Source organism: Pogona vitticeps, chromosome 6, assembly GCF_051106095.1.
Source record: "Pogona vitticeps strain Pit_001003342236 chromosome 6, PviZW2.1, whole genome shotgun sequence".
NCBI lineage: Eukaryota > Metazoa > Chordata > Lepidosauria > Squamata > Agamidae > Pogona > Pogona vitticeps.
Genome location: NC_135788.1, coordinates 74,944,921 through 75,174,872, shown reverse-complemented (window position 1 = coordinate 75,174,872; position 229,952 = coordinate 74,944,921). Strand labels below are relative to the sequence as shown.

General features: G+C 40.7%; 1 protein-coding gene and 1 long non-coding RNA gene across 15 annotated transcripts in view; both read left to right on the top strand.

Annotated features, from left to right (window-relative positions):
• Positions 1–19,281: 19,281 nt before the first annotated feature.
• COBL (cordon-bleu WH2 repeat protein) lies at positions 19,282–206,929 on the top strand. Of its 14 annotated transcripts, none has more exons than XM_078377592.1 (16): positions 19,325–19,378; positions 60,327–60,533; positions 64,114–64,324; positions 67,608–67,836; positions 72,912–72,956; positions 88,251–88,342; positions 105,015–105,104; positions 117,921–118,115; positions 150,416–150,536; positions 153,411–153,581; positions 175,682–175,988; positions 193,572–193,678; positions 196,435–198,440; positions 199,113–199,232; positions 201,286–201,549; positions 205,510–206,929. In XM_078377592.1, the coding sequence occupies exons 2-16, from the start codon at positions 60,334–60,336 to the stop codon at positions 205,525–205,527; spliced, it is 4,176 nt and encodes a 1,391-aa protein (XP_078233718.1). In that variant the 5' UTR covers positions 19,325–19,378; positions 60,327–60,333; the 3' UTR covers positions 205,528–206,929. The 14 variants fall into 14 exon arrangements, with proteins under 14 accessions (XP_078233721.1, XP_078233718.1, XP_020661867.3 ...); XM_020806208.3 differs by lacking the exon at positions 19,325–19,378 and adding an exon at positions 20,797–20,994; XM_020806212.3 differs by lacking the exon at positions 19,325–19,378 and adding an exon at positions 21,790–21,917.
• Positions 206,930–228,942: 22,013 nt separating this feature from the next.
• Positions 228,943–229,952, top strand: part of LOC144583571 (uncharacterized) — a 2,882-nt gene continuing 1,872 nt past the window's right edge. The window contains exon 1 of the long non-coding RNA XR_013537429.1: positions 228,943–229,952. This exon is cut by the window's right edge and continues 940 nt beyond it. This is a non-coding gene — a long non-coding RNA (uncharacterized LOC144583571).

The following is a 229,952-nucleotide window of genomic DNA, read 5'->3' as shown; positions in this document are numbered from 1 at the left end:
TAGTTGATGTTTAAGGAGCTCTGTCACATCTTTGTGAAAAAAGATACTTCAGATTTTGGTTTTTAATGTATGTTGCCTCTTCTGTCCCCATTATCTTTACTTTCTCCTAGATATATATATATTTCTAATCAAATAACTGTTCTTCTGCCTCAGGTCAGCCTTATCATGTCTTGCACCTTCACATTCCACCCTCCTCAGACACTCCAGTGTTGACCTTCTTGTTTCCTCTTCCTAAAGTTACCTAGTTGCTGTTCCACTGTGCTGCTTTCAATAGTAATAAAATACCTGCTTAAATTAGTAACTGCTGTGTTAATTGCATTATATGTGTCTGTCCCAGGCAGGCTTAGGAAAGATCTGTTCTACAGATGCATTGGAACCAGGTGCAGGTATGGGGGATTTGTTCTACTGAGGTGCCTATTTGTGTTTTCTTTGCTTGTAAGTGGTGATAGGCCAGAAAGAAAGAAAAAGAAAAAAAGAGAGAGGAAAAAAGAGAAGGAAAGAAAAGAGAGGCAAAAGAACAATCTATGTCAACATGGCAGTGACTGGGTAGAAGTATTTTCTTTAGTCATGGCTTTGTACAGTGGAAAGTCAGAATGGATAGGTTTGTTCTCTTTGCAGTCCAGGGGATTCTCAAGAGTCTCCTCCAGCATCACAATTCAAAAGCATCAATTCTTCAGCAGTCAGCCTTCTTTATGGTCCAGCTCTCACTTCCATACATTGCTACTGGAAAAACCATAGCTTTGACTATGCAGACCTTTGTCGGGAAGGTGATTCCTCTGCTTCTTAAGATGCTGTTGAGGTTTGTCATCGCTTTCCTCCCAAGAAGCAGGCGTCTTTTAATTTCGGAGCTGCTGTCACCATCTGCAGTGATCATGGAGCCCAAGAAAGTAAAATCTGTCACTGCCTCCATATCTTCCCCTTCTATTTGCCATGAGGTGATGGGACCAGTGGCCATGGTCTTAAGTTTTTTTTGATGTTGAGCTTCAGCCCATTTTCTGCGCTCTCGTCTTTCACCCTCATTAAGAGGTTCTTTAATTCCTCCTCACTTTCTGCCATCAGAGTGGCATCATCTGCATATCTGAGGTTGTTGATATTTCTTCCAGCAATCTTAATTCCAGTTTGGGATTCCTCCAGTCCGGCATTTCGCATGATGTATTTTGCATATAAGTTAAATAAGCAGTATAAGTTAAATAAATTAAATAAGCCATGGTGGCTGTTTTAAAATGCAACTACTGTGCAGGACTATATCTATGTATAGTCATGGGAAATGACCCTTGTTTAGCAGTTCTCAACACTTTATGACTTTGCGGTTAATGATAGCTGCAATCTGGATTATTGCCCCTGACTCTCACATTTTGCAAAAGTATAACAAGTTACAAGTTTTAGAAGAACGAACTTTGTCAGTTCATTTTTAGCCTAAAAAAGAGAGAAAGGACATACTAGGCACCAATATATTGTACATTAGCAGTATTCAACAGTTGGAACATAGTTTTCCAGTTTGCATTTGACGGAGCGGGCATGGCAATATTAGCTTCAACGAGAGGTTAAAACATGCCTATCTTTTTCCATTGTATGAGTTGTATCTACTCACATCCTTGCTTCACCATTTCGTTTAATCCAAAACAGCTCTTCAAATAATTTTGGCACACAGGGACTAGAGGCACATCCAAGCAGTTCTCACTTCTGTCTTCTCCAAGAATCATAGTACAGAACATATGCTCATCTTTTGGAATCCTCTACCACTGGGTAATTCTATATGAGGGCAATTTCTGTTGGGATATTTTGTAGTGTATGTGTATTGAAACCCCCGTTTTAAAAAGCCAGGAAATTCAGTTCTTCCCAAAAAAAACACTTCCAGTTTATGAATGTGGGATATTGTGCTTCTGTACCCACAATTCAAAAAGCCAGGAAATGGTCCAGTATTGCTGTACAGTATTGTGCCCGTGTTGTCAGCAGGAAAAAGGATGCCAAGCTTTACTATGAGTAGATTCAGCCTGTGTGGCTTTGGGAAACCTGCATACTCCCAGGATGCCCCCAGAAGAAGGAAATGGTAAACCACTTCTAAATATTTTCTATCTAAAAAAACCCTAAAAAGAGTTGCCGTTAAGTCAGAATTGAATTGACTGCACATGGTTATTATTAATAATAATGGTATCACCTCTCCTTAACTTTTATTGTGTAATGGATCCATGGCACTCTCTCTCTCTCTCTATTTGATGGATTGATTGATATCTGAAGGGCTCCAAAAGTTTGCCCACCTCATCATAAAGTATCTATAGTTTTACTTTCTCTGTGTTTGTTTATTATGTGTCATAAATTCATTTCCAACTAATGGCAGCCGTTGCCAGGTTGTCCTAGTGGTAGTCAGGAGTAGTTTACCAGTCCATTCTTCTGGTGGTGCTTTGGGATTGTGCAGCTTGCCAAACCTGCACAGGCTCGCTTTTCCCCCTTGGGGGGGCACAGTAGGGATATAGATGCTTGGGCCACCTCAACCTGAAGCTAGTCCTCATTCTGTCTCTCAGCTGTTGGACATTTATGAGTGGTAGTAGCTGGTATACATAGACTCTGTAAAAGTAAAACATTTGTTACAATCTGAGCTTGAAAATAATCATCACATTTTCTTCACTGCAACTGTATATTTTGTCTTTAACTATGATAAACTGGTGTATCAGGTTTTGTGTATTTATTTATTTTTTAGGTTTCACATTTTATCAGCAAACTCCAGTTATTTCACTTTTGTGACAGGCAAGCATCTTTTATAGCAGGAGCTTGTAACATATCCTGTAAACACACTCGTATCTCATTCATATTTCCTTTGCATGATGTGGCAGCTTCTTCCACTACTGCATGCCGTCTTTGAATGATGGGTAGGGAGGCAGAGGGCCTTGCTTTGGTGGGGTATGCAGCTAGGCGTCTACCCAAAAGAGGGTTTGTCTTTTTACTTGTTTATTAATGTCAAAAAATGGGTGTGTGAGTATTTACGACTAGGCCAGCTCAGGTCATTGACCTTCAAAAGAACTAAAGGCAGAAAAAGCAGAAAGGAAGAAGGTCTATAGAAGGTGGAGTACACACTGTTGTACTAGGAAGTTAAATGCCTCACAGTTTTTGTCTGACAAGCACTTACATGATTGAGTGCCGCAACAGGCAAGACTAATGGGAAAATCCATTATAGGTGTTGCCTGTGAAGTTGTGACATCACTGATAACTTTCCAGTAACTCTCTGTGATACATGCATATTTGCATTCCATACAGAATATGGGTAAATTAGCACTCAGAATTATCATATTTTGTTACTGATAGCATTTCTAGCTGCCATGGAAAATAATTTATGCAGTCTCAACAGTGCAGACATAATCCAGGGCTACACCCTGTAGGACTACAGATCACATAAGGTCTTGCCAGCATGGCCAGTAGTTGTGAATAATGCATTTACAATCCAAAATACCAAATGGTGCCTCCTTGTGTATTGCAGTACTGTATTTATTAGACACATTAAGTACTGAAATGTGGGGCCCTGCTCACATGAAAGCAGATTTTCAGTGATGCTCATAATGTGGGAGTACATCAAGCAAGCCAAGAACTTTTTGTGAACCAGCTGTTCAAGAACTGGATCTGTTGTGTTCATGTGGGGCATAGGACTTTTCTTAGCCAAATGTCCTTGCTTCTAAAGGTACACTTCCAATTGCTTATACTATCTACAGATCTACCTATGTCCAACTATTTATATATTGTCTGTGCCACAGCCCAGTCCATTATTCCCATCCCTCTGTCTCCATGACCAAATGTCCTGAAACAAGGTGTGCCCTGCTGAAGAAAGCTGTTACTCTGCATTCCTTCCGTATATGAGGCATGATTGAAACTCCAGCTTAGCAATAACTGCATTTCTCATGACCCTCCACTATAGCAACAGCAGAACAAAATCACTTCAGAGACTATCAACTGCACAGTGATAAAAGCAACATACTGTACTATGAACTGCCTTGGTAATCAGGACAGGGTGTACCTATTCTGTTTCCAAAAGTACCTAGGCAACTGCATGGTTCCAGATACTCAAAATCAGGATGTGAAGGTGATGCTCTTGATTTGTTGACTGGGGCTGGTCTGGTACCCAGACAACTGCCTCTGTGCAATATTGCTATTTTTCATAATTAAGCAACTGTAGAAGTATCTGAAAAACAAGTCCCTGCTTACAGTATACCAAGGAAAAGAGATAAAAGAAGACTGTTGAAGGGTGTTAGAGTAGGATAATGAACTTCACTTGAGTGTAAGCACGATTTTAAAATAATTATGAACCAGGCAAACAATAAAATATAGGTTTTAATAATATCTTAAAGTGAGATAGAGTAGATGAAATGAATATTCAGGCAAAAAGAAGTCAATACACTTTTAATCACATGTTAAATTGTAAACACTTCACCCACAATGTTCCACCATTTCCAGCTCACTGTTCCATAAGTGCAGAGATTGTCCCCATAATTTCCAAAGAGGCTTAACACTCAAGCAACAGGGTACTAGAGTGAAGAAAGTTTAATTAAAAATACTGTTTTGCTAACTAGGAAGCTCAAAGGGGATAAAAGCGAAAAAAAAAGCAGCACAGACAGAAAACAGTTAAGAGCATGGAGAGATGCAAAGGTGAAACATAGTTCTCCAGCTGTTGAGTCAAGACAAGAATTTGGCTGACTACTAAGTAAGTGTGCACAGAAGCGCTCTGTAGAAGTTGTAGTTTCAATTATGGTAGAAAACTTGATATTATTCAAAGAGGAACAATATAATGAAGTTAGAAAGTGAAAGAAGAAGCAGAAAAATTGAAAACGGACAAGAGAAAACAGACTGAAACTGAGAAATGTGTTCAGCTTCAATCTTATACATAATGAACATATTAACATATAAGAGGCACTGAGTATCAGAATCAGAGTTTTAGTACAGTTAGTAAATAACAAAGGATCCCTTTATTTTACAAAATTATAAAAATGTTTGCATTTTAATACAAAATATATTTATGATTGATCTAGCACAGGGGTCTCAAACATGTGGCCCGCCGGATGATAGTTTGCAGCCTCCACCTTGCCTGCCCCCCCGAAGTGCCCACGCATCCTCTGCTGCTGTCAAGAGTAAAAAAAAAAAAGCCTCGCCTCGCTAGCCGGCTCTCTCCCAAGACAGCCTGTCTGCTGGCTGGCAGGCTGCAGTTCCAGATGGAGGGTGCAAGAGGTGCTGTCTTGGGGGAGAGCCGGCGAGCGAGGCGCACTACCAGCCCTTTCCCCCGAGTGCCCAAGCAGCCGTAGCATGATGCCTGAGAGCAGAGCTCGCTCCCGGCCCGTCCTCTAAGAGTGCCTCCAAACTGCCAACAGCAGCTGCCACCGCCTCTTTCAGGGAAGCAGTTTTCTGGCTCTCTTTCTCTCTCGGCACCCCCAGCAGCAGGCCGGCCAGCAGTTGCCTCAGTGCCTGGCGGTGCTTCCTTCTCCTCCTCTTCCTCCTGCTTCAGCCACCTTGGCTCTGGAGGCTGCCTGGGCTCGCCTCGTAGTTTGCTCCTCTGTTGTGGTGTGGGTAGCTGCTGCTGCTGAGTGTGCCTTTTTTGAGGGGGGCCCTCAGAGGAAGGTTGCTGGACCTCTGTGTGTGTGTGTTTGTGTACACGCACACACCTGTGGGCCCCCCCGTCCCGTTCTGTTTAATTTCGCAGGTACTGGTGGGGGCTTTTCTCCTTCAGCAAGGCGAATTCTGTGAGGGTTTTTTTTTTTTTACTTTTATGTCATGCCCTCCTCCTCCCCGGCTAGGTGGTCGCTAGTGCTCCCTCCCTTCTCTGCTTCTTCATCCTGCTGCTGCTGCTGGTGGTGGTAGTGAAGAAGGAGCCGGAGGGGGTCATGGCCGGCGACGAGGGCTCACGCACCTCTCCTCCTCCTTGGAGCCCCAGCCGGGCTAAGGAAACACCTGGGCGGCTTCCTTGGGCTTTTGCTCCGCTTGGCGGAAAATCTGATGCGGTCCAGCGTCACCCAGACTCTGCCTCCAGCAGCCCCCAGGTAAATTAAGTTTGAGACCCCTGATCTAGCATGATCGCTGCCTGATTTGACAGTAAACAGGCTCCCAACTTGATTTTTAAGACAAAAGGAAACAAAAACTTACAGGAGGAAACTTTCAATTTGTCTTTTTTAAAAGTGATGTTGCAGATATTTGCTGCCCTAATACTGTACTCAGTTCAAAAAAATTTCCCAGATTCTTGGCTCCTCTACAGAGCTGGGGAAGTGATTATCTTCATTATTGTGAAGAAACTGTAAGCAAGGATCACGCCAAATGGCATACCACAGCTCCTAGCTACCCTATTTAGCCCGTTCCAGCCCACTCCTTTTCCACCATGTAGATAAGCTCTTTAAATTCCTACTGCCATTTACTTGTTACAGATTGTACAATTCCTATCCTGTGTTCTGGCCACAAGACTTTCTTTTAACAGCATTCTTCATTATACAGTGGTGCCTCGCAAGATGAGCGCTCTGTTTTACGACGAAATCGCATAACGACCAAGTTTTTGCGATCACAAAAGGATGTTTCCTATGGGGGAATTTTGCTTTGCGATGATCGGTTCCCTGCTTCAGGAACCGATTCTCGCAGAACGACAGTTTTCCTACAGCTGATCGGCTGTTTCAAAATGGCCGCCGGGTTAAAAAAATGGCCGCCCGCTGTTTTCTGGGACGGATTCCTCACTGCACGGGCAGCGAAAATGGCCGCGCTATGGAGGATCTTCGCTGGACTGTGAGTTTCAAGCCCATAGGAATGCATTAATCGGGTTTTAATGCGTTTCTATGGGCTTTTAAATTTCACTTTACGATGTTTTCGTTCTACAGCGATTTCGCTGGAATGAATTAACATCACAACGTGAGGCACCACTGTATATCAGTATTTATCCTTTGTGCAGTTGGCTATTTTGGTAGATAGCCTGAATTGTTAGCTGTGATACATGGGCACAGAGAGTGGACTAGCATAAATGCCAGATGAATCCCCTACCCATGGGCCAATTGTGGCCCATCAGATGATAGTTTGTGGCCCTCGCCAAGCCAAATTCAAATCACTTTCACACCGAGAGCCAAAGATCAGTTTTCCAAAAAAAGGGGGGGAGAAAGAAAAAAAGCTCTGTGTGTGTGTGTGTGTGTGTGTGTGTGTGTGTGTGTGTGTGTGTGTGTGTGTGTGTGTGTGTGTGTGTGTGTGTGAGAGAGAGAGAGAGAGAGAGAGAGAGAGAGAGAGAGAGAGAGAGAGAGAGAGAGAGAGAGCGTGCCCATGTCAGGTTACAGTGCCGGGGCTGCCGCTGGCGAGGAAAGAGCCGAGCCCTGCCCGGAGGTGGCTGGGAAGTCATGGCATAGCGGCCAAGAGGCCTGACCTCCCCTTCGCGTGCAACAGGAGGGAAAGGGGTAACTTGGGGAGTTGGTGGGAGCCCCACACACAGAGACGCCGATGCCGCCACTGCCCCCTGGCAACGAGACTTGGCCAGGCACTGGCCGCTGCCCCGCCAACAGCCAAGCGCCATAGCCCGAGCCCCAGTCCCCGCTCTTCCTTCCTGTCCTCCTCCTCCTCCTCCCCCCTCACCGCCACAACACACGTGGCGGTGAGAAGCTCCAGCTTCCCCTCCCTGTCTTGCAAGAAGCCACAGCATCAGCTGGCGGTGGCACCTCTCGGTCCCTCCATCATTGTCCCTCTCCTTGGCTCTCGCTGTCAGCCACTCGCTCCACATCGCCCTCACCGCTGATCAACTTCATTCACTTCGGTGCATCCTCAGCTTGGAAATGCCGGGGCAAGTAAGGAGTTACTGTTCCAATTTAGCCTGGATACAGAAATAAAAGCAAAAAAAGTGTGCTGCTTATATTCCACCCCATAGTGCATCAAGCACTCTCTGGGCGGTTTACAAGTTAATTTTGCAGGCTACACATTGCCCCCCCCCCAGCAAGGTGGGTACTCATTTTACTGACCTTGGAAGGATAGAAGGCTGAGTCAACCTTGAGCCAGCTACCTGGGATTGAACCCCAGGTCATGAGCACAGTTTTGGCTGCAGTACAGCGGTTTGACCACAAACACATTTTCTGAGGTAAATGTTTTAATGTAATTACAGTATAAGAAAATGGGAATACATTCCTCCCCAAAAGACAAAAAAAGTCAGAAATGGAAACCCAGATTTTTGAAACAGACCAAGCTGGTTTGGAGAGATTTAAGGAAGTGATGCCGACAAAGCCTGTTGTTGGAAATATGGAAAATAAAAAGAGAGATAAGATTAAGATAATTAGAACAGGAGAAAAAATGGAAAAGGAACAGATAAAATTAAGGAAATTGGAATTAGAAAAAGAATGAGAAAAGGAAAAGCTAGAAACTGAAAAGGAAAAAACATAAAGGTAAGAGAAAAACTGATTTTCAATTAAGAATGAAGGAACTAGAATTGGCAGCAATGTCGTCAAGAAATGAAAATGGAACTCATATATCTCTTCAAATAGATATGAAAAGCTTTCCCAGGGGATAATATTGACACTTTTATCACTAATTTTGAAAGAACTTGTGCAGAGTTAGGAGTCAGGGCTAAGGAAAGAATGGGATATCTTAGATCTCAGGTATGTGGAGGTTTAGCAGAAATTTATGGGAAAAATGAGATTTGAGGAAGACCAGGATTATAAATTATAAAAGCACAGAGTAAAGCAGAGATTTGGAGTAATGGCTGAACATCATAGAAGGGAACTGAGAAGTTTTTTAAAAAAAATAATGAAACTTATATTCAGTTAGCCTGCAGATTGGATCATTTACTGACTAGCTGGATTGAAGGGTCAGGGGTTAAAACCAAGAAAGATATAATAAATTTAATACGATTAGAACAATTTACAGTACTGTATCCCAGGAATATAGATGGTATGTGCAGGAGAAGCAGCCAATACTAGTGGCTGAGGCATCTGAATAAACTAATATATTAGCAACATTAAGAGAGATAATAAAACCACAGTATGGTGAAAAGATGATTAATAAAAAGTGGCCAAGTAGAAGAAACAAAGTACAGTATATGAAAGCTGGCAAGGAAAAACAAAAAGGAGGGGGAAAATCTCCTGAGCAGATTGAAGGTATGGCCAGGGGAAAACAGTTTATTAAGGGAAAAATAGAAAATAAAATATGTTTCCAATGTGACAAAGAAGGATATTTAACAATACAGAAAAGGTGTTAGGGAAAAAGTGTACCTTAAGAAGACAGTATACGATGTTTCAAAACTTGGGAATCTAGGATTAAACCACTCACTAAATGGAGAAACTAACAGGCAGGTTGCTATGGAGACAGGACTGTCAGAAGTGAGACCAGACCAAGTCACAAAGTAAAACATTGTTTATTTGTTAGAATAAATACAGAGTTGTTGAAGAATATGGAGAGAGGATTCAAATACAGTGGTACCTCGACTTACGAACGTGATCCGTATTGGAACAGCGTTCATACGTCGAAAAGTTTGTAAATCGAGGCAAACTTTCCATAGGAATGCATTGAAAACCATTTAATCCGTACCTGCTGTCTTTCGTTTTTAAATCGAGGTGCCGTTCTTAAGTCGCCCCGAGTAGACCTGGTCTAGAGGGGCCGGGTATAAATCTAAGTAAAGTAAAGTAAAGTAAAGTAAGTTGAAGCATTAGTTCCCATAGGAATTAATGCAAAGCCGATTAATCTGTATCTACCACTAGGGGGTATTTTTAAATTTTTCTTCTTCTTTTGACCTAAGGTGAACTTAGGTCAAAAAAAAAAGGCAGGGAAGTTTTTTCTTTTTCTTTTTTGTTCGTAAGTTTTGTTCATGAGGCTCCGTTCACAAGTCGAAACAACTTTTTGTGAACGGAGCCGTTCGTAACTCAAATAGTTCGCAACTAGGGAATAGTTCGCAACTAAGTCGAGGTACCACTGTACAGGACAAAGTTGTGTGACATGTGAGAAATTCATGCTCATAATTGTGTGTGTGCCACCCTGATGTAGTACTCAAGGAAAATATGTTACCTCATGAAAGTGTCCTAATGAAAGGATTAGGAGCATCATCATTTCCTATACCTCTGGCTAAACTACATACATTAGATATTCAGTATAAGAATTGGGAAGGGGAATGGAAGGTAGCTGTGTCTGATGATATCCCAGCCCCATGTTTTATAGGGAGTGATTTGGTGAAACATATAGAAAAAGTTTATTTAACTACCCGATCTCAGGGCCAAATCCAATCCATGGTGCAATCTGAGAAAGGAATTGAGGGGGAACATTCTGATGAAAATGCTCCTCTTTCAAATAATCATCGTAAACATTATGGGGCACCTAAGCATAAAGACAGTGAAAGTAATATGTATGCTTTTAAAGAACAAACTGCCTCAGAACTGGTCACAGGAAATAAGTGAGAGTTTACAACCTGTATTGGACTTGAAGTCAGAGGGAAATGAAACGACTTGACTTATACATAACAGTTATAAGAAAGGCAGAAAACAAAGTTAAGAGGAAGTTTTACTATGGTAAAAGTACCCATATTTTGAAAGGCTGCTATGTTCACAACTATAAATTATATAAAATAAACATTTTAAATCTGGACAAGCAAGGAAAAGGCGAAATATAAACCAAAAGTCAGATTTATGGGATGTGTAAAGAGTATGTGGCAATGGTCAGTAATAGATCTGAGAGAGAATAAAAGACAACAGTGGTGAATATAATTCACAGAAAATGAAATAATGTTTTAGAGAGCAAGGAGTGTTACATACGAAAATAGTTGCTTATACTCATGAGCAAAATAAAATGGTAGAGAGAAAAATAAGATAAACTGTAGTTTAGAAATGACAAGGTGTATGTTTGCCGATGGTGAATTACCAAATAAATTTTGGGGTGAAGCTGTGATGACAACTAATTATATTCAAAATGAAATACCAACTGATAGCCAAACAGCTTATGAAATCTGGCATGATGAAATTTTGTTACTAAGTCGTTTAAGAGATCGTGGAAATCATGCTTACACTTACATACCAAAACAGAAAAGGCAGAAGTTAGTTCCCACAGCTGAACAAACTAGATTAATCTATTATAAGCAAAATAGTAAAGGCTACAGAGGGAGGAATTTGAAAACTGGAGAAAACAGTATTAAAAGTGTAGAGGAACTATACTGAAGAATGCTGAGGGAAAAGACCAATACAACACATCACTCATAGTGTGGCATCAGTGTGGTCAAAGTCTGATTCAGACAGAAGTGTAAATAGTAATGAAATGCGGAATACAGTGCTAATGCCTTGGTGGCCATATTGTATGGACTGGGAGTTCCAAGAGATTGTTTCAGGTTTAGGTAAGGACTTTACATCAAGATTATTGCAAAACACAGGCAGTACTGTGAGAGGAGGGGAAACAGATGGAGATGTCAGCGATGTTAATATTCTGGAAAGGCCCCTTGAGCTACAAGAGTTTCCAGAATCACCCATCAGACATTCATCTCGGTATAGCACTGTACTGGCAAAGCTCCACTTGGGAGGAAATTGCTTTGCATTACAAAACCCGCAGCTGTTGAAAAGCAAGAGAGAAAGCCTCAGAAAGAACAAGTGCCACTTGCTGTTGTCAAAATGACAGCAATTCCAGTAGCTGCAAATCCTGAAACTATGATTTGGGGGACTTCGGGGCGGGTATTTTACGGCTGCTCTGTTTAAATTCTTTTCTATTTTTTATGCTTTGTGGGTTGCACATTGTAATTGTTCAGACAGGGGTTTTGCCCTCATTTTTATATTATCTTTAATATTTTTATATGCTAGGGACCATTTTCAACTCTTGGTACAATCTGGTAGTGGTTTCGCTTATATTTATTTTTTTTCCTGCCCCATTTTTGTTTTCCTCCTTGTGGGTGTGTTTGGGTGGGTGTAGGTGGGGAGTGTTGCCTCAATGGACAACTGTGCCATCCCAATGGTGTTGGGCCTGGTTAAGTATGCTGTTGGCGGGGTGGCCTGCCATTACAGGAGATGTGTCAGGCAATTGGAGCCTGTTATGCATTTTGACCTTCCCACCCCTTGTCAAGAAGGTGGGTACCAGTTCCCTCCCATCTGACCATCCTGCTGATTAACTCCAAGTCTGTTAATAATAAGTGCCATCTGATTTATAACCTCATTGAGGAAAAGAAAGCTGATCTTGCTCCCAGATGCCCCCCCCCCGGTTACACCATTCAGCATCAGAGCAAATTGGAGGGTTGAGGTGGATTTGCAATAGTTTACAGGGATTCCACACATATCAGTATGATTGCCTTGCTCTCAAGCCCAGGCCTGGAATGTGTGCACCTGAAAGTGGGGCTTAGGGATAGATTTGGGATAGTGCTGGTGTACTTCTGTCTCCGCAACCCAGCATTCTCCCTGCCAGAGCTGGCCGAGTTCATTTCAACTGCAGTGTTGAAGTTGTCCCAACTATTGATAATTGAGGACAACAACATTCATACTGAATTGGAACTGTCTGGTCCAGCCCTAGAGTTCATGGATTCCATGACAGCCGTAAAACTATCCCAACATGTCACTTGTCCCACACATTAAGCTGGCCATACTCTGGGCTTGGTGTTCTCAACTGCAGAGGCAGAAAGTGATCAGAGGGTGTGGAACATGAGCTCCTGTCCACTGTCATGGACCATCTCTCTCTGTCTGCTTGGATCAGTTTAACTCTGTATTAGTGGAAGCCTCCAGAGTGCTTGTGAGCTGCAAGCCTACCACCTCCTTGCTTGACCCTTGCCCAGTGTGGCTGATAAAAGCTGCTAAGAGGGCCATGATTGATTGGGTTGTGAATATGTCACCAAGGGAGAGAATTAACGTATTAAAGAAACCATAATCCAACCTACATATTAAGTGCCTCTAGTTGGTGACACAATTTGAACAACAAGTGTGAATACTAATAAGCAGAAGAGAGTATCCTGAAGATCATCTTGACTGCTGCTTTTGGTGTTGTCAACATTCAGGCTTCCCTTTGCTATATAAAACTTGGCCTTTTTCCACCTGGCAACATGGTTGCTTAAGTCTCAACTTTGATTACCAAGAATAAAAGCAACCATGCAAAATTTGGTAAAAGCTTCAGCCTTCCACTCACTCATACACAGCTACTGTAGGCAAAATAATGAGTTAGAAGCACAAACATATTTCAAGATCAAGTACAGTGGTGCCTCGCAAGACAAATGCTTAGCAGGACAAAAACCTCACAAGACAAATGGTTTTGGCAATGGGGTTGATGACTCACAAAATAGATGTTCCTATGGTCGTGCTTCGCAAGACGAATGTTTTCCGTTTTTTATTCCTGCCTGTTTGCTTATTTTTAAATGTTTTTTTATGATGTTTAAAAAGTTAAAAAAATTTTTTATTGAATTTTTAAAAATCATCTGCACAATATGTATGGCTTTAAGGAGCACTTAAAAAACCCTTTGTAAACCAGATATGACTTTGTTCTGACTTTTTTTGCCCATAGGAATGCATTAATTAGATTTCAATGCATTCCTATGGGAAATTGCATTTCACAAGATGAATTTTTCACTAGACAACATTAACTGTGGAACAAATTAAATTTGTCTTGCGAGACACCACTGTTTGAGTTACTTCATTTTAAAGGTAGCTCATTGGGCAGAGAATGGAGAGTGAAAGAGGAGAGGAGAAATATCTTTGCCAGGTATGTGTATTCAGTCAAACTGCAAGACAAAGAAATGTCACTGCAATGGTTGTACACTGACAGAAGAGCAGGGCATTCAACTTCTAAAGATGGGAGGTTGAGTAAAAGAGTAGCAGTTGGGAAGAGGTAGCCAGAGATGGCAGCGGCAGGCACCATTTGCTAGCAAATGCATGCATCCCATGTCATGGATCACTGGGTTCAAAGAGGCATTCTCTTATCATTCAGCCACACTACCATGGTTGTCCTGGTGTGGGTGAAACCAGTAGGACCAAATGTGCTGATGACTGGGAGAATCTACCTGCCCAGCATCCTCACAACACCTTGTCTGATCCAACTAAGCAGTGCTTCCAGGGAATTTCAAAAAATCTACAAGTACTGTGACTCTGATGCCAACTCAAAATAGAAATGCCAGCACACCTACAAAACATACAGGCTCCTGATAGTCGAGACAAGGCCTGGTTTTAAGTCCAGCAAATCTTCTTAATCAAAAAAGCCAAACGATTGTATGAAGGAATTATATATATATTTTTAAAAGATCAAAATATGGTGAAAGAGTCAAAAAGCAGAAACTGTTCAAAAACACTATCAACAGTTGCTTGGACAATAAAAAAGTTTTGAAGTAAATAATTAAAAGCTTGAGGCATGAGCAGTATAGACAATAAAACAATAAAATAAGAGAGTGAGCTAAACTAAACCAGGACTTACTGTCTAGCAGAGTTTCTTTCTACTCGGGTATAATCTAAACCAAATCCCTTATGAATACACAGTGGAAGTAAAGAACAGATTTAAGGAACTAGATTTGGTGGACAGAGTGCCTGAAGAACTTTGGATAGAGGCTCGTAACATTCTACAGGAGGCAGCAACAAAAACTATCCCAAAGAAAAGGAAATGCAAGAAAGCAAAGTGGCTGTCCAATGAGGCCTTAGAAATAGCAGAGAAGAGAAGGGAAACAAAATGCAAGGGAGATAGGGAAAGTTACAGAAAACTGAATGCAGACTTCCAAAGAATAGGAGAGACAAGAGGGCCTTCTTAAATGAACAATGCAAAGAAATAGAGGAAAATAACAGAAAATGAAAAACCAGAGATCTGTTCAGGAAAACTGGAGATATTAGAGGAACATTTTGTGCAAATATGGACATGATAAAGGACAAAAATGGGAGGGACCTAACAGAAGCAAAAGACACCAAGAAGAGGTGGCAAGAATACACAGAGGAATTATATCAGAAAGATTTGGATATCCCGGACAACCCAGACAATGTAGTTGCTGACCTTGAGCCAGACATCCTGGAGAGTGAAGTCAAGTGGGCCTTAGAAAGCCTGGCTAACAAGGCCAGTGGAGGTGATGACATTCCAGTTGAACTATTTAAAATCTTAAAAGATGATGCTGTTAAGGTGCTACATTCAATATGCCAACAAGTTTGGAAAACTCAACAGTAGCCAGAGGATTGGAAATGATCAGTCTACATCCCAATCCCAAAGAAAGGCAGTGCCAAAGAATGCTCCAACTACCGTACAATTGCACTCATTTCACATGCTAGCAAGGTTATGCTCATAATCCTCCAAGGTCTAGCAGTATGTGGACCAAGAACTCCCAGAAGTACAAGAGGAAGAGGAAGAGGAACTAGAGACCAAATTGCTAACATGTGCTGGATTATGGAGAAAACCAGAGAGTTCCAGAAAAATATCTACTTCTGCTTCATTGACTATGCAAAAGCCTTTGACTGTGTGGACCACAGCAAACTATGGCAAGTCCTTAAAGAAATGGGAGTGCCTCACCACCTTGTCTGTCTCCTGAGAAACCTATATGTCAGACAGGAAGCAATAGTTAGAACTGGATATGGAACAACTGATTGGTTCAAAATTGGGAAACGAGTATGACAAGGCTGTATATTGTCCCCCAGCTTATTTAACTTATATGCAGAATACATCATGCGGAAGGCTGGACTGGAGGAATCCCAAACCGGAATTAAGATTGCTGGAAGAAATATCAACAACCTCCGATATGCAGATGATACCACTCTGATGGCAGAAAGTGAGGAGGAATTAAGGAACCTTGTAATGAGGGTGAGAAAGGATAGTGCAAAAAATGGCCTGAAACTCAACATCAAAAAAACTAAGATCATGGCCACTGGTCCCATCACCTCCTGGGAAATCGAAGGGGAAGATATGGAGGCAGTGACAGATTTTACTTTTTTGGGCTCCATAATCACTGCAGATGGAGAAAGCAGCCCCAAAATTAAAAGAAGCCTGCTTCTTGGGAGGAAAGCAATGACAAACCTTCACAGCATCTTAAAAAGCAGAGACATCACCTTGCCAACAAAAGTCCGAATAGTCAAAGCTACGGTTTTTCCTGTCGTGATGTATGGAAGTGAGAGCTGGACCATGAAGAAAGCTGACCGCCGAAGAATTGATGCTTTTGAATTGTGGTGCTGGAGGAGACTCTTGAGAGTCCCCTGGACTGCAAGGAGAACAAACCTATCAATTCTAAAGGAAATCAACCCTGAGTGTTCACTGGAAGGACAGATCCTGAAGCTGAGGCTCCAGTACTTTGGCCATCTCATGAGAAGAGAAGACTCCTTGGAAAAGACCTTGATGCTAGGAAAGTGTGACGGCAAGAGGAGAAGGGGACGACAGAGGATGAGATGGCTGGACAGTGTCTGCGAAGCAACCAACATGAATCTGACCCAACTCCGGGAGGCAGTGGAAGATAGGAGGGCCTGGCGTGCTCTGGTCCATGAGGTCACAAAGAGTCGGACACGACTAAACGACGATGATATTTTCTTTCACACAGTGTCAAAGCATACAGAAAGTGCCATGACAGCAAATGTACATAACATCTCTTCTGAGAGATAACTAAAGTAACTTCTGTCCCCACTTTTATACCTGAGAGCTTCTTGACTTTTCCAGAGGATCTTCCAAACAGGCATCAAGTTCTTTCAACCATTATTGAAGATGAAAAACAATTTCTTCCCTCTCCTCTCACTCAGCTGAAATCATTTTCCTAATTAGCTCATTGCCAGGGAATAAGTCAGCTTGGCTTTGAAGATAGTTCCGACACCAATAAGCTACAGGTATTTCTTCCTAATTACTGGTGGGCATTATCTCCCCCCCCCCCATTGCTCAGCCAGCTGGTTCCAGGCATAGACTACAAAGCCTAAATTTTTCAAAAGAGCACCATGATCTCTCCATTTCCCACTCTCTTGACATCCCATACAGACCTGTGTGCTCTTGTATCCTGGGGTTCACTCAGTGATTTTTTCCCCGTTCCCTTCATCCTGGCACCAGGCGGGTAAGCAGAACAGTAAGCTGGTGGTTGCTGCTACCCCCTTTAGAAAAAGTTTTTTTTTTTCAGAGTGAGAGTGGATTGCCCTGCTTCAGCTGCCTTCACAGGACTAGATTGGTTGAAACTAGAATAAGAAACAGAAGCCATAAATAGTTATCTCATGGACTGCAGAAAATATTCCTGCTTACATGAAACAGAAATTTAAAAAGCATAGAACTTTTATGTAAGAGTCAGTGTCTCTTCCCCAAATGTCTTTGATTGTGGAGGCCGAGCTGAACTCTTTCCTTTCATTAGAGGAAATGGGAGGAAACCTTTTCTCGGTTTCCCCTCTTCATGATATTCATGCCATTGCCTCTTCTTCTTTCTTCTCACCTCTATTTTGGTTTTTTGTTGTTGTTGTTGTTTTGCCTGCCAAACTCACCTCAAGTCAATGTATTCGCGAAGGCTTTCACAGCCAGGATCTAATGGTGGTTGTGAGTTTTCTGGGCTCTTTGGCCATGTTTTGAAGGTTGTTCTTCCTAACGTTTCACCAGTCTCTGTGGCCGGCATCTTCAGAGGACACAGAGGAGTGCTGTCCTCTGAAGATGCCGGCCACAGAGACTGGCAAAACGTTAGGAAGAACAACCTTCAGAATACGGCCAAAGAGCCAGAAAAACCCACAACAATCACTTCAAGTCCTTCATTTCCCTAGCCTCCTGGTTTTCTCTCCTATTTGTTTAGGTTCCTCTGTTTAGTGTCTGAATTTCTTCCTCCATTCTATAGGTCTTCTTCAAAAGCCTACCTATGGGGCAGGTCCCTCCCTAGCAATCTGTTCAAATGAGATGCATGCCTCCACCTTCACCCACCAATTACCTCTGGTTCCCACAAATGTCTCAGGACCCTTTGGAGCCCCTGAGGCATCTCAAAGTATTAAAATGGTGGGAGGGAGAAAACCAGCATTTTGACCACATCAATTTAAGATGTCTTTATTTTTAAATACAGTTTGAGGGCTCTGAGTGGTGGTGGCAGCGGCTGTAGCTATCATATTGCTGAGTGGGGTTAATAAACTGATTAGGAAGGCAGATGTGTTGTAAAAATTAGCTATCTTGATAAATCTGGCCTCTAATGCTACCATGATTATTCCTACCACTACACTAGAGGGCAGGGAAAAGGGATTGCTCTGGCCTTTAGGAACTGCTTTTGAAATCTGGTGTGTGCAGATTGGTGTGACAAAAATATGAGACTGTGAAAGCTGCTAGACCAGTGGTAAATTACCCCAAATGGGGTAAAATTGAAAATCCTGGGGGTAATGAGGACGCAACCCTAACCCCCTTCCCTCCTCCTCCTCTTCTGCCCGGAGGGGTCTCCGGTTGCCCAATTGCCCCCTTCCCACCCCCTTCTCCGGCCTGGCTGCAACCGAGCCACCTGCTGCTCTTCAACAGCCTCCCAGAAGCCACCTGCTGGCAGAGAAAGGGAGCCGCCCCCCCCCCCCCACAGGGCCAAGAACTGAGCGCGGCCCCGCCAGGTGGTGGCAGAGGAGGAGGAGGCAGCCTGGGTGTGGGCAGCCCCGGCGCAGTAGGCAGCTTTCAACTGACCACGTGTGACCGAGATCCTTCCTTTCAAATCAAGGGGGTAATGTCGGCGTATATACATTTTTTAGGGGGTAAAAGGTAAAAAAGTTCCCTGATCCCTGTGCTAGACTGATGTCACTTGCCAGGTGCACCCCAATTAATTTTCCTCCTCCTTCTAGGTCCTTATCCCTTGTGGGTTTTGCCCTGCCTCCTCTTGCATGGTTATAAGAATTATAAGAATTAATCATCTATATGGTGTATAGAAGCAGCAGATACAGGTATAGGTATAATGTGCTAGGTCAACAAGTAGGGAAGGGGAAGGAAACACTGGAGATTAATAAGTAGGCAAGGGTGGAAGACCAACAGCTTGTGTGTGTCTTTAAAAATATATATTTTAAATAAATAAAAAGAGTTGTTATGTGGGAACTTACAATATTGTATCTATAGTATGGCAAAAGGCAAACCCAAGACCCCTGGCCTAATTTAATTTTACAATCACCTATAGCAAGAGGCAGCGGATGCCAGGCCAACATGCAGGGAGGGTGATCACAGTCCAGAACTCTCCTGTTTATACTTCGGGCAGTGACGTCTCCCTTGATTTATGTAAGTAAAGAGTTTCTTCTCGATGCAGGTTGTTTGGCCTCCTTTTGCTGGTGGGCGCGATCCAGGGGCGGGCGGGCGGCCGGGGGGGGGGCGGCCTCCGTCTGTGCGTGTCATGTGTTGCTCTTGTTCCGGCGAGATTCTTGCGGTGCGGTGGGTGTGTTTGTCCCGGGCAGTCACATGGAAACGCCGCGCTCGCGGCCACAGCGACCTCCTCCCCTCCCCAAACTTTGGCTCTTAACCAGCAAGGCTTGCGTGAAGGCGATCTAGCCTGTGTGTTGGGTTTGGGATAGAGCGAGCCCGCCTGCACAGCGACAAGGTAATTGGATCGGCGGCTTTTGGCTTATCGGGACCTATTGTACTACTGTACTCCCGGAGCTTAGTTTCTGAGACAGGTGCTGCGGCTCAACCATTCCTCTGAAATCCAGTGTAATGGAGGCTGGAAGTTGTACTTACTTGACAGCCTGAATTTATGCACGCTCCCTCCAGTCGAAGCAGGGTCAACTCACTGTATCAGGCAACAATAAAGAAGACAAAAACTTGGTGGCACCATAAAGACTAACTGCTATATTTTAATGTGAGCTTTCGTGGACAAGACCACTTTTTCAGACTGTCCACGATTTCTTCACGAAGGTCACATTAAAATATAGCAGTTGGTCTTTAAGGTGCTACAACGTTTCTGTCTTCATTTTTCTTTTGTTTTTTTTGCGGGATATTCCCAAGGCTATTTTTTCACTTACTCTATAGTGCTGCAGTCAGAATCAAAAGGCACTTATTTATTTAAAACATTTCCACCCCGCCTTTCTCCTTCAAAAGGACCCAAAACGGCTCACCTTATTCAATGACAATGTTTAAAGCAACAGCCAATATGTTTGCAAACGCTAAAAAGGATCAAACAAAATACCATAGTAAAAGATAAAGGCAAAGAGAAGCAACAGAAGAACACATTGAACGCCCTAAGGCACAAAGAACCCCGTTTAAGAACCCCACTCAGGCAGCCAGTAATTAAGGGAAAGCTGTACTTTGGAGAGAAAGATCTTCGCCTTTTTGCGGGAGGATCCGCCTGTGCGCAGGTGTTCATGTATCCCCACATTGTGGTTGCCTTTGAAGCCGGATTCCGGGGTACTCCTAGCTCGAATTTAAGCTCTGTTCTCTCAGTGTTGTTGTACCGTCTTGTATTTTCTGACCAACTGCCTGGTGCTGTGCCTGTGAGGAAATTGCCGTCTGTGTGTGGTGACTCACCTGCCCATCGGGGCAGCTGCCGCTGGGCCTTTCGCCTTGTGTTAGACCCCCCCCGCCCCCCACCATCTCGGTTGGCCTCGGAAAGAAAATACCTGCTGCGAGCATAAATATTGCATGGTTCCCCTCGTGCCCACCCTTCCTCCGTCTGGGGAAACCAAGCCGAGGCTCGCTCAGTGTCAAAGATATCCCCGCGGGTATTGCGGCCCTGAAGCTGGGAGGCGAGCGGGAGAGGCTGCCCCTGCCTGTGCCTCCCTCTCCGGCGGGCGGCGACGGCAGGGGGCTGCCTTCCCATTTGCTCGCTGGGTGCCAGGCAGCGGCCAGCAAAGTAGCGCTCCCGACTTGGTGCTGCGTCTCCCTTCAGCTTCCGCTCGGATCCGGGAGGGTGCGATGGCTCGGCCAGAGGGACCCCTCGGCTGCTGCGAGTGAAGTGTGACAGAAGGAGAGAGAGAGAGAGAGAGAGAGACAGAGAGAAGAATCGCCTCAGCCGCCACAGCAACCGCGTTTGGGTTTAGTCTTTGGCGCCTCGTTTCTTCCCCGCTCCTTTGGGCGCCTTTCCGGGCCACTGGCAGCGGGAGTTCGAGCGAACTGCGGCTTCACGGAGCAGGCAGAGAAAGCGCCGCCGCCGCCACCTGCCTCCGCGCCATCCATGGAGACCGCCGCGCTTCAGGCGGCCGATTGCAATCCCCCCGGCGGGTAAGAAAGGACGGCGGGGCGGGACGGGGGGGGGAAGAGACGCCTAGGAGGGGGCTTTTAATCTGGGGTGCTTTGGCGGTTGTCATGGAGGAGAAGAGAAGGAAGAGGTGAGGTGGTGCGGAGGTTCGTGCTGCTTTTGCTAATCTCCTTCCCGACTTGCTCTGAGGGGACGGCAACGCCTCCTTGCCGCCCTTTCTGCCGGCCGCGGCGTCTCAGGCAGTCAGAGCGCGCCTTGTTGTTTTGCGCTTTCTAAGCGTCCCGGGCAACTTTCCCGCTTTAACAAGCTCAGCCTCGGCTTTCGAAAACCCGCCGCGCCTCTCAAAAGGACCGGGCGGGCAAAGAAAGTCGCGGTTGGTTCGCTTTGGGCGACCGCCAGGAAAGCGCGGGCCTTGCGTCCCTTTCGGAGCGGCCACCGCCGTTAATGGTCCCTTCACAGACCAAAACACAAAAACCCCACGGAGGGTGTGTGTGTGTGTGTGTGTCACCTTCTGTAGTGGCGGGAGCGCCTCTGGGCGCGCTTCAACCCGAGGGCTCGGAGGAGCAGTCCCGGGGCTTTCGCCCTCCTCCTCCTCCCCGCGTTTTCAGCTGTCGCCGGGGCAGGGGCGGGTGCTGGAACCCGGCAAGCAGCTGAAAGGGAGAGGGCGGAGGTGGAAGGCGAGCCGGGGGTGACTGGTGGCAGGCAGCGAAAGGGCAGCCTCGGCTACGCGGTTGCCAAGAGAAGGCTCCGGCAGCAGGCGGGGCCTCGGGTGACAGGTGGAGGCGGCGGCGGCAAAGGCGAGGCAGCTGTGCCTGGGCTGGAAGCAGCCGCCGCCGCCGCCGCCGCCGCCTTTCGGGCCTCTCTTAAAAGGGGGCGACGACAGTGGGATGCTGCCCTGGGATGGAGATGAGGAAGTAAAGCGGCCGAGCGTTTGAGAAAGCGAGAGGTGAGGAGGCACTTCGGGCTGCGCCTACTTAAGTTCCCCCCCTTTTTTTCTTTTTGGTGGAATCGGCGGCGCTTTTAACAGCTGCGCGGCAGGTGAAAATGGGGCAGGTGAAGTGTTCCCTGGCCTGCCGGAGGGGCAAAGTGGGGGTGGAGGGGCGGGCAGGCCCGAGGAGTGGGGGGGGGGGCTTCCTGCTGTCTGCGCTGCTGTTCAAGATGGAGCCTCTACTGCTCAACATTCCCAACATTAGGGGCTCGGAGTCATTAACTTTTTAGTAATAGTGGAGGATAGCTGTACTCCTCTCAGACTGTCCACGATTTCTTCACGAAGGTGGAAATATCGGGCAAATTCATTGGTCCAATGAATTTGCTCTTTGATCGTAATTGAACTGTAGTTTTTCAAAGAACCAGTGAGGCAATGTCATAATTGGTATTTAACAAATAATGTACAGAGCAAACAAACACTTAGTGATTAGGACAATACTTTAAGTTAGTTTATCCCTTGTATTAGTAATTAGCAGGTGCAAACCGGTTGCAGAAAACGGATATTTGATTGTCTTCATTTTAAATCGGGGAAGGGGAGGCTGGATAGTATGGGGAAAATTCACAATCTCTTCGTCTGTGCCTCTGTAGGCTTTAAAGATTCAACCCCAGTTTCAAGGTTTCCCCGTGGAGAAGTTCATCACATTTAACCAGATGTGGTTACATACATATGGGTCCACAAAAGTTTACCCTTTAAGGTCTGTGTTCTGTGAAGGATACACAGAAAAAACTATGAGTTCAGAAAAGGGACATGATTTCAGGAAATCAGAATATTAATCAAATAAGTGGTCCTTGTTTAGACCGGTAAAGTCTATAGTTTTTGTCTTTATTTACTTTTCAGAAGACATGATTTGGAAGTTGCAAGTGTTATGATACTCTTTTTCTAAGAAAGGATCTTCTATTTATAATAAACAGTATGAGTGAGAAAGATAATTATTTTTGGTGAAACATGCCAGTGTTGAGCCCTTGAGATTTCACATTGTAACTGAATTCTAAAATTGTAAAGTGTGAAAATGAAGGAAGTATTGGAGTTTTCAAATCTCCATTGAAGAGTGCAAAGAAAATAATGAAATTTCCATACCTCCAAGGATCATCATAATCAAATGCCATCAAATCAGTTCTGACTTATGGCAGTCCTTTTCAGAGTTTTCCAGGTAGAGAATACTCAGAAGTGGTTTACTGTTCCCTTCTTCTGGGGGTGCCTTGGGATGGTGTAATTCCCAACCTGCAACCAGATACCTAAACCACTGGGCTCACAGGGAAAAGAAACAAATGAAGTTTCAGATTCTGAAATAGAACAGAATATATTGAGGCTGTATTTTAAGTACTTTCATATGGGAGCCTCATATGAGAACCACTACTGTATTAAACACACTGATTCAATAGGTCTCTTAAATGTGTCACAATGCCATTTTTGTTACAATCACAATTGTCTGTTAGTCTACCACAGACATCTCTCTCTCAAAATTCAGTTGAACATAGTAATTTACTTCTGACACAGGATAGCTCTGCAGATTAAACTGCTGAGAATCCATTACTTGTAGAATAGCTAGTTAGTATTATGCAACTTCTAATTTCTTTGCTTGCACTGGACATTCACTATACTATTTTTTGATACAGGGACGATTTCTGTCCTAACCCTCTGACTTTGTTTTTGATTTTGTTGTTTTAAAAACTGTTCTTTTGTTACGGAGTTGAGTTTGATGCAGAATTCTGAGTTATAAGTTACATTTATTATTGGGTGAATATTTTAGGAAGCTAAGTAACTTCAATAAATAGTGTGGGTTATAGGTAATAATTACTTTGTTTTATTCTTTAAAGTTAATTATTTTCAAAATAGCTTTGATTTATGTAACAAATAATGAATAAAAACAAATATGTTTCGTAATCCAGAGATTAAACTGTTTATCTTGGTTCAAACTTTTTCCATACATAGTTTTAATTTAGGATTAATATTAAAGTGCAATACTTTTCTTCCAAAATGGTTATTTGGCAAGTGTGGATGGTGTTACAGAAAATATATTCTGAATATGTTTTATATGCATTGTCTCTGACACATTTTTGGTATCACCTGGCAGGACAAAATTCCAAATAGAGTAGTCCTAGAACAAGCTAGAATTTTTAGCATGTATACATTACTGAAACAGCGTCTCCTATTTTGAAGAGACACTTGTTCAGTAGGCTGAGGCAAAGAGGCAGTCCCAAAACCAGCAAAATCAGGGAGCTGGGCAGGGGACAGATTGTATTTGCCTTCAGTGTGGAAGGGATTGTCACTCTCGAATTGGCCTTCTCAGCCACACTAGACACTGTTCCATGTCCTCTATTCAGAGCATGTTACCATAATCTCTCAAGACTGAAGGATGTCTACTACTGTTCTGAATACTGTACATTTGTGGCGTTTATCCCGTGGCCCCTGCTTGTTTCACCAAACACAGAGGTCATGAAGGTATCTCGACACGCCCTCTGCCACACTGCCACCAGTTGATCTCTTTATCAACTTATTTCTTATGAAAGACTAAGGTCAATCCAGTACTGACTTTTAACAGGAACAGGTTTATTGACTACACGTGGTTTCAGGAATAAATCTTAAGCACATACTTAAAGTTCCACACAGCTTCATCATTTTACTTTAATCTCTTCTATATTAATTAACACTGGGCACGCTCTGACTAATCACTGCCTAATCACTCCTTAAACACTCTCTGCCTCCAAACCCTAAACTGTCCTCCTCTCTCTGGCTCTCTGACTGAACTCTCCCAGGCCCTGCCTCTTCAGCAGCTTCTTTGGCTGCGCCTCACAACCCTATTACCATACAACTTATGAATAATGCATAACTTCTGATGTGTAACTTAGGGTGGATGCCACAACATTATTTAATATTTAAAATGAAGCTGAACATTGGTACAGTATTTACCTATATTTTGAATTATAGTCATAGAAGTAGATTTACTACTGTCAGTTATTAATTTTCTTTGCAACAGTAACTTACTGAAAAGCTTGGTACAATGGGTGAGGTCAGATAGGCATTTAACACGCTTTTTGGTCTGCTTCAAGAATGGGTTGGTTTGATCTTTTTTTCAGCAATCACATAATGTAATCACAGGAAGGAACCAAATTATTCCTGGAGTGTTCCTACTGAACTTTACTGGCCCCTGTTAAAAAGGTAAAGGTTCCCCTTGACATTTTTAGTCCAGTCATGTCCGACTCTAGGGGGCAGTGCTCATCCCATTTTCAAGCCATAGAGCCAGCGCTTGTCCGAAGACAGTTTCCATTGCCACGTGGCCCACGTGACTAGGGAATGCTGTTCTACCTTCCCACCGAGGTGGTCCCTATTTACCTACTCGCATTTGCATGCTTTTGAACTGCTAGATTGGTGAGGAGCGATGGGAGCTCACTCCATCATGTGGATTCGATCTTACCACTGCTGGTCTTCTGACCCTGCAGCACAGGCTTCTGCAATTTAGCCCACAGTGCACTATGTTCTTGTTAGGAGTTTCTTATACTGTATTTTGATACAGGTAGGATCACTCTGTTTTGTTTCCCGTGTGTGTGTGTGTGTGTGTGAGATCACTGGAAAAACAAAATCGAAAAATCACTTTGAATTTAAGAGCCACTTCAGGATACTGGCAAATTAAATACTTCCTTGACTCTGGGAAGGGCTGAGAAAGTGGAAAAAAGAAGAAGAAGAAGTGTATTAGGGCAGCATGTAAGTGCTTGCATCACTTTTTTTAAAAAGACATATCGAAAACGTTCTCCCAGAAGCAGGAAGAGACCGGTCAGAGCAATGAGGGTTTTTTGTTTGTTTGCTCTTTTCCTAAAAGTCTGGTGGAGAATCTGTCTGCAGCTGAATCAGGCAGGCTCTCAACTGGACCTTTTCTTCTCTTTTTTTAAAAAATCACTTGCTTGGATCCTCCACAGGGTCAAGGAAGTATTTATTTTTTTAAAATCCTGAAGTGGCTCTTAAGCCACTTCACAATAGTGGCAAATTGAGAGCAGGTGGCTCCAGAACAAGTCGGGCCCCTTGAGGTCTGTATGCCCTTTGCATGTGAGGATTGAACCAAATGGCCTACAGGACCTCCTAATTAACCCTGTTTAGCTCAATTTAGCCTGCTTCTTTGAGACCATATAACTAGTCCTATGTTTTTAAAATGGTATAAGAGAATGTCTAACTGATGTGCTTCTTATTTATGAAAGAATAAATCCCAAATAACTGCCTGGAACTTACTTCTGAATATATATGTTTAGAACTGCACTGTAAGATATTAAGGAAATAAAAAGAACCTAATGTAAGCAAAAAAAATTATAGTGAACTTAGTAGCAAGGATTATCAGAGTTGTATCTTGAATTAGTTCTTACTGGGGTGCTGGTACCATTTCCAAATGCATACTGGAGTAGGTGAAACTGATGTGATGAGAATTTATATACAGTATTTAATGTCCCAGACTTTGGGGACTACGGACAGATGTTTTGTGTATTAACATCTAATTGTAACACTAATGGAGGCTGCAGGATTGCATTCTAACTTTATGCAGCCTTTAAATGTTTTATTTCTATACTGCTTTTCTTGCAACATGGAGAACTTGCTATGAAAACAAACAAAGGTTATAAAAGTACATACTACTTATGGGATTTGCCATCTTTTTGGAAGATGTGATACAAACTCCTTAGCCTCATCTCGTTTTCTTTGTCCTTCCTCAAAGAAAGTAGGGTCTTTAATATTCTCTAATAAGGTGGATGGGAATTTTCTAATATTTCTGTCAATTTCTTCAGGAGCTTTTTCATATCAGCTGTGATGGGCTGCCGCAGGAGTGTTAGAACTCCTGAGGGGCAGGGACTGGATATTCCCTTGGCCCTAAAAGGATGGAAATTACAGAGAAATACCAGTTCCATTTCTGCTGTTTAAAGCTGGGACCCCATTCTGCAAAGGACTACAGAGACACTGTGTTTTCCTTTGTGTGCTAAGTCAAATAAAGTTAAGTAATGTTGTAAGCCGCCTAGAGTGGTCGAAATGACTAGATAGGAGGGGTATAAATACAATAAATAATAATAATAATAATCACCAGAACTTGCTGCCTTATTATGGGTGCAGCAGCCGGGGCCACTCACAAAGCTGCAAACTAAAGGGGTACTCTTTCCACATCATCATCTATATCATTTACAAAGATATTGAATAATGTCCAATTTAGGATAGAACCCTGTACCACTCCACTTCTCACTCTCTTCCAGGATTATGATGAATCATTGGTCAACACTCTTTGGGTGGACTGTCAACCAGTTACAAATCCACCTAACATCACTTAGCCCACACATTCTCAGCTTGGCCACAAGGATATCATGAGGGACCTTGCCAAAAGCGTTGAGAGCAAGTTGTACTATATTCACAGTATTGCTCTTATCTACCAGTCTTGTGACTCTATAAAATAAAAGATTAGTCTGGCATGCCTTCTTTTTCAGAAATCTATGCTGAGTTTCCCAAATTGTAGCATCCTTTACTAAATACCTGCAGATTGACTTTTTAATTATCTGTTCTAGAACTTCTTCTTCTTCTTCTTTTTTTTTTTTTGATATTGAGGACTGGTTGGTAGTTGTCTGGATCAACAATTGCTTGTCTCTAGTCTTCAAGGGCCTCATCTGTTCTCAAAGAATTTTGAAAGATTATAGAGAGAGACCTGAGATTATATATGCAAGCTCCTTTCGTACCTTTAGATGGAGTTCATCTAGCCATGGAAACTTAAATTCATCTCTTTCTCTGTCTTGAGCAGCAGCCTCCTTATTTCCTCCTTTATTTTGCTTTTTCCAGGTTGAGTATGGTTAATTTTAAATTTTAAATTTTCTGATAAACCTAAAGCAAAGTAGGAGTTCTAAAGTTTTGCCATCTCTCTCTCTTGTCCTTAGCAGTCTCTATCCTCTCCATCAAGTGAACCATTTCCTTGTTCTTTCTTTTGCTTTTAACATAGCTGAAAAACCCTTATTATTTTTTTATCTCTCTTGCAAGTTCATTTTAAGCTTAGGTTTCCTAACTTTCTCTCTACAAATAATGAATACCTTTTTGTATCCATCCACCCTGGTTTCTTTAGATGTCTCCCATATTTCATACTCATTATAATTGATTGTGGTTGTACTTTCAGCATCTCACTCTTTAAAAATTCACATCTATCATGGACTCCTTTTCTCTGAGTATTTTTGATCATAGCCGGGTAGGTGGGGCTATTCAGCCTTGGAAGGCAGCCCATCTAGGAGAAGGAAAACTCCGATTTCAAACCTCCACTGCCTTGTGGCTATATCCACTGATGGAAAAGGCTTCAGGAGTTAACCTTGAGGCAAAATCCAGAGCCAGAGTCACAGAAGCAGTTTGTGTCGTTCTGGCAACTCTTGCGACATGGTTGGAACCAGTTGTATTGGCTCTTGTCTTTTCATTGGACTATTTCAGCAATGTGGAGAAGGGGGATTTGCTGCTTGGGTAACAGCCTATCCTCCATATTATTTTACCCAGGCTTCATGCTCTGGAGAGGACATTCCAGCTTCGCATACAGCGTCGAAGCAAAATAAAGGAGCTGGACAGGGGACAGATTGTATTTGTCTTCAGTGTGGAAGGGATTGTCACTCTTGAATTGGCCTTCTCAGCCATACTAGATGCTTTTCCATGTCCTCCATACAAGACACGTTACCATAGTATCTCAAGACTGAAGGATGCCTGCACTCTGATCATAAAACCTCATCCAGTAGTTCTTTGAGCTTAATGAATCAGCTTAACTAATGTCTAGAGTGTGTGTTATACTATTCTCAGCTTTCCCTTTCTCAGTATAACTCTTAAGAGAGCATGGTCAATTCCACCCAAAGTTACCTCTGTTTCCACCTCATTGACCAATTTCTCTCTGTTATCTAGAGTGGCTGATCCCTTTGTTGCTTCCTATACCTTCTAGAAGATGACATCAGCAAAGGAAATGAAGAATTGGTTGGGCTTTGCATTCTTGGTGGAGCTGGCTTGCCTTTTCCTTGGGGTAGCTGAGATGTCTCATTACTTCCATGTCCTCTTTGAATGTTTGGCAATTTGATCTAGGAGGACATCATCCAAATCTTCAGGCTAACCAAGAGATCTGTAGCAGACCCTCACTATGACATCAGTATTATTTCTCTCTCCTTTGATTGTTCTCCAAAATCCTCCCCACCAGTCTATGTTCCAACTCACGTATCACCTCACAGCTGTGCACACCTTTACATACTGTGTTACTCCTCTATGCATCTCACTTAGATTGTTCCTTTTGATTGTTTTTTCAGTCACTACATTCTGGTTAAAAGTCGCATCCCACCAGGATTCAGTAATGCCTGTTAAGATGTAGAACAAACTTCCAAAGTGTATAGTTACTTACTATGTTTGATTTTTCAAATACTTTCCATTGATGCCAGATCAGATGAACCACACAGTGAGTGAAAGTGTAATTATTGATGACAGCAAAGATGACTGAGTTCAAGGTGAAGACTTTGAACTAAAATAGATGTAACCTCAGAGAATCACATTGTTTCTACTACATACTTGTCTTTGCCACCCAAATTTCCATTAGGGGAAAATTTCATGGATGTGTATTAACTTCCTTTTTCCATTCTGACAACATATATATTTTGGTTCTTATTTTAGGCGGTGTCTTTCCCAAACTTTTTAAGATACTATCACATGACTGCTAAATTAACCGGAGTGTTGGCAATGAATTCTACAATATACTTAGTTTTCAATTTACTTTTTAAAAAGCAAAAATTAAGAGATAACAACTTTCTGTATTTTTAACTGTAGAAAGTGGATGAGGCCACGCTCTCCCATGCCTTTTATATTGGAACACTGAGTATTACTTAAGGCTAGATCTAAACAGCCCCTTGCCATAGACAAAGGATGAGCATGTGCCCTCCGGACCATCAAATCTGCAGCTGAGTCTGGACTGTCAGTTGCATTTTATTTTATCATGGATGGTGGGGCAATGTCTTCCATTGTACCCAAGGGTAGTAGATTAAATTGAGGTATACAATGCAGGTGCATTGCATATACTGTTCTGTCTTACAACAAAGTGGAATGGCTGTCCCCATGCCTCTGTCATCTGTCATCTCAGGCAGTCTATGCTTAATAAGTAGGTCCAGCCCTGGTGCTACCTGTTTTCTCCATGGACATGTGGCTTGTGGCATTGCCTGTAATCTTCCCCCTGCCTTCATAGACCTCATAGAGCTGATACTGAATTTCTAATCTTGACTATCTGACTTTAGTGGGGATTTGCTTCTTTTTACGGCTTAATTCAGAAAGTAGTAGCATGGAGATGTTATTTGCATTTCTTTCATTGGTTTATGTGAAATATTTTATAAATGTCTGTGTTGATAATTACATAAATTAGTATTGACTTGAAAATTCTGATTTTTCTCAATTGAATGGAGAGATTACAATGAATGACGCACATGTTGAAAATGAATACTGTAGATTTTTTTACTCCATATTTCTGTTAGCAAGTTCACCATTCCAAAGGCTAGTCTACACTTTTCAGATTCATAAACTAAAGACTGTAAACTAAATAATAATGGCAGAAACAATGGAATTTCCATTTATTGAATTCTTTCTGTTGTTGTGTGTTGTCATTTATAAAATTAATGCTGTGCTTGTTCTATTGAACAAGCTTAACTGAATGGTGTAGTGTAGAAAAGTGATGCTATAAGATGTTGCATGGCATTGTTCTTTTGAAAGAGAATGCCAGTCAGTTTCAAACAAATCACAGGCACAGACAGCTGAAATATCACATTTTATTTTAGTTTGTGTCACTTTTGTCAAAATTTAGACCATGTAGCTTTTTACTCTTTAAGTGTCCACTGGACCTTTTTTTAACTTTTGGACCCTTAATTAACCATTGTTAATTGATATGTACAAATTTGTGCAGCCTAAGGATGCAGTTATGATCCACGGAGAGCCAAAAGCCATCAATGTGTGCTGAATCCTTGTGCTTCTTGGCTCATAAAAGCACCTGTGGCATCAGTGGGGGACTGAGTGAATGATAAGGGAGGTGGAGGGCATCTCTGTGCAATAAGGAAGCATTCCAGCCTGTATAGAAGAGATTCTGGTAAGATTGTGATTTTAATAAAGGAAATCTTCCTTGAACCCCACAAGTTACCTGGAGAACAGAAACTTCATGTTACAACAGTTTCACTGGCTACTATATGGCCTGGATCCAAACTATCTGAATGACTCTCTTTTCTGGATCTTGAGATATGAGCCAGGTCAGCTTTCTTTTGGTCCTTCCACTCTTATAGTCACATTTGGTGATGGCATAAGAGAGGGCCTTCTCAGTGGCTACTTCCAGACTGGAATTCTGTCCCATGGGAGGCTCAACAGGATCCTCTCTGATCTCCTTCCGCCAGCAAGCAAAGACATTTTTATTAAGTCAGGCCTTTGGTTACTAGCTACCTATGGTGGAGGAATCATTTAAAGCAGAGGTTATTAACCTTGGGTAACCAAGGTGTTCTTGGACTGCAATTCCCAGAAGCCTTCACCACTACTTATGCTGGTTGGGGCTTCTGGGATTTGCAGTCCAAGAACACCTGGGTTACCCAAGGTTAAGAACCTCTGCTTTAAATGATTCCTCCACCATAGCTAGCTAGTAACCAAAGGCCTGATTTAAAGGATGAGTTTTGCATCTTCTCTTTTTCTCTCACTGTCCTTTTAAATGGTTTTAATTCAATGTTTTTTTTAAAATAACTTGCGTAACTGTTTGAAATTGCTTTTAAAAATACTGTAATAGACCACTTCTTAACTCTGTTTTAATTAATGCTGTAAGCTGCATTAGGTCTTGCGTTGAGAAAAAGGAAAGATATAAATATGTAAGTTAAGTTGTGGGAGGGAGGCTGTTTCCTCCCGAACAACCTGATACTGTATATAGTTGCAGAGACTTCTAAAGTCAACTTTTTTTACTTGTTTTCTTTTAACACTATGAATTTGCTGTTGAGGTCCAGCAGATGACTTTAAAGAGATATAATTAGTTTCAAAATGACTCCAATTTGAAATGAAACATTGTTTTGATGTTGCATTAAAAACATTATTGGTATATATTGTTGCTGAATCTATGTGAAGTTTGTGGGGCTTTAAGCTTTAATCTGTAAACCGCCCATAGTAGTGCTTGTGCTAAAGGGGTGGTATATAATGCAAACAAGCAAATAAATAAATACTAAGTTAATTTTATTAAACAGTAATACCATTTGGTTCATCATGGCATGGACCTGGGGAAAAAGACAGCACCCGCTGAATAGGTATTTCTCATTGTGTTTTTTAGAAGCCTTTCAGGAGAAAACAGAAATAAAAGCAAACTCTGTCTTAAAATATATGTAATATACTGTATTAGGCTATTTAGGGAATAATGGATCTAATTTACTGCATTAGCCTTAAAGGATTAGACAGGAGCAACTCTGAAAAATTCACCTTTCTGTAGTGCCGTTAATGTACAGTACTTTTCTTTTGTTGCTTAGAGAGTTATTTGCTTTTTCCCCTTTCTCCCAAATCTGTAAGTTCTAGCACCAGAACAGAAACTTTTTCAGTTTGAGGGCCAGATTCATTATCAGAGGAGTTCTCATTTCACTGATCTGCAAAGTCAAAAGCAACAGTCACCCTGCCAAAATAGTTTTACCTTTTTTTTAGCCAGAATAGCATAGGAAAATACATACAAAAGTTAAGGTAACTACAGAACAATGATATCATGGGAAGTAGTCCGTGACCCACTCAAGTCAAGGAGAATCTCATTCTGCCTCAGCTGAGCTTTTCTCCCTTGTTCTAACTCTTTAGTACTTTCCAAAGTTGTATTCAGTGGCCTACTGGTTAAGTGCTACATAACACAGATGGAAAGGATCTAAACATTCTAAAGTCAATTGGCAAAAATGCAGACAAAAATCAGTCACTTATAAAATTAAAATTTCTATCAAAGGGCTATTTCTTGTTCCCTTTGTCTCAAAGAGCAATGGACCATCCGCAAACCTATCTCATGTACTCTGCCAATTTTCAAACAACTTCATGAAGTCATTTTCTAAATATACACCCGTCAACACCTATGTACGTTTCATTGATTCTCAGGATCTACTCTGGTTTTGACTTATTATTGTATTTCAACCTTTGTCTCTTTCCAATTTCTCGTTATACTGGTGGAATGCACTTTGTTCCCCATGCCCTTCACATAAGAATGCAGCTGTGACCTGTTAAATAATGTGTTTATAAAATCTATTCTATATAAATTAGATACAGATGTTTATTTATGTAGTATTTATGATGTCACATATTGGAAACTTCTAAAAAATAGCTTTTGGATATTTGGGTAGAAAGTACTAATCTTTTTACTACCAAAGGGTAGCGTTAGTATTTTTGCCTCCTGAAACACAGAAGTAAACCCCACCCAGTTTTGTCTCCTTAATAAAGTGTTCTTAAGTTAGCTGTAGTGATTTTGAAAAGCAGTGTCATTCCTTGCCCTCCAGTGGCTGAGAGCAACGTTTTTAGCAGCAGAAAGTATGTGAGCCATGCCTACTAGGAGACCAGTTTAAAAGGTGCCGTATGTGCAGAACCTATTTAAACATCGTCCTTGTGGAAGGAAAAAATAGCAGATTTGTTTGTTCTGATTGCCATAAAAAGTTGTTCACTATGAAATCATTGCTTTATTTCCATTCAGTATAGGAAACTGTATGTGGGAAGCAGGGAGAGAAAATACGACAAGCAATATTCACCTCAACAACTGTGATACAGAGAGTTCTCATGTATGTAGGTTAGAGATGGGCATGAACTACTGGTTTGGTGTGGTTTGTTTCCCAGGTCCCACCATATGTTAGCTTAAATTTATATTAGAGATGGGCACAAACCACTGGTTCAGTGTTGCGGTGTGCTGTTTCCTGTCTGAACATCTGATCTGCAGTTCGGCGCCCCCCCTCTGGCAGGTGTCCCTCAGCAGCAGTGCCCTGCCCCACCTGCTATGGGTACCCTGGAAGGGCCAGGGTGCTGAACCCCAGGTCAGCTGTTTGTTTATTTGTTTATTTGTTTATTTGTTTATTTGTTTGTTTATTTATTTATTTATTTATTTATTTATTTATTTATTTATTTATTGGATTTCTATCCCGCCCATTTAGACCAAAGGTCTACTGTTCGGATGGGGAACAGTGCACCGCATCATTGAACCAGCGTTTTGTGCCCATCTCTAATATAAATTTAAGCTAACATATGGTGGGACCTGGATCTGGGTCTCACCTCTGCATTGTGTATACAGTTTGAAGAGGCTTGCACATATATATATAGCTCATCTTCTTAGCCTTGTTCTGTATGATTGGTACTTCCCAGTTCTTTTTTGAGAGGTAGTGTTTTATGTGGACTGTGTCTACATTATTGGAGGCTTTCTTTCCATTGTGTACTTAATATATATATATATATATATATATTTAATTAAAAAAATAAGTAACGAAACAACTTATACTACAATGCCAGACCCAGTCAGGTAATAACAAGATTAAGCAAAATCTTAATCTGACTGATGTCCAATGGTCTTAAGTACTTAAAATGTGTACTTCCAAAGATGAAGTTAGTTAATTGTGGGACTGGACTATGTCTTGTCTGTACTCATGTATCGAATCCATGGGTTTGTCAAAAAGAATTTGTCGTTTTAATTTGTGTGTCTTAATATTTTTAATTTATTTATTAGCTTATCCATGCAGGTTAGCTGACGGATTCTTCAAACCAAAAAGTAGTTTTGGTAATACTTAAAAACTTATATTTATGAGTGATTTTTAAAATGGCCATTGTGAAAACTGTCAGTTCTTTTTGTACTGGTCCCTTTGTTTTCAATGAATAACAGATAGCAGTGCCAAAGCCTCACATTTCCATACATCTTGATGTGTCATGTTCAATTCAATATTTTTTACTTCTCCCTAAAACTTTCTGTTTTGGGACATTATATGTGTGTGTTTAATATTGTTTATTCCTCCCCATAGACTCTACAGCACTTCAGTAAAAGTCTATAAACAAACTTGGATAACTTTACATTTGTGCATTGCCTTTAGGGATACCAAGCTGGTTCCAAAAGTTAGGGAGGACCAAATTTGGTTTCTGTTTGCAGTTGAAAGCAACATTTGCAAGTTGATTCTGCAGGATAGTCTGAAATTAGTGAAGTTGTACGTTGTTTTGGCCAACTGCATAATTACAGTGATGTGGCAGTTCTGGAATTTTCCCCAAGCCGCCTCCTTCCATATGAGCCTACCCAGCAGTTAAGGTCCAGCCAGGGGGCCCTTTTGAAAGAGCCGTCCCTCAAGGAGGTAAGAGGGACGGCTTGTAGACAAAGGGCCTTTTCGGCAGCTGCCCCCAGACTATAGAATGCTCTCCCGACTGAGAGTCGTCCGGCACCGACGCTGATGACATTTTGGTGCCACGTCAAAACCTTCCTGTTCCAGAAGGCTTTTAATTGAAATAACATCAACTGTGGATCCTGATGGCAATTTTTAGAGTATCTATTTTAATTGTATTTTAATCGTTTTATCTTTTATTGTATTTTAATTGTATTTTAATTGTTGTAAGCTGCCCAGAGACCTTTGGGTAGAGTGGGCAGCATATAAGTTAAATAAATAATAAATAAATATTAGTTAGGCATCCTTCAGTCTCGAAAGACTATGGTAACGTGCTCTGTATGGAGGACTTGGAACAGTGTCTAGTGTGGCTGAGGAGGCCAATTCGAGAATGCCAATCTCTTCCACACTGAAGACAAATACAATCTGTCCCCTGTCCAGCTCCCTGGTTTTGCTGCTTTTGTGACTTCCGCTTTGCTTCAGCCTGCTGGGCAAAGGTCTCTTCAAATTGGGAGAGGCCGTGATGCAACGCCTGCCTCCAGGCTGAATGCTCAGATGTCAGGGTTTCCCATCTGTTGAGGTCTATTCCTAAGGCCTTCAGATCTCGCTTGCAGATATCCTTGTATCGCAGCCGTGGTCTCCCTCTGGGGCGATTTCCCTGCACTAATTCTCCATACAGGAGATCCTTTGGAATCCGTCCATCAGCCATTCTCACGACGTGCCCAAGCCAACGTAGACGTCGCTATTTCAGTAATGCGTTCATGCTGAAAATTCCAGCTCATTCTAGGACTACTCTGTTTGGAACTTTGTCCTGCCAGGTGATACCAAAAATCCATCGGAGGCAATGCATATGGAAGGTGTTCAGCTTCCTCTCCTGCCGTGCACAAAGGGTCCAGGACTCACTGCAGTACAGGAGTGTGCTTAGGACACAGGCTCTATGGACCTGGATCTTCGTATGTGTCATCAGCTTCTTACTGAGCCATACTCTCTTTGTGAGTCTAGAGAACATAGTAGCTGCTTTGCCAATGCTTTTATCCAGCTCGACATCCAGAGAGAGGGTGTCAGAGATGGTTGAGCCAAGGTACACAAAGTCATGACCAACCTCCAATTCTTGTGTGGAGATGGTAATAGAAGGAGGTGAGTCCATGCCCTGGCCCATGACTTGTGTTTTCTTCAGGCTGATTGTTAGTCCAAAGTCTTGGCAGGCCTTGCTGAAACGATTCATGAGTTGTTGGAGGTCTTCAGCAGAGTGGGCAACAATAGCTGCATCATCTGCGAAGAGGAAGTCCCGCATGCATTTCAGTTGGACTTTGGTCTTCGCTCTCAATCTAGAGAGATTAAAGTATATATATAAATAAAGGACATTTTCCGGGGGGGGGCACTTTGTGGATATCCAAAACCCAAACTTCACCAAACTTGCAGGGCTTGTAGAGGAGAGTCAGAGGAAGTTTCTGTATGATTCTGGTGTCTCTAGGTGCCTGGGGGGGGGATTTTGTAGCCCAATCTTAAAAATCACTAAAAATTCATTGATCCATATTTGTCACAGGACATCAGTTCTGACAATGCTAATAAAAAATTAGCAATTTTAAAATTAATTTTGCAATTTGTTTTTTAAATTTGTGTCCATCTCTAAAAGCAACCAGTAACAGAACAATAAATTACAGTACAGTGTTCTAAAGCTTCATTTAAAAAACATTTAACTACTTTCACATGCCTCTTCACATTAAATACTTTGCTAGAAAAATACTACAGGATAAGATACAAAATGTAATTTCTTTGTTTTATAGGGGACCTGATTTGAGGCTAGTGAGCTGGGTGTCTAAAACATCATTGTAATTGTTTATTATTGTAATTCTTCATTTTTTAACCAGATACTTCTTCAGCTGCAATTATATGCATTATGTTATCTTGAGCTATTAGTAAATGAGTCAAAATTTCTCTAGTGAGTTGCTTTGTATTGTAATACAAGAATTGTTTTGTTGTTGTGACAGTAGTTAATCTTATAATTGACATGATATTTTAATCACAGTACTGGTTTGCATGCATTTCACACAAGGGTTTAAACAGGTCGTCTTCTTGAACAGATGCTTGCTGCTGTCAGTTTTGACAATGATGGGGAAACCTCAGTTCATTTCCACACCTTAGTGTGGATGATTGATATACATGAAACTGATCTCTGTCTAATGGATATATGTATTGATCTCTTCTGACATGGATCATATGAATGTCTGAATTTGGGTGCTTGTCTCTAACTTAAATAACAGCCTTTTACATACAGACCTGATTTTGCAAATCATTATAGAAGCTTGCATAAATTATCTCATTTACACATTGGATAAATTTAAAAAAACCTTCCCCAAATGTATTGATGCATGTAATAAAATAATTATTATACATATGTCCTTTAAAAATACATGGTTCTTATTACATTTCAATATTACAGAAAATATATCTGAAACTCTTGACTGCTACTAGGTTTTGCATATTGAATTGAATTTACTTTATTGTCATTGTACTTCCATACAATGAAATTAAATGCCATCTCCAGTATACATGATAATACATACAAAAATATAGCATCCATAACATGGGGACATGTATAAATATGATTGTCATATAGTTTTGCTCTTGATCCATGAAAATTCACATTTAAAAATAGCAATTAGTCTTTAAGCTGCCACAACATTTTTTGTCTCTCTTTTTTCATTTTTAGTTTATTTTTTGTTGTCTGATAATGAGAGATGAGCATGAGTATTACTTTAAAATTTGTAATTATCAGCAATCACTTGACAAACAATTATGTTCTTACAGAAATGTCTTGTGGCTCATTTATAGTCCTTAATTAGAAGTGGGTATTCTTCCTTCATTTGTGGGATACATGAATGCCACCAAACAGTAAAACTCAATCTCTATCAGGCTGTTCAAATGTCTTCCTGCTACTCTAGGAAATGTAAAATAACAACAGAAATATTAATTGACTATTGTTTGAGATCACTACTTCAAGAGTGTGTTGCAAGTGTTAGAAATCTGTAAAGGGACCTTGCCTATTCAGGAAAGGCATCTTAGTGTCTAGTTTCAGAAATTGTTCCATTTTTATGCTTTATCAAGAGCAGAGTGGTATGCCCCCTGATTACAGGCTGTGGGTATTTGATGAAAGAAATAATCAATGACAGGGCTGCAAAACAATTCTGGCATTGACCCTGCCCCAGAAACCTATGCAATCTCAACAGTTTGATACACACGTTTAGGAGCAACTGTTGAGTTGTTCTAAATACTAGGAGATTGTAATTGTGCTGCTAATTAACTTGAGAAGACTTACAGCTATATTGTAGAATAAGATAAAGTATCCGAAGGGAAAACTCTATACTTTAAGAAAAGCCATCTTAAGGAAAACAACAGAGCCTTTGAACATCAGTGTCCAATTTTCTCCCCTCTCTAGTATAGCACATTGTGGCATCCACTTTAGTTTCAACTCTGATGTTTTTGCTTGATGCTGTGCTTTCTACTTTTTTTTAATCAGTGCATTCTGGCTCAAATACTAGTGCTCTGCATACACTACTGAACCAATGTGATAATATCTAAAAGCAGGAAGTTTGATACGACTTTTTGCAGTAAATTAGGTGTTCCACTTTAAGCCAGTTCTTTGCTTCCCATCTTCCTTCCCATTAGAAGTCCTCTTAAATAGCTTTCTCTTGTCTTGCAAATAAAATTCCTGTGCTAAGAATTCGGCTTCAAGCAGAGACGCTGCTGTAGAGTAGCCAGTGATTCATTCATATCTGTGATTAGCTGCGTATACACAGCCCAGATTTAAAAATAAATAAATAAACCAGGGCTAAAGTTTGTTAATACTGATTTTTTCTTGTTGACTGCTTCAAAATAATAATAATTTATTTATTTATTTATTTTATTTATATCCCGCCTATCTAGTCACTTAAGACCACTCTAGGCGGCTTACAACAAGCGTGATAAAATTTATAATTGAGATATAATTTATCTCAGTAGGACCAATGATAAGATGCTGCCCTCATATGTTGACTTAATCATAGATTGTTTGGAACAACACATATTTTGAGTATGAGAGGGACATGGTCATGAAAGAGCTCCACTTAAAAGAAGGTATCAGATATAATATTTCTATGGAATAGAAGTATGCTGGTGGTGATGGTGAAGAGGCAATGGTGATGATAAAGGTGATAATACAGCTTGAGCTCTAAAGTAAAGAAAGAAGCAAAAATGACTAAGAATCTTGATAATTTAACTTCATGGCCACTGTTGCATTCAGCCTCTAAAAAAGTAAAAAGCTAACAAACATTTGCTAATTTATTGAGTGGGGGAATTATGTTACCAGGATATCACAGAGTAAACCCAGTAGATAAGCATATTACAGTGGTGCCCCGCATAGCGAGGTTAATCCGTTCCGGATTAACCTTCATTATGTGAAATCTTCGCTAAGCGGGAAGTAAAAAGCCATTGGAATGCATTAAACTTCATTTAATGCGTTCCAAATCGGCCCTAAACTTCCCACTTAGAGAAGTTTCCTGGCCCCGGGCAGCCATTTTCGCGCCCTCGGCAAGCGAGGGGAGGGCGCGAAAACGCCGTGCGGGGCCATTTCAGGTCATCCGCGGCTGTTTTGAAGCCGCAAAACAGCTGTTTTGCGGCTTCAAAACGGACCCGAAATGGCCCTGCGCGGTGTTTTCGCGCCCTCGGCAAGCGAGGGGAGGGCGCGAAAACGCAGTGTGGGGCCATTTCGGGTCATCCGCAGCCATTTTGAAGCCGCAAAACAGCTGTTTTGCGGCTTCAAAACGGACCCGAAATGGCCCGCGCCGCGTTTTCGCGCCCTCCCCTCGCTTGCCGAGGGCGTGAAAACACCGCATGGGGCCATTTTGGGTCATCCGGCGCCCATTTTGGAGCCGCCGAACGCGGCTCCAAAATGGCCGCCGGACTCCCCAATCGTCGCAATGCGAGTGCGCCGATTGGGTGCTCTGTATAGCGATCCCGAAAAAAGGGATCGCTATACGGATTCGTCATTATACGGTGCGCTCGCTAAGCGAGGCACCACTGTACTTAAATCATTGCACGTAATTACAGCTTCAAAAACCTGGTAACAAAGACTTTGGTAATAAAGCAAAGTGTGCTGCTTATATACCACCCCATAGCGCTTCAAGCACTCGCTGGGCGGTTTACAAGTTAATTATGCAGGCTACACATTGCCCCCCCCCAGCGGGCTGGGTACTCATTTTACCCACCTTGGAAGGATAGAAGGCTGAGTCAACCTTGAGCTGGCTACCAGGGATTGAACCCCAGGTCGTGAGCATAGTTTTTGGCTGCAGTACAGCAGTTTAACCACTGCGCCATGAGGCACAAATAAGTTTTTGGTAAAGCTGGGATGTGTGTCTGTTAACACCTTTTGTATTTACCTGTATACATTCTTACATTGTATAAAACAACACTATGCTAACATGTTTGGCATATAACGCACATGGTGAATATTTGGTATAGTTTTAAAAATAATGTTGAACCTTTTCTTATGCGTAACTTTAGAAGAGATAGTTGGGTTAGTCTCTGCAAGCATGTCAGGCAAAATTCAAAGAAAAAAACAAAACAAGACAAAAACATATGGCAACTTAAAGACTATTATATTTTAATGTGATATTTCTGCTGTTATCTACTACCACTGTTATTTTCTTCACAACTACCAAGCTCTCATCTCTTATCACAAGGCTCAAAGGTAAAAACTGTCAATATTCCCTGCATTAACACATGTGATTCCTCTGTCATCTTCTTTTATTTACTTTTATATATTCTCCCCATTCCTTGAGACTTTTACTGAATCCCCAGTTTTCATCCCCCTCCTCCCTCCCACCTTGCTTAGGCCTGGTATCTGTTTTCTGATTCTTTGAGGAATGTTTACAACAGAACCCTAATCCAAACACACGCCATAAATTACTGTATGATGTACCCCACACCAAATACTCCTATAGGCAATGAATATTTAGAATGTTCTTGTGAAACTGATACTTCTTCCATTATTACATTCTGTTTCCATATGTCTGACTAAGTGGATGTGTCCAGAAAAGCTCACATTAAAATATAATAGTCTTTAAAGTGCTACATGTTTTTTCTTGTTTTGTTTCTTTGGATTTTGCCTGATTTTCTTATACTGTAAGATAGTAAGTTGTTTCTCAATTAGATCTGCTTCAGCATTCATTAAAAATGCAAATTAACATCATGATAGACATTAAAATGAGAAGCATTTTTTAATCAACTGACATTTCATAAAATGTTAAGATCTGCTACTACAACATGTAATTCTGTTCCTTTGAAGTAAGTTAACATTTCTGTTTCTTTTTCACTCCAAAATTGGATACTATGGAAGGGTATTATATTAGCACTTGTAATGGAGACAGTGGCCTTTTCTTGCACACAATGCTTTACTTGTGAGTATAAACTTTAGACTCCAAAGACTAGATTCTGACTATAAGAAAACAGATTTGGTGGGTCTCTTGCAGTTGGCAATTTCACTTCTTTTTTTTTCTTGGCTTGACAGCATACCCTTTAAAAAAAAAATAGATATTTGATTTTAAAGCTTTTACTTTCCCCATTTGTAATACAATAAAGAATCCACATTGAAAAGGGATTACTGTGCTCCATACTTCAAAATGTGTTACTTTGAACCACCAATGATAGTTGGCAACATGCTACATAAAACAGCAGGATTCGTTTTATGAATTATTTGGCATTACCATCTGGATTTCTTTACATCAGTTTCAGTGTAACAATTTCATATACACCTTTCAGTATCTTTTTTTCTTTTTTCTGTATTCTTTCCATTTTGAACAGTTACACACTGTAATAAACTGTTTTGCATTTCTTAGCTTCATGTAATATCTAAAGTAGTTAGTTAATGAAACCATTCAACTCTAAATAAACTTTATTCACAAGAAGCAAAGCAAAGCAAAGCAAAACAAAACAGGATTGAGTTTATTAAATTAATTATACATAACTCTTTAGATTTAGTTCTATGAATAATTTCCACGAAAAGGAAAAATGGTATCTCCTAATTTCAGGTCCTAATAACTGGACCAAAACACCTGTTTGCGTGAGATTTGTGTGACATACACTCTTGCCATAAGTGAGACTGTCTCTCAAAGAAGCATTTAAGTGTATTTTGGTTTAGATTTAGAGTAGGGAGCACTGACCTTGAAACAGAATGGGTTTCATTCTCTCACGATACCACCTCTGTATCAAACCAATATAACAATCTGCAGAAACGTTTGCTCTCCTAACTCATCACCTTGCAGTAATCTCAGAGTTACTATTAGCTAATATTTCAGATACATAAACTGACATGCAGAAATGGACTGGATCAGCATAACAGCTCTCACAACAGCTCTAATGTCACTTTAAAACGTACTAAACTATTGTTGTGATTGCTTTTTAGTGCCACAGCTCTCCACATAAGGAAAAAAAAAAGCCTCAAATGCAAGGATTCTAAAAGCCAATATAGCCCCCTCAACTGAGATGCAATGCAGCTTAAAAACAGATTAAACATTTCCCAAGAGGGCACCGACACCAACTCAAACACCATATGACCATCACTTGATTTCTAAATCAGTTATATTTGGAACAGAGCTTATTGTGAGGCAAATGTAAATGTCAACAAGCATTTAGTGTCAAACTGCCCCTTTCCTGCCTCTTGGGCTGTCCCTGCCTTTGCTGTCAACAGCGGCCATGTGTGGCTTTGACCTTGGTTCCAGCACCTTGCTAGGAGGCTGAGCAGAAGGATGGCAAAGAGGGACCTGCCTCAGAGCTGTCCACCTCTGCCAATGAGGGGGCTTGTCTTCCAGCACCTCCTGGTGCTTGACAGTGCCCCACTTGCCAACCCCTTGCCATTGTCAACTGTGGGGAAGGGCAGGGCAGGGTCCCCAAATCTTGTAGTTCCCCTTGGAGCAAGAAGCCTCTGTAGGTGCCTCCACTGTCTAATGGACTTGTGGAAGTGGGTGTGGTGCTGATGGGACTACCAAGCCCCTTCCCTCCAACATGCTTTTGCCCACCTTTGATACAAAAACCACCCTAATGCAGCAAAGGCAATTCTCCAGCCTCTTAGGCAGAAGTTCTTCCCTCTACCATTCCCACAAAAACTCCTACCAAGTCACCCCACAACGCCTTGGGCTCACTGTTTTCCTTCACAAGAGTTCCCTCCAGTACCCTCTAGAAGTGAACTATGTTCCTGAGGACAAGTTCCCCCTCCCCCTCTCAGCTTGGGGAGGCATCCTGCTGCCTTCTCCCTCAAAGCCCCTACCTAGGATTCCCTGTTGCCATCCTTACACACACACACACACAAAGAGAGAGAGAGAGAGAGAGAGAGAGAGCTGGTGGGTGGTGGAAACACTAACAGTGATTTATAATCATGTGACAGTCACATGATTATAAATCACATTAAAAAACTGACTGCAGTTCTTATTGTCAGTGGAACCGAGCTCTGTGTCTGTCATATAGTCTTTTCCAAACTTTTCGTTCAAACTCTGCTTTCTCTAAGGAATCCTGGGTTTTCTAGTAATATGGCCAAAGAAAACTGCTGGATGTATTCTAGTTGTTTCATGGCTCACACAGAAGAACCATCATGGGGGCACAGTCCTTGCCAGGGCCTCAGAGGAGTCTAATGTGATGTGTAACATTCCTAAATCTTTTGGACGGAACATTTCCATTAACCAAACAAAAAGGGCCTTCATTGTTTAGAAAGTATCCAGGCTGTTGATTTAACAATGAGGTACTAAACTATTAAGCGTCCAAGTATTGCAGGGGTTTTTGTTTTGTTTTGTGCAGCTACCCTTCTAGACCTGCTGCCTGTGCTAATCCTACAGCACCCTTGGTCTGCTCTTTTTTAGAGCAGCAAGGATCATTGTAGCTGCAGTTTGAGCTATGAGTGTCATATAGTGTACATAAACATGCTGACACCCTTCCTTTCTTAATCTCCCCCTTTCTGTCTAGAACAAGAGTCAGGGAACTTTTTTACCTTTTACCCCCCAAAAAATTTATATAAGCTGACATTACCCCCTTGATTTTTCTCCATATATTTAAACAAGCTTGATGAAGCCACCCTTTTCCCCACCTTAATTCAAGCCTTGCCTGTTCCTTTTTTCAAAGTTTTGAGTCTCTCTCTTTCGCTCTCACTCTCACTCTCTCTCTCTCACACACACACATCCACCCTCCCTCCCTCCATCCATCCATTTTCTCCATACATTTTCTACATAGATTTAAATAAGCTTGATGAAGCCCTCGGTCTTTAGCACCTTCCTTCCCTTCCTTCCCTTGTTAACTGGATCCTTTCCCTCCTCCTGCTTGCTTGCAGTCATCTCCGGTGGAAGCAGTCATTCACAAGCCCCGGATTGGTTGACTGCCCGGGGCTATTCCACAGCTGTAACCAATGAAGCAGGCTTATCTCCAATCTATGAAAGAACGGATTTACAAGTGCCCTACTGCAACCAAGGAAGTAACAGGGAGAGGTGGCTTACGATTTGAGGTTTGGCTGCAGGGGGCGGGGGTGGGAGGGAGGGGGTAACGCTCTGCTCATTACCCCCAGGATTTTCACTTTTACCCCATTTGGGGTAATTTACCCCTGTTCCCAGACCACTGGTCTAGAAGCATCCATGAATAGCTTCCGAGCCTTAACGATAACTTGTCCTAATATACAAGATGAATAAGCAGTTATTTATAGCTAGATATAGATATAAATGCCAAATATATATTTAATCTTCTATGTCACATGGAATTAGGAGAAATTCATCTATTTATTACTTATTTATTTTTGTAGTAAGCTTTATTTTAACCTGTATAGACAGTACATGTAAAGAATGTGCGGAATCTAAGTTCTGCTTTCATACTTGTGTAACTTTATTCCAAGCTTAAAAATAAAAATAGTAGATTGCCCATAGAGTAGTACTACAGTTACATTGCTGACACATTTTACAGATAGCAAATTCTGTTTTGGTTGCTACATGGAAAGAGTATTGTGTATTTTTGGCTGGGAGGAGTAGTGAATGCATGACAAAATTATCAGTTGCCTCACCTTTAGAAATTAGTTTGATCAGCTGATGTTAGATTTCATGTTTTGCTCTATCTTGTGACACTTTTAGTTGCCTATTGAGACTTGCTGGTAGGAATTGACTAATTCAATTACTGAATTAGAACCTACGTGTTCAAAGTGAAGGGTATGTGTCACTGTATCATCCCCCCTTCCCTTGTGCAAACCAAGATTGGACTGACTGGCAAATGCAAGAGACACCAAACTCTGACAGTGAGTCCCACTGAGATGTGTGACAAACTTACGAATTTCTGTAAAATTCTCTTTTTGCTACACAGTTGAAGTACAGAGATCCACAGAGGAGAATAGCTTCAAGTTCCCCAGAGTCCATCCTTTCAGATTAACTGGTATTTAAAGTCTCAGTAACTCACTTTGAGACATTTGTACAAGAAAGAATAATAAACATTTCTTTACTTACAGTTGCTTGAAATTACATGCTTGTGTATACTGACGTTTTATACTGCACACATAGAGTACTAGCAACCAGTTGAACAGATAAACAACAGCAAACAGCTGTCACCAACTGACAAAAGAGAGAGGTAGAACACTGAGCAGAAAGGTTGGGTTCTCATTGAATTTCAAAACCTGGAACTAACAATTGGTTATTACTGGATAGATAATCATCCCGCCAAAAAAAGTCTCTCCCAGTCACTCAAACTACAGACAGCAGGTGACATTATATATAAAATTCCAACAGCAACAAAGATTTCAAATTCCCTACTCTGGATAAGCCTTAAAGTTACAAGAAGCATGTATCTGAAGTTCAATTCCTCACTGTGCTTCCTATGGACTTAATGATTCATAGGTTCTCTTCCAGCTCTGTAGTTTTAAGAGTTCTTCTTCTTCTTCTTCTTCTTCTTCTTCTTCTTCTTCTTCTTCTTCTTCTTCTTCTTCTTCTTCTTCTTCTTCTTCTTCTTCTTCTTCTTCTTCTTCAAGAACTTCAGGCACAGTCAAAATTATAAAAACATTGACTGGTATATAACAGATACAAGTATCTGTTAAATGGTTGTTGTAGGTTTTTCAGGCTGTTTGGCCATGTTCTGAAGGTTGTTCTTCCTAATGTTTCTCCACTCTCTGTGTCCAGCATCTTCAGAGGACAGGTGTCAGAACTCTGTGCTCTGGTGCAGTTTTGTGGGATAGTTGAGCATTTATAGCTGTGAGATCAGCTTTTGTCCTTTTCAGGAGACTGGGTGATTATGGTGATCAATGTGGATTTTTGTTGTGGGTGTATTGTTGTGATAAGGGGGAGAGATGATCTGTCACTGTGACTGAAGGCATGTCGTTAGCTGGTCTTCTGTGTGCAGTGATCACCAGTCCTTGTGGCTGGGTAGAGTTTGTTGACCTTTTTCAGTGCTGGGAGCCAGGCTTTGTTGAGTTTTAGACTTTAATCTTTTTTTGTTGAAGCTCTGCTGGTGTTTGTGGATTTCAATGGCCACAACTGCAAGGTATATATTGGAACCACAAAACGCAGCATCCACACCAGAATCAAAAAACATGAGAGACACAGCAGACTAAAACAACCAGAAAAATTGGCAGTAGCTGAACATGCCCTGAAACAAGCTGGACATGAAATTCTATTTCAAAACACAGAAGTACTGGAAAACGCCAACAATCATTATGTTAGACTGCCCAGGGAAGCCATTGAAATCCAGTATGGAGTATGGAGTGCAGTGTCTTTTTGCATTCTTTAGTATCCCCCCACCCCATAAGCAGTTGATCATTTGTGCCTCTTGACCTTTTAAAGTTCTCTTTCTGTTTACTTTAGTATAGGTAGTTTTCAATTAAGTAATTGTATATTGATCTTACAAGTACTCCTGCGAGGAGCTTGAATATTGTTGGAAGGCATGTAATTGGCCAATAATTACTGAGTTCATTGCTATTTTGATTATCTTTTATTATTAGAAATGTGCGGCCTGATGTCATTCAATCTTCAGTTGTAGAATTTTGTAGTAAGTGATTAAATTGCACTGTTATACATTGATGGAGACTTGTTATATGCTTTAACCAAAATCCACGCAACTCATTTGGACAAGGTGCGCTCCAATTTTTCACAGTCTTTACTTGCCTCTTAATCATTTCAGTTGTTATTACAATATGATCCATATATTTTCCTTGAGTTTCTTTACAAATGTCTTTAATCCATGACGTATTATGTTTGTTCGGTCAAGCTTTCCCAAATTTCTTTCCAAACATTTAGAGCATCATCTTTAATGGGTCTAATTTCTTTTGCTCTGCATTTTCTCCTAGTGACAGGTAGAATAATCATTGGTTATTTTGAAATTGTGTGTTTTCTCTATATTGTTTCAAGCGTCCATCATATCTTTCAGTTTTCTTTGCGTTAGCTGTTACCCGATGTTTTAATTCTTCCATAGTTTCAACATTCGTTTTCCCTTCTAGGTCATATATTTTGCATAGTTGGCTTTTAATTTTTCATTCTTAAATTTTCAATCTTTCAAGTGTTTTAAGTTGCTAATGTTTGCACATAATTTGTTTGTTTTTGTTTCCAGCTGAATTTTCCATTTTGGAGTGCCAGGAGTTTTCTGGGGTTTTTGCAGTTTGTAACCAAGTTCCATGGTTATTATGGTAACTTAGTTACAAACCTGTTTATTTCCTTTAGCATGCTGGTCAGGATTGTTCTGATTACTACATTTGCACAATTCAGTAGATCTTTTACTGGTTTCCTTTGTAATTGGTGCAAAATGGGGACCCTTTGTCTTTCTGTGTTTTGGCTAATGTGAGGTTACTATTTTCCCCTCAGTAATGTTTGCCGTTCTGTCAACTCGTAATTTCTGGGTTATTACAGAAGTTGTTCCTATATTGATACCTGTTTTTCCACTATTGCGTCTTCCTCTACCCTCTATTTGTCTTCCATACTATGGTCATTGTTCTGTGTTGATTTTTCTTTTGCCACCTTTTCTAGTTCTTGCAATTTCAGTAGTGAAAACACTTTACTCCAAATGATAAACCTTCTCTGGTCCATTAATCATTGCTCAGTTATGTCACCATTTGAGTGTTTACTTTTCTAAATTTCCATCTTTTTTTTTTTTTTTGAAAGGCAGGGGCTGTTGGGTTTGCAACAAATGATCTGGTATGGATTTCTGTTTATTACCTTTTACCATAATTGATGGTCCATGGACACAGCTGGTCTGGCTTCTCACCTGAGATCTCTCTGGCTTGGGAGACCCTTCAGGTAGCAACACTACCAGCAGCATAGCTCTCAACCTCACAGAGGCATGAAAGCTACTCTGCCTCAACAAAGCCTGTGCCCATGTAGGGAATGATGATGATTTCAAAGGAAAAGAAGCCAATTTAGTGAGAAGCAGCAATTACACATTTTCTCAGAATAAAGTTCCATGTACTATTATCAGACATTTAGATGCATTTTTATAGCCAGAATGTTGTTACAAAATCTTCTTTCTGTTTCACAGGGGTTTGCATGCTACTCTTAAGGGCACATCCAGATGAGGGAAGCTGGAGTGGTCTGGTTCATGTTTAAAAAGTTCTCACCTTTAGTGTGATATATTTTATCTCTCACTTAAGTGATTCATTCTTACAGATCCATGCTTTTTTCCATAGGAAGAGTCCAGACATGTTTTTGGAGTGTCCCAATTTGTCCCCCTTTCAATTAATGGCATTCCCCTCTCACAGTCTTGCCTGCCTTTCCCACAGCTGTCGTTCAACAATTTTTTTTTTGTTAAATAAAGTAAATGACATAGTGAAACTTCTATGCATCTTCCTAGCTTGGTATACATAATGCCGGGAATGTATCTCATTTATCTAGAATAGTGCTGCATCGATAGGAACACACACATATTTTTTAATCTATATGAAATGGTAGAGTAGATGAAAATAGAGGAGGGGAGTTCTGCATCATCCTTTCCAATTCCACAACACACCAAATCTGTCACAGGGTTGTCACTTCAGGGAACACCACACACAGCTCTGTTTTGGTGCAGAGTAGCCATCCACACCTGTTATTAAATAGACTGTTAGAAGTGCTCCAAATTGCAGCCAAACAGATATAGCCCTACTGCTGTGCCAGAAGGAGTGGGACAGCTCTAAAAAGGGGGTGGGGTGGATTGCTCTAAGCCAGTGGTTTCCAGCTTCAGGTAACCCAAGTGTTTTTCATTTGTAACTTCCGGAAACTTTGGCCAGCATAGCTGGTGGTGAAGGCTTCTGGGAATTTCAGTCCAAGAACACCTGAGTTGCTCAAGGTTGGGAGCCACTGCTCTAAGCCAAAAGATGTGTGGACACCCTTAACTAAACAGCATCAAAAGTGATCCAAATAGTGAGCTTTTCTGCCAGTGTAGATATGCCTTTAGGTAGTTTTTAAACAGGCTGTTTACATACTGTAGTTTCCTTTGTGATTTAATCCCACTGGTTTTTGCTGCCATTTGAACTCTGGGAGACTGCTTTTTTCTTGAATCAGCACTTTTCTCCCACCCATCCCCCAAAGTGTTTACAATGTAATGGCAGCCAATGTTTGATTTTCATCTGGCTTTCTTTGGCAGTGCAAAAATGCAGTCCATCTACTGTATAGTTTTAATTCTCCCCTAACTTCTCTCTCTCTCTCTCTCTCTCTCTCTCTCTCTCTCTGTATACATCTGTTTTCCATGCAAGTTTTCCCAAACAAGTTTGCATACACGTAGAAAAATAAAAACATAAAACACCCAAAAAGAAAGGAGCAATGAATAATGTAGGATACAAAGAATATAATATTTAGGATATTTGAGGGCGATGATGTAATAAAGTACAGGAACAATAAGAAAAAGAAAACACCAATGACTGCATTGGCTTCCTGAAAGGAGTTAAAAAAGAAGCTATACTGATATTTGTTTGCCTCACCTCTGCTCTATCCATCTGGCCTGATGAGAGAACTGTGCCTGTATGTTTGCATCTGGATACTTGCCAATAGGATATACAAATACTGAAGCAACAGACATCATAGAAACCTTCATTAACAAGGAACTATTTGTCTCCTCTCCACAGCAGGAAATATTAGTCTTCTTAGCTGTCAGATTATTCCAGAGTCGATTGATTGCTTTTAAATTGAACTATTTCATAGATAAACATCAAAAATTGTAGGGTGCATAACTATTGCATTTTCCTAGATATAGCTGTCACATTTGCTTGTCATAAAAGTGTGCTGTTTATATACATACCATAGTGCTTGCTGCACTGTCTGTGCAGTTTACAATATAATTATGCAGGCTACACAGTGCCCTCCATCCCCAGCAAGCTTGGGTATTCATAAGTTGTCATATGTTGCTTATTTGATTTTTTTGGATCTGAACTATGCCTCAAGGCAATTCAAATGTAGCTGCAAAAACCTGGACTAAATTCAAGTCACTACTTTCCATAAAACCTAATGAAAGGAATGTAGTTAGACACCACATGTAAAGCAGTATTTGTTTCCTTTTTGTGATGTTCTGAAGCTTGAATTGGCTCGGCTGGTATAAGAAAGCCTACAGATGGTGATGGAGGGAACCACTTTGGTTCAGAACCTAATATCTCTTAATTGTTTTTCATAATTTCTATGCCATAGTGTGGCCAGATCAACAGCATCCTATTTCCCAAGGTCTCAAAACAGAAACCCGAGGCCATGGATTGGTCCTTAAAATGTCATGTGGCAGGCCCTCATGATGCCACAGAGGCACAGCCGATGAAGGCTGGAAGGGGATCTAGGCAGAGGTTGGAACAGCTTCTGGGCTAGCTGATTGTAGAAATGAGCATGGGAAGACCCACATAAATGGGACCACATGGCCCCAAAACCCCAAGGGACTGTGCCTACCAGCTCTCTCTGCAATCTGCTCAGTATGCTCCTAGCCTTTTTGGAGTCTGATATTATACACATGGCCAAACGCATATGCAGATAACATCACACTGTGCAGTGAACTCTGTTGCCAGTACCATCTCCCCACCGCAAATCTCTTCTTCCAGTCCCATTTGCCTATATTTGTCTTTCTGCCTGAAGCCCAAGGAAACATAGCACAGAAATTAGGCAACCTTCCTGTGCAGACACCCCCTCCCCCATGCAAAGCGGCATTCAGAACTTGAAAGAATAGACAAAAGAGTGTGAATGTGAAATGTCCTGTAGTCCTGAATGGGCTGATAGGAGCATGGCTGGCAAAATAAGTTGGGTGTTGAAGACAACACTGCAGAAGGTGCTGGCTGGACTATTCAACAACAAAGAGAAGTATTGTTTCAACAGAGTGCAGGCATTTTCTGAGGCTTTAAGTACACTGGCCACTCTAATTTTCTGTTAGTCCTCCTCTTTCTTAGGAATTGTTTATCACCCTAAAGAGCCATTGCCTTATGTTGCAGTTTTTGGCATAGTGGTGTTGGGGGAGGAACCAGCAGTAAAATTCCTCTGTATAAGGCATACGGCAGGACAATTATTTGTAGCTTGGGGGTCTTTGTGCAAGATCATTTATTGGGTGGTAGCTTCCCCGATCTATCTTTTCCCACAGTACGAGGAGAGGTTGAAGCTGGTGAATATGTTATCCACACATCCCAATTAACATGGCTACGATCACCTGTCAGCCATCTTCACTAGGGTCCCAGAACTTATTCCTAGCTACAAAATTCTGGTCAACCAGTGTTTGCAAAGCAGCAGAACTTGTTCAGGAGTTGTATCCACAAGTGTTTGCAATAAGATTTCGGTACTCCAGTGCAATGTAGAAGGCTATCACTGTGGACTATTAGATGCTCAGTGTCATTCACATGGGTTATGTAATTTACATTTTGCTCTGTGAAAGCTGGGCCTATGATCCAGTGGAGCACCTCATGCTCAGCTGGCTCCTGTTTGCCTCCTTATTTATAACCAGTCTATCAGCCACATACTTACCGTATTTTTCGCACCATAAGACACACTTTTTCCCCACAAAACAGGGGGGTGGAAAGTCTTATGGAGTGAAGAAAACAGATTATATTTTCCTGTTTTCTTCTCCTAAAAAATTGGTGCGTCTTATGGAAAGGTGCGTCTTATGGAGCGAAAAATACGGTACTTAGTCTTGTGTTGCAGAACTCAGCTGGAAGGTCTGATCTCTCCTTCCCCACATAAATGTGGCATTTTTTTTTCTTTCTGAAAGGTCAAGGAGGATCTTCATGGGCAGAGATCATTTGCTCCAAACGCATATACACATTCACAAAACCATTTCCACCAAAGTACAAACAAGCTCTGATCATTTCTGGATTCACTGGTGTGTGTGTACTTCTGTGGTCTGCCGCTGGTTTGAGGAGCTGGAATTTGGGCCATAGACCTCAAGATGTTGCCCACCCCAGTGTAATACTTCTTTCTTTCTTTAAATAAATAAATGTAAGTATTTTGTACATGGGAATACCTTATATTAGTGCAAGAAAAATCATGTGGTGATTGTATATGTTTAGAATTTTTTTAAATCTTTATTTGTCTTACCAAAGATACTTTTCCTCCTGCAAATACATTTTGCAGAAATATTTTTCTTCTTACACATATCTTTCAACAGTTTCAGAAGGACATCATTTAAAATTAAAGCTGGCATAACTCAGCCTTTTAAATGCAAAATTTCCCAGTTGCATTAACATTCAAATTGTCTTGTGGAATTCCCTAATAATAGCAGCATCTAATCAGTATGATGTTTCAGCAACAACACTGTTATTGTCCTAAAGCTGGACACTTCGTTACCTCACTGGTAATGCATGCTTGGTTCATTAGCAGTTTGGAAAGTGCTGAGAAGCTGAATATTTATCTCTGGTTGAAATGGTGAACCATTAATTAATTTAGTTTAAATGTTTACAGTGATCTTATATCACTAACTGAAATGCTGAAATGGCAGGTATGCAGTATCTTGCTATGCTATAAGAATGGTGTCCTGGAAATCTGAAAAGACTGGTTAAAGATGGAATGAGAACATGTTGCTGGGAGATGGTGGGAGGCACGAACATGTATTATTGCATCATTAATCTGGCTCAGAGTAGATCACTGGGACAAGCAGTGAAAGTAAGAGACAGGATTGAGCTTGTCTGGGTCAGCACAATGTACTCTACAGTTCACTGTTGCGTAATTCTGCTCCACCCCCCGTTGATTCCCCAGGAGAGTAGAACATTGCAGGACAAGACTAAGACATGTTAGCAAAATATATTTGGCAACTCTTTATATAAGAATTCTTCTTAATACTTTGCAACCCCTGTATGTTGTTGTTTAGTCGTTAAGTCGTGTCCGACTCTTCATGACCCCATGGACCAGAGCACGCCAGGCCCTCGTGTCCTCCACTGCCTCATGGAGTTGGGTCAAATTCATGTTGGTAGCTTCGATGACACTGTCCAACCATCTCGTCCTCTGTCGTCCCCTTCTTCTCTTGCCTTCACACTTTCCCAACATCAGGGTCTTTTCCAGGGAGTCTTCTCTTCTCATGAGATGGCCAAAGTATTGGCACCTCAGCTTCAGCATCTGTCCTTCCAGTGATCAACCCCTGTATACTGTCTCCTAATTATTGAATCTGGAGAGTAATCAGAGGCCATGTGTGTAGATTAATAAACTTCTTTACTGTATCACTGGAAATTGTATCTGGCATTCTTTTTAGAGAATGGGTCAATGGTTAAATGTTTTGATAAAAGTCATAGGTGATGCTGCATTCCTGTTTAATCTCTGTATATTTGTATTCCAATCCTTTCCACTCAGTCTTGGGTCTGTAGGTATAAAATATTAGTCTCTATTATTATTAATTCCTTTTATTTCCAGCTTATCTTGTTAATGATTAATCTGTCTATTTACATACACAGCTTTGGAAATTCCCCCACAGTTTATCTGAAATTCTTATAACAAAGAATGAATTAACTGTGGATCTGTGTTTCTGTAGTAACGTGATAGGAATTCATACAGTGACATGTTAAGATTCAGCGTACACATATATTTATTGTACTTATTGAAGAACTGAAACCAACTTCCTAGAACTCAGATGGAAAACAGGCCACAGCTTTATAAAAGATAACAAAAAAGTATGTCAAACAGAAAGCTGCAATCCAGTCATAGTAGTATATACCATCTATCTGGCAAGCAGCACATTAGGGAAGACTGGTAAACTGTGAAGCTGCCACAGTCTTTCACATTTTTCTGTTTTAGGATTAGACCTGAGAGCAGTGATTAGAACTAAGGTCTTTCATATCCCCTTTGTCTGGACAGTAACTAACAGGATTTTGGCCAATACATCGAAGATAAACCCATCAAATGGGAGTTCCTCATGTGATGAATGTGTCATTGTCATGGCATAAATTTGTCTCGCTGTCCTTAATTTGAAAACTAACTTTTGTTTGTTTGTTTGTTTTTGGTGATTTGTCTTCAAGCCATAAGCAAACTCTCCCTTTGCAAGGGTGTGGCAGGACATGGAAGCTGTCCCAGACTGACTGTCCCAGTCAGTTCAAAGTTTCCTATGATACTCAAATCACTCCTTCACACAGAATGTTAAATTATCCCAGGCAATTTTTGGTTCACGAATCCACACCACATCTCAAATAGCTAAGATTTTTTTAAAACCATTAACCACAGGTTGCCCACCTCCTTTGTCATTAACACTGTCCTTTTCCCAGCCTCTTTTTAATTTTTTTGGCAAATGACATTGTGCTGGATTACTGTAACAACTTGTGAAACTGCAATGGTTATTTAACATAGTGCTATACTAGAAAAGCATAATAAAAAACATTCAGAGGAGAGACATGAGGCAATCACTTGAGGGGGATGTTCCCAATATAGTGGCATATCATTCAGCATGATGCAGTATGCCATTACAGCAGGAACATTCCCCTCAAGTGAGTGCTTCTTGTTTCTCCCTTGAACGATTTTTTTAAATTATGGTTTTCCAGTTTAGTGCTATGTCAGATAAATACTGCAGTTTCATAGGTTGTTATATCAGTTCAGCACTATGCCATTTGCCAATGTTTTTGTTTTAAAAAAGACAGCCTACTGCCAATACCATCCTAGGACACATCTACTAATGCCCCTTTGGAATGATGTTGATGATTATACATGTCAGAAACAAAACAAAGAAACAAAAAGCAAAAGGTGATGCCAGTGGAATCACTGCCAATCCTCCGTCCCCGCCCCTGCCCCGGGCTTTTTAACAAAAATCAATTAATATTGCTGAAAAAAGACCAGGCTAGCTCACAATTAGTTGTACGGTATCTAGTGATTGGGAAATATGTCAAATTTAACTGTGCCAATTCTATCACAAACTGCGGGATAAATTGCAGTGTAGTTGAAGCTCAGCTCTGATTTCTCAGACAAAAAAGAGGCTTTAGTCACGTCTCTTGAACATTAGTGTGATTTTTATTCCCCTGATTTTTATTCTGTAATGCATTGGTTGGGCTTGACCATGACTAGTGTGATGTCATCTATCAGCATAGGTTTGTGAGGTCTCTATATCAGCTCATTTGCCTTATTACATCATTTTTCTTCTACTTCCACACAGATAAATTAAAGTTCCTACATAAGATGAAAAGGACATAAATAAATATATCATGTCTCATTCATCTTTTTGGGGGACTGAAATATCTGTGCTTCCCAGTTTTCACTGGCAATTCTTTCTCAGTGACATTCAAATGGAGTTTGGTCATATAATTATTTTTCTTTTTAGAGAATACTTTATCGTGAATGGCTACATTATCTATCATGTCAGGTAAAATGGAGGAAACAATAACCAAAATAGAAAAGGAAACCCAAGAGTCAAAAACTCTACCCATCAATCATCTTATTTATCCACAGAAACATAGTAAAAGAGGAACTTCCTCCTTCTTTACCCTATGATAGGGCCTGATCACACCAGCCAAATGTTATATCCCAGTTAAATCATTTCATAAATTTCCAGTCACATGATGCACAACCATGATCAAATAAGTTCCCCGGCCAGTGCTGTAACTGTGGTTTATTTCCCTGTCGCCCAGAGGGCTGTTTTATTTTGTACTGATGACATCTTGATTCATTCTGTACTAGTCTTGAATGTGTGCATGCTCCTATCAATTTATTTCCTTTGCAAAGGGCTCAGGTTTCTGGACCCTATGAGGAGGGGGAACCAGATTAGGTGCTGTTCCACCTCTTACTGATTGCCCCTCCTTGCCTGTTTTCCAGGTGGGATGGGGTGGATGAAGTATGGAGATCATCAGTTGGGGAAGGGGGCATCTCATCCATGTCCTTTCAGAGGGTGCAAGCCAGAGAGGAAAAAGTCACAGTCTGAAGCTTTTCCTGCCTCCCCATCTGCCCTCTCCTTAGATCTCTCGTCACAACCTCCAGTCTCTTGTCTGCAATCTGTTCCTAACAGGCTTATGCAGGGTGTGCGGGGGAATTTGCTTCCAAATGTTATGCCATTTGACTATCTATGCAAGTGGATTATGGTTGTAATGTCCGTTTCAAAGAACAAATTCAACATGTATTTGTCATAGTAGAAATTTTTGAAGGCTAGACAGTTTGCTGTTAAGGTTCAATTAAAAAAAATTATAGTAGTATAATAGTTTATAGTTCTAAATACAGTATTCCTAGCATCAACTAGCAGTATGGGAGACTGTATGAATGCTGAGGGGGCGTCTTGATATTTTTAGCCTGAGACCTATCCCACCTAAACTATGTTCCTGAGGGAAGATTGGGAGGGGTGGAATGCTGCTTGGCTGTGTGCTGATTATAGCTGTGCACAAATGCCCTTTCGAAAATAATCCACTTTATTTGTGGGAGGAGAAAATGGAGGTGGGGGGGGGGGAAGAGAAGAAATGCTGCAGGAGTTTTTCAGAGATGGGGCTTATTAGCAGAAATTCCCTCACAGTTTGGTTCCTTTCTTTCCGAAGGTTTTTTTTTTTTAAAGTTTTTGGTATGTCACTGCAAACGGTAACAGCAGCTATTGTATTGGCAGCTTTGCTTTTGCTAATGTGAGGATGGTAGGGCATGGAGAGTAACCAGCCGTAGGAACAAGGTAGAACTAGTGCTATACCATAATTTGTTCTCCAATTTTCCCATGCTTTATTTTCTCTATTTCTTCTTCACTTCAATGGCTTTCAGATAAATGAGGCTGTGTGAAGCTGTATTTTGCCTGTTCATTTGTTAATGGACTAAAGCTTTCTCAAGCCTTTCCCTGTCACAACTTTGTCCCTAAATCTAGTTACAGTTCTTGAGTTCTTTAAGCTAAAACAGGAAATCTTAGGCTTGCTGCAGTTTCATCATCATGTTCGCATAGTTGCAGTGACAACGGTGCTTTACAGCATAGACTTGAGAAAAAGAATGTTGTGTGCTATTTGTAAAGTATTGTACAGGATTTCATTTATGTATTCTTTAATCAGGTTTGGTCTGGTAGGGTTACATATTAATAAATAACTAAGGTCCAAAGGACATTGACTTGTTCTTGCTGCATTCCAGAGTTGAAGTATCCTGGGAATTGTTTTCATGCGGCTTTTGGTTTTGGTATACCATTCTTGATTTGCCTTTTTTGTTTTCCTGAAGCACCTATGCTGATAAGAACAGGTAATATAAACAGGTAACTTCTTTTTATCAATCACTGAGTTATCCTGCTACGGTATCAATATTGCTTAGTTGACAATACAATGGTGTGAGTCCTTTAAAGCCTCCATGAACAATTGCTGCTGCACAGACAAGGAATGCCTTTTGCACATTATAAGAACAATATACCTTAACTGACCATTGAAGCTTGAATTTTTTTAAATTTCTATAAAATGCACAGTTCTGCGACTGTGTGTGTTGTGTATGAATGTGTCCTCTTTACTAATAGTCTGATGCAGATTATTTCCCAGGAAATACCACACTCAGAATAGAAAAGTTTCTGCAGCATTAAGGTTCTGAACTTGGAAGAACACATATGTGTGACTGCACAAAGAATGCTCCAAGCTTTGCAGTCATATGTAAGCAAACTACATTTTAGAAATGAAGATATATTTATTATTATAATTATTTAAAGTATATTATTAAGAAATGGGGTTCAGCAACAGCATTTAAAATGGTTCTTTTTAGGTTTCCTGCCACTCTATTAATCTCTCCAACTCAGTTTTACCTCCCCTCAACATTCAATTGAAAATCTATGTGAACTTAATGTGTTCAGCGCTGGCCTTTGCCCCCATTTCTGTTGTCCCTTCTGTTTTGAAGAGGTATAAACGCTTGTATTCAATGCTAGCTACACTGAATTTGTTAATCTCTCCACTGAGTTATATTGATTGCTTTCTTACATCCTTGGATATGTTTTTAATATAACTCTGAGGTTTTACTTATATTAAGGATACATGATGTTATTAACTGGAAAGAATAGATTGTTTTATTATGTTTTAATGGAATTTTATTACCCTGTCTGACTTTACCAAACTATAACTATATGTATCTATTTTATATTGATTTCTCAACATCAAAAAAACTAAGATCATGGCCACTGGTCCCATCACCTCCTGGGAAATAGAAGGGGAAGATATGGAGGCAGTGTCAAATTTTATCTTCCTGGGCTCCATGATCACTGGAGATGGAGACAGCAGCTCTGAAATTAAACGACGCCTTCTTCTTGGGAGGAAAGCGATGACAAATCTTGACAGCATATTGAAAAACAGAGACATCACCTTGCCAACAAAAGTCCGAATAGTCAAAGCTATGGTTTTTCCTGTCGTGATGTATGGAAGTGAGAGCTGGACCATAAAGAAAGCAGACCGCCGAAGAATTGATGCCTTTGAATTGTGGTGCTGGAGGAGGCTCTTGAGAATCCCCTGGACTGCAAGGAGAACAAACCTATCAGTTCTAAAGGAAATCAACCCTGAGTGCTCACTGGAAGGACAGATCCTGAAGCTGAGGCTCCAGTACTTTGGCCATCTCATGAGAAGAAAAGAGTCCTTGGAAAAAACCCTGATGTTAGGAAGGTGTGACGGCAAGAGGAGAAGGGGACGACCGAGGATGAGATGGCTGGACAGTGTCTGCGAAGCAACCAACATGAACTTGACACAACTCCGGGAGGCAGTAGAAGACAGGAGGGCCTGGCGTGCTCTGGTCCATGGGGTCACGAAGAGTCGGACACGACTAAACGACTAAACACACACACAAACACGACCGTAATAAAGTATTCATTCATTCATTTCTTACATCCTTGGAGACATCTAAAAATAGTTTCTCCATGTGAACCAAAGCTGACCTATACAGACAATGGTTCTTTCTGTCATATACTGTATATTCTGTTCTGACCGTTCATTCTACTTCCTCTTCCTATTGTAGGTTTCTTCATTCACTTGGCTTTCTCTGCTGTATACGATTCTATTGTTAGGGTTATTGGGGGATTTTCCCTTGACTTTTACTGTAATTTTTTTCCATAGAAATTCTTGAGATGTCTGTAAATTTCTTATATTGAATTTGGTGAAAACTACCTTGTAAGTAATGAGGTTTTGGCTAAATAGGTATGAGAGCATAGGAATAGTTTAAACAGTACCGGTAATATATGCTTCTTTTAAAGAAAAATGTTCTCAATACAGAATATTATCAAACATGGAACCTGTTTTATCAATGATTAGAAGTGATGTATAGATTAAGAGCTTAATATGTATTGTAGTTGTATTAGCAAACGATTATAAACTGAACCCAGGTGACATCATGTTAAATAAGCATGGATGGATTTCATAAAAAAAAGAAAAAAAAAGAAAAATGTTCTCAAAATGGCTTATAGGGTGGAATTCAATAAAATTTTATCATAGTTTCTGTGTTTTTGTTTTGAAAACTAGAATATCATGTACCGGTATATTCTTTTCTGCACATGTCACAGTAAAAATAATATCAACAGCTCCTCACTCTTGGAAATTGTGATTGTCTTCTCTTTAGAGAAATATCATTTCTGTCTTTGAAAAATATTGTCAAGTACTGACCCACACAATGAAAAATGGCAGTGCCAAAAGAGAATGGGTCTTTCTTTCAGTTGGGCTGATGGACCAGTCTTATAGCAAACTGTTCTTCGCTTTCTTTTCTTTCAGGCGAAGGATGAAAGCTCGTGCCCCTCCTCCACCAAACCATCCTCCCAATACGTGTAAAGTTAATAATGAACACAAATTAACGACAGACATGGGGATGCTGGCTGATCAAGGTGTGATAAATATGAGGGAAAATCTGATTAACAGGACAGTGGAATTCACCGTGGTTTTTCCCAATGGAGAAGAACAGAAAGATACTGTGCATGGGAGGTAGGATTTTCAACGAATTGTTGTTTTATTCCTCTGACTGTCTATAAATATCACAATGGACAACATGGAAACATTTGAAAAGCTGTCATGTGGTGAGAGTGGAATGAGCTTATTTTCTGTAGCTCCAGAGGGCAGGACCAAAAGTAGGGATTTAAAGGAGATTTGAATCCAGTTTGAAGAAGAACTTCCTTACAGTGGCAACTGATTGAAAATAGAATAGACTGCCTTATGCTCCAACATGAGGTGTTCAAACAGAGGTTAACTGGATGACTGTCTGCCAGGGATTTTTGGGGCAATGTTTTATACTATTCTGTGTACAGTTCGACTTACGAACGTCCTGACTTACGATCATTTTGAGTTACGACCAGCTCCACCTGCAAAATTTTGCTTCGACTTGCGGCTGGAGCTTCCACTTATGAACACAAAAAGGCAGGGGAAAAAGGTGGGAAATACAAATTGCTAACTGTTGGTGGTGAAGAGGCTGCTTCTTTGTAGCTCTATTGCCCCAACAGTTAGAGAGTGTGAGATTGGAGGACACTTGGGACTGCCTGGCTTCTGCTTCTGAGTGAGAGTGTGTTTGTTGGCAGGGAGGCTTGGGACTGCCTGGTAAGGTAAGGTGCTGCTTTCTGTTTTTTAGAAACTGCATATTCTGGTTGGATTTTGCAGGGTGGGTTTGGGCTGGTGTGTCTGTGTTATGTTTCTGTGCTGTGTTGTTGTTTTGTTTTTTGGTGGTTATTTTTTTTTTGCAGCCCCAACGCCTTCCGCTGGGGCTTGCTCCATAGTTTATTTTTGGTTTTCTTTTTTTAAGCCCCAGGGACTTTGGGGCTTGCTGTGTGATTTATTTTTTTAAAGCCCTAATGCCTTCCGATGGGGCTTGCTCCGTGGTTTGTTTTTATTTTTAAAGCCCCAGCGCCTTCAGGGATTGCTCCCTGGTTTATTTTTGGGTTGTTGGTTTTTTGCAGCCCCTGGGGCTTGCAGTGTTTTTTTTTTTAAATTTTTATTTTTTGGGGGTATTTTTTCGCCTTCTGGGATGGATTAATCACGTTCCACTGCACTTCAATGGGAAATGGTGCTTCGACTTACAACCATTTCAAGTTACGTCCATCTTCTGGAATGGATTGTGGTCGTAAGTTGAGGCACCACTGTAATACAAACTTTTCTACACTGTGACTCTTTAACCCTGCTGAGATACCACTATTTCATTCCCAGTTATAAGCAAAACATTCAAAATGGATGTTATATTAATTCTGTATTAACATCCTTCCGTGCCCAGAATTCTTCCCCACCAGGGCCAATTGACAAACAGAACACAGCAGAGGCCATTTTCCAGTTCTTTGTTTTCTTTTGGATGTACTTCCTTGAGGTACCTTAGTTTCCGAACCAAAGGTATAGGTAGAGTGTATGGCTTGAGCTCAACAGCTTCATAACATTCCCTGACAGTTGGAGGAAGGAAAACCTATGGCCAGTAAGCCAGTTATTTGAACTGAGAAAGCAATATGGAGCTTATATTGTCTGTTTTGGAGCCACATCTGAAATCTTTATTTATTTATTTATTTATTTATTTATTTATTTATTTATTTATTTATTTATTTATTTATTTATTTATTTAGTTAGTTAGTTAGTTAGTTAGTTAGTTAGTTAGTTAGTTAGTTAGTTAGTTAGTTAGTTAGTTTAATTTTTAAGGCCACCTTTCTCCCTATGAGGGGACTCAAGATAGCTCGTAGTGTTAAAAAAAAAAAACAATTAATTATATATTTTGAAAAAGCATCATCCAGGGACTCAGTTATGGTTATTAGAAGTCTGCTTGAAGATGTGGGTCTTCAACTGTCAGTGGACAGATAAAAGGGAGGGTGCCAACTTATCCTCTTAAGGGAGTATCCCACAACCTGGGAGCAGCCACAGAGAAGGCCCTTTCTTGTGCCCCCATCAAATATGCTTGTGATGGCAGTGACACTAAGAGGAAGGCATCCTCTGATGATCTCAAGGACTGAGAAGGTTCAGATGGGGAGATATGGTCCTTCAGATAGCATGGGCCAAAATGTATAGGGCTTTATTTGTAATAACCAGTACTTTGAATTGGGCCCAGAAACAGTTGCTAGCCAGTACAGTTGTTTGGCAAATTCATCTGGCTCAAAGTATAGCTACTGAGTTGTTACGTCATAGCATACTACTCTGACATTTTTCCATATGCGTACCATCTTTGCTGATTGCGGATTTATTTCTGGATATAATTTAAAATACTGGTTCTTGAATGGCTTAAAATCAGGATGCCTTTAGTTGGATTTCCCAGCATGCACTTACCCACCAGCACACCTCAGAGCCTCTTCTTGATGTCTCGCCACACCTTGTTTACTGGGTAGGATAAGTAAATAAGGTGTGTGTATTTTAATTGAAAAATTTCTCACAGAAGGAGGAGGGGACAAGGAAGGGGTTAATAATAATAATAATAATAATAATAATAATAATAATAATAATAATAATAATAATAATAATAATAATAATAATAATAATAATAATAATAATAATAATAATAATAATAATAATAATAATAATAATTTTTAAAAAATGGACGTGGGCTGCATAGGGTCTCTTGAAGTGCACATGCCATTTGGATACAATGATTACGCCAAGTGGCATAATGAGCTGTAATCAACCTTAAGCACTCCTCTTATTATCCTGTTCTGGCCCACTCCAATTGAGTTCTGTAGACAAGTCCTCAGTTAAGTCCAGCTTGCAATTAACAAATGAATATCCTCATATGATAATGAAGCAGTTACAGATATAGTTAAAATAAAGAAGCTGGAGTGGGCATGCCATTCCCATCATATGATGTCATGCCCAGCTCCTGACATGCCCATTATGAGAGTGTCTATAAGAGATAAAACAAAGAAAAGAGTACAGCAATTTAGATGTATGTTACTAATGGGGTCACTCTTGCTTACAACTGATAATAAGAACTCTGTGCTGTCAAGTCTTACTTATGGCAACTCTTTCCAGGGATTTCTAGGTAAAGAATACACAGTAATGGTTTACCATTCCTTTCTTCTGGAGATGCCCTGTGACTGTTCAGCTTGCCCATGACTACATAGGCTGGCTCTTCTCTCTGGAGGCACAGTGGGGAATCGAACTCCCAACCATTGACGCCACAGCAAGATACTTAACCACTGAGCTATCCAGCCAGTTGTTAGCAAATATGCTCTCTCTGGTCAAAGCAAACATTTAGTTCTAGCTAGACTCGATAACCTCTCCTCTTTCATTGTGGCTAATATAAAAATATATATTAAAAAATTAAAAAGCACAGAGAAAATATAGCATCCCATGAAATCATGGAGCCCAAGAGGTAAAATGATTGTCTACAGAATCAACTGCTAGGATGTGTCCTCCAGGAACAAGTAGAATCACATTTAGTGACTCCCAGTTCCTAAAAGGCAACTCCAAAGGATACTGTGACTGGCTGTCCTGAATACTTTTGATAGGTCTAAGACAATTCCAGGATGTCATAATTCTTCTTGTTGTTGGGCAGTTTTAACTAAAACGTGTTCTAATTAAACTGTTTTTGAATTCCTTTTTTTCCTTACAGTAAAGCTGTGATGGACTTGTTAGTTGACCTCTGCAGCCGTCATCACTTAAATCCAGCCCACCACACACTTGACCTGCTGTCCTGGGAGACCCAACAGCCTTTGAGTTATAAGCCAAATACTTTGATAGGGGTACTGGATGTACAAAAGATACATCTGAAGGAGAAGGTTCCTGAAGGAAAAACCAAGCGCCCACCACCAAAGATTCCAGAGGTCAGAATATTCTGTCATGCTGTTTCTTAAGAGTCACTGGTGGCGATAGTCCTTTTCTATGGTTAAAATCATGTTGTGCAACTTTATAGCATGCAATGAGGACAATGCTGTCATTTTGGGAAAGTAAAAAGCTTCCTAGAGGACACTTTACCCCAGGTTTCAGGGATTTCTAGGGATCCTCTTATTTTATTTTATTTTATTGGATTTCTACCCCGCCCATCTAGATCAAAGGTCTACTCTGGGTGACATTACAAATTTAAAAACAAGTTAAACCAGTAAACATGCACTATAAACCCAAGATGGTAAAATGTGAATTTAAGATACAGCAGGCGGGAAAGCCTGCCCAAATAGCCAGGTCTTGACTTTGCTTCTGAAGATACCAAGAGAGGGAGCCAGGCGGATCTCCATGAGCAAGTTGTTCCAGAGACGAAGGGCCACTGCCGAGAAGGCCTGGTTCCTCATTCTTTCCCTCTGGATCGTTCTCGGCATTAGGCCCCACAGCTACCTGACCTGGCTAGAATGAGTGACTCTGGCAGAACTGGGTGGGAGGAGGTGCTCTGCCAGATATCAAGGTCCTAAACCGTTTAGGGCTTTGTATGTCAACGTTGTACAGTATATTGTTCCCTGGCTTATTTAACTTATATGCAGAATACATCATGTGAAAGGCTGGAATGGAGGAATCCCAAACTGGAATTAAGATTGCCGGAAGAAATATCAACAACCTCCGATATGCAGATGATACCATTCTAATGGCAGAAAGTGAGGAGGAATTAAAGAATCTTGTAACGAGGGTGAAGGAGGAGAATTCAAAAAATCGTCTGAAGCTCAACGTCAAAAAACCTAAGCTCATGGCCACTGGTCCCATCATCTCCTTGCAAATAGAAGGGGCAGATATGGAGGCAGTGACAGATTTTACTTTCTTGGGCTCCATGATCACTGCAGATGGTGACAGCAGCCATCTGCTTCTTAGGAGGAAAGCGATGACAAACCTTGACAGCATCTTTAAAAGCAGAGACATCACCTTGCCAACAAAAGTACGCATAGTCAAAGCTATGGTTTTTCCTGTAGTGATGTATGGAAGTGAGAGCTGAACCATAAAGAAAGCTGAATGCCGAAGAATTGATGCTTTTGAATTGTGGTGCTGGAGGAGGCTTTTGAGAGTCCCCTGGAGTGCAAGGAGAACAAACCTATCCATTCTAAAGGAAATCAACCCTGAGTGCTCACTGGAAGGACAGATCCTGAAGCTGAGGCTCCCATACTTTGGCCATGCTGGGAAAGTGTAACAGCAAGAGGAGAAGGGGACGACAGAGGATGAGATGGTTGGACAGTGTCACCGAAGCTACCAACATGAATTGACCCAAGTCCGTGAGGCAGTGAAAGACAGGAGGGCCTGGCGTGCTGTGGTCCATGGGGTCACAAAGAATTGGACTCGACTAAATGACTAAACAACAAAACAACATGTCGTCATTAGTACTTTGAAATCAACCCAGAAATGAATGGGCAGCCAATGCAAGGCGGCCAGTGTGGGGAAAATATGTTGGTACATATTTCCCCCCCTATAAGAAGTCTGGCTGCTGTATTTGGCACCATCTGGAGGTTCCGTGTCAGTCTCAAAGGCAGCCCTACATAGAGCGCATTACAGTACAGTCAACGCTCGACGTACGAACATCCCTACATACGAACTTTTCGATTTACGAATGGCTCCATTCGCAAAAATTACCTTCAACATGTGAATGGAGCCTCGACCTACAGATGAGGTCGAAGCTCTGTTCGCAAGTCAATACCATTTTTTGCGAACGGAGCCTTTTGTCGCCTTCGGAGGTCTCAAAGGGCTTTCCCCCGACATCGGAGGAAGTCCTTTGAGAGCTCAGAAGGCAAAAAGGCAGGGAGAAAGGGCTGGAAATTCCTATTTCCCGCCCTTTCTCCCTGCCTTTTTGCCTTCAGAGCTCTCAAAGGGCTTCCTCCGATGTCAGGGGGAAAACCCTTTGAGACCTCTGAAGATAATTTTTTGAAATACTGGAATGAATTAATTCTGTTCTCATGTATTTCAATGGAAAATGGTACTTTGACTTACGAACGTTTCAATGTACGAATGCCATTCCAAAATGGATTAAGTTCGTAAGTCGAGGTACCACTGTAGTCTAATCTTGAGACTACGGGTACATGGACCCAAGTGGTGAGCATCCCCACATCAATATAGGGATCCAGCTGGGCAATTCAGCGGAGATGGAAGTGTGCGGAACGGACTACTGATGCCACCTGGGTTTCCATGGTGAGCACCGGGTCCAGATGTACACCCAAACCGCAAACTTCACTCTTGGTGGTAAGAGTTACCTCCCCAAAAGAGAGGGAGTTTCCCAAACCACTGATGTCTGGGGCACCCACCCCTTCATCCGAGGGCAGCTTTCAGGAACCTTAGAATGGGAAAATTGCCACCACTGGTGTCAGCATTGGGACCGTGATCAAGAGCAGCAGTTTTCTACTTTAAATCATTTCCCTTCTCATTCCACAGATCCAGAAGGCTGCCCCAGGAAGAAGGCATTCCTAAGGATCCCCAAAGCTTGGTGGAGCCTCTAGGAGTCATTTTATTGCCCTGAAATGGCCACAGCTGACGCCATCGTTTTTTCATGGCACAGTTTTGCCAACAGGATTTCAGCCTATATGTATTGTCTTGAATTATTATGACATCAGAAGTGTTTGGCTCAATGTCTTCCATTTTAGTGTTACCATTAGTGCTTAACAAACAGGCTAGTATGGTCTTGTGGAGGTGATCAGTGTGTGCAATTTAATATGAACCTGCATAGCATGCAATCTGGCTGTTTGTTTCAATGCTTGACATCAATGTTTGCTTCTTGGTTCATGATTATGTTATAATACATTGTTTTTAGAGCTGACAGTTTTTCAGTATTATGTGTGTGTGTGTGTTCATGTACGTGTGTGTGTGGTAAATCACAACTAGAATTAGGCCCATTGAATCAGTGGGTTTTCAGTGAGGCAACTTCAGTGGACCTCTTTTAATTGTAACTTACTACTGGATTTTAGCCATTACATAAGTGAACTAGATGATATTTCTAAAAAGAACTGTAGTACTGTAATAAGTCCTGCTCCTTCACTGTAGCACTGTTTAGCATATACTTTTGGCTCAGTGGATGAGACATTTCTTGATATTTCTTTAAACCAGTTGTCCAGGATGTATAAGCTGTTTTAACTTTATGGTTTTAAGTCTTCTTATATGGTACTACAGCTCACAGAGGCTTTCTTAAATTTCATTTTGCTTTCCCAGAAAACTGTGAGGCTGGTCGTAAATTACTTAAAGACACAAAAGACAGTGGTTCGAGTGAGTCCTGAGGTGCCCCTCCAAAGTATAATTCCAGCCATTTGTGAAAAATGTGAGGTCAATCAGGAATATCTTGTCCTCTTGAGAGATACATTTACTGGGGAGGAGCTGGAACTTACGAAGTCATTGAATGAACTGGGGATAAAGGAGCTCTACGCATGGGACAGGAAAAGAGGTAGGTCAAGACATATGCAAACATAGCATGAGGCAACTGTATATTTGTACGTTGGTGAGAGATGTACATAGTCATGGGGAAGGGCATTTTAAAAAAAGAAGTGCACTTTTAAGGGCATGGATTGTATAGGCTGCTTTTTCTCCAAAGTGCTGGTTTGCAGTGCACAAAAACTAGCCATTGCTAGCTTAGGACTGCCAGTAACTCCAAGGTTTGAGAGCATTGAACAAAATATTTGTCCACTGGCAGTTTCATTTACTGGTGTCTCCTAATTCAATGGATGCTACTTTGTGTTGTGCTGCACAGTACATAGAGGAGACATGAAGAATCTCTGACTGTTCTGTATTGCTTTTTGCATTCATGCAGATGACAATAATACATTTGAAATTATCTTGACTGAAAATTATAGGAACTGTGTTGTGAGATGATTGGGAAATGAAACATTTGTTCAGAGAAAGTTCATTTCCCTTTAAATCCCACAAGCAGTGAACGGTAAGATTGCTACCAGAAGTGGGAGGGGGCAGTGAGGGGGGATTTCTTTGCTTTTTGTCTTAAAGAACTGATTGATAAAAGCAAGCAAAAATTCCCCTCTTGCCGCCCTTGCTGCTCCACTTGTACCACACAGGCTCACATGCAGGCACACACACAGAGGCACCCATGTGTACAGGAGGACTAGGCTTCCCAAAGACAACCTCTCTGCACTGGCTTTGGAAATTAAACACTTTCATAGAACCAAGGAGTTGTTTAATTTGCTAGCTGTTTTCTTATTAAGCCATTTCACATAATTGGTGAGTTCGAACCCAAAAGCTTCATTTGGATCCCTTCCAGCAATCACACATGCTGGAACCGAGCCAAACCAAAGTGATCCTATCCATATATATAAAAAAAGTAGAAGCCCCTGACAGGGGCACAGAAAGCTATTGATAGGACTTCTCTGGAGTGGGCTAAAAAGGGAAAGGTTCCCCTTAACATTGTTAGTCCAGTCGTGTCCGATTCTAAGGGGTGGTGCTCATCCCGTTTTCAAGCTGCAGAGCCAGCGCTTGTCCGAAGACAGTTTCCGTTGTCATGTGGCCAGCGTGACTAGGGAACAACGTTTTACCTTCCCACCGAGGTGGTATCTTTTATCTACTCGCATTTGCATGCTTTCGAACTGCTAGGTTGGCGAGGAGCTGGGACAAAGCAACGGGAGCTCACTCCGTCAGGTGGATTTGATCTTACGACTGCTTGGTCTTCTGACCCTGCAGCACACAGGCTTCTGCGGTTTAGCCCGCAGCACCACCATGTCCCACTCTGGGGTGGGTTAGTTCACTCTAAAAAAAGTACATTAGCTGAAAGCTATTTTAAGAGAGAACCAGCCCATTCTTGCAGCAGACCAAACAGTGGGCTAAACACCTGTGTAGTCAGCCTCTCAGTCTGCTAAGGAGCTGCTTATCTGCCTTTGAGGTGAGAATATTGGAAGTGCTGAAGGCATCACAAATTAATGCCCATCTAGGAGAAGGAAAACTCTGATTTCAAACCTCCGCTGCCTTGTGGCTATATCCACTGATGGAAAAGGCTTCAGAAGTTAACCTTGAGGCAAAATCTGGAGCCGGAGTCCTGGAGGCATTTCATGTTGTTCTGTCAATTCCTGCGACATTGCTGGAACCAGTTGTATTGGCTCTTGCCTTTCCATTGGACTATTTCAGCAATGTGGAGAGGGGGGATTTGCTGCTTGGGTAACAGACTAACCTCCATATTATTTTACCCAGGCTTAATGCTCTGGAGAGGACACTTTAGCTTCGCATACAGTGTTGAAGCAAAACCAGGGAGCTGGACAGGGGACAGATTGTATTTGTCTTCAGTGTGGAAGGGATTGTCACTCTCGAATTGGCCTTCTCATTCACACTAGATGCTGTTCCACGTCCTCCATACAAAGCATGTTACCATAGTCTCTCGAGACTGAAAGATGCCTACACAAAGGCGCCACAGTAATGGCAAATCTTAGAATTTGAAAGAGCAACCACAGATAAACATCTTTGCTTCTGAGGAACAACTCACATGCTATTCTGCCTCTTTGAAACAAAAAGTAGGATAAACTTGTTTACTCTTTCTGCAGAGAAGAATCTTTATTCTTGAAACTACCTATTTCCTTTATTTTACTGTCATGGATGCAGCCTTTTCTTCAGAATCTGAAGATAACAGCTAATGAAGTGGACTTGTCCACAAAAGCTCAAATAAAAATATATAGCAATCTCTAAGATGCTACCACATTATAGTTCCCTTTAGACTTATTCTTTACTGTACTTTTATTTTGCTTTTTCCTATAAAGCTGATTTTAGGTTGCATGTATAAATTCATTCAAGGCCTCTTCCAGATAAAAGCTCTCCACTTTTTTGTAGTCAGTCCTAACTGTGTAAGCAGAAAGTGGTGCTTATATACCGCCCCATAGCTCAGGTTGTGGGCAGAATCTTGGCACTGGCTTTGGAAGTTTAACCACTGGCCCACAAGGCAGTGTGGTGTTGGATTCATAATCATATTGCACTTTAAAAAAGTAACTTCTCTGGGGAAAAAAAGCCTTGTAATATTTTCAAAACCCTTCAACAATAATTTAAAAAAACCTAACTCCCCTCCCATTAGGTTGAAACCTGATTAAAAGCTTCTGACCAGGAACTCTGACAAAGCAGAGTCCACGTCCGATATAGTGGTTGTTCTCCAAAGAGCACCTTGAATTTTCGTTTTAAATGTGGGGGGAAACATTTTCCTACTGTAGCTTCTGCTCAGAAATTTGTTTGCACTCTGAGAAATGTAATTAAAACTTCCAAATGGGAAATTGCCATAGTGCTAAACTCTGTGCTGTAAGAAACTGGAGACAGAAAAGAAGAGGCAAAAAAGCTTGGAAAGTTTTTTTGTTTTGTTTTGTTATTCCTTGTCATTATTTATATCAAGACAAGTCTTGAATTATCTGTATGTAAAAAAACCTCTGATCTCATCAGTATGAATCAGTTCTCCAGCTGGAATACAACTGAATTAATATACAAAAGGATTTTCTGACTTTTTTTCATTTGTCAGAGTTAATAAAAATTATGTTTTTCTTTGTAGATTTCCTAGTAAAATTTAATATATTGCATCACTTCAATGTTGAACAACTAGGCAGATGTATATTTTACTTATATTGCATTTTGCTTTTGTTTTGCTTCTTCCTTCAACCCCCTCTGCCAAAGATCTTTTTTAACTAAAAGAATCTTTCTGGAATTTTAAAAATCCAGGGAAATCCAGTTTCTTAAGGTTGTAATCTTTTCATACTTCCATGTGAATACGCTCTGTTGTCCTCTGAAGATGCCGGCCACAGAGACTGGCGAAATGTTAGGAAGAACAACCTTCAGAACACGGCCAAAGAGCCTGAAAAAACCCACAACAACCATTTTCTTTCTTTCTTTCTTTCTTTCTTTCTTTCTTTCTTTCTTTCTTTCTTTCTTTCTTTCTTTCTTTCTTTCTTTCTTTCTTTCTTTCTTTCTTTCTTTCTTTCTTTCTTTCTTTCTTTCTTTCTTCATAGCAAAGCATTTTGTACATTAAAATTATGGATGCATATTAAATATAGGTAAAAATTTAAAAAGAATATTAAGGTAGACTATTTTTGACCAGAAGCAGGTGACTTCAATAGTGTTACCTCAGCCATTTTCTAGTTCTAATTCTGTGGTGGGGCATAAATTGCATTTACAGAAGTGCTGCATTGACTGAATTTCTCAATGGTCACAGAAAATTTGTCCTTTATCCAAGTAACCCCACTTTCCTTGATTACTATTTGATCTTCGTACTTCACTTCGAAGTTGATTTAGTGACTTCCAGATGGTCCAGCTAAAGTTTGTCCTGATGGGAGATGCTCTTCAGCATTCATCCATTCGGCTGGGTGTGTTGTTTTCGATCTCCATAGAATTATTCTAGCCTCTTGTTCAATATTTAGAGCTTGAACTATGTGGAAAAAAGTCACTTCCTCAATTTTAGCTGCCATTTAGGGGGTGGGTGTTCATAAAGTGGATGGGTTTGGTAATATACTACCTTATTTCATTCATTATTTGCTTGTATCTAACAATGTATGTCTGGCAGGGCAATGTCAGCCAAATAATGGACTTTTTCAATTGGGTGTAGGTTTCAGGCAAACATTAATTATCCTGCATGATTCATTAAGAGTTACATCCATTGTATGACTTGTGCTAATTTAAGTCTGGATAATTGTGCAAAGAGTTGCATTGAAAGTAAGACAGAGTTGTGTGATTTCTTTTCCTTTGGGAATCTAGTGAATTTTATTTTTTCACAAATCAACCATGAAAAACATTTCACAGTTATCCAGTTCATAAGTGCGATTTTTTTCATGTAATACTATAGTGAACAGATTTTCTTGAATGAGCCTGTACAATATATATATTTATATGTATCCATATTGTGAAAAATATCTTGATAAGATGTTTATATATATATTTACACGCTTTACTACAATATTAAATTTAACCTCTTGTTCACTTAAAGTGAACAAGTTCCAAGAATTATCAGCACACACACATATATAAATGAAGCAGACTACAGCAATTTGACAAGAAAAATGGAAGTGCTGATAATTCTTGGAACTCTAACCTTTATGACCAGGCTACATACATATTGAGTTGTTGTGATTCTATTTTAACTTTCAAAAGTTTTGCCAGGATCAGTGTTTTCTTTTCTAAAGATGACACTGGCAAAAATCACACTGTATTAAATTTAAAAGATTCCTGCTGGCCTTTGGGAACAACATATAGTTTCAGATCCAGGTTTACTTGTTAAAGTATACAGTACTCAATTTGAAAAATACAATCCTCTTTGCCACTGATATTGTATTAAAAACACATAAAAGGTCTTATACTTATTTGCATAAGCACCCCTTTCTTCAAAATTCCTTTCAGACTTGAGCAGTGAAGTATACTCAGCTTTGCTGGGTTAACATTCTGAAAATGGTAGCTGTGGCTCTGAGCACATTGATATATTAATGATAGCAAATATTCAGGGGTAATGTGTTACATCTTTTAATATTATTCCTTTTCTGTCCTTTTCATTTCCTGACTTTACAGTTCTTCCATCAAAAGCTCAGTCTGAACCTTCTCTGAACTACAGAGGTACTGTCAAATAAAATTTGGAAAGAGGAATTCTCTCTCTCTCTCGCTCTTTTGTTCTGCATGGCTTTGATTACTAACACATTTAACATGTAGGCTTTTACTGGCATTATAGTATATTACTGCAAATAACACAAAACCAATTATTCTAGTTGCACTCATTTTTAGCAACCATGAATGGCAAGTATTTAATATTTGTAATCTGAAACATGTATAGCATCTAACATGTTTACAAACTCACATGCTGCCTGGAGAAAGTGTGCCTGGAAGGGATCTTTCTGGGATGGGTGACTATCAATCTACCCTGCAGTAACCAATCATTCCTTCCCTTCCCCTGAATGCAAAGAGACTCCCACCTCTCTGCTCTGCTCTTTTTCCCCCTCTCTTTTGTCTGTTGGAGTGAGTCAATCTGTTGAAATCTGTTGCTGAATGCAGTTGTGTTTATCAGCTTGCTGATCTATTCAGTTGAAAATAATGAAACCTTTTATTGTTTTTACAAATGTCTCTGAGTGAGTTATTAAGACTATGACTGTGAGTTAATGAGGAAAGGGTAGACAAATCTGGGGAACTTGAAGCTATTCTGCTCTGTGAATCCCTGTACTTCTGCTGTACAGCTAGAGAAATTTAACCAAAATTCAAAACTTGGCAACAGGTTATAATAATAATAATAATAATAAATGTTTATTGCGGTCATTGACCAGCAAAAGTAAGATACATAAGAACATAAGAACAATATAAAAGCATTAAAAACACTAAAAACACCAAAGCACTAAAAGCATCTATATACATATATACATCTTACTAGATATCTCTTACCTCCCTATCATAGGCCTTATCTATGGGCTATTACAGCTTGCATAGAATGCCAAATTTGTTATTTTAAAGCTCATATAGCCCGTGTGATCATTAATTGGTGTACACCAATTTACAGATTCTATAACTGCGCTTTAGGTGGAACCTTTCCTTCACGGATTTTTATTGCAGCAGCACAGAACTTAGCAACTTTTGTCAGCATATCTGAATTAAGCCCAATATATCTGCCAGGGCATCGCCCTGTCAGCAAAAGCTGTGTGTAGTGTGCCTCTGATCGTCCAGGAAATGCCCTTATGTAAGGCTCAACATGGACTTCTCGAATGTTAGAGTAAAAAGCACAGTGAAGTAACACATGGGAGATAGATTCAATCTCACCAGAGTTACAGGGGCATAGACGCTGAGTGTAAGGGGTGTTGTTATACTTCCCATCCTGAACTGCTGACGGAAGTGCATTGAAGCGGGCCAAAGTAAGAGCTTTGCGTTGTTTAGGTGTTAAGGGTAAGTAGAGATATTTTGCCGGTTTCAGTGGGAGCAATGCATTGTCAACTGTAAACCTATTTCTAATAATACCAAGATCCTGCTGCCTTTCTGTCTCAATAATACGCTGCCTAAGATTACTCTTGGCCTTATCGTATCCCATTTGTTGGATACTTTCTACTGAATAGCCGTATCTGTTGATTTTATGGTATATTGCTCTCTTCCAAGGGGACTGATGGTTATCCTGTAATACCAGTGAAGTCAGTCCAATTGGTTGAAAGGTTAGTTTTAGCCAAAAGTTAAAAATAGCCAGCCAAGCTCTGGCTTCAACCTTCAGGTAGCCCACTTCAAACCTGAGGGCTGCATTGGATACCCCTCTTGGAACTTGTAATATAGCCCTCACAAATTTGGACTGAACTACTTCTAACTGGATAAATGAAGAAGAAGAATAGGGGCCCAATTGTGCCCCATACAAGAGCTGACTAAGGGATTTGGCCTGAAACAATCTTAGTGCAGCTGGAATGTACTGGCCTCCCTTAGAATAGAAGAATTTTAGTATAGTAAGGCTAGATTTTTGTGCTGCTTGTACCACATTGTTAACATGGGCCTTGTGGTTTCCTTTATACTGGAAAACAACGCCCAAATATTTATAGGCCTTGATTTGTTCAATCTCATGCTCATCTATTAACCACTTATAGATCCTGGGCCTCTGAGCAAACACTAAAACTTTGGTCTTTGAGTAATTTATCTGGAGCATTTCTTCTTTACAGTATTGTGCGAGAGCGTATAAAGCTCTCTTAAGTCCTATTGGTGTCTGTGAAATTAGGACTGCATCATCTGCGTATAACAGAAGTGATATATGTCTATTGGCTAGTTTGGGGGGATGAAACTCTGGATGGCTGAGTGCTGTTACCATTGAGTTGATATAAAAATTAAATAACAGCGGAGCTAATATACACCCTTGCTTCACACCATTATAGGTTGGAACTTTATCAGACAATTGTCCTTCCTTGTTACATCTAATTCTGAGCGTTGTATTTTCATGCAGCTTATACATAAGCAGCAGAAGGCGTCGATCTATTGAGGAAGATTCTAACTTACTCCAGAGCCTATCTCGTGAAATTAGATCAAAAGCCGATCTAAGATCAATAAAAGCGGCAAATAGGGACCCTCGGGGTTTCTTGGTGTACTTATCTACTAGGTGCCTTAGAATAAGGGCATGGTCCTGTGTAGATCTACCAGATCTAAATCCAGCTTGTTCATCTGCCAAAACACTCTCAGAGTCCATCCAATCTATCAATTTCCATGATAAGTGTCTGGCATAAAGCTTACTAATTATGGATTGTAGACTGATTGGCCTATAATTAGCTGGATTGTCTTTTTTACCTTTTTTATAAATGGGGATAATAATGGCTGTACTCCATTCCGATGGCATGTGAGCATTTTGGTCTATATAGGTGAAAAGGTTTGCCAGAATTGGAGCCCACCATTCACAGTTGTTCTTAATGAGTTCAGGAGGAATACCATCGCATCCTGGGGCCTTACCAATTTTCAGTTGGTTTACAAGGTCTTTTATTTCAGAGACTGATACAGGGTGCCATTCTGGTAGATTCATATAAAGACGACTCACATGAAATGAGGAATTGTCTCTTTTGGCATAAAGCTCGTGGAAGTGGGCTTCCCACACGCGAGCATTAATATAGGAGTTCATCCTAACTGAAAGATTGTTGGTAGTAAGTGTTATGGATTCCCAAAATGATTTCATATCTTTCCCCCTGACTGCTTTGATAAGTTTTTCCCATTCTATCTGTTGAGCTCTCCTTTTTTTCTCTTTAATTAATTTCTTATAGTCTTTCTTAAGTTGCAGCAGTTCCTCCACTTCCATTGATGATGGGTTTTTGTTTTTATTCTGTTTAAATTTTGAAATTACCAGGTTATAGGCCTGGAAACCAATGTCTAAAGAGACAAACAGATAGCCAACAGGTATGTTTTTGGGCGTTGTTGTTTTTCAAAGTGCTTGTGATTCTTCACTCCACCCCAGTTTTAACCAAAAACACCTCATATGTTATGAGAAAGAGGGATTGTTTCTTTCCTGAGATTGCTAACCACAGTTGCTCAGGAAAAGAAAAAAATGGTTTTCCCCTCCAGATATTCCATAGTTAAAATCTCTGAATTTCTATTAGTGGAAATAGAGGCTGCAGTTAAACCTCAGAGCTTTGAAGGTGCTGTTGGTGTGGGTCCAATTCCAAAGGCTTGATATGGTGTTTGCCTCTCCAAAAACTTGGGCTCAGATTTGGATAATGAAGCTTCCAAGAGCACTCTGTTAGGGAAAAACAAACCTTGGAGCCCAAGATAAAAAGTTAGAGTCTCTTGTCTGGTAGCTTCAAATCCTCCCCTTAATAAGCAGAGTAAAGACGCGGACGTATGAGAAAATGCACGGAGAGAGTTCTAATAATACTTATAGCATAATATATTAGATTTGGTCAGACATATATGCATGGCAATATATACGTTGGCATAGATATCTCAGAGCAACATAACATTCACATCCAAGTAAAGTAATGACCACCAGACTCACAACTGAGTGGTGAAGTGCTGTTTTCACTCACTTGCTTAAATAGTGAGAGCAACCTATCACTGCAGACATCACAGCTGAACATGTTTAATAAGCATTACCTAAGTTTGTCCCATCTGTATGCTATCAGTCATCCACTGACTTGACATTACAGGAATTATTTTTCATGCTTTACTACAATATTAAATTTAACCTCTTGTTCACTTAAAGGAACAAATCCTGACAGGTGCATGATTATTTAGAAAGACAAAACCCAAAAGCAGCACAGGCCAGGACTGAATGGGAAGATGAGGATTCCATAGGAAAAGCAATAATTTCACAAATCCTCTCAGATAACATATGATTTATATTAAAGACTGTGAAACTACCAAAGAGATGCTAGAAGCACTTGAGATATCTTGTGTTTTTTCCAGCTCTAAATCAGGAGCAGTTTTTATCAGGGAATTTGTACAACAACAAATTGTGAAAACACATTTCTGCTCTATTAACAGTGTTTGACAATTTCAGCTTAACTGGCTTTGAATTGAGTGACAGACAGAAAATGGGATTTTTCACAGCATTGCTTGATGAATGTTGTGATCCTTTCGTTTCCATGTTGTGTGGCAAACAGCTAAGTTTCCAAGAGTGTTTGCATTATCTGAGAGAAGACTGCATAGATCAAAAAAGCTTCTATGAGACCTCAACTAAAAGTGGCTCAGATTTCATGCTGAATGGGAAAGGCAATTGAAGAGTCCATTCACAGCCAACCACGCAGCTGCTGGAGCTGGAGGATGACAGGTCACATGGCAAAGGGTTGCGCATCCCCAACAGATTCTTCAGCTAATAGAAGCTGAACTAATTTTAAATCAAAAGAACAAAGAGATTGCAGAAAATATATAGAGCCTGACTCTAATAGAGAGACAAAAAGAAAGGTTGGAAAGGAATTCAGACAGAAGGCATGCATGACCCATAATTGTGAACAGAAATCAAATTACTGGATCATTGACTCAGGGTGCACCAATTGTTGCACAAATAATGGAGAAACATAGAATAATTGAGTTGGAAGGGGCCTGTAAAGTCATCGAGTCCAACTCCCTGCTCAATCCAGGAATCTAACTCAAAGGAGATCTGACAGATGGTTGTCCAATTATCTCTTGAATGCCTCAAGCCCTGAAGAGCTCATCGCTTCCTGAGGTAACACGGGTCTACCATCAAAATGCTTCTGAAATAAATGTAGTCAAACTACTAATTCTGGGTAACTGAGAATGAAAATGATGCTTAAAATTGTTGATTGGCTCTAGTTTTCAAGATATGCTATTGAGTCAAGTATATATGACCCATGACTTTGAAATGAATTGTAATAAGTTATAAAGGGAAGGGATCTCAATTTAAATGAATAATGACTAAAATACATCTTTGACTAGATCTATGAATAAACCTTTGACTGAGTTTGGGCAGTACTTGCTTTCCAGGCAAAACAATGCATGATGCAATTCGAAACTGGTATTGTGTCATACGTGATATAAATTGCACCATGTTATTCCTAGAAGTCATGGATGATGCAGGCATAACAAAGTTTACATAATTCTGCTGAACAAATTGCCCTAGAAATCACATTGTGTTATGCGCTCTTATTTGTTAGTGTTTGATTTTGCAAAGGGACACATTTCTGTTTAGCCAAATTGAGCAGAGATGCCTCATACTTGGGTGAACAGTGCAGATAACTTCTTCTGTGTTTGTGATGCAAAAGTGCAGTATAACCATTATGGTTAAGAAAGCCTATCACCTTTATTTGGCTGCAAAAGTGGAGATCAGGACAAGATGCGGGCCCCACATATATGCTGTCACACTTGAGCAACAACGTATTGAACAAGAAAAAGAAAACTACGTCTTTTGCAGTGCCAATAACTTGGAGAGGGTCAACAGATCATTCGAGTGATTGTTACTTCTGGTTGGTGCCTCCAGTTGGGAAAGGTGTGTCAGAAGAAAAAGTAGACTGTGCATTATCCAAACATCCCTTCAGCTATACACCTAGTACCCCCTGGAGAAGGACTGCCAGTCTTGATGCCCCAGAATCATTCTCACCTGAGTCAGATGAGAAAGAGGAAGAAGATGAAACTTCTGGTTCTGAACCATTGATGTCATAGGACCCACATTTTCTCCCATCCTCCTCCTCTTAACCATACCTCATAACACAAGGTAAACTGAATGACCTCTCAGGGATTTGCAACTTCTCAAAAGTAAGATAGAGCTGTTGGGCTCCAAACTGCAGCAGGTGATGTCATACATATGAAGGAAATGTATGACAACACGAAACAACTTTTGAGGTGCATAAGCTACTGTAGGACCCACATCAATGGCAGCTTTGTGGCAATTTGAAGGTTGTTGTTCTCTTGCTTTTGGTCTGCAGACTGGATACACAAGGTATTGCTATTTTCTCTGTGAATGGGATAGTTGTGCAACAGATTCCCATTACATCAAGATAGGCTTGCCACTCTGACAGTCTTTGGAACCTGGGATTAAAAGTATTGAGCATCCACCGCTTGTTGAATTTGTTACCACTCTTATACATCAAGCTGGGTCTGATGAAGAGCTTTGTCACAGTCATGGACAAAACACAAGCAGCTTTCAAGTACCTCCAGGGAAAATTTCCAAGGTTAAATGAAGCTAAGATGAATGAAGATGTCTTTGTCCTCAGATTCGTGAACTTATTCAAGAGGATGCATTTGACCCTTTACTGATTTTTAAAGTGTTACATAAACAGGAAAGGTGAAATATTATGTAAAGCAACCATAAACATATGAAAAGACTTAGGTTTACAATTTATGATTAAAATTCTATTATCTACACAGTATACATAAACATAAAGTTAAATATGTTGAAAATAAAAAATAGTAGCCCACCAGTTGTTTTAGTTGTCCTGTTTGAATTCAACACATCTAAATGCATAATAAACAGCATATTTTATCTCTGAAACAGATGACTTAAAAAAAATTGTAGACCAGTGTAATTGGTTTCATTGTTATACTGCTCTAATAGTTAAGGGGTTTCTCCTGATATTCAGCCTAAATCTGTCTTCTTGCATTTTGAGCCCATTATTATGTGTCTTGCACTCTGGAATATTTGAGAACAGATCCTGCTCTGTATGACTATCAAGAATTTGAAAAGTTCTATCCTATCTCCCCTCAGTCTTCTTTTCTCAGTTCTTTCAGTCTTTCCTTTAAAAAGATTTCTTTATAAATCTATATGAAAGATTGAGTGGAAATAGTCAGGTTACTAATGGTGATTACATGAAAATTGAAGGGAAAGGGATTGGCATTTTACAATGTGAACTGTCTGATGAAATAAGTGAGACCATTGTAAGTGATGTATTGTTTGCTCCTGAACTCCAGTGCAAGATATTAAGTGCATCGGCTTTGGATGAGAAAGGCTTTTCTATACATTTTGAAAATGGAAAGTGTACAGTAATGAAAGATTGTGGAATATATTTTCAAGAAGTTAGATCTAATGGTTTGTATAAATTGAGTCTTCTAGATCAGTGGTCCCCAACCGTTTTGACACCAGGAACCGGCTTAGTTGAAAACCATTCTCCCAAGGACCGGGGAGGGGGGAGCTTGTTATGCAATAGGGTGTTGGAGGATAGCTTTGAATCGAGCTCATTGCATGTATTGTGCTGGGACAGATGAGCTGCGAGCAGGAGCAGGAGGTGAGCTACAATTGAAGCTCTGCCTCCTGTCAGATGAGCAGCGGCATTAGAACCTAATAGGAGCGCACTTACAGGAGGCAGAGCTTCGCTCACCGCTCACCTCCTGCTCACTGCTCATCTGTCCTGGCGGCTTAGTACTTCCAAGGCCATGGACCGACACCGGTCCGTGGACCAGGGGTTGAGGACCCCTGTTTTAGATGAACAGCAATGAATCAACACAGTGCAAGCTCAGAGAGAATATGGCAACACCTTGGAGCTGTGGCATCATCATTTCACACACGGAGTTCCAAAAGCAATTCTGGAGCTGCAGAACCAAAAGCTTGCTGCAAGCATCAAGATAAATCCACATGATGCACCCAACACAACCAGATGTATAAGCTGCAGCACAGAAAAGAATGTTTGACCCTCATTCCTCCCAAGGACTAAGCGAAAAAGCACCAGGATGCTGGATACACAGTGACTTGTATGGCACTCAGTATGCCACCACTGGGACATAATAGATATATTCTAATATCTATTGATGATTTCTTTAGGTATTGTGGCACCTACCTGCTGAAGGAAAAGAGTGAGACACATGATATACTGAAGAACTGCATGGCCATGGCAAGCAACATATTTTAAAGAAAACTCAAGAAACTTCAGACCAATAACAGTGGTGATTACGTTTTGCACCACACATATGTTTTCCTAGAAGTTCAAGCCTATTGCAAGAACTGCTTCACATACCCCTGAGCAGAAAGGAATAGTTGAAAGAACACTGAGATCTCTTTTGGAGATGACAAGATGCATGCTTGAGGATGCAAAGTTGCCCAACAAATTTTGGAGTGATGCAATCCTGAGACCAACATATCTCCGGAACAGATTGCCAACTAAAGGGACCATGAAAACACCATATGAGTTATGGAATAACAAAGTACCAAGCGTAGAACATATCAGATTTTTTTTTGAAACATGGCATATGTTATATAGCAAAACAGAAAAGGCAAAAACTGCACTCTAGAACTGAAGAGACCATTTTGCTTGGTTATACTCCTGGTAGCAAAGGATATAAAGTGAGGAACTAAAAACAGGTGAAGTCAGTGTAAGACATATGGTTCGTTTTGATAAACAAAAGGAAGCCCACAAAAGAGGAACTGAAGATCTGCACTCAGAAACAGACAAACCCAAAAGCTGGACAAAGGATTGAGGGTGAGTGAAAATCCCACTTCTGCAGTCCTTCTCCACCTATTGTCATGGGTTGTTAACAGTACTTAACAGTGGTATTTCTGGTGTGTGGTCCTGATCTTCCTGGGGACAGATGAAAGGGCAGCATGATAAATAAGAGACAGATTGTGTCTAAGGCCTCTTCCCCTGTTGAGTGGGGGATTACCTATATGCACATGTATGGCCTCCCTGACCCCTCTCTCAAACCACCTATCTTCTCGGTCCAAAATGAGTATATCTTGGTCATCAAATGAGTGTCCTTTGTCCTTCAAATGAAGGAACATGGCTGATTGTCATCCTGAGCCATTGCCCCTTCTGTGCTGGGCCATTCTCTTGTTTAGTGGCTGTTTGGTTTCTCCAATGTAGAGCTCTGAACACTCCTTTTTGCACTGGACATTTACTGTTAATGGACCCATGACAAGGGTTGGAGAATGACTGCAGAACTGGATTTTCACTCACCCCCACTCGTCCTTTATCCATCTAACAAGCCTATTCAGACCAGGGGGAAGTGAAACCAATGTGGAGGCTATATGAGGGGTCTACCAACTCTCCTCAGACTGAAGAAGCTACTTGGATGTGTAGCGAAACATTTCAACCTAGCAAGAAAGAAATCCAGTTGCCATGACCCAACTTCCAGATAACCACACCTGGATGACTGAGAATCTTCACAGATACAACATTTTATTTGTGCATTAAAGTTGATAGGTAGCAGATGGGTCATACATGCTAAATCAGAAACAAAAGATAGTTGAGCTTTTGGGAACATTAGGCCTCCAAGATGCCTGTAGTGTAGTAACACCTATTGAAACAGATTTCCTGAGAAAAAAGGAGGCAAATGAACCTTTGCCATATAACAGTAAATACAGAACAGCTGTAGGTAAGTTGTACCTCACAACCACTACCAGGCCAGATATTGTTATTGCTGTAGGAATACTAAGCAGAAAAATTAGTTCACCAACACAGAATGAATGAATAGCTGTAAATAAGGTAGCTAGATATTTGAAGGGGATAATGGATTTTAAGTTAAGATTGCCAGCTATTAAAAACCCAATACTTGTAGGATACAGTTATGCAGATTGAGCAGAGGATAGTACAGATTAAGTCCACTAGTAATTTCCTGTTCATGCATAGTGGTGATCCTATTCCATGGGCTAGTCAAAATCAAGATGCCGTAGCTTTGTCTTCCACAGAGTCTGAACTTATTAGTGCAGTGGAAGAATGCAGAGAAATGCTGTGGCTTTGAAATAAAGAACGAGAGGCCAGTCTAGATGATGGAAGACAACCAGAGCTGCATCAGGCTGTCACAAAATGATGAGTGAACACACCAAACACATAAATGTGAGATACCACAGTACGAGACCTGACTGAGAAAAATGTCATTGAGATGGTCTACTGTCCCACCACAAAAATGGTAGCAGACATCCTGACCAAACCTCTTTCAAGAGATGGATCTGAGAAATTGTGTCGCAAGATGGATCTTCAAGAGGGCAGCTGCATGCAAGTTTGAGAAATGTTGATGCTTTTACAACTTCACATTTTTTCTGCAGAAGATGTGGCTGGAAGGGACCTAGCTTGGCTGAGGTGGCTGTCAATCTATCCTACACTAACTAGTTGTTCCCTGCCTCTGAATTCAAAGAGAGCCCCACCTCTCTGTTCTAGGGTCCTTTTCTCTCTCTTGTTGATTGGAGTCAGGCAGTCTGTTACTGGAAGCAGTTATGTTTATCACTTTGCTGTTTCATCTATTCAACTGTAAGTAATTAAACCACTTATTCTTTCTGTTAATGTCTCAGAGTGAGTTATTGAGATTGCGAGTGCCAGTTAATGAGAAAAGGGTGGACAAATCTGTGTAACTTGAAGCTATTCTGCTCTGTGAATCCATGCACTTTACTGCACAGCTAAATGAATTTAATAAAAACTCAGAACTCTGCAACACTAACCACATATTTCTGAGCATTCATACTGTTGTAGCAAAAAAGGAATACTGATAGTGCTTGGGTGTGTTTGTCTTCAGACTGGTTTTGTCAGCAAAACCCAGCATCTTGTTATTTCTTGTTATGACTTAAATAATACTCCACAGGAACCTTCCTGTTGTCTTAGTTTTATTTCATAGTCATTAATTATGAATTTTAATACAGCATTGTAGCACTGTCATTAGCAGAGCACATCTCAGTAAATATTTGGGAAAACTGTCAAATATTTTGTGCTGCATTTTTCAGTTGAAAGAGGGCATCTGTGTGCAGAAGGAAGATTTTGTTCATTTGTGCATATAATTTTTAGTGTTGCCTTTGTGTCTATTTAATAGAATCTACTAACTTGTAATGAACGCAACAAGAGAGGTGACATGATATAGAGTAATAGGGAATGCTTCAGAACAGAGAGTCTTCAATACTCCTGTGTGACATGTCATTCATGCATTGTACTGTCCAGAAACCATAATACATAGTAATTTTGGTGTCAGTAACAATCCCTCCTCCAAAACCCTAGCATGTACCAGATTTAGAGGGCATGGTCATGGTGATTGCCCTGTCCTCTGCTGATCCTTGGAAGTGATGAGCTGTAGACAGGTAGCTCTGCCTCCCAAGCTTCCCCATATGAGGCAGGAAATAAAGATCCATGTGACACGCGCCTCATCCTACCCCATTGCAATCGCCTCTAGATGCTGGAAAAAGAAATAGAAAGGAAGAACAAAAAAACATTCAGCGGCCCATGCCACCAGAGAAAGAAGCAGTAGCAGCCGCTTGGTTACCTGAGCATTTTGTTCTTTGATTGCTGGGTTAAAGGAGAGGTCCTGAGATGCAAGGTATTAATTGTAGCTTTTGGGTTTGTCTGTTTCTGAGTGCAGATGACCTCAGAAGTGACCCTTCCATAACACGGACAAACCCAAAAGCTACACCTTGTGTCTTAGGAGCTCCCCTTGAAACCAGCAATTGAAGGAGAGTGAGGCTCTCAAGGAGCCAAGTGGCTCCCTTTCTTTCTCTGGCGGCTTGTGCTGCGGAATGGCTGCTGTTTCTTTCTTTTCCTTTTCCCAGTATCCAGGCGGATTGCAGTGGGGTTGGATGACATTTATTGGAACTTTTCTATTTCATTATTAGGATTTCTATGCTTGCTCCATACATATTTTAAAGAGAAAAAAGCATTTAGGCAACATTCAGGATGTAGCACTTTGTAAACCACTAGGTTTTGTGCAGGGGGAAAGGGTAGTAGAGAACAGGAAGAGAAGGAAGAGAAGGGGAACTGAAACTTCCTTTAAAACAAAGTAGTTATGTTGATTCTGACTTATGGCAACCCTTCCCAGGAGTTTTTAGGTATAAAATGCTCAGAGTTGGTTTGTCTTTCCCTTCTTCTGGTGGCACTCTAGGACAGTGCAGCTTGCCCCTGACTACCCAGATGGGTCTTCTTCCAGGAGAAAATTAGGGAATTGAAATCTTGAGCAGATGCTCTAACTCTCTGAGCAAACTAGCCAGCTAGCTTAAACTTTACCGCTTTCAAAATTGCCTACAAATGGTTTTTCCTCTATGGAATTAAACATCTCTTTTGCATGTTGCCTTTTTGTTCCCCATTGCCCCTTTCCCAAAGCAGATTTTCAAGCTGCGAAAAATAAGTTTGGGGAAAACAGTACAATTTTATGTTACCTGCATAATTTAGCCCACAGGATATGTTCTTATACATCCACCACTTTGTTCTTCTTCTGCTGCTGCTTTGCAAGAAATATAGCAAAAAGGAAAGGACTTAGGAAGTGGGTAAGACAGCCATGAAAGGGCTGCACGATCACAGCCTTTTGATCCTGAAGCAGCCATGAAAGGGCTTCAGGATCAAAGGGCTGCGATCATGCAGCCTTTACCTGAAGGGAGCCTTCCCTTCCTTTTTGCTAAGCCCTGTAGCTTTGCAAAAGGCAAGGAAAAGTGGCTATCAAAGGGAGCCCTTTGATCCCTGCTTTTCCCTTCCTTTTGCTAAGCTCCATGGCTTAACAAAATGAAAGGAAAAGCAGGGATGAAAATTTCTAATTTGGGGTTAGAAAAGGGGGGTTGTCTTATCAACGAAAAAATACAGTAAATATGGGAAATGAGAGGATGATGATTATGACGACGACAACGATGACGATGACGATGATGATGATGATGATGATGATGATGATTAATTCATCCAAAGTGATGTGGACAGATTATATTTACCACGAATAATTAGAGACCCTTGATTACTGCAAATACAGCAGGTGGTACAGGAGGAAAAAAGAAGCCTAAATGATTATATCAGTAGAAGCAGAGAAAAAATACTTAAGGTATTGAAAATGGAGCACATTTTTAATACAAGAGAAACAAAGGCTTAATATAAGAAACAACAATTTGAAAATAAATTAAACAGTTGGAAAAATAAACCACTACATGGACAACACCTGAAAAATATTGATGGAAATCATGATCATAATTCAATATGGGACTGGCTAAAACTGGGGGCCCTTAAAAAAGAAACCGAAGGTTTGATTTCTGCTGTACAACAAACACTCCGAACCAACATGATGGAAAGCTAAGATTGAAGGAATTAGTGCTAACAGCAAATGTTGACTCTGCCAAGAAAAGATGAAACTGTGTCACATCTCATCTAGATTGTATAAACAGATTACAAAGTTAGACATGATAGAGTGGCAAAATTACTGCAATGGTCATTATGCAAAAAATATAACTTGCCAGCCTCCAAAAACCTGTGGGAACATCAGGTAGAGAAGGTGTCAGAAAATGAGGAAGTCAAGATTTTGTGGGATTTCCAGATCCAAACTGATAGACACCCTAAACACAGCAGACATACATGGTAGTAACAGAATGAAGAAATGTCTGGATCATTGACATTGCAATTCCAGGGGATGCCAGAGTTGAAAATAAAGAATTGGAAAAACTAACAAAGTACAGAGACCTGGCAATCGAAACATCTTGCCTCTGGATGAAACACACCGCAGTGGTCCCTGTAGTCATTGGGAACAATATCAAGAAACTTCACACAGTATTATAAGCAGTAGAGATCTTAGAAATCACATAATAAGAGCTGCAAAAAAATGGCAATATTAGGAACAGCATACATACTATACATACTAAACTGATATTTAACAGATACTTAGGTTTTTGGTGCCTGGTGTTTCTTAATAATAATAATAATAATAATAATAATAATAATAATAATAATAATAATAATAATAATAATAATAATAATAATAATAATAATAATAATAATAATAATAACAACAACAACAATACAGTGGTGCCTCGCTAGACAGTTACCCCGCATGACAGTTTTTTCGCTAGACATTGACTTTTTGCGATCGCTATAGCAATTTGCAAAACAGTGATTCCTATGGAGGAATTTCGCTGGACAATGCTTGGTCCCTGCTTCGCAAACTGATTTTCACTAGACAATGACGATTCTTCCCCATTGGAACGCATTAAACAGGTTTCAATGCATTCCAATAGGGGAATGCTTTTTGCTAGACAATTATTTTGCTAAACAGCGATTTCAGTGGAATGGATTATCATCGTCTAGCGAGGCACCACTGTAGTAGTAGTAGTAGTAGTAGCAGCAGCAGCAGCAGCAGCAGCAGCAGCAGCAATAATAATAATAATAATAATAATAATAATAATAATAATAATAATAATAATAATAATAATAATAATAATAATAATAATAATAATAATAATAATAATAATGTACGCTTTTACATTGAAGCTGGGTCCAAATCAGTAACTTGGAAAAATGTTTTATGTTATTTCTCTCTTGAGAGTACATATTGGTCCAGGTAAGTAATTTTAGATCCTCAGCTTATTAGACTTAACCAAAACACTTTTAGATGGCTATGTATATTATCTCAATTCTGAAGCACACAACCAATACTCCTCTCACACCCAGCTATTTCATCCTTTTTAATCGCCTCTACATTCTTGATACAATCGTGCAGAGAAACAAAAAACCTGTCTCCTAACCCTGATAAGAAAGATTTTTAAGCATAATGCTTGGCATTTAAATCATAGAAGCCTCATGAATGTAAAAATAAAACAGTTTGTTTCAGCTGCCCTATTGCTGAGCTAATTTACTTTTGAATCAGCACTGTTTTTATATGAAAAAAAAATACATTTTAGAGGGAAAAATAAACTGCTATTGCTATGTAGATACGTAATAAAGTAAATTCTTTTTGCTTTGAATGTACTAGGCCAGCAACCTGCTGCCTATGAAATATTTTCAAAGAAAAATATGTTACAAGATGCAATGTCAGCCTTGGAATGCACCAGCCAGCCCAGGTGCTGACACTGGACTTTCGGCCATGGTCTGCTGTTGTCTTGGTAGGCAGCTGGAGGCCCTGGACTGCGAGTGCCCCTGACTGTGGCCCAAAAGCTCATTTCTAGTTGCACCACTTTAATTTATTCATGCTACCATAACAGAGATAAGGTTAGTATGTCCAAGCAGATAATGACTTCAGATAGTTAATAGGTCGAATTCTTTGTTCTTTAATTGATTCTTTGTGTTTGATTGGAAGAGTTACAATGAATCATGTGTTTTACAGAAACAAGAAATTCTTCAACTATCCACGACACAACAGAAAAAGAAAAAAAACGATTTCTGGGATTTTTCAAGACTAGTAAACGAAACAGTAGGGTAAATATTATGCTTCCTGTATTAAATTAACTATTCCCATTTTGAGCTTGGAATGATTTCTTTTCAAAGCAAGCAATGACTAAATAATTATTAGCTAATTCTAACAGATAGTTCTGGCGGGTAGCTTATTACAAATGAGTAATGTAGCACATTATTAATGTCTCCTTGACAATTGGTTACCCTTTAAAAAATTGTTAAAAATAATTGACCCTCTTGTAACAAGTTAACATTGTTGGTGATTTTGCTTCTCTTTTAAGTATCGTGATGACATGGGCTCTTGTTACTTGAACAGGGTAGTAAGAACACTAATTTACTTCCAAGCTCTGTTGCCTTTAAGTTTATGTCTATATTTTCTCCCCTGGCTTGTACTTGTTATTTGTTAAGTGCATGATCTTAATCACACTTCTTCATTATGGTCTCTGTACATCATACATACAGCTTTTATACCTGCACAGGACTACCTTGTCTCAGCTTTATGAAGCATACTTGTTGTAGAAAGGCTGACGGATTTAAGCCCATTCTGGGGAGTGGAGGGACCCCTCAGTCAAACAGTTATCTAGATGTCTCCTCAGCTATCCATCCCCTTCATCTGGAGAAGCTGATATGTGGTCTAAGTACTTTAGCCCACATAGCAGTCAGATGAAGTATCACTATGAATGTTGAGGTGTCATGAAAAGCAAGTAATCTCAGCTGAATCTGTAGCACTTATTACCTAAGGGAAAGAGGTGTCCCAAAGCTAAGACAAGCACATTCCTCTGAAATCAGGAAAGCAAAGAAGAAATGAAAATACAAGAAGAGTTTGTCTGTACATGTGCCATTGGAACCGCATTTATCCTTGTCCTTCATGCATCAGCCTCCAGGATCCAGAGACTTCACCATTTTCATTTTTGAAGCACATGGCTTTCCAAGATGTTTAGGTGATGTAGTTGACCTCTGAAAGGGAGAGGAAGAAGGGTGCAGTACTGAGAGAAGATATTTGGACCACTGCTAGAACCTTTAGGCTTAGACTTCCTGTCCTGGAAATTCCAAGTTTCCTGACATTGGCTACCTCTCATACCAACTCTTCAGAAAACAGAGGAAACTCTTTAAAAATCATAACCTCTGCTTTTTGTTTTGCTTAAGTTTACTCTTTAGTAGATTAGAACTAACACTGAAAGGTTTCAGTCTGAACTATTTTTGTTGGAGCTTTATTCCACTCCTAATCTTTGTTAGAAATCAGCTTTCTTTCAGACTAGAACTTTGGAAAAATTGAAAAAACCTTGAGACCTTTTAGGAAATAATATTTTATGCTAGAGTTTCATTTTTTGGTCATAAATGGATTAGGTAAAGGTAAAGGTTGCCCTTAACATTTATTCCAGTCATGTCCAACTCTAGGGCACGGTGCTGATCTCTGTTTCCAAGCCATAGAGTGAGCGTTTTTGTCTGAAGACAGTTTCCATGGTCACGTGGACTAGACATGGAACACCGTTACCTTCCCACCGTGGTGGTATCTATTTATCTACCCGCATTTACATGCTTTCGAACTGCTAGGTTGGCAGGAGCTGGGACAAGCGACGGGAGCTCACTCCGTGGCTTGGATTCAATCTTACGACTGCTTGGTCTTCTTGATGTTGCAGCACAGAGGCTTCTGTGGTTTAACCCGCAGCACCACCACGTCCCTCTACCATAAATGGATTAGCATTGACCAAAGAAACCCTTCATGCTTGAACTCCACCTCGGTATGAAACAAAATGAACAGTCAGCTCCTGGAGCTGGTTTTTTTTAAAATGGAAATTTTTGTCACTGTTTGACACTGTTAGTATCAACTTGAAGCTTGCCTTGTCTCAACAGCAGGAAAAATGCAAATGTCATTAGACAGAATTGGGTACATACAAGGAACAACTACTATTTCTGGCCAAGAAGGTTTGAATACTCTTGTTCATTATCCTATTGTTGGAATTACAGATGGGCATTAATTTAAAAAATGGGATTTTGTTGCAATTCATGATTCATCAAGGTTTACAATTCATGAATTGTGAATTTATGATTTCCCCCAACAAACTGATGAGTTGCTTTGTTGAATTGTCTTTAAAACACTATAAAACAGCTCCCCAGGCACCTAGAGACACCAAAATCACACAGAAGCTTTCCCTGACTCGCCTATACAGGCCCTTCATATTTGGTGAAATCTTGATTTCAGGTGTATGAGTTATACACCCATGAATTGGGTTTCCCTAGGAAAGTGACAGGAAACTAGCATAGTCTGCCGCCAGGCAGAGAGGCAGATGGCATTGGCATACTTCAGTATGCCACCAGGCACACAGACAGACGGTATTGAGGTAGTATGTTTTGCCACCAGGCACAGAAATGGATGGCATTGAGGTAGTTTGGTTTGCCAACAGGCACAGAGGTGGATGGAATTGGGGAAGTTTGCCACCAGGCATGGAGGCGTTTGGAATAGATGTACTTTTGTTTGCCACCAGGATCAGAGGTGGATGACACTGAGATAGGGATGGCAACTGAGGTGCTTTAGTTTGCTTCCAGGCACAGAGGTGTTTGGAACAGATATGGGCTTGGGGATGTTTGGGGGTTGGTGACTGGCTGGTGGGCAGGTTTCTTCTTCTTCCCCCTGAATTAGTGGGGTGGGACAGGTTTATTTCTTTCCCTGGTGGCACAGAGGCAGAAATGAGCCACATGGAACTAGGATGTGGGAGAGAGTGGGAATCAGGCAACCAAAGTACTGGTGTGATTCTGCTGGATTGGCGGGGTGGGACATTGAGGCAGACAGGCTTCTTTCTTCCATTGGTGGCATTGAGTTCAGTTTCTGCTCTGAGTGGGACAGAAAGAGGCAGGCAGATGATGTGGTGGACCTGGGGGACTCCAGCGGGCAGACAGACAGGCAGTGGTGTGGAGGCAGAGCTACTGTCATTGAAACCCTACCTTTTTGTGTTTAATAAGGGGAAATTCAACAAGGGAAGGTTCACCTTGATGAAGGACAGTTTCTCCACAATTACAGGATCCAAATGGGAGTGGTGGGATTAGAGCACTTCTCTGAGATGGGAGAAGACATGATCTCTCCGGACACTTGTGAGGGGAATGGAAAGGAGGTTCATGACCACCATGGACAGCTCTGGCCTTATGACTACTGTATTTTCCAAGTCCAAAATTGGACAGGATCTGATCAGGGGGGCTGGGAAGGGGGGTTCTGCCAGGTACTCCAGCACCATGGACCCTGCTTGGGTCCTCATCCTCCATTTGTCTGCCCCCTGTGACAACCACCTCGCTCACCACTGAACTTCAATAATGGGGGCTAGGGCCCTTGCCAGCAGAGGTCATTGCTTGTGGCTCCTGCGAACCATCTTTCCCCTCGTCTGACTTGTGCCTTGGCATCCCCACCTCCCCATGCACATGTCAGGTTACCAGTACCCTTCAGACCTCAGTGGAAAGCTCCATTCTCCGCTCCTCGAACTCTGCAGTGCATGCTGCCCTTGATGGGAGGATCACACAGGCAGGCCATGTGACAAGCTCTGTCCCTGCAGACAGGATGGAGTCACTTTCACACGCCTGCCTGCAATCTCTTCACCAAGGTCCTGGTCCATGGAAGGAGGGAAGGTTTTGCACCATACCAAACTCCAGGGACCAGTCAATGGCATGATTCAGGGGATGACCTGCCCCAGACTGGCTGTATGACCACACAGGACATCAGTGGTCTCTTCGAAGGGCTTGAGCACCTCCACCAACTGGGAGACTGCCAACCAGTCTGTGGCACTGATGCCCACCTCTCTTTCCTCAGGCAGAATGGCTGTGGAGGGCATAATATCCTCCAAAACAGTCTTCTGCACAACCAGGTGGGACACCATGGTGTTGGTGGATTTCCACCTGGTTGGCAGGTCCATCTGGAGAACATGTGTTTCCTGCCCCAACTCCTCCTGCTTCTCATTCAGCTGGCAGGCAGCTTTCAGGCTGTGTGAGAAATGGCCCACAAGTTGGCATAATTGCTCCAGGAGTTTCTGCATCTCTCAGGTGCCTGCATCTCACTTGAGCTTGATGTGGCTCCCCAGGCCAATGGCATCATGCACAAGGTGTAACTTATACACCATGCACACTGTGCCCTCGAAGCCCACCACATTCAGTGTCACCAACATGTTGTGCCAAGCATCCATGGATGACCTCACCCTCAAGTGGCCACTGCTGCAGTGCTGCCAGGAACTCATTGGCGATGTTCCTCCCTGTTGCCTAAGCCTCCATGTGCCACCCCTGCAGCAGAACGGACCTGTAGCCTGGTGGCGGGACAAGGGTCTCCCCCTGCAGCCCTGTTGCCAATGCCTTGCCGGTCCTCCGGCTGCCACCAGTGGGCTGTGAGTGAGAGGTACTCCACAGGTCAAACAAGAAGTGCAGCTTCTGCTCCTGTGCCCATTAAAACTGGTTATGGGCCACCTCCTGCCCAGAGTCATAGAGTAAGAGCAGGACTCTAGATGGTTTTCCATGAGGGGGGGGGTGTACCATGTGGTGAAAAAATGCAGCAACCAAAAGAAGGTCGGGGACAGTGGAAGCCCAAGCAGGGCAATCATCTCAGCGACAAGACGAGTGGCCACCTCCTCTGTTTCCACGCCCGCCTGCAAAGCCTGTGGAGGAGGAATGGTGCCTTTTCCTCCTTAGATCCAACTGCCCTTCATATCTACCTGCTCAATATGTATCTTGCTGCCTCCTAAACCACACTTCAAATAAAGGGGAGGAAAGGAAAAAGTAAATGGTATAATATAGGAGAGGGTATCATAATAAATTTTAGTTCTTTAAAAAGAGAAACAGGATGGTGGGTGTGGGTTGAAGGTGTTGTTGTTCTTGCTGTTAATATTGAAGAGTAATGGGAGGAAGGAGCATGAAAACTAATACCTCTAAATAACTAAATAGACAACCAGTTCCCACCACACACAAACACCTTTGAAATGGGTGTGTGTGTAAAATACATACACCCACCTACACCCATCCACCCCAAAAGATCACTCACTCTCTGCACGAACACACACCTAAAAAATAACTAATTCTTCAACTAAAATGCACCAGTTTTTTTTAAAAAAAGCCCTCCTCAGTGGCTCACTAATGAAAATAATAAAGAAATAAAGTATTTAAAATTAAATATGTGCTTTTTGAGCACACAGTAGTACTAACTGGAGCACACAGGCACCAGCAAACAAACAACCAGCTAGTAACCGCCACCACACAGAGAGACAAACGCCTCTGGAATTTAAGGGGGAGGGGAGGGCAAAATATAGACACACACATACACCCAAGAGATCACCCATCCTAACCTTCACCCTAAACCTCAAAAAATAACTAGCTTCTGAAATAAAATGTACCACAGCCAGCCCTACTTCCCAGCTAAAGAAAGCTCTCCCCAAATTTCCTCTATTTCAAATAATGAATGAAATAATGATGAAAATAAGTTTAAATGTAATTTAAATGCTTTGATGCCACTCTGAAAAACTGCTGGCTGCCTAAAGCACACAGATAGCACTGTAGCTCAGCTACCCAGAGCAGAACTCAGAGCAGAAGTGGGAAATGGCTGCAGGGAAAATGCTTATGAAGCCTCTGGAAAAAGAGTTCCCTCACAGCCTTTTCTGTAGTGCATTTGGCTGCCAACCCTGCCAATCCAGGACTCTCTAGGTCCCTCCCAGGGTTGCCTAGAGCTTCTGATTGGCAGCAGCAGGCTGCAAATGGCACAGGAGGCCCAAAAAGGGATAGACAAATCAAAAATTGGTCAAAATCTGTCACTTAGTATTTGTCAGGCTCCCCTTATTGAATACAAAGTGATGAATCAGAGATTTTCAACAAATATCACAATTCGGTTTTTTTATTCATTCCCATCTCTTGTTGGAAGATATATGAACAACTTTATACTTATTTATTTAGCCCATTGTCTTTGGTTTTCACTGGAGATCTTTCACAAACTTCTTGTTTCCTGCATCAGGTCCACTTACAATACTATCTTCATGCCTGGTCCTTGCCCCAAACCACAGTTATTGTACTTTGTTTCACTCCAAAATTATTTTGGTGGTTTCACTATGTTCATGTCTTAACCGCATGACATAATACCTTACAGAGAAACTGCATCTATTGACAAGTTCTACACTTTTGTGATCATAGTCCATCTATTCCAGATTATACATACTATGTTTATGGTGCCTTCAATTCTGTTTCCACCTGTAATTCCTTTACTAAAACTAATCCAGCTTTGCTACTGACATTTCTTTGTACAGTAGTGCCTCGCTTAACGAGCTCACCATTTAACGACGAATCCACATAGTGATCTATTTTTTTAGATTGCTAATGCGATCGCATTGCGATGTTCTGAATAGGCAAAACATCACATTGTGATGATCAGTAAGCGTTTCGCTTACCGATCTCCGCATTGCAATGTTTTTTTAAACAGCTGATTGGCGGTTCCAAAATGGTCGCCGGGTGCCCAAAATGGCCACTGCAAGTGTTTTCGCGCCCTGCCCTCGCTTGCCAAGGGTGCAAAAATGGAGGCGCTATGGAGGAACTTCGCTGACCTGTGAGTTTGGGAGCCATAGGAATGCATTAAACAAAGTTTAATGTGTTCGTATGGCTTTTTCCGTTCCGTTTAGCGATGTTTCTGCATAGCAACAATTAATCCAGAACGGATTAATGTCGCTATGGGGGGCACCACTGTATCAGTATCAAAAACATACAATCCCTCACTCACTTTCTCAGTAGCCCCCCCAATTACTTTGGTGCAACAATCACACTGTTATAACCAGTGCTTCAAGCCCTAATGCCGGCATCTGCAGTAATATTATCATCTGCTCTTCTTCCATCTTTGTGTTTCTCAGCATCTGTCTGGTTTCCTGTCATATCCATTTCTCATATTCCAGCAGGCTTACCACTGGTTTATCCTACTGTGATCTAACCATGTCAGTTCCATTCTGTTTTCACACATCATCTTCATTCAAGACCTACTGGGATCTGCCACACGTTAACTAAGCTGCCACCAACCATTCCCTATAAGAAGTCACACAGACCAGGGATGGATTTTCAACAAATAAAAGAATAAGGTTTATTTAAAACAACACACAGGGAAAATAAAACGATCAGGTGAATAAGATAAAGTAACGTGGCTTATTCTCATTCATACATGCATACAGTTTGGTTCACACAGAACCCTTAACTTGAAGCACAGACCCTGAACCTATCAGTTCTGGCTAACCAACAGACACCTGAACCTATCAGGTTGGTACTCTGACACACAGTAGTACCCTGTCTGACACACAGACTCCCACACCAGCTTCTTCTTCCCAGCTGCTGCTTCTTCACATCCCAGCGTCTGAACTTCTCCACACACGCTCCACATATATATACAGTACAGCCCCTCCTCCTGATGTCCCGCCTTCCACTCCCCATAGGATGGAACTTTCCCTCCAAACCCATGACAGACAGGTAACATCAGTGCTGTATGTAACACCTCCCCTCTTTATAAGTTGTTTTGTAGGGGGAAAGCTAAGGTGCTTTTTCCCAAAAAAACAACCTGGATAAAACACACAACAACAGTTATACATACCATATCATACTTACTTATACTTACATTCTAAGTTAACCATAGCAATTAGGCATTTAAACATTTACCATATACATTACATCAATTTACCTTTATTCATACAAACCAAATTCAAAAAACAGGTACATTTAACTTTTTGTCATCAATATATATACATAGTCCATGTTTCTTTCGCTGTCTTCATTCTTCAGGTCTTCTTGACAAGGCGTCAGCAACACAGTTCACTGACCCTCTGACCACCTTCACTTCAAAGTCATAGTCCTGTAGGTTTAAAGCCCACCTCATAAGTTTGCTATTGTGGGTTTTCATTGTCTTTAACCATTGCAGTGGTGAATGGTCAGTGCACAGAACAAAATGTCTTCCCCAGATGTAAGGCTTGGCCTTCTGGATCGGGTAGACTATGGCCAAACACACCTTCTCCACGGTTGCCAAATGTCTCTCACCTTTTTGAAGTTTCCTACTCAGGTAGGACACTGGATGCTGGTCACCATTCTCATCCTCCTGGCACAGAACTGCTCCTACCCCGCTGTTAGACGCATCGGTGTAGATGATGAACTCCCGGTCGAAGTCTGGAGCACGCAGCACTGGATACTGGACGAGCGCCTCCTTCAACCTCTGGAACGCCGCCTCACAGTCGCTGGTCCACGGGATGCGGTCATCAGCCTTCTTCCTCGTCAGATCGGTCAGCGGAGCCGCAATCTCGCTAAACCTCGGGATGAACTTTCTGTAGTAGCCCACCAACCCAAGAAATGATTTGACTTTTTTCTTGGTGTTGGGTCTGGGCCAATCACGAACAGCTTCTATTTTGGCCTCCAGGGGTTTTATCACTCCTCCCCCTACCATGTGACCCAAGTATTTTATTTCTGGGCTACCCAGCTGACACTTGCTGGCCTTTACTGTTAGCCCTGCTGCACTTAACCTCTGCAGCACTAACTCCAGGTGTTTCAGGTGATCTTCCCAGGTATTACTGAAGATCCCTATGTCATCAATGTAGGCCACTGTAAAGTCACTGAGCCCTGCCAAGGTCTGGTCCATCAGCCTTTGGAATGTGGCTGGTGCATTTCTGAGACCAAAGCTCAGGACTCGAAACTCATAGAGACCAAAAGGGCTGCAAAAGGCAGTCTTTTCTTGATCCCTGGGATCAATTCTTAATTGCCAATATCCCTTTACCAGGTCCAATGATGAGATGAACCGACAACCCCCTATGGTTTCAATCAGGTTGTCTAGCCTGGGCATTGGGTAGGCATCAGGAGTGGTTACACGGTTTAATTTCCTGTAATCGACACAAAACCTAATGCTCCCATCAGGCTTGTCCACAAGGACTATCGGAGAGGACCAAGGACTAGAAGAGGGGACGATTATGTTCTCCCTAAGCATCTCGTCCAGCTCCTTCCGCACCTTGTCCCTATAGGGTCCCGTTACTCGGTATGGGGATACTGCCTGCGGGGGTGCATCCCCTGTGTGGATCCGATGCATCACTCCCTTCACTATCCCCGGCTTGTTGGAAAACACCTGTTGATATTTACTAAGCAGCATTTTTAGTTCTTGCTGCTGGTCTTGGGTGAGTGCAGGACTGATCTTTACCTCCTCTGGGTTGTATTTTACTTCCCCTCTACCCTCCCAGAAGGGTAATTCAGCTTCCTCACTCTCAGCTGCTTTTATCGCAAATAAAACCCTCTGTTCCCCTCTGTAGTAGGGTTTTAGGGCATTCACATGAACCACCCTCCTTGCTTGGTTCTCCTCCTGCTCTATAAGGTAGTTCAGGTCTGATATCTTGGAAATGACCCTATATGGTCCTGCCCATTTGAGCTGCAGTTTATTCTCTCTGCAGGGCCTAAGCCAAAGCACTTCCTCCCCTGGGTCAAAGTGCCTCTCTCTAGCTTTGTGGTCATACCATGTTTTCTGTCTGACCTTCTGAGCTTGCAGGTTTTCTGCTGCCAGCTCCAGATTTCTCTTTAGGTCATTCATCAAGGTGTCTATGTATGTCACAACGTCTTGTGGGTCATCCTGGGTGATCTGCTCCCAATTTTGTTTGATCAAATCAAGGGGCCCTTTCACCCTTCTCCCAAATAAAAGTTCAAATGGACTGAACCCGGTACTGGCTTGTGGCACTGATCGATAAGCAAACAAAAGGGATTGCAGCTTCTGGTCCCAATTGTTTGGATTCTCTGCCAAGTAAGCCCTAATCATGCGCATTAGAGTCCCATTGAACTTCTCAGTTAACCCATTACTTTCAGGATGATAGGCAGTGGTTTCCTTGTGCTTAATTCCACAGATTTGCCATAAGCGTTTCATGAGCTTTGATGTGAACGATGCGCCCAAATCTGTGATTATTTCTGAGGCAAATCCCATCCTGGACATATACCCCACCAAGGCATCTGCCACTGTGTTAGTTTCAATGTTAGTCAAGGGTATGGCTTCAGGGTACCTCGTGGCATGGTCCACAATGGTGAGAATGAACCTGTTCCCCCTCTTTGTGGCCTTGGGCAAAGGTCCCACAATATCCACCCCTATGCATTTGAACGGAGTGTCAATCACAGGCAAAGGGCACAACTTTGCTTTGGTCCTGTCGCGGCTATTCCCCTGCCTTTGACACACATCACATTGTTTACAGAACTCCCTGATCTGCTTCCCTATGTCAGGCCAGTAAAAATTCTGTGTGATTCTCTGCTGTGTTTTGTTCACCCCTAAGTGTGCAGCAAACATGTCAGAGTGCCCCCTTTGTAAGATCATGGGGCGATACTTTTCAGGTACCACTAGCTGACTCCTGATCCCATCTCCCCCTTTTGAGATATTCCTCAGGGTCTCTCTATACAAAATCCCCTTTTTCTCCAGAAATCTCACTGGGGTTTCAGGTGTTAGCTGGGCGTCAGTCACCTGTTCAAAACACTTCTGGAGAGTGGCGTCTGCCTTTTGCTCTTGTCCAAATCTGCTGTCTGTGGTTAAGGTTTCCACCACAGCTTCTGAACTCCCCCCACCTGCTTCCGTCTCTGGCTCATCATTACCCCCCTGAACTGTCCCCGTGGTGGCTTGTGAGCGTGTAATCACTAGCACCCGTTTCACATGTTCAGCCAGGTCATTTCCCACGAGCACGGCTGCTGGCAGAGTCGATGAAATCGCTAGCCGCCAAACTCCCCTCCAGCCTTGAAAGTTCACAGGTACCTCCGCGACTGGCAGTGAGATTACCTGCCCCTCAATCCCTGCCACCTTCATGCTCTCATTTGGGATTACATACTCCCTAGGAATAATATCTGGATGGCACAGGGTCACCTGGGAACAAGTGTCCCGCAGCCCCCGATACTGATGGTCAAGTATTTCTACGTCCACCCCTGCTGTCTCAAACAACTGAGAATCTGTTCTCACCAACAGGCAGCGCCTGACCTCTACAAGAGGACCATTTTCCTCAGCCTGATCAGCAGATGTAGCTGTTCCAGATTGAGTAGCCATGGCAACAGGCTCCCTCAGTGACAATGAGCCTTGCTCTTTCTGGACACAGAACACAGCTTTTGGCTTGGTTCCACTCGAATCCTGAGGCACCATTCCTTTTAGCTGCTTTAATTTCTCACACTCTGAGATTAGATGGCCCTTTCCCTGACAGAAATAACATTTTCTGGTGTATTTTGAGTCTTTCTCATCTTGTTTTGGTTTTCCCTCCAAAATCTGAGGTCTTGGTTTCATGTCTGAGGGCTTCCCTTCACCATGGGCCCCTCCCCCTTGCTGGCTTTTCCCTGGTCCCTGAGAGTACTTGCTGTAGGTTTCTTTAGGTTTCCCCATCGCTTTCCCCTCACCCAAGGGCTTTCTTATTTGGGAAATAAAATCTGCAATCTCGGCGGCTTCTGCCACAGATTTTGGTTTCCTTTCCCTCACCTGGAATTTCAGTTCCCCATGCAGGACTGAATAGAACTGTTCCAGCGCTATCAAATCTTTAAGTTGCTGAAAGGTCTCTGTCCCCTCCTGAGATAGCCATTTCTCAAGCAGCCTCACCAATTGAGCCCCCACTTGGGTAAAAGTCTGCTCTGGTTTCTTTGTGAGGGACCTGAATCTTTGCCTCAGCTGTTCTGCATTTATCCCATGTCTTGCAAACACCAGTTTTTTAAACTCTGCAAAATCTTTCATCAGTTCCTCAGGCATCTCGGCATAGACCTCAGCCAGGCTACCACTGATTAAAGATCGCATGATGGTCATCTTCTCAGTTTCCCTCACTGAGAAGTCCACAAACGCTCTTTCCACTAGGGAAAAGAACACCTCAGGACAATCTCCCTTGTGGTACACAGGGAATTTCTTCAGGTCAGCTTTAGACAATTGGCCTCCCTCAGAATCCCTATTGTTATTATTGTTCTGATTCATCAGTTCCAATTTTCTCAACTCAAACGCCATTTTCTCTCTCTCCAATCTTTCTTCTCTTTCCATTCTCTCTCTCTCTAATCTTTCTTCTTTTTCCAATTGCCTTTGTTTCTCTTCCCTTTCTATTTCCCTCATCCTCAGTTCATGCTGTTGGGCTAGGAGCAATTTTCTGAGTTCTGGGTTCTGCTCTCCTGTGCTGTCACCCTGCACTGAGCCAAATTCATCCTCAGAACCTTGGTCTACCTGGGGGTCTTTCACTTCACCCATTTCTGCCATCTGGCTTCGAGTCAAGGGCATAATCCCCCCTCAGAACAGGCTGCTTTAAAAGTCAAGCCTCAAAATAAAACGACCACTTTTTTTTTCTTTTGCCTCAGAACCAGCTTTCCCTATAGATTGCTGCTGTCCTTCAGCACTACTTGCAACTGTAGCGAGTTAGAGTCTACCCCCCCTCTGCTGGGCCTCTCAGCAGGCAGGCTAAATCACTTCTACTTTACAGTTTTGCCTCAGCTTTTTTCCCGCCAAAACCAGGCTGCCTCAGAGCACCCTAATCTAGTCTCCCCAGTTGGCACGTTCTTCCACTAGCGCACCTCCCCCTGAGGTACACCTAGAAGATTACCTACGCGCCTCAGATTGTCCCTGACTAGACCCCCCTTGCTCTGGGCACACGTGCCAAGGCTTTGCTGGACCACTGGCCAACTGGACCAGTCGTATCCCACACGCTGGACACCAATCAATGTGACAAACCCAGACCTACTGGGATCTGCCACACGTTAACTAAGCTGCCACCAACCATTCCCTATAAGAAGTCACACAGACCAGGGATGGATTTTCAACAAATAAAAGAATAAGGTTTATTTAAAACAACACACAGGGAAAATAAAACGATCAGGTGAATAAGATAAAGTAACGTGGCTTATTCTCATTCATACATGCATACAGTTTGGTTCACACAGAACCCTTAACTTGAAGCACAGACCCTGAACCTATCAGTTCTGGCTAACCAACAGACACCTGAACCTATCAGGTTGGTACTCTGACACACAGTAGTACCCTGTCTGACACACAGACTCCCACACCAGCTTCTTCTTCCCAGCTGCTGCTTCTTCACATCCCAGCGTCTGAACTTCTCCACACACGCTCCACATATATATACAGTACAGCCCCTCCTCCTGATGTCCCGCCTTCCACTCCCCATAGGATGGAACTTTCCCTCCAAACCCATGACAGACAGGTAACATCAGTGCTGTATGTAACAATTATCATCTGCTCTTCTTCCATCTTTGTGTTTCTCAGCATCTGTCTGGTTTCCTGTCATATCCATTTCTCATATTCCAGCAGGCTTACCACTGGTTTATCCTACTGTGATCTAACCATGTCAGTTCCATTCTGTTTTCACACATCATCTTCATTCAGACCATAAATCTGATTATTCTAACTAGTTCTCCTGATTGGCAGACCTGGTGTCATCCTCATTTTGAACTGCTGATTATGACAGCTAAATATCTTCCATTCCAAGATAAACTTACCACCCCACCTGCAGATGATCCCATATGTTCTGCAGTCTGTTGAAGCGGTGGTCCCCAACCTTGGGCCTCCAGATGTTCTTGGACTACAACTCCCAGAAGCTTTCACCACCACCTCTGCTGGCCAGGATTTCTGGGAGTTGGAAGTCCAAGAACATCTGGAGGCCAAAGGTTGGGGAACCACTGTGTTAAAGCACCCAACATATAGGTTTTTACTTTATTACCATCTTTGCTTACAGCAGTTGAAACACCATAAACCATTATCTCATGAATTTCTTGCTCTCTAGAGTACTGACCTATAGTTCCTGAGGACAGCTGCGATTTTTGTTCAAGCATCCAGGTGCAGATGTGGTATTAATAGCTTCTTAAATGTTTATGTCTGATTGTATGACTGCTTCCATGCCAGCTGATAGATAGAGCTGATGTCTCAATGCAGTCGGTTGGAAAACCTATGTACTTCTAGCATTGTCTTTCAATATCGCTAGCTGTCAAGTATGTCTAAATTGTTATGATGTCTTCCAAAGGAAAAGATCTTGTGTTTTGTGATAATTTTTGGAGGACAAAAGAGGGTATCACCAATTTTGCGTTTGTATTCTATTTTGTATTGACCACATGGGAACCCTTCATTTCATTGGAATTACGAGGATATCTACACACACACACACACACACACACACACACACACACACACACACACACACACACACACACACACACACACACACACACACACACACACACAGAGAGACACAAATACCAACAAGTATACACATGGAATCTCAACATCTGCAGAGCAGGACTGCAACCACTATGTAATAATATTATTTTGACTTTCATCTGACCCCTATTTACTCAATTAACATTCCAATTCCCAGATGGAGGGGTGAGGTTTTCTGTGTTACAACACCCCTCCCTGGCCAAGGAGAAACTTGTCCATTTCAAAGAAAGGCCAAAAGTGGAGGGATGCGTGTGCACATAGCCTGTGCCTCTTTGTTTGAAGAACTGAGGTTTTGCTCAAACCACAGCTGACTCAGCTGTAACCATAAAACAGAAACTGTACTGTTTCTTGACTTACATCTAAGAGAGATGTACCTGGCAAACTCCACATTGCCAAGAACTTTTGGACTTTACGTCTAAGAGTAGCTTTCCTGGCAAAATTCATCTTGCTATGAGCTTTTGGACAAAGTTCTGACAGTGTTACAAACGTGATAAAGTGGGTTTTTTTTTTAAATTAATCCACAAAAGTGTGTGTACTGTACAATTTTTTTAGTGATCTACAATGGGATTGTCTATTTTTGCATTTGTATTTTATGTTGTATTGACCACAGGACTGCCCTGTATTTCACTGAATGTAGCAAGCTTTGCAATACAACATATTCTTTTCATGAAACAATAAAAGCTTTTAAAAAAGGTTTACAAGATAAAATGCTATGATAGGGAATAGAGCCCAGCACAAATGCTGCTCCTCCCTGAAGCCAGAACCCCAGTATTTTAGTCACTGATGTTTCTTTATGCAGAAATGCTTTCTGTCCTATCTGCCCAGAGATAGACTTGCTGTTCACATATCCCATATCTATGATGCACAGAGATCATAATGAAGGAGGACAGCTTGCTAACTTGCCTTTTCAAGTAGTAATTTGCAAGTTTGTGCAATTCATGCTCCCTGCAATTTAGAGCACATCTGTGTCATATTTCTATGGTCACTGTGGATGTAAAAGTGTAAAATACTGCCAATAGCACACTGCTTTTATTAAAAATTTAATGTGCTACACTAGTTAATGCTGTTCTGACTGCATCTGAAATAAGCATATTGTGTGGCTGGAAAAGGGCAACCAAAACATTCTAGTGCTAGAACAGCTCACTTATGAGAAAAGGCAGGATTGTTTAGCTTAGAAAAAAATGAGTAGAGGCCATGTGCTAGACATATATGAAATTATGGTCTTGAGAAGTTGAGAGGGTGAAGCATTTCTCCCTCATAATAAGAGAACCTGGGGTTATCCACCGAAGGGAAAGGGTGGGATAGTTTAGATAAGTGAAAAAGACCTTGCTCTTCATACTATATATTGTTAAACTGTGGAATTCACTACTACGGGATGTTGTAATGGCTCTCATTGTGGGCAGCTGTAGAAAAGAATAGACAAATTCATGCATTATAAGGCTATCAAGGAGTGTGAGTAGAAGGGTGCAGTTGTGTTCATGTTCTTCTGAAGGCTCCTCACAGGCACACTGGTTGACCACTGTGTGAACAGAATGCTGGACTAGCTAGCTATGCATTTTGCTAGATCGAGCATGACATTTCTTAAAATGCAACCCAAAAATTTAAGAAAAGCCAGAGAAAATAGATAAGTAAGTAGAACTCTTCTGGCAAAGAAAATCTCAAAGCTTTTGTTTCCACACAGGTAGCTGTTTCAGTCTGTAGTCTATTGCAGCAAAAACAACAGAGAGCTTTGTGACACCTTAAAGCAAGTTCCATCTGGTATAGGTTTTTGAGAACTGCAACCATTTCTTTTGATGCATGGTGGAGAGTCTAAAGGCTAATGGAGGTGCACTGAAATCCATGAAGCTCATGCCACATCAAACATGTAAAACTTTTTAAAGTGCTACAAGACTCTTTGTTGTTGCTGCTGTCCTTTTTTATAATTATTTTTAATGTTTTTTTTTCCTGTTATGACAGAAGCATGTGAGAGATGAAAAAGTAGGCATTGGATCTTTTTCATATTAGAGAGAAGAATGCCTGTCCAGTTAAGCACAGCCGACTGCTTTAGGCAACAAACGCATGGATGACATCTAACTTTTCCAGGAGATGTCACATTATGTTATGTTGTGCTAGCGCACAGGAGCAGCTGATGTATTATATACCTTATATACCTTGATACACATGTTCATCATAGGTACACCAGTCACTTCTCCCCATGAAATCTACAAGTCTGAACAACCTAGTATGTATAGCCTAGTGTACAGATTTCCCAGTGTCAAATACACTCATCCTTTGACTAGCCTATGTAAAAATCTTGTTACATTTCTTTTTCTACGTTGTGCACATGATAGATTTCTCCGTCTTTCTTAGGTTAACTTGAGTAACAATAATATTGGGGTAACTTTCCAGATTACAAAACAAATGGTCATTGTATGTCTGGTTGATAGTCTTCCAAGCACACAGTGTTTCAGTGAACTGGCCTGTCACATTGTTCATAGCTGGCAAGGGAGCAGTTTCTTTGGAGAAGGTTGTATAAGATGCTTTTATATCTTCCAGACAGAAGAGAACTTGACAACAAGGATGGATGGGGATTGTGGCAGTGAAGGGCATTCAAAAGCTGCATCAGCAAGTGAACAGAGTCTTGAAGTAAGTAATTTTCAGAGTAGTAGCCATGTTAATCTGTGCAAGTATATCAACAAGAAACAAAACAAAACAACACCTTAAAAATTAACTGCTATATTTTAATGTGAATTTTTGTGGAACAAGTCTCACTCTTAGGTTTGAGGAAATGGACTTGCTCCACGAAAGCTCACATTAAAATATAGCAGTTTGTCTTTAAGGTGTCACAATGTTTTTCTCCTCTTCCACCTCCTCTTTTGCTTGTTTTGTTTTTTTGTTGAAGTACTAACCTGACCTCTAGGTGGTGCTGCAGTACAAAAGAATTCTTGTTTTCTTGTAATTTACGGGATCATTCCTTGAAGTGGAAAAATACCTTAATCTTCTAGTTGTGGAACTGCCTTCTACAATATATCTGATATGAAAGAAATTAAAACAAAGCAATCCACAGGACAGAAAAAGAAAAAAAGTTGTATTCCGTTCTAGTAACTTAAAAGAAGAATGCACTCAGACACCTAAGGTAGTGAGTTAATTTTGTACTATAAAGATATATGAAATCATGCAAGGTACATTCAGTAAAATAAATCACACCAATTCCCAAAGTTTAAAAAATACATGAAAAATTTACTTTAAAAAAAGAAGGAACTATTTTTTAAACATTGTTTTTATTAATTTTCATAGGGAGAGGGATTATGGTACAAACAGGGGGACCAGGTAAGGTGGGGGGAAGAAGGAGCCATATTAATTTGTCTCAGCGTTTTATCAAAATAAAAGGGGGAAAAGAAAAAAAGAGCAAAGTGGTCCTTAGAAAACTAACAGATTTTTTCAGTATGAACTTCTGTAGATCAAAGCCCACTTCTTCCCTTTAATGTTACCAACTGTTCAGTTTAACTTTTGTTTTAGGAGCTTTCCATGTTGACTCAAGCTCAAACATATCAAGAAATTGCAGCTGTTAACGACCACATTCTTAACAGGCACATTACATGCATGTATATGCTGACATTAGCATCATTTTGGTGCTCAATCAACACATACATACATATTAGAGTCTTTGAGGGCTGAGTATTGTGGCCTGCACAGGTTTTAGTGCTGTGGTTCTAATATTTCAGCATTTTAATTTTTTGTTGTTTGGTTTTAAATTGTTTTATACAGTTTTGTAACTCACCCTGAGATCCTGTGATATAGAACTGGCTATAAGTGGTCAAATGAATGAATGCTGACTCATCAAATCCCCATTCATTCAATGGGACTAGTTGTGGATTACCTAGCTGTGAATAGATTTTAGTCAAGGCATAGAATCTACTTCCAGTGTTCAATCCACTTCATTTTTTAATATAATGATGGAATGTGCTTCACCTAATTTAGGGCTGTCTAACATGAAAATATGTGACTGTATATAAGATTAATGGGAGATTTCAGTCCAGGAAGACAGTATGGCACCAACTTTCATTTGACTGATTAAAATTCAAAATCACTTGGATTTCAAGATATATTGTAGTAATTTAGCCATGTTAGTTTGGCTGAGCATGTTGGCTAATGCAGTAGAGAGAAGGAGAAAAAAAATATCCAAAATCATACTAGAATTAAAAAGATAAACAATTTTGACTAGGACAGGTAGATGCTGGAGACCAACAACATGAAGGGCCACAACTAGAATTTAAAAGATAAACAATTTTGACTAGGACAGGTAGGTGCTGGAGACCAACAACATGGAGGGCCACAACTTACCTACTTCTGTTTTGGAGCCTGCCCATATATGAAGAAATCAGAATATTCCAGCATTTGAAAAGGAGATCCCCTCAGGTATGCAGATTTTGTCTGTACTGTGGGCCCCCCCTCTCTGTGGAATCACTATCCACAGATACACTTATCTACTGGCTGAAAATACTAAATAAAAAAACCCAGAAATACCTATTTATATGTATTTCCAGGGTGTATTTACCAGAACTAGTCATTAGAGGAAGCCAGAGACTATGCAATGTATAGCATTTGATACTTCTGTGTTTTGCTGCATCTGCAGAGGGGCTCCAAACCGATCTCCTGCGGATACTGCACTTGGTCTAAAGCAGGGGTCTCAAACATGCGGCCCGGGGGCCATTTGCGGCCTGCTGGATAATAATTTGAGGCCCCTTCCTTGCCTGCCCCCCCAAAGCACCCACACATCCTCTGCTGTCAAAGAGTAAAAAAAAAGCCTCACTCGACGGCTCTCTCCCAAGACGACGCCTCTTGAACCCTGAGCATTCTGCCGGCTGGCAGGCTGCAGTTCTGGATGGAGGGTGCAAGAGGCACTGTCTTGGGGGAGAGCCAGTGAGTGAGGCGCACTGCTAGCCCTTTTCCCCGAGCGCCTGAGGCACCGCCGAGCGATGCCTGAGAGCGGAGCTTGCTCCCAGCCTGTCCTCAAAGAGCGCCTCCAACAGCGCCACCAACAGCAGCTGCCGCCAACACCTCTTCCAGGAAAGTGGCTCTCTGGATCTCTTTCTCGGCACCCCCAGCACCAGCTCGACCAGTGGCCGCTTCAGCACCCAGCGGTGCTTCCTCCTCCTCCTCGGAGCTGCAGCTGGGCTAAGGAAACTCCTGGGTGGCTTCTCTGGGCTCTTGCTCCATCTGATGCGGAAAATCTGATGCAGCCCAGCCTCACCCAGACTCTGCCTCCAGCGGCCCCCAGATAAATAGAGTTTGAGACCCCTGGTCTAAAGCAAGCCAGAATAAAACACAAAAGCTTCCACTTGATGCCTCTTTCTTCAGATAAGTTAACATGCTTTACTGAAATCAGTAGAACAAATTAATGATCATGACTAATTTATGTCCGATGGATTTCAGTGAGACTGAAGCATGACTACTCCAGTTGGCACCTACAGTAAATCAGTTTGGCCTGAAGATATAACCACCAGGTCAATCTCTAAATGTTCTTTTGCTTATGGAGCATGGCACGTAAGGGGCAACTTGTGGTATTCAGGAGTACTGTAAATTCAGTCTTCTGAGTATACTCCCAACCTGGGCCTCCAGATGTTCTTGGACTTCAACTCCCAGAAATCATGGCCAGCAGAGGTGGTGGTGAAGGCTTCTGGAAGTTGTAGTCCAAGAACATCTGGAGGCCCAAGGTTGGGGACCACTGTTGGAGACTACAGGAAAAAAATTGTACAAATATGTTTGAAGTTCACAATTAGGAAACATGTTGATTCTGTGCCTGTTACCCATGCCTGTAATATTGATTTCACTGAAGAAGAATTTTAATTTCTCTAGACCCTGTGGAATATATGTGTGTGTGTGTGTGTTTGTGTGTGCGCGCGCAAACATGCAGGTCACCTTGATAAACAGCAGTGACCATTGTTATTCTTCTTACTTAATTTCTCAGTAGCTTTTGATTCCATTTACCATCCCTTCCATCTGAAAGATTGCGCTGTACTTTACTGGTTGCACTCCAGCCTACTGGGCTGGTTCCATAGATATATATTAGGAGACTTTCTTGCCACTGAGCATAGTTACATTATTGAAATTAATCAGGTGAGGGATCGGGGGTTTGAATTGAGTTTAAAGTTATGGTTGTTGAGTCAGCATGTGCATCCTCTTGGGAAAACTTTTAATCCATTTTAAAACTGTGTTGCATAACAATTGAGGGCGCCTCCGTGGGTCAGGAGTCACTCCACTGTTTGTGGGACACATTGGTCAGCTGTTTGGTAGAGCAGTTTACATAAACAGAAGCATTCACAGATGCCAAAATGATTGAAAATAAATTGATCTGATATCCAAGTTAAAATAAATGACCCTCTGGCAGAAGAGTATTTTATGTTGCTTCTAATCAAAGTAACATGATTCCCTTTCTAAACAATCTGCACTTCCATGTGTGTCATCTAGTCACCTTTTAAAAATTGATTTAAAAAATACTAAATCTGATTCAAACATGGTTTATTTCCTAATGTAACGATACTCATCTTACTATCTTATCCTCATGGCTGTTTAATATTTGTGTGAAGCAGTTGTAAGTAATCACCAAAAGGTTTACAGCAAAATGTCAGCATGTTAATGACACCCAGCTTCATTTCTCTGTCACATTTCAGTTGGGTTTAGCCATGTTTAGCCTTAAGGAAAATATGTTTTTCTACAGATCCAGGTTTCAGGCATGAGTAGTATGAACTGACAATGTCCCTTTCCATAAAGAACACTCTCATACTAGTTAGAGGGCAAGACAGCAGTCCTATTGGCCAGACCTCTCCAGACATACACTTTCTGGGCCCAGTAAGACAAGAGATCAGTTTCTTTTGTTTTGCAGGGCTCCTGCCTCTGCCATGTCCTTTCTCTGCAGTGGTGTCTCTTGAGGATACGTCACTGCCATGCTTGTCAAGACAGTGTCCCAGAAAGCTTGTCTTGTTGTTGCAGGACTTGGGCTGTAGCATATGGCTGGTAGTACTTCTTGTTGGATTGCTATAAATATTTCTAGTTTCTTCCTGCTCTGTGTAACTCCTCAGTGCTAGCTGGAGCTCCATCACTATCTGCTCTGCATATGATGGAAAGTTGGCTGGCATTGCCTCCCCTGCTGCTTATTATGCATTGCTCACTGTTTAATTTGGGGCCCAGGAGGTCTGCAAGAGTGTAGTCATCCTTCTTTCATGAGGCAAACCTGTAGTGAAGCATATCCTGCTGGCCAGGGCTACCACTTCAAGCTGGAAAAAATGTTATCCTTATATGGAATCTCCTCATCCACCTACACTGTCCCCTCATTATGCCTGCCATCATACCAACCAAACCCTGGAACATTTGGCTCACCTGATTAAGGATTAATGTTTCCCCACTAACGATCTGTGTTGCACTCTCAAAGCTTTAGAAGACAGATACCACTTGTAACGTCCCACTCTCTTCTGCCTAGAGGAGCAGACACACCAAGGGAGGTCTCCAGTGCCAAATTGTGGCATGCCCTTTGCTGTTCTGGCATGCTTTCAAGCACATAGAAAGTGGGGTTGTGTTGAATTGCCACATCCTGGATCAGGTAGTGCAGTGGCAATACCATTCCACCCCTTCTTTTGCTGCAACAGCTCATTGCTTTGGACGCTATAGCTCATTGCTTTGGAAACTATAGTGAAAATGCTCTGCCATCTTTCTGCTGCACTTAGCTGTATTAGGTATGCATGCGTCTTCTATACCCTGAGAAGCACCCTGAAGAACTAGGTTGAGAGTATTGGCCATACACCGCATCCCTTTCACCTTTCATGCTTTTCTGCATGGGAGAGATTTGCTGGGAATGGGGGTGGAAATAGACCTTCCTTGAATTTGATGGAGTTGCATGGGATGGATATTGAAGGCAATGTCTGGTGAAATCTCTTTTGCAAACAGAAAAGCTGTAGCACTGCTGGTGCCCAAGCTGACAGCATCAGTTTGATTGCCAATGTCATCTTTACCCTTCTCTACATTGGCTCTTTGGGAGAAAAGTGCCTTCTTTACCATCTTTTTTCGCCCCTTGCCCTGGCTAGATTGCACAAAGACCTCAATGCAACATGCCTGAGATTCACTCGTATCTGTCCCATCTTGAACCAGAAATGTCTGTGCCACCTCCTTGGCAGAGACACACATATCATGTACAGCTGCCTGCTGCTGTTTTGTAGGGTCAGTGCTGCGCAAGACAGCTGAGTAACAGATTTTGTTTGTGGGGCTCATAATAGGAATTGTAGGCTTTTTCCTCTGCTCCTCCTCCCATTCCTCTCAGTAGAAGCTGCTGCAATAACTACTTATTCTACCACACCCATGTTTCATACTGCGTGCAGATTCTACCGAACGAAAACAGTATCTGATTCTGCTACAGTGGAACATAAAACCCTATATTAACTTAATGTATCTGTTAATTTATAACCCCTGCCTGAAATACCCCAAAGAAGCCTAAAACTAATATTTATGTGTTGATATATAATGTATTAATCTATGAATCTATTAATTCTAAATCTTGTAAGTAAACAACACAGAGAAAACTACTGTAATGCAGGCTTGCACCACAGCATATTCTAGCAGCAAATTTCAGAGGATTTATGAACACCTATACCCACCTATCAAATGGAAAGAACCAATGTGAAAAAAATACCTCCTGGTGTCCATGCATGTTTCTAGATTTCATTTGTGTAGACAAACATCATTTATTGGTTTTGGTTTCAGCCCAGCCACCCTCTATTGGGAAACTCGCCACAATCCCAATCAGGAGACACTGAGTTCTCTGCCCCTGCTACTCTTGGTGCCAGATTGACTTTAAGTTTCATTTCTCAAGAAATCACTTACCTGAGAAATAGGTTTCACTTTCACTTCTTCCCCTAGCAAGCAGATACTTAACCTTTTGTTTTCTAACCTATAAAAGTAAATGACTCCAAATATTATGAATTATTATTACAGATATTTGGAACTATGAAATTTGGATTCAGATATATTTGGACCTATCTGAATATGGAATTATTTGGTGAATTCCAAATCTGAATACTCATCCTGCAATTTAGACCATTGCACTTCCACATGCTTATATAATCAGTAGCATTGGGTATTAAAAAAAAATCTGATATGAATTTTAAAAACTTGTTTATTTGAACAAAAATCCATTTTATCCATCCTAGCCATGCAGATTCTAGGCCAGTTCATGATTGTCTAAATGAGAGTTATTAAAATGAGGAGGAATCCTGCTAAGACAGAGGTTTTGTGTGTGAAGCAAAGCCTTATGAGTTTCAAGAAATGTCCCAACTTCAAACAGTATTAGTTGGGGTCACATTCATGTGAAGGATCAATTGTACAGCCTATGATTCTTCAAGGGACGTGGTGGCACTGCGGGCTAAACCGCAGAAGCCTTTGTGTGCTGCAGGGTCAGAAGACCAGCAGTTGTAAGATCGAATCCACGCGACGGAGTGAGCTCCCGTTGCTTTGTCCCAGCTCCTCACCAACCTAGCAGTTCAAAAGCATGCAAATGCGAGTAGATAAATAGGGACCACCTCGGTGGGAAGGTAAACAACGTTCCGGTCTAAGTCACGCTGGCCATGTGACAACGGAAACTGTCTACGGACAAACGCTGGCTCTGCGGCTTGGAAATGGGGATGAGCACCGCCCCCTAGAGTCGGACACAACTGACTAAATGTCAAGGGGAACCTTTACCTTTACCTATGATGGTACTGGATCAATCTTTGTCACTAGAGGCATACTTGCCTTTATTCTTTCCATCTGGTCATATACACTTACAAAGCAAAAGCAAATATACACTGGATGTTACTCTGTCCTCTACTTTTTATTTATTTCCACCATCACAACCAAGTTTTTCTGGAAGTATGATTTGGACCAGTGTGAGTTCTCGCCTCTGCTTTTGCCACTAACGTTGTTGAAATCTCTGGCTCTGTTATGCAATATTCAGAATCATCCAAACGTTCTGAAAGGGATATTGTTTGGTGATATTTTTATATGCTTTGTATTCTATTCTTTGTTTAGGGACATTTCTAAAAATGGGAAAGGATGGGTTTGCAATCACCCAACACCTAAAATTCTGTTTGGAATTCAAAGAACCATGTAATTCATTGATGAGAAACTTAGTGCAGTTGCATAGGATAAACTGAAAATTGTATCTAGTCGTATCCACAGTTTTTCCAATTGTATGCCGTGCACTATGTTTATACCCCCGCATGTGTGATAGATCCTGGCTACTTGCATGATTGCTGTGCAGTTTTTCACTATAAGATTTTAACCACCGACTAAATATACTTTCTGCTGAATGGTTCTTTTAAGTAAATGCCACTGTTCTTTTGTTACATCTTTTCCTCCACAATACATCATTTTGTGGAATTAAAAAGAAAGATGGGTGAAAGAAGCACAAGAAAAACATTAGGGGCAATACAAGTAGGAAACAATATTTGAATCCTTTGTAAAACTCCATGAATGACGCAGAACATTTGTCTGGAAGCCTTTCATGAAAAAGATTTCATGCCTGTATATGTTAAACAGCAATCTGCGCTCCCACTCCTGTGCTGCGTGGCAACCCACAACAGATATAAGTTCCAAGATTCATTTCTGTTGTGGTAGGGAGCCCACTGTTCAAAGGAAACAAAACATTAAGTATCCCATTGGGCACACCCAGGCCCTTAGGCATGCCTCACATAGCTCTGCAGATCCGAACACAAGAAAGTAATGATTGTGATTGCTTGACGTGTAACTAATATATAAATATTGCAGAGTTAGCATAAGATTCAAGAGTTGCCTTTGAACTTCCTAAGGATGGGTGTAATTAAAATCCAAATTTATTAGAGGATGATTAATCTGTGATGCACAGATCTACAAATGAAAATTTGCTTTGACATAACGAGACTTTGCATTAAAAAAAAACTAATAGCAATACGTTTAACCTGTTGATGTTAAAACAGATTCAATGCTATTAGTTATGAGTTTCCACCTGCAAAGGGTTTTTTTGGGGGGGCGGGGTTGGTCTTCAGTCTGTCATATGTAGAGAAGAGATATAGAGCAGAAACTATTTCAGTGGAAATGGAGAATCTTTTAAATATATACATTTGAGCAGCTGGCAATGGAGATAAGTAGAACTTGCTTGGCAAAAGAGTAAGAGACATATAAATCTAAGAAAAGCCTCTATTAAAGTGTAAGGGCCTTAAATTAGAAAGACTGCTAACTGAATTTTAAGAACTCTGGTTGTTACAATTGCAGGACTCAATATGTGGGTTTTAAATGGCATTATAATTGTAATTATTGTTAAGCTTTCCTTAAACATGTTTTACAAAGAATTAAATGTAAGTTTTCTGGCAGCTCAATTTAAACCCTTTTTGTATATTTTCATACAAATGCACTGAACAAGTTACTTTACATCCACTAATAGTGTTTTGCCGTAAATTGTGAAATGACTTGTGAATGTTGATAGTGTTTGTGTCACATTTTTCAGTTTCATAGCCCCTGCAGCTTTCACTGATTCCTACTCAATGTGACTAAAAAATTATTTTAAACGAGTAAGAGAAGTAGGCCAAACACATGAATGTTCTGCCAATAATTATATTTCCCGCTAAAAATCTGCTTGAATGGTTAAGTGCTTTTTCAGAGTTGGACCAAAATGCTGCCAAACCATAATAAGAAAATGTTTTGTATGCAATTGGGAATATCCTACATATAACAAGACAAAGAAGTAGATTTTGATACAGGGATATTGAAGGAAGATTGGTTGCAACAGGAAATAAAGATTAACATGTTTTTGCATCGAAAGGGATGAGCCAGATGCAAAGGGAGTTAGAAAACAAGTTGTTGCAACTTTGCTGCATCGTATGTATATACAAATTAAAGAATACCCAGAAGGGAAGGAGAGGAGAAGGTGCAAGCCAAATCCATGGTAATTCACCACAAGATGTTTGAGGGTAGTATGGGTAATGAAGCTCTGCATGCTTAGGACTCATTTTCAATTCTCACTGCTTTCAATCTGGAAACGGCTAGTTAGGCCAATGTCTGCAAGGTATTTATTTATTTAAAATATTTTACCCCTCCTTAAAAGGACCCAAGAAAGCTGACATCATCAAAAAGAGGACACTTAAAAGTTAAAATAGCAAGTGTACAGATATTGTAAAAGAATTAAAGTATTATATTGCAAATGGCAATTAAAATAAATACCAAAACACATCTAAAATCATTAGAGCACAAAACCCTCTCTCAGACAGCCAGTCACTAAGAAGAAGCCTGCTTGAAGAAAAAGGTATCTGCCTGCTTGCAGAAAGACGGCAAAGATGGGACCAGTATGGTCTCCCATGGGAGGGAGTGCTAGAGTCTGAGAGCAGTAACAGAGAAGGCCTTCTCCTGTGTCCCCACCAAGTGCACCTGTGAGTGTGATGGGATTGAAAAAGGCCTTTCCTGGTTATGATCTTAATGCCCAAGCAGGCTCATAGAGGGAGATGTGCTCTTTTAGATAGCTTGGACCCAAGCTGTTTAGAGGTTTATGGGTTAAAACCAGCACTTTGAATTGTACCCAGAAATGGATCAGCAGCCAGTGGAGGTGCTGTAACAGAGGAGTGACATATTCCCTGTAACCAGCCCTACTTAGCAATCTGGCTGCATCATTTTGAACCTGCTGGAGCTTCCAAACACTTTGCAAAGGCAGCCTCATGTAGAGCACGTTACAGTACTCCAGCTGAGATATAACAAAGGCATATGTCACCATGCCAGATCAGACCTCTCAAGAAATGGTCGCAGCTTGCACACCCATTTTAACTGTGCAAAGGCATTTCTAACCACTGCCAAAACCTGGACATCTAGACTCTGAGATGAAACTAAGAGCAACCCCAAGCTGCACACCTGTGTTTTCAGAGGGAGTGTAACCCCATCCAGCACAGGCTGAACCCCTATTCCTTGCTCTGCCATTCAACAGACCAGGAGCTCCTCTGTCTTGTCTAGATTACGTTTCAGTTTGTTTAACCTCGTCCAGTCTATTGCTGATAGCAGACACTGATCTAGAACTGAAACAGCTTCCTCAGATATAGATGGAAAGGAGAGAGAGTTGGGTGTCATCCACATACTGGTGACACTGAACCCCCAAACTCCGAAAAACTCTCCCATCGGTTACATGTAGATGTTATATAGCATAGAGGACAAAACAGAACCCTGAGGGATGCCACAGGTCAATGGCCAAGATGTTGAAAGGAGTTCCCCAGTACCACCTTCTGGATTCCCCCTTCTAGGAAGGAACAGAACGACTATAAAAAAGTCCCACCAAGTCCTGTCCCAGAGAGATGGCCCAGAAGTATACCATAGTTTATGTTATCAAAAGCCACTGAGAGCTCCAGCAAAATTAACAGGGACACACACCCCGCTGTCCAGTTTTTGGCATAGGTGGCCAAAGCAGTCTCTGTCCATAACCAGGCCTGAAACGAGACTGAAATGGATCTGGATAATCCGTCTCATTCAGGAACTCCTGGAACTGGGAAGCCACAACACACTGCAGTACCTTGCCTAATAATGGGATATTAGAGATTGGTTGATGATGATCCAGTACTCTGGGATCCAATAAGGGTTTTTTTTTTTTAAATAAAGGATCTTCCTACTACCTCCTTTAAGCATGCTGGGATCCTCCCTGCTGCAATGAGGCATTCACCATTCCTCTGTGGCAACTTTTATAAGCCAGGAAGGGCAAGAGTCCAGTAGACAAGAGCCTTCGCTTCTTCAAGGGTCCTATCTGCATCATCAAGCTGCAAAAACTGAAACGTATCCATCAACACAGGACGAAGAGGGACCACAGTTACATCTATAGGACCTATATTAACTTCAGCATCCATATCAGAGTGGATCTGAGCAATTTTGCTTGCAAAATGTCGTGCAGATTCTTCACAGTGAGCTACAGGGTGGTCTGCATTATCTTCCTGGGGGCTGGCATGTAATAGGCCCTTGACCACTTGCAAAAGCTCTCTGCAAATGCAAGGGTGGCAGAGAAGAATTACTTCTTCACTGTTTCCACAGAATAAGCCTCCCAATGTGCTCTAGTCTGTGTTTGGTTTCATTCACTCCTGGTTATCCACCATTGTTGCTCTAGACTCTGTCCCACTTATTTCATCACTGCCAGCAACCCAGTAAAGCAGCGGCCCTGTTTGACTCTATTTCATGCTTAGCAGTGACTGTGTCAACAGCTCTGGCCATTTCCCCATTCCAGAGATCAAGCTGGGCTTCAACAGAATTGCCTGCCAAGGCAACAGGAAACTCCCCAAGAGCCGTCAGGAAACCATTTGGATCCAAATGCCTCCTGGTTTCGCCCATCTTAAAAAAAGCTGATTTTGTTAAATTGCATTTGCAGCTGATGGTAGTACATTCAAAACAGTTCAGAAATTTGAGAGACAATTGTAGAGTGTGTGCTTTATTTCATGCTGTCAGGTCGGAACTGACTTATAACAACGCTAACAGGGCTTTCAAGGTGAGATATTTAAAGAGTAGTTTTACCAGTTCCACTCCAAAAATGAATTTCCATAGCTGAGCAGGGATTCAAACACTGTTCATCAGAGTCCTAGTCCATCACTCTATGTAACAACAGCATGTAACAACGAATACATCTGTATGTACACACAAGCAGGTATGCACAGACTTTGGCAGCTTGAGTTTGAGTCACTTTCAGCTGACTTAAACCCCACTTGTTCTCCCCTTTTTTTCAGTCTTCCTCCTTCCCTAGGACGCCCTTCTAACTATTTCTCTTCACTGACCAACCCTGGTCAGAGAAGAGCATTTATGTTAGCTCGCCTCAATATCTTCCCTTCGGCGGTTCATGCAGGCCGATTCGCTAAGATCCCCTGTGCAAATAGGCTCTGCTTTTTCTGTCATACCCTCCCAGATTCCCTGGACCATATTTTATTTCATTGCCCGGCGCATTCATCTCTGAGAAAGCTGTTTCTCGAACCATGGCTTTCTCTTTTGCCCAACTCCCTATCCTTTTTCCTGAATGATTCTTGCCCGCAGATTACATCTGCCGTTGCAAGATATCTTTTGGAAATTTCCAATTTAACCCATTACCTATGATACTATTTGTTGAGTGTATCCCCTATTTTACGTTTACTCTGATCATCGCTTGGCTTGTACCTATGTTTTGTTGTTGTCCGTTTATATGCCAATAAAGGTTTCGAAATCGATTAATGGTAATGAATTTCCATAGCTGAGCAGGGATTCAAACACTGTTCATCAGAGTCCTAGTCCATCACTCTATGTAACAACAGCATGTAACAACGAATACATCTGTATGTACACACAAGCAGGTATGCAGAGACACAGAGTCTATATACAGTGTGCATCTAAAAACACAGAAAAATGCTTTATTTCAGGAGGACTAGCTTTGAAATGTCATTTTAACTGGTTTTGACAAGGTTGTGCATCTACTTACAGGGAGTTACAAGAGCCCCCCATTCTACATCAGTGAATTCATGTTCTATTACATTGGGCCCATCGCTGTCCCTTGGGAACATCTCAGGAATGACTGGAAGCATGGAAACAAAAAAGCGGAGAGCACCTCCTCCACCCACAGTGGTTCCTCAGTTGCTGAGTGAGGAGAAAAATGGACAAGAAAAAGTGCCGAACCAGGTAAGAACTGTTTGTCAAATATGCAGATAGAATTATAAAAGCTTTAGTCAGCTCTCTAGATCAGCAGATGCCTGTTGGATATGTTGCAAGGGTTGCTCCAGAAATAATTGTAACAGCAAGTGATGGAGTTGAATAACTTCAACTGTATCCTGGAAAAAAATACTTGGAAGAAGTGATACTAAGATTTATAATGGGTAAAAAATGACCAGCTATTCTTAATGACATGAAAGCCTCTCTTGACTTTCCTTCATTGATTTGTATCTACTCCTCCAAACCATTCCTGTAGATTAATAGTGATGCAGCAAAGTTAGAGAAAAGCCAGTTCTGAGGGCAACTTACAGCTTTACTGTGGTGTGGCAGGAGGTATAGTATATGTTCTCCCCACACTGCTCTAGTAACACTTGGCTAATGGCTACATGGAAAGAGACCTCAATATAACTCTTTCTCGCATTTGGATTGTCCCTCTCGTCAACGGGGGCTGTAGTGACCTAGGGAGGAATTGTAGCAAGGTTTTTTTTTTAATATGACTTGGATCACCAGATTTCACCAGAGTGGCACACAAGAGGCACTTGCTGCAGCAGCTTCCAGGCTGCTTTGTGTCATTGCATAAGCAGAAAATGAGAGAAAAAATGGTCTCACTAGAAAATAACTTCTATTAAGATGCTGGCCATAATCCTATTGATGTTCACATAAGGTTTGCATACCTTTTATTGGATCTCAGAGAGACCCATGTTCATATCAGCACCTATTTCTAATGCAGGAAATGTTTAATTCATTTTGGGCAGCTGCTTGTTTTAGTTTTGTCTGTTGTCTCTCAGAGTAGCTACAGCATCAAAGCTATTTATGAGATGCATAGCTGTGATGAAAGCAGAATTCTAGTATTTCATTACTTCAGTGATGGCCATCAGAAATATGGATGTTGCCTTCAACTTACGAAAGAAATTCAGACTTTGTATCGACCTAGAAAAATCAAAGTGAGTTCCCACAAAAGCCAATATTTATTAGACTGCATCTTCTATGGCTCCTAGCAGTGGTAAAATTGTCAAGGGACAAAACTATCAGACTATCAACCACAATGTGCAAAGTGTGTCAAAAGCATATGTCAGCATTTGTTGTCTTTTGGGATCGAGGGCTTCAATGATGGGAACATAACTTTTCACACAATTGCATGTGAGGCTAGCACCTGTGAACAGTACCTCAGTTCTTTATTCAGAAGAAACAGCTCTCAAGCAAACCACCTGCAGGATTGGTCCAAGGACACCATCTTCCAGAATCTGCTCCATTGAATTGGTGCTGTTAGGAAGGCTGGAACAGTAAGCTCCTATTAATACAAATGGGCAGCTTTGTATGCCTTTTCATGTCGGCAACAATTCAACTCTAAAGATTGTACTCTAAAGACCATGCAGTCTCTTTCCCACTTTCACTGACTGATACATGCTTAGTTCTTTCATCTGTAGGGGTTTACTTAGCTCAGCTGAGAGCTTAGCATAAATCTTTGCCTTTTTTGGCACCACCTGATTCATTCTCATTATTTACATGGAAATGAAGAAGTAACTTCACAGCCTCCAAGACCTCTATTCATCACCTCCTGTATTATCTTGGAGTTTATCTGTGAGACTTTCTCAACTCATGAGGCCTCCTTTTGAACTTCTGGTAATAGTTTCACTGACATACGTAGCTGTCCTCAAAGACAGCCTATCTGGCATCTATACCAACACTGCAGTGTATGAACTCTGTGGTCTTAGGACAGATCAGTCATACTAAGTTTTGTACAAGGACAAAGTACAGTAATTTTACAACCAAACCTTACCATTCTTCCTGAAGTGGTATTATGTTTTCATCTTTCGCAGGTGACTATTGTATCTACCTTTTTTTCCTGCAACAACAACCCCATTAGAATATTCTGTGCACTTGTTAAGTTCTTGGTGTACTCTTGTTTTCTATTAGGATTGCACCGCTCCTTTCTTAAAGTCACCCAGATTGTTCAACTTTAGTAATCAAGACCATCTTTTTTGTTACATTATTTTGCTAAACGAATAGTTAAAATTATCTCCTTGACTTACCACTGGCTATGTTAATACTATTTATTTAAGCCAATGTGTCATACACTCAAAGCTGTGGTTAGTTCTGTTGTTTTCATTAACGGTACCACCTTACCTGAACTATATGGATTAGCCACATGGTCTCAGCCTTTTATCTGTCATGATTATCTGAACAGTTGATCTAGACAGGAAATCATACTTTCAGAGTATGTACTGTAGTGATGTGTCGTCCCACCTGCCATTTGGAGGTGAACTTGCTATTTATTATCATTACTTATATGTGTAATATACAGAGACCATGAACAGGAGACACACATTGCTTATCTTTAACTGTTGTTTTCAGATGATCATCTCTGCATTCACACAGCCTGCCCTTCTGTCTCTTGATGGAACATAGTTCAATTGTTGGTTTTATTTTGCTTTTGCTTTTGCCACTGTGTTGGCCAGTTTTGAACTATGAAATACTACACTGAAGTGTTAACAGTAGGGAGAAGGGCTCTAGAAGGTTTGGAAGTGAGTGTGAATGCATAGATCAGTGGTTATTAACCTTTGTTACTCGGATGTTTTTGAACTGCAACTCCCAGAAACCCCACCAGCACAGTTGGTGGTGAAGGCTTCTGAGAGTTGCAGTCCAAAACTCCTGAGTAACCCAAGGTTAAGAACCAGTGGCATAGATGACCCTTTAAAGAACGGCTGCAGGGTAAGCAGACTTTCCCCCCCCTCAGTCCTTCATACCTTAGGGCCTACCAGTCATTGTGACAAGAACCTGAATCTCACAGGGATTAAAAAACAAAACAAAAACAAAACTGAACTTTTTTCTGCTGTATGACATTTGTATATCGACAGTCATTCTATTATTCCATAATAAGTCAGAGATTAGGAGGAATAGGCAAATTTGGAGTTTCCAAATTTATTACTTTTATGCTAAAAGACTGCAGATGGTAGGTAGGACACTTGCAAGAGGACATTACTTCCCTTGATTTGGACGTGGCCCCAGGTGAGATAACTGGGGCACTCCTCAGCCCTTCTCTCACAATAGGACTTGCACATCTTACTATAATTAACAGTTGTATTAGAGAAATATAAGTATAGAGTAGTGGATATAAAGGCCATGGCCCTCCTGTCTTCCATTGCCTCATCCAGTCCAGCCTTTCGCATGATGTATTCTGCATATAAGTTAAATAAGCAGGGATACAATATATAGCCTTGCTGTACTCCTTTCCCTATTTTGAACCAATCTGTTGTTCCATATCCAGTTCTAACTGTTGCTTCCTTAAGAGCCATTTAAAGACTTGGCTCTTTAGGCAGGCCTTCCCTCCTGTCAATTCTTGAAATATATCCTCTTGTTTTCTATCATTCCCTATCTTGAATACACCATACTATTGATTTAATTGTTTGATGTTATGATATTTTTATGTTTTTATGATATTTTATGATATTTGTAAGCTGCCCCGAGTAGACGTTGTCTTGGGGGGCAGGGTAGAAATCTAATAAATAAATAAATTCCTGTCCCACATATAGATTTCTGAGGAGACGAATATGGTGGTCAGGCACTCCCATTTCTTTAAGGACTTGCCATAATTTGTTGTGGTCGACACAGTCAAAGGCTTTTGCGTAGTCAATGAAGCAGAAGTAGATGTTTTTCTGGAATTCTCTGGCTTTCTCCATAATCCAACAAATGTTAGCAATTTGGTCTCTAGTTCCTTTGCCCCTTCGAAATCCAGCTTGTACTTCTGGGAGTTCTTGGTCCACATACTGCTGAAGCCTACCTTGTAGGATTTTGAAAATAACCTTTCTAGCGTGTGAAATGAGTGCAATAGTTCGGTAGTTGGAGCATTCTTTGGCCCTGCCCTTCTTTGGGATTGGGATGTAGAGTGATCTTTTCCAGTCCTCTGGCCACTGCCGGCCATTGATGATGATAAATAAAGCACACTGGTCCTTTGATATTGGGCTGTGGCACCAGGGTGGGTGACATGGCCTTTAGCCTGGTTTGTTCCTTTTTGCACACCAAACATAGAATGATTAAAGTGGTAGGGAAAGCCCCCCCCCCCCCCCCATTCTGCGTTGGCTGTCTCTAGCAAGCATGCCATTGCTAGCACCATTCTGGCAGCCACTGATGATGATTAAATCCTCTGCGAGCTAGCAAAAATGTAATGCAACTTGCTAGGCACGTTGGACACCTTACTACTCCCTATACCACACCATGGTTGGAGTGCAATGTGTTCCAGCAAAAATAGTGCACATCTTTACCAAATTTGGTGCATCCTGATAGTTCAGCACACAGCCTGTGTAGGTTCAGTAATATTTTAAATTCAAATAATGTATGATTTCCTTCCTTTTGAATCAAGGGGGTAATGTCAGTGTATATAAATGTTTTTGGGGGGTAAAAGGTAAAAAAAGTTTCCTGACCCCTGGTGTAGTACTAGTTTTTTAAGATTTGGAGTCTATCTGCAGCCAAGTTTATATATTGAGGTTGTCACTGACAGTTATATATCCAGCCATTTTCTCTGTATAACATTTCTTAAGAACTTATTCTGATATCTTATAAGGACCAACAGTTTGGAAGCTGGCAAATAGAGGATTTAGGCTTTCCATCATTTATGTGTATTGGATTGTATACTTGGTGCAACCCATTTCAGTAAATCTCAGGTGTCACTCTTGGCTATCTTGCTTTGAGTTATGACATAGAACTTGGACTGTTGCTTTTTGGCACATTATACTAGTTGGTCATATGAAACCAATTTGGACATGGCATGTTTATGAAACTGTAGTAGTGTCATGTAAGCCAAAGCTAGATACATAGTTTTCCAACAGAGTTTCTTTGTGGTTTGTATTTATTTGCTATGTTTTCCTTGGGGAAACTGAAGATACAGTTAAATATTCAGGGAGTTAGAAATATTTATCAATATGTGTCTTTGCATGCTTGTGTGTCTTTGTTCTGTTCAGTTTAGCTAGTAAGACAAGATTGCTTTAAATATTATTGGGTGTCTTATTTTTCTTTTTTCTTTTGTAGAAATAAGTTATTGTGATTCTTTTTGTAATGGCTATGGTACATTTAAGCTACAGTCCTATCCCTGTCTACTCACTTGTAATTTCCACTATGTTCAGACATGTAAGTGTCTTTTGGACTCCAGCATTGGTAGTTGCCTCAGAGGTTTATTCTTTGTTTTGACTTATTCTGTGGATTTTGCTCTTACATATTTTGTCTTGACTGTCTTTCTGCATTTGATTAAGGTCATGAGCAGTTTATTGGCAGGAACATACTCCAGTGGAAAAAAGGTTGAGTGGTCAAGATAAGTTATCTCTTTTACACTGAAATAAAAAACACCATCACAAGACTTCAGGAAGCAAGAACATACTGTATTTTTGCTTCTTCTTCTTTCTTTTTTTGGAGAGGAAGGGAGGTTTCTTTTTATTTCAAGATCTGGTGGGCCATATCTTCCTAACATTTCCCTTGTAACACATTTCCTTTGTTCCCGTAACTGAATGGTGTCTCTTTTGCTTCCAGTAGTCTCCCATGATTAAGAGGACACATTTTTCTATGTTTTGAGGCAGGATGTAGTGAATCAGTTTCTTCCATTTGAAACAAGCTATTTCTCAGAATGTGTGTTTTCTTCTACAGTTTTTTTCCCACTTTACTTTCCATAACTTCAGATCCCCTCAGGACCTGGAAAGCCAAATCAGTTTCTACTGAAGAAGACTTAATTGTACCTTGGTGGTATATAGACAATTGTGTCTCTGCATTCTGCTTCTGTAAAATGTGAATTGTTAGTTCAGCTTTGAGCAGATTTCTTGTGCACAGTGGAGGGCTCCATGAAGCTAACATGCGTTAATGTTTAAATGTGGAATATGAGAGGTTCAACCCAGCAAGTTTGTTATAGAGTAGACTATGTCTAGATGGGCAGCATATAAATGCAATAAATAAATAAAATAAATAAAGTATTTGATTGGTTTTGTACTTAAGGGCACATCTATATTCTAAACTACCTGGCTTTCTACTGTAAACCGTTAAATATACTGTGTTGCCAGAGTGTTTCGAATCCTGTTAGCCCCTTCAGAAAATTATTCTCATGGTTGGTTAATTGGGAATCATAATGATTAAATAGTTTTAAAGCTGGTTTAAATATGTAGTGCAGACATGCCTTCAGCTGTTTCTTTAATCATTCTTTAATTATTTCTTGCTACAATAGGAAATCCTGGCAGTGTACTCAAAAGTGCTGATCAAGCATGAGGCCTGTGTTATATCAGTGAGAACTGAACACATGCTAACTCCTTCTGTCAAGTTAAATGCTACTTAAATGTACTTAATGTTCATTAGCCTTGTCCAGGATTAGTCAAATATGCATTTAGTACTAACAGTACTCTGATTGCTGCATAGAACAATGATTAATTAGGGGGAGGATTTCTATGACATGTCATATTTTTTTCTGCAACCTACAGCATGTTTGAGTTTATGGTTGGATTGGACATGTTAAATTATGAGTAATCTGGTGAGAAAGACTAGATTATTCATAAACATGTTTGTTTATGAGTTCAAATGTAGATTGCAAAGAAAATGTGAAATGTCATAGAAATCCACCCTCTAATTGATCTACATCAAATCTCTTGATTTCACAATTTTTACAGGCAAGAAAGATCAGCCTAAAAGTTACCCTGTTTGGGATTATCAGGAGTTTATTGTGATTTATGTAGCTGATGAGTCTGAAAAATCCAATTCCATTGGCCAAAATCCTATTTTATATTTCCAACAGGTAGTGTCCACAGCATATCTTTCACCGATGAATTGCCACATGTTAAAAAAAATTAAGGCAGGTCTCTCCAATCTCACTCTCAGTCCCATGATTAATATACAATGGGAAATTCCTATACTGACTTCTTAACTTGTAACAATTCACCAGAGACATTTGTGCTGCTGGCAAGCAAGAATAACTGAATTGTGGCCTTAATCTCATGAATTATGTATTAATAAAATTTCCCTATTAATGGTATAAAAGAAATTAACCAGCAAAAAATTACTCTTATGTTTCTTAAAACTGAATAAACACTAGTTGGTGGATAACTTGACAGGCATGCACTACCTTCATATGAGCATATGAGTCTGCTAATATTTCTGTTTTGCTAGCTCAAGGTGGTCAAGCACTTGACATGTGAAACTGCTTTGCTCCCATCAATGTTTATTTTCTTTTCACTATAGAATCTTATCAGTTCAGTTTTTTCTAGAAGCTTCTTAAAGATAGCAAGCAATATGCATTTTTCACCTTCAATGTGTGCACATTCCCAATTTACCTCTGTATAGTGGTTGACACAAAAAATGTGCCCTGTTCTTTCTAACTTGGATTATTGCCATTAATATGGGAAATGACCTCCTTTGGTCTGTTCACATGATCTATCATCATGTTACAGGGATCTTATCTGAAGATAGCACCTTTGTTTCTTGACCCTTACTACTCAACTAACATATGAACCAGACAATTTTTCTTTGCCATCCCTTATTTCTCTGCCTTATAACTTTATTGTGATTATTCACACAGGATTTGGCTTTTTGAATCCTTTTTGTGCAATACTAGATACAGTTATTATATAAATAATATGCTCTCTTCCTTCTGAGGTTGTATTTGTACTAGCTACAAATATTCGTGTCAATGTAAAATTCTTGTGATGTTTAAGTAGCAATTTCACTGAACTGCTGTTGAACACAAGCAGTAATTCTGATTATTCTGTGCCAGAATAAGGATTTATGCTATACAGTATTTTAAAATTATGATTTCAAAGTAAATGTGCTACATTGTAGTTATTAAAGGACATATAGTTGATGTGTTTGCAAGGATGAGAGGCACAAGGCATTAATTCCCAGCAGAAAAGGAAGAAAGGAAATGGAAGACATTTAAAAAATGTCATGTATGTTTATAACTCAAATCAATAAAATGGAAGCAAAGCAGTTACCATGGAACTCAAAGCAAAAGCAGATGTAATTTTCTGATGAGAGAGAGATGAGTGCCCACGCAAACATGCACATGGACGCACATGCACAGAGTTTTGCTCTACGTAGAGCAAGAATACATGCAGCAAAAAAAACCACTAGAACTTGGATGTGTCAGATGGCATACTAATGTCTGCTATTTTTGTGAAATGACTTCTGGAACCTACTGGAACAGTGCCAGGAGGTGTTGTGTCTAGCACATTGCATATTCTGTAATGGATTTGACTGTGCACTTGCAATTAGTATTCACATTCATATCCCACTTTTCTACCTCATGAGGTTCACCATTACTGTTGCACCACCAATGCCCCATTTATAAAAAATAAGATTACAAATGAGTTATAATAATATCTCCCATTTCAATCAAGCCTTTCCCTGCTCCTGATAATTATCTATATTATTTTTTCTTAATGTTTTCAAACCAGTCTGTAGGTTCATCTACCCTCAAAAGTAAATCAATTGCATTACTTTAAAAAAGTAATTACATTGATGATGTTATATATAAAAAAGAAATTTGTTAAAGGCTTTGGATGGGGTCACACTCCCTTTGAAAGATCAGGTGTGTAGTTTAGAGGGCTCCTTGATCGAGTGTTGTTCACATATGCAAGTCATATCGGTTGTGATGCCATTTTCCACTTCAGCTCTTGCTACCTTCAGTTTAGGGTGCTGTAACATGTTCTGTGTGGGGTTGCTCTTGGAAAGGATTCAGAAATTGCCTGTTTATGTTAGCACATTTGTAAAGGCTATTGTGTTAAATTCAAAATAGTTGTAAGCAAACTTCTCTTTCTCCCGTTGTCTCTTCCTCCTTCCATAGCAAACATATAAAACATATACCAATGACTTTTTATAATATTAGCTGCTTATGTTTGTCAGTTTGTGGAGCAGCTGCCAGGTGTTTCTCAACTGGTTCTGCAGACTTGGTTGGGAATAACACTATAATGTACCATCTGGCTGAGATCAAGATACAAGTGCTTGACCTCGACATGTAGTTCCCATCAAATGCTTCATTTAGAGCTGGCAAGAAGATTAGTACTCAAACATATTGTTCTGTGCAATCCCCACCCCCACCCTGTGGAGAAATGTTATGTAAATAAAGTGGTTTCCACTAGGCTTTTTAGAAAGATAGGGGATACTGAGATCTTACTAGGCTGGCTTCTAATGAAAGCCAGTGAAATTGTTTGACATGCTGAAAGTATCAGCTGAAAGTATCACCCACTTGTAGGGAAGTCCCAGTGCTCCAAAGAAGTAATTATGAGTTGGTTTCTTCTTCAAGAGCAAACTGAGAAATTAAACATTAAAAATGGGAATACAACAATTAACTCTGATGTATCTTTCAAGGGTTTCCCTTCATCGAGGATGATCTCTTGGTGGAAGAGGAAGTAAATGGTGAAGATCAGAGTGTTACATACAGCACTGATGTTACCTGTCTGTCATGGGTTTGGAGGGAAAGTTCCATCCTATGGGGTGTGGAAGGCGGGACATCAGGAGGAGGGGCTGTACTGTATATATATGTGGAGCGTGTGAGATGATGCTATGAGACACTGGGAGACACTGTGAGACACTGGGTTGTGACGAAGCAGCAGCTGGGAAGAAGAAGCTGTTGTGGGAGTCTGTGTGTCAGACAGGGTACTACTGTGTGTCAGAGTACCAACCTGATAGGTTCAGGTGTCTGTTGGTTAGCCAGAACTGATAGGTTCAGGGTCTGTGCTTCAAGTTAAGGGTTCTGTGTGAACCAAACTGTGTGTATGTATGAGTGAGAATAGCCACGTTACTTTATTTTATACACCTGATTGTTTATTTTTCCCTGTGTGTATTTAAAATAAACCTTATTCTTTTTATTGTTTAAAAATCCATCCCTGGTCTGTGTGACTTCTTAAAGGGAATGGTTGGTGGCAGCTTAGTGTAACTGTGTGACATATCCCAGTAGGTCTGGGTTTGTCACATTGATTGGTGTCCAGCGTGTGGGATACGACTGGTCCAGTTGTCCAGCGGTCCAGCAAAGCCTTGGCAAGTGTGCCCAGAGCAAGGGGGGTCTAGTCAGGGACAGTCTGAGGCGCGTAGGTAATCTTCTAGGTGTACCTCACGGGGAGGTGCGCTAGTAGAAGAACGTGCCAACTGGGGAGACTTAGATTAAGGTGCTCTGAGGCAGCCTAGTTTTGGCGGGAAAAAGCTGAGGCAAAACTGCGTAGTAACAGTGATCTAGCTTGCCAGCTGAGAGGCCCAGCAGAGGGGGGTAGGCTCTGACTCGATACTGTTGCAAGTTAGTGCTGAAGAACAGCAGCAATCTCTAGGGAAAGCTGGTTCTGAGGCAAGAGGAAAAAAGTGGTCGTTTTATTTTGAGGCTTGACTTTTTAAAGCAGCCTGTTCTGAGGGGGGATTATGCCCTTGACTCGAAGCCAGATGGCCGAAATGAGTGAAGTGAAAGACCCCCAGATTGACCAAGGTTCTGAGGATGAATTTGGCTCAGTGCAGGGTGACAGCACAGGAGAGCAGAACCCAGAACTCAGAAAATTGCTCATAGCCCAACAGCATGAACTGAGGATGAGGCAATTTGAAATGGAGGAAAGGGAAAGAGAAGAAAGATTAGAGAGAGAAAGAAGGGAGGAAAGGGAGAAACAGCGGCAATTTGAATTAGAGAGAGAGAGAGAGAGAATGGAGAGGGAAGAAAGAATGGAGAGAGAGAAAATTGCTCTGGAAAAAGAAAGAATGGCGTTTGAATTAAGAAAATTGGAAATGATGAACCAGAACAATAATAACAATAGGGATTCTGAGGGAGGCCAACTGTCTAAAGCTGACCTGAAGAAATTCCCTGTGTACCATAAGGGAGATTGTCCCGAGGTGTTCTTTTCCTTAGTGGAAAGAGCGTTTGTGGACTTCTCAGTGAGAGAAACTGAGAAGATGACCATCATGCGATCTTTAATCAGTGGTAGCCTGGCTGAGGTCTATGCCGAGATGCCTGAGGAACTGATGAAAGATTTTGCAGAGTTTAAGAAACTGGTGTTTGCCAGACATGGGATAAATGCAGAGCAGCTGAGACAAAGATTCAGGTCCCTCACCAAGAAACCAGAACAGACTTTTACCCAAGTGGGGGCCCAATTGGTGAGGCTGCTTGAGAAATGGCTATCGCAGGAGGGGACAGAGACCTATGAGCAGCTTAAAGACTTGATAGCACTGGAACAGTTCTATTCAGTCCTGCATGGGGAATTGAAATTCCAGGTGAGGGAAAGGAAACCGAAATCTGTGGCAGCAGCCGCAGAGATCGCAGATTTTATTTCCCAAATAAGAAAGCCCTTGGGTGAGGGGAAATCTGTAGGTAAACCCAAAGAAACCTACAGCAAGTACTCTCAGGGACCAGGGAAAAGCCAGCAAGGGGGAGGGGCCCATGGTGAAGGGAAGCCCTCAGACATGAAACAAAGACCTCAGATTTTGGAGGGAAAACCAAAACAAGATGAGAGAGAATCAAAATACACCAGAAAATGCTATTTCTGTCAGGGAAAGGGTCATCTAATCTCAGATTGTGAGAAATTAAAGCAGCTAAAAGGAATGGTGCCTCAGGATTCTAGTGGGACCAAGCCAAAAGCTGTGTTCTGTGTCCAGAAAGAGCAAGGCTCAGTGTCACTGAGGGAGCCTGTTGCCATGGCTACTCAGTCTGGAACAGCTACCTCTGCTGATCAGGCTGAGGAAAATGGTCCTCTTGTGGAGGTAAAACGCTGCTTGCTGGTGAAAACAGATTCTCAGTTGTTTGAGACAGCAGGGGTGGACGTAGGAATACTTGACCGTCAGTATAGGGGGCTGCGGGACACTTGTTCCCAGGTAACCCTGTGCCATCCAGATATTATTCCTAGGGAGTTTATAATCCCAAATGAGAGCATGAAGGTGGCAGGGATTGAGGGGCAGGTAATCTCTCTGCCAGTAGCAGAGGTACCTGTCAACTTTCAAGGCTGGAGGGGAGATTGGCGGCTAGCGATTTCATCGACTCTGCCAGCAGCCGTGCTCGTGGGAAATGACCTGGCTGAACATGTGAAACGGGTGCTAGTGATTACACGCTCACAAGCCACCACAGGGACAGTTCAGGGGGGTAATGATGAGCCAGAGACGGAAGCAGAGGGGAGTTCAGAAGCTGTGGTGGAAACCTTAACCACAGACAGCAGATTTGGACAGGAGCAAAAGGCAGACGCCACTCTCCAAAAGTGTTTTGAACAGGTGACTGACGCCCAGCTAACACCTGAAACCCCAGTGAGATTTCTGGAGAAAAAGGGGATTTTATATAGAGAAACCCTGAGGAATATCTCAAAAGGGGGAGATGGGATCAGAAGTCAGCTGGTGGTACCTGAAAAGTATCGCCCCATGATCTTACAAAGGGGTCACTCTGACATGTCTGCTGCACACTTAGGGGTGAAAGGGCCCCTTGATTTGATCAAACAAAATTGGGAGCAGATCACCCAGGATGACCCACAAGACGTTGTGACATACATAGACACCTTGATGAATGACCTAAGGAGAAATCTAGAGCTGGCAGCAGAAAACCTGCAAGCTCAGAAGGTCAGACAGAAAACATGGTATGACCACAAAGCTAGAGAGAGGCACTTTGACCCAGGGGAGGAAGTGCTTTGGCTTAGGCCCTGCAGAGAGAACAAACTGCAGCTCAAATGGGCAGGACCATATAGAGTCATTTCCAAGATGTCAGACCTGAACTACCTAATAGAGCAGGAGGAGAACCAAGCAAGGAGGGTGGTTCATGTGAATGCCCTAAAACCCTACTACAGAGGGGAACAGAGGGTTTTATTTGCGATAAAAGCAGCTGAGAGTGAGGAAGCTGAATTACCCTTCTGGGAGGGTAGAGGGGAAGTAAAATACAACCCAGAGGAGGTAAAGATCAGTCCTGCACTCACCCAAGACCAGCAGCAAGAACTAAAAATGCTGCTTAGTAAATATCAACAGGTGTTTTCCAACAAGCCGGGGATAGTGAAGGGAGTGATGCATCGGATCCACACAGGGGATGCACCCCCGCAGGCAGTATCCCCATACCGAGTAACGGGACCCTATAGGGACAAGGTGCGGAAGGAGCTGGACGAGATGCTGAGGGAGAACATAATCGTCCCCTCTTCTAGTCCTTGGTCCTCTCCGATAGTCCTTGTGGACAAGCCTGATGGGAGCATTAGGTTTTGTGTTGATTACAGGAAATTAAACCGTGTAACCACTCCTGATGCCTACCCAATGCCCAGGCTAGACAACCTGATTGAAACCATAGGGGGTTGTCGGTTCATCTCATCATTGGACCTGGTAAAGGGATATTGGCAATTAAGAATTGATCCCAGGGATCAAGAAAAGACTGCCTTTTGCAGCCCTTTTGGTCTCTATGAGTTTCGAGTCCTGAGCTTTGGTCTCAGAAATGCACCAGCCACATTCCAAAGGCTGATGGACCAGACCTTGGCAGGGCTCAGTGACTTTACAGTGGCCTACATTGACGACATAGGGATCTTCAGTAATACCTGGGAAGATCACCTGATACACCTGGAGTTAGTGCTGCAGAGGTTAAGTGCAGCAGGGCTAACAGTAAAGGCCAGCAAGTGTCAGCTGGGTAGCCCAGAAATAAAATACTTGGGTCACATGGTAGGGGGAGGAATGATAAAACCCCTGGAGGCCAAAATAGAAGCTGTTCGTGATTGGCCTAGACCCAACACCAAGAAAAAAGTCAAGTCATTTCTTGGGTTGGTGGGCTACTACAGAAAGTTCATCCCGAGGTTTAGCGAGATTGCGGCTCCGCTGACCGATCTGACGAGGAAGAAGGCTGATGACCGCATCCCGTGGACCAGCGACTGTGAGGCGGCGTTCCAGAGGTTGAAGGAGGCGTTAATCAACTATCCTGTGCTGCGCGCTCCAGACTTCGACCGGGAGTTCATCATCTACACCGATGCGTCTAGCAGCGGGGTAGGAGCAGTTCTGTGCCAGGAGGATGAGAATGGTGACCAGCATCCAGTGTCCTACCTGAGTAGGAAACTTCAAAAAGGTGAGAGACATTTGGCAACCGTGGAGAAGGAGTGTTTGGCCATAGTCTACGCGATCCAGAAGGCCAAGCCTTACATCTGGGGAAGACATTTTATTCTGTGTACTGACCATTCACCATTGCAATGGTTAAAGACAATGAAAACCCACAATAGCAAACTCATGAGGTGGGCTTTAAACCTACAGGACTATGACTTTGAAGTGAAGGTGGTCAGAGGGTCAGTGAACTGTGTTGCTGACGCCTTATCAAGAAGACCTGAAGAATGAAGACGGCGAAAGAACATGGACTATATGTATATAATGATGACAAAAAGTTAAATGTACCTGGTTTTGAATTTGGTTTGTATGAATAAAGGTAAATTGATGTAATGTATATGGTAAATGTTTAAATGCATAATTGCTATGGTTAACTTAGAATGTAAGTATGTGTAAGTATAATATGGTATGTATAACTGTTGTTGTATGTTTTATTCAGGTTGTTTTTTGGTGAAAAGCACCTTAGCTTTCCCCCTACAAAACAACTTATAAAGAGGGGAGGTGTTACATACAGCACTGATGTTACCTGTCTGTCATGGGTTTGGAGGGAAAGTTCCATCCTATGGGGTGTGGAAGGCGGGACATCAGGAGGAGGGGCTGTACTGTATATATATGTGGAGCGTGTGAGATGATGCTATGAGACACTGGGAGACACTGTGAGACACTGGGTTGTGACGAAGCAGCAGCTGGGAAGAAGAAGCTGTTGTGGGAGTCTGTGTGTCAGACAGGGTACTACTGTGTGTCAGAGTACCAACCTGATAGGTTCAGGTGTCTGTTGGTTAGCCAGAACTGATAGGTTCAGGGTCTGTGCTTCAAGTTAAGGGTTCTGTGTGAACCAAACTGTGTGTATGTATGAGTGAGAATAGCCACGTTACTTTATTTTATACACCTGATTGTTTATTTTTCCCTGTGTGTATTTAAAATAAACCTTATTCTTTTAATTGTTTAAAAATCCATCCCTGGTCTGTGTGACTTCTTAAAGGGAATGGTTGGTGGCAGCTTAGTAAACGTGTGGCAGATCCCAGTAGGTCTGGGTTTGTCACACAGAGCTGTGAAACTATTAAGATTCATACCTGAAATTTTGAATCTAACTTTTAAAAAAACTGCTTTAAAACAAAAAACGACACATGCAAGCAGCTTAAAGAGAGTATGCAATTTACCTAAATTCATATAAAAGCCAAGCCTTATTTTCTACCATGTATCACTTCCATTTTTGCTAAGTAGTGCTAGGTTTAATCTGTGCCCAGAAGTGGACCCACTTGAGTTGTATATGAAAAGGTGGGATTAAAAAAACTCCACCATATTCCATTTCTTTTCAATCACCATCAGATATTGTTGGGAACATTTTAATGAGAAATCCAGACTAAATATATTGGGCTTACGAAGTTTGTGCTCATGTTTGGAGCTTCTTCTCTTCCCCCCTCACCCTGCCATCATGAAGACGGGGGGGAAAGAAGGGTTGTATTGTGTTTAGAGAAACAGAGGAAGTCAATTTTGTTTCCTGCCAAAACAAATATCCGCTGGACGGTGTAGTCTACTCATTTCAATGCATGTGAAAATATTTGGTGCCGCGAAGTGACTTCCTTGGGTGGAAATAATCTTGATTTAATAATGAGATTGTGCAGAAAAAGGAAATCACAACTATTTTAGTAATTGAACGCAAGCAATTTGTTTATGGATATCATTTCCTATCTACACATTTAGCCCAAGAGTAAGTGTGGAGGAAGGGTAGAAGATGGAAGATGAACAGACTTGCCCTTAGTCTATTAATCCATCTGAGGCAGTGCTGTCTGCTCTTAAAGACAGTGGCTTCCCAACATGTCTGAGTGTATCAAACAATGTAAATAGACCTCAGCAAAAATACATAGTAAAACCTAAAATTACAAGGAGTGTGTTACTCTTCAATAGGAATAGCTCTGCATTGGCTTGGACTTGGGCTAGAAGACCATTGTGGTCCCTTCCAACTCTACAATTCTGTGATTCAGTTCTATGAACAGAAACAAACCTCCTAACCAATTACATTAAGGGTTACATACTAGTACAAAGTAACACAAGTTGGGTATATTTGTGGTTGCTGTCACCCCTGGCCAAGGTCAGAATGGCTGGCCAAATTTCCTCAACCATAGGCTCCATGAATTAGGAATCTTGATGTTGCTGGAGCTTGCCTTTATTGGAATCATGGAGCAGGATCCAGTCTAAGCAGCCTGCAGGGCAACATAGTTTCCTTCACTAGCCTCCACCCCCATTGCCCACTGTACTGAATTAGGTCCCAGTTCCCTCCACTGGTGTGCCAGAGTTCCCAGCTGAATTCACAGCACTAACACCAGCCAGCCAATGCCCTTTAGGGAGGGATACTAATGCTGATGGAGGTTCTGAAATTCAAGCAGCTTGTCCCTGATCCACTGCCACAACTGCTACTGGTGCCTCTTCCTCCACCAGCAAATCTTCTGGGTCGCTGTGAAGTTGGAAGGGGCCTACAAGGCCATCAAGTCCAACCCCCTGCCCAATGCAGGAATACCATAAAAGCATATCTGCCAGGTGATTATCTAAGTTTTTCTTGACTGCCTCCAGTGCTGGAGCACTCACCAACTCCCGAGATAATTGGTTCCACTGTTGTACTGCTCTAACAGGAAGTTTTTCTGATACTCAACCGAAATCTGGCTTCCTTTAACTTGAGCCCATTGTTGCATGTTCTGCACTCTGAGATGATTGAGAACAGATCCTGCCCCTCTTCTGTATGACAGCCTTTCAAATATTTGAAAAGTGCTATCATATCACCCCTCAGTCTTCTTTTCTCAAGGCTAAACATGCCCAGTTCTTTCAGCCTTTCCTCATAAGGCTTGGTTTCCAGGCCCCTGATCATCCTTGTCACCCTCCTCTGAACTTGTTCCAATTTATTAGCATCCTTCTTGAAGTGTGGTGTCCAGAACTGGACACAATACTCAAAGTGAGGCCTAACTAGTGCTGAAGAGAGGGGGACTCGCACCTTGTGGGATTTGGAAACTATACTTCTATTAAAGCAGCCTAAAATAGCATTTGCCTTTTTTTGTAGTGACATCACACAGTTGGCTCATATTTAGCTTGTGATGTGCTATTGATTTCTTTTTCCAAGGTGCAGTACTTTGCACTTATCCCTGTTGAATTTCATTCTGTTGTTTTTGGCCCAGTGCCCCATCCTATCAAGGTCTTTTTGAATTTTGTTTCTGTCTTCTAGGGCAGTGGTCCCCAACCTTGGGCCTCCAGATGTTCTTGGACTACAACTCCCAGAAGCCTTCACCACCACCTCTGCTGGCCAGGATTTCTGGGTGTTGAAGTCCCCAACCACCGTTTTAGGGTATTAGCTATTCTGCCCAATTTGGTATCATCTGTAAATTTGACAAGCATTCCTGAATGTCCTCATCCAAGGCATTACTGAAAATATTGAAGAGTCCAGGACTGAGCCTTGGGGTACCCCACTTGTGACCTCCCAGTTAGAAAAGGACCCATTACTCATCAGCCTCTGGATACGATTCTGTAGCCATTTGTGCATTCACCTGACACTTGATCTATCCAGCCTACACCTAGTTAGCTTGCTAATCAGGATATCGTGGGGCACTTTATCAAAAACTTTGCTGAAGTCAAGATATACTACATCTACAGCATTCCTTCTGTCTATCAGGGAGGCTACGTGATCAAAAAACGAGATCAAATTAGTTTGGCAGGATTTGTTCTTGACAAATCTGTGTTGGCTTCTAGTTATTACTGCATTGTTTTCTAGGTGCTTGCACAATGACTGCTTTACGATCTGTTCCAGAATTTTTCCTGGGATTGATGTCAGGCTGACTGGCCTGTAGTTCCCAGGTTCCTCTTTTTTGCCCTTTTGAAGATAGGGACAACATTAGCCTTCCTCTAATCCTCTGGCACCTTACCCGTTTCCCATGATTTCAAGAAAATAATGGATAGCAGTTCTGAGAGTTCTTCGGCCAGTTCCTTCAGTACTGTCAGATGCAGTTCATCCGGCCCTGGAGATTTGAACTAATTCAAGTTGGTAAAGTATTTCTTGACTATTTTTTTATCTGTCTCCAGCTGCAATCCTGCCCCTTCCCCACTTGAACTTCCAATTTGTTTGGAAGTTGATAGTCTTTCCTATGGGAAAAGATGGAACTAAAATAGGAAATGAGCACCTCTGCCTTTTCTTTGTCCTCTGTTACCATTTTTTCATCTCCATTGCAGAAGTGTGCCTCTATGTCATTTCTTTGTCTTTTCCCACTCACATACCCAAAGAACGCTTTTTAAATTCCTTTCAGTGTCTCTAGCTAAGCTCAGCTCATTCTCAGCTTTTTCCCTCCTAATGCCATCACTGCATTTCCTTGCTACTTGTCTGTACTCATTCTTGGTGGCCTGGCCTTCTTTCCACTTCCCGTACATGTCTCTTTTGATTTTTAGGTCCTCCCTGAGCTTTCTGTGAAGCCACACTGGCCTTTTTTACCGCCTCTCACTTTTTTCTTGTTAGAATTGTATGTAGCTGTACCTTTAGAATTGCTTTTTAAAGAAGCTCCCACCTTTCTTGGACTCCTTTTCTTGTTACGCTCCCTTCCATGGGACCTTATGTATCCTTCTTCTGAGATTATTAAAATTGGCTTTTAAAAAAAAATCCAGCAGAAGTGTGTGGCTGCACTCTGCTTTCATTTCCTTTGAAATAAAGAATTCTAGAAGGTCACTCTCGTGTAGAATTCCCCTTACTACCACTTTCCCCACGAAGTCATCTCTGTTGGTCAAAATCAAGTCAAGGATAGCAAGTCCTCTAGTTTCTTTCTCCACTTTTTATATGAGATAATTATCAGCCATACAAGCCAGGAATTTTTTGGAAAGGCCATACTTGGCAGAATTTGCCTCCCAACATATATCTGGATAACTGAAATCTCCCATCACTAGTACATTGTGTCTCTTTGAAAACGCTGCAATTTGTTTTTCAAAAGTTTCATCCACTTCCTCTCTTTGATTGTGTGGTCGGTAGTAGACTCCAACTACCAAGTTCCTTTTCTTTTTTGCCCCAACTAGATTGATCCAGATGCTCTTGATGGGACAGCCACTCGTCTCCTCCTATATTTCTGTGCAGGAATGCGTATTTGGAACATATGCTGCAACTCCACCTTCCTTTTTTAGCCTCTCTGTTCTTTTTGATCAGTTTATATCCCTTAATTGCTGTATTCCAGTCATGGGAGTCATCCCACCAAGTTTCAGTTATTCCTATCAAGTCATAGTTACCCTCCTGAATTAAAATTTACAGTTCTTCTTGTTTGTTTCCCATACTCCTGCTATTCCTATACAGATACTGGAGCTTTTGTGATTTGTGGCCTGTTTGTCTTTGTACATTTTAATGAATATTATTATGACTATTATTATGATTATTGATATGATTATTTTTGCTATTATTATTGTTAATGTTATTATTGTTGCACTTTTGATCAGTTTGGTCCATTCCTCTTATTATGTGTAAGGTTTTATCTACCCTTAACTCTTTGCTTGCATCTTCCTTCCCCTTCCAAATCAGTTTAAAGCCCTCCTGATGAAGTTCTTCATGCTGTGGGCAAACACATTCTTCCCAGTCCTTGTTAGATGCAAGCTGTCTCTTGCTAGTAGTCCTTCTTCCAGGAAGCTTAGCCCGTGGCCCCCAAAACTAAATCCCTGTCGTTGACACCACCTTTGTAGCCAGTCATTCACCCAGAGGATCTTCCTTTCTCTTTCAATTCCTCTTCCAAGCACCAGTAGGATAGATGGAAAACCTATCTGGGCCCCAAAGTCCTTGAGTTTCCTTCCCAAAGCTTCAAAGTCAGATGTGATTTCTTGGTAGCTCCTCTTGGCAGTGTCATTTGTTCCTACATGAACAAGAAGAAAGGGATATGTATCTGTAGGTTTTATGAGTGTTGACAATTCTTCAATCACATCCCTTTTTTAAAAAAAAATCTCATGATTTGTTTACTTCATATCCTAGAGATAACTGTACCCCTTAGGATAAAGAAAATACAGATGTCTTATCCATCTCTGTCACTGATGTGTAATAAGAAAGTCACCTGATAATTTTAGAAATTAGTCTTATAATGTGCTGCCCATAACAAATTATTCTCAGCTTCTGTTGTTTTGCTATATGCCAACATGAAGCAGAAACACAATGCTCCTTGTGTTTTTTTGCCATTTACAGTTAGCCTTCTAGAATTACCAAGGCTGATGTTACAAAGCTGTGTTTTACTAATTCTGTGACCCAATCAGGAACTATACATATATTAATAGACAGCCATTGATTGCTTTAACTAAGCTTTTCAACTTCTTCTCTATGTTTGTGAGTACATAACACTTAGCTGACATTTAAGAGGGTAAGCAGCCAAATTTTATTTATTTTTTCAAAATGCAAAATACCTTTTGCTTCATGTATAATAACAAAAACAGTATAGTTTCAGAGACTGATAGTGGATTACTACCTCCATATTTTGCATGCAAACCAGCAAAAATTTGGTTTACTTCACATGCGTATATAATTTATATGTATATATAAACAGGGAATGCAAGTTTTATGAATATGGCCAATAGATGTATGCTAGCGTGACTATCTTGGCAAAGCCTACCTGATTGATTCCCAAATGGATGTATGAGACTGGTAGAACTGACATTTGTCATAATAAATCCATTAACTAGTTTTTACTGTGTCATGTCTCATGCACATAGCTCTGGAATGCACACAACAGTAGGAAGGATGTCCTAGAATTCTCAGTCACAGTTTCCTACAGCACAGAAGGGGACAGAGGCAGCTTTGGAAGGGGAAGAGCAGGATTCCCTGCAGTTCATGGGCTTATGAGTTTCTTCTGATCTCATTTTATCTTCTCCTCTTGTGAACCCCATTTTTCTTACAGTATTTTAAGGACTGAAAGTGCATTTATTTATTTATTTATTGGATTTCTATCCCACCCATCTAGACTAAAGGTCTACTCTTGAAGGGAAGCTATTTCTTGAAGGGAAATTGCTATTCACATCATATCAGTTCCAGCAGAATTATTCTTATCTCTCAATTTGTTCTTCTTGGCCTTTGGTTTTCAGTAGTCAATTTTTTTGTATTCTAATGGCCAGTCTCTATTGTTTGCCATAGCAATGGCAATAGTAGTTGTGCATTGGGGGGAAAACAGTGGATAAACTTCATAGTTTTGTTAGTGGTGTTATGTGCCTTTAAGTCCCCTTTGACTCATATTTAACCTATAATGAGTGACCTCCAAAATGTCTTATCATTAATGGCCCTGCACAGCTGTGGCTTCCTTTATGGAGTCAATGCATCTCAGATTTGACCTTCCTCTTTTCCCACTGCTTTCAATGCTTATTCTTCCCTTCTCATGATGTGTCCAAAGTACAACAGCATCAGTTTTATCATTTGATGTCAGTTATGTCAATACGTGAAAGGTATACAGAAGGGCAAGATCTGTTTTTGATCACCCTGGAGCGCAGGGCATGTTATAAGGGGCTCAAGTTACAGGAAGGCTGGGACTGCTCTGGTTTGGGGCCAGAGCAGAAGTGTGGCCTCCTGTCTGCTCCCGTGGCATCCTCAAAACAGTGATGCTGCGTGGCTGGCAGTGGAAAAGGGATGGAACCTGTTCCTGCTCCGCATTGCACTGGTGCAGTGCGACTGGCCAGCGTGATGTGTAGGTGGAAAAACTGCTGGCCCGAGGACATGAGGAGAGGAGTTCCCACTCTGGTTCACCTGCCTGGCCTAAAACCATCCAGTTGTGGCCTTTTCCCTCTTGTCTTGGTGTGATGTGTTTGTTCCTAGGCCAGGCCTGCTAACCATATGCCAACAAGCTAGATTTAGGCTGAATATCAGGAAAAAAAACTTAACTATTAGAGCAGTATGACAGTAGAACCAATTACCTCTGGAGGTGGTGAGGGTTCCAACGCTGGAGGCATTCAAGAGAAAACTGGACAATCATCTGTCAGATCTGCAGATGCAGCAATTATCAAGCAAACATATGCATGTTCATATATTCACAGAGAGAGAAATACTTGTTTGTTAGTCACTCACATTCACACACAAACAGAAATATTTCTGTTGATTAGTCACTCTTATAAGTGTGTGGGTGCATGAGCATGATTGAGTGTGCAATTGTAAAGTGAATAAAAGGTACTGTCACACCTTTGCTGGAGGGATTGTCTTCAAAGAGGATCTAGAGCCTCAAGATTGAGACGGTACCAAGAAGCAAACTGCGTCTGAGGATCTTCAAAGTGGTTGGAAGGCCATTTAAGAGAATGAGGCAGTAGAGGAGAGCCCATGCCAGGAGAGTAAGACAGGATGAAAGCATGAGCAGGTCTGGATGTGACTCCAAAATCTCCCTGTCTGCAAGAGAGGACTTTTCAGGTCTCCTTGAGGAAAAGATCTTTCTCCCAGGCAGACTTTACATTGAAATACCAATACTGGAGTTCTGAATGAAATCCTAGCGACAATAGGAGCCTCAGCTACATGCTGAAAACAATGTCTGCATGTAGTTTGGACATTGTCAATTGGATGCCTTGGTGTTTCCCTGAATATGGACTTTGGTGCTTCTTTTGAAGTGCCCTCTCCTGCTTGATTTGTGCCTAAAACTTTACCTATTGAATATTGGCCAGCTTCTTGACTGTGATTCTGGATCTGCCTTCCTCTGATTTATCTATTCTGCGGATAGCACCTTCTGGCTTTAAAACTGAGTTGTCTGTTGACAATATTTTCTTATTGCATTATCCTGTATTGCCTTCTCTCTCACTTGGATCCTGCCAGCTTATAGTGTGGGCTGTTAAGACCTTGCTGTTAGAGCCTGCTGGACTCAAGACAGGTACCACTTTATAGATGCTAAGCCAGGTTTAAATTTGACTATAATTATATCAAAATGATGTACAGTTAGTGTAGTTTCCTAATTGAATCAAAACATTCATTGCTTTCTTTGGAACGATTTTAATGCAGCTCTTAATTGCCTTAATTAGCTAGAATTTTCAAAAGAGTTGCCAAGGCTGTTCTAAGGTTAGGTGGGCACCCATAGTTTCTCAATTTTACCTGTTAATTTATCGAGGCAGCATGCATGTTGTAATAACAATAGGGTACCATATTCAAGCCAAGACATTATACTGCATTTTAAACTGGCTCAATAACATGAATTTTAATGTTATAAAGCAGAGCATCCATAGTCTGTGAGTGTTCAAAATGAATTGACCACTCGGAAATAATTAAACTAGGACTGTCAGCATAATGTTATTGTTATTTGTTTAGTGTCTGAGGAGAGAATAGAAGGGGAATTGTACTCCAGAGGCACAAGATTATGGCAAAACACATGAAGAACAGGGGTTTATGAATGAAGCATTAACTTCTTAAAATTTTGGCATATGATTTTTGCCTATATTACGTAAATGAACCCAAGAGGGGTAGTCCTGTGACTATATGAGACTTAACAAATTAATTCCAAGTGTGTGAGTGAACTCTTTTATGATGCTTACCTTCCTTTTGAAGATCAATTCCTGTCTTGGTTTCTTTGGCTATTTGGCTAAGAAGTGAAATTCTCTAATAGCTTACAATTTAATTCTGTTAAAAGGAGAGAAAGGAGCCGATGCCAACAACAGGAGCCTTTCCTTCTTGCTGTAAAACTGGGTGATTTGTGGTGGTGATGGCATACCAATTCAATCAACCCATCACTCCCAGAGGTCAGGGACGTATGTTGCAATTGTTTTTGAGCTTTTCTGTTGCCCCTCAAATTGGAGACCAAGATAAAAACTTTAAACATGTGGTTACACTATTTATATTTGGATAATTGGAGCACAGATGTTAAAATAATGGACATTCACTGTTCTCCTGATTTGGAGTATTTGGCAGTGAAATGCCGCCCCTTTTACCTGCCTTGTGAGTTTAATGTTGTTATAATAACAGCAGTATATATACCTCCTGATGCTAACACAACCACAGCTTTGAGTTGTTTGTTAACTGCTATCAGCAAACAGCAGCAGGCCTACCCAGATGGAGTGCTGGTGGTAGCAGGTGATTTCAATCAAGCCAATTTAAAGACCGTCCTGCCTAACTTTTATCAGTATGTGGACTGTCCCACTAGAGGGGAAAATACCTTGGATCAGGTATATAGTAACATCATGCATGGATATAAGACGAAGCCATTGCCTAGCTTGGGACAGTCAGATCATATATTTCTTTTTTTGATTCCATCATACAGACCTCTTGTTAAAAGAATCAGACCATCAATTAGAGAAATACAAGTGTGGCCAGTGGATGCATCTGAGCAACTTCAAGATTGCTTTAGGAGCACTGATTGGACACTGTTTGAGGAGGACAATGTTGATACTTATGCCTCGGCAGTACTGTTTTATATCAAAAGCTGCATCAATGTTGTTACTACCACCAGACAAGTACGAGTGTTTTCTAATAACAAGCCTTGGCTAAATAGAGAAGTGCGCCTTTTATTAAAAGCCAGAAATGCTGCTTTTCATTCTGGTGATGAACTACAGTACAGAGAGGCCAGAGCTAAATTGAAAAGGGGCATTAGGGATGCCAAAGCTATGTACAGCCAGAAAATTGAGCAACATCTTGAGAGTTCTGACACTCGTCGAGTATGGCATGGCCTACGACAAATCATGGGACAGAGTAACAAAAACAGTCTGTGTAGCAGCAGTGATTTTTTGGCTGAGCAGTTAAATCAATTTTTCAGCCGTTTTGAGGTGGAAACAGGAACAACCATTATTCCAGCACCTACTGTCTATAATACATCACTAGAATCTACCATCGACAGACAACCACTAGTACTGCAGATTTCAGATGTGAGACGCGCTTTCCAGAATATTAACGTTCGAAAGGCAGCTGGACCAGATGGAATCATGGGACGAGTTATTAGGGGCTGTGCTGCAGAATTAGCTGGAGTTTTTACGGATATTTTCAATCTATCCTTGTTGCAGTGTTCAGTCCCCACTTGCCTGAAGACATCTATTATAGTGCCAGTCCCCAAGCAGTCAGCTGTGGTATCTCTCAATGATTATAGACCAGTAGCTTTAACATCTGTTGTTATGAAATGTTGCTGGATTACATTAAGGCTAGTCTTCCACCTTCTTTGGACCCATGGCAATTTGCATACAGGAAAAATAGATCTACTGATGATGCTGTGTCCATTGTACTCCATACTGTATTGAGCCACTTAGAACATCAGGGAACTTATGAGAGGCTGTTGTTTGTGGATTATAGCTCTGCTTTTAATACCATTCTACCAAATAGGTTGTTTTTTAAAATGATCAACCTGGGATTACCTCAGGAGATCTGCATGTGGATAAAGGATTTTCTGACAGATAGGCCACAGTCAGTAAGGATGGGATCTCACCATTCTTCTACCCTGGTACTAAGTACAGGAGCTCCCCAGGGCTGTGTGCTAAGTCCCTTCCTCTATTCCCTGTACACACATGATTGCACCCCACTGTATAACACCAATGCAATTATTAAATTTGCGGATGATACGACAGTGGTGGGGCTCATAAATAAGAACAATGAGTCTGCTTATAGAAAGGAAGTACAAAGGTTGATACTTTGGTGTAAAGAAAATCATCTCACACTTAACATCAAAAAAAAACTAAAGAACTTATAATTGATTTTAGGAGGAAGAGAAATGTAGATTTACCACTGTACATAAACGGTGAGGAAGTGGAGAGAGTTGGTAGTTTTAAATTTCAGGGTACTTACATCTCAGAGGACCTATCATGGACTATAAATGCCAACATGCTAATGAAGAAGGCACAGAAGAGGCTGTATTTCCTGAGAATGCTTGGCAAGTTAAATTTATCTCAGCATTTACTTCTGTCATACTAGCGTAGCACCATTGAGAGTGTCCTAACCTATGGCATTCTGGCATGGTTTGGGAGTAGCTCTGTAGCGAACAAAAAAGCTGTACAGAGAACCATTAAAATTGCCCAGAATATCATCGGGCTCCAGCTACCAACCCTGGATGACATCTTCACATCCCGCTGTCTAAGGAAATCACATAGCATCCTGAGAGACTCTTCCCATCCTGCTTATAACTTTTTTGAACTGTTACCATCTGGCAGAAGATATAGAACAGTTAAGACTCAGACCACACGTTTTCTCAATAGTTTTTATCCCAGAGCTATAATTGCAATTAATAATGAGCTTAAAGACCACCAGTAATGAATAATTAGTTGGACTGTGTTACTTAGCCTGTAGTGTAGATGTTTGTATTTTTAGTGGGGGACTTTTAGTGGGTGGGGAGTGTTTGGGGAATTTTATGTGTGTGCATGTGTCTGGTCTCTGGGTGTCTGTGAATTTCATTGTATGTGTATATACTTACAATGACAATAAATAATAATAATAATAATAATAATAATAATAATAATAATAATAATAATAATAATAATAATAATAATAATAATAATAATTATTATTATTATTATTATTATTATTATTATTATTATTATTATTATTATTATTATTATTATTATTATTATTATTATTATTATTATTTGCACAATAACTTGTGAGAGGAGAAGGGTAAAAGAAAATGTGTTGACTAACTCCTTCATGATTGCACAGTGATTTGAACTGAACACTTCTTATGTCAGATCAGCACACTATCCAGTATGGCTCATTCCCAACCTACAGTATTGTTGAAGGGCTAGTTGTCATTTCTATAGATCTCATTATTTTGTTTGAAAACAGGAGAAGGCAAGTACATTATGTTTGCCAGACAACTATAGGATACATACTTTTCATCAGTTTGAGCCAGATTGGTAGGAGGCATGGAACACCTAATCGCTAGCTGATCAGCATCACTTTTACAGAATTATACTTAACACATTTGTTTACCTTTTGAAATAAGATACTGTACTTTCTCTCATTATATTCCTTTATTCATATGCCTGCAGTGGCCAATTGTTGGACTAGATTACTTTTCAGGTCACTTCCAACTCTACAGTACTGTAATTCTAAAATTCACTGCATGGCTTTTAGGCCATTTTCACATATATTACAATGTCATCTTGAGATGAATGTATCTTTAACATTTTATATTTAAGAGCCATGCAAAGGCTTAAAAAGGAAGTTGAGAACATAATTACACAGTCTATACCAGTATAACAATCAAGTAAAAAAAAAAATACACCCTCAGTGAATTCTATGGTTTTACATAGCGGGATATAATAAAATCATTTGATCCTTAGCAGGTTTGAAAATGCGTTTAATGCGTTCCTATGGGGGATAAACTCACCGTTCAGCGATGTTCCTCCATAGGGGCGGCCATTTTCAGTGCCTCTAAAGCGAGGCAGCACAGCGGGGCGGCCATTTTGGAACCGCCGACCAGCTGACCGAAAATGGGGTCTTTGGCATTTTCCCCCAGCTGAGGCAGGAGCTTCAAAGCCCCACCGCTCAGCTGGGGGAAAATGTCGGCAGTCGGCGGTGGCTTTGGAAGGACCCCAAGGCCACCGCCAACCACCGACATTTGCCTTCCGAGCTCTCAAAGGGCTTCTCCCCAACATTGGAGAAAGCCCTTTGAGAGCGGCGAAGCACTGGAAGCCATCCGGAACCCCCCTGCCCCCGCCCCCGCCCCCGCCGCTTGTAGCCACCCTGCACCCGGCCAGCACGTCCGAGAGGCAGTGGAGAAGCCTTCCCCCGAGGCCTCTCGGAAGCGCTGGCTGCGAAAATGCCGGCCAGCGTGTCTGAGAGGACTTGGGGGAAGGCTCCTCCTCCACCCCTCAGATGCGCTGGCCGGCATTTTCGCGGCCAGCGCTTCCGAGCTGCAGTGAAGCCTTCCCCCGAGGTCTCTCGGACACGCTGGCCACGAAAATGCTGGCCAGCGTGTCCAAGCGGCGGTGGCGGAGCCTTCCCCCTCCTCCCGCCTCTGCCCGACCCACCCTGCACCTCATCGCTGCCGCCGCTGGGTGTCGGAAGCCGCTTCCAAAGCCCAGTGGTGGCAGCGGAGAAGGGGGTGATGGGTTGGGAGGAGGGCGGCCGGGATGCGCCCCCCGGCCGGCTTCCCCTTCCATGGTCGGACTCTCAGGAGTCCGGCCATGGATGGGGTAACCGGCCGGGTGGCGGGTCCAAGCCCCTGCCACCGCTGCCGCTTGGATCCGCCCCCCGGCCGGTTCCCCTTCCAGCCAGCTTCGCAAACCCCTCCCCGCCACCCATCAGCTGTTCTTCGGTCTGCCTCTCTGTCCCCACCCATCTCCAGCCCGGGTTGCCGGGGCTGGAGATGGAAGGGGAGAGAGTGGCAGCCCGAAGCTTGAAGGGGTTTGCGAAGCTGGCTGGGAAGCCAGCTTTGCAAAACAAAAAACAAAAAAAACCCCCGCCCATCAGCTGTTCTTCGGGGCTCTCTCTCTTCACCCCTCGAAACACAGCTGATTGGTGGGGCCTTTGTGATGATCGTGGGGAAGCGCTTCCCCACAATCATCACAAAGCGATTTCCCTCCATTTAAAACATCGTAATGTGATCGCTTTTGTGATCGCAAAAAATCAATCGTTATGCAGATTCATCGTTAAACGGGGCACTCGTTAAATGAGGCACCGCTGTATTTAATTTCACCATGTAAAAGGGAATAGAACTGTTCCAATCCTGTAATATTTTTAAATTGTTGAATTGTCTGCACACCTTCCTGCGCCAACCACTTTTCCAGATATTTACAGTGGGGTCTTGACTTGAGAACTTAATCCGTATTGGAAGGCGGTTCTCAAATCAAAAAGTTCTCAGGTCAAATCTGCATTTCCCATAGGAATGCATTGAGAACCATTTGATCCGTATCTGCTCTTTTCCATCCATAGAAACTAATGGGAAGCTGCTATTCCACCTTCGACCACTAGAGGGGGATATTTTGTTTCTTTTTTTTCTTAGGTCAAGAAAGGTTCAGGGAAGGCAGGGGAAATACAGTCCAGGCAATACAGTACCAGGCAGTCTGAAGACTGTCTCCCAATCCACTCTCTAAACGCTGGGAGGAGTGAGGAAGCAGACAGGCACCCTTTTCACTGGCCAACAGTTAACTGAAAGTTCACATTTTGCACTTTCCCTGCCTCCCACGTGGTTTTTTTCAGTTCTTAACTCAAATCTAAGTACTTAAGTCAAGTCAATATTTTCCTATGAGAGCGGTTCTTAAGTCAAAATGTTCTTAACTCGAGCCGTTCTTAAGTCAAGACCCCACTGTAGCTAAATTGGCACCAAGTTTTGTGTAAGACTCATCTGGTTTCTTTGACAGTGTTCTGAATCTTTGCCTCAGCTGTTCTGCATTTGTGCCAAACCTAGCAAACACCAACTTTTTAAATTCAGAATAATTTTTTATCATTTCAATTGGCATTTCGGCATAGACTTCAGCCAGACACCCACTAATTTGAGATCCTAAAATTATCATTTTCTCTGATTCTCTGACAGAAAAATCAGCACACGCTCTTTCAAAAAGAGTTAAAAATGCGTCTGGACAGTCTCCTTGTTTAAAAGAAGGAAATTTCTTTAAATCTGCTTTTGACAACTGCCCTTCTTCCGAATTGGAGTTTCTATTATTGTTATTATTCTGATTTAACAATTCTAGCCTCCTAAGTTCAAAAGACATACGCTCTTTCTCCAGAGCAATCTTCTCCCTTTCTATTTCAGCCTCTCTGTCCATTCTCTCTTTCTCTTTCTCCAATTCTAATTGCCTCATTCTGAATTCATGTACTTGTGCTAACTCAAATTTTCTGAGGTCTGTTAAATATTCTCTAGAGGACTCTTCCTCTTGAGCTGAGGAAAATCTTTCCTCTTCCCCATTAAACTCTTCATCTGAACTAGCTGCCATCTCAGCAGATCTTGGTTCAAGTTCAGTTTTTCTACTACGGGTTAAGGGCATTTTATTCACAAAAGGCTCTTCTCTCAATTTTCAAGCCTCTGTTTAAAGTCACTTTTTTCCTGTGCTATTGGTCTGTGATATATAGTTGCAGCCTTCACCAGCACACAGCTAGCAACTGTAACTATGCTTCTTTGGCTTCTGCCCCTTAAGCTGGGCCTCTTGCCAAACAAAGGTTACTTTATTATTTTGCCTCTGACACCACTCTGAAATTAACACAGCTCTACCCAGACCTAGGTTCTGCTCTTTAAATGGAGATCCCTCAGCTTTGCTGCCCTTGGTCTTCGCTATGTCCCCTCAGAGTTTCCCTAAACTCTGGACACGCTGAGCAAGCCACCACAGCCTTTGCCTTGGGCCACTCTCCCTCACAAAATGGACTCTACAGAGCTGGACAAGGAAACTCAGTTTTCACTCTGAAGTTTTAGCGCGCTTCTACTAGGCTCTGCTCCCCTTGAGTCAGGCCCTAGAAGGTAACCCACACTCTCCACTTCAGATGACCCTAACTGAAGACCTTCGCTCTGGTCACTTTTGCCAAGGCTTTATTGGACTACTCGTATCCTGCTGCTGGACACCAGTTTTATTGTAACAGCCTCCTCATGCGTCACAAAGGGGCTATTACCTCACACTCACTCACACTTAATTCACGCTGCCACCAACCATTCCCTCAAATAATACTTCAGGCCAATGTATGATTTTAAAATAAAAGAACTTGTGTTTATTGTGTACAACAAAAGGAATGGTAAATCACTTGAAGAAAAATAATAAGGCAATCACTATAATAATGTAACACTCACACACACTCTCTCAGAGACCCTCACTAGATAGCACAGTTCTTACTTCACAATATCATCAAGCCCTAGCCTTCCTAGCATAATCCTATCTCGTCCCTATCTCAAATCCCTATCTAAAGCACTCACACCATTCACTCCCCTTATATACACTAGCTCCACCCCTTATGTCCCACCTTCCGTCACGCTATTGGCAGATGGCATACAGCTTCAGCAGTGACGGACAGGTGATGTCAATGTTACTGTAACAGTAACCACCTGTATAAAAGCCAAAGTTTTAGCAGTTTGCTGTTCTGGAGTATTTAGGTGTGTGTTAACACATTGCCAAGGAGGAGACACATCAGCAATGATCATAAAGAATCAATTGTTGCTGTCCATCCATCTGGGATGGGTCAGAAGGCCATTTACAATTTAAAGTCCGTCATTCTACAGTGAGGAAGATTATTCAAGACAGTTGCCAGTCTTCACAGGGGTGAAGCAAATTTACCCCAACATCAAACTGTACAATGCTCAGAGAAATTGCAAAAAACCCAAGATTTACTTCTCAGAATCCGCAGGCCTCAGTTAGCATGTTAAATGTTAAAGTTCATGACAGTACAATTAGAAAAAGACTGAACAGGTCTGGTTGGTTTGGAAAAGATACCAAGAGAAAGATTCTTCTCTCGAAAAAAGGACATGGCAGTATGGCTTAGGATTGTAAAGTTGCATCTGGACAAACCAAAAGACTTCTGGAACAATGTCCTTTGAACAGTTGAGATGTTTGGACATAATGCAGAGCATCACATTTGGCAAAAAACAAACAGCAGATCAGCACAAACACCTCATACCAACTGTCAAGCACGGTGATGGAGGGGTGATGATTTGGGCTTGTTTTGCAGCCACAGGGCCTGGGCATCTTGCAGTCATTGAGTCAACCGTGAACTCTTCTATATATCAAAATGCAGTATTCTAAAGTCAAATGTGAGGCCATCTGTCTGACAGCGAAAGCTTGGTCGAAATTGGTTCATGCAACAGGACAATGTTGCACAGCACACCAGCAAATTTACAAGTGGTGGGCCAAAATTCCTCCGCAACAATGAATGAGTTCCAGGTAAACCATGAATTGGGGGAAAAAGAAACAAAAGAATCTGAAAGTGCTGATCCTTTTTGTTTAATGAAAAGGCTAATATACAAAAGATGTGAAAGAGGTACCTGCCCAAAATAATCCAAAATGAATCCAACATAGGTGTTTTCACTGTGCAGATTGCTAGCATTTACATGTAATCCCAATCAAGTGTCCACAGATGCTTCTCAATGTTATACAGCCCAAATATTATGCATATAATAACCTTTGTAGCTGAAAACTGCCAGCCAGTTTTGAACCTGTTGATTCTTATAACTGGCGATCCTGGAAGTTATAAAATACCACGAACGCTTGAGGTAAGGTTTATACTTCTAAGGACAAAAACTTCTCTCTTCCTTTACTTGGTATACTACTAAAACGTGTCCCAATAGGCAAAATTGCCAGATTTTCAAGACACATTTGGTGGCTTTTAAAAGTATTCAGAAACAGAAATTGCTTGTAAAAATTGAATCAGTTATGGTTATCCTCCTTCTCTTTGGCAGATGTCTCAAGATTCATCACAGAATGATTTACAAAAGAAAAAAAGACGTGCCCCACCTCCACCAATTCCTATAACGCCAGAGAGAACAGAAGAAATAGAAGACAAGAGGAAAAGCACAGTTGGTAAGAACAGTTCAGTTTGAACTCAGTGCATGTACCGACCTGCAAGTGTTGTGCTGCCTTGCTAGTAATATTGAAGTATTCCCCCATGGATAAAAAACTATGTAATCCTGAAATTTTTCAGTACAACAAAAGGAAAGTCTGGAAATAATGAAGCATGGGATATTTTATTGAATAACTGCACCGAAGTGGCCAATTATTGTAGTTTTAGAATATGTAAAATGGTAGGTTAAATTTCAAATATTTTGGCTTTCCCTCTATATCACAAGAGTAGCATGTAATCCAGATGAAATTAAGTATTTTAGGGCCCACTATGTACAAAGCAATTTTATACATGTCTCCTTAAAAGTAAGTTCCTTTGAGTTCATTCAGCCTTAATACCTGAATGAATTAGCAGCCTCAACTATAATTGATCATTTAATTAAAATTAGTAGGACTTCAAAATGCTTAATTTAGCTGAACCATTCCCCAGCTTTGAACAGTTGAGCTAAGTAGATTTGCAGGCTATACCCAAAGATAAACACTTTGAAGTCCTGTTCACTTAAAGTGGGGGAAATGAAATTCGACCAAAAATAATCCTGATGCTCTCTGTTTCTTTATGAACTCAGACAATGATACTAAATTAATATCTAGTTTCATGAATGACTCACTCATATTGAATAGCATGCTTCTATATAGTGGGCAGCATTATCAATATATGATGTTTAGAAATCACAATGCACAGATCACTTCATGGCAGCAAAAACTTATATGCCCTCAAAAATGGAAAAAGCATGAACAGCTGAAAATCTCACTGTGGTCAGTTTGAGCTCTACAGTAGTATGATTTAATGGATTCCTAAAAGCTATGACATATATCATAGATAGAAGTAATTAACTTAGTGTATTAAAATAAAATTGTGTTAAAGGTTGCATGAGGCATTCAAGATTTCATCGGCTGCCTTTAGCATCATGTTTTACAGGAAACCCAGTGCAGTAAGTCAGCACTCTGTCATATCTATTTGCTTACACTACAGATGCTCCTCACTTTAGAAGAAATCTATTTCTCCATTTATGTTCAGTAAATGCCTCATGTTTTATGCCGTAGTATTTAAGAGGCATTTGGACAGTGTCACCGTAGCTACCAACACGAATTTGACCCAACTCCGAGAGGCAGTGGAAGACAGGAGGGCCTGGCGTGCTCTGGTCTATGGGGTCACGAAGAGTCGGACACGACTAAACAACTAAACAACAACAAATTTAAGAGGCAGCACATGTCTGTTATCTTACGATTCAGCCTGGGTCATTGGCACTTTATTTATATTCTCTAAGAAGAATGTTATTATGGTACAGTGACGAAGAACAATTTTCAGAAATTCATCTGTTTAATATTTGTGGATATTATAAACCCCATCCCTCCTCTTAGAATTTGGAAATTTATCAATGTATTGTTGGTCGCTTTGGAAGTTACTTACTCTTTCCTGGAGATTGTATGTCAATATCTAGAACAAGCTAGATGGGAGAGAACCAATCATATACTTTAGTGAATAAAGTATTGGATGAAGAAAAGTTGGATCCAAGGCGAGAGAGAAAGAGAGAGACAGACAATATAGCCCATGATAATCTGTGTGCAGGGTGAAAAGCCAGCCTGGGATCCACACCAACAAGAACATGGCGAAATAGGTGGGCAAAGCAGAGCCATAGTGCAGAGTTAAAACCAGTGAAGTCCAGGAATAGATCAAGCAAGCCAGGAGAGGGTAGTCCAAGAGTTGTCTGAGCCCATTTCAACTATAGGCACCTCAGCATTGTGCACTAAATTAAACCGTTAGTTCTAACTAAACAAGGCCCAATGGATCAGTGATACCTTGGTAAGTCAACATTTGATTACTCATACTGAGACTAACTATTGGATTTAGCCCAAGGTTTCCACAGAATAAAAGGAGATCTTTTGAAGAAATCCCTTTTTAGCAATATAGCTCACTGATAATGTTGAGCCAATCATTAACAGTGTCTCCACTTAATCTATAAAGGTAAAGGTTCCCCTTGACAATTTTTCTCCAGTTGTGTCCGGCTCTAGGGGATGGTGCTCATCCCCGTTTCCAAGCCATAGAGCCAGCGTTTTGTCCTAAGACAATCTTCCGTGGTCACAAATCTAAATAAATAAATAAATAAATAAATAAATAAATAAATAAATAAATAAATAAAGAAAGAAAGAAAGAAAGAAAGAAAGAAAGAAAGAAAGAAAGACTGCATATACCTCTAGAAGCTAATGGTTAAAATCCTCTTAGTTACAGTAGCTAGTTACAATAGCATAGTTGAAATGGTGTAAAAAAATCATAGCAACAAATTGCTGCTAGTTAATGAGCTGCCACTTCCTTGTCATATTCCAGTCACATGACTTGGCATCCAAGGAAGAATACAAATAACTTGTTAACTAGTGGTAATTTGTCACTGAGCTCTATGCAACTCAGTTTATGCTTGGAGGAAAAAAAAAGGTTACCAGTTGCATTACCAGCCCTTGTGATTAAGAATGTGAACAGCTACTTAATAATTTAACAGCAATTCAGTACAGTAATTTATGCTAATACACTTATGTTGGTGTAATACCACAGTAGGATTCTGACCACTAAGTGTGATTTTCTAGGTAAGCAATTATGTGGGAACAGGCAATTCCTTATGATATATATATATTTGGAGTTTCACTTTTCTTGATAAATATATTGAAACCTGCAAATTGGTTTTTCTTTGGAATAATCCTTTTCCAAAACAAAACAAAACAAAAACCTGTGGATAATGATTTGGAAATGGTAACTATTGTTCCTTTACAAAACAACTAAACAGGAGATATTTGATTTGATGATAAAAGTAACTAGTGAATTCCAATTGATTCCCCCTATAGGTAATGGACGACATGTGCCACAAAAGCCTCCTAGAGGCAATACACGTGGTCCACCCCAATTAATGATACCCCCACCCCCACCATACCCTCCTCCTGACAGAGATGCTATGGACCCAACTGTACAGTACAGTGAAAGAGATGTTACAGACCCAACCAAGCTGGTACCTAAACGTACGTTTTAATAATTGTATATTTCCTTTTCTTCACTTTCCAGGCTTTCCTCTGTTCTCTTTCCAGTTGTACACAGTTTCCTTTCCACTTTTTATCCTCTATAAATGTGCAATGTGTTATAATAACTTGACTAATATGTTGAATGCAACTATGTCAACTCTTTACTAACAGTAATTATTGCTGTGAAAAGATAATGATTGCCAAGTGGGGTTTTTTTGTATTTGAATGTTTAAAATAATAGTGTTCATTATTTGGTTTTTAACTTCATCTTTTTCTCCCTTTTCCTGAACTTTGAAGGCCATTTCCCATGTAGATTATTACAGCATGTTAGTTCAAATTAAATCTAAAATATTTTTTAATTGGCTGAAATCCAATAATAAGTCACAACTAGAGTAGGCCCATTGAATTAGTGGGGATTTGGTGAATCAGCACCTATGTAAATTGGGCCTACTCTAGGTATGCAATGGACTACTTCAGTGGTTCCCAAACTGTGTGCTGTGGCACCCCTGGGCACCCCCCAATCCAGCCAGGAGTTGCAAAAGTAGTAGCAAAAGTACTACTCAGGTCCGGCTTCTCCCCTCCCTTCTCCCCCCTCACCCAAAATATCATATTGGGCAAATCGTGGCCAGTGGCCAATCAGTCAAGGGAACTGCAGGTCGAAAATTTTTGGGAGCCACTGAACTGCTTGCATGACTGAAGGAATTGTAACAGCCGTGGCAACTTGGCTGCCAAGAATTAACGAGTCATGCAGGAAGTTCTTTTAAAAAACAACTTCCTAAGCTTTGATTTTCACCCAAGCCAAAAGAAAATGTAGGCATTGCAACTGCTTGCCACTGCTGGAAGCAGGAAACCTTCAGGGTTGGATGGCAAGATCAAGGGCATGTCTGGATACAAACTGAGAGAGAAATGATCTAATAAACAGTTCATGCTTCTGGGAGACATACATGGATAGTATGTAGAATTTGATGTATTCAAATAATCACAGTATTGGTTGTTGTGGGTTTTTCGGGTTCTTTGGCCGTGTTCTGAAGGTTGTTCTTCCTAACGTTTCGCCAGTCTCTGTGGCTGGCATCTTCAGAGGACAGCAACCTGTCCTCTGAAGATGCCGGCCACAGAGACTGGCGAAACGTTAGGAAGAACAACCTTCAGAACATGGCCATAGAGCCCGAAAAACCCACAACAACCATTAGATCCCGGCAGTGAAAGCCTTCGCAAATATAATCACAGTATTGATGCTATTCACACTATAGTGAATAAGATGCTACTCCCTTTTTCTCATGGTGTGAGTTGCAGGTGATTTCTTCTTAGCAAGTAATATTGTAAAATATCTCAGGAGCTGGGTTCTAAGTACAGTGGTGCCTCGCTTAACGATTTTAATTGGTTCCAAAAAATTTGTCGCTAAGTGAAAACATTGCTAAGCGAAATGCAGTTTCCCTTTGAAATACATTGAAAACTGGATAATCCGTTCCAATAGGAACGAATTGCCGTCCTTAAGCGAAAATCGCCATAGGAAACATCGCTAAGCGAAACACAGTTCCCCAATTGAAATGCATTGAAACCTATTCAATGCATCTCAATGGGGAAAAAAATCAACAACAAATTAAAAAAGAGTCAGAACAAAGTCAAATTTGGTTAACAAAGGGTTTATTAAGTGCACTTTATGATTTCAAACATTTTAAACAGTTAACTTTAACTTTATAACATTTAAAAAACAGCAAACATGAGGCTGTTTAAACCATCATTAAGCAAAACAGGGGACCCATAAATTTAATCGTTATGCGAAGCATGGTCCCAACATCGCTAAGCGAAAATCGCCCATAGGGACCACTGTTAAATGGAGCGCAAAAACGCTCCGAAAAAGTCATTGCTAAGCGAATTCATTGTTAAACGAAGTGCTTGTTAAGTGAGGCACCACTGTACTGACAAAATTCCTCTGATATGTTCTCCTTCTCAAATATATGAGAACTGCTGATCTTTTCCTTTTAATTTTTAGTCTGTATCAACAATTAAAATTATTGCTGATGTTTCAAAATCAAAAGGAGTCCTGCTTAGGACAACCTTTGAAAAGAACCTTAGTAGAAATTGTTGGAATAGAATGATCCTTTTTTTCTCCCCACTCTTAATTAACATCTATGAATTGTTTCTGTGAGACACCTGGCATGGGTGAACTTTCCAAACAGAGTTCTTTTGTGTCTGATCCTCAGCTACAAAAAGTTGATCCTCACCTAGGGGGAAATGTCTGAGCTTTTCCACTTCAGAATATAGGCAGGATATACGACTTCAGAATATGACTGAACAGTCTCTCTCCCATTCAGTATTCTATACATCATTTTCATTGAGCTCTATGAAGAGCTAGATTTGTCAGGAGGTACCTATATTCTGAATTTGTGTGCCTGGGTTTCTCATGGAAAAGGAGCAGGGTGGCAGGAAACTTTGCTGCAATTCATTGACACTATACTGTCCTAAACTTAAGACACCTCAGTTTCGTGACTTGTTACTTAACTCGTGTAATCTAGCTATTCTGAATCGTTTGTCTTAGGTTTTTCACATATAGACTTCTGTACATATACAGTATGATCAGTTAAATATTTTTGTAAAAAGACAGCAGTGTTTCAGTTCTCCTTATAAACAAGTTTGTGGGCCGAGAATAAGAGGAATTGGAAGTCCAGAACATCTGGAGGGCACCAGCCTGGAGGAATCTGCTTTAATGACAGATACATATATTTTGTGGAGAGCCAACATTACTAATTCATGCATGAGATTTTCTTCTTTAGTATACTAATAAGATTTTCTCCTACTACTCTGACTTTAATTTAACTTTCAGATGGATGCCTTAAAGCAATGATTGCTTGCATGTGTTCTTCGCAGAAAGTTTAGTAATTTAAATTTCACTTGAAAACAGATTTGTTGGAAGTAACTCCCACAGGATTTAACTTAGTTTTAAAAGTATGTTTAGGATGTAGCCCAGTAATGCAGTGCTGTGCATGTCTATTTAGAGGTTACATCAAATTAAGTGGGATTAGATTAGCAGGCATAGGGTTGCAGGCTGACTATGAATAACAGTACATTATTCCACTGTGGATAATTTAAAGTATGGTCTTATTTACAATTGGCCACTGCAGTTCCACTCAGGATGAGATTCTGTGGTGTCTGGGATATCTTCCAAATATGACATTAGCTGAAACCTGCTCTTGGTCTCGCCCAGCGGCTTTAGAAAGGGGTCATACAAAATCTGTTTCTACAGGGCATTCCATTCTGGGAATTTTCCCTGTGGGCACTATTCAGGAATTCTGTCACCCTGAATGAACCAAAAGTGTTTCTATACAAGGCACGGGCAAACAGGACTTATAGATCTAGTTTGTTTTTCACGAGTCCCATGAGATCCATCAAAAAGCAAAAAGCAAAGCGTGCTGCTTATATACCGCCCCATAGTGCTTCAAGCACTCTCTGGGCGGTTTCCAAGTTAATTATTGAGGCTACACATTGCCCCCCCCCCAGCGAGTGGGTACTCATTTTACCGACCTCGGAAGGATAGAAGGCTGAGTCAACCTTGAGTCGTCTACCTGGGATTTGAACCCCAGGTCGTGAGCACAGTTTTGGCTGCAGTACAGCGGTTTAACCATTGCGCCATGAGGCTCGCCAACTAGCTCCTATTTGGAATTAAAAAATTCTAGCCCCAGGAATTTGTTTTGAGAGTTGAATAGAGAATCCTGCTGCACATAAATCAATTCCAGCTTACTCTAAAGGAAAAATCAGGAAAGGGGCACATGGTCATGGAAACAATAACAATACAATACCTTAATTGACTGTTAATAATATAAACAAAAAAAAAAACAGAAAACAAAAAAGGAATAGTGAGCTTTGGATGATAAATCTTCTTCAAGGCTGTGCATCAAGTTCTTGTGAGTAGTTCCAACTTATATGCTGCTATTAATGTCCCAAATTCACATAACTGATGATGCTGAAGTCAGGTTTGCTTCTTAGATGGAGATAATGCAGTATGCAAGTTGTTTTCAAGCTCCTCCTCAGCTAGTGGTTTGGAATTTATGGCCCATCTCCCAAAACAGCGGACAGTCAGACAATCTGCCCCTCATTTCACCTTCTCTGCCTTTCTGAAACTCTGAAAGCTAGAAGAGTCCATCTAAGAAGCAAACCTGGCTTCAAAATCACCAGCCATGTGAATCTGGGACATTATAGAAGCATAGAATTTGGAACTACTCACAACTTGATACACAGCATTGAAGAAGATGACTTATCACAAAAGTTCACTGTTTCTTTTTTGTTTTCTGGTTTTTGTTTTTGTTTTAGATTCTTAATAAAAGTTAAAGTGATAAAAGGTATCACTTGTTCCTTATATTTGTTTAGCTTACTCTAAATTTTCTTCAGCGGTATAATTTGGAGATGAGGTTCCTATTTTGTTGCTGCTGTTAAACAGTTTGGAATCAGAATGCTTGTATTTTACTCAGAGATCTACTAATAGACTTATATTTAATTTTTCCCCCATCCTTGCCTTAGACCAGCCATTCTCAATGGGGGTCATATGTGCACGTTGGGGCTGGGGCTGGCAGATTTGAAGGGGGGCACAAACTGGATACAGTTCTTCACATACCACCTTATGAGATTTGTTATGTGACTTAAACACTCCTGATTTGATCTATACCCTGTTTCCCCAAAAATAAGACCTATCCTGAAAATAAGCCCTAGTATGATTTTTCAGGATGCTTGTAATATAAGCCCTGCCCCCAAAATAAGCCCCAGTTAAGTGAAACTCCGCCCTCCACCATTGTAAAGCGACCAGAAGAAGATGAAACATGACTGTATTTGAATAAATGTAGATTGTTGTACATTTTTTTAAAAAAAAACAACATCCCCTGGAAATAAGCCTTAATGTGTTTTTGGAGCACAAATTGATATATGACCCTGCCTTATTTTTGAGAAAAATGGCATTTCTTTCATACTGTGTTTTTGACTGTGGCAAAAAAAGAAAGAAAAGAAAAGAAAAAAAGGGCTGGGAATGGATACCCTTGACTTGTTTGTAGATGTTATTCATTGTAGCTGCATGTTGTAGGAGATAGTAGATGGGTTAGGGTATTGTCTTTTCAGGACGATTTGACCCTACATACTGATAAACATGGGGACGTGGTGGTGCTGCGGGCTAAACCGCAGAAGCCTGTGCTGCAGGGTCAGAAGACCAGCAGTCGTAAGATTGAATCCACGCGATGGAGTGAGCTCCCGTCGCTTGTCCCAGCTCCCGCCAACCTAGCGGTTCGAAAGCATGCAAATGCAAGTAGATCAATAGGGACCACCTCGGTGGGAAGGTAACAGCATTCTGTGTCTAAGTCGCACTGGCCATGTGACCATGGAAGATTGTCTTCGGACAAACGCTGGCTCTATGGCTTGGAAACAGGGATGAGCACCGCCCCCTAGAGTCGAACACGACTGGACAAAAATTGTCAAGGGGAACCTTTACCTTTATCTTTACTGATAAACATCCTGGGGAGCCTCTGAAGAGCAACCAAGTAACACAGAACTATAGTATAGTGCTAAAATTGGTGGGTTTATTATATTAGTTTGGAAGGGTCATTCCTTCGATCACTAACTCTTTTTTCTTTTTTTTAAAAAAATTAAAATCCAAAATGTTATGTTATTTATTTATTTATTTTTTGCTGCCACCACAGGTAGAGGTAGCAGAGGACCTCCTGGCTTCCATTTTGTTCCCTTCTAAAATGTTTTTGGGAGCACTGTTGTCCTGTTGTGGTGTAGGAAAAATGACCGCAACCAAAGTGGCCTCCGTCATCTTTCATGACAATGACTTGCAATATCACTGCACCCAAGACATTCAAGGGTGGGCTCAACTTAGTGGCTGGGCTGAGAAGAGAAGAGCCCTACCATTGCCATCTGTAAAAAATCATTTAATATATATGGTGTTTTCTGGCATAGATCAGAAAATAGCCACCCCACTGCTGCTAAAAGTGAGCTTCCCTCAAATATAGGAAAGTTCCACTCCCAGTTGTAGGCTGAAATAGCTCCTTGAATTTCTTTTCCTGTCCAGAAAGAAATGAATTCTCCTTCACTGGAGGTTTTTAAATAGCGGTTTGATGCCTATCTATCGGAGATGTTTTATTGCTGGGTTTCCTGCTTTTGCAGAGGGGTTGGATTTGATGACAGAGGAGTTTACAGAATAGTGTGGCTACTGAGAATATAAAAATTGGCCATCCTTGTGCCTTGTTACACATGATTTTTTTAACAAAAAAATCAGTTAAGTTTGTCCTACCAGCCACAAGCAAAAATAAATATATTCATGTGCAGTTCAACCCTGTATATGCTTGCTTAGAATTGTCAGTGGGACTTACTTCCAGTTCATCTGCAAATTACTTCCAGAGTATACAATAGTAGCTTAAAATAATGTTCTCTGTTTTAAATGTGCTATTTGTTTTTTTCTCTCTCCAACAGTTTATTGTTGTGCATCATTCCCTTCACGTTCCAAGCCCATCTGACACAGCTTGCCTCTTCTTATGGTCTCCATACCTCTGAAACCTGTTGCCTCTCCTACCTTAATTTTCTTTATGTTTCATTTTCCTGGTCCATTTGTGGAAAAAAAATTATCTTGTTTGAGTGAAATCTTTCTCTTTTTCTCTCTCTCTCTCTCCTTCTGAACATACACATCTTCATTTATCAAATAGGGAGTGCTTTCAATCACATCTTTCAGATTCATTCTGTCCAAGGATGCAAAGAAATGCTGGAACTTGCTCAATATAACGCTAACTCAGATACACTATTTGCCTGCCACTTTGAAGCTAGTATGTAGTTAGAGGCACATAATAATTATTTTTTCATACGTACAATGTTTTGTTGAAAATATAGTTTTTTCTGAATAATATATCATTTTCCCCTTATTGTTCATATGGTAAACTTTTCTATTACATTCTCTACTCCTGTTTTTGTTTCTGTCTCAGTGAAGTAGCAATTGAATGTGCCTTAACAGAAGCTAAAATATGAGTTGCTTTTCCTTGGTTAACTTTCCCATAAGTTATTAAAAAAGCAATTCACAGTGCAATCCTATACCTCTTCATTCAGAAGTAAGTTAAGTGACAGCTGCTTCATTGAATTCAGTGGTTCTTACATCAGAGTAAACATGTATAAAATTGCATCGTGCTATTTTAATACTATACACACCTACTTGCTAGTAAAGTCTGTCTGATGTAACAGAAACCTGTATACAAAGCACATTTAAATTACAGTCAGTTTTTGTCTTTTTTCTACTTTTCATACTCTTGCTACCTTTAACTGTTTTACTGTGGTTCTATGAGTAGGCCACAAATTGTTTAATACTTCTGTTCTAAATAATTCTGAATCACTGTTTGTTTAAAATGTTTAATTCAACAAATTTTATTTCCATATTTTTTCAATAATAATATTCATTATATTCAATGCAGTATATTAAAGGCAGAGTTCTGTTTAACTCCACTGTAGGTCTTTTGGCAGTGATGAACATTATCATGTCAAAAACCCACAGGCATGTATCTCTTTCTCATGCAGAATCATTAAATGTAATTTTTGTGTTGGAATGGTGTTCACGCCCTTGCCATATGAAGCTCTCAGAGTTCTAGGTATTACATATTTTTGTTGTGTTATACACTTTTTTGCCTTGACTTGGGTCCTTTCTGCAGAATCACATACATATTGGATTATTCCTATTGTGTAAATATTTTGACAGAAAACACCAAATATTAATACAAGCTGAATGAGGAATAGCCAAACATAAATCATATTTTGATTGCCCGTATCATAATTAAATTCCACAGCCTTTCAAAACAGAAATCTGTCCCACCTTAATGTTTAGTTAATTAAACTAAACCTTGAAATTTAATGCATACTCCCAACATATTTTTCAAGTATTTTAACATACTTAACCATTAAAGTTTCTTGTTAAACGTCATAGTTCAAAAGACTACTGCTCTTCTTGTTGTGAGATCAGCTGCTGAACTACAATTTGGTCCTGAAATTGAAGTCAGTTGATTGGGACATCCGTGTACCTTGTCAGGAACAAGGGATGATTGCAATGTTATTTGCCTCTTGAGGGCACGCAGGTTTTTGAGCCTCCCTCTGCCTGTTCTACTGGGTACTTCTGTGCATATTTACTGAGAGCTGAATTTCATTGTGTTGAATGGAACTTATGTCCATGTATTAATGTACAGAATCATGTCCATAAGAATGCCAGTGAAGAGAGAATATTCTCTCCTAGCTGGATTAGAATGGAGGACCATGATTCCAAAGATGAACCTGAAACACATGTTTGCCTGTAACACCTAGCTGTTTCAAAGCTACAGTGAATTTCCCTTGAAGAAGTGGGAATTAGTCGCTGGAGGAATGAAAAATCAAATACATGTTGCACAACATCAAAACATTAGAGTGGCAGTTAATATTTTGTGGACATAGCTACTACCTAGGCATTTTAAATTACTTCTCTTCACATCCTGTTTCAGCTGAATTGGTAAAGAAAAGTTTTTCATGGCTCTGAACTCAAATACTATACAGCAGAAAGACAGACAAGTACACATATCTCCTGGTTATCGTACATGATCCCTGTTTTCTCATGCTTTTCCTGGCACTGCTCTTGATTTGACTCTCTTTTTGTTTTTGTGAACTGTTATCATGTGCCATTAAGTCAGTTCTGAGTTATGATGACCTTACAAGGTTTTAGAAGTACTGTATATGAGATGTTCAAAGAGTTGTTTACCATTGCCATCACTCAGTGAGTGTTCCATGGCCAACTGGGAATTTGAACCTAGGTTTCCTGAGTCCTAATCTGTTTCCTACACCACACTGGCTTTCAGTGTGAGAGCTATCTCTCGTTGTTTTTGTGCCAGTGACAACTCCTACTATTGTTCCTCAGAATTTACTTTTCTTTGCAGGGTCTCTAAAACTTAAATGTCTGTGTGAGGAAAAGCTGCACCTTGTGTCTTGCACACATGCATAGATGTTTTAAAATGTCATCTAGTACACAGCCCACTGCTTTATATGCTGCAGCTGCAAATAAATTGATGTACTGAACACACTTTAAGGCAATTGCAGTAAATAATTGAAACTAGTTTTTGAAAAGAAAATAGAAAAAGTAGTTGTATGATTTACGCATAGAAACACGAGTTTGGTTTAGGTATTATGTTTATCTGATCAGTAAAAATCTGCAAATAAAGCAAGGTTTTGAGTTCTCCAGCACTCTTCATTAGGCAAAGTTCATATTTGTGGGTTAACAAGAGTTAAAAGGTTGAATTACATGAAATGCTCACAGCTCTTGTTACCAGACTACCAGCAAGGTCAGATGGGTGTTTGCAGATTCAACAGGATATTGGGGTATTAAATGTGTCAATTTACAGTTTCTGTGGTGTCTGCAGACCAAAAAAATATGGCTTTGGCTCATGTGATTTCGTCCATTACCTTAAGGGCATGGACTTCTCTGTATGCTTAAGGCAGAAAAAAAATGTGGAGCAACGTAACAGCATTTACATTGGTAAAACAGAAGTCAGTTTTAGGCATCACACTGATTTGTACTTAAAAACAACAGCCACCATCCATTTAAAGAAGGATAGTGCTGTTACTAACTAAATATTACCATCTAGGTCAATTAGGAATACAATCTAAGATTGCATCACATGCAGAAATACCTGTACTGTGATAAACATGTTCACATTTAAGGTGTTTCAAGACTCTACTTCTCTAACACAGTCACCCTCTGGAAAACATGATCAGATGCCAATGTAAAAGGAAAGTCCTGATTAAGCTCATCCTAGCCAGCCTCCAGCAATCTCTAAACCTTAAAGTTTTTAATCTGTCTTCTGCAAATTGCCAGTAACAGTGGACTACTGTATGGGATTGCTGTAAGGCAGAGGTGGGCAAAAGGCAGCCTGTGGGCCACGTGTGGTCCTCTAGGAGCATTTTTATATCCCCCCCCCAAATGCTTTCAAAAGTATCCTGTCAATTAAAAAATAACAAAAGTGGGATATTCTGCCCCCAGGGATATTCTCAGGGAGCCATGGTTTTCACTGTGTAGGGTATGTGGTGGTGGAATCCCACTACCCTGTCCACGTGGCAATTTTCAAACTCTGCACAGCCTCAAAAGGGGCTGGCAAATCTGTCTCCCAATCCCCTAAACTTGCTCACCCTTGCTGTAAGCCACAGATGGGCAATTTGTAGCCCTTGGATCTGATCATATGCCTCTCTGACTTAACATATGACCCCAACCCTGCCCACTGCTTGCATGATATCCCTGGGAGATAAATCCCCAGGAGAATGTAGCCCTCAACAGAAAAAGAGCAAAGTAGCTCTACTAAGACTACTTACAGAAATTAGTATGCATATGCACTTTTGGCACTAATGTCATGCTTGTTCTAGGTAGGGGGCATTTTTGTTCCATAAGGAATTACTTTGGTCTGGACTGTTTTCAACACTCAAAACTGAAGTGACCTCTATTTCAGAGAGACCCAAAGCACCCCTCAACTAATTTAAAGCCCTGTGCCTTCCAGTAATGGCAAGTCTTATTTGTGCCTGTACCTGGAGTCTGAGAAAGGCTAGGGCTTAAAGACAGCCTTGAGGCCCATGTGGTCTCCACATGATTCTCATTTTGTCTGCAACTTTACTTGAGGAGCAGCAGTCTTCTTGCTTCCATATGGATTTCAGATTGCAGGTTTAATCATGAGTAAAATTACCACTCGGAAAAGCAGTAGATATCTAATCCTGCAAAGTTTAGCTATTAGAGATTATGTTATGCAGGATGTTGTGCTTTGCCTGTTTCATCCAGCAGCAACTCAACTCCCCATGTATTTAGTCTAATACAGAATGCATTTTTGGAAGTACATGATCATGTCAAGATGCCCAGTATGGTTTAGTGCAGTGGTCTGGAAACAGGGGTAAATTACCCCAAATTGGGCAAAAATGAAAATCCTGGGGGTAATGAGCAGAGCCTACCTTGTAGGATTTTAAGCATAACCTTGCTAGCGTGTGAAATGAGTGCAATTGTACAGCAGTTGGAGCATTCTTTGGCACTTCCCTTCTTTGGGATTGGGATATAGACTGATCTTTTCCAATCCTCTGGCTACTGCTGAGTTTTCCATTGATGATGATAAAAAAAAAATAGCGTACTGGTCTTTGATATTGGGCTGTGGCACCAGGGTGGGTGACATGACCTTTAGCCTGCTTTGTTCCTTTTTGCACAACACACACAGAATGATTAAAGTGCTAGGAAACCTCCCCCCAACTCTGTGTTGGCTGTCTCTAGCAAGCATGTCATTGCTAGCCAATTCTGGCAGCCATTGATGATGATTAAATCCTCTGTGAGCTAGCAAAAATTTAATGCAACTTGCTAGGCACGTTGGACATCTTACTGCTCCCTATACCACACCACGGCTGGAGTGCAATGTGTTCCAGCAAAAATAGTGCACATCTTTATTAAATTTGGTGCATCCTGCTAGTTCAGTACATAGCCTGGCAGCCATTGATGCTGATGATCTATCCTGCTAGTTTGGTACACAGCCTGTGTAGATTCAATAATATTTTGAATTCAAATAATGTATGATTTCCTTCGTTTCAAATCAAGGGGGTAATGTCGGCGTATTTAAGTATTTTTTTTTGGGGGGGGGTAAAAGGTAAAAAAGTTCCCTGACCCCTGGTTTACTGGATATGGTGATGGTCTAGAATTCAGGAGGCCTTGGTTTGAGTTCCTGCTCAGCTACAGAAGCTCACTGGGGGATGTGAAACAGGTAAAACCACTCCTTAAATATCTCAGGCTGTGACTACATGATCAAATAGCAAGGGATTTGCTGTGGTTATAGTACAAGTTGATAAATAATTTTTTTAACTGATCACATGATGCAAAAGCCAATTCAAGTCGGGCCAAGTCTCTTTGTTCCCGCTGCAAATTTCTATGCCACTGGGGACCTCTACTTTTTTTTAAAGTCAAAGCCATTGAAATGGACTTTTTCTCATGCAATCAGTTAATTTGTTCTTGTAAAGACAGAGTCATGTCTTTGGGTGGTGTCTCCATGATGTAGGCAATTGGGTCATGATGTTCTGGACCACATAAACACCTGCCCCTATATTCTCTCTTTCCTGCTGACTGTCCTGATTATTTTAACCTAAATGAGATTAGCGCTAGATCACCTTATCACTAGTGTTGATATAGTAATTTAGCACTAGATCATCTCTGGATGAAAAAAATATTTGTTTGTTTGTTTAAAAAATACAAACAAAACAAACAACCTAGATGAAATAAAAAACATTCCTGTGGTATATGGTATTTCTGAACACAATAAGAACTTTGGAACATTACCATCTTTTCCAGAAGACTGTAAAACCCTTTCAAAGCCAAATGGCTTGATAGTGAACCATAAAAAGATTTGCAGAGGTGGGACCAGAGGAAGGAGGAGCTATGGGTCAAAATGCTAATTACATCACATCCAGTATGAACGGTGAACTCATGAATCAATCCACAGCCCCTGTGTGATCACTGCATGATTCAGCTGTAACGCAGACTGTGAATCAAATCATAGCAAAGCCAAATCAGAGCAAAGCCTCGCTTCCATTGAAAGCCCCATTAGGAGTGCTATAAATTGATTTAGACTTGATGGCACATAAAACATGATCATGTCAAGAATAATTTTGACCACCAGATGGTGCACATGTAACCCAGTGCCTACAACCACCACTCATAAGAAACGAGGAAAAAGCAGTATGCAATTTCTGTTATCTCAACCGTTTTGTACCCTTGAAATATTGATTAATGGTTGATTTTAGTTTTCTATTTTGAATAATGGATCTATGTCATACCGATAAGAATTAATAATACTATCGAAATGGTAAATTGTGAGACATGATGTCCTGTGTCTGAATAGAATCAGGAATGTACATGAAGTTTCCTCTCTTGTTTAAATGTACAGAAACTTGAATTACCTTAAACCGAAAAAAAGAAGAAAAGGTTATTAAAGGTTCTTGAAGCTTATTTAATTTATTCAAATTATAATACTGTTCATAAAGACACTAGAACACATAACATACAACATATGTCAGTCAAAAAGTAGATTAAAAACAATAACTTCAGCTTGTATAAATATGTATGATAAAGTATCAGCATTTTACAGTTGTTACAATTTGCAACAAATGCAACAAACAAATTAAAAATGCTGTCTTAAAATTTTACGGTCCCCAAGAGTTCCTGTATTTTAACTTGTAGAGTTCTTGGAGCTATTGTGTAGTTGATACTCAGCCTATCTATGGATTCCTTGTACAGAACCAGCTGCAGGCAATGTTCACTTGTTACTTTTATAAAGAAATATTTGCTTCATTCCCCAAGTCCCATGTGAAAAAAAAGCAGTAACAGGACTGGTTCTGCTTCATTTAACTGTTTATGTGAACCTATAATTTATTCCACCTACCCCCCTGCTACTCCAATGAAAACATACCGTATTTTACCATGTACACAATCCCCCAATGTATAAAATGCCCCCCTAATTTTGACCCTTGATGGAGGCAGAGGAGCAGTTAATGGGCAACTGCTCCTCCACCTCCATCTCCTGCTGCTGCTGTCTCCGCTGCCTGCCCGATTACCTCCTCCAGTGCGACTGCCGACTGCTGGGGCTCACCTCCAGCTCACGTGGTCACTGCCTTGTCCCCTGCCCTAAAGAGATTGTGGAAGGAGGTGATCTGGTGGCGGCAACAGGAAGAGGCGCCTGAGTGCATGCGTGAATGCTTGTTTGCCTCTGCCTCTTCCTGCCTCCACCACCAGAGGGGACAAGGCGGGCAACATTAGCTGGAAGTGAGCCCCAGCAGTCAACAGTTGCACTGGAGGAGGTAATCAGGCGGGCGGGGAAGGCAGCAGCAAGAGGCGCCTGAGCACATATGAATGCTCCTTCTCCTACGTCCCCAGCTGCTGCTGCCTCAGGGCCACCAGAGGGGACAAGCCGTGAGCTGTGGAAGAGGCAATTGGGCAGCGGAAGGAAGAGGCGTCTGAGTACGCGTGCGTGTGACTGCTTCCTTCTGTGTATAAAACGACACTCAATTTTTCCTCTAATTATTTTAGGTAAAAGTGTTGTTTTATACATGGAAAATACGGTAGTTTTGTATGACCTGGTAGGTCACACGATCAGATAAATACAGTATAGTGAAGTGCACATATTACTTTACTCCATATAGCAAACGATAGTGAAGGGGAGGGTATACTAAGACTTTGACTGGAGTAAGACTGCAGAAATTAATGAGTCAAGAAGTCTTAGAAATTGAAAACATTCCAGATCAAATGGATTAGAATATTTATGTGATCTGTGAAGTTTGTGTGATATACTGCACACATGTGATTTATTTATTATATGCTTGTTCTATTTATCACATATTTATCACTTCATGCACAAATTCACACATTATTTTACATATACTCCAAACTTGTTTCACGTGTCCAAAATACTTTGTCATTTACTACATATAAGACAGTAACTCTCTTTTCTAAATCTCACCAGCTTACTGCTGTAACCCACAATGAGCATTTAGATTTTATTTACTGTAAGCGCTGTTGTAAAATTCATGGGCGGGTAGCCAAGACAGATTTATGTGCATCTAATTCCTGTTTCGTTCAGACTATATAACTGGAATGTAGCCATGATATCCTTAGAAGACAGTGTATAAACTTGTTATTGTTCCAAATTGACAGCTACATTGTAAAAACTGTCTCCCAGTTACTATTTTCTGGTTTCAGGAAGTCTGCTTTCCAAGATAATGGTATAAGACAAGTGTCATAGATTAAGCTGGTTCAATGACATACCTACACCACAGTCTTTATTTCGGTTTTAAGTTTAATTTAATTAGCATGGCCTCACTCTCCAAGAATCCTGGGAATTACAGGATTTAAAATTGGCCAAAAATTTGATTGTCTTCTTCAGCAAAAACCCAGAAAATATAATTATTCCTGATATTCTTGGAGAAATTTAAAGGAGCAGGCATGCATATATAGCAAATTATCACAATGCATTCCACCTTCATTGCATACTTCTGTTAACAGATGCTGATGAAGAAAAATATTGGATATTGATTGAAACAGAACATACCGTTTTAAACTCCACTGGGCATTTGACAATTATTTTTTAAAAAATACTAAACTCTTCTTGCTAGTACTGCTGCATATTTGGAAAAAAATGGCAGCGATGACTGATGCCCTTAAACTCTTTTTAATTGAATTCTTTGTTTTTCCATAAAGACAAAAAACTTCAGTCTGCAGATTGGAAGCATCTGCTTTACACACTCCAAAATTTATTTTCTAACAATAAATCCAGCATGAAGTCCCTATGTCTCTCAGGTTATGGTTCAAAATGCAACAAACCTTATTTTGGAAATAGCTGAGAAAGAAGCAGCACAAAAACTAATCAAAATAGCAATAATAATCATAATCACCCAAACAAAATAAAATCCAAATATATAAATAGGTTATACTTTTATAGACTTTTAAAAATCATCATGTAATAAACAAGCTTTCATGGATTAAAACACCACTTCATTAGGTTTGTACCAGTGCAAAAAACTTAAAAGTCTAAAACTTGAAAGTCTAAACCTACATGGCAAGATGGATTTTTCCAAGAAAGTTGCTCTTAGATGTTAAGTCCATCAGTTTATTGCAAGATGGGCTTCACCAGGCTTGTTTCTTAGATGGAACTCAGGAATCTGGTTGATGTTCTATGGTTACAGCTTAGGCAGCTGTGGAATGAGTGTAACAACCCAATTCTCCTGGCAAAATCCATATTGCCATGTACATTTAGACGTTAAGTTTTGGATTTTAAGTTCTTCACACTGGTACAAACCTGATGAAGTGGTGTTTGAATCCACAAACACTCATTTATAATACTGTACAATGATTTTTTTAGTGGTCTATAAAGGTATTGCCAATTTTTGCATTTGGATTTTATTTTGACCACATGACTACTCTTTAATCCAAACAAAAGGAGATGAAGAAGTCTTAAGCACATCTGTGTTCTGTTTTGAAAGTTTTATTTTTGATAAGGTCTATAAAATATGATGCTATGTAGTTGTATGGAATACAGTGTATGTTGAGACTAAAGATGGGCACAAAACGAACCATGAGACCAAAAAAAAAGGATCAGACCATTCTGTGGTTCATTTCAGGGCACTTCAGAGACACGTGCCTATCCAGAATGAAACAAAATGCTGAATTATTATCAGTGTTGGTAATTTGTATGCTTCCTTTATTAGTCCACCCCCCCTGGCCAGACAGCCTGGCACCACTCAATTTCCTAGGCAACCCTGGGGTGGGTCTTGGGAAAATTGTGTAGGATTGATTGTCAGGTCAGGCAGCCAACCATGGAGCTCCAGGTCCATTCTCTGGGAGTTGCTGGATATAGGAGCCACACCCTGCGTAGCTCATCTAGTGGTAACACTTTTGTAGCAGCTGGTGAGATTTAGCTATGTCCCATGTTTGCCCCCTTTCTGCTACCTCCCCAGTCTACTTCATGATGAGCAACATCCTGCCTCAAGTTTCCTTGCACGAACAACTCATTTAATCAGCTGCTAAAAATCACTTTTCTGTGGGGACCTGCTTTGGGGAATGATAAACTGGATGTCTCAAATCTCGTCTTTGCCAAATATAGGAGGAGTGGTGAGGAGTGTCAACTGAGGACTTGCTGTGAGTTTAGTGTCTCTAATTCACATGGAGGCCCATCTGCCACTTCCAGAAGTCCCAAATTGCACAAACTGTAAAACGGTTTGCTTTGTTGGAAAGTCCGTGGCTTGTGAATAGCGATGAACTACAAACCATCACAAACCACAATTTTCCCATTTAATGCCCATCTCTGGTTGATACCATATCTTAAAATATGAGCTACAGTAAATTACACACACACACACTTTCATAAATTTAGCTATCATATGGTTATAAAGTTGTTAAGATTATAAATAATACCACAAATTCTAGAACACAAAAGTCCAACACTTCCACCTGCTTACTCCATTTTAGCTAGCTCAATTGACTATATAGAGAATAATTTTGGGATATGAGTGTTAATTCTATGGCATTTTAATTGAAACAGTGGGAGATGTTAATGTATATACTGTACAGTGGTGCCTCGCTTAACGAGCGCACCGCATGATGAAATCGCATAGAGATCCGTTTTTTCGGATCGCTAATGCGATCGCTTAACATTTTTAAAATAGGGCTAAATTCGCTTTGCGAAGACCGGTAAGCGTTTCGCTTACCGATCTTCGCAAAACGAAGCCCGACCATCAGCTGTTCGGCGGCCAAAATGGCCGCCGGAAGCCCGGAAATGGCCCAAAATGGCCGCGCGCAGTGTTTTCGCACCCTCGTTAAGCGAGGCGAGGGCGCGAAAATGGCTGCTGGCCATTACGAAGCTTCGCTGAACGGTGAGTATTTGGCCCATTTGGAACGCATTAAACGATGTTTAATGCGTTCCAATGGGTTTTTTTGATCCGTTCAACGATGCTTCAGCATAGCGAAGGTTAATCCGGAACAGATTAACCTCGCTACGCGAGGCACCACTGTATATAGTGCAGTGAGCAATAGCATACATTGCATTGTACATTTATTGGACACCAAAATGCCTATTCTGTCTTACTTGTAACTGTCCTAGGCTGCTAGTGCATCTCCTTCTTTTTTCATATCTTTCATTTTCCCACATCAGTGAAATATATTGCACATGAGTTGACGGTGCATGTGTTGTGTGTGAGAGAAATCATATTGCATAGTTGCAGTTTCAGTGGTTTGTTTAACATCTTTCTTTCATTTGTGTTCACAGTGATCACCTTCAGATCTTGCTTACTTGATATTGTGGCTGTAGCAAAATCGTTCATTTTTGTTTATTTATATACATAATTTATGTTAATTTACAAAAACAATGTTACTGATGGGTATTGTGTGATGTCTTTCTGCCCTCCAAGTTCTAGGAAACACTAAGAAATTTTCACAAAGGCTAGAATTCTGTTGCTCAGTAAAAAAAAAGCTTCACCAGGGTAAACCCATTGAATTGGGGATTTGGTGAGTCAACTCCTCTGTAAGTTCCATTTGATTAAGTGGGCCTACTCTAGTTGTGATTTACTATACTAAAGTTAAGTCACAACTGGAATAGGTACATTGAATCTATGAAAGAGTTGATTCACCAAATCCTCGCTGGTTCATTGGGCCCACTCTAGTTCCTCAGCAATAGGATTTCAGACACTGCCTTCCAGTATTAATATTGGAATCTGGTGAGCTTTAATTGTGATTCAGCTTTTGAGGTCTGCTTCTATCAGGAATATATTTCTGTACTTAAATGTGTAATTTCATTCAAGGTGAATTGCTCCCTGACTTTATTAAATCATTAATAGGAAATATATTTTCTTATGGTACTTTATACACAAACTCCAATATATAAATAAGCTTGTCCTGAATTGGTGAACAGATTAGTGATTATTCAAAACAGAAAATATTGAACTGAAAAATGTTTTCAGCATTAGAAATAATACCCCAGTTCTCTTTCTGTATTAATAAACATGTTAATGACTAGACCTAGGATATATTCTTTTAAAACATTTTTTTTTAAAATCTATTATTTGAGTATTCTTTACTTAAGAATACTTATGTTTTAAAAATACCTTCTTTCTCTGCAACAGTAATTTTAAATCTAAGTCAAAATATGCTAGTAAGAACATTATCAGGAGAAGAATTTGTCTTCATTTTGAAAGATACTATTTCTGTCTCTACTTCATCATTACATCCAGTGTTTGTTGAGTCCCTTGTGTGGTGAAAATGCTAAATTTATTCATTATACTGTAGATAACAATGAGAAAGTATGCCAGCCCCAGATACCACAATTTACAAATTGTGACTGGTGTTTGAGATGAATCTCACAAGATCAGGAGATCCTGCAGAAATTCTTAGGGCCGTGAGATCTCACACATGGAATCCTTGTGTGAGAATCCTTTTTGAACCTAACAAAATTGGGCCAAAGCAGCAGGTCTCAGTGTCCAATATTTTCTATAGTGAAAATTAATATGAAGATTCATTTAGCTTCTTCCTCTCTTCTATTAACAATCCTTCCATACCTTTATACTCTATCATCTGATCACTACCTATGTATTCAGATTTTAAATTTTGAACTAATTAAAATTGTTTTAGCAAAATCTTCCTCATTCTTTCTTTCCCTCCAGATGCTTCTTTTAATCAATAATTTCCCCCCACCCCACAGTTTTGCCTTGCTCTCTATCTTCCTTATTTGAAAGAGGGTTCTTATCTTTTTGAGACAACATTCTTGCCTTCCAGAATTACAATGTTCAGATTTTTACACAGTATGGCATTTTCATTTTTTCCCCTAATCTGTGTATATGTTCTGCTGACTGAGCTTCTGTTATTACCATCTGAGAGCTTTCCGAGACAGATCATTTGTCCCACCACTCTACCTTTTTTTAAAATGGTTGATTATAGAGGGGCATAGAGTTTACTGACATCTGCATTCAAACAAATCCACTTCTTATTTTAAGAAAGAGGAAAGAAAGTGGAGCTTTTTCTTCAAAAAATTAACGCAAACAGTTTCTCTGCTGGGGCTTTGCTCGATTTTCTCTTTAAAATGCTTTTGAATTCAAATTGAAAACTTCTGATGGATAAACACACACACGCACACCACACAAAGAAACTAAACTAGAAATATGATGCCTTCAAGAGATACAAAAAGGTAGGGAAAGTAACACATTTTACCATATTATTATCAAGACAAGGCAAGGTCATGTGGGTAATGGAAATATGCTGCTTAACATCATTGTAGGATCAGGACATTACAGATAACAATTGCTCAGTCTGGAATACCCTAAATAACCTTCAAGTATCCTGAAGAGATTTTAGCCTCCTGGCTTCTCCTTTCAACATTCTATCACCTTGCTCCCTTATTTTGGAAAATTTCCAGTTCTCAAATTAAACATGACCATTTCTGGTTTTCATTTAAGACACAATGTTCAGTCAGTTTTTCTGAGTAGTTCCTTAAACTTTTAATAGACTTCTAATGAACCATTTGTTTATTATGGGCAGCCTGATGCAGTATTTGAAACCTAGCCTTTTTGATGATATTTTAGTGGTCTAATAAATGTGTCATTAACACTTGTTTTTTGAATGTTGCATAAAGACTGCATAGCCTTTTTCTGTTTTTCCCCGAATAGGTTGAAGTTTACAGTTCCTGGCCACTATTCAGGATTCAGTAAAATATTGCTTTCCTTTAATCATCATAATGATTAGTGGTTCTAAGTTTATGATAAAACTTGTTAACCTTTAAGGTGACACGAGACTTCCTTTTGTTCTAAATCACATGATTTATCATATCTACAAATGCATTATTATTATTATTATTGTTGTTGTTGTTGTTGTTGTTGTTGTTATTGATTGATTTATTGATTTGATTTGATTTGATTTGATTTGATTTGATTTGATTTGATTTGATTTGATTTATACCCCGCCTATCTGGGTGACTCGTCCAGTCTGCAACATACATTTACAATCAGAAGATGTCAACAAAATCAAAACCACAAATATTACAGCTACTTAAGACCAACAAATTTATTTCAGATGTGTCTTAAGAAGTGGCCAGTAATCTGTAGTGGCTGAAACCTAAATGAATGTGTTAGTCTTAAAGGGGACACAATACTTTGTTTTTGGTTTGGTGAAACAGACTAACACAGCTACTGTACCTGTCTGAAGTCTGTTTATTATCCTTGATTATGGGGAGATATAGAGCAAGTGTCCCAGCAGTTTTTATTTCTTTCTATGAATTTTATATTGAGAGATAACTATTAAAACACTACAATTGTTGTTTCACTGTGTGCTTTTTCTGAAGCATTCCATTTACTCCTGGTGAGTACAACAGAATCTCTAATTTTATTTAATTTTTTTTTGGCTCAGTGAAATAATCTGATGCACAGTCCCCACCCACCATTAAAACACAGTGCTGGAAAATTATACAATTTTATTGAAATAAATATATTGTGTAATGAAGGATTACGGTTTTGATTAGTTGTAGTAGAATACGGTTGATGCAGCAAAAGGAGCAGATCCTTGCTTCAGATAACCTGCTTGCCAGCCAATGTACAACTTTACCCTTGATGGGTAACACAGGATTGCATAAAAATTGGATATATCCCGAGGCATGTGACTACTAGGGGAACCCCTCTGCATCCATTGTAGTGGGGGCTACAGAACCCTCTCAAGCTGGCCAACATCTTTGGCAGCCCTCCCCCTGATCTCCATACTGGGATAAGACTGAATACCAGTCTCTCTGGAGGTTCACTCTTATGCACAAAGCCAGCCTCCACTGCAACAAAGAGGCCACAACAAAGTTTGCAAACATCATAACAAAACATTAACTCCTGTTCATCATTACATTAATGCAACTACTATAAAACTATACAGATTACTTAACAAGGGAAGTGAGTGAGCAATGTCTCATGGAAGACTGCCCAGAAAGGAAATGGGAGCCCATAAAATGCTTCCCTGATGAACCAGAGTGTGCCAGAGTGTTCCAGTGTGCCAGGCAGGTTCCTCCTTTCATTCCCATCCTGCCTTTGACTATCTGGGTTTCCCCAGCCAGCCCTCACACAGATGGCTGGCTCTTGATTCTTGGGGCAGCCTTGCCAGGCCACATACAGAGCCCCATGTAAGAGATGACTGGGATACTCTGGCATATTTTCCATGTAAGAGGGTGTTCATGTAACTGTACTCTCCATCTGTCTGTCTCTCTTTAGAAACAAAAATCCAACACTAATATAAGGGATTATTGAAAGTATTATTAATATCCTTACGTTGTTTGGTGAGTTCATGTGACCAACATGTGAGTGGCAGAGCTGTTTTTCATAGATGGAAATGTGTAATTCTACCATGGGGAGTTCATTTTCACAAGATCACATTGCCATGATTTCCCCTACGCATCTGCACCTCCCCCCCCAAAAAAAAACATGGGCGGAGGGTACGAATCACAACGATGATAAATTCTGAAAAACTGAGTAGTACTGGATTTATGGAGCATGTTCCCAAAGACTGAAGAATACTGCTTAATTCAGTTTTGCCATATTTTGTCTAGGCAATTTACAGCTTTCACCTGATATTTACAGCACGGACGATGTAGTTCTGGAGCTATCAGAGATAGAGGAGACCACCTCTCTTAGCAGCTGCCTTGCCTCAGAGGACACCACAGAAGATTCAGGTGTAATGAGTTCCCTCTCTGATGTTGTATCATTGAATTCTCAAAACGACAGCATGAGGTCCAGAGACAAGTCCCTCGGTGCCCAGGAGACCTCACCTGAAATGGATTCCATGTTTGCTATAGAGGCTTGCTCTGGTAGAAATACTTCTTTCAATAGTGATGATGCTGGGAACATCCTCCAAAGGTAAGTCTGATACACTAGGCAATGTGGAAAAGTGATCTCTGCTTAGGCTGATGTCTTTTATCTTTTACAAGCAGCCCTGTACTGTAAAACATAAATATTATGTATAGCTTTGCACTTAGTACATCGATCAGCTGATTTGTTTCTCCTTTCACAACACAATTTGCATAATAGCTTGTCCATCTTCTTCCACACATTCTGAAGGGAAAAACAGTCACCAGCAAAGCTCACTTCTTCTGCAGGGATAAGTCTTAAGTGAACCTCCAGACTCAGGAAGGGACATCTAGTCTCTGTGTCCCTTTTCTGAACCTTCACAGTCACCACAGAGGTGTGCTGTTGACCTTTGGATGAGTTTGATTATATAGCTTTGATAATAGCCTGTAAGCAGCCACCAGTAACAAAAGGTCTTTTGTCAGGGCAAAAGGTGTGACAACTGAAGTCTCCAGTTATAAACAAAGACTCAAAATATCTAGCATGAGAGGCCTCATAAACAGTTCAGAAGTACTGTATTAATTAAACCTGACCTTCAGATACTGTCTGCCATGCAACAACATGATGTAGAGTTAATGAGGGTGGAGCTAAATAATTGCATGATATTCTCTAGAGTCTATTCATAAAACCATATAATGCAGCCTTTTACTTTAAACCTCTAAACAATTGTCATAAGCAAAAATAAATATTATAATTGGAGACTTAAGTTGCCATAGTAGTAGCTGTGGATATGCACTTAATGATAACAATGGAGAAGCTGTGCTGAAATGGCTAGAAATATCCCTGTAAACCCTTATTCAAAATAACAGACTTCCCCCATCTTTCAAAATGGAAGATTTTTATTTAGAAGAAACAGTCAAATATTGCTCTATGAATGTGATTAGAGATGGGCACAAATTAAAAAACAAATCACCAAATTTGTTCAGAAACCACTAATTTGTTGATTTGTATTCATATGAATCTATGCCCCCAATTAATCATGAATCAATGAATTTTTAGTGATTTTTGATTCATTCATTCGTTTGGTTATAAAATGGCCCCAAGACACATAGATACACCAAAATTGGAGTGAAGCTTCTTCTGACTCACTCCTACAATCCCTCCATGTTTGGTGAAGATTGGATGTCAAACATCCACATTATATACCCACAAATTCCCCTCAGGAAAGTGTCCTTTAGCAGCTGGCTTGGGGAAACCCAATTTTCACCAAACTTGTCAGGATTATAGAGGAGCTTCATGGGAAACCTCTTTGTTACTCTAGGTGCCTAGGGGGAGCTTTCCTGGGGACCCCTCCTTGTGCATATATAACTCAGACATCCGAAACCCACCAAACTTGTGGGGCTTGAAGATATGAGTCAGGGGAAGCTTTTTTGAGAAATTGGTATCTCTAGGTGCTTTGGATGCTGTTTTACGGGGGTTTAAAGTATAAAATGAATTAACAAATTGATTCATTGATTGTCACTAAAAATTAGCAATTTGTGATTTGTCAGTTGTGACAAATCATGGATCAGAATGAATCACCATTTTTCTGATTTGTGCCCATCTGTATGTGTGATATTTTTACAGTATTTTTTTTTTTTGGTGTGTATGTGTGTGTTCTGAACTAAAGCAGTGGGGAAAAATCTTATTTTAGATAGTGAGAAGGGTTTGTTGCTCCTTGTCCCTTTCCTTGGGACTATGTGAAACTTACGAAATTTACTTGGAATGTACAGGAGCAGGACAACATAGGAGTGCGGAATTCAGTTGATCTCTACTCATTTTTTTATGTTTGTCTTCCTAATAAATTATTTATTTGTCTGTGTCTATTTATTTTTTTATTTATTTTTCATTCATTCATTCAGAATTTTGGTCAAATCAAAAAGATCACATGTTATATGCTAAATGGTCCCAAAACCATTTGGGGCTTTAAAGGTCACTGTTACCACTTTGATTTGGATTTTGAAACAAATTGCAAGCCAATGCAGTAGATAGCATATTTACGTAATAAGATTGTATCAATGGATCATTATTACAAGCCTAGCAGAAACATTTTGATATGATTGAAATTTCCAAACCATTTTCAACAGCATTTCCACATACTGTGCATTGCAGTAATCCAACAGGGTTGTTATCAGATAATGAATAATTGTTACCAGTTTATTTCTGTCCAGATGGGATTGTGCATGTACTTTGGTATGATCCCATCTGGTGCTTCTATCCTCTTCTACTTTTTGTGACAGTGGTGAATCCAGGAGCAATCTCGAATACCTGCCCCTTCAGGAGTACAGATTTCTTCAGAACTCTACTCACCTGAGCAGACAAATTATCTCCTACTGGCATTGCCATTCTTCTAGACTGAACTTCCATTTATTGTCCCTAATCTGTTCCATTACTCTATTCAGGCACTGATTCAGAACATTCACTGCTTAATTTGGATTAGATGAAAGGAAGAGATAATATGGTTATCTGCATATTGGTGACACCTCATTCTGCATCCACAGAAAACTTTTGTGACACTCCATTACTGGAGTGGGTTGCTAATACGACAGCAACCAGGAGTGATTTACACACTTCCTATTATGGTAAACAATAGTAATTATACTATTGATAGAGTTAACACTTCAATTAGAGCTGATGCTATTTGGATTTATAGGGTTCCTTCCAACTACTTATCCTCTGTTTTGGGTGTGAATGTAAACTGAGGCAGATTGTGGAACTGAAGCAGCAGTTTATCTTGAAAGTATCAGATAAGCGAGGTGACTTAGTAGTTTCTCTGTTTAAAGGCATAGTACTTATATCATAACAACAATTAGAATTCAGTGTATCAATATGAACACTACACATGATTTCAACAAATGACAGTTCTTCCTAGAATGACTGTTTGTTTTACCAACACATTCAAAAGTACACCTAACTCCTTCTAGAACCTTAGGAAGATACTGTTAGCTCTATTCTTTCAAAGTTCATACTTAACCAACTACTTCCCTAGCCAAGTTATATCTAGCTTTTCTCATAGACAAGCCTTAGCCAGTTTTTAAATATACAAGCCCTCCACTGGAATCTTTATTAATTGAGCCCTGGTTGGTTTCTTTCCTAACCCAGCCAATTGAGCTGTTTTTCTAACCAGGCCCCTGCTCCTCCTCCTCCTCCTCCTCCTCCTCCTCCTCCTCCTATTTCCAAAACAAATACAAGAATGCAAAATGCTTACTAATACAATCTAAAACACTGTGCACCCCCATACCCGCAGGACCCTTTGGAGCAATAGTTTTATTATGAACCTCCTTTCCAAAATTGTATTGATTGTTGCATAGATGCTTCTCCGTGTCCTTTTACTAATACAAATTCAATAATCTACCCCGAATAGCATAAAAATATTTAAACTTGTTTCCCCTCTTTTCATCTTAAGTTCAGTAGTCAATTTATCACTTAATGCAATGTCACATACTTCAATATATCAATCTTCTAATTCATTTTTATCTTTCCCAGAATCTAGCTATTAATATTCTAGCACTTGTCATAAAATTAGAAATCAATTCCTTTGAGCAATAATTAGTCAAAAATTGACAACAAAACAATTTTAGAATTAAGTTTGATATCTTTTCCAAATATATAATATATTTCCTTAAAAATCAATTTCCAAAATTTCTGAATCAATTTACACTTCTACCACATATGATACTATGTGCCAATTTCTTCATCACATTTCCAACAGGCCTTAGAATAGTCTGAATTTATTATGTTCAATTTCACCAGAGTCGTGTACCACCTTAAACTAATTTTTTTTAAAAAATCCTTGATTCTTACCAACATTAATCTTAAAACTCTCATCTTCCAAATTTTTGACCAATCTTTTGTTTTAATTTCTGTCTTTGAATCATGTTCCCACATTGATTTCAAACCAGTCCCCTTCTTAACTATTTATGGCAGTTCAACTACCAGTCCGTGTATTGCTTTGTCATCATATAATTGGCTGAGTTGCTTTTAAGAGGCTGTCTAATTTACTTGTCACAACAAGGGACATGCCATTTTGGTTTGGTTTGGTTTTGGACTCCAGATCACAGAATTCTTCATTCTGGGAAGTCCACCTGCCAGACCCACATACAAGTTGTACTCATTTGAAGAAAGGTTGAGATGAAAGGCTCCAGGGCCTAGGTGCTTGTTAAAGAAGATAACTTGTCCCAGTGTTTGCTGGGAGCTCTTGCTGCTTTATATTTCACCAAGATTTTTTAGCTTTAACCAATAAAACAGTAGCCATTTTTCATTTTAGTGACATGTTTTGTGTTGCTTTTCATCATTCTCCTTCACAGTCAGCCTCCTACCTTTGCCACTGAACAATCCTAGGCTGTGACTTCTGTTCGGCAAAATACAAAATGTAGAAAGTATGTCTCTTCTAATCTGTCTGTTTGTTCAAGACATTCTTAAATGGGATGATTTCAATATATTATTCTTTACAGACAAGAAGCCTAAAGCTTATCATTTAGCTTTCTGTGCCAAAAGAGGCTGTGTGAGAAAATGCTGTTGGAAATAGTTATCGAGTTTGTGAAATGCTATCAGAAAAAGACCTTGTGTTTGGTTTGAATTTAAGCCAAGGAACAAGGTTCCCTTCTTAGAAGAAACAGGAAAGGCTATGGAAGTTAAGTAGGTTTGTCTGTTTTCTAATGTACTATGACATGCTAAGTAGTTTTGTGCAAAACATAGTTTTAAAGGTATTTTGATGGCTATTGGAACTGTGTTCTGCTCATCATTGCTGATTCCAAGTATGATAGCAATATATATTGCAAGAAAGTCATATTTTCAAAAACAAGTATAAATGTTGCTGTCATAGAAGTCAAATATGAGAGCAAAGCAACAGATCTGCGCTGCTGCTTAAAATTATAAATTCCAGTTTTGCACCAGATGTCAAGCCAAGGGGGAAAAACCACTGCACATTTTCCTTTATGCATGCATAAAGACCCATTACGAGCCTATCTCATTCCCTTTATGAGCCAGTTCAGGTGTTAAGATTATCAGGAGAGGCCTTTCTCTCAGTCCCACCACTTTCACAGGTGCATCTGATGGGGAAACAGGAGAGGGCCTTTCTTTGTTGCTACTCCCAGATTTTGGAACTCTCTCCCACAGGTCAGACTGGCCCCATCTTTGCTGTCCTTCTGGAAGCAGCAAAGACTTTCCTTTTCATTCAGGCTTTCCCTCAGTGACTGGCTACATGAGTGTGACTTTTAGGGTTATGCATTACTGCTCTTTAGCACTACTGGGTTTTTAGTACTACTTGTGTTTACTATCTCTCAGTGTGGTACTTGTTTGTTCCTTTTAAATATTTGTATACTTATTTTTTTAGCTTTAATATTATCTTTTAATGATGTGAGCCACCTCTTTATACTCATTGTTCGTAGCTTTGAATAGTGCTTTTAATGATGTAAACCACTGTTTTATACTCATTTTTCTTAGCTTTAAATATTGTCTTTCAATGACATAAACCATCTTGGGTTCTTTTCAGGAGAAAGGAGAGGTAAAATATTTTAAATAAATAAATAAAATGCTCTGTCGGGATGAGCTCTTGAATTGCATTTGTTTAAACATTTCTTTCCTACTTTATTTCTTGTTTGTAGGAAAAAATTGTGGAAATTTAGGGATATTGTATGCTGCTGCACAGATGAAAATACCATACAATAAACAGTACTATAGATTTACTTGTGCGTATACTCTGAGGGGCAAAAGTACATCTGGGGGATTAAAAGGTCTGTTGTATATGCAGATTAAAAACCCTTTCAGAATAAGGAAATCCCATGATCTTTGACACATACTAATAAATATGTATGTTTTATTGTTGAAATTGTTGTAGGTATGAGTGTTATACTGAAGTTGTTGATATGGTTCCTACTTACTGACGCTCAACCATCTTGACTGTTCCTCATGAAATATTTCACCTTTAGTGGCTACATTGCTGAGTTTGATGTAGATGAGTGATTTGAAGATGACTCTGATGTTCATTGAAACTCAGCCTTAAATTATAAGGCCTCCCTACTTAAGCTAAAGGCTTATCCTAAACAGCCCTTTGATCTGCAATCTTCTTCATGTTCAAAGTTCCAAAGCAGCTCATAACTTAGATAAAACACAGTAGTTACAATCTGAAACATCAACACAGAAATAATATACAACAGGAAGACTCTTTTAAAAATAGAACTTCCAAGCTTCTCAGACATGAAAAATGTTCACGGCCACCCTGAACAGTTAAGCAGATCCAGCAGTGACCTTTGAGATTACTTTCTTTCTGTTACACTTTTACAGATCCCTACAGTCAACAAATATGGTTAATGTCTTATATGCTGCATTAGATTTATGAAGGCATGCTTGGGGTGTGTGGGTGGTTGGGTGGATGTTGTCACCATACTTCTTTTAATAAGTTTTCCAAAATTCCTTATAATCAAACTATATGTTATTCTGTAATTTTGTTATTTGAATTCCCTTTGTAATTTTCATCTTCAGCAAAGTAACCATATAATTTGGATTGGGTCTATGACAAGTCTAACTATGTCCATAATTGCTTTTCTCCAGTGTAAATTGCTCCTTTCTTCTGGATCAGCTGCAGGACTTAACAGAGGAAAATATCTAATCATTAAAATACTATAAATATTCCACTACTAACCAGCACTTCAGGGAGCAGTTTAGGTTGAGGAACTGGAATTAAGGTGGCCTTTTCCTGTGTTATAGACGCAGTCCAAATTCAGTTCCTCCATGGCTGTATCTCATATCTGCTGGGTAATTTCAAATGAGTAAGCGAGGTTTGTGCAGGACTGTGATTTGGATATATCCCAAATCCATAAATGAACTGGGCTGATTCAGACAGATATTCAAACAGAAGTAGGATCACTGCAAAGAGAACTGTATCCAAAACCGAGTACTTTTAAATATTCATGATTAATTGTGAACAACTAATAGATTTTCCCTAATTTTTCTGTATGAGAAAAACACTAAAATGGGAAGAATGGGAAAGGGGGAGCATGATTCTGTGATCAGAAGCTCTAGTTTCTCAAAACACTGAACTATATATGAACAGGGCTTTCCAGTTCCAATGCTTTGAGAGAGGAATGATGAAGTAATATAGTACTGTACAGGCCTGATAGTGTTTAGTGCTTTTGCTAATTCTAGCCCCCCAAAGCAGAAATGTTTAAACCATTAATGGATTCTGTGATATTTATAATGGAATAGCAATTGCTTGGTGCTTGCTAGAAAAATGTTCAATGTTCAAATCTTTATATTTCTGCCACATTCATCCCTGCTCTGTTGCACTTTCTGTGACCTTAGGTGTAACAAGATGGAGGGATTTGGAGTGATCCAGGTTGCATATAGAAGGCTCCTGTCTTAGATGCAATCTGTTTTATCTCACACAGGATACTTTCTTCTCCCATGGGAAGAGTCCAGATAGCACCTCAGGTCACTCCAATTTCTCCCCCTTTTAATTATTGACACCTATCTCCTGCCCTCCCTTTTTGTCATGACTATCATTCTTCATGGATTGCTGCCTTGTCATGGCGAAGGGGCTTGAGTAATTCAGAGAAGCGATGGGCTATGCCATGCAGGGGCACCCAAGATGGACAGGTCATAGTGGAGAGTTCTGATTAAATGCAATCCACCTGGAGCAGGAACTGGCAAGCCACTCCAGTATATTTGCCAAGAAAACCCCATGAACAGAAACAAAAGGCTAAAACATATGATGCTGGAAGATGAGCCCCTCAGGTCGGAAGGCGTCCAACATGCTACTGAGGAACAGCGGAGGGCAAGTACAAGTAGCTCCAGAGCTAATGAAGTGGTTGGGCCAAAGCTGAAAGGATGATCAGCTGTGGACATGCCTGGAAGTGAAAGGAAAGTCCGATGCTGCAAAGAAAAATACTGCATAGGAACCTGGAATGTAAGATCTATGAACCTTGGTAAGGTGGATGTGGTCAAACAGGACATGGCAAGAATAACCATTGACATCCTGGGCATCAGTGAACTAAAGTGGACGGGAATGGGCGAATTCAATTCAGATTATTATCATATCTACTATTGTGGGCAAGAATCCCGTAGAAGTAACTGAGTAGCCCTCATAGTCAACAAAAGAGTGGGAAAAGCTGTACTGGGATATAATCTCAAAAATGATAGAATGATGTCAATACGATATGATGCTGGAAGATGAGCCCCTCAGGTCGAAAGGCGTCCAATATGCTACTGAGGAAGAGCAGAGGACAAGTACAAGTAGCTCCAGAGCTAATGAAGTGGTTGGGCCAAAGCTGAAAGAACGCTCAGCTGTGGACGTGCCTGGAAGTGAAAGGAAAGCCTGATGCTGCAATGAAAATACTGCATTGGAACCTGGAATGTAAGATCTATGAACCTTGGGAAGCTGGAGGTGGTCAAACAGGAGATGGCAAGAATAAACATTGATATCTTGGGCATCAGTGAACTAAAATGGACAGGAATGGGCGAATTCAACTCAGATGATTATCATATCTACTATTGTGGGCAAGAATCCCGTAGAAGGAATGGAGTAGCCGTCATAGTCAACAAAAGAGTGGGAAAAGCTGTACTGGGATACAATCTCAAAAATGAGAGAATGATTTCTATACAAATCCAAGGCAGACGTTTCAACATCACAGTAATCCAAGTTTATGCACCAACCACCAATGCTGAAGAGGCTGAAACTGACCAATTCTATAAGACTTACAACATTTTCTAGAACTGACACCAAAAAAGATGTTCTTCACATTATAGGGGATTGGAATGCTAAAGTAGGGAGTCAAGAGATAAAAGGAACAACAGGTAAGTTTGGCTTTGGCGTTCAAAACAAAGCAGGGTAAAGGCTAATAGAGTTTTGTCAAGAGAACAAGCTGGTCATCACAAACATACTTTTCCAACAACAACACAAGAGGCATGTGGACATCACCAGATGGGCAATACCGAAATCAGATAGATTATATTCTGTGCAGCCAAAGATGGAGAAGCTTTATACAGTCAGCAAAAACAAGACCTGGAGCTGACTATGGTTCTGATCATCAGCTTCTTATAGCAAAATTCAAGCTTAAACTGAAGAAAGTAAGAAAAACGACGGGGCTAGTCAGATATACAGTGGTGCCCCGCTAGACGCTTACCCCACATGACAATGAAATCGCTTGACGATTACTTTTTTAGCAATCGCTATAGCAATCACAAAATGATGTTTCCTATAGGGGATTTTCGTTTAACAACGATTAGGTCCATGCTTCATGAACCGATTGTTCGCAAGACGACGGTTTAAAACAGCTGATCGGCAGTTCACAAACTGGCTCCCCGCTGTTTTCCGGACCGGTTTTCACAAGACAGTGATCGCAAAGTGGCCGCCCTATGGAGAATCTTCGCATGACGATCAGGTATTTCCCCACTGGAATGCATTAACCGGTTTCCATTGCATTCCAATGGGTTTTTTTCTCATGACGACGATTTTGCTGCACAGCGATTTTAACAGAACGGATTATCGTTGTCGTGCGGGGCACCACTGTAATCTAAACCAAATCCCTTATGAATACACAGTGGAAGTGAAGAATAGATTTAAGGAACTCGATTTGGTGGACAGAGTGCCGGAAGAACTATGGATGGAGGCTCGTAACATTGTATAGGAGGCAGAAACAAAAACCATCCCAAAGAAAAGGAAATGCAAGAAAGCCAAGTGGCTGTCCAATGAGGTCTTACAAATAGCAGAGAAGAGAAGGGAAACAAAATGCAGGGGAGATAGGGAAAGTTACAGAAAATGGAATGCAGACTTCCAAAGAATAGCAAGGAGAGACAAGAGGGCCTTCTTAAATGAACAATGCAAAGAAATAGAGGAAAATAACAGAAAAGGAAAAACCAGAGATCTGTTCAGGAAAACTGGAGATATTAGAGGAAAATTTTGTGCAAAGATGGACATGATAAAAGACAAAAATGGAAGGGACCTCACAGAAGCAGAAGACATCAAGAAGAGGTGGCAAGAATACACAGAGGAATTAAACCAGAAAGATCTGGATGTCCTGGACAACCCAGATAGTGTGGTTGCTGGCCTTTAGCCAGACATCCTGGAGAGCGAAGTCAAGTGGGCCTTAGAAAGCATGGCTAACAACAACACCAGTGGAGGTCATGGCATTCCAGTTGAACTATTTAAAATCTTAAAAGATGACGCTGTTAAGGTACTACGCTCAATATGCCAGCAAGTTTGGAAAACTCAACACTGGCCAGAGGACTGGAAAAGTTCAGTCTACATCCCAATCCCAAAGAAGGGCAGTGCCAAAGAATGCTCCAGCTACTGTACAATTGCATTCATTTCACATGCTAGCAAGGTTATGCTCAAAATCCTCCAAGGCATGCTTCAGCAGTATGTGGACCAAGAACTCCTAGAAGTACAAGCTGGATTTCGAAGGGGCAGAGGAACTAGAGACCAAATTGCTAACATGCGCTGGATTATGGAGAAAGCCAGAGAGTTCAAGAAAAATATCTACTTCTGCTTCATTGACTACACAAAAGCCTTTGACTGTGTGTACCACAACAAACTATGGGAAGTTCTTAAAGAAATGGGAGCGCCTGACCACCTTATCGATCTTCTGAGACATCTATATGTGGGACAGGAAGCAATAGTTAGAACTGGATATGGAACAATGGATTGGTTCAAAATTGGGAAAGAAGTATGACAAGGCTGTATATTGTCCCCCTGCTTATTTAACTTATATGCATGCGAAAGGCAGGACTGGATGAATCCCAAGCCAGAATTACGACTGCCGGAAGAAATATCAACAACCTCCGATATGCAGATGATACCACTCTGATGGCAGAAAGTGAGGAGGAATTAAAGAACCTCTTAATGACGGTGAAAGAGGAGAGTGCAAAAAATGGTCTGAAGCTCAACATAAAAAAAAACAAAGATCATGGCCACTGGTCCCATTACCTCCTGGTAAATAGAAGGGGAAGATATGGAGGCAGTGACTGGTTTTGCTTTCTTGGGCTCCATGGTCACTGCAGATGGTGACAGCAGCCACAAAATTAAAAGATGCCTGCTTCTTGGGAGGAAAGCGGTGACAAACCTCGACAGCATCTTAAAAAGCAGAGATATCACCTTGGCGACAAAGGTCTGCATAGTCAGAGCTATGGTTTTTCCAGTAGCAATGTATGGAAGTGAGAGCTGGACCATAAAGAAGGCTGACTGCTGAAGAATTGATGCTTTTGAATTGTGGTGCTGGAGGAGGCTCTTGAGAGTCCCCTGGACTGCAAGGAGAACAACCCTATCCATTCTTAAGGAAATCAACCCTGAGTGCTCACTGGAAGGACAGATCCTGAAGCTGAGGCTCCAATACTTTGGCCATCTCATGAGAAGAGAAGACTCCCTGGAAAATACCCTGGTGTTGGGAAATTGTGAAGGCAAGAGGAGAAAGTGACAACAGAGGACGAGATGGTTGGACAGTGTCACTGAAGCTAATAACATGAGTTTTACCAAACTCCGGGAGGCAGTGGAAGACATGTAGGCCTGGCGTGCTCTGGTCCATGGGGTCACAAATAGTTGGACACGACTTAATGACTAAACAACAACAACAACATCATCATTCTTTAGCCTTTTTTAATTTAGCAAGTGGCATAACATTACAGCAATACATCTACCTAGCATGTATATCCTCATATCTGAAATAGTGCTGCATCATATAAAAGAGTATTTAAACAAATTGCTAGAAAAAGAAAATACTGGAGAGGGATTCTCCACCATCGTTTCTACTTTCACAACCCACTGCACACACCACAGGGTTGTTATACAAGAAAAAATTGCCCACGGCTCTATTTGGGAGCAAATTAAGCCACTGTACAGACTGTGAAATAAGATAATCAGCAGTGCTCCCAATCACACCAAATACACTGAAATCTTAGCACTGTGCCAGAAAAGAGCAGAACAGCTTGCAAAAGGGGCAGGATGGATTGCTCTTATTTAAAACATATTTTCACTAGAAAACATGGTAAACCAAACTGCACAAAAAGTGAGCAAAATAATGAGCTGTATACTTGTCTGCTCATCCCCTTAGATGCCAATTCAGAAAAAAATATTTTTAATCATACTGTTTTTCATTTTTTCCTAGTTTTTGCTTCTGAACCATGCCTTCTGAATGTTTTTTTGGGGGGGCATCTGACTGGGGGTCTGTCCACTGCATCTTCATAAATTTGGGGGGACAGGGAGAGATCAGCATTCTAAAGGGAAACAAATCATTCTCCCTGCAACAAAAATTCTTCATTCCACGTCTACCCAGAGCTATGTTCCTGTCATTCTGTATATTGCAGATTCCTGAAGTACAGCCACCTCTATCTGTATTCTCAAGAAAATTGATAAATTTTCATTTCGGAAGGGATGGCTATACCTGAAAGTGGTGTCCCATTCTGTTAAAGAAATAAAAGGTGGTCTCACTTAAAAATAAAATGGGAAGATAAATAGCATGAAAAGATCTGCACTTAATTTAAGTGGAATTTGGCAACCCAACAAACAACTGTGCCCAAATATATTATCCAGTCCTGATTAACAAACAAACCATTAATTGGTTTCTAAAGATATTCAATGGGAGGCATGAAATTTCAAATTAAAACTTGAGTCAAACAGGTCAGTCTTGGAAATTGTCTGAGCTGAATCAGGCTGTTCACTAAAATGCCCAGTCATGGCTGGAACGAAATCCTCTCAATTGATACACTCCCCTAATTTTTAAGGTAGCAAAGGGGCAGCTATCTAAGGTGCCACTAAGAGCTGAACAGAAAAAAACAAAGCCTTGCGGCCCTTATACAATATGAAGGAAAAGGGAGATGATACCATTATTGGGCTTCTGAGAAAACTGAACAAATAGCTAGTTTTCAGCCTAAACAAGCCTTCATTGGAGATAGTACATTTATATATTTAATGTATATAAATATATACTGGTATGTATGTATATATCCTAGTTTCTGCATCACTCCATCTGAATACAGTGGTGCCTCGCTTAACGAGTGCACCGTTTAACGAAAAATCCGTATAGCGATCCCTTTTTGGGGATCGCTATACGGATCAGCCCCAATCGCCGCACTCGCTTTGCGACGATTGGGGCTCCGGCGGCCATTTTGGAGCCGCCGATCAGCTGATCGGTGGCTCCAAAATGGCCGCCGGAGCGAAAACATCGCTGGAGGGGGTAAGTTTACACACTTATTGGAACGCATTAAACTAAGTTTAATGCGTTCCAATAGGTTTTCCTGCCCCGCACAGCGATGTTTTTGTATAGCGAAGGTTAATCCGGAACGGATTAACCTCGCTATACGGGGCACCACTGTATATGCATATCTCCAGTTCTTCATTCAAACAAAGGAACACCATTTAATCTGCATTTACCTCCTTCTTTTGTAACTCAGTGTTTCAGTTTGGCCAGGGGAAAAGAGCTGAACAGTTCTTCTGAGAGCCTTGTTGATTATGGCATTTGTACATGTGTGATTTGCATTTTGTATTTCTGCTGGCATTAACCTAGCACTTTGTTTGATATATAAAGCACACATTTTATTCTGAAAAAGGCTGTCTTCATAAACCAGTGTCTTGTATTAGTTTGAAACAACAAACATAGTCAAGTTGGCTTCCCACCATTACTGTAGATGGAATTTATAACCTGCATGTTCCCTGATTAATTGTGTGAAGTGATATGCTTCCATAACTGGGGGTGTAGGTTTCAAGGTGCTAGACAGGCAGAATTTTACCCCAGCATGTTGCTGCCTCTAATTCTGGAGTCCAATGATGACCAAAGTGATCTGGAGATGGAGGATAGGATCAGTCAAATATGGGTTCTGTCCTACAAATTTGCAGCCTTCTAACACATGACATCTTCCCAGATGATGGTCTCAAAGCATTGTCTATTTATTTATTTATTTATTTATTTATTTATTTATTTATTTATTTATTTATTTTCAAAATTATTGGGAAATAGGGAAGGAATACAAAAGGTAAAGGGCAGTGGAAGGGGTGGGAAAAGGGTTTTGAGTATAAGAGAACATCAGATATATAATCATTCAATCTTTTCATACCAAGTATATAAACATATAATCTATTCATATTCCAGTAAAAGCTCATCTTTCTTCTTCTTCTTCTTCTTCTTCTTCTTCTTCTTCTTCTTCTTCTTCTTCTTCTTCTCCTCCTCCTCCTCCTCCTCCTCCTCCTCCTCCTCCTCCTCCTCCTCCTCCTCCTCCTCCTCCTCCTCCTCCTCCTCCTCCTCCTCCTCCTCCTCCTCCTCCTCCTCCTCCTCCTCCTTCTTTTCCTTCTTCTTCTTCTTCTTCTTCTTCTAACTGTTTTGTCTATGTATTTACCCCTTTAGCTTTCAACTTACACTTATAACACAGCTTAAGTCTAAGTTATTCCAACACCATCAGAACACCAAGGCCAATTGTGAGGTGTATCCCCTCTTTCACCCTCCTTTTGTCTTGAGAGTATGCTCGACAGGCCTGGAATAGTATAGATTCTGCTCACTTCCCCCTTTTTCTCCATGTGTTTCTTTTGTTTCTGTGACTCTGTTTTCTTCCATATTTTGGAGGGGGAAACAACACCTAAAGCAATAGTTCGCTTTTCAGCCTCAGTTTTCCTAGCTGCTATAGCTACGTAGCTTACTGGGTGAGACACCATCCCCTTTATATTATCTGGCATTACCATCAATACATCCGGTTCTGGCATTTCTTTTAGATGTAATTTAACCTCTGCTATTTTCTCTTCCTTAGCGTCTTTAATTACATCTTGCATCTGGTCAAGATAATAATTTACCTGCGTAAATTCTTTCAACACTGTCATTTGAAAGGAGATTTTCCACTCTAGCCATTGATCCCTGATTTTCCCAGGTAGAGGTTCCATTTTTCCAGTATATCTGATCTATATATACAAAATACTCTTCAGTTTCCACTATTTTATCCCTCACTTGGAATTCCCTCTCCCCTTTGTCCAAATATACATAATATATAGATCAACCTCGAGTCCAATATTTCACATTACAATTATTACAGTGTTAACAGTAAAATAGCAGGCACACTCAAACAAGAAATGGAATTTAAAACATGAATCTCTCAAGTGTCTTTGCAGTACAATCCCTTTTCTCGTCGCCAACCTCCAGACCGGTTGTTTCTTCTTTTCTCTTCTCAAAGTTTATTGTTACCTTCACCTGGCAAGACTGTATTTTCAGAGTGTCATTTATCAAAATACTCAGTTCAGTTCAAGCCATATGGCTCTCAGTTTACAGCTCACAGTCTGTTTTTTTTTTACTTCCAAAGGCTTCTTTCTCCTCCCCCAAAAAAGGGAGGTCCAGCAATCCAAGTCCCAGCAAATGTATTATCCACAGGAAACAGTCCTACACAGTCTAAAAATATATATCCAAAAGGAGAAGAGGTCCAAAGTGAACAGCTTACAGCAGAATTTATTCTTTCAAAGCGTGTCCAGTGTTAATTCTCCAGGAGTTTTCTTTTCTTTAATAGAGACACGAGCTATTTCTGCCTGACTGTTCCCTTAAATCAACTCGACCTTGAATCAGCTAAATACGCCGCTCCTTATCTCATTTCGGTCATAAATTTTCACACAATCACTTGTTCTTCATTTTAATGGGGTTTTTTTCATAGAACAAGGGCTTCCACTTACTTTGTTATCTATTTTCGCCGTGCTTCTTGTTCTCTTATTCTCGCCGAACGGAGCTGTTTTGGCTGATTGCCAGAAATGGCGCCCGTCTTCAGTCCGTGCTCATGTGAATTTCCAGAAGAAAGAAAAATCGAGTTGCTGCCCAATCTTCTAGCTTCTGTAGCTCACCAACTGCTGCAGAAGGGTCTCTCCTGACCCCCACTCGGTTCCCCCATTTCTAGGGGGATCCCAGACCGAAGTGGTTCTAGCTTCTCAGGGAGCTGTTCCCAAGAGCTGCTAGCTTCACCAGGACATACGTAGCTCCTCCTCCCATGTTATAGTCGTCTCAAAGCATTGTCATGGTGTCTTTTGACACAAGCGCTTTAAAGTCAATAGTTTCTATGTCTGGTTATAGTGTTTTGTCTTCCCGTTTCAGTGAAGTTCCAGCTGGTCTTGACAGAGAGACTGTCCACATTGGCATACGGATGTGATATATAGATCACTGAAGGCATGGTTTGGGTCAGGGGGAAAAGTGTTTCTATTTAGAACAACCCTTCTTTCTTCTTTAAGAATTATCTTGCACCTTTCTGACCCAACAGTAGGGCATTCATTCTTTTTGGCACACTCATTGTTTAGCCAGGAGAAAGCAACCTTCAGTAGCCTTAGCTTCCAAGTTCTGGCAGTCTTGCTTTCAACATTGTGGCTGCAGAACAAAGGAGGCAGGGAGGGAGAAGGGAGAAAATGGAGTGGTGCAAACAAAGGGAGAGAGGAGCAATGAAAAAATTAAAATTTCACTTTCCCTGACCCTCCCCAGATGGCCAGGGGAAGCATTTAATTGACAGCTGATCAGGCTGCAACGGGTCTTTTGTTGTTTGGATACGAGGAGCATGCCAAATGGTACATGATTTCTCCCCCTGATCTCAACAGATCCTTTGTATCCTAGTCCACCCACACCGAAATGGCAATCTGGACAGGCCCACAGATGTGAGCAATACAGCAGGCTGGTTTTCTTTTTCCTTTCCTTTATTACTTTCTTTCTTGGTTTTTTGAATTGTATTGATTACTCAAATCACAGAACCCTAACAGTATGTACTTGGATTCTCAGATAGGGTACAAATCATCCATCTTTGTTCCAGGTGAGATAAACATGGTTTGGTCTGCATTACTTTGTGCCTTTCTGACTCCAGTATGAGCAATAGGATTAGTATCATGAAGCATTTTGATTAAGACATAATGATGAAAGCTCATGTTATATAAGTGATTCTCTCACTGGTTATATGCTTCCACTTTTTTTAAAGAACTGCATATGATACAATATCCAATGTAGATTTTTAGGCCACCCAAGAAGCACTAATATTGGTGCCAAAGGGATGAAAGAAGATGTCAATTATTTCTTTTCTCTGATGTTAGGATATCATGTTCCCTTCCCATAGCTGGTTCTTCTTTCTTTGCATCTTTAAGAACCTTGAACTCATTAATAATTTCTCATCAACATAATTCATGATGTGAGCAACATGCTTACATAGCAGTCTATATGACCTACTTTTCAAATTGGCTTGTTTTAATATCTCTCTCATGGCTAGGTGTTACAGACACACTAGCATTTCAGACACATGTTGCTTCCACTTGGGCACAGCATAAAGCAGCTACTCTAATTTCTATAATGGTAATAACACTTTGTTGAAACTTCCACATTATATAAATTTCAGTGGCATATTTGCAGCACCCACAGAAAAGCTCTGCTTCATGCAAATTATGGTGCAAGCATGTTTAACTCATCCACAAACTGAATCAATTATCTACTTGCATCCATAGTGCAATTGCATACAGACTGTCATTTGAAATCGCCCCAACCTGAAAAAAGATGAAAAAATGGCACAGTATAGGCTTATATTGGCACATAGCTTGATGTTGAGACCCTTGGGGGGCAGACTCAATCAATGATTAATTTAATTAGGCAGTCCCCATTTTAAAAATGGACTTACTCTCTCCCTCCTTTTTTTCAATAGAAGCAGTAATGATGAACAAATAATGCAAACTAAGTTTGAGGATGCAGATATGTTCATTGATGCTCGGTTGCAAGAGACCCTGGCTGCACTGGACAAAGATCTAGCAGGTAGGTTGTATTGAACCTGAATGCTTATGGTGCAAAAAGAATAAAAGCAGGAAGCCAGTATGACAATCCATCAGGTAGGCAGGTTAGACAACAAACAAAACTAGAGGTTTAAACGAGGTAGTAGAATACTGTAACACAAACCCTATCCTTATAGCAGCATGTGATACCATGCCTCATTATGCAGTCCCACTTATGCAATCATGGGAAAAATTATTGGCATCCTTGCAATTCTGTCAGAAAATGCAACCATTCTCTCAGAAAATGGTTGCAGTTGCAAATGTTTTGGTACTCACATGCTCATTTCTTTGGTTTGCATTGGAACAACTCAAAGAAGAAGAAGAAGAAGAAGAAAAGTCGACTCTGATACAATCCCACACAGAAACCCCAAAGTGCACTGGCCAAAATTATTGTCACCCTTAACTTAATGTTTGGAAAAAAATTACTGAACTCAATCGCTTCCTGTAACCATGAATGAGTTTCTTACATCTCTCTGCTGGAATTTTGGACCACTCTTCTTTTGTATACTGCTCCAGGGCCTTCACATTTGAAGGATGCCTTCTCCCAACTGCTGTTTTGAGATCTCCCCACAGGTTTTCTATAGGATTCAGATCTGGACTCATTGCTGGCTATTTCAGAACTCTCCAGTGCTTTGTTTCTGAGTGCTTTTTGAAGTGTGTTTCAGGCCATTGTCCTGCTGGAAGACTCATGGCCTCTGGTGGAGATGCAGCTTTCTGACACTGGCCACTACATTGTGCCCCAGCAAACCACCCCAAAACATCTTGGAACCTCCACCGTGTTTGACTGTAGGGACTGTGCTCTTTCTTTGAATACCTCATTTCTTTTTCTGTAAACAGTACCATGATGTCCTTTACCAAAAAGCTCTACTTTTGTCTCATCTGTCCACAATACATTCTCCCAGAAGGACTATGGTTTTGTCACATACGTTTTGGCATACTCCAGTCTTGCTTTTTTATGCCTTTGTGTCAGCAATGGTGTCCTTCTGGGTCTCCTTCCATAGTGTCCCTTTTCATTCAGATGGTGACGGATAGTGTGAGTTGACACTGTTGTACCCTGTGTCTGCAGATAGGCTTGAATGTGTTGGGAAATTAATCTGGGTTCTGTATCCACCATTCGAACAACCCTTCGTTGTAATTTTTCAGGGATTTTGCTCTTCCATCCACAGAGGTTAGCTACAATGCCATGGGCTATAAACCTCTTGATGATATTGCGCACAGTGGACTCAGGAACATTAAGATCTCTGGAAATGGACTTGTAGCCTTGAGATTGTCAATGTTTTTCCACTTTTTTTGTCTCAAATCCACAGACAACTCTTTACACTTCATTCTTTTCTCCATGCTCAGTGTCACACACAACACAAAGGTTGAGTCAAACTTTCTCCATTTTAACTGGTTGCAAGTATGATTACTATATTGCCTACACCTCTTACTTGTGACAGGTGTGTCTAAATACAAATTAAAGGAGTAACTCATGCTTGAAAAGCAATTATTTCTTATAATTTAGACAGGGTGCCAATAATTTTGGCCAGTGCATTTTTGGGTTTCTTTGTGGGATTGTATCAGATTTGACTTCTGTTTTTTTATGTTGTTCTAACGCAAACCAAAGAAATGAACATGTGAGTACCAAAACAATTTTCTGAGAGAAGGGTTGCATTTTCTGACAGAATTGCAAGGGTGCCAATATTTTTGGCCATGACTGTATACATAGCCCAGATTTACCACTTTGATACATGCATATGCTACTGTGCTCACACTGTAAATATTATAAGGGCATAATTAGAAATTGGAACAAGCCAATGGATTTCTTGGTAGATTCATTAATTCTCGTCATTATGTTGTAAGGATATCCAGTTCAGCATGACGAATTAAGAATAGTACCACTGGATAACAAAGTTGTCCATTAACATACCTTTACTGGAGCTGTGTAGCTTAAGAAATTCTGTCCGTTGTGTTTTTTTTAAGTAACAGAATACTACTGTCTACAGCTATGTTGAACATGCTTTTTCTGCATGTGAATTGCAAGTAAGAGAGAGAGTTCTATAATGGTGTGCCATAAAAATCCACCTATCCATATCTAGGACATGTTTAGTATTCCATGTTGCAAACAAATACAAGTGTTTCTTGTATATCTCAAAACTATTGGAGAGCCTGTGTACATGCGCTTTCCTTGTCTTGATTTATGTGAAGGCATAGTGTGCAAACATGCAGTGCACACATTTTGTTTTCTTGAGCATTATTGCTGTCTCATTTTTTGGAGTACTACCAGGAATACAAATTGCTGGGGCAGTAAATCATATAGATGACTCATTGTTGTGTTATATTTTAATGGGTGACCAGATACAGGAGTTGCGCTGTTTGTCTGGGCCCAATGCAAAGTAAGCAAGAGGCATCTGTGAGAAAGTTTGGCATGAATGTATGTAAGTAAAACAGAACTAAAAAGACTATGGCAAAATTCAGAGAGCCATTTGTCCAGAGTGGAACTGTTTTCCCATGTTTGTAGCACTCTCTTACATTGCATAGCAAGAAACTTTTGCAACATTTCACCGGTAGCTTCTGATATTTTAAAGGGTTTGCTTTTCAGACAAGCATTTACAACAGATACATTCCAGTGGTAGTTTTATCAATGTACTTATTTTTATTTTAACTTTTTATATTTGGTTGTTTTAATTAATTGTATGTCATTCCAAATCTTCTGATTATTATTTCTATGAGTAAGTAACTCAATCAATATTTTTGCAGCAATGGAAGGCATACATGACAATTCCGAAAGTGGATCTCTCTCTAGTGAAATGAATGAAGCATTCAGTCCTCTTCCTCAGAATGCTGAAGCTGACTTAGCTGGTTCACTCCCTGTGCCAGTGACAATCATAGATGAAGTTCTAGAAGGTGATCTCACAATATCCTGCAACAGAGAAGGGGAGAGTTTGTTGTCCAGGATAGAGGCTAATGAAGATATTTCAGTTCAGTCCAATAGCCTAGGGGAGCTGCACAACAAAAACAATAATATAGCTGATGAATTGTCCTGTTTATCCAAGAACTTGTCACAGCAGCAGATACCTTATGAAGACCTTAGGCATCAAGTTGAAGAACAGCAAAAAAATGAATCTGAGACTCATGTATCCACGTGTGAAAAAAATAACAAGCAGGATGCAGTTCTGGAAATAATTTCCAAAAATGAGGAAATAATTTCTGAAAATGATTCTCAAGAATCTAAAACAAAGATGATTACATCTGACATCAATTTTACGTGTGAAACGGACAGAAGAGAAGAGAAAGTAAAGCAAATGAATGTGGAGAATACCAAAGATGAACTTCTAAGACAAATTAAAACAGAATTGGAATTCAGGAATGCATCAGCCAAAAGTCCCGAAGAGAAGGAAGGATCCCTGTCAGCATCTCTGTGGACTCATCGTATTCACAATGGAATTACAAATTATGAAAATAAACTTGGCCTGAGAACTTTTAAAGTTGTTCCTCACAAACCTGAGGTGAAATATTTTGAAAGGGATGCATCCCTCTCTACTGGTGCCATTAAAATAGATGAGCTAGGCAACCTGGTGACTCCGAATGCTGGTGGTATTAGAAACATCATTGTAAATAGCACAACCTCAGATGAAACAGAGGAAACTCTGATTGAAAGAGCCAAAGCATACTGGAGGTCAAATTCTATGGAAAAGCAATTGGAGGAACCCCCAATAAGCCATCACACTAAAACAGTGGTCAGCACCCATTCCAAAAACCTCACTAAAATATCCCAAACAAAGCCTGAAAGCCTTACAAGCATGAAAGCATTGTCACCACTAGCTGCTTCTGGTGGAACTGAAAATAAAACTGTGTTTCAAAAAAGAAAGCCAGGTATTCAAGTCACACAGTCTTCAGTGAAAACATTTACAGCTCCAGCGGTCAACACAGATAAGATGGAGTTCTCGTTTCAGAAACCTCGAAGGAGAACATCAAGCTACTATGTAGCCTCTGCCATTGCAAAATGCATTGATATATCCCAGGTTAAGAAAAACCAAGAAAGATGTGACAAAGAAGAGAATAATAATGAAAAAGGAGTAAAAACTGAAACAGATCCACTTTCCAAAAGAAGTATTGTCATGACCAGGACTGGCCTTGTAGAAACACAGCCAAAAAAATTAGAAGAGTCTTCTAGTTTTCTCAGCTGCAGTAAAAACACATCAAATATATTACCACTTGGTGCTCATTTCAGAAATAACACTGCCAACATCAAATCACCAGATCAAACCGAACCTACTAATTGCTACCGTGAGCCACATCATGGAACATCTTCTAAAGACAGTGTCATTGCAGAAGGGGAGCACTATTGTAGTTCAAAACAAAATGTAATTGTAAGAGAGATACCTTTTTTACCTAATCAAAAGAAGGAGCAGATTGATCCTTTTAGCTCTCCTTTTTTTCTTAAATCATCTAATGTTCACTCATCTTCCATCAGTTTTAGTTCCTCTGTAAAATCAGCTGGAGAGTATTCTTTTAATAGGAGAACATCAGCTGGTACACTTACAGTTAATCACATGTCTTCAAAAAAAGATGAGAAACATGATGATACACCTGCAAAGAATGAACCAGAATCTAATATCAAAGACAATAGTATTTACAATGTTTTTGGGCCCCAAAAAAAGTTTAAACCAGTCATCCAGAAGCCCCTTCCAAAAGATTCATCACTCCATAGTGCATTAATGGCAGCGATTCAGTCTGCAGGAGGAAGAGAAAAACTTCAAAAGGTAAAATAACTTGATTGAAGGCAACTTTGAATGGTAGAGGAAGCCTCATCCCACCCCTTGCCTAGCTGCAGTCATAAAAATTATTGTAATATCTGAAAAAGTGTTTCAGCCACTTTAAAAATGCTGAGCACTGTATTTTTACCTTAGCGGACATCATGGTTTATAACACTTTATAATGAGATGTGGCACACATCTCATTTTTTTAAAAAAAATTATTACAACAAATCAAGCTAGTAGTCAGTTGTGTGTGTATTGCATGTTGTTATGTAACTGTAATAACAGCTGAACGGCATCAGGAGAGGCACTTGATTATGATTACTATAATCTTGTCCTTGTAGAGGTAGCACTGTAGAACACTGTAGAGATAATAGTGTATGATGCATGAAGAGATCTAGTCAGATATGTTAATAGAATATTTTAACTGGCATCGCTTTATTTTGTAGGACATATATGGTGAGTCAGCTCTCTTTATCTCTGATCAACACTGTGATCAGTCTTCCACATGGACAACTCTAGAACAGAAGTCTTATTTAATTTTCAGTGTCTTTATGTTGTGTAAATGCTAGAGTCAGGCCAGTTTCTAAGAGAATGATCTTTCAGATACTAAAATTACCGAACTGTGCAAACCTCAAATGAAAAGGAGTTCTGTTTGTGCGTTTTGTCACATGCTAGATTTCACCCAGTGCAGGAAATGAAACTCAGAAGAAGCCATTGTTAACAGAACCAGAGAATGAACGCTCTGCACTTCTGGCGGCTATTAGAGGTCACAGTGGAACCTCAAAGTTGAGAAAGGTAAGGATAGGATATCAGTATCCCTTCAGCAGCTTGATCATAGTTTGCTCTCCATTATATCTGTGCCTGGAAATAGTGTAAATGAAGTTGTGGTCCAATGAGAAAGTGCTCAGGAAAAAAAATCAAACCAGTGTCATAAAATGGTTTGTATTACATCATTTGGTTAGGATCAAAAATTGGCCGGGCTTATGGCCGGGTTTATGACATGACTGAACAACTAAACAACAACATCAAAAGATCTTAAGAATTGGGAAGCTTCCTTTCTCCCTAAAGAAAAGAGGATTGGCGTTGATCATGCTAAACAGTATTGCCTGAGGTGCAGTGTGGTTGCCCCCCATGCAAGGATCTCTACAAAGTGACATAATATATCTCAACATGATACTGTTTAGCAGAATCCAGACTGATCCAGGTCAGGAGAATTCAACTGACTAGTTTCACCCTGAGTAGTGGTTCACATGTTGTAGAGAGGATAAACTGAGTTTGCTATGAAGTATAGCTTCAGTAGGTACTAGCAGTCAATCACTTTCTCCTGATATGTAGTATACTTATATGATAGATACTTTTTGAAAAGTGAATAAATAAAGCATGTGAAACAGCCTAGGGCTATTAATAGCAATGGCTCATTTGAAGGACACCTTTGTGTCAATGCTTGCTGCATCTCTGCTTCAGCAGTGACTGGTCAAAGCAAGAGCATGAGGCATAATTCCATGAAGTATATTCATGCATCCTTGTACGCTTTGGGGTAGCCCTGTTGATTCTGTCACAGCAAAACTGACAGCAAAACTCCTCGACTCTGGAATAGTCTCCCATCAGAGATCTGCCCGGCACCCTTGCTGGGTGTTTTTAAGAGCCAGCTTAAGACCTGGCTCTTTAGGCAGGCCTTGCCTCCTGTCAATACTTGATCTTTACTTTTCTATTTTAATTTTCATCTATACTTTTTCCATCTTGAATGATGTTAATATTACTGATTTAAATTGTTGTTTTTAATTGTTTTATGATATTCTTATTGTAAGTCGCCCAGAGTAGACGTGGTCTAAATGGGCGGGATATAACTTTAATAAACAAACAAACACCTTAAGGCAGAGGAAGGCTAAGTATGACTGACAATGCTGCCCAACCCGGGACCTTTTCTGCTCCCTGAGGCCACCTCAGAATCTCTCAAGCCACATTTTTAAATAAATGAAAAAGTGGGATGTTCTGTTCCTGGAGTCCTCTAGGTATTTTAATTTAAAAAAAAAACACCCTGCAGTTAACCACCTGGGCACTTCCTGTTTAGAGTTGTTCTTTCCTTTCCTTTTTTATTTTGTATAGGCCATGATGGTGCTGGAAGTGAAAATATGGATGCCAAGCAAGCTAAAATTGCCCAAATATGCTTGAATGGTTCTAATCTATCTCTGATTAACTTGTTATTCTTGCATGCCGTACTAACCTTGCTCATATCAGAGTTGTCCCAATATACAATATAGACAGTATAGTTCACATGATGGACTGTTAAGTTTACATGAACATTGGAATCAATTTGATGCTGATTTTGCAAGATTCCATGCTTTTCTTGTTCCTTTTTTGGAGTTGTCACTCACTGGTCCCTTCAACTCTGGCTCCTCATTCTAGTGACGATGAATTATTTAGGTCCCCTAATGCATCATATTAATTCCAGAACACAAGTGGTCACTTTCCATTTAATATAACAGTCCAATGGGAGCAATAGGGTTTTTTGTGCCAAAAGCAATTCCAGGATACTTGAGTTCCAATTAATAAAGGCTGGATTTCTGAGGTTGCTTCAAAGCCAAATCTTTGGTCCTAATAATCAGGTGTGGTTTTTTTGTTTTGTTTTTGTTTTGTTTTGTTTTATTTTTGAGTGATGTGAGAGAGCAGGAACAGATTTCGGTCTTAATGGACAAACAAAATCTGCTCGAAATTTTATTTCAGCAGAGCAAGCCAAAATTGTTCAAGAAAGCAGAGTCTAAAATATGCATCCAATATCAAATATTCATTCTTGTATTCTTCCTACTATTAAGAAACTCCTGTCTCCTCTCCCAATTTTCTCATGTAGGTCTCCTCTTCTGCTTCTGAAGAGCTGCAGAGGTTTCGAAGTGCAGAATCAGCCTTGCAAAACAGACAGGCCTCTGCAACGGACATGGGTTATAATCAACCACCACCTCCTCCACCACCACCTCCTCCACCCTCACCTCCTTCTCAGCTGACATCGAAAGCTCCCAAATTCTTTGCAAATAAAATAAGAGACAGCCCAGGGGATACAAGGCAGGCCCTAATGGAAGAGATCCGCTCAGGCACTGGGGCTGCACGTTTAAAAAAGGTAAACTGATTCTTTGAGGGAGAAATGCTATAAATGTAGGAAGGGGTGTGGGTTGTAGCCAACTACAGTGGACCCTTGACTTACAGACGGCTTGACTTACAGACTTTTTGAGTTACAGACTTCTCTGGCCGCAAAATTTAGGTTTGACTTACAGCCTGAGAATTGACTTACAGACCAGAAAAAAACAAAAATGGAACAAAAATGGCCTGTTACGGGATTAATCGGTTTTCAATGCACTGTAGGTCAATGGAGACTTGACCTACAGACTTTTTGACTTGAGAACTGCCTTCCAATATGGATTAAGTTCTCAAGTCAAGACCCCACTGTACAAGATGCAGATTCAGGAAGCAGAAGGTGGGCACAAGATATATATCACAGCAGATATAACCTTACATTAGAACTAGATTTAGGACTAGGTGTGGGGCATCAGTCTAAGTAAGTGTGATTTTTGTAAAAAAATCTGTCATAAACAGAAAATTCTCGGGAGAAAATGGGACTGAAACAAAAGAGTTCATTCATACTCTGGTTTCTCTTCAGATCATATAAATCTTTCACCTTTTACATTCATGCATTACATTGTACAGTAGTCTTACAGTACATTGATATTAGGCTTCATTTTCTCATATCAGTCAGAAGCAGTTCTTTAAAATTACATAGCATAAACTGATGTATATTAGATCCTGTATGTACTGTTTTCCGCCCTTTCTATGATAGGAGGATTGCTTTTTGTGGACCAGCTCTTAGGGCCAGTTCAGTTCTTACGACTTCTACTGCTGCATTGAAATTAGGAGGGCATCTTGAATATGCTTCACATATAGTGCACTACAAATACTACCTCCTCCACAATGAAATGTTTTGATGGGGAGGAAGTAACATCAGAATCTGCTCCCATTTTTATTTATACTGGAGTTATTTATACTGGAATCTCCAGAGTAGACTTGCTGATGGGTGTAAGGGTAGATTATACCTAACTGACAGAGTGCTGGCTTGGTGAGCATGAAGCCTAGATTTGATTGCAAGCCTCAGCAGTACAAGGACAATTTCTGCCAAAGACCTTAAAGAAGGTAGCTTTGAGATCTGACCTACAAAATGCTGATTCTATCAGTAGGTCTGATTCAGTGAGATTCTGAGTTCTAGCAAGCATAATATGTAAGACATAGTTTATGGTTTGTAGCAGGCAGCATATATAAGAAAATAATATAAAACTTTCAGTAACTTAGCTCAGAATAAAGCTAGTCAAACCTGTAGAAATAACTGATTTCTCTCTGAGATTAACAAAGTTCTTCCAGTAGGAGTTAAAATTTAGTATCTTAATATGACCTTTTATGTGTTTGCAAATGCAGATGGAATATGCCCATCTCAGGCCTGAACAGAAACTTGCAAAAAAATTAAAAGGGGGGAAAATAACTTTATTTGTTTTCCTTTTGGAAGAAAAACAAATTCACAAAACAAATATACAGCCTTCAGGAGATTTTGCAACAAAGTGCAAAGTACAGAAATGATTAGACATTAAAAAAGAAATCAGTAGTTTGGGGAACTTCACAGTTCATTATGGAAAATATTTTGTTCTAAGACTATTAGTAGTAGTTACGTTTCCTGCTCAGCATATTCTTCTTTTGTATATTTTATCTCAGCTGTAAGTAAAATATGGGTCAAAATCCTTTTGCGTAGCTTTGCAAATAGCATAACTAGAGGCAAATTGTCCCAAGTTAAGGAATCACTCTAGACTCTATCAGTTGCATATCAAGTCATACAACCTAGTATTAAACTGAAGGTCTACAGTGATTCCTAACATGGGATAATTTGCTTGTAAAAGTTGCACAATTTGTCCTATGGCAAATGGTGTAACTAGGTATGAGGACTGTGGTCCCCAGTAATGCTATCTTGATAGCTATAATCAAAAGGGTTTTAAAAATTCAGCAGAGGGAATTTGCCCTTAATATTTTATTCTTTCTGACATTTGATCTTCTTTGCCCATTAGATAATTTATGCATTTAAATATTTAAACTCTGTACTCTTAAGTGGTAGAAGAGTCCATTTTCAGCAACAGAAAAAGGGATGGAATATTGTTTAAAATAAGTTGGAGAGAAGGCATAAAAACTGTCCATAGATGGATGCTTTTTTATTAAGTATTTTTACTACACCTCTGGTCAACAGTCTAGTCAGGGCAAGGATAAATTTGATCAAAAAGTAGAGGTAACAGTATACGTACCAAGGTGAATAAGTATTAAAACCTTGTTTTAGATGGAGGTGTATGCAAATGTTTATAAAATATAAAACGGTGGGATTAGAAAAAAGCCAGAATGGAATGGAACCGGGTTGAATGGGGACTTTTTTACAAATAAAAGTTGAAGCCAAAAATAGTAGGATGCAATGGAAAACATCAAAACAATATTTTTGATCTCAAACCTAAAAAAATATTATTTATTCATTAAACCTGTATATTGCCCAAAACCTGCTGGAATGGAACACAATGGCCCAGAACAGCTGTAGGATAATAAAGCCAAATTCATGCCACATGTGTTATTAGATAAAAGAAAGACAGCAAGTCACAAATCATCCTCAGGAGCAACATTCCAGTACTTGTTCTGGGCAGAAAATTGATATTGTGAAAAACAACCCAGAACAGTGACTTCTGAGTAGGGCAGGCCAGCCAAATTCACCCATCCCATCCGACTATGGAATCTGATGCAACCAGCCACAAAACGCCCACAGGAACAATATGCCAGTACCTCTTCCAGGCAGAAAATATTGCAAAAATCAGCCCAGAATGACTTCTGAGTAGGACAGCTCAAGGAAAATCACCCATGGTAGAATTAAAACGAAACAAAGCATAAACAGTTTGAAGGCATAGAACAACAGTATTCCCTCTCAGTTTTCTCTTCTCCAGGCTAAGCCAAAGTGGTGGGCCTGGAAAGCCTGGCAAAAAGCAGACGGCCACAATCTCTTTTTCTGTAGATGGATCACAGTTCCTTTGGAAGATCAATGTGTTGATATATATTATTCCCGCCCAGTCATAGGTGACTGCTGAATTGGTGTCTGTCCCCAGCTCAGAAGCTGCGGTTCATGGGCCTTTTCAAAAATGTGAAGCTAAGACCCAGAAGAGGCCCTAGAATGTGATTCCTGACTGGTAACATCTGTCTCCTCTACTGCAATGAGATGGGTGAATGTTGGCATGCTGTCCCACTTGGAAATTGCTGGTCTGGGCTACAAGTTTGGTGTCTGGACTGTAATGATTACTGGAGTGTGCTTCCTGATGATGTCTTGTGCATTGTTACATCATTCCCCTCTTATCTGATGTGACATGTGAATATCACTGTTTTGTGCTATTTTGTGCAATATGAAGTTTCAGACTGGATCTGGGGTTGTTTTGTGGCGTTCTGCATAAATTTCTCATCAGGCAGAATGCATGATTTTCATAGGGCTGTCCTGCTCAAAAGTTCTGTTCTAGGCTCTCCTCCCATCTGCGTACAATCTGCCTAGAGTGGATGCAGGAATATTGAATACTGTACGTATTTTGTAGCTGGTTGCACCACATTGCAGTAGTCAGATGGGATGGGTGAATTTGGCCTGCCCTGCTTGGGAGTCACTGTTCCAGGCTGTTTTTCAGAACAGCAGTTTTCTGCAAGGAACAGGTACCAGAATGAAGGCACAGCCAGATTTTGGCAATAAGACGTTAATGGAAGAGTTGATTTTTTTTTTTTTTTAAGATTTGAAATCTAAAATATTGTTCTGATGTCTGCCAGTTGCAGCCCACTATTTTTGCACAAATTTTTATTAAGTTTCTATTCCGTCCTCTTCCGTTCTGGCTATTACCTAGTCCCTAAAAGTGCTGGTAAAAATAAATGTGATGGCAAGGCTGCCAAAGATGATTTGACTTTAAGACGAAGTACTGATTCTGTTTAGGATTTTGAGATTAAATACCAACGGTCATTTAATATTCTCTAATTGTTATTTCAGGTTCCTCTGCTTGTTTGAATAGCAGCTGCAAGCGCTCAATACCCATTTCTTATTTTTGTACGCTTTCTCATTGATTGGAATGGACACTCGTGGCAAAACAACTCCTAGAAATATATACCTTTTGCTTAGAGGCCAAAATAAGTAATATTTGTGAGCATTTCTCATTCTTAATTGATTCACAGATTGCTACATGGCTTCTGTGCCAAGGATTTGGGAGTTCTCTGCCTCCAAATAAATAAAACTGTGCCAATAAAATGATCCTAATTATGAGATTGAGAAGTTTATGAACACTTCATAGTCCTTCGGAAATACTTACAATTGTTTATGGGGAAAATCAAGCACTTTTGGCGTTTATCTGAAGTAGAGCATTCTTCTGTTTATCACCAGATAAAATAGGTAGCTCTTCTGAATTACTTGGTTGAATTGACTTTTTTTTTTAATGCAAAAGCAGTTAAAATGCTGATGTGCACGGGATATAGGTCTATGAAAATTAATGACTAGAAAAAAATATTATGGTAGATGATTACAGCTTTAAATTGTCCTTTGCTGAAGTCACTGTTTTTTATAGTCAGGCACGTTTAAGATTCTAACTGAGTACTCACTACAGATCCAGAGAGAGTGGGATGCATTTGACAATGTCAGCTAAGAGATACAAAGCACAGAGCACTTCTATCTGCAGATAAGTGATGCCTGAGATACATCATGCCCCCAATATTATATGCTTAGGGTGCAGTGCACCAGGATTGACTCCTGTACACAAGCTCCAGTGAAATGAATGGGAGGGCACTGCACAGTAATGCTTCTGTACAGCTCCCGTTCTTTTCAAGGGGGCTTAACACATGAGAGCGTCTTGTTGAATTGTTCTCTAGTTCAGAAGTGCAATTAAATGACTCTGTATATTGCTTCCCGGGGACTGTTGGTTGCAGTTTATTTCCAAAACTGCCGCTAGTGCTTCTGGATTCCCACTTTTTCCAGTGAGCTTACTTTCATTTAATATATTAGAACTAGACTTAAATTCTCATGTGACAAGAAGCCCAAAGTGTGTTCAGAGGGCATGGGCTTTTTAAAATCTAAAGCACTTCAATAGGTAGTGTATATATACAGCATGTTGAAAATATTTTGTTAAAAGAGGATTAGCATGAAGAATTAATGATAGTCTTTAGTTTTTTACATTTATTGTATGATATTGAAGAGCTCCTAACTGCATCTTTATACATTGGTTTTGTTTAATGATAATTATGGCACTGAACACAGTGACAGTTGATGCTTTAGAGCTAAGATTTTTTTTTCAAGGTACTCTGTGACAATGCTAACCTTTTAAAGTATGTTATTAGCCCTCTGGAGCCAGATGACTGTATATTGTACACTTCAAAATACTAATTTAATTCAGTGCCACAAATAAAACAAATGCAAAGATTCACATGTTTTCCTTGCTTCTATTTTATTCAAATGAAGCAGCAAGAGGTGGTGTTGCCTATGTATGTTTGTAGTTCATCCCACAAGCACACCTGATAAAAGGCTATCAAAGTTCTTGTAATGATGCAAAAACCTGTTTGAAACAGATCACAGAAGAATGACAAAGGTAGGTACTTGGTTTATTTTTGCGTCTTTGTCATACCAATGTGATTTCTATACTACTATATTCTCTCTCCAGTCAAGGGTTGAGGAGAGTTTTAACAGTACAGTTGTAAGCGTAGTTCACTGATAACAGTGCACAGAATTTGTTGCCCTTTCCCCCCAAAGTGCTGCCATGACTTATATCTGTAGGTAATATTAGGCACATGTGCAAAGGGGTGGGGGAGCGCTCACGCCAGTGCTGGCACACATGTGTGTGCACAAAGCTTCTGTGGGGAGGGGAATGTGTGCGGGGGGGGCAGGAGGTCTGTCTCCGCAGCCCAGTCCAACTCAGGCCACGGACCGTCACCAGGCTGCAGACCGGGGGTTGACAACCTCTGTCTTAGGCAATGTAATTGCAGCCTGAATTGCAGTCATTGTTCCTCTTGTCAGCCTCTACTACACATGCTTGCAGCCCCTACAAAACTGACTATCTGCAATTAAAGGGAAAGCAGGTAATGTAAAGGATATTTTTAACATAAGAAAGTGTGTGTGTGTGTGTGTGTTTGTGTGTGTGTGTGTACAATATAACATTTACTTCATTAATTTCATATCTGCTGTATTTGCTAGTTGCTTGCATCTGAACAAGGGGGGCATAAATCAGTTCTATTATTTAAAAGACTATAACTTGAGAACTATTTGATCAAATTTAATTTGATCAGCCTATTTGATCAAATGTGCTAAATTTGGCACAGATCAATACCAGGCTCTTTATTTCAACGGTGTTAAATTTCATCCTGATCTAAAATTCAGTTTGAAAAGTTATAATTTTTTCTTGAGCTGTCCCTGTTTTTTGAACTGCCTCATATAACGTTGTTTTGACTCATCACATAATGATTAGAATTGCATGAACAAAGTGCACCACATACAAGAATGTTATGACGGAACTGCTGATCTGCCTGTAACCTATGCCAGTCAATACTTTGGCCACAACCCCTTAAACCCACTGAACGTTTCAAACACTTTCCAATGAGGGCTTCAAATAGAGCACATAATCTGAGACATGGATTGCCATAATCATGCCACATAGTGATGTGCAGAGGAGAACATTTAGATGTAAAACCAAGCCGGTGGAATGCAATGCAGATTTTCCCCTTCCGTTTTTAAAATAGGACCTAATGGCAGGGTCTGGCAGCAGACAAGAATGAATACGACACTGACAGGGTCTGGCAGGATGCAACAGGAACAAATAGTGCATTGGTGTGGGGACCCCTGGCAGTGAATGGATTAGCATCCCCAGCTACCCAGTGCATTGACTACAAAATAAGTTCTGGGCTATAGTAATTACCATCTTCATTTTCGGATAGTGCCTCTGAGTGACACAATATGCCTGAGCTGAGTCATGGTAACTAGACTTCTTTCTTATTAAGCTGAAACGTTTCGCTACACATCTAAGTAGTTTCTTCAGTTTGAGGAGAGTTGGTAGGAGACCCCTGATATATCCTCCATCTTGGTTTCTCTTCCCCCTCATCTGAATAGGCTCATTAGAAGGACAAAGGACGGGGGTGGGTATTGAGTGAAAATCCCACCTTTACAGTCCTTCTCCAGCCATTGTCATGGGTTTTTAATGGTCATTAACAGTGGTCTTTCTGGTGCATGGGGTCGTAATCATTCTGGGGATGGATGAAAGGGCAGCATGATAAACAGGAGACAGATTATATCTCAGGCCTCCACCCCTGTTGAGTGGGGGGGGGTTCTATATGCACATGAATGGCCTCCCTGACCCCTCTCTCAAACTACCTATCTTCTTGGTCCAAAATGAGTACATCTTGGTCAACCAATGGGTGTCCTTTGTCTTTCAAATGAAGGAACACTGCTGATTGTGGTCCTGAGCCATTGCCCCTCCTGTGCTGGGCCATTCTCCTCTTTTGTGGCTGTTTGGTTTCTCCAATGTGCCGTGCTTTCCTTCTTCCCAACCCCCAGCTGGCTGTCCCACTCACAGGCCTCCGCACATCATCTGGGTCATCCTCTGTTGCTGGGTGCACAGTCCAGGAAAGAGCTTGGGCTTCCTTTCCCTACTTCCTCCGGCAGTGAACCACTCAGATGAGAGGTGGGACAGGGATTTCACCTGGGCAGTCGTTGAGTGCTCAGCTGTAGGAGGCAGCAGGGAAGGAAAGCCCAAACCTCCTCCCCAGACTGGGCAGCCAGTGATGGAGGATGACCTGGGTGGCGCACAGAGGCTTGTGAGTGGGGCAGCCATTTGGGAGGTGAGGTGGCAGAAGGTGTGGAACCTGTGGTGCCACACTGGCAATTTTCATCTCCCCAGGTCAACTTAAGTCACGCCTATCTGTAATTTTAAAAAATCATAGTATAAAGTACAACATAGCCAAAAAAAGGGGGAAGAAAGAGCCAAAGTTCATCATATGTTGTGTAACATAAAAGGAAAGCCATTTAAATGGCTGATAATAACCCGGGTTATTCATTTAGACAATAGTTTAGTTAGTGGGGGTCAAAATACATTTAAATTAAATAAAATTATACTATTTTACCAATCACTGTGCAGTGCAAGCTTATTGTTTGATGTTCAAGTTGGATGTTGAAACCAAAATATGCTGGGAAGATCCATGGACCTGTCAGGTATCCTGTCTCCCTTGAGGCTGGGTGAGGGATGTGACAGAAGGATTGCCATAGCTCATAAAATTGACTGATGCATATCCCTTCCTTCTCATCCATGTGGGAACAAACGACACAGACAAGAGAAACTATGAAGATATCACACCATAATTTGAAGGTCTGGAAAGGAAATTCATCCATCCTACCAGTACTCACAAGAGGAATAGAAAGGGAAAGGAGAATCTCTCTCTCTCTCTCTCTCTCTCCAAAATATTTTACCCTACCTTTCTCCTTAAAAGAACCCAAGGTAGATTATAAAAATTAAAAGACAATATTTAAAAGTTAAAACAGTATACAGTATAAATATTAAAAGAGAATTAAACAATTAAATTGGTCAATCAATACTAAAAACACATTTAAAAACAACAAAGTACAACAACCCATTTTTAAAAAACCCTCTCAGGCTGCCAATCATTAAGGAAAAGCCTGCCTGAAGAGGAGGGTCTTTGTTTACTTGCAGAAGGACAAGCAAAGATGGAGCCAGCTTAGCTTCCTGTGGGAGAGAATTCCTGGTAAAGGATTGGCTAAGAAGATGGTGCTGACATGAGGGATTTGGATTTTGGGACCATGTACTAAGCTTCCTGGAAAATGGACTGCTGGCAAGTGATGGGTTGCAGCTCACAAGGACTGGGAAGAATGTATTTGGCCACAGCATGAAGAACTTTATCAGTAGGACTTTAAATTGAAGTGGAAGGGGGAGGGAGACACAAGCACAGAGGCAAAGATAGACGAAGTCTTACAATAAGAGGAACAGCCCAGACTGTTCAAATGGGGGTCAATAATAACATAAACATTAATAGTAGTAATATTCATAAAAATATACAAGGACAAACAGGCCACAAATCACACCGTCTCTGGTGTCTATATATGAATGTCATTAGCATGGGAAACAAACAAGAAAGACTGAAAATCTTTGTTCAGGGGGGTAAATATGACTTGATAGTAATAACTGAAACTTGGTGAGATGATTCCCATGACTGGGATACAGCAACTGAAGGATGTAAATTGTTCAAAAAAGAAACAACAGAAAGAGAGGTGGAGTAGCACTATCTGACAAAAACACATAGAAATAGAGAATGATGAGCTTTGTTGTCCCATCAAGTCCATCTAGATTAAAACAATGCAACAAAAAATTAAAGGAAGTGGTAATTGGAGTCTACTACCAACTGCCCAATCAAGGAGAAGATTTGCATGAGACCTTTCAAAAACATACTACAAGAATTTCAAAGAAACATGATGTAGTAGCTTGAATTACTCTAATATCTGTTGAGAGGCAGCAGATATCAGGGTAATTCTGCCAAACACAGTCCTTCTAAGAAATGCCTGGCTTGTGTGTCTGATAATATTCTCTTACAAAAAGTAGAGGCGGAAACTAGAGGATTAGCTATCCTTTAGATGAGGAGTGACTTAGAGGATGAAGTTGTAGAAGGGGTAACCATGTTAATCTGTGCAAGCATTAGACAAAGACAAAACATGATGGCACCTTAAAGACTAACTTTTTTTAAAATGTGAGCTTTCGTGGACATGTCCATATCATCAGACTTAAGAGAAGGGGCTCTTAGAGGTTGTGGTGGCAGTCAGGGAAACTCTGGGGTAAAGTGAGCATATTCTACTTGAGTTCTTGGTTTCAAAGGAAACAAAAGCTTAATATAGTCTCATATGTACAATGGATTTTAGGAAAGCCAATTTTAATAATCTGAGAAGAACGATAGGTAGGGTCCCATGCCAAGAGAATTGGGAGTTTCTTAAAAAAGGACAAAAACACACACAAACAAAGCAAATGAGACATCTAGAAAGTGGAAAGTAGGCCGGGCCACAAAGGAAGAGTGCAGGCAGGTACCAAAGATTTGCAGGGATGGCATTAGGAAGGCAAAGGCTGAAAATGAGCTGAGGTTCACAAGAGATGATAAAAACAAGGAACAAGCACTCTTGGGGTATGTCTGTAGCAAAAGATAGAAAAAAGAAATATGGGCTCAGCTACCTGGCAGTGAAAAAATAATAAGAGATAACCAAGAAAAGGCAGAAAAATTTGGCTCGAACTTTAGGTTGGTTTCCTCTCAAAAGAGAGCCAATGATCATCCTGCCAAATGAGAAGTACAGATGGAGAGGACCGGGTTGCATTTTGAGACAAACAAACAAACAAACAAACAAACAAACAAACAAACAAACAAACATTTATTTATTTATTTATTTATTTATTTATTTATTTATTTATTTATTTATTTATTTATTTATTTATTTATTTATTTATTTGCAATGTTTTTAGCCGCACCATTACCAATGGTCAAGGAAGACATCATAACTTTGAACAAGTTCAGATCTTCAGGGCCAGCTAAACTGAATCCAAGAGTACTGAAGGAACTGGCTGAAGAACACTCCGAACCATGGTCTATTATTATTTTTTAAATCATGAAGGATGGATGAAAGTGTCAGAAGAGTGGAAGATGGCTAACGTTGAAGAATATCTTCAAAAAGGGCAAAAGGGAAGAATCTGGGAACTGCAGACCAGTCATCCTGATATCAATCTCAGGAAAAACTCTGGATTAAATTATAAAGCAGTCATTTTGCAAACACCTTAAAAATAATGCAGTGATAACTAGAAGCCAACATGGATTTATCAAGAACAAATCATGCCAGACTAATTTTGTCTCATATTTTTATTGGGTAACCACAGTGGTAGTTAGTGGGAATGCTGTAGACATAATATATTTTGACGTCAGCAAAGCTTTTGACAAAGTGCCTCAAGATATTCTGATTAGCAGGCTAACGAGGTGTAGTTTGGATAGGACAACTGTCAAATAGATACACAATTGGTTACAAAATCATGCTCGGAGAGTGCTTATCAATGGCTCCTTCTTAAATTGGGGTATCCCAAGACTCAGTCCTGGACCGAGTGCTATTCAATATTTTTTTATCAATGACTTTAAAAAGGAAGCGCAGGCAATGCTTATCAAATCTGTGATGATACAAAATTGGGTGGCATAGCTAATGCCCTGGAAAAAAAAAAGAAAATTCAAAATGATATTGAGTTTGAGTACTGGGCCAAGAGCAATGTTCTAAACCTAGTTAAAAAAAACAACTTCACAGTTACAGAATGGGAGATACTTGGTTCAGTAATACTACTAGTGAGAAGATTTTGAAATTGCTGTAGATCAGTATGATGAATCTTGCATGCAGAGTTAATCTGATCCATGCTTCTTTAAATAAGTGTTTGCCTATTCATGTAAGGTCATACTTATAAAATGATCTGTAGTTTTTCAACCCTTCCCAGATGAGATTTTTTAAAATACAAATTTCAGAGTAATTAACATTTCTTCCTTTTGTCCCCATATCAGTATGCTTAGTCATACTACACCATGAATAATATATACACCAAACTAAATATAAAAGTTGATCCTTTTATCTTTCAAAGATTCTCCCTTACAATGCTAAAAATTTTAAGGTCAAAGGTACATCTAAAGCCTAATTAAAAATGCATACAAAAATATTTAGTGTCTTCAGATAGTCCTAAGAATACTGCCAAAAACAGACCAAAAAAAATTGCATGGATAAATGTCTCTGACTCATTAATGAAGAGATAAGCAATTATTTTTTATAGTTCCACTTCCTTCCTTCCTTCCTTACTCCATCTATATCCTGCTTTTCTCCCAGCTAAGATAGAACATTTGTACACAGAAGCCAATTTTAATTAAATACAAAGAACTAATTTGGCTAGAGTTAGAAAACCCTTAGTCATACCCACTGCTCTTTCCCTGTTTCCCTGTTCTTTCTCCACCCACCTTTTTCTTTCTAACTAGTGCTAAGTCATAACCATTAATCTATTTTAGCAACAGAAATAATCTTCAGATACACCACCCAAACTCCCTTTGACACCCATGCCAAGTTTCAGGTGACCAACTTCCATGCTTTGGAGTTCTATTGAAGACAGATGCATGCCTGCGGGTGCATCTATTTTAGATCTATCTAAAATAGATTGAAACACGTATCTATTTTAAAAGTAAGTGTGTGTGTGTGTGTGTGTGTGTGTGTGTGTGTGTGTGTGTGTGTGTGTGTGTGTGTGCGTGCGCGTGCACACACACACACACACACACACACACACACACACACACACACTTTTAAAATAGATACATGTTTCAAGTAAGGATATAAATCTCCACTCTGTCCCCATCTCCAATGAGAATGAACATTTCAAAGGGTTCCTTCCTACTAGGTGAGATTACAAGAGTTTGGGCAAATGTGACACATTGTGTAACTTTTTTTGCAAAAAAATTCATGGATGTGGCATGTGTGTTTGTGTGCATGTGCGTGTGCACACAAAGGCATTGTGTCTTACACCAGAAAACTTGTATTTTGGACAGAACATAAGGATGTGCAAAACAAAAAATCCATGTCTTTTGTTTTGTTCACTAGTGTTGATAATGAAGGCCATTTTTTTTAATATTGTGGAGGATTGAAAAATCTTGCAGGGGTTGACCCTTTTTAAAAACAGGGTTCCAAGGATTTTTTTTAAAAAAAACCTATAAGTATTTATTACATCCTTTGTCCACATCCTTGCCTATGGAAGTGTTTGGCAGTTTTTAGGAGCTGGGTAGAGGAGATTTTTGTTACAGCTACCTGCAATTATTTGACTTACTGGGTAGTCTTATATACGAAATACACTGGGTGTGTGTGCTGAGGAATAGACACCCACTACAATGATGCAAGAGCCACCAAATCATGTATGTAGCCACCTCTGGAGTGGTGGGGAAGTACTCCATTTAGAAAATTCCAATGTTTCTCAGCCTTTTGGTTAATATTAAGTGTGTATAGAACACCCCAAAGTATGCAAAAATAATAAAATCATTGTGCACATAATGGGCAGTGGTAGCAATGACACTTGTAGGCCACGTACATGCACACAAGAGAGGGCCGTGAATACGGGCTGAAAAGGACACACATTCCAATGGCACCGCCCTATACAACAATCCACATGGCTAAATGCCACAGGATGCCACATGAATTACTGTGGCAGAAGGCACAGTTAGGGTACTTCAGTGACTTTTCTGTCATCTATCTTGACAAAGCCTCTTTATGCCACCTTTATGCCACTAAAACATCATTTTAGAACATGTGGAACTTATTTTATTTATGCCAGCAAGGAACTGTCAGATGACAGATGAACAGTCTACCAGATATATGGTAGTTGTTTTAAAAGATTCACTCTTGGGTTGCTGTTGCTTATTCTACCAAGTTTTTGATAAAGCTTTTCTCCTTTGAGTGGGCTACTGCATTTCCATATTTCATGCACTTGTGTGAAAGAGGAGGAGGAGAAGGAGGTGGCGGCGATATAACTCATGTAGTTCAGCAGAAGATAGGAAGATTTGGATTTCTGAATCTTGATTCTTCTTCAGGATCTAGTTTCATGAGGACAAATCAATCCAACCCAATCATAGCCCAATCCAAATTGTTAAATTGCACTTCAAATCAAATTGTTGGAGTGAGATGAGAGAAAGGGCTTGCACACCCAGACAAGACTATCAGTGACTACCAATCATGAAGGCCTACTGACTACCTCCATACTAGTTGCTGAGGAAAAACAGTGCAAAGGGTAGTAGTTAAAATAACTAGCATTAATCAAAATCACTTTTGACACGTGCACCGCTCCTGTGAGGTGGGACAAAGGGCCTTCTTCCTGAGTGGGTGGGGCTTTAGGGTGACGTAGGGGGTTGTTGAGGCCACTGTGGGCCTATAAGAGGGGTTCATAGATGCTGGGGTCCCCCGTGACCAGAGCGTGGCCTCAGGATTGGCCCCCGAAGTGACAAGTCACCCCGTGGCCCTGTGGGCCAATGGAGAGAGGTTTGAGGGGCTTGGCTAGAAAGGGGGTGCCATAGCGGTTGCTGAAATGCCACAGCGGTGGTTTTGGGGGCCTTCTGCACGTGCTTGGCTCTCTTTGCAGAGATCGGTGCAGCTTGGAGAAGATGGAGGACAAGGAAAACCAGCTCCCCAGGACAAGCCAAAAGGCGCAGGTGAAAGCCAAAAGGCGCTTTTTTGGGGTAAATGTATTGGTTTTCAAAGGACCTATATTTATAAAAGGCCTCTGTATCCCCACCCCCACGCTTAAGCAGGCTTCAGCAGTTCCCAAAAGCTTTTCCTGCTTAGAATATAACAGCCTCAGAAAAAGGCCTATTGTATCCATTAAAGATTATTGACACACATCCCTCAGTTGTTATTCAGAAATATTCTTAGAAGTCCTGCTTTTGGGGAAATTTATTGGTTTTCAAGAATATTCTTAGAAGGCCTGCTTTTGGGAAATTTGCCCCAAAAGTGGTCTGGCTCATGATGGTTTATTCCCACGGGACAGATCACACATAGGCACAGCAAGAATGTGTTTTATTAGATCCTTGCTTGACAGGGCCCTGTAGGATTTCTGCAGGGTCTTCACCAGACATCTACGGAAGGCTAGCATAGTTGCAAGGCAGCCCCAGTCAATTTTGCCATTTGCAAATTCATATTGCTTCGCTAACAGGAATGTAGAACAAGCTTCATCCATGGTACAAATCTTGAGCTGTCTTAAATGAGAGTTGATCTGACCTTCAAAGTGAGTTTGAATCAAAGAGTCTACATTTTTTAAAAGAGGGCTCATTTCTGGATTAGGCCATTCCTTTTCAGGTTGCTAACATTCAATCCCCAAACAAGTACACACAATAGAATAGGTCTGCCTCTCAATCTTATTCATAATCTTGCAGTATAAAGCTGGGAGGCAATGTGAGGCAGGTCCTAACATGCCGTTTTCTTTACCCTTGTAGGGGCACAGTGCAATGTGGGCGAGGTGTGTTCTCTTTCCCCAGAAGGCCTGGGTGACGAATTTAACTTTTCTGCCACAAGGTATAACCTTTTTGTTAGAGAGGTGCACATAAACTTATTGAGCCTTATTGTCGCTTAATGCAGACTATTGCCTACAATCACACTCAAGCCCATCCTCCTCCTCCTCCACACCCCACATCAGGGTGCAGGCCGGCTTTCTTGTGTTTTTTGGCTTCTGGTTTGGCTTTGCGGTAAATACGAATATGTCTTCTGAGGACCTGCATTTTCTTCTTAGATTTTCTGGGTCTTCAGGCAGCATCCCCTTGAGACTTGAAGGGGGTCCTAAGGGGCACAGGGGCTTGGAAAACCCACAGGCCCATAGTAGTAACCTTGGGGGTGCAAGCGCCTTTTGGCTTTCACCGGGGCCAAAACTACTAAAGGTCACCTGCCTCATGAATCACTCATTGGCTTGCAAGCATCAATTTGTGAAAACCAGGATGCAGAACTTGATAGGCCATTGGTCATATTGAGCTTCGCTCTTTTAATTTTATGACAAAAAAACCTGAAATGGGCAGTGGGCAAGTTGGCTGAGATGTTCTGGGAGATGTAGTTTAAAAATGTAACTTAACTGTGAGAAAAACAAGGTTAATGCAAAAGTCACAGGGCCGAGAGCCAAACAGGTGTATGGGAAGATGATGACCGTTGGTATCAAGCTTTTCTGTTCCACAGCCATTTGGGAGGTTATGAGAAGTGAGGAATGAATGTTAGCCTCTTTGCATAATCTCAAATTAAGCAACAGCAAATATCTAATTGACCAACTCTTGGTTTCTTAATAACATCTCAGCCTGAACTCATTTGTAGCTCTTGGGAGATTTCCAAACTCTCGCCCAGTGCTGTCTCTTCCTGACAGAATATCCCTATATACAAGCCTTCCTTAGGATACTTCCTCCCTTTGGTGTTCTTGGCAAATGCTCTGATCAGGCGCCTGATTCAATTTACATTCCCCTATCAAATGAACAAAAGGTCCTAACTTCATTGTTCCAAGATGGACATAGTTGACACCTGCTTGTATGGCCCAGATTTTGCTGTGTGAGTTTGTGTTGCTTGAGTGAATCTCAATAAATCAATGGAATCTCGCCTATTCTACAGGTCAAGGAGAAGCACCCTTCCCCTCCCATAAATGGAGATTGTGTTGCACTTTGAGGGTTGGCAGAACATGCTGAGAGGCCTCTTTATCACAGTTCATGATTTACTTTACCTATGGATTTTTTAATTTAGAATGCTTTTTTAATGTGATTAGTCATAGGAAAGTGAACACAAGCTTAATTTGCAAGTCTGTTTACTGCAACATACATCTTTGAGAAAAGGCTATTGTGGAAGGTAAAACCAAGCTAATTGTAGAAGACATGCATTCCCTAAAATGTCTAGTCTGACCCTGAATCAGCCAGTGAAACTGATTGGCAGCAGAGAGAAAAGGAAAATCATACACACCCCTATGCTGTTTTTCTTAATTTCTTAATACTGGGATGAGCATTGACTAAGAGATTTTCTAAAAGAAGGGTAGGCAATGTCAACAGAGGAGAATTTTTATTCATTTGGAGACTTATAGGCCAACCTGAAGGCTAGAAAAGCCCACTTGAGGCAGCTCATACAACGCAGGGAAACCAATTTTAAAATGTAAGGCATAGGTATAAACTATTAATACTAATGCAGCAGCATAAACTACAAAAAACCATAACCAGTAAAGAAAATGTTAAAAATCTTTCCCTCTTTCATTCATGCTACATAGTTACCTACTTAAAATTATTCTGTGTGGAAGCTGCTGTTTCTTTCAAATTAGATGAATTTTCTTGTAATATGAAGAGTTAATGGGAGAATTTGGTGAATGGCAAGGAAGAAAATGTGTGTGTTTTCCCTAATGGTGTGTGAATAAGGATCGTGGTCATACAACATATCCCAGCATGTACAGACATGCATACGTATTTGTGAGCTGATACCATTAGCTACAGCTGTAGTGTGTGAAGGTAAGAGGTACTGTATCCTTTCTCTCATTCTCCTGGGTTAGGGCATGCTGCAGGTTGATTATATTCTCTCCAGTTCCTCATCTCAGGCTTTGATCACAAGACTCCAGTTTTGGGATTCATTTTCTAGGTTTCAGGCTTCAGCCCTGAAATCTGAGACAACAGGATTCTGTTGACTTGGTAACTCTGATGGGGAGGGGGGTACAGTATATCCTTACATACTGCAGATCACCCAGAGATCTACCAGTAGTTCCAAACTTACACTTCTCATATTTGATTTTGGTTCCCCCACTTGTTTCCCACAATGGATTTTAACTTTCAATAAGCAAATTTCAGGGCAGAAAGTGCTTGTTGCCATTGCTATAAAAATAAGATCGAGAAAGGGCCTCTACCTGTGGGATGCTCTTCTCCCAGAAGTCTTCCTTGCTCCCAATGCCACTTTGGTCTTAGGCAATTTCCATATGAACATGCCCATTAGTGGCCTTCACAGACTTTACAAAAGCATTTGACTTGGTTAGCAGGGATGGCCTTTTTAAAATACTTCCCAAGATTGGATGTCCACCTCATCTCCTTAACATCATCAGATTCTTCAATGAGGGAATGAAAGGCACCTCAGCTTTTGACGGCTCAACATCAGATCCTTTGACATCCGAAGCGGAGTGAAACAGGGCTGTGTCCTCGCACCAACCCTTTTTGGGATCTTTTTTGCTGTCATGCTGAGGCATGCCTTTGGAACTGCAACAGAAGGTGCCTATCTCTGGACTAGATCAGACGGAAAGCTCTTTAATGTCTCCAGATTGAGCACAAAGACCAAAGTCCAACTGAAATGCATATGGGACTTCCTCTTCGCAGATGATGCAGCCATTGTTGCCCACTCTGCTGAAGACCTCCAACAACTCATGAATCATTTCAGCAAGGCCTGCCAAGACTTTGGACTAACAATCAGCCTGAAGAAAACACAAGTCATGGGCTAGGGCGTGGACTCACCTCCTTCTATTACCATCTCCACACAAGAATTGGAGGTTGGTCATGACTTTGTGTACCTTGGCTCAACCATCTCCGACACCGTGTCCTTGGATGTCGAGCTGGATAAATGCACTGGCAAAGCAGCTACCATGTTCTCTAGACTCACAAAGAGAGTATGGCTCAATAAGAAGCTGATGACAGCCTGTGTCCTGAGCACACTCCTGTACTGCAGTGAGTCCTGGACCCTTTGTGCACGTCAGGAGAGGAAGCTGAACACCTTCCATATGCATTGCCTCCGACACATTTTTGGCATCACCTGGCAGGACAAAGTTCCAAACAGAGTAGTCCTAGAACGAGCTGGAATATTCAGCATGTATACATTACTGAAACAGCGACGTCTACATTGGCTTGGGCACGTCGTGAGAATGGCTGATGGTCGGATCCCAAAGGATCTCCTGTATGGAGAATTAGTGCAGGGAAATCGCCCCAGAAGGAGACCACAGCTGCGATACAAGGATATCTGCAAACGGGATCTGAAGGCCTTAGGAATAGACCTCAACAGATGGGAAACCCTGACATCTGACCCTTCAGCTTGGAGGCAGGTATTGCATTACGGCCTCTCCCAATTTGAAGAGACCCTTGCCCAGCAGGCCGAGGCAAAGTGGAAGTCACAAAAGCAGCAAAACCAGGGAGCTGGACAGGGAACAGATTGGATTTGTCTTCAGTGTGGAAGAGATTGTCACTCTTGAATTGGCCTCTTCAGCCACACTAGATGCTGTTCCAAGTCCTCCATACAGAGCACGTCACCATAGTCTTTCGAGACTGAAGGATGCCTAACTAACTAATGCCCATCATCAGTTGGAATGCATGCCACCTCTTGTAAGTGTGGCTTGGAGGGATCTTTCTGGGCTGGGGTGAGTACCAATCTATCCAGCACTAACCAGTTCCTGCCTCTGAATTCAAAGGGAGACCCACCTCTCTGCTCAACTTCCCCTGTCCCTCTTTGTCAGAGCCAGTCTGTTGAAAGCTGTATAGTCTGTTGAGGCTGGTTGCTCAAAGCAGTCGTGTTTTTTAGCTTTCTGTGGCCTTGACTGCAAACTTCAATTAAGCCCAGGAGAAGCAGGTTCGTCTTCCCTCGTTTAGAGGAAGACAGTAGCCAGAATCCTCTTGTACATCTTTCCACCATGCAAGTAGGATGATGCCATAATCCTGTGACAGTGATATCTAATGTAAATTAATTGAACACTTCCTTCAGGTTCTGAGGCTCCCTGGGACTTCCTTTTGTTCTGGGGAAGCCAAAACTAGCTGCTGATTTCCTAATCTTGTTGCAAGCTGCCTTGAGTCCGTATGGGGCAGTGGGCATCTCCAACATTAGAGGTAAGGTCTCCCCAAGCCTGATCTATGAGTTGCTTCTCTTTGAGTGCCAGTCCTGGAATTTAATCTAAATTGAAGAGTTACAAACAACTCCTACTTCTGGGTTCCATTTTAATGCTGCTATTTATGGACCAGAGCTTGTAGGGAGAGTTACTCTATACTGGAGTCTTTCTCGTGCCCTGCTAAGGTTGTTCAGCATAGGCAATACAGAATGAGGAGGGGTTACAGCACAGTTCTCTGCATGTTTACTTCGAGATAGGTCTCCCACTTTATGGATTTAGGACTGGGTCTTTGGGTTGCAACTAGAGATGGCCACAAACTGCGGGTTTGGTGGTTTGCGCCAGTTCATCTTTTTGATGAACAGGTGTTTGGCACTTCCCAGCCCCACTTCCTCTGGCAGGTACCCACTCAGGTACCCACTCCAGTTCCCCTGTGTCACGACCTCCAGGCACTGCCTTTAAGTGGGTGCCTACTGGAGAAAATAGGACTGTAAACTGCTGAGCACCTGTTTGTTCAAGGGATGAACCCAGGGGTGGGATTCAAATAAATTAACAACAGGTTCTATGCCCTAACGACCATTTTAACTATACCAAAAGCCCCTCCAGATCACTTTCCATGCAAATGTCAGTCCAGACAGCCCAGGGACCGTTCAAAAGCACTCTTTGTTTCTAGAGGAAGTGTAAACCAGCCCGGGCGGCAGCAGCAATGGGGTGGGGGGTTGGGCGAATATAAAATAAAACACACAAACCACAAGGCTGCAACAACGTTTGCTTTATTCCCTTGCCCGTGCGCTGCCTCGGACAAAACCGATTCCGAGGGACCCTTGTGCAATGCTCCTGCGGGTCCAAAAGGGAAGCTGACCCTGATGCCGCCACCCAAAGGGGTTGCGTTGGAGCCAGAAAACCAACCCGTCCTCTGGCGTCGTGGAGGCTCTAGCACGCCGGCAGCGGAACTTCGCCCTTCCCTTCCCCTCTGCAACCTCCCCTCAATTGGGGTGCCCCCCGGTGCCTGCTGTCACTTTCACCCACAATAGGGAAAACCATAGCTTTGACTATTCGGACTTTTGTTGGCAAGGTGATGTCTCTGCTTTTTAAGATGCTGTCAAGGTTTGTCATCTCTTTCCTCCCAAGAAGCAGGGGTCTTTTAATTTTGTGGCTGCTGTCTCCATCTGCAGTGATTGTGGAGCCCAAAAAAGGAAAATCTGTCACTGCCTCCATATCTTCCCCTTCGATTTCCCAGGAGGTGATGGGACCAGTGGCCATGATCTTTGTTTTTTTGATGTTGAGTTTCAGACCATTTTTTGCACTCTCCTCTTTCACCCTCATTACAAGGTTCTTTAATTCCTCCTCACTTTCTGCCATCAGAGTGGCATCAACCTGCATATCGGAGGTTGTTGATATTTCTTCCGGCAATCTTAATTCCGGCTTGGGATTCCTCCAGTCCAGCCTTCCGCATGATGTATTCTGCATATAAATTAAATAAGCCGGGGGACAATATACAGCCTTGTCGTATTCCTTTCCCAATTTTGAACCAATCCATTGTTCCATATCCAGTTCTAACTGTTGCTTCCTGTCCCACATATAGGTTCCTCAGGAGATAAATAAGGTGGTCAGGCACTCCCATTTCTTTAAGGACTTGCCATAGTTTGTTGTGGTCCACACAGTCAAAGGCTTTTGCATAGTCAATGAAGCAGAAGTAGATATTTTTCTGGAACTCTCTGGCTTTCTCCATAATCCAGCGCATGTTAGAAATTTGGTCTCTAGTTCTTCTGCCCCTTTGGAATCCAGCTTGTACTTCTGGGAGTTCTTCGTCCACATACTGCTGAAGCCTACCTTGGAGGATTTTGAGCATAACCTTGCTAGCGTGTGAAATGAGTGCAATTGTACGGTAGTTGGAGCATTCTTTGGCACTGCCCTTCTTTGGGATTGGGATGTAGACTGATCTTTTCCACTCCTCTGGCCACTGTTGAGTTTTCCAAACTTGCTGGCATATTGAATGTGGCACCTTAACAGCATCATCTTTTGAGATTTTAAATAGTTCAACTGGAATGCCATCACCTCCACTGGCCTTGTTGTTAGCCAGGCTTTCTAAGGCCCACTTGACTTCACTCTCTAGGATGTCTGGCTCAAGGTCAGCAACCACATGATCTGGGTTGTCTGGGATATCCAAATCTTTCTGATGTAATTCCTCTGTGTATTCTTGCCACCTCTTCTTGATGTCTTCTGCTTCTGTTAGGTCTCTTCCATTTTTGTCTTTTATCATGTCCATCTTTGCAAAAAATGTTCCTCTAATATCTCCAGTTTTCTTGAACAGATCTCTGGTTTTTCCCTTTCTATAATATTCCTCTTTTTCTTTGCACTGTTCATTTAAGAAGGCCCTCTTGGTGTCTCCTTGCTATTCTTTGGAAGTCTGCATTCCATTTTCTGTAACTTCCCCTGTCTCCCTTGCATTTTGTTTCCCTTCTCTTCTCTGCTATTTGTAAGGCCTCGTTGGACAGCCACTTGGCTTTCTTGCATTTCCTTTTCTTTGGGATGGTTTTTGTTTCTGCCTCCAGTACAATGTTACAAGCCTCCATCCATAGTTCTTCCAGCACTCTGTCCACCAAATCGAGTTCCTTAAATCTGTTCTTCACTTCCACTGTGTATTCATAAGGGATTTGGTTTAGATTATACCCAAGTAGCCGAGTGGTTTTTCTTACTCTCTTCAGTTTAAGCTTGAATTTTGCTTTGAGAAGCTGATGATCAGAGCCACTGTCAGCTCCAGGTCTTGTTTTTGCTGACTGTATAGAGCTTCTCCATCTTTGGCTGCAGAGAATGTAATCAATCTGACTTCGATATTGGCCATCTGGTGATTTCATGTATAGAGTCACCTCTTGTGTTGTTGCAAAAGAGTATTTGTGATGACCAGCTTGTTCTCTTGACAAAACTCTATTAGCCTTTGTCCTGCTTCATTCTGAACTCAAAGGCCAAACTTCCCTGTTGTTCCTTTTATCTCTTGACTCCCTACTTTAGCATTCCAGTCCCCTAGAATGAGAAGAACGCCTTTCTTTGGTGTCAGTTCTAGAAGGTGATGTAAATCTTCATAAAATTGTTCAATTTCAGTCTTTTCAGCAATGGTGGTTGGTGCATAAACTTGGATTATTGTGATGTTGAAAGGTCTGCCTTGGATTCGTATTGACATCATTCTATCATTTTTGAGATTATATCCCAGTACAGCTTTTCCCACTCTTTTGTTGACTATGACGGCTACTCAATTCCTTCTACGGGATTCTTGCCCACAATAGTAGATATGATAATCATCTGAGTTGAATTCGCTCATTCCTGTCCATTTTAGTTCACTGAAGCCCAGGATGTTGATGTTTATTCTTGCCATCTCCTGTTTGACCACCTCCAGCTTCCCAAGGTTCATAGATCTTACATTCCAGGTTCCTATGCAGTATTTTCTTTGCAGCATCGGACTTTCCTTTCTCTTCCAGGCGTGTCCACAGCTGAGCGTTCTTTCAGCTTTGGCCCAACCACTTCATTAGCTCTGGAGCTACTTGTACTTGTAGCATATTGGACGCCTTTCGACCTGAGGGGCCCATCTTCCAGCATCATATCCTTTAGCCTTTTGTTTCTGATCATGGGGCATTCTTGGCAAAGATACTGGAGTGGCATTGCCAATTCCTACTCCAGGTGGATTGCGTTTAGTCGGAACTCTCCACTATGACCTGTCCATCTTGGGTGGCCCTGCACGGCATAGCCCATAGCTTCTCTGAGTTACTCAGGCCCCTTTGCCACAAACAAGGCAGCAATCCATGGTGTAGCCAGCCATAATGATTCAAACGGGGAAATAAATTGTTATCGCTAAATGTTCTCGGGCTGTTCACCACATGGCTGAGAATCAGTACAACAGAGATATGGAAAGTATTGGACGAATTAGAAAACATTTCCCTCATGTGACCAGGGCCCCAGTGGACTGGGGCTAATTTACTTGAATACAGTGATGAGAACAGTATAGTGGATGAGATGTAAATCATTCCAAATAAATGTTTTCTGGTTAAGTTGACAGCTGTTTCTGAGTCACCTTCAGGATGGAGTATTTTCACCTTCATTGGAGTATTTTGTTGGCATCCCAATCCTTTCAGATCCTTTCAGATGAGGCACACTCCTTCACAGACATAATTCCCGGGACAACTTTAACTCTACTCTTGATCCGAGTCTCTCCCCTCTTTATTATCAGGGAATTGGAGTCTAATGAGGTCATTTATTGCACTTTATAATCAACCAAAAAGTTATGCAACACTTTTGATTTTAACACATTAAAGCCAATTTTGATTATTATCCTTGGTCCTATTTTTTTTTGAGAATGTGTTGCCTGCATTCTTCCACTTAGTCTTTGATGGACTAGATAGATCATTGTGATATAAACTTTCTTTGTTTAGGCGTTCAAAGAGTAACAATGTTGTTGCCAACTTAATTTAAACTGATGTAATAAAGTTATAGGCATGAATGATGTATGGAACAAGTCAACACAAGTTTGAAGGATCTCAGGTACGCCTCATAATACTTGCAAGGAGGCTCACACATCTCTGTGTCCTCCTTCTTGCACCAAAAAATTCTGGACATTCACTCAAGGGGAGTGCAAAGGATTAGGATTATAGTTTTATTAGTTATAATTCCAAGAAACCTTTCATTGGCTTTGAAATTTTCTTATTATTAATTCAGGTAGCTGGTCAGACTTCACAATTTTTTTGTTAGCTCATATGGGAGACTTCGGTGACCAGGTTTAAAGTCCTTTATCCTCTGGCACTGTTTGTAAATTGAATTCCTTCCTTCCTTCCTTCCTTCCTTCCTGCCTTCCTGCCTTCCTGCCTTCCTGCCTTGAAAATGACCCGAGGTGGCTTAAAACATTAAAAAGCAATATTGAAAGCTGAAAGTAGTGATTTACATCATTTAATCACTTTAATCAACAGTTAAAGAGTTGTTATAATTATAATTATTATGGCTTTCTTCATCTTCAGAGGCATTATTCTACCTAAGTAATCACAAAGTCTGCACTTTGGGGTTTACTCTGCAATATTAAATAATAACTAATCGTAAAAGAGAGGCGCGGCTAAGTAGGGAGTGTGCGCGCGGATCCATATATGGACATACAGATTTGCAGAGCAAACGTAGATGGGTTGGTACCAGTTTTTTGTGATGGACCCTACCTGTCCATGTATCCATTTTGTGGTGGTGGAATTTTATAAAAATTCCAGATGTGCCGACAGAGTTTGGCTATTCCTGCAACAGAGAATAAATAATTAGAAGCACCCAGAAATAATAGACTGTAATGAAAAATATATTTAAACAGTTTATGGCACAGAAGCCAAGGATGGCGAGGGTCATATACTTTCTATTTGGGAAGGAGAGGTACAGTGTTATATTTACTATAAAACAAAATAAATAGCTAATTAGAATTGTGGGATATGGTGCAGCCAAATCTTTACACTCCAGTTTAAAACCCAGATGCAGCCATCCATCACTTGTAGATTGAATCTGGATTATAAAATAGAATGTTAAAATTTGGCTGCACCATATCCCACAATTCTAATAACCTTTTCATTTGTTTTATAGTGGGTATAACATTGTATCTCTCCTTCCCATATGACTTTGCCTCTGTGTCACAAACTATTTTAATACATTTTTGTATTATTCATTGTTCACACCTTATATTTTGGGGTATCTGCACATTAAGGTAGTCATAGAGAGGTGGAGTAGGATCTGTTCTTGATCATCCCAGGGTGCAGAACATGCAACAATAGGCTCAAATTACAGGAAGTCAGATTTTGGTTGAATATCAGGGGAAAAAAACTCCTAACTGTTAGAGCAGTATAACAATGGAAACAATTACCTTTGTTAGTGTGTGTGAGCACTTCAACGCTGGAGGCATTCAAGAGAAAATTGGACAACCATCTGTCAGATATGCTTTGATTTGGATTCCTACATTAAACAGGAAAGTTGGATTCAATGGCCTTATAGGCCCCTTCTAACTCAATTATTCCATGATTCTATGAAAACTGCAAATGATTAAGGTAGCAAATAGTGCTATGGACTTCTCCCACCCCCAATTTCATTCATGTCTGAACAAAGGCACATAATGTGTGCCTGGCCTCACTCTGTGCCCTATTGGAGATACTCCAACCCTGTCTTTCCTCACAAGTATGTCAGTATTTGTGTGTTACTCACTCTCTAGGAAAATCTCCATTTCCACAAATGGGAAAATGCAAACAGCTTGCACAGATGGTCACACAGGACAATCAAAATTGTTTCAGGTAGAATTATTTGCCCATCTCCAGCCCAGAAGATACACGCACACAAAGAGGCTCAAGAGGCAGCTATTATGAACTTTGACAGTAGCATCCCCTCACCAACTGGAAAAGAGGCATCAAAGACTGAGGGATTGAGGACAAATGTCTTAAAGAGTAATTCTAGCCTAATCACTCAAAGTTTGCAAAAGACCAGAGGCATTCATCCACGCATAAACATTATCTCAGTCCTCTAAGTCTAGGTAATATTGTAAAAAAGAAAAAAGAAAATTCAAGAATATAAAGTGAATATGCTGCAATGCAACTCTCACTTCACACTGCAGCTAAACAAAATGCCTCAGAAAGAGGACTCAAGGGGATATAAAGTCCAGTAACCCTCACCAGTGCCTTAGTGGGTGGAACATCCAGGACAGGTCTTTGGCCTCATAAGGGGTATGTATGAAGCTGTTAGTCCTTGATCTCTAGCACCAGGTAAGCATCTTCTTTATCTGATATTGATAGTTTGTCCTTAATTTTCTCCATCTTTAATAATGTAATGTATTTTTCATTGTAACACTTTTAATCCTAAAAATGTCAGATTTGATATTAAGGATGTGGAATTTCCACTCAATCTTGTGAGCATCCTGAACATTTTACTCTGTTTCTCCATTGCCAGAGAGACATTGGTTATTGTTTTGGTACTTGGCTGAACGTGGTATACCGCGCTAGCAGTAAGCTTTTGTTTTCAAATGTGAATACCATACATGTACACTTATCCAGAAGCTAAATTTTATTATGGCACACTATTGAGATTATTTTGTTATCTTGCATCTGTCTCTCCTTCATCTTTCCTAATTACTAACCACAAAATTGTGTTTTTACTCTTATTTTTTTGCTTATAAAACACTCCACAGGAATATTTCCCCAGAAGAACAAACAAGACTCCCCACACCCCAATCTTGTCTCCTCACCTCTTGATGGGGCCACCCATGGAGACAGGAGGATTCAGCTGACCTGCTTCTAACTAAGGGCCACCCACAGAGCAATTGTCCTGAAATAAGATGATAATACTGCCATATGTAGACATTTGTTGTAGTTTTTACAGTATTATTCCCAGTAGAAAGAACTTACTGATGAAGGACCACTAATGATTTCAAATGCATGCATAGGCACACATACAGACACACTTAAGCACTTTCTTTCAGAAACATTTTGGCTGGTGACCCTTGTTTCACACACTGGACCATTTAGGTTACAATGCAAAAATATTAAACATTAAACCATTAAAAATCAGAATAATCTACTGCCAAGTCAGTTCTTACATATGGTGATCTTTTCAAAGATTTCTAGGTATAGAGTACTGAGGAGTGGTTTATAGTCACTTCCTAGATGAGCTTCAGAAAAATTTGGGCTTGCTCACTCTTACTTTTGTTCCCCACTGGGACAGCAAAAATATTTTTTTCCATTTCTAAATCAGCTAGAGTTTCCTTACCAGTCTAGAACGCAGAAAGCTCTGGTTAGTTTAGACTTTATGTTTGATGCAATAATAAAGTAAAGGTTCGCCTCGACATTTAGTCCAGTCGTGTCCGACTCTAGGGCGTGGTGCTCATCCCCTTTTTCCAAGCCATAGAGCCAGCGTTTGTCAGAAGACAGTGTCTGTGGTCACATAGCTAACGTGACTAGACACAGAATGCCATTACCTTCCCACCGTGGTGGTACCTATTTATTTACTCACATTTTTATACGCTTTTGAACAGCTAGGTTGGCAGGAGCTGGGATAAGCGACGGGAGCTCACTCCGTCGTGTAGATTCGATCTTACAACATCTGACAATGCAGCACAGAGGCTTCTGCGGTTTAACCTGCAGCACCACACACATCCCCATTTGATGCAATAAGCAACTCTTAATCTAAGTAACGGGGGGGGGGAAATGCTTCCAAATTCCTTCCCATATCTAGGGAAGGAATCAACTGGAATATCTCAGTCAGGTCCAAGTGGTAAGTTTGAGGGCAGAAACATTATGCTCTGTTCATCAGGGTTTCTGATGAAGAACCAGTGGCTAACACAAACACACACTCAAATCTCTCCTTTAGAAACATATGTGTACTTTGGAAATTACTTTAGAATTTATTTCAGCCAGCAGGCATCTGGGGCAGGCATTTCAGCTGCTGAGTTAGTGCAAAGTCACAGAACATGACATTAGTTAAATGAGATTTCACACATTATTCAGAGGGATAAAACAATGTGTGAAATGACTTTGCTTTGCAGAAATACTGTCTCCAACAGATCCCTAACAACTCATCATCCCTCTGATATTTGCAGGATTAAGGAGCATGTGGCAAACTTTGGAAAGGCTTGGAAATGGAGACTGGGCTTTCTTTGATTTATGGGCATGCAATTATTATTATGTGAAGTTCAGCACTCAAGTAGAGTGCAAGGCTGTTTAGGCTCAGGACCAGTGAAGCAGCCAGCCAGTTTTTGTCACTTTTAAAAGCAAAAGCATAAGGAAAACAACCCCTTCATTGTACTTTGTTCTGGAAGTTGCCTTATTGCTCCATGGGCAGCTCCCCCTACAGAATTTAATGGGCAGTTAGTGAGACTACCTTTCTCATGGAGCTGTGAGGAAACTCCCAACGAGTAGTGCAACTGAGAGGGGTTCCCCCCCTTTTTTCTTTTAACTAACACATTTATCTCACAATATGTGTTCAGTTCATGCCTTATGGAAGGCAATTACTAGAGCAGAGATTCAGCTTCTGCTTTTGGTGTACCTTGATAGCAGATTTTCTAAGTTCCTCTGGAGCAGTG

What these genes read in the sequence shown, in the direction of transcription:
- COBL (XM_020806208.3), top strand. Translation starts at nt 20,948, where the DNA reads ATGGAGACCGCCGCGCTTCAGGCGGCCGATTGCAATCCCCCCGGCGG. An exon ending in AAAGATACTGTGCATGGGAG is followed by an intron (nt 60,534 to 64,113) that starts GTAGGATTTTCA and finishes TTTTCCTTACAG; the next exon opens with TAAAGCTGTGATGGACTTGT. An exon ending in GAACCTCAAAGTTGAGAAAG is followed by an intron (nt 199,233 to 201,285) that starts GTAAGGATAGGA and finishes TTTCTCATGTAG; the next exon opens with GTCTCCTCTTCTGCTTCTGA.